General features: G+C 54.1%; 11 protein-coding genes across 12 annotated transcripts; 4 read left to right on the top strand and 7 right to left on the bottom strand.

The window, feature by feature from the left end:
- Positions 1–3,907: 3,907 nt before the first annotated feature.
- On the bottom strand, positions 3,908–7,199 carry MUL1 (mitochondrial E3 ubiquitin protein ligase 1). The gene is made up of 4 exons (XM_054394851.1): positions 7,071–7,199; positions 6,873–6,960; positions 6,034–6,154; positions 3,908–4,649 (listed from the first exon to the last, which is right to left on the bottom strand). Exons 1-4 carry the CDS (start codon positions 7,197–7,199, stop codon positions 3,917–3,919), a joined length of 1,071 nt encoding a protein of 356 aa, XP_054250826.1. The 3' UTR covers positions 3,908–3,916.
- Positions 7,200–9,227: 2,028 nt separating this feature from the next.
- Positions 9,228–10,136, bottom strand: FAM43B (family with sequence similarity 43 member B). The gene has a single exon (XM_054395071.1). The coding sequence runs from the start codon at positions 10,134–10,136 to the stop codon at positions 9,228–9,230; it is 909 nt and encodes a 302-aa protein (XP_054251046.1).
- Positions 10,137–13,372: 3,236 nt separating this feature from the next.
- On the top strand, positions 13,373–15,958 carry CDA (cytidine deaminase). Its single transcript, XM_054395098.1, has 4 exons — positions 13,373–13,633; positions 14,561–14,672; positions 14,944–15,001; positions 15,845–15,958. The coding sequence occupies exons 1-4, from the start codon at positions 13,459–13,461 to the stop codon at positions 15,956–15,958; spliced, it is 459 nt and encodes a 152-aa protein (XP_054251073.1). The 5' UTR covers positions 13,373–13,458.
- Positions 15,959–18,563: 2,605 nt separating this feature from the next.
- On the top strand, positions 18,564–31,070 carry PINK1 (PTEN induced kinase 1). Its single transcript, XM_054394930.1, has 8 exons — positions 18,564–18,884; positions 20,196–20,462; positions 21,299–21,402; positions 23,524–23,706; positions 24,545–24,708; positions 26,614–26,741; positions 27,854–28,090; positions 29,909–31,070. The coding sequence occupies exons 1-8, from the start codon at positions 18,564–18,566 to the stop codon at positions 30,167–30,169; spliced, it is 1,665 nt and encodes a 554-aa protein (XP_054250905.1). The 3' UTR covers positions 30,170–31,070.
- Positions 31,071–36,793: 5,723 nt separating this feature from the next.
- On the top strand, positions 36,794–46,043 carry AGMAT (agmatinase). Its single transcript, XM_054394850.1, has 7 exons — positions 36,794–37,146; positions 37,278–37,480; positions 41,038–41,086; positions 41,206–41,401; positions 43,488–43,667; positions 45,780–45,864; positions 45,970–46,043. The coding sequence occupies exons 1-7, from the start codon at positions 36,794–36,796 to the stop codon at positions 46,041–46,043; spliced, it is 1,140 nt and encodes a 379-aa protein (XP_054250825.1).
- Positions 46,044–50,128: 4,085 nt separating this feature from the next.
- On the bottom strand, positions 50,129–68,749 carry DNAJC16 (DnaJ heat shock protein family (Hsp40) member C16). Its single transcript, XM_054394912.1, has 14 exons — positions 68,574–68,749; positions 67,640–67,706; positions 65,124–65,454; positions 61,641–61,825; positions 59,633–59,737; positions 57,864–58,022; positions 57,377–57,507; positions 56,122–56,305; positions 55,389–55,571; positions 55,105–55,181; positions 54,022–54,102; positions 52,873–52,971; positions 51,661–51,831; positions 50,129–50,525 (listed from the first exon to the last, which is right to left on the bottom strand). Exons 1-14 carry the CDS (start codon positions 68,747–68,749, stop codon positions 50,129–50,131), a joined length of 2,346 nt encoding a protein of 781 aa, XP_054250887.1.
- Positions 68,750–68,969: 220 nt separating this feature from the next.
- Positions 68,970–79,275, top strand: CASP9 (caspase 9). The gene is made up of 10 exons (XM_054394949.1): positions 68,970–69,101; positions 69,961–70,180; positions 70,624–70,704; positions 71,472–71,503; positions 73,269–73,445; positions 75,010–75,099; positions 77,211–77,358; positions 77,875–78,054; positions 78,265–78,374; positions 79,087–79,275. The coding sequence occupies exons 1-10, from the start codon at positions 68,970–68,972 to the stop codon at positions 79,177–79,179; spliced, it is 1,263 nt and encodes a 420-aa protein (XP_054250924.1). The 3' UTR covers positions 79,180–79,275.
- Positions 79,276–82,071: 2,796 nt separating this feature from the next.
- CTRC (chymotrypsin C) lies at positions 82,072–88,172 on the bottom strand. The gene is made up of 8 exons (XM_054394941.1): positions 88,133–88,172; positions 87,922–88,013; positions 87,726–87,823; positions 85,974–86,099; positions 85,022–85,158; positions 83,943–84,088; positions 82,197–82,346; positions 82,072–82,089 (listed from the first exon to the last, which is right to left on the bottom strand). The coding sequence occupies exons 1-8, from the start codon at positions 88,170–88,172 to the stop codon at positions 82,072–82,074; spliced, it is 807 nt and encodes a 268-aa protein (XP_054250916.1).
- A 2,253-nt stretch (positions 88,173–90,425) lies between these two features.
- Positions 90,426–97,266, bottom strand: EFHD2 (EF-hand domain family member D2). The gene is made up of 4 exons (XM_054395010.1): positions 97,070–97,266; positions 91,901–92,048; positions 91,614–91,748; positions 90,426–90,560 (listed from the first exon to the last, which is right to left on the bottom strand). Exons 1-4 carry the CDS (start codon positions 97,264–97,266, stop codon positions 90,426–90,428), a joined length of 615 nt encoding a protein of 204 aa, XP_054250985.1.
- A 16,602-nt stretch (positions 97,267–113,868) lies between these two features.
- On the bottom strand, positions 113,869–118,013 carry TMEM51 (transmembrane protein 51). Its single transcript, XM_054395066.1, has 2 exons — positions 117,673–118,013; positions 113,869–114,277 (listed from the first exon to the last, which is right to left on the bottom strand). Exons 1-2 carry the CDS (start codon positions 118,011–118,013, stop codon positions 113,869–113,871), a joined length of 750 nt encoding a protein of 249 aa, XP_054251041.1.
- Positions 118,014–146,241: 28,228 nt separating this feature from the next.
- LOC128977461 (kazrin-like) lies at positions 146,242–261,386 on the bottom strand. Of its 2 annotated transcripts, XM_054395000.1 has the most exons (14): positions 261,266–261,386; positions 250,694–250,704; positions 250,266–250,280; positions 240,801–240,817; positions 238,096–238,118; positions 219,927–219,963; positions 172,841–172,857; positions 163,246–163,437; positions 151,969–152,105; positions 150,565–150,735; positions 149,636–149,825; positions 148,401–148,531; positions 147,625–147,675; positions 146,242–146,409 (listed from the first exon to the last, which is right to left on the bottom strand). In XM_054395000.1, the coding sequence occupies exons 1-14, from the start codon at positions 261,384–261,386 to the stop codon at positions 146,242–146,244; spliced, it is 1,281 nt and encodes a 426-aa protein (XP_054250975.1). The 2 variants fall into 2 exon arrangements, with proteins under 2 accessions (XP_054250975.1, XP_054250976.1); XM_054395001.1 differs by lacking the exons at positions 172,841–172,857; positions 219,927–219,963; positions 238,096–238,118; ... (1 more) ...; positions 250,266–250,280; positions 250,694–250,704 and having other exon boundaries at positions 163,246–163,402; positions 261,321–261,386.
- Between the last annotated feature and the right edge of the window lie 16,232 nt (positions 261,387–277,618).

Raw genomic sequence — 277,618 nt, 5'->3', positions numbered from 1 at the left:
GTCTGAGTCGGTCCAGACCTTTAATCCACCCTCTTGGGGAAGTGGCAGCACGATCTGGGCAGAGCTGATCCCTCGGGAAGATCCCAGGGATTTCTGGTGGCGTTGCTTGGGTTTTTTTACCTCGATGTGCTCTGAGCTGGCAATAAAAGGAGATTTTTGTTGTCCGGCAGCAACAGAAGGGCACAAAGCGAGGAGGGGAGAGGTACCCACAGCAGCGAGAGGAGTTCTGGATGTTCCTGGTAGGATTCTGGCCGTTCCTGCTGGGATTCTGGCTGTGCCTGCTGGGATTTCGGCTCTTCCCGCTGTCAGGCAGCCCACAGACAGGCAGCCACCGCCATCTACAGCTGGAGGGAGAGCTGGGCGCAGCCCTTCGTGCTGCTGGAGCTGTCCAAACCTCTTCTGGGGCTGAATGTGGTCCTTCGAGATGATGGAGCTGCCCGAAGCTCTGCTCCCTGAGCTGGACACATCCTTTTCAGGCACTGGAGTGACAAATTCCCGATCTTGGGGGTTGATTCAGCTCTTCATGGTGCTGAGGCTGCCCAAAGCTCTGCTCTCTAGGCTGCATGTGGTGCTGGGGCTGGGCAAAACCCTTCTCCTGGGGCTGGATGTGGTACTGGAACTGCCCAAAGCCCTTCTCCTGGGCTGAATGTGGTACTGGAACTGCACAAAGCCCTTCTGGGCTGAATGTGGTGCTGGGGCTGGGCAAAACCCTTCTCCTGGGGCTGGATGTGGTACTGGAAATGCCCAAAGCCCTTCTCCTGGGCTGGATGTGATGCTGGACCTGCCCAAAACCCTTCTCCTGGGGCTGGATGTGGTACTGAGGCAGCCCAAAACCCTTCTCCTGGGGCTGAATGTGGTACTGGAACTGCCCAAAACCCTTCTCCTGGGGCTGAATGTGGTACTGGAACTGCCCAAAACCCTTCTCCTGGGCTGAATGTGGTGCTGGAACTGCCCAAAACCCTTCTTCTGGGGCTGGATGTGGTACTGAGGCAGCCCAAAACCCTTCTCCTGGGCTGGATGTGGTACTGGAACTGCCCAAAGCCCTTCTCCTGGGCTGACTGTGGTGCTGGAACTGCCCAAAACCCTTCTTCTGGGGCTGGATGTGGTACTGAGGCAGCCCAAAACCCTTCTCCTGGGCTGGATGTGGTGCTGGAACTGCCCAAAACCCTTCTCCTGGGGCTGGATGTGGTACTGGAAATGCCCAAAACCCTTCTTCTGGGGCTGGATGTGGTGCTGGAACTGCCCAAAACCCTTCTCCTGGGGCTGAATGTGGTACTGGAACTGCCCAAAACCCTTCTCCTGGGCTGGATGTGATGCTGGACCTGCCCAAAACCCTTCTCCTGGGCTGGATGTGGTGCTGGAACTGCCCAAAGCCCTTCTCCTGGGCTGGATGTGGTACTGGAACTGCCCAAAACCCTTCTCCTGGGCTGGATGTGGTGCTGGAACTGCCCAAAACCCTTCTTCTGGGGCTGGATGTGGTACTGAGGCAGCCCAAAACCCTTCTCCTGGGGCTGGATGTGGTGCTGGAACTGCCCAAAGCTTCCTGGGGCAGGATGTGACCCTTGCCAGCACTGGGGCTGCTCTTCAGACACTGCCCAGCCACTCTGGCTCAGGTTTAAGGAGGAAAGGAGCTGTTTCTTTCTGAAATTCACCATTTTTCCTGGTACTTGATGGCAAAAAAAAAAAAAAAAGTTTCTTTTTACCTGTGCTGGGGCAAGGAGAGCCCTGGGAGGGGAAGCACCAGGTGGAGCACAGGGTCTCCCCCAAATCCCAGGGGAGTGGATCAGCCCTGGGGGTTTCTGCTGTGCCTAAGCCAGCTCCCAATCCAGGGGCTGGCTCCAGTTTGCTGGCTTGCAAAAGTTAATTGAGGCTTTGGGCTCATTAAACCCCTTGGGTGCAAGGTACCCTGTGTGATTCATAGCAAAACGGGGGAGTCAGGGCAGGGAATTTGCCTTTTTTTGAGTGAAACTGGGTGGGGAAGGGGGTTGGGAGTGCCTGTGGCAGTGTCTGTCCTGCCTGGTGTCAGATCCAGTGCAGAGGGACAGGATTTTTCACCCCCCTCTCACCCTCAACCTCATGTGATTCATGTTCCTCAGGTGTTTATCCAACTCAGACCCAAGCCAACCACGGTTTTCATCCTGCTTTATTACTTTTCATCCTGTTTTCTACCCCAACAGAATCAGCCACAGCTTTTCCTCCTCCCCCCCTCTCTCACAGCCTGGCATGATGACAAAGTGGTTTTGTGGATGACCCCCCAAATCCCCTGCACCCACACAACCCCTCACACGAGCTCTCCAAGAGCCCACCCTGCTCAAGTCAGTCCCCAGAGCCAGATGACAGCATCACCCCGAATCCTGCAGCCTCTCAGAAGCCAAAATAGAGCTTTTTGTTGCCTCTTCCCCTCCCCTCCCCCCCCCCCCTATTTTTAGCAGGTTTTGCAGTCAATTCAAAGTCCAACACTTAACAGAGGAGCTTGAAGCTGCATCTCCCAGCTGAGCATTGTGGTATTTGCCAGGATTCCTCATGGCCCACTCCAAAACCCTCTGGAGCAAGCGTGCTGTGAGTCCCCAACAGCCAGACTGACACCTTTGAAACCCCACTCAAAGCACTCCATGGACTCAAGCTCCTTCTCTTTCCCTAAAGCCAAGCACTCAAGCAGCAGGGAGAGAAAACTCCTTGGGGAGAAGCAGTTTTCTCCCCTCAACACCAAGCACTCAAGCAATGAGGTGAGAAAACCCCTTGGTGAGAGGCAGCTTTCTCCCCCAAAACCAAGCATTTAAGCAGCGAGAGGAGAAAAAAAACCCCTTGACCAGAGGCAGTTTTCTCCCCCCGAAACATTCAAGCAGTAAGGCAAGAAAACTCCTTGATGAGAGGCAGCTTTCTCCCCCAAAACCAAGCACTCAAGCAGCAAGGTGAGAAAATTCTTTGGGGAGAAGCAGTTTTCTCCCCCAAAAACCAAGCACTCAAGCAGTGAGGTGACAAAACCCCTTGGGGAGAAGCAGTTTTCTCCCCCTAAAACCAACCACTCATGCAGCAAGGTGACAAAACCCCTTGATGAGAGGCAGCTTTCTCCCCCCAAAACCAGCCATGCAAGCAGCAAGGTGACAAAACCCCTTGAGAAGAGGAAGTTGTCTCCCCCAAAACCAAGCACTCAAGCAGTGAGGGGAGAAAAAAACCCTTGGGGAGAGGTAACGTTCTCCTCCAAAACCAAGTTCTCAGGCAGTGAGGTGAGAAAACTCCTTGGTGAAAGGCAACTTACTCCCCCAAAACCAAGCATTCAAGCAGTGAGAGGAGAAAAAAACCTTGACCAGAGGTACTTTTCTCCCTCCAAACCAAGCACTCAAGGAGTGAGATGAGAAAACCCCTTGGGAAGAGGAAGTTTTCTCCCTCCAAGCCCACCACTCAAGAAGCAAGGTGCCAAAACCCCTTGGTGAGAGGCAACTTTCTCCCCCAAAACCAACCACTCAAGCAGTGAGGTGAGAAAAAAACCTTGATGCGAGGCAGTTTTTTCCCTCCAAACCAAGCACTCAAGCAGTGAGGGGACAAAACCCCTTGGGAAGGGGAAGTTTTCTCCCTCCAAACCAAGCACTCAAGCAGTGAGGTGAAAAAACCCCTTGAGAAGAGGAAGTTTTCTCCCTCCAAACCAAGCACTCAAGCAGCAAGGTGACAAAACCCTTGAGAAGAGGAAGTTTTCTCCCTCCAAACCAAGCTCTCAAGCAGTGAGGTGCCAAAACCCCTTGGGAAGAGGAAGTTTTCTCCCTTCAAACCAAGCTCTCAAGCAGCGAGGTGCCAAAACCCCTTGACGAGAGGCAGCTTTCTCCCCTCGAAACCAAGCACTCAGGCAGGGAGGTGACCAAACCCCTTGAGGAGAAGCAGTTCCCACCCACAACGTTCCCCCTCCCCAGCCCAGAGCCGTTTAACTGTTGTACAGAGGAACCACCCTGGAGATGCCCTGGCGGCAGATTGGGCACTTCCTGGGCTGGGGCAGCGCCTGGTAGCACTGGTGGCAGGAGCAAACGTGGCCGCACTCGAGGAAGACGCAGGCTTTGGGGTTGCTGAGGCAGACCACGCAGGCATTTTTTAGAGTCTCTCCCCCCTCAGCCTTGACCTCCCTGAGCAGACGCTCCTGGGCCTGCCGGAACTCCTCCTGCATCTGCCGGAGCTGCCTCCTCTCCCGGTGGTGCCGGTACTGCTTCCGCAGGACCAAGAAGAGGACGGCACAGGTGGCGAAGCCGAAGAGGACGGTGAGGGTCTTCCAAAAGCGAGCGCTGGCTTCTTGTTTCTGCAGCAGGGAGTGGAAATCGGAGGTGCTCAGGTAGTAGGGCATGGCCTGCTTGGGGGGTTGCAGCTTGATGGTGGAGGCGTCCAGGACCAGCTCGCCCACGCCCGTCAGGGCCGTGCCCACCCTCAGCATCTGCTCGGTCTCCTGGATGCCCTTGGGGCGCTCGCCGCTGATGTAGTGCCCGATGGCGTCGGTGAAGGACTGCACGGAGGGGTGGAACTTCTCGTACACCGTCTCCAGGCTGAGCTCAGCAGCTTCCAGGGGCTTCAGCACCCGCACGGCCACGCCGCCGGCGCCGTCCTCGGGCGGCCCCAGCTCGAAGGGGGCGGTGTTGGTCCGCTGGTGGATGACCTTCTCGTAGTCGTTCCTGGGGAGAGGGCAACGGTGAGGGTTGATGCCTCCCTCAGGGTCAGGCTGAGCTGGTGTGGTGGGTTGAAAACTTATCACAGCTGGGAAGGGACTTTGGATAGGTGATCCTGTTCTGGCAGCAGGGGAGGGGGGTTGGACAAGATGATCTTTCCAAGGTCCCTGCCGGCCCCTGACATTCTGTGATAAGGGCTTGTAGTGACGGGACGAGGGGCAACGGCTTTGAGCTGGGAGAGGGGAGGTGGAGACTGGAGATGAGGGAGAAATTCTTTCAAGTGAGGGTGGGGAGACACTGGAACAGGTTGCCCAGGGAGGTTGTGGATGCCTGCTCCCTGGAGGTGTTCGAGGTCAGGCTGGACGAGGCCTTGAGCAAGCTGGGCTGGTGGGAGGTGTCCCTGCCCATGGCAGGGGGTTTGGAACTGGCTCATCTTTAAGGTCCCTCCCAACTCAATTATTCTAGGATTCTATGATTGTGAGGACTGCCACTAGTCCCCCTGCCCTGAGTGAAGTTTATATGGATGAGACTCACTGGAGAGCAGCACCTTTCCCCTCATGGCACCAACTGGGTGTGCAGGAGGCCTCTACACTCTCACCTCACAGACTCCTACAAAGGTTTGGGTTGGAAAGGACCTTCAAGATCATCCAGTTCTAATCCCCTTGCCATGAGCAGGGACATCTCCCACCAGCCCAGCTTGCTCAAGGCCTCATCCAGCCTGGCCTTGAACACCTGCAGACAGGGAGCATCCACAACCTCCCTGGGCAACCTGTTCCAGTGTCTCCCCACCCTCACTCGAAAGAATTTCTTCCCATTATCCAGCCTAATATCCACCTCAACACTTCCACAGTCCTGATGGAAGCAGTATGGGCTTCCCCAGGCAGCAGGAGGGCACCTCAGCCCACCTAAATCCCCCTCATCTCCCTGTGGCTACCAGAACCAAGTGCTGTGTGTCTCACACACCAAGTTGATGAGCCAAGGTTGGAAGAAGACCACAGTGCTCTCATCTCAGCAGCTCTCACAGGCCAGGCTGCTCTCTGTGAGTGGGTATGACTCCAACCCAGCTGAATTTCTGGTTTGAAGGTGTTGGTTTTGCTCAGAAAAACACCATCTTGTGGCCACCTCTATGACAACAACGTGGGGCTGCTGCTGCTAATGCTCTGCCCATGGTGGGTTGCTCCCTGTGCTTGTCTTCTACAGCCCCTCCCTGAACTCTGAAGGCTACAGCCCCGAAAACAGCCAAACATGCCCCCTTCTGGCAGCTGTAATAAGATCACTGGGACAGCTTGAATCACTCTGGCCATGCCTAAAGTGATGTCAGGGTATCAGCCCCTCCAAAAACACTTCAGCTGGTCTGAAAATTGGACTTTTGTGGGCAGCAGGCACGTACCAGAGATGGGTTGTTCGGTTCCACACCATCTTGTGCTCCTGCAGTGTCAGTCTCTGGACAACACCCTTGCAGTTCTCCACAAACTGGCTGCTCAGGGTCTCCTTAACGGATCTCACCACACCTGGAAGCCAAACCCAGAGCATGTGAGGAGCTCCTGAATCATCTGTTCTGCTTGTAATCGCCTACAGTGAGTACAGGAAGTGTCTGAACAAGATGAGCTTGTAGATGATACTAAGCTGAGTGGGAGTGTTGGTCTGCTGGAGGGTCAGGAGGCTCCACAGAGGAACCTGGACAGGCTGGAGCAATGGGCCAAGGCTCATGGGCTGAGGTTCAGAAAGACCAAGTGCTGGGTCCTGCACTTGGGTCACAATTCTACAAATGTTCCAGGCTTGGGAAAGTGTGGCTGGAAAGTGCCCAGTACAGGAAGATCTGGCTGTTGGTTGACAGCAGATGAAGATGAGACAGTGTGTGGCCAGGTGACCAAAAAGGCCACCAGCATCCCGGCTTGGATTAGCCAGACCAGGAGGACCAGAGCTGGGATCATCCCCCTCTACTGGCCACTGGTGAGGCCACACCTTGAGTAAATGGTTCAGGTTTGGGCCTCTCACTCCAAGAAGGACATTTGAAGTCCTGGAATGTGTCCCGAGATTGGCAACAAAGCTGGTGAAGGGTCTGGAGACCAGGGCTGATGAGGAGCAGCTGAGGAAACTGCGGCTGTTCAGTCTGGAGACGAGCTGACTTGTGCAGCACCGTGGGACTGGGGCTGGGTCCGACCCGGCGAGAGGCCCGCGGGGGTAAGGCCCTCCCCCTGCCACTTCTCCTTTGTGCCCTGCCCCTACCTTCGATGACCGCGTAGGGCACGCATCGCCCCGGCGCCTCCAGCAGCACGGCCCGCAGATCCCCGTCCAGCCGAACCCTCCTGGCACCCTGCGGGGAGGAAACAGAGGCCAGGACTCAGCAGACGGGCGCAGGCCGCGATTCGGGCCCAGGCCCCGTGGTTGCATTTCCCCGACCCAGAAGCGTTCCTCGGCACCCACCTCCAGGCCGCGGGCGACGCGGGCCTTCTGCCGGTACACGGAGTAGAGCAGGGCAGTGACAGCGGTGCTGGCGACCAGCAGCACGGCCTGCACGGCCGAAGGCCGCCCGCCGCCGCCGCCGCCCTCCATGGCCGCCGTTACCGCGGCAACAACCTGGACGCCGTCGCGCGGCGCAGAGTGATGACGTCACTCCGTCGCTCTGGCCGCGCGGCGCAGCTACCATAGAGGTGGAGTCTTCCAGCGCCGTCGGTCCGGGCTGCGGGGGAGAAAAGGGTCTTCAGCAATCCCCCGTCCCGAAGCCTTTTGGAGGGACGATGAACACCAAATCGCAGCCCCAAAGGGCATGGGAAGGGGAGGCGGCCAGATGCCGGCCCCACAGGGCTTTGGGATAAATCCCAACTCTGGGGTCTTGCCGGGGGTGGGACAGATCCCAGCCCTCCATCCTCGCCTCCTTCTTTTCTTGGGGGGGATGTAAACTGCAGACCCGTAAGGCCTTGGGGGAGGGTTAGCCCAAATCCTAGCTACCCCCCCAGGCGCTTGGTAGTGGGCACCAAATCGTCATATGCTGTGGCTGTGAGGGGAGTACCCCCAGTGCATCCCGACCACCAAGGTGGGGTGGGAAAACTCACGTCCCAGCCCCTCCAAGGCTGGGGGGGTGTAAGACCAAAACCCTGCACTCGGGGGTATCAGCCCAAATCCTAGCCCTGTGCCTTCCAGGGGGGGTTGTTTGAATCCCCTCATTTGGTTTGTGGGGTTAATTTCCCAGTTCCCACTTCAGGGCCTTGAAGGAAGGGCAGCCCAAATCCCATCCCCACTTTAAACCTGTGAGCGTCAGGCCAAAGCCATGGACTGGGGGAAATCTGCCCAAGCTCCAGCCCTATAGGCCCTTGGGGGGGCAGGGGTTGTTTATACCCCCTCACTGAGTTATGGGAGAGCATCCCCAGTGACCCCCCCCTCAGGATTTTGGTGGTGGGACAGCCCCAATCCCAGCCCTTCCTGAGCTGTGGTGATGTCAAGCCTATCTCCCCTTGGGCTAGGGTTTGGGAGGCATCTGCCCAAACTCCAGCCCTACAGCACCTGGGGAGGGGGAGAGCTGTTCACATTCCCTCACCGGGCTGTGGGCCAGCACCCTATGGCCCCAAAGGGCTCTCCACTGCGAGGATACAGCTCAGTGTGAGGTCAGTGGGGACGCAGCCCCCAGCCCCATTTTGTAGGGTCCTCACGCAGAGCTGTGGCCAGGCTGGCAGGGACCTGTGCTTGGGGACACACACAAGACCCTGCTCCCCCCTGCCCCCCATCCCCTTGCCACTGCTTATTCTGGAAAAGCAGTGAAAGAGGAAGAAAAATGAGGATAATTTGGAGTAAATTCTTGGTAAATTATCCATCCTCAGGGCCTTGATGCTGGTTTTGGGGTGCACAGGGGTGGGGGAGGATGAGGAGGGCTGCAGACAAGCCCTGCTCTCTGCGGAGGGTCTGAGTGCCCTGTTGCAGCCTTCTTGGCACAGGGGCCTTGTGCCACCCCCCTCCAGCTCTATATTTAAAGAACCAGTTGCCATGACTACGCCGATCGGCTCTCGCCAGCCCTCGGTGCCGCAGGAAGGGCGCGGAAAAAAACGGGGACCCTGCAGTCCCCCCAAGCCCTCCAAGGTAAAGTCAGTATAACATCCCACCCCCCAGAAAAAAACCAAAACAACCCAGCTGCCTGGATGATTAACTCTTCCTCTCCCCTTTGCCAGGGCTGGGGGCAGGAAGGGACACAGGCGCTGTGACACCACCGAAAACCACACATTTCACTTTATTATGGCTGCTGCTGCCTGTGGAGGCAGGAGAAAAGGGTTCATGTGCAGGGGGCCAGGGAGGGCCCTGGAGGGGGTGCAAACCCCCCTTTCTGGGGATGCAAACCCCCTCTTCCTGGGGATGCAAACCCCCCTTTCTAGGGATGCAAACCCCCTCTTCCTGGGTGTGCAAACCCCCCCTTCCTGGGGATGCAAACCCCCCTTTCTGGGGATGCAAACCCCCCCTTCCTGGGGATGCAAACCCCCCCTCTCCTCCTCCCAAAGGTCTTCTCTGTCAACGAAGCCATCTTGTCCAGATTGGTCCCCGAGGTGAGGAAGGTCCAACTTTGGCTTTGCAGAGGAATGCCTCACCCCCAGACCCTCAGCACAGGGCGGGGCGGGGGCCACGCAGGCTGCATCCCCTCATCTCCATGGCCAGCCGCAGCACCGCTGCTCGCTCCCCGGGGCCGCCGTCCCCCAGGGGTGCCCCGGCGCCCAAGGCAGCCTCTTCCTCCTCCTCCTCCAAGATGGAGCTGAGGCGCGGGGCGCAGCGGGCCCTCTCGGCGGGCGGGCGGTAGGGACACTTGGCGTTGAGCAGCTTGCGGAGGGGCACCAAGGGGACCATGGCTTCGCCCAGGAGCTGCTGCTGGACGTGGCGGAAGTCGTTCTGCCTCTTGAGCCGCTTGAACTCGTCGAAGGCGGAGGCCGAGGTCTGGTAGAGCAGCATGGCCATGGCCCGCGCCTTGTCGGCTTTGGAGACCATGACGGCGTGGCAGCGCAGCACCACCGCCTTGTTCTTCACCTGGTGCCGGTAGACCCAGGCGAAGACCTTGGGGTGGCGGCGGTCGGCGGCGCAGTAGGTGATGCGGTGCAGCAGGTACGCGTGGCCCAGCCGCCGGGCGCCCTTCTCGCAGGGGGTCATGCGGATCCCTTGAGGACCCAGCGTCAGCTTCATCTTGGCTCCCCCGCCGCCGGCCCCGGCCTCGCTTTTCGCCCAGATCTTGCCCACCGCCTCCTCCGTGCAGCCTTCGCCTTTGGCGTGCAGGGTGACGGCGTTGCCCAGGTACCTCACCGTGTAGGTTGGGTCCTCTTTATTCAGCTCCACTTTCTGGCGTTTGCCGCGGAAGACGCTGCCCAAGCGCTCCAGCGGGCAGTCGGGCAGGAGGTCCGGGCAGGAACGGAGGAACCCGGCCAGCAGCGCCGCGTAGCTCAGCCCCGGCCCCAGGCTCTTGGCTTTGCACTTGCGTTCATTCTCCACCAGCACAAACTTGCTCCGGCGCCAGGGCAGCATCTCCGCTCCGCTTCCCCCCCGCCCCGGCCCCGCCGCAAGCCTCCCCGCACGCCTCCGCTAATCCCACTCCCGCTTAGCAATTAAAAAACAAAGATTCCCCGACTCTAAACACCTAAACCCACTTTGGGGGGTGGGGGTTGTGTTATTTCCATATACACCACCACCCCCCACTTCGGGGGGGTGGCGAGCCCCTACCCCAATGCAGCAGCGGTGAGCGATGCTGTCAGCCCCCGGGAGGATGCGGAGATGCTTGGCCGAGGAACGGCGGCGGCGTTCCGGCTGTTGCTGCTGCTGCTGCTGCTGCTGCTGCTGCGGGGAGCGATGGCGAGGATGCAGCTCTCCCTCTCCCCGTGGGCTGCTCCACCTCCCCGCGCCGTCGCCGCTGCCACCGCGTCGCCCCGGCCCCTCGAGCACGCGGGGAGCTGCCGGTGGACTCCCACCCCCCGCCCCCCGCCGCCGCCGCCGCCGTCGTCGCCGCCGTGCACGCCGACGGATGCGCGCTTGACTCCGTGCTCGGGCAGGGAAAGAGAGATGCTGGGAAGAGAAAGATTCACCACTCATCACCACCACCACCACTCAACATCCATGCAGCTGCCAGACCTCCTGCCCCCAAAGCTCACCTGCAGGGGGGAGTTCGGGCAGGATATGGGCTGGGGGGCTGGGGGGTTTGGAGAAGGGCAGACATCAGCTCCTGCCCCTGGCGTGAGAATATAAAAGAGCTTCCCCCCCCCCAAATCTGAATGTTGCATGACAAGAAGCACCAGGGTTGACTGAGCCTGCAGGTTTGCTGGCATATTTTGCTCCAGAAATCCCATTTCCTCCCATTATTCCTCAGCCTGCCAGACCTTGCTGCACTTCTTGGGCTGATCTTTTGGCTTCTGGCTGAGCTTTTGGGCTGAGCTTTTGGCTTTGGGGATGAGCTTTCAGGGTTTGGGGCTGAGCTTTTGGGGTTTGGGGCTGAGCTTTTGGCTTTTGGCTGAGCTTTTGAGCTGAGCTTTTGGATTTGGGGATGAGCTTTTGGCTTCGGGCTGAGCTTTTGGGCTGAGCTTTTGGATTTGGGGATGAGCTTTTGGCTGAGCTTTTGGGATGAGCTTTTGGCTTTGGGGCTGAGCTTTTGGCTTTTGGCTGAGATTTTTGGCTGAGCTTTTGGCTGAACTTTTGGGCTGAGCTTTTGGCTTTTGACTCCAGCCAAGGTCCTGGGACAGCTTCTCTGCAGGGAAAATAAAATATTGTTTCCCCATGGAACAATCCAGGGAGATTTTTAGGGAGTACTGTAGGGTGCCTGTGAGACTTCAGCCCCATAGTGGAGTCTGAGGCTGCTCAGGATTCAGCTTTTTTGGTTCAACCCCTTTTTTTTTAAAGCATTTGGGGTTTCTTGTGGATGCAGCAGGGAGACCTTGAGCTTTGGGACCCACAAACATGCTCCATCTGCTTTGAGACTGAAAAACAGTGGGGAGAAAGGGGTAAAATAGCAGCCTGTGCCCCCAGTTTTTGGTCCATTTAGGAAGGAAATCCTCAGCAGGGTGTTGCAGGGAGTAGGAAGCCATTTCCCAGCAGCTTCCCAGCTTTTCTGTGGTTTGAGCAAAGCAACTGCAGCCTTAAAATAGCAGCTTTGCAGGCAGGCAGCACCAGCCCTGTTCCTCTCACTGCTGTGGCCTCGTAGCTTTTCTTTTTTTTTTTTCTCTCTTTTTTTTCCCCAAGCCAGAATAACTTTAAAAATTGCCTGAATTTGTGTGGTTTTTGGTTCTTCAGTTGCAGCTCAGGGTCTGTGGTTTGCTCCTGGCACAAGGATGGTTTTGGAGAGGTGGCAGTTAGTGAATGAGTGCAAATGAGGAAGGTTTTTATCTACACCAGCCTCTGCCTTTTGTTATTTCTGCTCTCACCCTCAGCAGCAAGAGATAAGGAGGCTTTTATTTCATCACTTGGTGTTCACATCAACAGGGCAGGTTTAAACCTTCCCCAAAAGCTTATTATTTAGGAAGTGGGTCCCCCTGCTCTGATCTGCTCCCACCAGCTGTCCTGAGCTGGGTTTTCCTTTTCTCTCCCAGGTTCTGGGGGAATCACACCACATAATGGGGCAGAGGGGAATCCGTGGCTCGTTATAGGTGAGAAAACAACCAGGATTTGCACTTTGAAAGCTGAAAAAAAAAGGGGGGGGAAAGGGGCTTGGAGCTGATTCAGGGCTGCCAACCCTTCCCCTCTAGCTGCCTATTGCTTTGGCTGGCTGGCATTGTGTTCCAGGGTGAACAGACACTTGCTCAGCACAAGGAAGATGGATCTCCTGGTTATCCCCTGGGGCAATATGCATCTCAGCATCCCACCTTTGGTTTCTGGGCTGCCTGTGGTCCTCTCTCTGCCCTCCCAGTGTCTACACCACAATGGAGGCTGCTTCAGGCTCCCCATCCCAGCCTATCATGGCTCATCAGCACCAACCAAGAGCCAAGATTTGCTGGCAAACCCAGCTGGTAAGGTCAAAAATCCTCCCCAAATCCAGCAAACTGGACCAAAATCCCAGTGATCAATCAGTGGGGGTCTTGAAGCCAGAAAGTGGGACACTAAGCACTTCCAGCAAGGGTAAAAGCAGAGAAATCTTTAATTCAGGAGCAATTTGGTGATCAGCTCAGCATCCCAGGAGCCCTTTACCTCACGTGGGCTGATCCCATGATGGAATTCCACTGTCCTGAACCCACTTTGGGCTTGAAGGTATCTCCCAAACTGGGCTTTTATCATCTCTACCTTCAGCTTTCCCAGCTGTTAAACATTAAAAGACCTGGGGAAAAGATGAAAAGAGGCACACATATAATTAATTAATTCTGGTTTCAATCACCGTGATTGCTTTCTTTTGATGTCACTGATCAGGAGCTGTCATCCCTCCCTCCAGGAATTAAATTGAATGACATTATCCCACTGGGAGCTGTGCAACCAGTTTTCAACTGGGGAAAAAAAAAAAAAAAAAAAAGAAACCACAAAAGAAACCATAAAAGAAACCAAAAAAGAAACCAAAAAAGAAACCAAAAAAAGAAACCAAAAAAGAAACCAAACCATAGAGGCAGCGATGGAAAAAATGCTTTGCTGGGACAGAGAGAGGAGGAGGTAAACAAAACAACAGGAAAATAGAGGAGGAATTGGAAAAAATGAGACAGCAGACAGGGAGGGGACATGAGAATCCCTGATCCTGATGGACCGGGGAGCAAGGGTAGGGAGGGAGTGAGGGATGCTGCCTGCCGGCCGGGGCGTTATCCCGGCAGGGCCGGCCGAGCTCTTTCCCAGGCGAGGAAATATTTAACTGCAGCGTCAGCAGGCAGGGCAGGAGGGTGCAGGCATGGAGGGCTGCGGGCAGCACCCGGCCCCCACTGCCCCTTCAGGCCAACCCCAGGCTGAACATCTGCAGCTTTTGCTTCGTCGCAGCCGGGAGGCCAAAAGTTGCGCTTATTGCCCCTACAGCCACTTCCCGGTGGGCGCTGCGCTGCTCACCGCCACCGGGGAGATCTTCTCCGGTAAGCCACAGCTCTGTCACCTCCTCCCCTCCTCGGGTGTTGGGGGTCTCCCCCTTGCAAGCTTTTGCCCATGTGTAGGGGTGTAGTAGGGGTGGTGGTTGTCCTCCCTCCGCCCCCTTCCCTTAGGTGCCTCCTGGCTGCCGCCAGCCCGGAGCGAGCCAAAGATCACAGCGGATGGGAAAAGAAATAGGGGAAGTGGGGGAATGTGTTGGGGAGAGGCTGGGACGGGTGGAAAATGGCTCTTCTTTGGAACCTCCCCCCCCAGAATAACTCAGCTGGAGGGAAGCTGGTGGGATTTGAGAGCCCAGGAGCAGGTGGTCCACGTGGAAAATTGTTTTTCTTTCAGTTTCCTCACTCTCCCCCCTCCCCCAAACTATATCTCCTGGAGAGAAGCTGGTGGGGTTCAAGAGCCCATGACCAGGTGGTCCACATGGAAAATGGCTTTTCTTTGCAATTTCCCCTCAAAACAACTCACTCTGAGGGAAGCTGGAAGGGCTCAAGCACCCCAAATCAAGGGGTCCACATGGAAAATGACTTTTCTTTGCCAATCCCCCCCCCAAATAACTCACCCTGAGGGAAGCTGGAGGGGTTCAAGCACCCCAAATCAAGGGGTCCACATGGAAAATGACTTTTCTTTGCAATTTCCCCTCAAAACAACTCACTCTGAGGGAAGCTGGAAGGGCTCAAGCACCCCAAATCAAGGGGTCCACATGGAAAATGACTTTTCTTTGCCAATCCCCCCCCCCCAAATAACTCACCTGGAGGGAAGCTGGTTGGGGTTCAAGAGCCCAAGACCAGGTGGCCCATATGGAAAATGGCTTTTCTTTGCAAATTCCACCCTCCCCCCTCCCCCCCCCAAATAACTCTCCCAGAGGGAAGCTGGTGTGCCTGGGGGTGCCTGAGGGGGTGCTGGGTGCTTCCTCACAGGGTGCAACGTGGAGAATGCCTGCCACAGCCTGGGGGTGTGTGCTGAGCGTACTGCCATCCAAAAAGCCATCTCTGAGGGGCACACCAGCTTCAAGGCCATGGCCATCTCCAGGTGAGGGCACACTGACAGCTGGGAATGTGAGGGATGGGATGGGATGGGATGGGATGGGGAGACCAGTGGGAAAAGCCCCAAGGGGTTCTGCTGCAGCAGCCCAAGTGTGCTTTTTTTTTTGGGGGGGGGTTGTATGGTTTTGGGGAGGAATTAGGGAGGGGTGGGGGGAATCTGCTGTGGGTTTGTATTTGTTGTTGTGTGAAGGGCTTCTGCAGGTGTTCCCCTCTCTCCAGCCTGAGAGTGAGCTCTGTGCCCTCTTTTCCTTTGGCAGTGACATGAGGGATGAGTTCATCACACCCTGTGGTGCCTGCAGACAAGTGATGAGAGAGGTGATGGCTCCCAGGGGGGTCCTATGTCCCCTGATTCCAGGCACCATCCCCTGACTCAAGGCATCATCCTCCCGACCCCAGGCATCCCCCACTAGCCTGCCCTGATCCCAGACATCCTCCTCCCTGATCCCAGACATCCTCCCCCCTGATCCCAGACATCCTCCCCCCTGATCCCAGGCATCCCCCCCCTGATCCCAGGCATCTTCCTCCTGACTCAAGGCATCTCCCCCCAATCCCAGGCATCTCCCTGACCACAGGCATCATCTCCTGACCCCAGGAATCTCCCCCAACACCCAGAGGTACCAGCTCTGAGCTCCTCAAATTCCACTCTCCCTAGGGAAAAGGGTATTCTTCCCTGTCTCTGTCCCATGGGAATGGGTGGCCAGTGGTAATCTATTAACTTGCCCTCCTCAGAGAGTTCTGCCCGGTGCTGGATTTGACCCTGGAGCCATCAGCCCAGCTCTGCCAAGCCTGAAACTAGGGATTTTCCTGCAAAAGCTGAGCTCTCTGAGTCCCTCTGGCTCTTGCCTCCCTCCATAGCACCCACAGCTCATTTTGGGGTGATTAATATTTAAGGGGATGCAGAGCTCTGCTCACAGGCTGAATTTAGCTGCTGTGAAGGCACCAGAGCTCACCCTGAGGGGGTAAAACAGCAGGATCTGAGCCCAAAATATCTCCTAGGGGAGATGATGCTGAAAAGCCACCCCAAAATATACATCCAGAGGGGGATGCTCCCTGCCATCCTATTTCCCCCCCAAAAGAAAAAAAGATTATTTTAGTATTTTAAGGAAGAAGGAAATTAAGATTCCTCATCAGGCACTTCTCCCTCCTCTCCTCCTCCAGTTTGGCACAGACTGGGACATCTACCTGACCAAAGCAGATGGCACCTACATTGTCAAGAGGCTGGAGGAGCTGCTGCCACTCTCCTTTGGCCCTGAAGACCTCAAGAAGGTGTGAACAGCACAGCCACCAACAGCCTTTGTCCTTCAGCAGCAGGGGAGAATGGTTGAGGATGGTTTTTTCCCCCCCCCCACACCTCCAAGTTTCCCCAGTGTTTAAGGGGCTTTGTGTGGGACAATGCAATGGGAAATGTGTTTGTGGTGTTAAGTTCTCCCTGTTCCTCTCCCTCACCTTCTGATCCAGTGCTGATTCGCAGGCACCAGCCCCACCTTGCTGTGGGGAAGCAGTGAAATCATGGCACAGAAATTCACTTTCAGGAAAACAAACAAACAAACAAAAAATTGTCCAGGCTGGAGGACAGGAGCAAGTTCACAGGCTGGGAAGGGGTTGGTGCCCATCTTGGGCTTCTCAGAATCATAGAATCACAGAATGGTGGAGGTTGGAAGTGACCTCTGGAGATCATCAAGTCCAACCCCCTTGGATCACCCAGGGCGGGTTCTGAAAGTCTCCAGAGAAGGAGACTCCACAACTTCTCTGGGCAAGCCTGCTCCAGGGCTCCAGCACCCATCAGTTTCTTCTCACGTTGAGGTGGAACTTCCTGGGCTCCAGTTTGTGCCCACTGCCCCTTGTCCTGTCCCTGGGCACCACTGAGTAGAATCTGGCCCCAGCCTCTTACCCCCCAGCCTTTAGCTCTTGCTGAGCATTGCTCAGATCCCCTCTGGGGCTGCTCTTCTCCAGGCTCCAGAAACCACTCCTGAGTGCTTCAAAATCATTGTCTGGGGAAATGCTGAATTCTTCAGCTCCAAATAAGAAGCCAAAGCAGAAAGAAAAAGCTCCACCAACCCCAGTGGGTGAACACAAACCAGTTCAGGTCAGACAATCCACTGGAGCTGAGTGTGGTCCTCTCCTCAGTTCTCTCCAGGCTGTTTTTGCTTTTATTCTTTGTGAGGATGAAGGAAGAGAGGAGTTTTGGGGGTGCTTCTGGAGGAGTTTTTGTTTCCAGAGCAATGCCCTTTTGCTGATTGCACTCTTAATTTAATTATGCACAATGCAAATTGGTTGTGTTCTATTTCCCAGCCAGCACTGGGCTGGGCACCCTTGTCTGTGCCCCATTGTCTGTGCCCAAGTGAAATAAAAGCAGCTCTGGGTTATCTCCTGCACTTCTGGCAAATGATGGGTTGCAGGGAAGGGGAAGGGGGTTCCTGGGGCTGCCCCACTGCCAGGCAGGGCAGGAAGGCACTTGCTCTGCAGGCAGGACATGACTAGGGCACTGCATGGCCCAGAGGCAGCACCTTCCTGCCTTCCCTGGCAGTACATAGGCTGTGCCCTACTCCATGCCCTGTTTCATGCCCTGCTGTGCATTGGGCTGTGTGCCAGCCGTGCCCAGGGCAGGACTCTGCTCCATGCCCTGCTGTACACTGGGCTGTGCCCCACTGGTTTGTGCCATGCTGTGTCCAAGACATCCCCAGGGTAGTTTTGTGCTCCATATCCTGTTGTGCACTGGGCTGTGCCCTGGCTGTGCCTAAGTCATGCCCAAGGTAGTTCCATGCTCCACGCCCTGCTGTGCATCAGGCCATGCCCCACTGTTCATCAGACTGTGCCCTGCTCCATGCCTTGTTGTGGACTGCAATGTGCCCTGGCTCTGCCCCAGCCATGCCCAGCACAGCATTATGCTCTATGCCCTCCTGTGCACTGGGCTGTGCCCTGCCCCACGCACAAGGCAGACTGAGCTGTGCCCTGCTCTGTACCCTGCCCTGTGCCCTGCACTGCACATGGCTGTACCATGGCTGCACTCTGCTCCATGCCCTGCTGTGCACTGGGCTGTGTCCTGCTCCATGCCCAGGGTAGTGCCCTTCTTGTGACCTGCTTCATGCTGAGACCTGCCATATGCTGGGCTGTGCCCTGGCCATGCCCAGGACATTGCTGTGCTGGTGCCATGCTCCACGCTGTGCCTTGCGATGCCCAGGGCTGTGCCCTGGCCACACCCAGTTGTGCACTAGGCTGTGCCCTGCTCCATGCAGAGGGCACTGCCCTGCTGGTGCTCTGCACCGTGCCCAGACATGACCCTGGTCGTGCCCTGCTCCATGCAGAGGGCACTGCCCTGCTGGTGCTCTGCGCCGTGCCCAGACACGTCCCTGCCCGTGCCCTGCTCCATGCAGAGGGCATTGCCCTGCTGGTGCTCTGCGCCGTGCCCAGACACGTCCCTGCCCGTGCCCTGCTCCATGCAGAGGGCATTGCCCTGCTGGTGCTCTGCACCGTGCCCAGACATGACCCTGGTCGTGCCCTGCTCCATGCAGAGGGCACTGCCCTGCTGGTGCTCTGCACCGTGCCCAGACATGACCCTGGTCGTGCCCTGCTCCATGCACAGGGCATTGCCCTGCTGGTGCTCTGCGCCGTGCCCAGACACGTCCCTGCCCGTGCCCTGCTCCATGCAGAGGGCATTGCCCTGCTGGTGCTCTGCGCCGTGCCCAGACATGTCCCTGCCCGTGCCCTGCACTGCCCCACGCTGTGCCCAGCTCCGCGCCCGCCCGGCACCCGCGGCGAGCCCCGACCGCTGTGGGCAGGGCCGGAGCGTGCTGTGCGTGTCCCTGCGTCATGACGCGAACGCACACGCGTGACGTCGCCACGTAGCGCCGCTGCCTTCCGCCGCGGCGTTACCATCATGGCGGTTCGGCTACTGCTGGCTCGGGCCCTGCGCCTGCTGCCGCGCTGCCGCTTGGCCCGCGCCCCCCGCCCCGAGCCCCGGCTCGACCCCCGGCCCGCTCCGCCGCCCCAGCTCCCGCAGTCCCGACCATGGCTGTCCTGGCTGCCGGCCGCCTGCCGCCTTCTCTTCTTTCGTGGGCCCGCCCGCGGGCTAGCGGCCGTGGCGCGGCGAGGAGGCGGCGGCGGAGGAGTCTGCCTGGCGCTGGCCATGGCGCTGGGGCTGGTGGAGCCGCGGCTGGAGGAGCAGCGGCGGGCTGAGGCGGCCTGTCGGCACATCCAGGTGAGGCTCGGGGCTGGCTGCTGCGGGCGCCCAGGGCATGGGAATGCCTACGGGGAGAGCCTCGGGCACCTGCAGTGAAGGTGAGGGGGTGGCCTTGCTGTGGGGACCCCCTCAGACATCCTCCCCGTGTTCCCCCAAAGATGGTGGGATGGCTGTGAGCAGCCCGCAGGCACGTTCTCCAAAGCAGGAGACTCCTCTCTTTCACCCCAAAAAAAGGATGTTGGGGAAGGCTCTTGGTAAGTAGCTCCTCAGCACCCTAAAGCAGGTACCAGAGGGGCCTTCATTGTGGGCAGCCTCTTGGCCCCTGGCCACCCTACAAAGGGAGAGGGTCAGGACCCTTATGATGGGGGTCCTGTGTCCCAGGATGTTCAGGTTGAGCCCCCAGCTCCATCCCCTCTCCCCGGGGCTGATTTGAGGCCTGTGGGGCTGGGTCAGGCTGTGCTGGCAGGGCACTGAGGACATACTTCATGGCTATAAATAGAGCTTTGGTGTTCAGAGCCAGCTGTCACCTGGCTTACTGACCTGCACCTGTCACATTCTGTGGAGGTTCTGCCTTTTCCTGATGTTTCTTGAGATGCTTTCTCCTCACTGCCCTCACTGAGGAGTTAGATTGGTGTCTTCTCCTTTCCACTGTCCCTGAATCTGTATCCTTTTACCCCTTGGATAGCAACTGGTGCCTTGGGGTTGTAGCTCCTGAAGAAACCCACTGGTTTATATTGGTCCACACCTGTAGGATGGTGAATGCTGTGGTTAAATTGGAGCACAGCCCTCTTGTGTTTTGTTTTCTCTTGTCTCTCCTGATTTCCTCCCCCAGCTTGCTCCTGTCATGGATTCACTCTCCCTTGAACTAATCCAACCATACTACACAAAAGTTCAGGGCATTGTTTTTCCATCAGTTGTGGCTCTTGAGTGGATTTCCTTTTTTTTTTTTTCTTTTCTGATTTATTTATGGAGAGGGAGCAAAGTGTAGCACTGCATCTCTGATAGACATCATCTACTTAGACTCCTCTTTGCACAACACAAGTTCTGGATTAGCAAAGGCCTCCCTTTCCCATTCCTCTTTGTCATGTGCACCTACAGCACCCTTGCAAAGCCCTCTTCTGCTAAAAACTGATTGATTTCAGCCAAAACCCACACAGGACTGCCAATTATTTTCCCCTGTGGTTACAGCAATTTGAACCTGATGGTGGCTTTCAGGTTGGACCAACCCAGTGGGAGGGGTAATGCTGCTTAAACAGTGAGAGAGTTCTTCATGGGGAAGCTGTTGAGTGATTGAGCAGGGTTTTAATTGTCTTTTCTTCTTGTTTCCAGACAGTGTTTGTGGGAAAGAACAAGCCCCAGAAGGATCCCCTGAGCTCCTCCCGTTGGCAGGGCTTCAAGCTGGAGGAGTATCTGATTGGGCAGCCCATTGGGAAGGGCTGTAGTGCTGCTGTCTATGAAGCAGCCATTCCCTTCTCTCCTGCTCAGCTGGCAGGGCAGGGGCAGCCAGGTGGTGGCTCAGCTGAAGAGGAGCCTGTAGTGAAGCACCAACCAAAAGGAGCTTTTCCCTTGGCTATCAAAATGATGTGGAACATCTCGGTAAGGGGTTGGTTCTTCATCTCCTTGTCTGACTGGGAGGGTCTGGCTGGAAGGTTTGATGCTGAAGTGTTGACAGCATTAATTATCTAGTGCCTGATGAGCTTGGCAGAGTAGGGATGTTGATAGAGGTGGTGCTGGGTGACTGAACATGAGCCAGTGTGTGCCTAGGTGGCTGAGAAAGCTGCCAGCATCCTGGCTTGGATCAGCAGTGGCATGACCAGCAGGAGCAGGGCAGGGATTGTCCCCCTGTCCTGGCCACTGGTGAGGCCACACACTGAGTACTGGGGTCAGGTCTGGGTCTCTCACTCCAAGAAGGACATTTGAGGGGCTGAAACTTGTCCAGAGAAGGGCAACAAAGCTGGAGAAGGGTCTGGAGAACAGGGCTGGGGAGGAGCAGCTGAGGAACCTGTGGGTGTTCAGCCTGGAGAAAAGGAGGCTGAGGGGAGAACTTCTGGCTCTCTACACCTCCCTGAAAGGAAGCTGGAGCCAGGTGGGGCTTGGTCTCCTTCTCCTTACTATCAGGTGATAGAGTGAGAGGAGATGGCCTGAAATTGCACCAGGGGAGGTTTAGGTTGGAGATTAGGAAAATTTTCTTTCCTATAAGATTGGTCAGGTCTTGGCACAGGCTGCCCAGGGAGGTGGTGGAGTCCCCATCCCTGGAGGTGTTCAAGCAACCTGTGGCCATGGTGGGGTTGGGCTGATGGTTGCACTGGATGACCTTAGAGGCCTTTTCCAACCCAAAACAATTCTATGGTCTGGATTGTCTGCTCTGAGAGTGTGTCAGGGCTGGCTGCTTTTAGAGCTGCAGCCAAGCTGCTGTGTCACTGCTGTTGCAGGCTGGTTCATCCTCTGAAGCCATCCTTGATGCCATGGGCCAGGAGCTGGTTCCAGCCACGGGACTTGCCTTAGCTGGAGAATATGGAGCTGTCTCTGGCTGCAGGTATGGAAGTGGTGCTGCTGCAGGGGTGGCACACTCAGGTCACCCACACCTCAAACAGCAGGCAGGGATGGATTTTTCTCTGGTGGGTTTTTCGTCCAGCACGGTTAGGAGACCAGACACTGATCCAAGACTGATTTGTCACTGATCAGTCCCTGATTTGTCACTGATCAGTCCCTGATTTGTCACTGATCAGTCCCTGATTTGTCACTGATCAGTCCCTGATTTAGAATCATAGAATCAACCAGGTTGGAAGAGACCTCCAAGATCATCTAGTCCAACCTAGCACCCAGCCCTAAGCCGATCGATCCCCGATCTGTCGCCGATGGATCCCCGATCTGTCGCCGATGGATCCCCGATCTGTCACTGATCGATCCCTGATCGATCCCCGATCAAATGCTGATTTTGTCACCGATCGACCCCCGATTTGTCACCGATCGACCCCCGATTTGTCACTGATCAAATGCTGATTTTGTCACCGATCGATCCCCGATTTGTCACTGATCAAATGCTGATTTTGTCACCGATCGACCCCCGATTTGTCACTGATCAAATGCTGATTTTGTCACCGATCGATCCCCGATTTGTCACTGATCAAATGCTGATTTTGTCACCGATCGATCCCCGATTTGTCACCGATCAGTCCCTGATTTTGTCACCGATCGATCCCCGATTTGTCACCGATCAAATGCTGATTTTGTCACCGATCGATCCCCAATTTGTCACCGATCAAATGCTGATTTTGTCACCGATCGATCCCCGATTTGTCACTGATCAAATGCTGATTTTGTCACCGATCGATCCCCGATTTGTCACTGATCAAATGCTGATTTTGTCACCGATCGATCCCCGATTTGTCACTGATCAAATGCTGATTTTGTCACCGATCGATCCCCGATTTGTCAGTGATCAAATGCTGATTTTGTCACCGATCGACCCCCGATTTGTCACTGATCAAATGCTGATTTTTGTCACCGATCGATCCCCGATTTGTCACCGATCAAATGCTGATTTTGTCACCGATCGATCCCCGATTTGTCACCGATCAAATGCTGATTTTGTCACCGATCGATCCCCGATTTGTCACCGATCAAATGCTGATTTTGTCACCGATCGATCCCCGATTTGTCACTGATCAAATGCTGATTTTGTCACCGATCGATCCCCGATTTGTCACTGATCAAATGCTGATTTTTGTCACCGATCGATCCCCGATTTGTCACTGATCAAATGCTGATTTTTGTCACCGATCGATCCCCGATTTGTCACCGATCGATCCCCTATTTGTCACCGATCAGATGCTGATCAATCCCTGCCCTAAACTGATTGATCCCCGATTTGTCACTGATCGATCCCCGATTTGTCACTGATCGATCCCCGATTTGTCACTGATCGATCCCCGATTTGTCACTGATCAGGTGCTGGTTTGGTCACTGATCAAATACTGATTTGAGTCTCGTTTGCTCCCCACCACCAGGGAACACCTGAAGGGGGCCTCCAAGAAGGCTGCAAAGGGACTCTTCCAAAGGCCTGCAGTGATAGGGTGAGGGGATATAGAATCCTAGAATCAGTCAGGGTTGGAAGAGACCACAAGGATCAGCCAGTTCCAACCCCCCTGCCATGGGCAGGGACACCTCACACTACAGCAGGCTGGCCAGAGCCTCATCCAGCTTGGCCTGAAACACCTCCAGGGATGGAGCCTCAACCACCTCCCTGCACAACCCATTCCAGGCTCTCACCACTCTCATGGGGAAGAACTTCTTCCTCATGTCCAGTCTGAATCTCCCCACTTCCAGCTCTACTCCATCCCCCCCAGTCCTGTCACTCCCTGAGATCCTAAAAAGTCCCTCCCCAGCTTTCCTGTAGGCCCCCTTCAGATATTGAAAGGCCACTGAAATGAGGGCAGAGCAGATGTAGATTGGATGTTAGGAACAAATTCTTTACCATGAGGCTGGTGCAACCCTGGGACAGGTTGCCCAGGCAGATAGTTGAGGCTCCATCCCTGGAGATAGCCAAGGTGAGGCTTGTCAAGACTCCGGGCAACCTGATCTAGTGCAGGATGTCCCTGCTGACTGCAGAGGGGTTGGGCTGGATGTCATCTGTGATATCTCTTCATCTGCACAGAAAACCTGTCCTGGGGAGGAAGAAGCTGCAGCCTCATCCCAACATCATCCAGGTGATCCGAGCCTTCACGTCCTCAGTGCCCCTGCTGCCTGGAGCCTTTGCAGACTACCCTGATGTGCTTCCACTCAGCCTGAACCCCACAGGCATCGGCCACAGCCGTACCCTCTTCTTGGTGATGAAGAAGTAGGTGGAGAGAAGCCTGTTCAAGGGACTTGGGCTCCTTGGGACTGTGTGTTCTGCTGCTCCACGATTCCTTGCACAGCTCTGGCCTGGGCTGCTGCCAGAAAAAAAGCACAGCACGGCCTTGGAAATGCCTCCTGAGGCCTGTTCCAAGTCCTTGGGATGTTAACTCTTGTTTGACAGGGAGGACAAGCTGTTCCTTGAAATAATTCCAGTAAGAGATGGTGGAGCTTGTCCCCGTTTGTCTGCCCTTGCAGGCCTGAGCTTCACCACTTGTCTGAACAGAGAGCAGAATCCATAATGAGCCTTCTTAGTGCCTGGTGCCCTCAGCTGGAGTTTAGTTTGGAGTGGGTATTGCTGTGGCACTGACATAAAAGCACCTTCTGTTTCCCACCCTTGTTCTGCCTCTGTCTGGAGAAGTCCTCTGTCCTCTCTGTGCTTCAGGAGGATCTTCTTTCTCCTCATCAGCACACCTCCTGTATGCCCTGCATTACTAATCTGCCTCCTCTTCCATGCAAAACACAACCACCAGGGTAATAAACCTTGTCAAGAGTGTGCCCGCTGGATACCTGGGACCCCCTCACCAGGCTCTCCAAGAGGCTTGCTTTTATTTGCAGTCATCAAACTCAGGTGAAGGCACTGAAATTTCAGGGGTTGCTGTTGCAAAACAGAGGATTTGAGTCCAGCAGGTGGGGAGTGGAGGTCCTGTGGTGGAGGTCAGGAAGAATTTGGCACGTGCAAGCATGCTGTGTGTCCCCCGGGCAGCTTCAACTGAGCTTGAACCACAAGGGATAAGCTTCCAGGGTGCTAATTCCAAGATTTTTCCCCTTCTCCTGACTAGTTATCCCTGCACCCTGCGTGAGTATCTGAGGGAGAACAGTCCAGATGTCTGTCTCTCCACCATGATGATTCTCCAGCTGTTGGAAGGTGTGGACCACCTCGTCCGGCACGGAATAGCACACAGGGACCTGAAGTCTGACAACATCCTGGTTGAATTTGATTCTGGTAGGTAGATGACCACATCAAGGGGTGGGTGAGGGTCTGGGGGTGCCTCTGCTCCAAGGTCTTGGCTCTGTCATCTTCTGGGTAGCCACATGGCGTGGAGTGGGTCATAAAATCCTCCCTCTTGGTGGTGAAACAGCAGCTGGAAGGCAAGGGAAACGACAGAGCTAAAGCCCAAAGCAGCATTGTCATAGACTTGTGGAGCCACAGAATGGGTTGGGTTGGAAGGGACCATAAAGATCAGCCAGTTCCAACCCCCCTGCCATGGGCAGGGACACCTCCCACCAGCCCAGCTTGCTCAAGGCCTCATCCAGCCTGCTCTTGAACCACAACCTCCCTGGGCATCCTGCTCCAGTGTCTCCCCACCCTCACTCTAAAGAATTTCTTCCTCATCTCCAGTCTAAATCTGCCCTCCTCAAGCTTCAATCCATTCCCTCTCCTCAGCTCGTTTTCTCCTGTCAGCCTTCCTCTAATTGAGATTTTAATTACCTGAGCTGGTTTTCAGCATAATTAAGGTGTAAATGGGCAGGAAACAATGGCAGGCAGCCAGATCTGGGTAATTAAAAGTCCTGGTACAGCAGCCCAGGAGGATTTTCAATGATGCTAACACCATCCTGCTTTTCATGAAGGCAGAGCTGCTCTGGAGCCATCCTGAATGCAGTTAGGAATGATCTAAGGCATTGATTTTTCCAGATGGGAGCCTAGAGAAGCAATGATTCTGCTTTGCAATGTTCAACTTGCCAGCAGGACTGCAGAGTTCCTCCAGCCCTTTGCTGTAGCTCAGCAGATATCCATGTGCCAATAGCTTCTGCTGTAGATAAAAACAAAGGGGGGGGGAAATAAAAAATATTCCTCCTTCATACCTCTTTCCCTGGAAGTGTTCAAGACCAGGCTGCTTTGAGCAACCTGCTCTAGCTGGAGGTGTCCCTGCTGGCTGCAGGGGGTTGGACAGGATGAGCTCTAAAGGTCCCTTCCAACCCAAAGCATTCTGTGGTTCTCTGATGCTGAGAAGCACAATGTGCATGGCTGCCCCTCAGCAGACCCTGACCTCCACCTGGACTTCCCCTCTCAGAGTCTGTTTCATCTGCCTGCACTGGTGTCCCAGGATCCATAGAATCCTAGAATGGCTCAGGTTGGAAGGGACCTCAGAGATCATCTGCTCCAACCCTCCTGCCATGGGCAGGGACACCTCTCAGCTAGACTCAGCTGCTCAAGGCCTCATCCAGCCTGGCTTTGAGCAACTCCAGGGAGGAGGCATCCACAGCCTCCCTGGGCAGCCTGTTCTAGTGTCTCACCACCCTTGTACTGAAGAACTTCTTGCTCAGCTCCACTCCAACCCTGCTCTCCATCAGCTTCAAACCATTCCCCCTTGGCCTGTCGCAGACACCCTGATGAAAAGTCCCTCTGCAGCCTTCCTGCAGGATCCCTTCAGCTATTGGAAGGCTCTAAGGTCCCCCTGGAGTCTTCTCCTCTCCAGGCTGCACACCCCCAGCTCCCTCAGCCTGTGCTCACAGTAGAGCTGCTCCAGCCCTTGGATCATCTCTGTGACCTCCTCTGGACTCTCTCCAGCAGCTCTGTGTCCTTCTCCTGCTGGGGACAGCAGAACTGGAGGCAGGATTGGAGGTGAGGTCTGAGCAGAGCAGAGCCAAGGGGGGCAGTAAGTCCTCTCTTGCCCTTCTGGCCATGTTCACTGGGGAGAGGTTGGACCTCTGAAGGTCCCCATCCTGTGGAGTGCAGAGGAAGCTCTGCTGTAGCAGAGGTGTGGTTTCAGCTGGAGCACAGAGGGGACGCAGGAGAGCACTGCGTGGTCCTGCCGCTACAGACACTGATCCAAAAAGACTCTCTGCTGTCTCTCCAGCCAGGTCCTCCCACACCAAGCACTGACTTTGCTCTCCTTGTTGCCCTCAGCTGGCTGCCCCTGGCTGGTGATCACAGACTTTGGCTGCTGCCTGGCAGATGACAGCATTGGCCTGAGGCTGCCTTTCAGCAGCGCCTACGTGGACCGGGGCGGCAACGGCTGCCTCATGGCACCCGAGGTAAACCCTTCCCCCTGCCTTTGACCCCATGCTGCAGCTCTGTGTGGGTCAAGAACTGCCTGGAGGGCTGGGCCCAGAGAGTGGTGGTGAGTGGTGCCACATCCAGCTGGCAGCCAGTCACCAGTGGTGTCCCCCAGGGAGCAGTGCTGGGCCCCATCCTGATCAATATCTTTATTGATGAGCTGGATTGAGTCCAGCATCAGTAAGTTTGCAGGTGACACCAAGTTAGGAGCAGGTGTGGATCTGTTGGAAGTTAGGAGGGCCCTGCAGAGGCACCTTGCCAGGCTGGCTGGGTGGGCAGAGGCCAATGGGATGAGATTGAACAAGGCTAAGTGCAGGGTTCTGCAGTTTGGCCACAACAACCCCATGCAGTGCTACAGGCTGGGGACAGAGTGGCTGAGAGCAGCCAGGCAGAGAGGGACCTGGGGGTGCTGGGTGAGAGTAGCTGAACATGAACCAGCAGTGTGCCCAGGTGGCCAGGAGAGCCAATGGCATCCTGGCCTGGATCAGGAATGGTGTGGCCAGCAGGACAAGGGAGGTTATTCTTGCCCTGTGCTCAGCACTGGTCAGGACACACCTTGAGTGCTGTGTCCAGTTCTGGGCTCCTCAATTCAAGAGAGATGTTGAGGTAGTGGAAGGTGTCCAGAAGGGCAACAAGGCTGGTGAGGGGTCCGGAGCACAGGCCTGTGAGGAGAGGCTGAGGGAGCTGGGGATGTTTAGCCTGGAGAAGAGGAGGCTCAGGGGAGACCTCATTGCTGTCTACAGCTACCTGAGGGGAGGTTGTAGCCAGGTGGGGGTTGGTCTCTACTTCCAGGCAACCAGCAGCAGAACGAGGGGACAGTCTCAAACTGTGCCAGGGGAGGTCTGGGCTGGAGATTAGGAGGAAGTTCTTCACAGAGAGAGTGATTGCCCATTGGACTGTGCTGCCCAGGAAGGTGGTGGAGTCATCATCCCTGGAGATGTTCAAGAGCAGCCTGGAGGAGGCTCTTAGTGCCATGGTCTGGTTGATTGGATAGGGCTGGGGGATAGGTTGGACTGGATGATCTTGGAGGTCTCTTCCAACCTGGCTGATTCTATCATTCTATGTGTGAACACCTCCATCTCTGGGACAGGTGATCACAGCATCACCAGGCCCAGGCAAGGTGATCAACTACAGCAAAGCTGATGCTTGGGCTGTTGGAGCCATGGCCTACGAGATCCTGGGCCTGGCCAATCCCTTCTATGGCCATGGGGACTCCTCCCTGGAGAGCAGGAGTTACCATGAGGACCAGCTGCCCAGCCTGCCCCACCACGTGCCCCTGGAGGTGAAACAAGTGGTCAAGATGCTGCTTCTGAGGGATCCCAACAAGGTGAGGTTTGTCTGGAAGAGGGGGGGCTTCAGGAGAGCTGGGGAGGGACTTTTTGGCAAGGGTTTGTGGTGATAGGATGAGGGAGAGATGGATTGAAGCTTGAGGAGGGGAGATTGAGATTGGAGATGAGGAGGAAATTCTTTCCAGTGAGGGTGGGGAGACACTGGAACAGGTTTCCCAGGGAGGTTGTGGCTGTCTCCTCCCTGGAGGTGTTCAAGGCCAGGTTGGATGAGGTCTTGAGCAGCCTGGGCTGGGGGAAGGTGTCCCTGCCCATGGCAGGGGGTTGGAACTTTGAGGTCCCTTCCAACCCAACCCATTCTGTGATTCTAATATTGTCTGTAGATGATGAAGGGACTTGAGAATTTCACCTGTGAGGAAAGACTCTGAGCCCTGGGGTGTTGAGTCTGGAGAAGAGAAGGCTGAGAGGGGATCTGATCAATGTCTATCAATAGGTGAGGGGTGGGTGCCAGGATGAGGGGGTCAGGATGAAAGTGCCAGGATGAGGGGCTCTGGATGAGGGTGCCAGGATGCAGGGGTCAGGATGGGGGTGCCAGGATGCAGGGGTCAGGATGGGGGTGCCAGGATGCAGGGGTCAGGATGGGGGTGCCAGGATGCAGGGGTCAGGATGGGGGTGCCAGGATGCAGGGGCCAGGATGAGGGTGCCAGGATGCAGGGGTCAGGATGAGGGTGCCAGGATGCAGGGGTCAGGATGGGGGTGCCAGGATGCAGGGGTCAGGATGGGGGTGCCAGGATGCAGGGGTCAGGATGGGGGTGCCAGGATGAGGTGGTGAGGATGAAGGTGCCAGGATGCAGGGGTCAGGATGAGGGTGCCAGGATGCAGGGGTCAGGATGGGGGTGCCAGGATGAAGGTGCCAGGCTCTTCTCAGTGCTGCCCAGTGATAGGACAAGGAACAATGGGAATAAGCTGGAACCTAGCAAGTTCCACCTCAACTTGAGGAAAAACTTTGTGGTGAGGGTGCTGGAGTCCTGGAGCAGGCTGCCCAGAGAGGTTGTGGAGTCTCCTTCTCTGGAGACTTTCCAAACCCACCAGGATGTGTTCCTGTGTGACCTGCCCTGGGTGATCCTGCTCTGGCAGGGGGGTTGGACTCAGTGATCTCTGGAGGTCCCTTCCAACCCCTCCCATTCTGTGATTATTTCAGAACATTTCACCTCAGGGCTGTGGGTGCAGGGCTGCCATCCAGATATCCCTGCAGGCCAGATAGTGATCAAAGACAAACAGAAGGTCTTTGTGACCTCTCACTGAAGAGTTTCAGGGATTTCAGTGGCTGTTTGTGTTAGGAACTGGACCTTGATCTGGGGGGTTACCTGCAGTTCCCTGATACTAGTGCTCACAAAGAGCTTTAGAATCAAAGGGAGCAGCCTTCCAGTACCTGCAGTGGACTGCAAGAAGGCTGGGGAGGGAATTTTTACAAGGATTTGTAGTGATAGGATGAGGGGGAATGGATTGAAACTGGAGCAGGGGAGATTTAGACTGGAGATGAGGAAGAAATTCTTTCCAGTGAGGGTGGGGAAGCACTGGAACAGGTTGCCCAGGGTGGTGGTGGATGGCTCCTCCCTGGAAGTGTTCAAGGCCAGGCTGGATGAGGCCTTGAGCAAGCTGGGCTGGTGGGAGCTGTCCCTGCCCATGGCAGGGGGTTGGAACTGGATGAGCTTTCAGGTCCCTTCCAACCCAACCCATTCTGTGCTTCACAGGCACTCTGTGGTGGCTCAGAGGAGGCCTGGAGTACTTTTGGCAGTGGAGGTGTTGCACACAAGTGATGTGACCTCAGCTCATCTCTCCTCTCCTTCCCTTTGCAGAGGCTGTCTGCCAGAGTTGCTGCTAATGTGCTTCACCTCAGCCTCTGGGGTGAGAAGGTTCTGGCCTCCCAGACCCTGAAACCTGACCAGATGGTCTCCTGGCTCCTCTGCCAGTCTGCAGCTGCTTTGCTCATGAACAGACTGGTGGATAAAACCCTGGTAGAAACCAAACTGAAGATGTGCTTCTTGGCAAACCTGGAGTATGAAGACCTCTGGGCAGCAATCTTCCTGTTGCTGGCCTGGAGAAGCAGGTCTGGGTGAAGCCTCATCAACATGTGGTAGATGAACAGCACTTGAAAAGCACATAGGAATCTTTTCTGTCTGCTGGAACCCCCTTAGAGCTTTTAGGGCAGCAGACTGGGTTAAGAGCTTGAGTTTCTCCCTAGCCACCATTAGTAGCCTCTGCTTTTCCTCTCCCTGCTAGAGGAAGCCTTCTTGCTGCATCACTCTGATGGTGTGAGCACCTTGCAGGTGTCCTGAGGTGATGTGGTTGGGTTTGGTCACACGTGGGAGTTCTGAAGTTAATCCTGAAGTCATGTGTGGGCTGAAGGAGGTCCCCTGTCAGAGGAAGGGGTGAGAGGAGGCACTGGCTGGCTGCTCTTCACAGGGCTTTGAACAGTAGACTGAGAAGGCCAAGCTGACAAAGGGATGGTGCAATCTTAAGGAGCCCCCCAGTGGGCATCTCCAGATGATCTTCTGCAGCCACAAGCAGGCCTTGCCCTAAAATAACAGCCCCAAAGCCTCCTGCTGGTGAGGTGCTGCCTGGTAATGTGAGCAGCAGGAGCTCACAGTGCTGCAGCATGAGACATCCAACACAGAATGGTGAAGGCATTTGGAACTCAAGAGCCCACTTGGATTCCTTTTTTCCCATCACAGCTGTGCAGTGACTGCTCCCACAGTCAGGCTGTGCCCACTTAGGGATGATAACTGCAGGTGAGGTGGAGGTTGGCCTGCTGGAGGAGTTCAGAGTGATGCTCCTCACCTCTTTCTCCTGTTCAGCCCTTGGTGAGGGAGGGCAGGAGGCAGTGATGTTTGACCAACAAGAAGCATGTTTGTGAAAACATCCTGTGGTTTATTTTTGTGTCTGTTACTGTGTTTAGACAACTTGGTGTGTGTGTGTGGGGGGGAACATTTATGTCTGTTGCACAGTAAACTGAAGATGAAGCTCTGCTGCTGAGTGGCTTCTTTAAGAATCTCTTTTCATCATGTCCAGACTGAAGGCTGTGGAGCAGTGGGGGCAATGCTGCCCTGCTTGGGGGCAATCCCAGACACTGATAGAGGCTGGGCAGGGACTGGCTGGAGAGCAGCCCTGAAGAAAAGGCCTTGGGGGTGCTGGGGGAGGAGAAGCTCAGCAGGAGCCAGCAGTGAGCACTTGCAGCCCAGAGAGCCAAGCAGAGCCTGGGCTGCAGCAGCAGAAGTGTGGCCAGCAGGGCCAGGGAGGGGATTCTGCCCCTCTGCTCCACTCTGCTGAGACCACAGCTGGAGCACTGGATCCAGTTCTGGAGCCTCTGTTCCAGGAAGGATCTGGAGGTGCTGGAAGGTGTCCAGAGAAGGGCCACGAGGATGAGCAGAGGGCTGGAGCTGCTCTGCTCTGGAGACAGCCTGAGAGAGTTGGGGTTGTGCAGTCTGGAGAGGAGAAGGCTCCCAGGAGACCTTCTTGTGGCCTTGCAGGATCTGAAGGGGGCTCCAAGAAAGCTGGGGAGGGACTTTGGAGGGTGTCAGGGAGTGATAGGACTGGGGGGATGGAGCAAAACTAGAAATGGGGAGATTCAGATTGGATGTTAGGAAGAAATTCTTCCCCAGGAGGGTGGTGAGAGACTGGCACAGGTTGCCCAGGGAGGTGGTGGAAGCCTCATCCCTGGAGGTTTTTGCAGCCAGGCTGGATGTGGCTGTGAGCAACCTGCTGTGGTGTGAGGTGTCCCTGCCCATGGCAGGGGGGTTGGAACTGGCTGAGCCTTGAGCTCCCTTCCAACCCTGACAGTTCTGTGATTCTTAAAACACTACTTCATTGCTCCAAGTGAAGTTTCCTGAAGAGGAATGGACTTTTCCTTGTGGATGTGCCTGGTTTGTACTCCCCTTCTGGCTGTGAACCCAGGAGGCTGCTGTGGCTGTAAAGAGACCTCAGTGCAGAGCACTGAGCCTGGGGAATTGCACAAAATGAGCTCTTGGGGGGGGGAAAGCTGCAGAAAAAAATAACTGAAATCTTGCTCTGCCCCTAACAAGCTGCTGCTGCTGTTTCTTAGGTGCTGAGCTCTTGCAGCAGGGTTCCAGCTGGGATTGCAGCCTTGGATTTGGGTGGGAGCTCTCCTGTCAGCTCTGCACTGTCTGGCAGTGAGGGCAGCAGGTGACACAGTGTCTCTGGAGCTTTTTGAAGAGGAAATGCTGTTGCTTCTCTGGTAGCTCCCTCTCTGACCTCACTCCTTCAGTTAGCACAGCAAGATGGAGCTCCCCTGGCAGGCTGAGTGCTTCCTTGTCCCTGCAGCACAGGGTGTGGAATCCACACACAGCCCATGGCCAAGCCCCTGTGTGGAGCAGCTTTCTGCTCTGAACATAACCTGTGTGGAGCAGCTTTCTGCTCTGAACATAACCTGTGTGGAGCAGCTTTCTGCTCTGAACATAACCTGTGTGGAGCAGCTTTCTGCCGTGATCATAACCTGTGTGGAGCAGCTTTCTGCTGTGAACATAACCTGTGTGGAGCAGCTTTCTGCTGTGAACATAACCTGTGTGGAGCAGCTTTCTGCTGTGAACATAACCTGTGTGGAGCAGCTTTCTGCTCTGAACATAACCTGTGTGGAGCAGCTTTCTGCCCTGAACATAACCTGTGTGGAGCAGCTTTCTGCTGTGAACATAACCTGTGTGGAGCAGCTTTCTGCTCTGAACATAACCTGTGTGGAGCAGCTTTCTGCTCTGAACATAACCTGTGTGGAGCAGCTTTCTGCTGTGAACATAACCTGTGTGGAGCAGCTTTCTGCTCTGAACATAACCTGTGTGGAGCAGCTTTCTGCTGTGATCATAACCTGTGTGGAGCAGCTTTCTGCTCTGAACATAACCTGTGTGGAGCAGCTTTCTGCTCTGAACATAACCTGTGTGGAGCAGCTTTCTACTCTGAACATAACCTGTGTGGAGCAGCTTTCTGCTGTGAACATAACCTGTGTGGAGCAGCTTTCTACTCTGAACATAACCTGTGTGGAGCAGCTTTCTGCCGTGATCATAACCTGTGTGGAGCAGCTTTCTACTCTGAACATAACCTGTGTGGAGCAGCTTTCTACTCTGAACATAACCTGTGTGGAGCAGCTTTCTGCTCTGAACATAACCTGTGTGGAGCAGCTTTCTGTCCTGAACATAACCTGTGTGGAGCAGCTTTCTGCTGTGAACATAACCTGTGTGGAGCAGCTTTCTGCCCTGAACATAACCTGTGTGGAGCAGCTTTCTGCTCTGAACATAACCTGTGTGGAGCAGCTTTCTGCTGTGAACATAACCTGTGTGGAGCAGCTTTCTGCTGTGAACATAACCTGTGTGGAGCAGCTTTCTGCTCTCAACATAACCTGTGTGGAGCAGCTTTCTACTCTGAACATAACCTGTGTGGAGCAGCTTTCTGCTGTGAACATAACCTGTGTGGAGCAGCTTTCTGCTCTGAACATAACCTGTGTGGAGCAGCTTTCTGCTGTGATCATAACCTGTGTGGAGCAGCTTTCTACTCTGAACATAACCTGTGTGGAGCAGCTTTCTGCTCTGAACATAACCTGTGTGGAGCAGCTTTCTGCTCTGAACATAACCTGTGTGGAGCAGCTTTCTACTCTGAACATAACCTGTGTGGAGCAGCTTTCTGCTATGATCATAACCTGTGTGGAGCAGCTTTCTGCTCTGAACATAACCTGTGTGGAGCAGCTTTCTGCTGTGAACATAACCTGTGTGGAGCAGCTTTCTGCTGTGAACATAACCTGTGTGGAGCAGCTTTCTGCTCTGAACATAACCTGTGTGGAGTAGCTTTCTGCTCTGAACATAACCTGTGTGGAGCAGCTTTCTGCTCTGAACATAACCTGTGTGGAGCAGCTTTCTGCTCTGAACATAACCTGTGTGGAGCAGCTTTCTGCTGTGAACATAACCTGTGTGGAGCAGCTTTCTGCTGTGAACATAACCTGTGTGGAGCAGCTTTCTGCTGTGATCATAACCTGTGTGGAGCAGCTTTCTACTCTGAACATAACCTGTGTGGAGCAGCTTTCTGCTATGATCATAACCTGTGTGGAGCAGCTTTCTGACTCGTGGAGCAGCTCTGAACATAACCTGTGTGGAGCAGCTTTCTGCTCTGAACATAACCTGTGTGGAGCAGCTTTCTGCCCTGAACATAACCTGTGTGGAGCAGCTTTCTGCTCTGAACATAACCTGTGTGGAGCAGCTTTCTGCCCTGAACATAACCTGTGTGGAGCAGCTTTCTGCTCTGAACATAACCTGTGTGGAGCAGCTTTCTGCCCTGAACATAACCTGTGTGGAGCAGCTTTCTACTCTGAACATAACCTGTGTGGAGCAGCTTTCTGCTGTGAACATAACCTGTGTGGAGCAGCTTTCTGCTGTGAACATAACCTGTGTGGAGCAGCTTTCTGCTGTGAACATAACCTGTGTGGAGCAGCTTTCTGCTCTGAACATAACCTGTGTGGAGCAGCTTTCTGCTGTGAACATAACCTGTGTGGAGCAGCTTTCTACTCTGAACATAACCTGTGTGGAGCAGCTTTCTACTCTGAACATAACCTGTGTGGAGCAGCTTTCTGCTCTCAACATAACCTGTGTGGAGCAGCTTTCTGCTGTGAACATAACCTGTGTGGAGCAGCTTTCTGCTCTCAACATAACCTGTGTGGAGCAGCTTTCTGCTCTGAACATAACCTGTGTGGAGCAGCTTTCTGCTCTCAACATAACCTGTGTGGAGCAGCTTTCTGCTGTGAACATAACCTGTGTGGAGCAGCTTTCTGCTCTGAACATAACCTGTGTGGAGCAGCTTTCTACTCTGAACATAACCTGTGTGGAGCAGCTTTCTGCTCTGAACATAACCTGTGTGGAGCAGCTTTCTGCTCTGAACATAACCTGTGTGGAGCAGCTTTCTGCTCTGAACATAACCTGTGTGGAGCAGCTTTCTGCTCTCAACATAACCTGTGTGGAGCAGCTTTCTGCTGTGATCATAACCTGTGTGGAGCAGCTTTCTGCTCTGAACATAACCTGTGTGGAGCAGCTTTCTGCTCTGAACATAACCTGTGTGGAGCAGCTTTCTGCCCTGAACATAACCTGTGTGGAGCAGCTTTCTACTCTGAACATAGCCTGTGTGGAGCAGCTTTCTGCTCTGAACATAACCTGTGTGGAGCAGCTTTCTGCCCTGAACATAACCTGTGTGGAGCAGCTTTCTGCTGTGAACATAACCTGTGTGGAGCAGCTTTCTGCTCTGAACATAACCTGTGTGGAGCAGCTTTCTGCCCTGAACATAACCTGTGTGGAGCAGCTTTCTGCTCTGAACATAACCTGTGTGGAGCAGCTTTCTGCTGTGAACATAACCTGTGTGGAGCAGCTTTCTACTCTGAACATAGCCTGTGTGGAGCAGCTTTCTGCTCTGAACATAACCTGTGTGGAGCAGCTTTCTGCCCTGAACATAACCTGTGTGGAGCAGCTTTCTGCTCTGAACATAACCTGTGTGGAGCAGCTTTCTGCTCTGAACATAACCTGTGTGGAGCAGCTTTCTGCCCTGAACATAACCTGTGTGGAGCAGCTTTCTGCTCTGAACATAACCTGTGTGGAGCAGCTTTCTGCTCTGAACATAACCTGTGTGGAGCAGCTTTCTGCTCTGAACATAACCTGTGTGGAGCAGCTTTCTGCCCTGAACATAACCTGTGTGGAGCAGCTTTCTGCTGTGAACATAACCTGTGTGGAGCAGCTTTCTGCTCTGAACGTAACCTGTGTGGAGCAGCTTTCTGCTGTGAACATAACCTGTGTGGAGCAGCTTTCTGCCCTGAACGTAACCTGTGTGGAGCAGCTTTCTGCTGTGAACATAACCTGTGTGGAGCAGCTTTCTGCTCTGGACATACCCTTTGGTTATTTTGTTGTCTGGGATTTTTTTTTCCTGTTCCCCTTGATTTTTCCTCCCTGGTTTATCCCTGCACAAGTAAGAGTCAGAGTGAGCAGCTGGAGCATGATTCCATGTTGTGCCATCAGTAATCAAGCAGGGTTTGAGCCATGCTGCTTCACTCCAGGCTTTGGAAACTTGCTTCCCCTGAGAGCCAGCTCATTTCATCCCTCTGGCCTGAACTGCTTCTCCCACAGCACCACCACGTCCCTCTTGCTGCTTCTCCTTGGCTTGCTTTTTTCTCTCAGAGGTTCTGCTGAGGCTGGGCTGTTTCTTTGTTTCCTTTCACTGCCTGCCTGTCATTCATGAGAGGTTTTTGTGATTCTTCAGCATTCTGGGGGCTTTGAAAGGAGCACAGTTTAATAGTATAATGCAGCACATGCTGCCTGGCTTCTGCAGATGCCCAAGGGGAGAAGAACTGCAGCATTCCCAGGATTTTGTGAGCTTAAAGGTCTTTTCCAACCTAAATGATTCCGTGATTCTCTGATGGCTCAGCACTAATCCTTGGGCAGTCTCCTGGGGTTTTTTGACAAGCTGAAGCCCCTTGCTGTTGCATTTCTTCCTGGTGTTTTCCAGGGGGGAAAAGGGTGGCCAGGAGGGGAAACACAAGGCTTGAGCCAAAGCTTTGCCCTTCCTGGAGCAGCAGGGTGTCCAACTGCCCTTTGAACCACGGGGAGAGTGGTCAGGGGCATGGCAGAGGCAGCTGGCTCCCTGCCGAGGTGGGGTGGGACAGGCTGCAGCTCCACTCCCTGTGGGCACAGAGTTGGAGCCCGTGGGGCAGGATGAGACACCTGCTCCGGGCTGCCTGCAGCCAGCTGCTGCCCCTGGCAGCCAAGCTCTCTGCTCGGCAGCTCTCTGTGGCCACCTCACTCTATGCTCCGTGGTCCTCGCTCCTCCTGGCCGCCTCCAGCTCCCTCCCCGGTGTGTCCATGGGGCAGCACCCAGCCCTGGGGCACAGGACCCCTTACCGCTGGGGCTCGCAGTTCAACGTGCCCCCCAGTGCCCTCTCCGTGGCCCGGCCTGCAGGGGTCTGCTCCATGCTGAAGCTGCCAGTGGAGGGCTCCGCGGAGGGGCTGGATGCAGCTTTTATCGGCGTCCCCCTGGACACCGGCACGTCCAACCGGCCCGGAGCCAGGTAAGGGGCGGCCCGGGGCCGTGCTCTGGGCAGCCGGCAGGGCTCTGCTGCGGCGGCAGAGGGGCTGGCAGGACGGGGGTGGCACGGGGGGCTCTGCCTGGCAGCTTTTCCCGGCCGCGCTGCCTCCCCAGGTTCGGCCCTCGGCAGCTGCGGGCGGAGTCGGCGATGCTGAGGAGGTTCAACGGCAGCACCGGGGCGGCGCCCTTCGACTGCCTGCGGGTCGCTGACATCGGGGACGTGAACGTCAACCTCTACAACCTGCCTGACAGCTGCCGCCTCATCCGGGAGGCCTTCCAGAAGATCCTGGCCTCTGGCTGCGTGCCCCTCGCCTTGGGTAAGGACTCTGGCAGCTCCCTGCTGTGCCACTGCATCCTAAGGATCCTGGCAGCTCCCTGCTGTGCCACCACATCCTAAGGATCCTGGCAGCTCCCTGCTGTGCCACTACATCCTAAGGACCCTGGCAGCTCCCTGCTGTGCCACCACATCCTAAGGATCCTGGCAGCTCCCTGCTGTGCCACTGCATCCTAAGGATCCTGGCAGCTCCCTGCTGTGCCACTGCATCCTAAGGATCCTCCAGCTCCCTGCTGTGCCACTGCATCCTAAGGATCCTGGCAGCTCCCTGCTGTGCCACTGCATCCTAAGGATCCTGGCAGCTTCCTGCTGTGCCACCACATCCTAAGGATCCTCCAGCTCCCTGCTGTGCCACTGCATCCTAAGGATCCTGGCAGCTCCCTGCTGTGCCACCACATCCTAAGGATCCTGGCAGCTCCCTGCTGTGCCACCGCATCCTAAGGATCCTGGCAGCTCCCTGCTGTGCCACTGCATCCTAAGGATCCTGGCAGCTCCCTGCTGTGCCACCGCATCCTAAGGATCCTGGCAGCTCCCTGCTGTGCCACCGCATCCTAAGGATCCTGGCAGCTCCCTGCTGTGCCACTACATCCTAAGGATCCTGGCAGCTCCCTGCTGTGCCACCACATCCTAAGGATCCTCCAGCTCCCTGCTGTGCCACTACATCCTAAGGACCCTGGCAGCTCCCTGCTGTGCCACCACATCCTAAGGATCCTGGCAGCTCCCTGCTGTGCCACTGCATCCTAAGGATCCTGGCAGCTCCCTGCTGTGCCACCACATCCTAAGGATCCTGGCAGCTCCCTGCTGTGCCACCACATCCTAAGGACCCTGGCAGCTCCCTGCTATGCCACCACATCCTAAGGATCCTGGCAGCTCCCTGCTGTGCCACTGCATCCTAAGGATCCTCCAGCTCCCTGCTATGCCACCACATCCTAAGGATCCTGGCAGCTCCCTGCTGTGCCACTGCATCCTAAGGATCCTCCAGCTCCCTGCTGTGCCACTGCATCCTAAGGACCCTGGCAGCTCCCTGCTGTGCCACTGCATCCTAAGGATCCTGGCAGCTCCCTGCTGTGCCACCGCATCCTAAGGACCCTGGCAGCTCCCTGCTGTGCCACCACATCCTAAGGATCCTCCAGCTCCCTGCTGTGCCACTACATCCTAAGGACCCTGGCAGCTCCCTGCTGTGCCACCACATCCTAAGGATCCTGGCAGCTCCCTGCTGTGCCACCACATCCTAAGGATCCTCCAGCTCCCTGCTGTGCCACCGCATCCTAAGGATCCTCCAGCTCCCTGCTGTGCCACCGCATCCTAAGGATCCTGGCAGCTCCCTGCTGTGCCACCACATCCTAAGGATCCTCCAGCTCCCTGCTGTGCCACCGCATCCTAAGGATCCTCCAGCTCCCTGCTGTGCCACCGCATCCTAAGGACCCTGGCAGCTCCCTGCTGTGCCACCACATCCTAAGGATCCTGGCAGCTCCCTGCTGTGCCACCACATCCTAAGGACCCTGGCAGCTCCCTGCTGTGCCACCGCATCCTAAGGATCCTGGCAGCTCCCTGCTGTGCCACCACATCCTAAGGATCCTGGCAGCTCCCTGCTGTGCCACCGCATCCTAAGGACCCTGGCAGCTCCCTGCTGTGCCACTGCATCCTAAGGATCCTGGCAGCTCCCTGCTGTGCCACCGCATCCTAAGGACCCTGGCAGCTCCCTGCTGTGCCACCACATCCTAAGGATCCTGGCAGCTCCCTGCTGTGCCACCGCATCCTAAGGATCCTGGCAGCTCCCTGCTGTGCCACCGCATCCTAAGGATCCTCCAGCTCCCTGCTGTGCCACCACATCCTAAGGATCCTGGCAGCTCCCTGCTGTGCCACTGCATCCTAAGGATCCTGGCAGCTCCCTGCTGTGCCACTGCATCCTAAGGATCCTGGCAGCTCCCTGCTGTGCCACCACATCCTAAGGATCCTGGCAGCTCCCTGCTGTGCCACCGCATCCTAAGGATCCTGGCAGCTCCCTGCTGTGCCACCACATCCTAAGGATCCTGGCAGCTCCCTGCTGTGCCACTGCATCCTAAGGATCCTGGCAGCTCCCTGCTGTGCCACTGCATCCTAAGGATCCTGGCAGCTCCCTGCTGTGCCACCACGTCCTAAGGACCCTGGCAGCTCCCTGCTGTGCCACCACATCCTAAGGATCCTCCAGCTCCCTGCTGTGCCACCACATCCTAAGGATCCTGGCAGCTCCCTGCTGTGCCACCACATCCTAAGGATCCTCCAGCTCCCTGCTGTGCCACTGCATCCTAAGGATCCTGGCAGCTCCCTGCTGTGCCACCACATCCTAAGGACCCTGGCAGCTCCCTGCTGTGCCACCACATCCTAAGGATCCTGGCAGCTCCCTGCTGTGCCACTACATCCTAAGGACCCTGGCAGCTCCCTGCTGTGCCACTACATCCTAAGGACCCTGGCAGCTCCCTGCTGTGCCACCGCATCCTAAGGATCCTGGCAGCTCCCTGCTGTGCCACTGCATCCTAAGGATCCTGGCAGCTCCCTGCTGTGCCACCGCATCCTAAGGATCCTGGCAGCTCCCTGCTGTGCCACCACATCCTAAGGATCCTGGCAGCTCCCTGCTGTGCCACCACATCCTAAGGATCCTCCAGCTCCCTGCTGTGCCACCACATCCTAAGGATCCTGGCAGCTCCCTGCTGTGCCACCACATCCTAAGGATCCTCCAGCTCCCTGCTGTGCCACCGCATCCTAAGGATCCTGGCAGCTCCCTGCTGTGCCACCACATCCTAAGGATCCTCCAGCTCCCTGCTGTGCCACTGCATCCTAAGGATCCTGGCAGCTCCCTGCTGTGCCACCACATCCTAAGGATCCTGGCAGCTCCCTGCTGTGCCACTGCATCCTAAGGATCCTCCAGCTCCCTGCTGTGCCACTGCATCCTAAGGATCCTGGCAGCTCCCTGCTGTGCCACCACATCCTAAGGATCCTGGCAGCTCCCTGCTGTGCCACCACATCCTAAGGATCCTCCAGCTCCCTGCTGTGCCACCACATCCTAAGGATCCTGGCAGCTCCCTGCTGTGCCACTGCATCCTAAGGATCCTGGCAGCTCCCTGCTGTGCCACCGCATCCTAAGGATCCTGGCAGCTCCCTGCTGTGCCACTACATCCTAAGGATCCTGGCAGCTCCCTGCTGTGCCACCGCATCCTAAGGATCCTCCAGCTCCCTGCTGTGCCACCACATCCTAAGGATCCTGGCAGCTCCCTGCTGTGCCACTGCATCCTAAGGATCCTGGCAGCTCCCTGCTGTGCCACCACATCCTAAGGCCCCTGGCAGCTCCCTGCTCAGCCAAACTCCCTCCTCATCTTCCCTTCCTTCAGGCTTGAAGAGGCTGCCCAGGCATGCAGTTGAGGCCCCATTCCTGCAGGCATTCAAGGCCAGGCTCGACGTGGCCCTGGGCAGCCTGCTGTAGTTGGAGGTGTCCCTGCTGAGTGGGCAACGAGTGCTGAGCACCTCTTGCAGTGGTACATCCTCCTCCCTGTCCTCTTGCAGGTGGAGATCACACCATCACCTACCCCATCTTGCAGGCTGTGGCACGGAAGTAAGTTTCTGCCCCGAGATGATGTAGGAAGAGCTGGGCGAGGCTCCTGCTTTGCTGCCTGTGCGTGGGGTAGGCAGCGCCATCCCGCAGCGGGTGGGGACTAACAGGGCCCCATCCAGGCACGGTCCTGTGGGGCTGGTGCATGTGGACGCCCACACCGACACCGGAGACAGAGCCCTGGGGGAGGAGATCTACCACGGGAGCCCATTCCGGCGCTGCGTGGAGGAAGGGCTGCTGGACTGCGGCCGTGTGGTGCAGATCGGCATCCGCGGCTCCTCCTACGATCCCGACCCCTACCAGTACAGCCGGCGGCAGGTGAGCTCAGCCTGCCCCCACCCACACCCCCCGGCGCCTCCTCCCCTCCTTCAGCAGGGAAAAACTGTCACAGGGTCATGGAATCGTAGAGTCTCAGGTTGGAAGGGACCTCAAGGATCATCTGGTCCATGGAGTGATGGAATTGTTGGGGTTGGAAAAAGCCTCTGACATCAAACCATCAGCCCAACACCACTGTGGCTACCAAAACATGTCCCCAAGTGCCAGGGCCACACGTTTCTTGAAGGCTTCCAGAGATGGTGACTCCACCACCTGCCTGGGCAGCCTGTTCCAGTGCTTGACCAGTCTGTTCCAGTGCTTGATCAGCCTGTTCCAGTGCTTGATCAGCCTGTTCCAGTGCTTGACCAGTCTGTTCCAGTGCTTGATCAGCCTGTTCCAGTGCCTGACCAGTCTGTTCCAGTGCTTGACCAGCCTGTTCCAGTGCCTGACCAGCCTGTTCCAGTGCCTGACCAGCCTGTTCCAGTGCTTGACCAGCCTGTTCCAGTGCCTGACCAGTCTGTTCCAGTGCCTGACCAGCCTGTTCCAGTGCTTGATCAGCCTGTTCCAGTGCCTGACCACTCTTTGCAGCAAACAAATTGTTACTCACGTCCAACCTAAACCTTCCCTGGCACAATTTCAGGCCATTTCCTTTCCTTCTGTCCCCTCTAGGGAGAAGAGACCAACCCCCACCTGGCTCCAACCTCCTTTCAGGGAGCTGTAGAGATCAATGAGGTCTCCTCTCAGCCTCCTTTTCTCCTGGACACCCCCAGGTCCCTCAGCTGCTCCTCACCAGATCTGTTCTCCAGACCCTTCAGCTTCCTTACCCTTCTTGGGATGTACTCCAGCACCTCAATGTCCTTCCTCTTAGCTCACTTTTCCAGCCCATCCAGGTCTTCCTGCAGGGTGCCTTTACCATCTGAAGCACTCAGTTCCCCACTCAGTCTGGGGTCATGAGCAAACTTCATCAGGGCACACCTGATCCCATCAGCCATATCATTTATGAAGACATTAAACAGTGTTGGGCCCAATAGTGATGAAGAGGACATGGCCTCAAGTTGCCCCCGGGGAGGTTCAGGCTGGACATGAGGAACAATTTCTTCCCCCAGAGGGTTGCCAAGTTCTGGAACAGGCTGCCCAGGGCCAGTGGTGCAGTCCCCATGCCTGGATGGGTCTCAAAGCTGTGGAGATGTGGTGCTGAGGGCCATGGTTTAGTGGTGCCCTGGCAGTGCTGGGTGAAGGGTTGGACTGGATGACCTTAGTGTGGCCAGCAGGTCAAGGGAGGTGATTCTCCCTCTCTGCTCAGCTCTGGTGAGACCCCACCTGGAGTATTGCATCCAGTTCTGGAGCCTCTGTTACAAGAGGGATCTGGAGGTGCTGGAAGGTGTCCAGAGAAGGGCCATGAGGATGAGCAGAGGGCTGGAGCAGCTCTGCTATGAGGACAGACTGAGAGAGTTGGGGCTGTTCAGGCTGGAGAAGAGAAGGCTCTGAGGAGACCTTATTGTGGCCTTCCAGGATCTGAAGAGGGCTACAAGAAAGCTGGGGAGGGACTTTTTAGGCTATCAAGTAGTGACAGGACTGGGGGGAATGGAATGAAGCTGGAAGTGGGGAGATTCAGGCTGGATGTGAGGAAGAAGTTCTTGCCCATGAGAGTGGTGAGAGCCTGGAATGGGTTGTCCAGGGAGGTGGTTGAGGCTCCATCCCTGGAGGTGTTTGCAGCCAGGCTGGATGAGGCTCTGGCCAGCCAGGGGTGTCCCTGGCCATGGCAGGGGGGTTGGAACTGGCTGCTCCTTGTGGTCCCTTCCAACCCTGACTGATTCTAGGATTCTATGATTCTAAAGGCCTCTTCCAACCTAACTGATTCTGTGATTGTAAGCTGGGGGGACTCCACTTGTGACAGCTCCCATGTTTCTTCTCCACCTTGCCCTGCGCCAGAAGCTGCAGGACAAAGGCTCCTGCTGCACTGAGAGAAGCACAAGAGAGTGAGGATGAGTGGAGGCTGCTTCCAAGGTGCAGCTTGGCGCTGGGATGAGGACTTAACCCCCCAGGGCAGGGGCTGCTCCCATTTGCCTGCTTGTCTGTGCCCCCGCAGGGCTTCCGGGTGGTGCCAGCTGAGGAGTGCTGGGGGAAGTCCTTGGTGCCACTGATGGTGGAGGTGAGGAAGCAGCTGGGGGCCAAGCCAGTGTACATCAGCTTCGACATCGATGGGCTGGACCCTGCCTACGCCCCGGGCACCGGCACCCCGGAGGTCGCCGGCCTGACCCCCGGGCAGGTAACGCAGGCAGCCCCAGCTCAGAGCCTCACAGGGGCTGGAGGGGACCTCTGAGGGATTTCTGAGCCCCTACAGCGACATCAAACAGCCTCTGAGCAGCTTCATGGCCTCCTCTGGCCCTGCTCCAGCAGATCCCTGTCTGTGCTGTGCTGAGGACTCCAGAGCTGCCCCAGTGCTGCAGGGGGGAGCTCAGCAGAGGGGCAGAATCCCCTCCCTGCCCCTGCTGCTGGGCATCAGCCCAGGACAGGGTTGGCTTTAAAGGAGTTGGTGCCACCAGCCAAGGGAGCCAGGGAGCATCTGGTGGTGGGTCTGAGGAGATCAAGTGTTGACCCAGTGTGATTTGGCCTGCACAGGCTGGGGTTCCCCAGCTGCACAAGAGTAAAGCAGAGCCTCCACCATTCCCACTACTCCAGATCCCTTCCTTGATCCCAGATCGGGTCGGGTTGGTTTGGTTTGGTTGGGTTGGGTTGGGTTGGGTTGGTTTGGGTTAGGTTGGGTGGGTTGGGTTGGGTTGGGTTAGGTTGATTTGGCTTGGGTTGGTTTGGTTGGGTTGGGTTGGGTTGGTTTGGGTTGGGATGGGTTAGGTTGGTTTGGGTTGGGTTAGGTTAGTTTGGTTTGGTTTGGGTTGGTTTGGGTTGAGTTAGGTTGATTTGGTTTGGTTTAGGTTGGGATGGGTTAGGTTGGGTTGGGTTGGGTTGGTTTTGCTTGGTTTGGTTTGGTTGGGTTGGGTTGGGATGGGTTAGGTTGGGTTGGGTTGGGTTGGGTTGGTTTGGGTTGGGTTGGGTTGGGATGGGATGGGATGGGATGGGTTAGGTTGGTTTGGTTTGGTTGGTTTGGGTTGGGATGGGTTAGATTGGTTTGGTTTGGGTTGGGATGGGTTAGGTTGATTTGGTTTGGGTTGGGATGGGTTAGGTTGGTTTGGATTGGGTTGGGATGGGTTAGGTTGGTTTGGGTTGGGTTGGGTTGGGTTGGGTTGGTTTGGGTTGGGATGGGTTAGGTTGGTTTGGGTTAGGTTGGGTGGATTGGGTTGGGTTGGGATGGGTTGGGTTGGGTTAGGTTGGTTTGGTTTGGGTTGGGTTAGGTTGGTTTGGTTTGGTTTGGGTTGGGATGGGTTAGGTTGGTTTGGGTTGGGTTGGTTTTGCTTGGTTTGGTTTGGTTGGGTTGGGTTGGGTTGGGATGGGTTGGGTTGGGTTGGGTTGGTTTGGGTTGGTTTGAGTTGGGTTGGGTTGGGATGGGATGGGTTAGGTTGGTTTGGTTTGGTTGGTTTGGGTTGGGATGGGTTAGATTGGTTTGGGTTGGGTTGGGATGGGTTAGGTTGGTTTGGATTGGGTTGGGATGGGTTGGGTTGGGTTGGGATGGGTTAGGTTGGTTTGGATTGGGTTGGGATGGGTTAGATTGGTTTGGGTTGGGTTGGGATGGGTTAGGTTGATTTGGTTTGGGTTGGGATGGGTTAGGTTGGTTTGGATTGGGTTGGGATGGGTTAGGTTGGTTTGGGTTGGGTTGGGATGGGTTAGGTTGGTTTGGGTTGGGTTGGGATGGGTTAGGTTGGTTTGGATTGGGTTGGGACGGGTTAGGTTGGTTTGGATTGGGTTGGGATGGGTTAGGTTGGTTTGGGTTGGGTTGGGATGGGTTAGGTTGGTTTGGGTTGGGTTGGGATGGGTTAGGTTGGTTTGGATTGGGTTGGGATGGGTTAGGTTGATTTGGTTTGGGTTGGGATGGGTTAGGTTGATTTGGTTTGGGTTGATTTGGTTGGTTTGGGTTGGGATGGGTTAGGTTGGTTTGGGTTGGGTTGGGTTGGGTTAGGTTGGTTTGATTTGGTTTGGGCTGGGATGGGTTAGGTTGGTTTGGTTTGGGTTGGGTTGGGTTGGTTTTGCTTGGTTTGGTTTGTTTTGGTTTGGTTTGGTTTGGTTAGGTTGGGTTGGGTTGGGTTGGGTTGGGATGGGTTAGGTTGGGTTGGGTTGGGTTGGTTTTGCTTGGTTTGTTTTGTTTTGGTTTGGTTTGGTTTGGTTAGGTTGGGTTGGGTTGGGTTGGGTTGGGATGGGTTAGGTTGGGTTGAGTTGGGTTGGTTTGGGTTGGGTTGGTTTTGCTTGGTTTGGTTTGGTTTTTCCCAAGGCTTTGGAGATCATTCGTGGCTGCAAAGGGCTGAACATCGTGGGCTGTGACCTCGTGGAAGTCGCCCCCATGTACGACGTCTCCGGTGAGTCTGAAGGTGGTTGAGTGTCCAGTGTGCCAGCCTGGCAGAGCTGGTGACCCACCATGGTTGGCCCTCCATGGTTTTGTTCCCCCTTTTCCCCCTTTTCAGGGAACACAGCCCTGCTGGGGGCAAACCTGCTGTTCGAGATGCTCTGTGTGCTCCCCGGCGTGAGGACACTGTGAGGGCAGCTCCTGCCTGCCTCAGGGGACAGCTCTGACCTCAGCCCAGCCTTTCCCTGTCCTCTTCACTGAATGGGGACCTTGCAGTGAGGAATAAAGGACATTTTTTTTTTTTTTTTCTTCCTGCTGGAAAAGGTAATTTGAAGGGTGTGGGTAGCAGCTGGGTCTGAACAGCTCCTTGAGCTGGTGTCTGGAGGTTGTCTGGGAAAGGCAGAACCAGAGAATCACAGACCTGGTTTGGGTGGTAAAGACCTTAAAGAACACTGAGTCCAACCATTCTCTGACTCTGCCAAGGCTGGGGCTAGACCATGGCCCTCAGCACCACATCTCTGGGGCTTTGAAACCCTTCTGGGGATGGGGATTCAGCCACCTCCCTGGGCAGCCTGCTCCAGTCTTTGAGAACCCTTTCAAGGGAAGAAGTTTCTTTTAATGTCCAACCTAAGCCTCCCCTGGGGCAACTTGAGGATAGTTCCTCTGGTCCTGTCCACTTGTCCTTTGGCAGAAGAGACCAACCCCCACCTGGCTCCAACCTCCTTTCAGGGAGTTGTAGAGAGCCAGAAGGTCTCCCCTCAGCCTCCTTTTCTCCAGGCTGAACACCCCCAGCTCCCTCAGCTGCTCCTCCCCAGCCCTGTTCTCCAGACCCTTCCCCAGCTCCATTGCCCTTCTCTGGACCTGCTCCAACCCCTCAATGTTCTTCTTGGAGTAAGGAGCCCAAAACTGAAGCCAGCACTCAAGCTGTGGCCTCACCAGTGCCCAGTAGAAGGGGACAATCCCTGCCCTGGCCCTGCTGGCCACACTCTTGCTGATCCAAGGCAGGGTGCTGGTGGCCTTCTTGGCCACCTGGGCACACAGTGGCTCCTCTTCAGCTGGTGTCCATCAGTTCACAGTGTTTTGATGAGGCTAAAGGTGTCCTCAGTGAGCAGAGAGGGAGTGAGGGCAGCCAAGGGGGGCCTGGGGCTCCTTCTGCCTGGATTTCTGCTGGGGACAAGCAGATGTCTGCTGCAGCAGGACTGGTTCAGTCTCCTGGGATGTGGATGGAAACACAGAGCCACCTCCTCACAGGTTAAAATAGTTTATTTTTGGTTGTGACTCTGTAATCATCTTAAAACAAAATGACATCAGTGCCTGTCACAATACAAAGGAAAAAAAAACCAACAAAAACCCCAACCAACCAACAACAAACCAAACAGAAACAATCAAACAAAGACAACTTTGCCAAATAAGTTAATTTCCCTCCCCCACTCCCAGTATCAAAAGTGCAAAATGATGTCCCTAGCTCCCAGCCCTGCATCAGGCTACTCATTCCTGGTCAGTTTTGGTGCCAGGTGGAGCAGCAGCAGGCAGCTGTCCACCACACTCAGCCCAGGGAGGAGGTCTGGGACAAGCCTTTGGCTGTGGGTCTGCATCCCTTGGCTTCAGAGAGATCACTCAGGGCCTGGGGACCAGCTGCTGGGAGAGGGCAGATGGACCTCAAGCATCAGCAGCCCTCCCAGCACTCTCCTCTACAAGCAGTCAAGCTCCTGCTGCTCCACCACTGACCCCAAAGGGAACCAACCAAGGGGGTTAGGACTCTCTGGGGTTTGCTTCAGCTACTGAGAGAAGCTCTCCTCTGGAAGGGACACAGGGTGGGTGAGTCTGAGCTGGGCACAAGGGCTGACAGCAGAGCTACAGGCAGGCAGGAGATGGAGGAGGGACTCCTGCCAGTGCTCCTTCAACAAAGCTCTGTCTCCAGGAGGGGCTCACCTCTGCCACAAGACAATTCAAAGCAAGGCTGCAGCTGGAGTGTGGCCCAGGAGCTGTGTTTTGAGGGCCCTGCCTGGGGCAGGGCTGAATTCCTCTGCTGGAGCACAACCAGGCACTTGGTTCACATGTCAAAGAGTTTGCTCCTGGTTTCTCCCCAGCTGCAGAGGCAGCAGAGAGCCAGAGAGAATTGGTTTGCTTTGCAAAGTTCAATCGAGCCTTCCACTGGGCTAAACCCTGTTCTAGCCACATCCCACATGGAAAACTGCAGGAAAAGCACAGGGGAGGGCCAGAGGGATGGCTCCAGCCAGGGGAAATTGCAAGCTAGCAGCATCAAGCTGGGTTTTGCTCTGCCTCCAGCTCTGTTTCAGCAGAACCTGTGCACCTTGGAGCTCTTTGGCAGGGAGAAGCCCTCACCTTCCTTCCTCCCCTCTGCTTTAGGGCCTCATTCAAGCTGCAGCTAAAATTAAGTGACCTGACAGGGGGTTGGGTTGGTAGCATCGTAGCCTTTATTTGGAAGCAGATTACAGATGGTGGTGGAGGTTCCTGTGGTGGCTGGAGCTCACCAATCTGCTCCCAGGGTGGGGAGGAGGGCAGCAAGCCAGGGCTCTGGGAGCAGCTAGGCCAGGGTGGCAGTGGGATGACCTTTTGCATGGGATGGGCAGAGAGCTTGGGGATTGGCAGAGTCAATCCTGCTCTCTGGCTGCTCCACAGAGATGGTAACTAAGGTGGTGAGGGCTGAGTGAGCTTTTAGTGAACACCACATGCTCAACCAAGGCCTGGTCAGAGCCCTAGGGTGGCAGCTGCCCCATGCTTTGGCAGTGCTGGAGCCCAGCAGTGACTTGGTACCGTGGGGGCTGGGGTCCTGGGCACAGAGACAAGGACCCAGGGTGGTGAGGTCTGCCCTCAGAGCAGTGAAAAGGAAGAACAAACCCCTTGAGAGTTCAGTCCTGGCCACAAAGATAAACCCTGTAGCTTTGCTTTAGCACTTGAGGAATGGAAAGCAGCCTCAAGAGTGCTGCTTGCCCTCCTCTGCCTTGCACAGGTCCTCCTGTTCCCCACCCCCCCACCCTACCCCCTCCTGGTGTTGACACACCAGTCACAACCCAAACCCTGTGACTGTTCTACCTTCACACAGACCTAAGAGTTCAAAAACAGACCAAAAAAAAAAAAACAAAAAACCCAAACAAACCCAACCAACCAAAAAAAAACCAAAACCACAATGCAACCAAAGAGAAAGCCAAGCAGCAGCCTGCCTGTGGAGGAAGAAAGCTTTGTGGTGAGGAGGAAAGAGGTGAGAGGTTGAAACCAAAGGTCTCAGAGCCAGGCCTGCACCAAAGGGAGCTTCACAGGTCAGGACAGTCTGCTGATTCAGCACTTCTGGGGCAAGGTTGCAAGGATACAATCATGGAAGAATTAGGTTCCTTGATACAAAGGAAAGGTTGGTTTGTACTACAGATGTAAGGGTGCTTGGAAGGAGCCCAGAGCAGCTCCCTAGCAGCTAGGTAGAGTTTCTCTTACACATCTACTGGCTCAGAGCAGCTGACACCTACAATCTGAGGACACCAAAGTTATGGCTCTAGGAGACATCATCTAAACCCGACAGAAGCAGAGAAAGGCATCTGAAAGGAAAAAAAAAAAAAAAATAACCACCCAGGTGACATTGAAATGGCTCAACACCTCCACGGGATTTGGGGCAAAACCCCTTCCCTCACCAGCTGCTGCTGCTGAAGCTGCAGGTGGGAGGGTGGAGAGGAGAGTGAACCACGCAGCTCTCCTGCGAGCTACAGCCTGGCTACCAGGGAGATGCTCCCAACCACACTCTGCATCACTTACCACGGGGAGGGGAAGCTGGTTAAAGTACCACTGCCTGCTGGGAGGAGACCTGTCAGAAGGGCAGGGCCAGGGAAGGTCTGCAGGGTCTTGCCAGAGTTACACCATGCACCATGGGCTAAGCACACGGGGAAGGGGAGAGACAACCAAGGACCCGGCCCGCACCGAGGCGCCGCGGCAGGGAAGTCTCAGGTTTGTTTCCTTCAGCCGAGGTAAAACCAGAGGTGGAACAGGGCTGAGCTGTCAGGACAAGAAGGGCTAACCAGATTTCTTGGCTCTTGGGTGGTTTGGTGTCCAAAATGCACGAGGAGGTGGTGGATGGGGCTTTGGGGGGTTTGGCTGCACTCCCGGGCTCTGGACACGGGGAGATGATTTTCTAGTCGCCAGCCCGAGGAGGAGAGTTCAGCTAAAACCTAAGGTCCATTCGTCAGGCTTGTGTGGATGTGTTCCTGAAAAGAGCTGTCCCTGGTCATCTTCATAAAAAGTTTGTCCATTAGGATCTCTTTTAAAATCCCTCAGTCTAGTGCTGGCCACGAGGGGATATAGAACCTCTGCAAGGAGCCCTCCAGCAGCCGTTCCATCCAGAAGGACAATTTGTGTAATTTGCTTTTAATGGATCTAGATCCCGGGCTGCAGGAAGGTTTCCCTCTGGCTTCTGTGTGTAGTGAGGAATCATAATCCTCACAGGATCCCAGGGTTCCCCCCTCATCCCCTACTCTGTGAGGCTTGAAGAGGCAGAAGTATTTCTTGTGGCCGTTGAGAGCCAGCACGTAGCCGGTGTAGTCGCGCTCCAGGAAGTGCTTATCGTACTGGTTGGGGATGGGGGCTGCATCCTGAGCAAACTCCAGCAGGTACTCCAGCCACTCCCTGTGCTTGTCCAGGCTGAGGAAGGAGAAATGAAGACAGCTGCTCCTGGAGAAAGAGCAGAGGAGCAGCAGGGTTAGGTGGGGAAAGAGCCGAGGGGAAGCAGGGTTAGGTGGGGAAAGAGCAGAGGAGCAGCAGGGTTAGGTGGGGAAAGAGCAGAGGAGCAGCAGGGTTAGGTGAGGAAAGAGCAGAGGAGCAGCAGGGTTAGGTGGGGAAAGAGCAGAGGGGAAGCAGGGTTAGGTGGGGAAAGAGCAGAGGGGAAGCAGGGTTAGGTGAGGAAAGAGCAGAGGAGCAGCAGGGTTAGGGGGGAAAGAGCAGAGGAGCAGCAGGGTTAGGTGGCTTCCCAACTCCAGCCAGGTTCCTGCTGGACAGCTTTGTGAACAAGGGCAGGCATGGAGACAGCAGCAGAGAAACACTGAGGAGCAGCCTGGGGAGGTTGGAATGGACCTCTGGAGATCATCCAGTCCAACCCCCTGCTAGACAGAATCCCTTAGGGCAGGTCCCACAGGAACACTTCTGGAGATCATCCAGTCCAACCCCCTGCTAGAGCAGGATCCCTTAGGGCAGGTCCCACAGGAACACTTCTGGAGATCATCCAGTCCAACCCCCTGCTAGAGCAGGATCCCTTAGGGCAGGTCCCACTGGAACTCCTCTGGAGATCATCCAGTCCAACCCTCTGCTAGAGCAGGATCCCTTAGGGCAGGTCCCACAGGAACTCCTCTGGAGATCATCCAGTCCAACCCTCTGCTAGAGCAGGATCCCTTAGGGCAGGTCCCACTGGAACTCCTCTGGAGATCATCCAGTCCAACCCTCTGCTAGAGCAGGATCCCTTAGGGCAGGTCCCACAGGAACTCCTCTGGAGATCATCCAGTCCAACCCTCTGCTAGAGCAGGATCCCCTAGGCAGGTCCACAGAAACACATCCAAATGAGTCTTGAAAATCTCCAGAGAAGGAGACTCCACAACCTCTCTGGGTTGGACTGAATGATCCCCAGAAGTCCCTTCCAAGCCATGCTGGGATTCTGGGATCCCATGCTGGGAGTCTGGGATTCTGTGAGTGCAGAGGCTGCTTTGCTCACCAGCAGCACCGCCTCCTGCCAATCGAGCCAGCACTGCTCCTGACTTGTCATCAGAGCTGCCCTTCACCAGCAGTCACTGAAACCCAGGAGAGGGCCCCAACCTACCCTGTGAAGGTGTAGACTTCCAGGGCAAACTTCTGGAGGAGCATGGTTTTGGTGGAGTTGGAGAGGATCAGGACCACGTTGATGTGTCCCGGCCTGAGGCGCACCAAGTTGCTGTTGTAGTTGATGTCTGTCAGCTCAGTCACCTCCACAAAGCCCTTCTTGGGAACCCTGCTGCAACACAACAGGGACTGAGTGACAGGGGAAGGGGGGACCAGGCTGAGGATGGAGGCACTGAGCTCTGTGGGTAAAGCCAGTTCCATCAGTGCAGTGCTCAGCCTTGGATCTTCCTCAAGCACTCACTCAGACCCTTCCCAATCAGTGCAGTGCTCAGACTTGGATCCTCCTCAACCACTCACTCAGACCCTTCCCAATCAGTGCAGTGCTCAGACTTGGATCCTCCTCAACCACTCACTCAGACCCTTCCCAATCAGTGCAGTGTCCAGACTTGGATCCTCCTCAACCACTCACTCAGACCCTTCCCAATCAGTGCAGTGCTCAGACTTGGATCCTCCTCAACCACTCACTCAGACCCTTCCCAATCAGTGCAGTGCTCAGACTTGGATCCTCCTCAACCACTCACTCAGACCCTTCCCAATCAGTGCAGTGTCCAGACTTGGATCCTCCTCAACCACTCACTCAGACCCTTCCCAATCAGTGCAGTGTCCAGACTTGGATCTTCCTCAACCACTCACTCAGACCCTTCCCAATCAGTGCAGTGTCCAGACTTGGATCCTCCTCAACCACTCACTCAGACCCTTCCCAATCAGTGCAGTGTCCAGACTTGGATCCTCCTCAACCACTCAGACCCTTCCCAATCAGTGCAGTGTCCAGACTTGGATCCTCCTCAACCACTCAGACCCTTCCCAATCAGTGCAGTGTCCAGACTTGGATCCTCCTCAACCACTCAGACCCTTCCCAATCAGTGCAGTGCTCAGCCTTGGATCTTCCTCAACCACTCAGCCCTTTCCCCTCTCCCTCCAGGATGTTGTTTGGGATAAACTGTGTGGGAATTGCCTAACAACCAAGTGTGTGCACCCCTGGGTCCTGGCTGAACACCCCTCTGACCCACCTCACCCTGCCTGTGCTGCCCTTGTGCTATGTCTGTGCAACTTGGGCCCTTCTCTGCTGGCCACCTAACGTTCTCCTCCTGCACAGATGCTCCCCAAGCAATGCTTTGGCAGAAAACACTTCTGGAGAAAGGAGAGAGGGGACCTGTTACTCTCTTTGCTGAAGCTGGTGTCGTTCTTCTCTGTCTTTGTGGCAGTTTCCTCTTTCTCAGAGGGAGGAGAGTCCCTGGTGTCACTTGAATCACTGCAAAGGAAGATGATCCAGTGTGAGTTTGAGGCACCAAGACTGGCCTGAGGTGGTGCTGGCTGGATTGTTACATCCCCTAGGAGGTTTTGGTAGGAAAGCCTGAACAAGAATCATAGAATCATAGAGTGGTCTGGGTTGGAAGGGACCTCCTAAGGTTATCTAATCCAACCCCCTCTGCAGTCAGCAGGGACATCCTCAACTAGATCAGACTGCCCAGAGCCCTGTTGAGCCTCACCTTGAATATCTCCAGGGCTGGGGCCCAAACCACCTCCCTGGACAACCTGTTCCAGTGTTCCACCACCCTCATGGTAAAGAACTTGTTCCTGACATCCAATCTAAATCTGCTCTGCTCTAGTCTGAAGCCATTGCTCCATATCCTATCACTATAGGCCACTGTCAACAGTCTCTCTTCATCCTTCTTGTAGGCTCCCTTCTTAGAATCCTAGAATCAGTCAGGGTTGGAAGGGACCACAAGGATCAGCCAGTTCCAACCCCCTGCCATGGGCAGGGACACCTCACACTACAGCAGGCTGGCCAGAGCCTCATCCAGCTTGGCCTTAAACACCTCCAGGGATGGAGCCTCAACCACCTCCCTGCACAACCCATTCCAGGCTCTCACCACTCTCATGGGGAAGAACTTCTTCCTCACCTCCAGCCTGAATCTCCCCACTTCCAGCTTTATTCCATCCCCCTCAGTCCTGTCACTCCCTGAGATCCTCAAAAGTCCATCCCCAGCTTTCTTGGAGCCCCCTTCAGATCCTGGAAGGCCACAAGAAGGTCATCTCGGAGCCTTCTCCTCTCCAGACTGAACAGCCCCAACTCTCTCTGTCTGTCCTCACAGCAGAGCTGCTCCAGCCCTCTGCTCATCCTCATGGCCCTTCTCTGGACACCTTCCAGCACCTCCATAGCCCTCCTGTAACAGAGGCTCCAGAACTGGATGCGGTACTCCAGGTGGGGTCTCAGCAGAGTGGAGCAGAGGGGGAGCATCACCTCCCTCGAGGTTGTAGGTTGTTGTTAGGTCTCCCCCAAAGGCATCTCCACACTCACCTGAAAGCTTGCACAATGACAGTGCCAAAGAGGATGAAGAGAGCAGAGAAGAGCAGGGACAGCAGTGGCATCATCTCCCTCCTGGAGGGGAAGGTTTGCAAACAGCAGTCAGGCCTCAGGCTTCTGCAGTCCCTGCCTCCCAACTCCCATCTCTCTCAGGTAATACTTTGTGGGTTGCCCAAAAATCTCATCTCCTTTCCTGGGGTCTCTGATGAAGATTTTTGAGGGCTGTCCTGCTCCCATCCCATAAAGAGGAGGATGCAAATGGATCTGTTTTAAGCTAAGGTGACAGGGAAGTGGTGAAAGCCAACAATGGGTGAGGGGTTTCAGGAGCATCTTGGCCACACTCAGGCTCAAGGCCAAAGCACTGCAGGCAGAGGCTAATGTCACTGTGGTGGCATCACTCTTCAGCTACATGGTTGGTTTGGAAGGGGCCTTAAAGATCATCTCACAGGACCAGAGGATGTTAGGGGTTGGAAGGGACCTTCCAAGATCATCAAGTCCAACCCCCCTGCCAGAGCAGGACCATAGAATCCAGCACAGGTTCCAGAGGAACACAGAACACATCCAGATGGGGCTGGAAAGTCTCCAGAGAAGGAGACTCCACAACCTCTCTGGGCAGCCTGTTCCAGTGCTCTGTGAGCCTCCCAGTGCAGAAGTTCCTCCTCATGTTGAGGTGGAACCTCCTGTGCTGGAGTTTCTATCCATTGCCCCTTGTCCTGTCCCAGGGTGCAACTGAGCAGAGCCTGTCCCTGGCCCCTCCCTCTTCACTCCCAGCCCTCAGATATTGATAAACATTGATCAAATCCCCTCTCAGTCTTCTCTTCACACTAAGCACCCCCAGGGCTCTCAGCCTCTCCTCACAGGGCACTGCTCCAGTCCCTTCAGCATCCTGGTTCCTCTCCCTTGGACCCTCTCCAGCAGATCCCTCTCCCTCCTGAACTGGGGAGCCCAAAACTGCCACCTATGTCTGTTTTGAGATGTCCTCAGTTGCTGGCAGTAAGACCTTGGCTCTGCTATGCATCTGACCATGATAACAGCAGTCCTGCTCCCCATCAAGATCCACGAACACCCAGTCCATACCAGTTACTGTGAAACAAACTGTCCCAGTAGGCTGAGATGTAGTCCAGCGTGGAGGAGAACCATCGGACGAGGAACATCTGTGTCAAAAGAAGAAAGAAAAAAAAGGAAGTGAGAACCACCCAGAGCCCTTAAATAGAACCTCGGGCTGAAGCATGCCCCAAGCTTCCTTCCACAAGCAAGAAAACTTCTCAGAGTCTTGCCTTGGCTTTTTAAAGACAGGAATAGTGCCCAAGAATGACCATAACAGAGCTGTCCAAAAGGGTGAGGTGGGGAAGTGCACTCACAGGAGCAAGTTCATCATTCAAGTCTGCCAAGACAGTCTCTGAAGAGAGAAGGCCAGGGTCTGTCCTCAGCTGATCCAGGAGATCCAGGAGGATGAAGTTGTCCTCTTTGCTACCTCGCCAGGCCTCCTCCAAGGTTTTATAGGCGACCTTCCCCGCGTTGTTTCGTCTCTCCAGGATGACCACCTGGCCAAGGCAGCAGCACCACAGGTGTCAGAGGGGAAAGGTCTTTTTACCACCCACAATTAGCCCAGAATCACAGAATGTTGGAAGGGACCTCTGGAGATTATCCTGCCAGAGTAGGATCACCCAGGGCAGGTCACACAGGAGCACATCCAGGCAGGTTTTGAAAGTCTCCAGAGGAGACTCCACAAGCTCTCTGGGCAGCCTGCTCCAGGGCTCTGTCGCCCTCACAGTGAAAAAGCTTTCCCTTCTGTTCCCATGCAACCTCCTCTGCTGCCCCTTGTCCTATCATTAGACATCACTGAGCAGAGCCTGGCTCTGTCCTCCTGCCATTGCCCTGCACATCTTGATCAACAGGAATGAGGTCAGCCCTCAGGCTCCTCTGCTCCAAGCTCAAGAGCTCCCCTCTCCTCAGCAGGCAGATGTTCCACTGCCTTCAGCACCTTCAAATTCATCAGAACTGGGTGTCAGGTGAAAGTTTAGCACCCCACAGAGAGTGATGCTAGAATAAGAGATGAAAAGGAGGGGGGAAGGCACAAAGGGAAAGGCTCACAGCTGATCTTCCTCGGTACTTCTCCTCATCCAGCAGCAAGGCGTCTGCCAGCTCGGGCTGCCGGTCCTTGTAGGTGTGCACAAACCTCAGAGTGTCCTTCGTGTTGGCCACAGCAAAAGTCAAAAATGCCTCATAAGCCTCAGCATACTTCTCACCTTCTCCAGTCAGCAAGAGCACACAGTGCCTGGGCAAGACAACAGGAGGATTAGGAACCCTTCTGGATGCAAAAGGAAAGCACCGTTCCTTCACCCGCTGGCTGGAACGATCCTGCAGAGCCAGAAATCCAATTTGTAGCCTGCTCCTGCCTCCCACTCAGCCTGTCTCCCTGCTTCTCCTTCCTTTCAACTTCACTCTGTCCCAGGATGTGCTTGGTACAGGCAGGGAAACTACCAAATGATGCAGACATCCAGCAGGATCCAATGCAGTTGTTTCCCTTCTCCCTCAAAATCAACTCAGCTCTCCAGCCTGTCTCCCTGTTTCTCCTTCCTTCCATCCACACTCTGTCCTAGGATATGCCCAGTAAAGGCAGGAAAACTATCAGACAATGCAGATATCCAGCAGGATCCAGTCCAGTTGTTTCCCCTTTTCCCTCAAAATCACTCAGCTCTCCAGCCTGTCCCCCTATTTCTCCTTCCTTCCATCCACACTGTCCCAGGATATGCTTAGCAAAGGCAGGAAAACTACCAAATAATGCAGGGACCCATCAGGATCCAGTCCAGTTGTTTCCCCTTCTCCCTCAAAATCACTCAGCTCTCCAGCCTGTCTCCCTGTTTCTCCTCCCTTCCATCCACACTGTCCCAGGATATGCTTAGCAAAGGCAGGAAAACTACCAAATAATGCAGGGACCCATCAGGATCCAGTCCAGTTGTTTCCCCTTCTCCCTCAAAATCACTCAGCTCTCCAGCCTGTCTCCTTGTTTCTCCTCCCTTCCATCCACACTGTCCCAGGATATGCTTAGCAAAGGCAGGGACACTACCAAATGATGCAGATATCCAGCAAGATCCAAGGCAGTTTGGATTCTCCCTCAAAATCACTCAGCTCTCCAGCCTGTCTCCCTATTTCTCCTTCCTTCCATCCACACTTTCCCAGGATATGCCCAGTAAAGGCAGGAAAACCATCAAACAATGCAGATAAGCAGCAGGATCCAAGTCCAGCCATTCCCCTTCTCCCTCAAAACCCAGCACCAGGTGGCTTTAGGAGCACCCCCAGAGCCTCAGGGAACAAAGCAGAGGGAATGTCGCCCTCAGAGCCTTACTTGCGCTGTCGGTGAGACTTCTTCACAGGACACAGCTCCTGGAACAGCCCCTGGCTGGTGAGCCTGGCCACCATCAGGAACTTATTCTGGGAAAGGAAGTCATCAATGAGCTGCTTCTTCATATCTCGTGCCTGGTGAGGACAAAGAAAGCAGAGGTCAGAAGTGAGGCAGGATGGGGAGGGTGAAGCTGTTGCGTGGTTCTCGGTGGCAGGCTGCCAGCCACCACGGTCCTCACTGAACTCACCTGAGGTGTTTTGAGGCCCTGAGACTGAGCAGCTACCTGCAGCCACCCTCCTCCCCCCCCTCAAAATATCAGACACCAGAGCTGAAACCTGCTGAGCTCCCTCCCTCCTAGTGACCTCTGCTGAAGCTCAGGTCGATGCCGAACCCAAACGCTCCTTGCTCTAAACCACAGCGCCCAGCGGAGCTTGCTCAGCAAAGCCCCAGGAGACAAGCTGCTGCTGAGGGAAAGGGCTGCCAGCAGTACCTGCACAACATCAGCAGGCCTGTCGATGTGCTCCTTGAAGATCATCATGGTGGGAGTGTAGACATTGATGTTGTACTGGCGGGAGAGCTCCTCAGTGCCTCGCAGCCCGACGTAGACGTAACCGAAGGCCAGGTAGTGGCGGTAGGCGAAGGCAGTCAGCTGGCAGAGAGAGCAGAGCACCAGGGCAGGCTTACCTCAGGCAGCAAACTGCATTTCCTCCTCCCCCAGTGCCTCCAGAGAACATCTAAAGCCCTGGGGCTTTTCAGTCTGGAGAAGACTGAGAGGCATCCAGCAGATCGAGGGAGGTTCTCCTCTCCCTCTACTCTGCCCTGGTGAGGCCACACCTGGAATATTGCAGCCAGTTCTGGGCTGCCCAGTTCAAGAGGGACAGGGATGTGGTGGAAAGAAGCCAAGGGAGGGCTACCAGGATGCTGAAGGGACTGGAGCACTCTGAGGAGAGGCTGAGAGCCCTGGGGCTGGTTAGTCTGGAGAGGAGAAGACTGAGAGGGGATTTAATAAATGTCTATAAATATCTGAGGGCTGGGGGTCAGGAGGGAGGGGCCAGGGACAGGCTCTGCTCACTTGCACCCTGGGACAGGACAAGGAGCAATGGATAGAAACTCCAGCACAGGAGGTTCCACCTCAACATGAGGAGGAACTTCTGCACTGGGAGGCTCACAGAGCACTGGAACAGGCTGCCCAGAGAGGTTGTGGAGTCTCCTTCTCTGGAGGCTTTCCAGCCCCATCTGGATGTGTTCTGTGTGACCTGTGCTGGATTCTGTGGTCCTGCTCTGGCAGGGGGGTTGGACTTGATCTTAGAAGGTCCCTTCCAACCCCTAACATCCTGTGAGCCTGTGATCTCCTGCTGTTTAAATGTCACTGGGCACGTGCAGCAAGAGGGAGAAGCCCTTCCTCTGCCTTGGCAACTGCAGGTCGCTGTGCAGGGAGCCACAGCTTTGCTTTCCAGCCTGGCCTTGTGTCCATGGTAGCAGGGGTAAGCAGGAACCCCAGTTAGATGTGCCCCAAAGATCCCTCAGTACCAGTAAAAATGAGTACATGGCTCTGGTGCTGGAGAGGGACTGTCCCAAAACTGAACCCAGTGCTCAAGGTGTGAGTAGGAGGGTAGGACTGAGCCTCTTATGAAAGTTTAAGTCACCTTTTGCACTCTCTGATGCCTGAGGTGATGAAAGGCTCTTAATGAATTTAATTACATGCCAGACCCCCTAGAGAATGCAGCCTGATTTAATTGGTGGCCAATTCTGGTGCCCCCAGCAGAAGGAGGATACAGAACTGTTGGAGGAGGGCAACAAAGATGATCCAAGGGCTGGAGCAGCTCTGCTGTGAGCACAGGCTGAGGGAGCTGGGGGTGGTCAGCCTGGAGAAGAGAAGGCTCTGGGGGGACCTCAGAGCTGCCTTCCAATAGCTGAAGGGATCCAACAGAGGGACTTTTCATGAGGGTGTCTGAGACAGGACAAGAGGGAATGGTTTGAAGGTGAGGGAGAGCAGGGTTAGAGTGGAGCTGAGGAAGAAGTTCTTCAGTGTGAGAGTGGTGAGACTCTGGAACAGGCTGCCCAGAGAGGCTGTGGATGCCTCCTGCCTGGGGGTGTTCAAGGGCAGGTTGGATGAGGCCTTGAGCAAGCTGGGCTAGTTGAGAGGTGTCCCTGCCCATGGCAAGGGGGATTGGAGTAGATGATCTCTGAGGTCCCTTCCAACCTAGGATTCTGTGATTGATCAGCAAGTCAGCAACAGAGTGAGAGAAAGCAGCTCACCTTGTAGAAGAGTGGCACAACTGGCATGTGGTCAAACAGCAGCACATGGGGCTTGTTTTCTCTCTTCCAGTTGGAGAGGAAGTGGATGTAGTTTTTATCTGTAATCTTGAAACAGAACCCAGGGGTTAGCAGGAACCCTCTGAGCTGAGCTGGACACATGCAGTGCTCTGTGAGCTGGAGGAGAACTGAGCCTGGGAAAGCTGTCCAGGTGTTACAGGAAGCAGACTGAGGGTTTGTCTTTCCAACAGGTGTACTTGGGCTGTGCTTTTTGATACAGGGAATTACTGAAGCCCACCAGTTCTGACTCCCCCTCCCCCCAGCCCTCTTAGCTCCTGCACCCTCTCTTGATGCTCTTCCAAGTCAAAGGTGGTGCCACTTTCACCCTCATAACTGCTCTTGAGGTCATACATTTAGGTATCATGAGGAGCCAAGGGCTAGCAGACACCAAACATCCCTCAAACCTACTCTGTTTCAGCTGGGGACCTCTCTGACCTAGAGTAAGGGGGGTCAGAGCTGGTTTAGGGGCTCACAGGGCTGCCAGCTCTGATGGTGAGGAGAGCCTGGCTGCAGGAGGTGAAATAGCTGCTTTAGCCACGGGAAGGGACAGCAGGCCCTGCTTTTGGGGTGAGAACCCATAACCAGGAGGTCAGCAGGGCATGAGTCTGCTGGGAAGGGCAGCCCCTGCTGCAGACTCCAAGGGAAAATGAGGTGAGCCAGGCTCCAGGCAGAGGACAGGCAGGTGAGAGCTCTGTGAAGAGTTACCTGCACTAAAAGGTGTGGGGGATTACTTTAGAACTCTGCCAAAAATAGCCAAGCAGGGGTAAAATGCAGGTGGTTGGGTTTGTTGTTTTCAATCTAGTAGGAGGTTTTACCCACTGGGGCACTGCCAGCTCCAGTTTGAGAGGCCTGACTCAAAACTGGATGAAAGAAATCCCAGGTGTCTGTCTGGGTGAGAGTTAGCAGCCAGTGCCTAGGAGTTAGTGAGAGTCCTTCATCTGCTGGATGAGACCAGAGAAGGGAAGGGAAATCCAAGAAGCAAATTGGGCATGAGGACAGATTCCCAACCTAGGCCTGGCTTTTGCACAGCTCATGGAGGAGTCACAGCTGGGCCAGCAGCAGGCACTGGAGGTGCTGGGTGTAACAGTGTAGTAGCAGGATCAGCCCTGCCAGGAAGAGCAGCGTTACAGAGCTGCAACAGCTGCAGGCTTGGGAGCTGCAATCACTGCTCTCCAGACACCTCTCACCTCAGCAGCCTCAGGCAGAGCTTCCCTACCTCTGTCACACAGCTCAGGGGCTGAATTCAACCAGAGAGACACACAGAGAGAGAGAGGTGAGTGCCCTGCCAGGCAGGAGGAGCAGCAGGGGAGGCACCAGAGGGTTACCTTCTCTAGCAGGATTAGCCCTGCAGGAAGAGCAGCATTACAGAGCTGCAATCACTGCTCTCCAGACACCTCTCAGCTCAGCAGCCTCAGGCAGAGCTTCCCCACCTCTGTGACACAGCTCAGGGGCTGAATTCAACCAGAGAGACACACAGAGAGAGAGGTGAGTGCCCTGCCAGGCAGGAGGAGCAGCAGGGGAGGCACCAGAGGGTTGCCTTCTCTAGCAGGATTAGCCCTGTAGGAAGAGCAGCGTTACAGAGCTGCAAGCTGCAGCTGGAGCTGCATCGCTCTCAGAACCCTCTCAGCTCAGCAGCCTCAGGCAGAGCTTCCCCACATCTGTGACACAGCTCAGGGGCTGAATTCAACCAGAGAGAGAGAGGGGTGAGTGCCCTGCCAGGCAGGAGGAGCAGCAGGGGAGGCACCAGAGGGTTACCTTCTCTAGCAGGATTAGCCCTGCAGGAAGAGCAGCGTTACAGAGCTGCAATCACTGCTCTCCAGAACCCTCTCACCTCAGCAGAGCTTCCCCACATCTGTGACACAGCTCAGGGGCTGAATTCAACCAGAGAGAGAGAGAGAGGTGAGTGCCCTGCCAGGCAGGAGGAGCAGCAGGGGAGGCACAGGAGGGTTACCTTCTCCACCAGGTTGCCTGGCAGCAGGGTCTCCACGAAGAGCCGCAGGTTGTCGCGGACGACGGCGCTGTGGAAGAAGGTGACCCTGCCGCTGACCAGCCCCAGGATGGAGGGGGTGCTGTGGGCCCCCAGGTGCTGGGCCAGGCGCCGCTCGTAGCCCGCGTGCACCACGCCGATCCCCACGCCTGCAAGGAGGAGAGCCCTGCCACCAGCGCCCAGCGGGGAGGCAGGGGGGAGAGCCAGGGCCCTGGGCCTGCACCCTGCTCAGGAGGGGCTCCTGGGGTTGTCCCTCCCGAGGAGCTATCCATGGCACTGTCCCTCTGGCAAAGGGGGTTGGACTTGGTTATCTCCTGAGGTCCTTTCTAACTCCTAACATCCTGTGATCCGTCTGTGGGATTGTCCCTCCTCAGGGGTTATCCATGGCACTGTCCCTCTGGCAGGGGGGTTGGACTCAATGATCTCCAGAGGTCCCTTCTAACTCCTAACATCCTGTGATCCATCCATGGGATTGTCCCTCTGGCAGGGGTTGGACTCAGTGATCTCCAGAGGTCCCTTCTAACTCCTAACATCCTGTGATCCATCCATGGGATTGTCCCTCTGGCAGGGGTTGGACTCAATGATCTCCAGAGGTCCCTTCTAACTCCCAACATCCTGTGATCCATCCATGGGATTGTCCCTCTGGCAGGGGTTGGACTCAATGATCTCTGGAGGTCCCTTCCAACTCCTAACATCCTGTGATCCATCCATGGGATTGTCCCTCTGGCAGGGGTTGGACTCAATGATCTCCAGAGGTCCCTTCTAACTACTAATATCCTGTGATCCATCCATGGGATTGTCCCTCTGGCAGGGGTTGGACTCAATGATCTCCAGAGGTCCCTTCTAACTCCCAACATCCTGTGATCCATCCATGGGATTGTCCCTCTGGCAGGGGTTGGACTCAATGATCTCCAGAGGTCCCTTCTAACTCCCAACATCCTGTGATCCATCCATGGGATTGTCCCTCTGGCAGGGGTTGGACTCAATGATCCCTGGAGGCCCCTTCTAACTCCTAACATCCTGTGATTTATCCATGGGATTGTGCCTCCTCAGGGGTTATTGATGGGATTGTCCCTCTGGCAGGGGTTGGACTCAATGATCTCCAGAGGTCCCTTCTAACTCCTAACATCCTGTGATCCATCCATGGGATTGTCCCTCTGGCAGGGGTTGGACTCAATGATCTCTGGAGGCCCCTTCCAACACCTGACATCCTGTGATTTATCCATGGGATTGTCTCTCCCGAGGAGCTATCCATGGCACTGTCCCTCTGGCAAGGGGGGTGGGACTTGGTTATCTCCAGAGGTCCCTTCTAACTCCTAACATCCTGTGATCCATCCATGGGATCGTCCCTCTGGCAGGGGTTGGACTCAATGATCTCTGGAGGCCCCTTCCAACACCTGACATCCTGTGATTTATCCATGGGATTGTCTCTCCCGAGGAGCTATCCATGGCACTGTCCCTCTGGCAAGGGGGGTGGGACTTGGTTATCTCCAGAGGTCCCTTCTAACTCCTAACATCCTGTGATCCATCCATGGGATTGTCCCTCTGGCAGGGGTTTGGACTCAATGATCTCTGGAGGCCCCTTCCAACCCCTAACATCCTGTGATCCTGTGATTTATCCATGGGATTGTCCCTCCCAAGCAATTATCCCTGGGATTGTCCCTCCCAAGGAGTTATCCATGGGACTGTCCCTCTGGCAGGGAGGTTGAACTCAATGACCTCTGGAGGTCCCTTCCAACCCCTAACATCCTGTGAGTTATCCATGGGATTGTGCCTCCTGAGGAGGTATCCATGGGATTGTCCCTCCTGAGGAGGTATCCATGGGATTGTCCCTCTTGAGGAGTTATCCATGGGACTGTCTCTCCTAATTAGCTGCTGGAGCAGGTCCAGAGAAGGACAACACAGCTGGGGAAGGGTCTGGAGAACAAATCTGGTGAGGAGCAGCTGAGGGACCTGGGGTTGTTCAGCCTGGAGAAAAAAAGAGGCTGAGAGGAGACCTCATTGACCTCTACAACTCCCTGAAAGGAGGTTGGAGCCAGGTGGGGGTTGGGCTCTTCTCCCAAGGAACAAAGGATAGGACAAGAAACAGTCTCAAGTTGCAGCAGGGAAGGTTGAGGTTGGTCAGGAAGAACAATTTCTTCCCCCAAAGGGTTGTCAAACTCTGGAACAGGCTGCCCAGGAGAGAGTCTCCATCCCTTGAGGTGTTTCAAAGCCCTGCTGAGGGCCATGGTTTGGTGGTGATATGGCAGTGCTGGGTTAAGGGTTGGACTGGATGACCTTGAAGGTCTCTTCCAACCAACCTGATTCTAACTCTCTACTTTCCTCCTTGAATATTATATTTAAAGTTTTTATTCAGGGAGGGAACACCCTGTCCCCTTTTGTTGTGCCACATCAAAACATCAAGGAGGAAAAATCTTAACAAGCAGGAACTACCCTGCCTGTAGCTCCTGCTGCCTGCTGAGCCCTGCAGGCAACATCTGCAGGGAAAGCAAAGCAGCTGGGTGCAGAGGGGCAAGCACAAAACACCTCCTTGGCATCCAAATACCTTCAATGAGCCTCAAAACTTCACTGTGTGGTAGCAGCCCTAAAGCTGAAGAGGTTTTCTGCAGGGATCTTGGCTTAGCACAGCCAGCCAAGGGCAGGAGGAAGAGCAACACAGCATTTAGGCAACACAAATTTAGGTTTGGGTGGTGCTATTAGCCCATGGCCATGCCATCCTTTCTTAGATTCCCTTTATTATCATCACTGTGTCCAGCTCTGGTGCACCCAACACAAGGAGGGCATCAAACTCTTGGAGTGGGTTCTCCAGAGGAGGCCACAAAGATGATCAAGAGGGCTGGAGAACCTCCCCCATGCAAGAGGACAGGATGAGAGAGTTGGGGCTGTTCAGCCTGGAGGAGAAAAGGCTCCAGGGTCACCTTGGAGTAGCCTTCCAGTACCTGAAGGGGGCTGCAGGAGAGCTGGGGAGGGCCTACTGAGAAGGGGTTGGAGTGACTGGATAAGGGGGAATGGATTGAAGCTGGAAGAAGGGAGATTGAGACTGGAGATTTGGAAGAAATTCACAGTGAGGATGGTGAGACACTGGAAGAGGTTGTCCAGGGAGGTCATGGAAGTGTTCAAGGCCAGGTTGGATGAGGCCTTGAGCAACCTGGGCTAGTAAGAGGTGTCCCTGCCCATGGCAGGTGGGTTGGAACTGGATGATCTTTAAGGTCCCTTCCAACCAAACCCATTGCCTGATTCTGTGATCAGCATGAGGCTAAGCCATTGGCCACGTGCTCCTGTGACCCATGGGACTCTTTCCCCCCTCCTTTCTAACATGGTACCTCACCAATCATGACTAGAAAACATTAGGCTAACCCTCTGAGGCAATCTATGGACTAAACTCTGTGCCCCAGAGCTGAAAACAATCCCTGCAGCCACCCTGGACCTCAGCAGCTTTATGCTTACCCAGGGCCTCCAGTTCCTGAGCGACCTCCTTCCAGACAGGCTCGATGTGGATGCAGCTGAAGCACCAGTCGGAGGTGATCTTAATGAGGTAAGGCTTCTTGAAGCTGTCTGGCAGGATTTCGTTGATGTAGTGGGAGTAGTGGAGCAGGTACTTCTCATCAGAGGTGTCTCTCCTCTCTGAATTGAAGGGGAAGTGGAAGAAGGACTCATCAAAGTAGAAGCCTTCATGGAAGTGGTGGAAGTGGCGGTGCTGGTGCTGGGAGTGGCCCTGGCTCTCCCCAGCCTCTCCGTAGCGGTCAAAGTTTGCCCTCTTCTCCTCGTTGGAGAGGATCTGGAGGGGGGTAGATGATTGAAGAATGGTCACCTGAAAGCACCCTGACAATCACAGGATCACAGAATTGTCAGGCTTGGAAGGGACCTCAAGGCTCAGCCAGTTCCAACCCCCCTGCCATGGGCAGGGACACCTCACACCACAGCAGGTTGCTCACAGCCACATCCAGCCTGGCTGCAAAAACCTCCAGGGATGAGGCTTCCACCACCTCCCTGGGCAACCTCTGCCAGTCTCTCACCACCCTCCTGGGGAAGAATTTCTTCCCAACATCCAATCTGAATCTCCCCACTTCTAGTTTTGCTCCATCCCCCCCAGTCCTATCACTCCCTGACACACAAGAAGTCTCTCCCCGGATCTCTTGGAGCCCCCTTCAGATCCTGGAAGGCCACAAGAAGGTCTCCTGGGAGCCTTCTCTTCTCCAGACAATGATCCCTGGATGATCCTTAATCCCAAATTAAGAGGCAAGTCTTTGGACAGGAGTTCCTCTGCTGGTTGTTTGGGGATGATGTGGATGTAGGCAGAAGAAACTAAGGAAGTAAATCCATGGATGAGTAGAGGCTGGGGAGCAGCTCTGGGGAAAAGGAGCTGGAAGTGCTGGTGGACAACAAACTCACTGTGAGCCAGCAATGTGCCCTTGTGCCCAGGAAGGCCAATGGTCTCTTGGGGTACATCAAGAGGAGTGTGGCCAGCAGGCCAAGGGAGGTTCTACTCCCTCTCTACTCTGCCCTGGTGAGGCCACATCGGGAGTACTGGGTGCAGATTTGGGCTCCCCAGTTCAAGAAGCACAGGGAACTGCTGGAAAGGGTACAGCAAAGGGCTAGAAAGAGGATTGGGGGACTGAAGCATCCCTCTGAAGAGGAAAGACTGTGAGAGTTGGGGCTTTGTAGCCTGGAGAAGAGCAGACTGAGGAGGGATCTCATCACTGCTGATCAATACTCAAAGTTTGGGTGTCAGAAGGATGGGGCCAGGCTTCTGTCAGTGGTGCCCAGCGACAGGAAAAGAGGTATTGGGCACAAACTTGACCACAAGAAGTTTCCTATAAACATGAGGAAGAACTTCTTTAATTTAAATTTGGTGGAGCCCTGGAGCAGGCTGCTCAGAGAGGTGATGGAGTCTCCATCCCTGGAGACATTCAAAACCCAGCTGGATGTGTTCTTGGGTGACCTTCCCTAGGTGACCCTGCCTTGGCAGGGGGGTTGGACTCAATGATCTCCAGAGGTCCCTTCCAACCCCCAGCATTTTGTCATTCTGTCTGGTGAGAGACTGGCACAGGTTGCCCAGGGAGGTGGTGGAAGCCTCATCCCTGGAGGTTTTTGCAGCCAGGCTGGATGTGGCTGTGAGCAACCTGCTGTGGTGTGAGGTGTCCCTGCCCATGGCAGGGGGGTTGGGACTGGCTGAGCCTTGAGCTCCCTTTCAACCCTGACAATTCTGTGAATTACCTGCAGCTGCATATGGATGGGCTATGAGGGAATGTGCAGAGGGATAAACATCCTGGAAAAGGGAAATAAGGCTAAAAAAAAACCCAACCCAAATCCCAAAGAAAAGGAGCCTGCAGCTCAGGCTTGCTGTGCCCATTTCTGACACCAATTGCTCCCTGAGCCATTTAAGCATTACTGCTCTTCTCTGGAGCAGCTTTTGCTGGCGTCTGCTTGAACACTGAGAGTTCCTCAGCACATCAGAAAGCAGCAGAGGTTTTAGAGAAGCTGCATCTTGCAGCTGGGAGATGAGGGATTTGCTTTATTCCCTCAGGCTCAGCTGCCTTTTGCCGTGGAACTATCAGGGTCAGCTGCCTCAAACTGGGGCAGCCAAACTGGAGAGCCAGGCAGGAGCAACGTGCAAAATAATCACTTAGGCAAGGAATAACTTGAAGTGACTAAAGCCCTGTGGTGATTAATGTCACTTACATCATCCCCACAATGCTGAGGTGCCCCCTGTGACGTGGCCCCAGCTGCCAACACTCCCTCCTTCCTCTTTTACAGTGAGAGCAGGACAGACTTGGAGCAAAATATTTCCCACCCAGACCATGCTGCTGGCATCCTAAAAGCCTGAACTCCTCTGGTTGAGCAGAAGGTTGAGCACCTTCCCCGTGTAGAGGTACACAGAAAGAGCACAAAGCCCCAGAGGGGAAAAATAAAGCCACTGAACCCTAAATGACAGCAGGAGTTTAGCAAGAGGAGTGTGTTACCTCATAGGCCTTGCTAATCTGGATGAATTTGTCTTCTGCTCCTGGGTCCTTGTTTTTGTCAGGGTGCCTATGAGGCAGAAGCAGAGGAAAAAGGGGGTCAGTGGTTCCCCCAGGGGACCCAGGGAGCTGTCAGCCTCTGTTCAGAAGCGAGCAGGATGCCAACAGTAACAGTCTGTAGCAGCATCCCCAGGCTGACAGCACATTTTATACCCAGCACGTGGCTCTCCCTCCCCAGATCCCATCCCAAATCACAGCACTGGGACACATCCACCTTCCTGCAACCCTGTCCCTCCAGCTGATCCCTCACCAGGAGCCTGGGATGAGGGATGTGTGTCTCTCCTACCCACAGCAGCCCTCAGCTCCTGCCCTACATACCTGCTGAGTCCTTCCTGGGAAACACCTCCCACTACAGGGAGCCCTCAGGGATGGCTCAGACAAAACCATGCAGGCTCTGAAAGCTCCAGGTGAGGCTATTTCCCTCAAGCCTGATCCAGGTGAGGCTATTTCCCTCAAGCCTGCTCCTCAGTGCACACAACCGAAGCAGAGGACACGACATGAATGCAACAAGGGGACTGAGCTGCCTTTGGGGAGAACTTCTTCCCCTGTGGCCAGACTCTGGAGAGGTTTGCAGCACAGATTTCCAGCGTGAAGGTGGCTGCTTGGCTGCAGGAGGACACTCGGCCTGCCAGGAGGACTCATTGCTCATCCCTCCGTGCCTGCTGCGCGCCCTTCGGCACGGACAGCCAGGTAAGGCGGCTAATGCCCCCACCCTGCCGCATTTCGTACTGCTCAAAGCACGCCGGCCTGGCTCTGCCAACCGACAGGACGTGAAACGACACGGTGCGTGTGTGTTTGCGTCTGTCTGTCCCCGCGTCCGTGTGTCCGCAGGGGACCGGAGCCCGGGGGAAAGCCCAGAAAGAGGAGAGGCACGTACCATTCCCGAGCGAGCCGCTTGTAGGCCTTCTTGATGTCGGCCTGGCTGGAGCTCCGGCCGACCCCCAGGACGCGGTACGGGTCGAAACCCCCCGCCGCTGCCGCCGCGGCCTGCGCTCCCAAGGCCGCCAGCAGCAGGGCGGCGGTCCACGCTAGGCCCGCCCGCCCCAGCTCCATGGCTCCGGCGGAGGCTTTGGCGCGGAACTGCGGGGGAGGGGAACCGGAATAGTGGAACGAACACCGGCGCTGCGGGAACGGCGAGGGCCGCGGACGGGCCGCCCTCAGCCAGCCTGCGCCGCCGCTTCCGGCGCGCCCGCCCCGCCGTCACCATAGAGACGGCGCCGACTTCCGGTCACCGAGACGAGCCCCCGGCGGCTAGAGCGGCGGCGCTGCCGCCATGGAGGAGGAGCAGCGGCGGGCCCTGCGGCGCGGGAGGCCGCAGCTGGTGGCGGAGCTGCAGGTGGCGCCGCTCTGGGAGCCGCTGGAGGACCGCGGCCTCTTCACCCGCCCCATGCTCGAGGAGCTGCAGGTGAGCGTCGGGGACAGGCCCAAGGGACGGCCCCGTGCTCCCCTCACGGACAGGCCTTGGGGGGTGGCCCCGGGGACAGGCCCGAGGGACGGCCCCGTGCTGCCCTCACTGAGGGGCCTTGGGGGGTGGCCCCGGGGACAGGCCCGAGGGACGGCCCCGTGCTCCCCTCACTGACGGGCCTTGGAGGGTGGCCCCGGGGACAGGCCCGAGGGACGGCCCCGTGCTGCCCTCACTGAGGGGCCTTGGGGGGTGGCCCCGGGGACAGGCCCGAGGGACGGCCCCGTGCTCCCCTCACTGACGGGCCTTGGGGGGGTGGTCCCGTGTCCCCCTAGCCCCAGTGACAGGCCTCAGGGGTGACTACAAAGTCCTCTCAGGCCCGAGGGAGACGTGTCCCCTCACCCCGGTTGCAGGCCCAAGGGAAGACGCAGTGACTCCTCAGCACCTGTGACAGGCCCCAGGGTGGGTCTTGTTTTGCCTTAGTCATTGTGACAGGCCTGAGGGGGTGGCCCCCATGCCCTCTCAGACCTGAGGGAGACCCTGTGTTGTCTCAGGCCCAAGGGGGGCTCTCCCTGCTTTGTCCTGTACACTGGTGACAGGCTGAGGGGTGCCTGTTTATCTCATGGGAACCCTGAGATGCTCCCTCCTCCCTCCAAGCCCTATGCTGGACTGCAGCTGCATGTCCCAGCAGAGGCAGGAGGGCTTAACGAGTGGGGGCTGCTGTTTGGGTGGCTGTTGGTGGTCTTCTTCATGCCATGCTGGGTGTGGATTGCTCAGTTTCCCTTTTTCTGGGTGCTGGCTGGAAGGACTTGCCTTGCTTTAGGGGTGAATGTGCCTTGTCCTGAGCTCTTCTCCTTTGCAGAGTGCTGGCAGCCGAGGAGATCAAGCCAGGCAGCTGATCATTGACCTGGAGACCCGAGGGAAGCAAGCTTTCCCCATATTCCTCTCCATCCTGCAGGACACAGGGCAGGGTGGCCTTGCAGATATGCTGATGGAGAAGTGCCAGGCCCTGCCAGCTCCACTGCAGCTGCCTGACCTCAGGCCTGTGGAGCTGGAATTACCTGGAGAAAAGAGTACCAGAAGTGAGTATTTCAGGGCAAACAGCAGCACAGGGGTGGCAGCTGGGATCCCTTCTCCATGGGGGATTTGTGTGAAGTCTGGATTTTTATGTTCCTGGGGTATAGTTTGTAGAGAGGAGTGCACAGAGCTGTTGGGAATGTGCCTTGCTGTCCAGCAGCAGAAGAGTTTAAGCTGAGGTTTTGTGCTGGTGGTGTTCAGAGCTTCCTGCTCTGGGGATTTTTTTGCATGTGGTTCCTTGGTGAAAATGGATTTTGCCAGCAGATCCATCCGCTGCTGTTGGAAGAAGAAACATTTGCCCCTTAAACCCTGACAAGAGCAACGTGGATGTGATGTGGTATCCCAGCAGGAGTGCTGTGACAGGATCAGGTCCTTCTGGGCAGCCATTTGTGGCTTGAAATCAGGCAAGGGAGGAAAGGTGAGACTTGACTGTGCCATGTCATTACAGATGTCAGCTTCCCTGAACGTTTGTCCATCCCAGTCCAAGCTGAGAGTGAAAGACTTCAGATGTCTCCCACACTAGCCCAGGGTAAGCTGTGCCCCAAAGTGCTTGTTCCAATGTGTGGTGAGGCAGAAAGGGGAGATTTGTACATGTCATTAATGTGTCAGGGGTGACAGGGAAGGGCTGATGGGAATCTCTGCAGAGGGACCTGGCCAGGCTGGAGCCATGGGCTGAGACCAGTGGGCTGAGGTTCAACAAGGCCAAGTTCTGGGTGCTGCATTTGGGGCACAACAACCCCATGAATGCTCCAGGCTTGAGGCAGAGTGGCTGGAAACTGCCCAGCAGAGAAGGACCCTGGGGGGGGGGTTGGATGACAGCAGCTGAAGATGAGGCAACAGTGCCCAGGTGGCCAAGAAGGCCACCAGCAGCCTGGCCTGGGATCAGCAATGGTGTGGCCAGCAGGGCCAGGCAGGGATTGTCTCCCTGTGCAGGGTACTGATGAGGCCACACCTTGAGTGCTGGGTTCAGTTTTGAGCCTCTCACTCCAAAGACATTAAGGTGCTGGAGCAGGTCCAGAGAAGGGAAACAAAGCTGGGGAAGGGTCTGGAGAACAGAGCTGGGGGAGGAGCAGCTGAGAGACCTGGGGAGCCGAGGGAGGTGGTTGAATCCTCATCTCTGGAGGTGTTTACAAGGTGCAGAGATGTGGTGCTGGGGGACATGGGTTAGCCCCAGCCTTGCTAGAGTTGAACTGGGTGAGCTTAAAGGTCTTTTCCAACCCAAATGATTGTATGAATTCTAGGATCTCATGGTAGACTGAGAAGAGCTAAACACCAGGTCTCTGTTGGGTGTTGCAGGGTCAGCTGTTGACAGGAGGAACCACGACCTGGTGAGTATTTGGTTAGGCCCAAAGTGTTCTCCATTGAACAGGAGCCTTGTGAATGACTGCCAGAAGACAACCCTGGGACCACCACTTCAGGCTTTGTGTTTCCTGAGTGATCTTGAGTCACACCACAGCTACAGGGCTGAGAAATTCAGAGTGGGTCAAGCATTGACCACCTCCTCCTTAAGACCACCACAGCTGTGACCCCAGTGACATAACACAGAGTTAAAGCTGGTGCTGAGACAGTACCCAGCAAGGCAACTGCTGCTTCCAGGAGGCACCAAGCTGTGTGTGGTCTACAAAGTGGGGTTTGGACCTTGTAACCCTCTTGTTGAGAGACAGACACTAGGCAGACAGCATCAAACCTGCCGCATGTGTGTTGTGAGCACCACTGGAGTTGGCTTCTGGTAGCTCACAGCCTGTGGGGTGAACATTTTGGTTGCCCACGTGTGAGGTTTGTGGCTGATCTCAGTGCAGGTGCTTGGGTAGCCCTCCTAAAATTCCTGTGGTGCTGTCACTTGATGGTAAAGCTGAGTCCCTGAGGGACTTGACTGCTCATTCTCTTGGCTCCACCGCTTGTGGAGAAGTTTGGCCACCTAAAGGAACTCCCAGAAACTTCAGCTTGCCATTGGAGACGCTGCAGGTGATGAAGCAGCTGGTTTGCCACAGAGGAAGTCCAAGCCTTGAGAGGTGGTTGTGTGTTCCTCAGCTGCTGCTAACAATGTGCCATGGAGGACCACAGCATCATAGAACATTAGAGGCAGGAAGGGGCCTCCAGAGACCATCAAGTCCAACCCCCCTGCCAAAGCAGGATCACCCAAGGTAGTCCACTCAGGATGGATGCTCTCATTCACCCCTAGGCTTGGAGAGGTGAAAGAAAGGTGAAAGGAGCCACTTGAAGGACTCATTGGTGCTGCACCCTGCTGAGTTAGATCAGGAGGGAGCTCCATGCGGGGGGAGCTCCATGCGGGGGGAGCTCCGTGTGGGGGGGGCTCGGCGCAGGGGGAGCTCCGTGCGGGGAGAGCTCCGTGCGGGGGGAGCTCCGTGCGGGGGGAGCTCGGCGCGGGGAGCTCCGTGCGGCGGGGGGAGCTCGGCGCGGGGGGAGCTCCGTGCGGGGGGAGCTCGGCGCGGGGGGAGCTCGGCGCGGGGAGAGCTCGGCGCGGGGAGAGCTCGGCGCGGGGGGAGCTCGGCGCGGGGGGAGCTCCGTGCGGGGGGAGCTCCGTGCGGGGGGAGCTCGGCGCGGGGGGAGCTCCGTGCGGGGGGAGCTCGGCGCGGGGAGAGCTCCGTGTGGGGGGAGCTCGGCGCGGGGGGAGCTCGGCGCGGGGGGAGCTCGGCGCGGGGGGAGCTCGGCGCGGGGGGAGCTCCGTGCGGGGGGAGCTCCGTGCGGGGGGAGCTCGGCGCGGGGAGAGCTCCGTGTGGGGGGAGCTCGGCGCGGGGGGAGCTCGGCGCGGGGGGAGCTCGGCGCGGGGGGAGCTCCGTGCGGGGAGAGCTCCGTGCGGGGGGAGCTCCGTGCGGGGCGAGCTCGGCGCGGGGGAGCTCCGTGCGGGGGGAGCTCCGTGCGGGGAGAGCTCCGTGCGGGGGGAGCTCCGTGCGGGGGGAGCTCCGTGCGGCGGGGGGAGCTCCGTGCGGGGAGAGCTCGGCGCGGGGGGAGCTCCGTGCGGGGGGAGCTCGGCGCGGGGAGCTCCGTGCGGGGGGAGCTCGGCGCGGGTGGGAGCTCGGCGCGGGGGGAGCTCCGTGCAGGGGCAGCTCAATTGCACCCTGTGCCTGCCAGGTTTACCAGCTGAAAGCAAAGCCCTGTGGACACTGCCTGGTCCTCAACAACGTCACCTTCAGCAGAGACTCAAAGCTGTCCTCTCGAGATGGCTCTGATGTGGACTGTGAGAAGCTGGAGAAGACCTTCAAGGCCTTCTCCTTCAGCGTCCTAACGCAGCGAGATCTGAAGGCTCAGGTGAGGCTTGGCCATGGCCGTGTCCAGCCAACATGAGGGACAAGAGGGGATGGGAGTGCTTTAAGGGACATATCCCTCTGATGGCAGCACACTGGAAGTCCCAGCTTCCAGCTCACAGAGAAATAATGAACCTCTCCCATCCTCGTATTTGTGGTTGTTGGAATCCCAGAATGGTTTGGGTTGGAAAGGACCTTAAAGATCATCCAGTTCCAACCCCCCTGCCATAGGCAGGGACACCTCCCACCAGCCCAGCTTGCTAGAGGCCTCATGCAACCTGGCCTTGGATACCTCCAGGGAGGGGACATCCACAATCTGCCTGGGCAGCCTGTTCCAGTTGTCTACCTTGACTTCAGCAAGGCCTTAGACACTCATCTCTGCTGACTGCTATCAAGCAGGAGCAGTCAGCATGGATTCCTGAAAGGGAAGTCATGCTTGACCAATCTGATGGTCTTCTATTATGGTGTGACCAGCTAGGTAGATGAGGGGAGAGCAGTGGATGTTGTCTGCATTGCCTTCAGCAAGGCTTTAGACTCTCTGTCCCAGAACATCCTCCTAGGGAAGCTTAGGAGGTGTGGCTTGGATGAGTGGACAGTGAGGTGGAGTGGGACCTGGCTGAAGGAAAGAGCTCAGAGGGCTGTGATCAGTGGTACAGTCTAATGGTGGTCCCCAGGGGTCAGGTCTGGGTCCAGTCTTGTTCAACATCTTCATCAGTGGCCTGCATGAGGGGACAGAGTGGACCTTCAGATGATCTAAAAGAGGGAGGAGTGGCTGACACCTCATCAGGCTGTGCTGCCATCCAGCCAGCCCTGGCCAGGCTGGAGAGTGGGGTGGAGGGAGCTTCCTGAAGTTCAACAAAGGCAAGTGTAGGGTCCTGCAGCTGGGCAGGAAAGCTCTCTGCACCAGGGCAGGTGAGGCAACATTTCTTCCCTGCAAGAGTGGTCAAGGACTGGAACAGGCTGCCCAGGGAGGTGGTGGAGTCCCCATCCCTGGAGGTGTTCAAACAAATGTGTAGACATTGGGGACGTGGTTCAGTGGCTGTGGTGCTGTTGGATTGATGTTTGTGTGCTTGGTTCAGGTTGCTGTGCTGTACAGAGTGCAGTGAGGAGCCAAAGCTGTGTAATTAAAGCAACCAGTGTTAATTAAGGGCAGAGCCACAGAAATCTTCACTCTCTGCTGATGGTTTTGCTGCTTGTACCTGGGCTGTGTGTTACTCTGCAGCAGAGAGATCCTGCTGAGAGCTTTTGGATCCTGCTGAGAGCTTTTGGATCCTGCTGAGAGCTTTTGGATCCTGCTGAGAGCTTTTGGATCCTGCTGAGAGCTTTTGGATCCTGCTGAGAGCTTTTGGATCCTGCTGAGAGCTTTTGGATCCTGCTGAGAGCTTTTGGATCCTGCTGAGAGCTTTTGGATCCTGCTGAGAGCTTTTGGATCCTGCTGAGAGCTTTTGGATCCTGCTGAGAGCTTTTGGATCCTGCTGAGCAGCACAGCAGGGCCCAGCAGTAGCCTCTGGCTGAGGTACGGCTCCAAAGCTCCTTTCTGTGATTTTTTTTTTTCTTTTTCCATGTAGGAAATGGTTGTGGAGCTGCAGAAGCTGGCACGGCAAGACCACAGAGCCTTGGACTGCTGTGTTGTGGTCATCCTCTCCCATGGCTGCCAGGTGGGTTTGTCCAGCTCTCCCTTGGCTCCAGCACCATCTGGAAGGGGTTAAATCCCTCTGCTGATATCCCATGGTGGCTTATCTGGGTTAAAGATCAGTGGGAGCTTCTCTGGTGTGGTCTGATCCAGCATGGACAGGTGTTCTCCAGCTTGGGCTGTAAAATTCAGCTCTGGAGGATGAGTGGAGTGAAGCTGTGGTGGGTTAGAATCCTAGAATCCTAGAATCAGTCAGGGTTGGAAGGGACCACAAGGATCAGCCAGTTCCAACCCCCCTGCCATGGGCAGGGACACCTCACACTGGAGCAGGCTGGCCAGAGCCTCATCCAGCCTGGCTGCAAACACCTCCAGGGATGGAGCCTCAACCACCTCCCTGCACAACCCATTCCAGGCTCTCACCACTCTCATGGGCAAGAACTTCTTCCTCACGTCCAGTCTGAATCTCCCCACTTCCAGCTTTATTCCATTCCCCCCAGTCCTGTCACTCCCTGAGATCCTCAAAAGTCCCTCCCCAGCTTTCTTGGAGCCCCCTTCAGATCCTGGAAGGCCACAAGAAGGTCATCTCGGAGCCTTCTCTTCTCCACACTGCACAACCCCAACTCTCTCAGTCTCTCCTCGTAGCAGAGCAGCTCCAGCCCTCTGCTCATCCTCGTGGCCCTGTTCTGGACACCTTCCAGCACCTCCAGATCCCTCTTGTAACAGAGGCTCCAGAACTGGATGCAGTACTCCAGGTGGGGTCTCACCAGAGCTGAGCAGAGGGGGAGAATCCCCTCCCTGGCCCTGCTGGCCACACTTCTCCTGCTGCAGCCCAGGCTCTGCTTGGCTCTCTGGGCTGCAAGTGCTCATTGACAGCTCCTGTTGAGCTTCTCATCCCCCAGCACCCCCAAGTCCCTCTCCTCAGGGCTGCTCTTCAGCCAGTCCCTGCCCAGCCTGGATTTGTGCTTAGGATTGCCTCCACCCAGCTGCAGCACCCTGCACTTGGTCTTGTTGAACCTCATGAGGCTGGCTTGTGCCCACCTCTCCAGCCTGTCAAAGTCCCTCTGGGTTGAAAATTTCCCCCCCTCCAGCATTAAATTTGCCAGCCCAGCCCAGCTGGAAGCAAATGAAAGCTGCATTTACAAGCAAAACTGCTTTCTACAATGAAATCCAATCAATCCCTACAATATTTACAACATCTAGATGTATTTATAATTGATAAACAGCACAAGAAAACCCCACCCTGGCCAAAAACCAGGGGAGCTTCCCACTCTCTGCTCCCCTCCTTAGCCCCCTGGACACAAAGGGACAAGAGGGGAAAAAAAACAGAGTTGCTTAGAACTTAGCCAAAACAATGCTCAGCAGAAGGCAGCAGAAGCACAAAGTTAGAATCTCCCAGAGTGAGGAAGCCCAAAAGAGAGAAAGATTCTTTACCAAACTACTTCTTAAGGTAGGTCTCTCTCCCATGGGGTTGTTTAGAACTTACCTTCTTTACACCCAGTGGTGCTTTCTTTACATTCTGCCACTTGCTGTCCAAGACCTGTGGAAAATGTTAAAGGTGCAGCCTAAAACTAACCCCAGGTAGCCCTGAGCCTCATCCTGTGGTCTTGTAGTTCTTCCCATATCTGCAGCTCTGATGGGGGGAGATGCTAGTGGTGGGCAAAGCCATCTCTCACAAGTCAGGAGGAAAGGTGAGGAGAGGAAGATGTTGTCCTGGAGGAAGCAGAACCCTGCCACAGGGAGGAGGTGGAGAACCTGACCTAGGTGAGGACGTCCCTGCTGACTGCAGAGGGGGTTGGACTGGATGACCTGTGGAGATCCCTTCCAGCCCAGCCCATTCTGTGAGGTTTTGGTGTGTCTCCAGTGACTCCTGGGCATCCCCACACCTTGAGGTCCTCCAAGTGAGGACCACAGCTCTGGCAGCTTGAGGCTACAGAGCACCCAGAGCAGGAGAAGCAGGTTCCCAGATGGCATCGGGTCGGAAGGGACCTTCCAAGCTCATCTCGTCCAAGCCCCATGCAGTGAGCAGGGACACCTCCAACTAGATCAGGCTGCTCAGGACCACCTGAAGGCTGATCTTGGATGGCAAAGCTCCCTCAGAGCTGGCCTGTGACTAGCTGCTGGCTTTTCCTCCTGCAGACCAGCCACATTCAGTTTCCTGGAGCCATTTACGGGACGGATGGAAACCTCATCCCAGTAGAAAAGATTGTGAACTATTTCAATGGCTCCAATTGCCCCACTCTGAGAGGAAAACCCAAACTCTTCTTCATCCAGGCCTGTGGTGGAGGTGAATCTTTGTTTTGGCTCCCAAAGGGAATCAGTTGTTGGGTGTGAGCAGGCTTTGGAAGGTGCTGTTAGGTTTTTGGCTTCTCGTTCCTTGTTTTTTGGTGGTGGTTTGTCTTCAGCTCTCTTCTTTCCCTCTTGGGCCATGGGTTGAGCCTAGCATGGGGTGAGTCTGAGGGCTCAGGCATGAACCCCTCACAGGATGTGTGTCTGCTGGAGTGTTCTTTCTTCATGACAAGGAGATAGAGGAGGGAAGGAGGGGAGTAACTACAGCACACAGAGCCAAGCTGTGCAGCTGGAGTGGTTGCTCCAGGTCTTCAGCTGTGAGGTTGGTGGAGAACTCAGCTATGAGAAGCAGGAACTGAAGGTTTTCGTGGGAGTCACCACAATCAAAGAGCCCCAAAGCTTTGTTTTCTTGGAGGGCCTTTGTCCTTTTTGTTCTTTTAGCTTCTCCTAGGATGGTTGAGTGCTTGGCTAAGGTGAACAGCAGGGATTGCCTTCTGCTTGCTGCTCTCTGCAGACAAGAGGGATCGAGGCTTTGTAGTGGATTGTGATTCCCCTGCTGAGGAAGCTCCTGCAGGTCCTCTGGAGGCAGATGCAAACCCTTTCCAGACTCCACAGGGGAATGCTGACCAGCCAGATGCCATGGCCTGCCTGCCCACACCTAGTGACATCCTGGTCTCCTACTCAACCTTCCCAGGTGCAAAAACTTTGTTGATTTGAGGGGGAATCACAGGATGTTAGGGGTTGGAAGGGACCTCTGGAGCTCATTGAATCCATTCAGCCAAGAAGTCATGGGCAAAGGAAAGGGAGAGGTGGGGACAGCTGGCTCCCAGGGAGCAGCAGGAAGGTGGTGAGGTGAAAACTGAAGGCTGGCTTTAGCAGTAATGTCCTCATTCTTTCCCTGAAGGTTATGTCTCCTGGAGGGAGGCATCAAGGGGCTCCTGGTATGTGGAAACACTGGTGAATGTGCTGCAGCAGTGTGCCCACACAGAAGACCTCCTGAGCATGTTAGTGAAGGTAAAATGCCCTTTTCTCCTGCTTTCTGTGGTCATGGTGAGGGAGGTGAGAGCCAGAGCTGCAATCAGCTGGGGCATGGAGGGCTGTGTCTAGAAAAGGAATGAGGAGAGGGGCTACAGACAAGCTGGAGAAGGGCTCTTGCAGAGGGCCTGTGGCAACGGGTTGAAACTGGAGCAGGGGAGATTTGGGTTGGGCAGCAGGAGGGAGTTATTTCCTAGGAGGGTGGTGAGGCTCTGGGAGGAGTTGTGGACACCTCATCCCTGGCAATCTGTTCCTTGAAAACCCTTTTTGGGGGAAGAAATGGCTCCTCCCATCCAACCTCAACCTACCTTGGGGCAACTTGAGGCCATTTCCTCTTGTCCTATCGCTCGTTTCTTGGGAGAGGAGACCAAACTGGCTCCAACTTCCTTTCAGGGAGTTGTAGAGAGCCAGAAGGTCTCCCCTCAGCCTCCTTTTCTCCAGGCTGAAGAACGCCAGGTCCCCTCAGCTGCTCCTCCCCAGCCCTGTTCTGCAGCCCCTTCCCCAGCTGTGCTGCTCCAGAAGCCCCCAGTGCAGGCAGTGGTGGCTGTGCCAGCTGGGGCCACTTGGATGTCTCATTTTAGGAGACCTCTCTGCTCTCCTGTCCCACAGTCCAATTCTCTGTCCTCATCACTCTGCTTCCCTTGACACCTGAGCTGGAAAAGCTCCTCAGCCCCTCTCCTGCTGTCCCCAGGTGACAAATGCTGTGGCAGCCAGGGGGACCTACAAGCAGATCCCAGGCTGCTTCAACTTCCTCCGTAAGAAATTCTTCTTCATGTGCCAGTGACCCCTGGGCTCCCTGCCCAGTGCCAGAGGGAGTTCCCTGCAACTGCCTGGAACCTGCACCCAGTGGCCTTGGTCTGTCTGTTGAGATGTTTGTCCTGAGGAACGTCAGCTCTGACTGCTGGCCTTGGTGTGCACTGGATGGAGCTGTGGGAGGGGTGGAGCAGGGATGAGTCAGCCACAGAACCATTTGGGTTGGAAAAGGCCTTTAAGATGACCCAGTTCAACCATTCTCTGACTGGGCAAAGGCTGGGGCCAAACCAGGGCCCTCAGCACCACATCTCTGTGGCTGTTAAACACTTCCAGGGGTGGGGATTCAACCACCTCCCTGGGCAGCCTGTGCCAGGCTTTGAGAACCCTTTCAGCGAAGAGATTTCTTCTCACCTTCAACCTAAACCTCCCCTGGGGCGACGTGAGGCCATTTTCTCTTGCCCTTGGCAGAAGAGACCAACCCCCACCTGGCTCCAACCTCCTTTCAGGTAGCTGTAGAGAGCCAGAAGGTCTCCCCTCAGCTTCCTTTTCTCCAGGCTGAACACCCCCAGCTCCCTCAGCTGCTCCTCCCCAGCCCTGTTCTCCAGACCCTTCCCCAGCTCCATTGCCCTTCTCTGGCCACACTCCAGCACCTCACTGTCCTCCTTGGAGTCAGTGCCCCAAAACTGTGGCCTTAGCAGTGCCAAGTACAGGAGAATGATCCCTGCCCTGCTCCTGCTGCTCCAGGCCAGGCTGCTGGTGGCCTTCTTGGCCACCTGGGCACTGCTGCCTCATCTTCAGCTGCTGTCATCCAACCCCCCCCAGGGTCCTTCTCTGCTGGGCAGTTTCCAGCCACTCTGCCTCAAGCCTGGAGCATTCATGGGGTTGTTGTGCCCCAAATGCAGCACCCAGCACTTGGCCTTGTTGAACCTCAGCCCACTGGTCTCAGCCCATGGCTCCAGCCTGGCCAGGTCCCTCTGTAGAGCCTCCTGCCCCTCCAGCAGTGATCCACACTCCCTCAGCTTAGTGCCACCTTTTTCCATAGCACATTCCAGCCCAGAGGCTCCATGCTCATGGAGCAGAGCACCTCTAGCCCACCACAACATGTACCTTTGGTGACCAGGAGATTTTTGTGTCCCTTTGCTGCCTGCATGCCAATGGATGGCATCCAGGTCTGCCAGTCAAGTAAGAGAGGAGTTTCTAAGCCTTTGATATTTCTTGTTTTCAATAAAATGGAAAAGGATTTATAAAAATGCTTCTAGGTTGTAGTCCTTTGTCCATTGTGTCCCTTGAGTGCCTTCTCAGCATCTCCTGAAGTGGGAAGATCAAGAAAATCCTTGCTCCAGAAAAGTTTTAGCCCCCCCCACCAACTGTTACTGGTGGCATTCCCAGTGTCCTCTGTGAGGAGTCAGTTGGCCACTGAGCAGGAGTTACAGCAGGAATCCCATGGGAATTCCTTCAGATCTTGGAGCTGAGTCCAAGCACACACCCTGAGGAGCCCCTGGGGAGAGCTGTGGTGACAGTTTTGGGTCAGAAGCTCTGTGGGAGTTTGAGGGGAGAAGCATCCTTGGAGACCCAAGGAGCTGCCTCAGGGAGGTGGGGAAGGGACGTGGTGAAGCCAGGAGAAGGTGGAGAGCACCTCCTGCTCTCCAGTCTGTAGCTTCCCATCCCAGGTGGCATGGACCTCATCATGCCACCCCCCTGCAGGCCACCCAGAGACACCACCCACAGAACAAGCTGCTCCAGCTGTCCTCCAGCCAAGCCTTTATTGCATTCTGTTTGCCACAGAACTCAGCAGAACACTTCCAGGCCCTCCAAAAACCTCCCACCCCATGCCCCTGCTTTGCCCACTGCACCTCTGCTGGAGCTGGCAAGTGCTGCATGGGCCTGGAAGGACCCAGAGCCCTGCCCCAGCTCCAGTGCAGGAGCTCCTGCTGCCCACCACAGCGTGGTGCTGGTGGCACTTGCTGGTCCCCTGGCAGCATGACTCTCAAGCTGGGTGCCACCCAGCATGTCTCCTGCCAAGCTTCAGGTCCATCTCTGGTCATTGTCCTCCTGTCTCAAGGGTCCCTGCTGGGCTCCAGCAGCCATGAAGAGACAAGGGCATGGCACAGCCACTGGTTCTGCCTGGTGTGGCACCTGTCCATGCCTCCCAGGTTCACTCCTGCTCCTGTTGACACAGCCTCTGTCCCCAGCAAACCCCAGAGCTCCCCGCTGGCAGCTCCAGCTCCTTCTGAGGAGCCCACAAGAAGGACCCCCAGGCAGGTGCCACCAGCCACCCACCACTCACCTTTCTCCAGGCACCATGGGAACAGACTCGTGGCAAGATGCTTGGCTTCTGGGCCACATTGCTGGTCCTGAAGCCAGAGCTGGCAATGCCACACAGCTCCCAGGAGCCCCAGCTCCAAGAGGGTTCCTTCAAGCAACTCCTAGACCAACCAGCCCCCCTCTCAAGCCTCCCAGGACCATCTGCATTCCCTCCAAGCTCCCATCAAAACTCAGATGCCCTCAAGTAGCACAGTGCCACCAGCAAGGTCCCCTGGGGCATCCCAGGACCAGCCAAGTCCCCTACAGCATCCTGAGACCTACCAAATCCTCTAGAGCTCCCTAAGGGCCACCTGGGTTCTTTAGAGCCCCTCAGGACCACCTGTCCCCAAACCACCACCCAAGCCTCAAGGCCTTGGTGCCATGGGCATGGCTCCCACCCCCTTCCTCCCCACAACTGGAGGCATCTTAGGGGTCAGTGCTCACCCCAGGACCCCATCCAGCCCCACTGCACCACCCTCCTGAGCACATGGGCCAAACTCCAGCATCACCAAACACAACCTTGGGTGCTCCCCTCCACCAAAAAAGAAAAACCAGCAGGACACAGGAGCTCAGCTCAGTACTTTTGTCTTTATCACACTCGAGCTGCAGCACCACGGACTCAGTTGGAGCTTATTTTCTGCCAACAAGAAAACAAGGGGAGGGCTGATGGTGAGACCCTGGGCTGGGGGAGGCCAGGGTCAGTGTGCTGAGCCCCTCCAGGGGGGCAGAGGAAGGGGCACCCACCTCGTTGATCCAGTCAATGTAGGCAGACACCCTGGTGAAGACCGTGGGTTTCTTCTTCAGGTTGCACCTCAGGCCGGAGCCGAAGCTGACGATGCCGTTCACCTCCCAGGCTCCGTCCCGCTGGCAGTTCAGGGGGCCCCCAGAATCGCCCTGCCCAGGCAGCTGGGCACTCAGTACCCACTCCTGGGCACCCCACACCACCCCTTCTCCTCCTGGAGGATCTATAACCCCCAAATCACTTGGGCACCTCTGCCAATCCCTTTGCTCCCTGCACCTCACCTTTGGCAGGGAGTGTTACAGGCTCAGGGAACCGTGGAATGGGTTGGGCTGGAAGGGATTTTAAAGCTCATCCAGTGCCAACCCCCTGCCATGGGCAGGGACACCTCCCACCAGCCCAGCTTGCTCAAGGCCTCATCCAGCCTGGCCTTGAACACCTCCAGGGAGGGGGCAGCCACAGCCTCCCTGGGCAACCTGTGCCAGTGTCTCACCACCCTCACTGGAAAGAATTTCTTTCTAATCCACCACCCCATGGTGCCAACCACCCCATGGTACCCCCCATCAACCCCATGGTGCCAACCACCCTATGGTACCCACCATCAACTTCATGCTACAAACCACTCCATGGTACCCACCCTCAACCCCATGGTACCCATCATCAACCTCATGATATCAATCCCATGGTACCAACCCACTCCATGGTACCAACCACCCCATGGCACCCACCATCAACCCCATAGCTGCAACTACCTCATGGTACCCACCATCAACCCCATGGTACCAACTACTCCATGAGCCCAATGACTCCATGGTACCCACCATGAACCCCAAGGTACCAACCACGTCATGGTCCCAACCATCAACTCCATGGTACCAACTACTCCATGATCCCAACCACCCCATGGTACCTACCATGAACCCCATGATACCAACTACTCCATGGCACCCACCATCAACCCCATGATACCAGCCACTCCATGGTACCCACCACCCCATGGCACCCACCATCAACACCATGGTCCCAACCACTCCATGGTACCCACCACCCCATGGCACCCACCATCAACCCCATGGTACCAACCACTCCATGGTACCCACCACCCCATGGCACCCACCATCAACCCCATGGTACCCACCACCCCATGGCACCCACCATCAACCCCATGATACCAACCACTCCATGGTACCCACCACCCCATGGCACCCACCATCAACCCCATGGTCCCAACCACTCCATGGTACCCACCACCCCATGGCACCCACCATCAACCCCATGGTACCAACCACTCCATGGTACCCACCACCCCATGGCACCCACCATCAACCCCATGGTACCCACCACCCCATGGCACCCACCATCAACCCCATGATACCAACCACTCCATGGTACCCACCACCCCATGGCACCCACCATCAACCCCATGGTACCAACCACTCCATGGTACCCACCACCCCATGGCACCCACCATCAACCCCATGATACCAACCACTCCATGGCACCCACCATCAACCCTATGATACCAACCACTCCATGGTACTCACCGCTCCTTGGTACTCACCATCAACTCCACGGTCCCAGCCACTCCATGGTCCCAACCACCCCATGGCATGCACCATCAACCCTATGGTACCAACCACCCCATGTTCCCCACCACCCCATGGCACCCACCATCAACCCCACGGTCCCCCAACCACTCCCTGGTCCCCACCACCCCACAGCACCCTCGCCCCCATGCTGCTGGCACTCACGTTGCAGCCCGAGACGATGCCGTCGCCGCCGGCGCACACCATGGTGTCCCGCACGGTGCTACCCCACCAGTCCCACTGGGAGCAGATCTCGTGGTCCACCACGGGCAGCAGGGCCTGCTGCAGAGCATCGGCCAGGGGACCGTTGGCTGCAAGGACAAGGCATGGACCTCACATCCTGCCACCCAGCTGTGGTGCTAAGGCCGTGACACGTGGCCCAGGACAAATCCAGACAGGCCTCAAGATGTCCAGAACAGGTCCTTTCTCTCCTCTCCTTCCTGCCACAACAACAGGGCAAGGTGGGAAAAGGAACAAAGGGGACAGGCCCTTGCCTGGCTGGTAAACAAGATGCCAGCTGGGGTCAGAGCATGTAAGCTCCCCCAGATACCAGGTGCTGGCCTCTGCCTATTATGGTCATAGCCTGGCAGAAGGCTTTTCCATTGGGCAGCTACATGTTAGCTTTAGTGCCCCATTGGCCCAAGTGACCTCTGGCATTTGTATATATACAAGTGGCTGGGGAGCCTGGGGGCTCTTGCTCAGATCTGCCTTGCTGATGCTTGCTCAAGCCTTGCTCAAGCCTTGCTCACATCTGCTGAAGCCTCTCCTCACTTCAAGCCTTGTCATCTCCAGTGTCCTGCCTTGCTTCGAGTGCCTGGTCCAGAGCCCTGGGATAAGCCTGAGCCTGGAACTGGATTACAAACCAACAGTTTCTGGAGCCTGGCAGCAGAGAGAGCGAGCCAGGGACCATCTCCAAATTCCTACTGTAATCCTCATGAGTAAACCCATGCCTGCTCATATCTCCCTAAGGGTTATTGGTTGGCCTTTGGTCTATAAGTGGGTGAAGCTTTTTGTGTCATAGCTTTTTCCAGTCTCTGAACTCTCTAAATTGTGTCAAAATTGCCATTAAGCATCCTGGAAGAACTCGCCACCCAACAGAACCTGTAAATAATTCTATCGGTTTTTGTGCATAGTTTTGGGGGAAAATAAAAATCACTCTATTTTATAATCCCCACCTGGTTAATTTAACCCCAAACTAGTACACAACCAACCACCACCCCCTCCCTGGGCACCCCCTGGCTCACTGAGGATGCGGCCCCAGCCGGTGACGTAGCAGGGGTAGTCATTCTCCAGCAGCAGCCCTGCAGGGGGCAGGCAGGCAGCCTGGATGGTCTCAGTCTCCTCCACCTCCTCTGCCAGCTTGATCAGGGCAATGTCGTTGCTGTGGGGAGAGAGGAGTGGTGGGGATCATCATAGGGCCACAGGGTGTTAGGGGTTGGAAGGGAGCTCCAGAGATCATCGAGTCCACCCCCGACTGCCAGAGCAGGACCATAGAATCCAGCACAGGTCACACAGGGACACATCCAGATGGGGCTGGAAAGTCTCCAGAGGAGACTCCACAACCCCTCTAGGGAGCCTGTTCCAGTGCTATGTGACCCTCACAGTTTCTCCTCATGTTGAGGTGGAACCTCCTGTGCTGGAGTTTCTATCTATTGCCCCTTGTCCTATCCCAGGCTGCAACCGAGCAAGCTGTGAAGATGAGGGACTCCAAATCATGGGGATAGAGGACCTTGAGATGTGGTGATGGAGGGACTCCAAATCGTGGGGATGGAGGACCTCAAGCTGTGGGGTTAGGGGACTCCAAATCGTGGGGATAGAGGGACTCCAAATTGTGGGGTTGAGGGACTCCAAATTGTGGGGATGGAGGACCTTCAGTTGTGGGGTTAAGGGACTCCAAATTGTGAGGGTAGAGGACCTTGAGTTGTGAGGATGGAGAGACTCCAAATCATGGGAGTGAGTGACTCTAAATTGTGGGGATGGAGGACCTCGAGTCATGGGAATGGGAGGTCCTGAATCAGGGGGATGGGGTGACCTCAAGCCATAGAGATGGGGGATCTTGAGCTTTGGGGACAGAGGACTCACAATCATGGGAACGGGGGACTCCAGATCATGGAGCTGGAGGACCTCAAGATGTGGGGATGAGAGATCTTGAGCCACAATGCCCCCAGCCCACCCCCGGCACCTGCCCTGCCTTACACGATGAGGAAGGAGTTCCACTTCTCATGCACGATTGTCTTCTCCACCCCCACGGCCAGGGAGCCAGCCTCATTCTCTTCAGACAGGTCCTGCAAGCCCAGCACCACACGGTAGGTCAGGCTGGAGCTGTTGGTGGGAAGAGAGGATCACAGGGTCAGAGGATGTTAGGGGTTGGGAGTGACCTCCAAGGATCATAGAGTCCAACCCCCCTGCCAGAGCAGGAGCAGAGAATCCAGCACAGGTCACACAGGAACACATCCAGATGGGGCTGGAAAGTCTCCAGAGAAGGAGACTCCACAACCTCTCTGGGCAGCCTGTTCCAGTGCTCTGTGAGCCTCCCAGGGAAGAAGTTCCTCCTCATGTGGAGGTGGAACCTCCTGTGCTGGAGTTTCTATCCATTGCCCCTTGTCCTGTCCCAGGGTGCAAGTGAGCAGAGCCTGTCCCTGTCCCCTCCCTCCTGACCCCCAGCCCTCAGATATTGATAAACATTGATCAAATCCCCTCTCAGTCTTCTCCTGTCCAGACTAACCACCCCCAGGGCTCTCAGCCTCTCCTCACAAGGTACTGCTCCAGTCCCTTCAGCATCCTGGTAGCTCCCTGTTGGACTCTTTCTGGCAGATCCCTGTCCCTCTTGGACTGGAGAGCCCAAAACTGGCTGCAATATTCCAGGTGAGGTCTCACCAGGGCAGAGTAGAGGGAGAGGAGAACCTCCCTGGATCTGCTGGCCACACTCCTCTGAATGCCCCCAGGGATCCCATTGGCCTCTTTGGCCATCAGGGCACATTGCTGACCCATGGATAATTTGTTATTCATCAGGACTCCCAGGTCCTTCTCCCCAGGGCTGCTCTCCAGCAGATCACCTCCCAGCCTGTACTGCTGCAGTTTGTTCTTCCTTTCCAGGTGCAGGACTCTGCACTCATCCTTGTTGAGCCTCATTGGGTTCCTCTCTGCCCAGCTCTCAGCCTGTCCAAGCCTCTGAATGGCCTCACAGCCTTCAGGTGTCTCAGCCAAGCCTCCCAGTTTGGTATCATAGAATTGTCAGGATTGGAAGGGACCTCAAGGCTCAGCCAGTTCCAACCCCCCTGCCATGGGCAGGGACACCTCACACTGCAGCAGGTTGCTCACATCCAGCCTGACCTTAAAAACCTCCAGGGGTGAGGCTTCAACCACCTCCCTGGGCAACCTGTGCCAATCTCTCACCACCCTCATGGGGAAGAATTTCTTCCTCACATCCAATCTGAATCTCCCCATTTCTAGTTTTGCTCCATCCCCCCAGTCCTATCACTCCCTGACACCCTCCAAAGTCCCTCCCCAGCTTTCTTGGAGCCCCCTTCAGATCCTGGAAGGCCACAAGAAGGTCTCCTGGGAGCCTTCTCCTCTCCAGACTGCACAACCCCAACTCTCTCAGGCTGTCCTCACAGCAGAGCAGCTCCAGCCCTCTCTTCATCCTCGTGGCCCTTCTCTGGACACCTTCCAGCACCTCCAGATCCTTCCTGGAACAGAAGCTCCAGACCTGGACACAGAGCTCCAGGAGTGGTCTCAGCAGAGTGGAGCAGAGGGGCAGAATCCCCTCCCTTGCCCTGCTGGCCACACTTCTCCTGCTGCAGCCCAGGCTCTGCTTGGCTCTCTGGGCTGTAAGTGCTCACTGCTGGCTCCTGCTGAGCTTCTCCTCCCCCAGCAACCCCAAGTCCCAGCCTCCACAAACCCCTTGCCCACCCCGGTGCAGACCCCTCCCAGCAGCCCAGCACCCACCTGATGCAGTGGGCAGCAGTCAGCACCCAGTTGGAGGCGATCAGGGTCCCGCCGCAGGTGTGGCGCCAAGTGCCGGACCTGTCGTACTGCAGCGAGACCTACGATGGCAGGGGCATGGCATCAGAGTGGGCATGGCCCTCTCCCTGTCCCACTTCCCAGCCTTGGGGGGGGGTGTGTGTGTGTGTGTCACTCTTACCTGCCATGGCCAGCTGTGAGGCAGGGCGTCTTCCCCACCAACCACTCGGGCGTCCAGCTGTGGTGGCACAGCCGGCCTGCCGCACCCGGAGGCTGCAGGACACCCAACAAAGGGACCTCAGCCACTGCCTGTGCCCCTGGGATGGGGAGCATGGCAGGCAGCAAGGTCCTGTCCTCCCCCACCTCATCCCCTGCCTGCTGCCCACACTCACCAAAGCCCAGCAGCACAGCGAGGCACAGAGCTCCCAGCATGGTTGCCTAGTCCCGGAGTGCTGCAGCGGTGCCGCTCACCCCTCTTATAGCCCCCAGCATGTGGTGGCTGTCCCACGGGGGGGGTCCCTGGCACCCACTTTATCGTTCTCACCCATCCCACCTGGGAAGAGCCACACCTGTGCCAGCAGCATGCCATGGCACCATGCCCCAGCATGCTGAAAACAGAGTCTCCCTTGGGGCATGGCTGGCTGACGCCGACAGCTGTGCCACTCTCCTGGGGGGCATCAAGAGTGGGCAGCAGGTCAAAGGGGGCTCTGCTCCCCCTCTGCTCTGCCCTAGAGAGGCCACAGCTGGAGGTCTCAGTCCAGTTCTGGGCTCCCCAATTCAAGAAGGACAGGGAAGTGCTGCAGAGGGTGCAGCAAAGGGCTGCAAGGATGCTCAGGGGCCTGGAACATCTCTGAAGAAGGCTGAGGGCTTGGGACTGTCTAGACCAAAGAGGATCTTCTCAATGCTGATCAATACCTAAAGGGTGGGTGGCAGGAGGATGGCACCAGGCTTCTGCCAGAGCTGCCCAGTGACAGGGCAAGAGGTAATGGACACAAACTTGACCTTAAGAAGCTCCATCTAAACATGAGGAGGAACTTCTTTCATTTAAGGGTGGTGGAGCACTGGAGCAGGCTGCCCAGAGAGGTGGTGGAGTCTCCATCTCTGGTGACATTCAAAGCTCACCTGGACACCATCCTGTGCAAGCTGCTGTGGGTGACCCTGCTCTGGCAGAGGGGTGGGACTGGGTGATCTCCAGAGGTCTCTCTGAACCCCCTAGCACTCTGGGGGTTACTGGGCAAGCCCAACTGCTCCCCAACTTCAAGGACCATCCACCCCAGCACATGTTCCTCTCCCAGCCTTTTCTTCCCACAGCCAGGGTGCCCTTATCTCATGTTCCATGTGGCCAAGGCCAGTAGCCCTCATGGGAAGATGCCAGCAGGGACGCTGGGGACCTTCAGCAACACCACCTCCAAGCATCTGGATCAAGCCCCTGCTGCTTCCCACGCTGGTGTCCCAGCACCACCACAGCTCCTCCCTGCTTGCCACCACCAACCATGGTGACCAGGTGCTGATGGCTTGATCCCACTGCCCAGCAGGCTCCTTCCCCCCCCCCCCAAGCCCCCACCATGGACACAACCACATTGTGGCTGCTCCTCCCCCTTCCACAGCTGTGCCACCACAACTCCCTGCCCACCTTCTGCCCACCACCCAGCAGCCTTACGAAATATAATATTTATTTGGGATGAAAATAAAAACCCAACACAGACCCTGGCACTGCTGCACAGGGGACACAGGGGGGCACACGGGGGGGACACAGAGGTGCTTCTTTACAGCCACCCACAAACATGGGACCCTGGAGGGGCTTGAAGGGACCTGCTGGTGGCTTCACCACTCGCCCTCCTGGGCTGCATTACGGACACACAAACACAGAACAGCTTGGTCAGCCAGCAGCTGCCTTTCCAAAACCAAGGCAGACAAGCAAGAGGGTGCAGCCTGTGCCCCCCTCAGCGTTGGTGGGGTGGGCTTCCACCCCCTAGCACACACACACAGACCCTTTGCTGGCACTTGGCTGTCCTTGCCACGCTCACCTGCAGTGTTCTTTCCAGTGAGGGTGGAACAGGTTGCCCGGGGTGGGGGTTGTGGATCCTCCCTCCCTGGAGGTGTTCAAGGCCAGGTTGGATGAGGCTTTGAGCAACCTGGGGTGGGGTGGGGGGGTGGGAGGTGTCCCTGCCCACGGCAGGGGGGCAGAACTGGATGATCTTTGAGGTCCCTTCCAACCCATTCAGGGATTCCTGGCTACTTGGCACACGTGGCAATGCCAGCAGGCACCGAGCCACCGTGGCACCTGCCCCCAGCCTGGGGAGGGGCAAGTGCCCATCCTGCAGACCACAGGGCATGCACAACATGTGACAGCTTAGACACAGCTGTCCCACTCCCCTGGCACTCAGTAGCAGCAGCCCCTGGCACAGCTGAGGGCAGGGGACAAAGTGCTGCTGTCCCTTGGGGCTTGGCGAGGGGGCACGAACGACACTGACAGACACCACAGCAAGGGGAGGGGGGTGGGGTGGGGGTGTTAGGGCCACCCAGGCTCTGTGGCAGGCCCAAAGTGGTGGCCCAGCCTTTGGGGAGTCACAAGTGGCGTGGCAGCTCGGGCATGGCTCCTGGCACAGTTGGCACACGGCACACACAGCATTCCCAGCCCGGGCACCACACCCCAGTCCTGCCAGGCTGCGTGCCAGCGTCCTGTCACTGCCTGAAGGTGGACTGCAGCTCCTTGAACGCTGCCTTCCTCTGCTTCAGCTCCTCTGCCTGCTTCTTCTTCTCCTCCTGCTCTGCCTTGATCTCCTCCTCGAAGCGGCTGGCGTCGTGGATGGCCTGCACCTGCGGATGGGGGCACAGCTGAGACCACCCCCGAGCCCTGCTGCCCAGCCTGGCACCTCCAACCTCCTGCCCCAAGCTCCTGCCAGCAGTGGGCACCCAGCACCATGGTGACCCATCACTGAACCCCTCTCAGGTATCACTGAACCCCTGTTGTGTATCACTGGACCTGTGTTGGGACCTCTCCTGCCCCAAGCTCCTGCCAGCAGTGGGCACCCAGCACCATTCTGAGCCATCACTGAACCCCTGTCATGTATCCCTGGACCTGCACTGGGATCTGTCCTGCCCCAAGCTCCTGCCAGCAGTGGGCACCCAGCACCATTCTGAGCCATCACTGAACCCCTGTCACGTATCCCTGGACCTGCACTGGGATCTGTCCTGCCCCAAGCTCCTGGCCCAAGCTCCTGCCAGCAGTGGGCACCCAGCACCATTCTGAGCCATCACTGAACCCCTGTCACATATCCCTGGGACCTGCACTGGGACCTCTCCTGCCCCCAGCTCCTCTGTGGTAGTTTCAGGCTGTACCTTTAAATTTTTCCACAGATCTTGAACAGAAAGTGGTAGGATGTAACTAAACCACTCCTGGGTGCTAAAAGGAAAATCAGGAGAGGTTCTGAGCTATCCCATTGTACACACCACCAATGAAGTGGGGTTGTACACATCATCTTTCTTTTTTTTTTGTGGCTTCCTCCCTCTGGGTGACACCAACTTGCTTCTGGCTCTGCTGACCTTGGCTGTGCTCTTTGCTTTGGCTGAGCAGCCTAACAAAAGAACTCTCTGCTCTTTTCTCTTGCCCCTTTGTGTCCAGGGGGGCAAGGAGGGGAGCAGGGAGGGGCAAGTTCTTAGCTCCCTGTTTTTTTTTTGGCCAGGGGGTGGTTCTTATGCTGTTTCTAAACTGCAAACACATCTAAGTGCTGCCTCTTCATTGCACTCCACTGCAGATGGCAGTTTTTTTGCTTTGTAAATGCAGCTTTCATTTGCTTCCAGCTGGGCTGGGCTGGTAACTCAGTGTTGGGGTGGGGGAAATTTTCAACCCACCACCAACTTGCCTCACACCTTGGCCTCGAAGAAGTTCTTGGCACCTTTCACCCCCTCGGTGGAGACGTCGATCTCGGAGAGCCGGGCCAGGGCGTGCAGTCCGCTGTCCTCCTGCAGCTCTCCCGCTGCTGCCTTGCGGAAAATCAGCAGGAACTGGGGAGCAGAGACGTTGGCATCAGCTCCTCTGACACCTCCAAGCCACCACAGCTCCCTCCCCACCTTCCTACCACCGCCCAAGCCCCAGTGCTGAGCCCAGCAGGGGACACCTCTGGGCCAAGGTGGAGGTTTCCCCCCCAGCCCCTCACCTCCCGAAAGCTGAGCTTGCTGTCCAGGTCTTCATCCACCTCCTTGATCATGTTCTTCAGGCCTAGGTGGGTCTGTGGAGCCCCCAGCTTCTCCATCATCAGCTTCAGCTCCATCAGGTCAATGAAGCCATCCCTCCCTGCATCGTACCTGCAGGAGGGAGGCATGGAAATGAAGGTTAATAAGGACAAGTGCAGGGTCCTGCATCTGGGGAGGAATAACAACAGGCACCAGGACAGGTTAGGGGCTGGAATGCCCTGCTGGAGAAGACCTTGGAGTGCTGGTGGGCAGCAAGTTCTGCATGGAAAAACAATGTGCTCTTGTGGCCAAGAGAGCCAATGGGATCCTGGAGTGCAGCAAGAAAGGTGTCCAGCAGGGCTGGGGAAGTTCTTCTATCTCTCTGCTCTGCCCTGCTGAGACCACAGCTGCAATCCTGTGTCCAGTTTGGGGCTCCCCACGTCAAGAGAGACAGAGACCTGCTGGAGAGAGTCCAAGGGAGAGCCAGGAGGATGATTTGGGGACTTGAGCATCTCCCCTGTGAAGAGAGACTGAGAGCCCTGGGGCTGTTTAGTCTGGAGAAGAGAAGGCTGAGAGGGATCTGATCAATGTCTATCAATAGCTGAGGGGTGGGGGGCAAGGGGAGGGGGCCAGGCTCTTGTGGGTGGTGCTCAATAATAAGCTAAGGAACACCAGGTTCAAGCTTGAATAGAGAAGATTTCAGCTCACCATGAGGAGAAACTTCTCTACAGTGAGGGTGACAGAGCCCTGGAACAGGCTGCCCAGGGGGGTTGTGGAGTCTCCTTTTCTGGAGACTTTCCAACCCCACCTGGATGCATTCCTGTGCAGACTACCCTCAGTGATCCTGCTCTGGCAGGGGGCTTGGACCTGATGATCTCTGGAGGTCCCTTCCAACCTCTAATGTGCTGTGATGGTCCTGTCCCATCCCCACAGGGCATGGAGAACACCCAGGCCCCAGCATGGACACCTCTGTGTGTGCCCAATGCTCGATGCCCACACTGGCTGAGGAGTGAAGAACAAGGAGCTGGGCACCAGCAAGCTCAGGCAGCTTGCCAGACCACAGGAAGCTGCCAGGAAACCACCAACAGCTCCCTGGAGCATCACCTGGGTTGGCTTCTGCTTCCGTGCAGCACTTGGCAGGACAGCCCTGGAGCTGCTGCCAGCCCTGCTGCTGCTCCCCAGGCCAGCAGCCTGAGCACACAGTGTCCTTGGCTGGCAGCAGGGAGAACAGGCCATGGTGCTGCTCCCTCCATCACCCCTTGCTCAGGACCCACCTTCCTCTCACTGGAGCTGGCAGCTGTCCCAACTGCCAGGGCTGTGGCACCATGGCAGTGCCTGCCCACGGGGTTGTGGGAACCATGAGTCCACCAGGTGCAGTCACCTTCTCCTAAGACACCTCCAGGTGACTGATCCTACCTGCCCAGAACCCCTTGGCATCCATACTCCAGCTCTAGCCACATGCTCAGGCTTGGCTGAGAGACATGGAGGTGCTGGAGCAGGTCCAGAGAAGGGCAACCAAGCTGGTGAAGGGTCTGGAGAACAGGGCTGGGGAGGAGCAGCTGAGGCACCTGGGGGTGTTTAGTCTGGAGAAGAGGAGGCTGAGGAGAGACCTTCTGGCTCTCTGCAACTTCCTGAATTGAAGCCAAGCAGGGGTTGATTTCTTCTCCCTGGTGTCAGGTGACAAAATGAGAGGAAATAGTCTGAAATTGTGCTGGGGAAGGTTTAGGTTGCACATGAGGAACAATTTCTTTGCTGCAAGAGTGGTCAGGGAATGGAACAGGCTGCCCAGGGAGGTGGTGGAGTCCCCATCCCTGGAGGGGTTCATGAAATGTGTGGCCATGGCACTTGGGGACATGGTTTAGAGGCCATGGTGGTGCTGGGTTGAGGCTTGGACTCGACGATCTTAGAGGTCTTCTCCAACCCAAACAATTCCCTGACTCTATGATTTTATCTGTTTTCATCTGGATCTTTTTACAGAGCCTGCTTATAGACCCTGGCAGGAACATCCCTTCCTGGACCCCTGCCCACAGCCACCCCATCCAACCTCCCACCCACCACCCCTGTAAGGCTCTTGCTGCTGTCACCTCCCCCCACGGGAGCAAGCCGAAGCCCTTGCAGCACGTCCCAGTGGCAATGCAGAAGTCAGCGAGCAGCCGCAGGGCTGCAGCCATCGAAACCAGGCTGGTTTGCTCCTGTGGTTGGTGCTCTCCGTGCCTGCAAGCGCTGCAGCAGCCAGGCAGAGCACCACGCTGCAGGTCCATGACTCATTTGTACCTCCTCAGCTGTGGTCTGCTCTGGCCGTGTCGCAAGCGGCGCCTCCCTGCACTCCTACGCTGCTGGGAGACCCGAAACGGGGCTGGCCCCGCACTGCTCCTGCTCCTCTCTGCCTGCTGCTGCTGCCTACAGCACCCCAAGAGCTGGGCTGGGGGAGCAGACCCCACACAGGGCTCCCCCACACTGCTCCTGCTCCCCTCTGCCTGCTGCTGCTGCCTACAGCACCCCAAGAGCTGGGCTGGGGGTGCAGACCCCACACAGGGCTCCCCCACACTGCTCCTGCTCCCCTCTGCTGCTGCTGCTGCCTACAGCACCCCAAGAGCTGGGCTGGGGGTGCAGACCCCACACAGGGCTCCCCCACACTGCTCCTGCTCCCCTCTGCCTGCTGCTGCTGCCTACAGCACCCCAAGAGCTGGGCTGGGGGTGCAGACCCCACACAGGGCTCCCCCACACTGCTCCTGCTCCCCTCTGCCTGTTGCTGCTGCCTACAGCACCCCAAGAGCTGGGCTGGGGGTGCAGACCCCACACAGGGCTCCCCCACACTGCTCCTGCTCCCCTCTGCCTGTTGCTGCTGCCTACAGCACCCCAAAGAGCTGGGCTGGGGGTGCAGACCCCACACAGGGCTCCCCCACACTGCTCCTGCTCCCCTCTGCCTGCTGCTGCTGCCTACAGCACCCCAAGAGCTGGGCTGGGGGAGCAGACCCCACTCAGGGCTGGCCCCATACTGGTCCCACTCCCCTCTGCCACCATCACCCCGGGAGCTGCAGACCCCCCACTTTCTGCCTTGAGGTGTCTCTTGGAGGCACCACACCAAGAGTTTCTCTGCAAGGGTCACGTTTGCTGCCACGGTCCTGCTGCCTCATTCCCTGCAAGCCACCCCCTAACTGCAGGGTGCTTCCTTGCTCCCTGATTTCCAGGCACGCAGGAATCCCTCTGCTTCTCCAAGGGAAGTTCCCAAAGGAGATCATCTGCCCTGCAGAGAGCAAACGCAGAAAGCAACACCCCCCTTCCGTGCCCTGCCTCATCCTGCACAGCCCAACCACCACATCGGGAGGCCAGCAGCGGTGGCCAGGGGTCGGCTGGGGCACAGCCATCCCTTCCTTGGGGAGACCCCTCCCCCCCGCAACAGCTCCCAGCCCCGCAACCCCCCCATGAAGCTACCATCCCCTCAGCCTCCCCATGAGGCTCCCAGCCTCGGCGCTGCTCCTTTGGCTGCAGCGAGACTGCTGCAGGTGTCAGAGCAAACACTGCTGCTCCGCTCCTCCGGCTGCGCCGCGCCGGCCGGACGCCCACCACCCGCATTCCACACCTCCCCCCACCCCCTCCCCGCCACCATCTGTGCTGTGACCACAGCCACCCAGCGCCACCAGCTCTGCCCCCCGGGACACCAGCCACGAGGGGGGTGTGTGTCCCCCATCAGCTCCAGCCACAGCTCTGCCCCTGGAGACCCCAACCATGGTGTCACTCCCTCCTGCCATCACCACCAGCCACAGCTCTGCCCCTGGAGACCCCAAACGTGGTGTCACTCCATCCTGCCATCACCACCAGCCACAGCTCTGACCCTGGAGACCCCAATCACAGTATGTGCCTGTCCCCCACTGTCAGCTCCCTGCTGCTGCAGCCCAGGAAGCTGCTACAGCAACCCCCACATCCTGCTAGCTGCCATGTCCAGGTGGGGAGGGGGCTGTGTGACAATCCTCTGGGAAGAGATGGGGAGCAAGGGGGTGCTCCTCATATTACCATGGATGCTTGGGAGGATGTGCCTGCACCCAGAGCCCCCCAGCTGTATGCTTCAGGACTCACTGCCTACACGCTGCCTGCACAAAGTGGGCTCTGCAGGGATACTCCACAGGGATGCTCCACGGGGATGCTCCAGGCCATCCCACTCACCCCCCAGCTACTCACACGCATCCCGGCATGACCATGGTTGGAGCCATCCCCATTTCTATCCTTCCCTGGAAATTTCCAGGGCTTGCTGCCAGCTTCCCCCCCCCCATCCCTCCTCCCCCAAGGGGCTGGGGGGGTTGAGCTGGCAGAGTCACGCTTGGCCGTGCGTGGTGGCATGCAGCATGGCCAGGGATGCTGGGGACATGCTGCTGGTGCCTGCCAGCCTTGCTCCTGGGCACTGAGGGGGGGTCCCTTGTGGTCTCCTCCAAGCACCCCCTCCCTTCCCCAGCCTCACACAAGGTGTCCAGGGTCCCTTCTTCCAGCAAATGGGGGAGGAAGGAGGTGCTCTCCCTGAGAAGCTGGGGGGGGTCTACAGGAGTTTCTCCTGCAAGGAGCTGGGGGAGAAGGTGTCCTTCTCATCCCTCCTGGAAGATGCTGGGGGTGGGGGGGAAAGTCCCAAGCAGTGCTCCTGCAAGAAGTTGGGGGTGTCCCAGGCATCCCTCATGCAAAGAACTGGGGTGGGGAGGAGACTTCTGCAAGGAGCTGGAGGGTCCTGGGGGGTCTCTCCTGCAAGGAACGGAGGGGAACCCTGCAACGAGCTGGGGAGGGGGGGGGTCCTTGAAGTCCCTCTTGCAAGGAGCTGGGAGGTCCTGAAGATTTCTCCTGCAAGGAATCACGGGGGGTGGTGGTGGTGTTATCCTGTGAGGAGTTGGGGAGGATTTCTCCTGCAAGGAGCTTTAGAGGGGGGGGTCCCTCCTTCAAGGACCTGAGGGTGCTCTCGGTGTTCCCTCCCGCGAGGAATAGCAGGGTCTCTCCTGCAAGGATCTAAGGGTTGCTACTGCAAGGATCTAGAAGGGTCCTGGGGGTCCCTCCCGCCAGCACAATGCGGGGGCCAGAGAGCATTACTCCCACCCATACCCGGGATGCCGAGAATGCTCCCCTGGGGGGTCTCCATTCCCACCCCCGAGCCCCCCATCCCCGCCAGCACTCACTGTCGGAACAGCCGCTCCATGTCGCGGAGCTGTCGCCGGGAGAACTCGCGGAACTCCGCGGCGGGGCTGAAGACTCGGCGGCTTCCCCCGGGGGACCCTTCGAAGCCAACTCTCCCCGCGCCGGGGCTGCCCGGCCCCGCTCCCGGCTCCGCCGCCCGGCCCCGCCGCGCCGCCAGCTCCTCCGCCGTCGCCGCCATGGTGCCCGGATGGCCGCCCCCGCTCCGCCCCGCTCCGCTCCGCCCCGGGGCCGGGCTGCGGCCCCCCGACACCCGGAGAGGGCCGGGCTGGGGTCCCCACGATGTGCCCAACCCCTCCCCGGGGGATGCCGAGCATCCCCCCGGCCCTGCCCACCGCCCCCCATCACCGCCGCTCCGTGCACCCCCGGCGGTGGTGTTCCCATCGCATCTCCAGTGGGATCTGCCCATGGGATGCGGGGGAGGGGATTCCTGAGGATGGATGGAAGGGGGGGGGAAGCGGCTGTTGCAGCTGCAGGTGTACCTGCAGGTGCCTGCGCTCCTGCCAGCTCCAGACATCGGCTCGGGGGGGAGTTGGGAGGCTCAGCATCGCACAGCGCAGTCTGGAACCACCTGATTGACCACTGTCAGAAAATCACAGAACTGGTTTGGCTTGGAAGAGACCTTTAAGATCGTCGAGGTGGGATTTGGCTTGATAAATAATTGATATTTGTATTAATTCCTTGCCTCACACCCTCCTTATTTTGTGACACCCCCACTGCATATTCTGGGGGCTCAGGATGTCTCAGAAGATGTCTGGGTCCTGCCATATGCAGCTCATCCCTGACCCCATTCCTGCAGATCCCTGCTGCCAGTGATCCTTCTGAGCTGTGTTTGGGTGGCCAGGAACCTGGACAGACAGGGAAAGACTCTGTTGGATTTTTACATCCCCCCCTCTCCCCCATGGCTGCTTCTTCAGTCTCTCTGGAAGCCTCCATCTCCCCATTCCAGGGAATCCTTTCCCAGCAAAGCCACAAGCACCACAAACCACCTTCTGCTTACCTTGGTGGCCTTCAGCTGTGCTCCTGGTGTGACTGCAGGTTCCTTCTTGAGACCTCTTTTCTGGACTATATTCCCTGCTAAGTCTTTTGGCAGGACCACCAGTGGCTCTGAAGCCTTCATCATGGCAGCTGGAGGCAAACAAAGACCCTCTTGAGTCCATCCCACTGCCTGTGGGATGTGCTGGAGCTTCACCCCTCAGCCTTTTGGAGGTTTCCACTTATGGAGACCACTCCTGGAGAGCTGCATAGACTATGGAGGAAAGGCTGCACCTGCAGACACTGCTGGCTGAGGGTTTGGATGTTGCTTTCTCTGCCTAAGCAGGATGCAAAGCTCTCATCCAGGTGGCAACTCAGAGACTGCATCACAAACTGCTGCCCTGCTGGTTAGCTTCTGACAGAGGTGGTGCTGCTTGTCCATACAGAGACCTCCCTGATGGAAAGGGCTCAGGAGAGCATGAGCTGGGGCAAGGAGAAGGCTCTCACAGCATCATGCAACCATGCATGGTTTAGGTTGGAAGAGACCTTTCAGGGTCATCTAGCCCAAGCTCACTGCAGTGAAGAGGGACATCTAGAGCAGGGTGCTCAGAGCCCCAGACAACCTGGCTGAATGGTTCCAGGGATGGAGCATCTACCACCCCTCTGGGCAACCTGTGCCAGTGTCTCACCATCCTCCTCATCAAAAGGATCTTCCTTATCTCTAGGCTAAAGGAAAGCTTTGCAAGACCACCACACCCAAGGCTGGGTTCCTCTAGGTGACTCCTGCTCTGTCTTGCCTTGAGGACAGCAGCACAGAGCCAGGGGTCTGCTTGCTTGCCTCTGACTCCCTCCTGTTCTGGGCTCCACCAGTACAGAACTTGGGGCCTGCCACATGGACACATCCTCCCTTTCCAGGGACAGCCACACTCACCTGAGGACTGCTTCCTCTCCAGCAGCTTGGCTCTCTCCCAGAGCTTGGCCAAGCCTTCTCTTTGCTGCTGGATCCTTTCCTCCTGCTGGAGACCTCAGCATTTGGCACTGATGTTGGCCAAGTCCAACACCAGCTCCTGGAAGGAACCTGGTCCTCACCCAGCCTGCATCTGACTCATCACGAGCTCAGCTTAAACCCAGCTTAAACTCAGGTTTGCTGATGGACGTTGGTCACTTGAGTCATGCCAAGGGCAAAGCCCCCAGAGTGTCTCACCCTACAGCCTCCCCATGGGTTGGTGGGGGAGAAGAGCAGCATCAGAGCCCCCTGTGACTCCCTGCTGCACCCTGGAGAGGACATAAGCCCCACAAATCACAGAAGCACAGATTCAGTTAGGTGGGAAAAGACCTTTAAGATCATCCAGTCCAACCCTTCACCCAGCACTGCCAGGTCACCACTAAACCATGGCCCTCAGCACCACATCTCCACGGCTTTGAAACCCCTCCAGGGATGGGGACTCCACCACTGCCCTGGGCAGCCTGTTCCAGGGCTTGACAACCCTTTGGGGGAAGAAATTGTTCCTCATGGCCAACCTAAACCTCCCCTGGTGCAACTTGAGGTCGTTTGCTGTTGCCTTATCCTTTGTTCCTTGAGGGCAAGAGACCAACCCTGACCTGGCTCCAACCTGCAAGAGATGAAATGCTCCAGGGAGCTGGCAGAGGGCCAGTGAGTGGCTCCTGCATTTGTCTCTTCTACTTGGTGCCTTCAGCACACAAATACCAACACTCCTGGCCCACATCTCCACATCCTCTCATGCTTTCTTCTCCTTCAGCTTCCTCCCATGCATACAGCCTCTCACTTTCCCCCATTCCAGGCCTCATCCAGTTTGCTGCATTATGACAACCCTCCAAAAAAACCCCAAAACCCTGGGCTGTGGCAGGTCCATCCTCAAAGCCTGCACCCAGCTGATGATGGCTGCAACCCCCCCAGCTGCACTCTGGCTACCACCTCCTCAGGGAGGTCTCATCTCAGCAAGATGCTGCTTGCTCCTGAGCCATGGCTTTGGCCAAGCTGCACCTCCAGCACTCTGAGCTGGGTGCAGAACAGGCTGGGTGATGCCTCCTGCTCATCATCTGGCTCTGAGTCACCACCAGGCTCCCACACATCCAGCCCCTTCTGCTGGCAGGCTGTGTGCCACTGCTGTGGTACACCATGTACAGTCTCTTCAAGTCCCTCCATCTGCTTGCTGCAGCCACCTCAAAGTTCTTCCCATCTCTAATGCCAGGGAAATCAAACCTTCCCCCCACCCCCTGCTTCAGCCCGGGAGGCAAAAAAGACTCTTTTGGTTTTTTGATGATAGTCCTGTCCTCTCCACCAACCTACCTCAAACTCCTGCACATTCAACCTCTGACTGCTGCAGTGCTGCCAGCAAGGCTGGGAAGAGGAAGGACCCTGGCAGAGCTTGCTGCTGCTCTCCCCTCTAATTGGCAATTAGCACAGCCACCAGCACACACAGCACTGCAGCACTTCCAAAGCCTGCTGCAAACAGCAGCTCCTTGGTGAGCTCCAGGAGTGCTGCTTCAACAGCTGCCCCAGCTCCCTTGGAGAGGGAAAGGGTGGCCTGGGGGCTCCTGTCCTCCTGCCTTCAGCCCTCAGCATTGCCATCTCTCACCACTCTGCTCTGCTGGGTCAAAACTCTGGAGTCTTCAGCGCAGGAGAGATGTGGACTTGTTGGAGTGGGGCCAGAGGAGGCCACAAAAATCACCCAAGGGCTGCAATCTCTCTGGTGGGAGAGTTGGGATTCTTCAGCCTGGAGAAGAGAAGGCTCCAGGGAGACCTTCTGGTGACCTTTCAGTACTTCAGGGGGGCTCATGAGGAAGATGGGGAGGGCCTCTTCACCAGGGGGACAAGGGGTGATGGGTTGGAACTAGAAGAAGGAGATTTAGGCTGGAGAGAAGGAAGAAATTGTGTTACACTGAGGCCCAGGTCGCCCAGAGGGCTGGAAGATGTCCCAGTCCCTGGAACCATCCCAGGTCAGGTTGTTTGGGGCTCTGAGCAGCCTGCTGTAGTGGGAGATATCCCTGCTGGCTGCAGGGGGGTTGGACTGGATGAGCCTTAGAGGTCCCCTGCAACCCAAAGCAGTCTGGGATTCTCTGATGCTGACAAGCACCATGTGCACAACTGATCCTCTTGCTGTGAGATGGGGGAGACTCCGGAGCAGGCTGCCCAGGGAGGCTGTGGATGCCTCCTCCCTGGGGGTGTTCAAGGCCAGGTTGGAGTAGATGATCTCTAAGGTCCCTTCCAACCTGAGCCATTCTCTGATTCCAGCTCCAAGATCCCCTCTGGATCCAAGATTCTTGCCAGCCTGGAGATCCTCACCAGCCTCTTGCTGTGAGATTGGTGAGACTCTGGCACAGGCTGCCCAGGCAGGCTGTGGATGCCTCCTCCCTGAGGGTGTTCAAGGCCAGGCTGGAAGAGGTCTTGAGCAGCTGAATCTAGTTGAGAGCTATCCCTGCCCATGGTGGGGAGGTTGGAGCAGATGATCTCTAAGGTCCCTTCCAACCTGAGCCATTCTCTGATTCCAGCTCCAAGATCCTCTTCTGGATCCAAGATTCTTGCCAGCCTGGAGGTCCTCACCAGCCTCTTGCTGTAAGATTCTGGCTCCAGGGTCCCCTTCTGGATCCAAGGTTCTTGCCAGTCTAGAGGTCCTCAACCAGCCTGCAGGTCCTCACCAGCCTCTTGCTGTGAGATTGGTGAGACTCTGGAACAGGTTGCTCAGGGAGGCTGTGGATGCCTCCTCCCTGGGGGTGTTCAAGGCCAGGTTGGAGTAGATGATCTCTAAGGTCTCTTCCAACCTGAGCCATTCTCTGATTCCAGCTCCAAGATCCCCTTCTGGATCCAAGATTCTTGTCAGCCTGGAGATCCTCACCAGCCTCTTGCTGTGAGATTGGTGAGACTCTGGCACAGGCTGCCCAGGCAGGCTGTGGATGCCTCCTCCCTGAGGGTGTTCAAGGCCAGGCTGGAAGAGGTCTTGAGCAGCTGAGTCTAGCTGAGAGCTATCCCTGCCCATGGTGGGGAGGTTGGAGCAGATGATCTCTAAGGTCCCTTCCAACCTGAGCCATTCTCTGATTCCAGCTCCAAGATCCTCTTCTGGATCCAAGATTCTTGCCAGCCTGGAGGTCCTCACCAGCCTCTTGCTGTAAGATTCTGGCTCCAGGGTCCCCTTCTGGATCCAAGGTTCTTGCCAGTCTAGAGGTCCTCAACCAGCCTGCAGGTCCTCACCAGCCTCTTGCTGTGAGATTGGTGAGACTCTGGAACAGGTTGCTCAGGGAGGCTGTGGATGCCTCCTCCCTGGGGGTGTTCAAGGCCAGGTTGGAGTAGATGATCTCTAAGGTCTCTTCCAACCTGAGCCATTCTCTGATTCCAGCTCCAAGATCCCCTTCTGGATCCAAGATTCTTGTCAGCCTGGAGGTCCTCACCAATCTCTTGCTGTGAGATGCTGACTCCAAGATCCCCTTCTGGATCCAAGATTCTTGCCAGCCTGGAGGTCCTCACTAGCCTGGAGACCCTCACCAGCCTCTTGCTGTGGGATTCTGGCTCCAAGATCCCCTTGGAAAGACTCCTAAAGCCACCTGGAGGTTTCTCCTCCACTGTGGCACATTCCTACCCCCAGGAGATGCCTGCTGCTGAGACAGTGCTGGAAGGGAGCTCGACTGTGCTGGCAGCCCAGCTGCCTGTTCCCAGCAGGAGCTTTGTTTCCCTTGTCACACACTGTCACCCCTTTTGCTGCATCACTCTGTCTTCTCCAGGCATCTCCAAGAGCTGAGGCCAGCTCCTTGCTGCACCACACTCCTGGCAGAGCTCTGTGACAAACTCTGCTAACCACAGCAGCTTGAGAGCATCTCCCCTGCCCTCACCCCCAGCACCCCACCCCATGGCATGTCCTGCACCCCTGTGCAGAGGGGTGTTCAGCCTCCCACACCCCTGTCAGAGCTGCTCCTCCTCTGCAGTGACACTCCAAGCAAGCACCAGATGGCCTGACACAGACACAGCTCTGCAGCTGCTGCTGCTGCTGCCTTCCCCCTGCACAGAACCACACTGACCCCCAGCAGAGTGGGGGTTGGAAGGGACCTCTGGGGATCATCCACTCCAACCCCCCCTGGAAAAGCAGGGCACCAACAGCAGCTTGCCCAGGAGCACAATGGCCAGGGAGGGGTTTGAATCCCTCCAGGGAAGGAGCCTCCACAACTCAGGGAAGGGTTTGGGAGCTGCTCCTCATGGAAGTGTTGGGGTGCTGGTGGCCAGGGAAGGGTTTGGGAGCTGCTCCTCATGGAAGTGTTGGGGTGCTGGTGCCCTGGGAAGGGTTTGGGAGCTGCTCCTCATGGAAGTGTTGGGGTGCTGGTGCCCTGGGAAGGGTTTGGGAGCTGCTCCTCATGGAAGTGTTGGGGTGCTGGTGCCCTGGGAAGGGTTTGGGAGCTGCTCCTCATGGAAGTGTTGGGGTGCTGGTGCCCTGGGAAGGGTTTGGGTGCTGCTCCTCATGGAAGTGTTGGGGTGCTGGTGCCCTGGGAAGGGTTTGGGAGCTGCTCCTCATGGAAGTGTTGGGGTGCTGGTGCCCTGGGAAAGGTTTGGGAGCTGCTCCTCATGGAAGTGTTGGGGTGCTGGTGCCCTGGGAAGGGTTTGGGAGCTGCTCCTCATGGAAGTGTTGGGGTGCTGGTGGCCAGGGAAGGGTTTGGGAGCTGCTCCTCATGGAAGTGTTGGGGTGCTGGTGCCCAGGGAAGGGTTTGGGAGCTGCTCCTCATGGAAGTGTTGGGGTGCTGGTGGCCAGGGAAGGGTTTGGGAGCTGCTCCTCATGGAAGTGTTGGGGTGCTGGTGGCCAGGGAAGGGTTTGGGAGCTGCTCCTCATGGAAGTGTTGGGGTGCTGGTGGCCAGGGAAGGGTTTGGGTGCTGCTCCTCATGGAAGTGTTGGGGTGCTGGTGGCCAGGGAAGGGTTTGGGTGCTGCTCCTCATGGAAGTGTTGGGGTGCTGGTGCCCTGGGAAGGGTTTGGGTGCTGCTCCTCATGGAAGTGTTGGGGTGCTGGTGCCCTGGGAAGGGTTTGGGTGCTGCTCCTCATGGAAGTGTTGGGGTTCTGGTGGCCAGGGAAGGGTTTGGGAGCTGCTCCTCATGGAAGTGTTGGGGTGCTGGTGCCCAGGGAAGGGTTTGGGTGCTGCTCCTCATGGAAGTGTTGGGGTGCTGGTGCCCAGGGAAGGGTGGCTGCACTTCAAAGGACAAAAAGATCAAGAAGGAAGGCTGGAACCTGTGCATGAATCACCCTGCAGTCAGGGCCCTTCCCATCACACACAAGGAAAAAGGAAGAGGAAATGTCCCTCAGCTCTGAGGGCAATGGCATTCCCCTTCCTGTGCCACAGCTCCTTCCTTACCTGAACCAAATGCCACCAAGGACCACACACAGCCTCTGATGAGCTCCACTGGGCAAGGACTCACCCCCACATGTTGGCAAAACTGCCTCTGCTTGGAGCAACTCAATGCTCAGAGAGCACACCAGGCCATGAACCACCAGGCTGGGTGCTGGGGCAGTGCCTGGCCCTGCTGGGGGGTCCAGGTGGAAGCAGCTGGTGAGGTGGGGGTGGGCACCAGCCTGGCTCTGCCACTCACAGGTGGCTGGAGGAGGAGAGGAGAGGAGGAGGAGAGGAGAGGAGAGGAGAATAGAGGAGGAGGAGAGGAGAGGAGAGGAGGAGGAGAGGAGAGGAGAGGAGGAGAGGAGAGGAGGAGAGGAGAGGAGGAGAGGAGAGGAGGAGAGGAGAGGAGGAGAGGAGAGGAGGAGAGGAGAGGAGGAGAGGAGAGGAGGAGAGGAGAGGAGGAGAGGAGAGGAGAAGAGAGGAGGAGGAGAGGAGAGGAGAATAGAGGAGCAGGAGAGGAGAGGAGAGGAGGAGGGGAAGAGGGGAGGAGGAAGAGGAGAGGAGGAGGGGAAGAGGAGAGGAGGAGGAGGAGAGGAGAGGAGGAGGAGGAGAAGGAGAGGAGGAGGAGGAGAAGGAGAGGAGGAGGAGGAGGAGGAGGAGGAGGAGAAGGAGAGGAGGAGGAGGAGGAGGAGGAGAGGAGGAGGAGGAGGAGAGGAGAGGAGGAGGAGGAGGAGAGGAGAGGAGGAGGGGAGAAGGATGCCTTAAGCTGGAAGGACCTCAGAGATCATCTGCTCCAACCTCCCCACCACGGGCAGGGATAGCTCCCACCACGGCCCTGGGGGGGGGGTCCCCTCAAGTCCAGGTCGGGGGGAAAGGCTCCACGAGAGTCTCTCTCCTTCCATCTGGCTGCCCCAGGCTATGTTGATGTTCTTTTGGCAACCACTTAGCACGGTCTGAGGAAGACTTTGCTTAACCACAGCCACCAGCCAGTGGTGGTTGTGTGCATGCTCAGTACCATCACGGGGGGGTCCCTAGGGGTTGTGGAACCCCCACTGTGGGACCTGATTTTCTCAGAAATCGGGGTCAGAAAAGAGGAAACCTCCAGGCAAGCAGGAAGCCTTCCCTCTGGTGCTTCGGTTGACATTGGCTCCGTGGTGCAGAGTGGTGCTGCCAGTCCTGATGTGCAAGCAAGGGGAGACAAAAGGGAGGAAGGGGCTCCCCTCAGGGCTGTACCCCCACAGGAGCTCCCCTCAGGGCTGCACCCCCCCAGCGGCTCCCCCCTCAGGGCTGCACCCCCACAGGAGCTCCCTTCAAGGCTGTACCCCCAAAGGAGCTCTCCTCAGGGCTGCACCCCCACAGGGGCTCCCCCCTCAGGGCTGCACCCCCACAGGAGCTCCCCCCTCAGGGCTGCACCCCCACAGGGGCTCCCCTCAGGGCTGCACTCCCCACAGCGGCTCCCCCCTCAGGGCTGTACCCCCAAAGGAGCTCTCCTCAGGGCTGTACCCCCACAGGGGCTCCCCCCTCAGGGCTGTACCCCCAAAGGAGCTCCCCCCTCAGGGCTGCACCCCCAAAGGAGCTCTCCTCAGGGCTGCACCCCCCCAGCGGCTCCCCCCTCAGGGCTGTACCCCCACAGGAGCTCCCCTCAGGGCTGCACCCCCACAGGGGCTCCCCCCTCAGGGCTGTACCCCCAAAGGAGCTCTCCTCAGGGCTGTACCCCCAAAGGAGCTCTCCTCAGGGCTGCACCCCCACAGGGGCTCCCCCCTCAGGGCTGTACCCCCAAAGGAGCTCTCCTCAGGGCTGCACCCCCACAGGAGCTCCCCCCTCAGGGCTGCACCCCCACAGGAGGTCCCCTCAGGGCTGCACCCCCACAGGGGCTCCCCCCTCAGGGCTGCACCCCCACAGGAGCTCCCCCCTCAGGGCTGCACCCCCACAGGGGCTCCCCCCTCAGGGCTGCACCCCCACAGGAGGTCCCCTCAGGGCTGCACCCCCACAGGAGGTCCCCCCTCAGGGCTGCACCCCCACAGGGGCTCCCCCCTCAGGGCTGCACCCCCACAGGAGGTCCCCTCAGGGCTGCACCCCCACAGGAGGTCCCCCCTCAGGGCTGCACCCCCACAGGGGCTCCCCCCTCAGGGCTGCACCCCCACAGGAGGTCCCCTCAGGGCTGCACCCCCACAGGAGCTCCCCGCTCAGGGCTGCACCCCCACAGGGGCTCCCCTCCAGCCTGGCAATCTTATTTTGGGGATAGATTCTCCAAATCAGTTGTGTGGGGACCTAATTCCAACCCACCACACTCCCATTCGGGGGTATTCCCCTAACCCCTCTGAACCCGAGAGCCCTCCCTGTGGCAGGCACCACGAACACCTGGTGGGGTGCAGGGCAGAGGTGATGGAAGTCTGTGCAAGGTCAGGCTTCAAAAGCTCTCCCCTCAGAGCTCCTCCAGCACAGAGCCAAGAGGCACCCCCAGGGCTTTCCTCCGCGTCATGGAGCGAACCTGCTCTGCAGGCTGCATCCCACACATATCCTTTTGGGAATGAAAACGCTTGCTGCTCCAGCAGGAGCCAGCTTCAGCTGACCAGCACTGGCAGCCCGTGTGCTCCAGCTTCATTTCTGGACAACTTGGGATTCACGGAACTGTCAGGGTTGGGAGGGAGCTCAAGGCTCAGCCAGTCCCAACCCCCCCTGCCATGGGCAGGGACACCTCACACTACAGCAGGTTGCTCACAGCCACATCCAGCCTGGCTGCAAAAACCTCCAGGGATGAGGCTTCCACCACCTCCCTGGGCAACCTGTGCCAGTCTCTCACCACCCTCCTGGGGAAGAATTTCTTCCTAGCATCCAGGTCAACTTGCTGGACTTGCTGCCTTGGCAGTGTGTGGGTGCCCAAAGAGGCTCTGGGGCTTGGGGACTCTGCCTCAGTATTGATTTTCTTGGATTCCTCAAAAGCCAAACCAAGAAACCCTGCAGCCAAAATCGTCCTGGAACTCATCAGTTCTTAAGTGGTTGATGAGCCAAAAAGCTGAAGGACCTCCTCAGACATCCCTGAGCAGCTCCTTGCCTGGAGACAGGAGATTGACACTGCATCTACTGCATCTACTGCATCCTGTCCCACTTACAGTCCCTTGAGGTTTCTCCTGCTCTCTGCCATGCCCTGGATCTCCCTGTTCCCTACTGAACTGCAGGAGTTCCCTCAGCAGAGGGAGCTCCAGGGATTGCCATTCCCAACCACACCTTTTCCCAGGGATCACCCAGAAAAGGCCCCTGGGCAGCAGCACCCAAACCCTTCACTGAGGGCACCAGCACCCAAACCCTTCACTGACTGCACCAGCACCCCAACCCTTCACTGAGGCACCAGCACCCAAACCCTTCACTGAGGCAGCACCAACCTCACGAGCACCGCACCAACCCTTCACTGAGGGCACCAGCACCCCAACCCTTCACTGAGGGCACCAGCACCCCAACCCTTCACTGACTGCACCAGCACCCAAACCCTTCACTGAGGGCACCAGCACCCCAACCCTTCACTGAGGGCACCAGCACCCCAACCCTTCACTGAGGGCACCAGCACCCAACCCTTCACTGAGGCACCAGCACCCAACCCTTCACTGAGGGCACCAGCACCCAAACCCTTCACTGAGGGCACCAGCACCCCAACCCTTCACTGAGGGCACCAGCACCCAAACCCTTCACTGAGGGCACCAGCACCCAAACCCTTCACTGATGCACCAGCACCCAACCCTTCACTGAGGGCACCAGCACCCCAACCCTTCACTGAGGGGCACCAGCACCCCAACCCTTCACTGACTGCACCAGCACCCCAACCCTTCACTGAGAGGCACCAGCACCCCAACCCTTCATTGACTGCACCAGCACCCAAACCCTGCACTGAGGGCACCAGCACCCAAACCCTTCACTGAGGGCACCAGCACCCCAACCCTTCACTGAGGGCACCAGCACCCCAACCCTTCACTGAGAGGCACCAGCACCCCAACCCTTCACTGAGGGCACCAGCACCCAACCCTTCACTGAGGCACCAGCCCAACCTCACTAGGCACACACCCAACCCTTCACTGAGGGCACCAGCACCCAAACCCTTCACTGAGGGCACCAGCACCCCAACCCTTCACTGAGGGCACCAGCACCCCAACCCTTCACTGAGGGCACCAGCACCCCAACCCTTCACTGAGGGGCACCAGCACCCAAACCCTTCACTGAGGGCACCAGCACCCCAACCCTTCACTGACTGCACCAGCACCCAACCCCTCACTGAGGGCACCAGCACCCCAACCCTACACTGAGGGCACCAGCACCCCAACCCTTCACTGACGGCACCAGCACCCAACCCTTCACTGAGGGCACCAGCACCCCAACCCTTCACTGAGGGCACCAGCACCCCAACCCTTCACTGAGGGCACCAGCACCCAACCCTTCACTGAGGGCACCAGCACCCAACCCTTCACTGAGGGCACCAGCACCCAACCCTTCACTGAGGGCACCAGCACCCAACCCTTCACTGAGGGCACCAGCACCCAACCCTTCACTGAGGGCACCAGCACCCAACCCTTCACTGAGGGCACCAGCACCCCAACCCTTCACTGAGGGCACCAGCACCCCAACCCTTCACTGAGGGCACCAGCACCCCAACCCTTCACTGAGGGCACCAGCACCCCAACCCTTCACTGAGGCACCAGCACCCAACCTTCACTGAGGCACCACACCCAACCCTTCACTGAGGGCACCAGCACCCCAACCCTTCACTGAGGGCACCAGCACCCCAACCCTTCACTGAGGGCACCAGCACCCAAACCCTTCACTGAGGGCACCAGCACCCCAACCCTTCACTGAGGGCACCAGCACCCCAACCCTTCACTGAGGGCACCAGCACCCCAACCCTTCACTGAGGGCACCAGCACCCAACCCTTCACTGAGGGCACCAGCACCCCAACCCTTCACTGAGGGCACCAGCACCCCAACCCTTCACTGACTGCACCAGCACCCCAACCCTTCACTGAGGGCACCAGCACCCCAACCCTTCACTGAGGGCACCAGCACCCAAACCCTTCACTGAGGGCACCAGCACCCCAACCCTTCACTGAGGGCACCAGCACCCCAACCCTTCACTGAGGGCACCAGCACAACCTCAGGCCCAGCACCCCAACCCTTCACTGAGGGCACCAGCACCCCAACCCTTCACTGACTGCACCAGCACCCCAACCCTTCACTGACTGCACCAGCACCCCAACCCTTCACTGAGGGCACCAGCACCCCAACCCTGCACTGAGAGGCACCAGCACCCAAACCCTTCACTGACTGCACCAGCACCCCAACCCTTCACTGAGGGCACCAGCACCCCAACCCTTCACTGAGGGCACCAGCACCCCAACCCTTCACTGAGGGCACCAGCACCCAAACCCTTCACTGAGGGCACCAGCACCCAAACCCTTCACTGAGGGCACCAGCACCCCAACCCTTCACTGAGGGCACCAGCACCCCAACCCTTCACTGAGGGCACCAGCACCCCAACCCTTCACTGAGGGCACCAGCACCCAAACCCTTCACTGACTGCACCAGCACCCCAACCCTTCACTGAGGGCACCAGCACCCCAACCCTTCACTGAGGGCACCAGCACCCCAACCCTTCACTGAGGGCACCAGCACCCCAACCCTTCACTGAGGGCACCAGCACCCCAACCCTTCACTGAGGGCACCAGCACCCCAACCCTTCACTGAGGGCACCAGCACCCCAACCCTTCACTGAGGGCACCAGCACCCCAACCCTTCACTGAGGGCACCAGCACCCCAACCCTTCACTGAGGGCACCAGCACCCCAACCCTTCACTGAGGGCACCAGCACCCCAACCCTTCACTGAGGGCACCAGCACCCCAACCCTTCACTGAGGGCACCAGCACCCCAACCCTTCACTGAGGGCACCAGCACCCCAACCCTTCACTGAGGGCACCAGCACCCCAACCCTTCACTGAGGGCACCAGCACCCCAACCCTTCACTGAGGGCACCAGCACCCCAACCCTTCACTGAGGGCACCAGCACCCCAACCCTTCACTGAGGGCACCAGCACCCCAACCCTTCACTGAGGGCACCAGCACCCCAACCCTTCACTGAGGGCACCAGCACCCCAACCCTTCACTGAGGCACCAGCACCCCAACCCTTCACTGAGGGCACCAGCACCCCAACCCTTCACTGAGGGCACCAGCACCCCAACCCTTCACTGAGGGCACCAGCACCCCAACCCTTCACTGAGGGCACCAGCACCCCAACCCTTCACTGAGGGCACCAGCACCCCAACCCTTCACTGAGGGCACCAGCACCCCAACCCTTCACTGAGGGCACCAGCACCCCAACCCTTCACTGATGGCACCAGCACCCCAACCCTTCACTGAGGGCACCAGCACCCAAACCCTTCACTGAGGGCACCAGCACCCCAACCCTTCACTGAGGGCACCAGCACCCCAACCCTTCACTGAGGCAGCACCCAACCTCACGAGCACCAGCACCCAACCCTTCACTGAGGGCACCAGCACCCCAACCCTTCACTGAGGGCACCAGCACCCAACCCTTCACTGAGGGCACCAGCACCCCAACCCTTCACTGAGGGCACCAGCACCCCAACCCTTCACTGAGGGCACCAGCACCCAACCCTTCACTGAGGGCACCAGCACCCAACCCTTCACTGAGGGCACCAGCACCCAACCCTTCACTGAGTGCACCAGCACCCAAACCCTTCACTGAGGGGCACCAGCACCCCAACCCTTCACTGAGGGCACCAGCACCCCAACCCTGCACTGAGGGCACCAGCACCCCAACCCTTCACTGAGAGGCACCAGCACCCAAACCCTTCACTGAGGGCACCAGCACCCCAACCCTTCACTGAGGGGCACCAGCACCCCAACCCTTCACTGAGGGGCACCAGCACCCCAACCCTTCACTGAGGGCACCAGCACCCCAACCCTTCACTGAGGGGCACCAGCACCCCAACCCTTCACTGAGGGGCAGCACTCCCCACTTTTCCCTGGCACCAGCACCCAAAGCTTTCCCTTGCTGGGCTACTGAATGAGTCACAGCCCTTCCCCTGTGCTCACTGCCCCTCATGGCACCTTCCCAGCTCTTCTCCTGCCCCAGACACTGGGAAAGGAGCTGCTTTGCCACTCTGCTTCATTATTTAATGACCTCCTGGCCCTGAACCCTGACGAAACTTCAACTCCCAGCTGCTTGGACAAGAAGTTTCACTTTACCACCCCAGATTTCTTAAGACAGCTGTTCAACAGGTTGTGTTCCTTCACCAGCAACAGTGGACCTCATGTCTTGCCTCCTGCTCTTAGGGCCACACACACACACACATATAGGAGAAGACTTGCAAGGAGCTGCACCACCACCTGCCCAACCTCTCAGCAAGAACCCTATGGGACCCCTGCACCCCAAACCCCTCACCCTGGGCTGCATTCTTCTGCTGTTTTGTTCCCTGTCTTCAAGAGGGGAGTCCCTTGTCTCATGATGTCATTGTGGCCACCTGAGGGCACAGCAAAGTGAAGTTCCTGGCTTGCCCCCACAGACATCAGGGAATGCAACCTCAAGTAAGATCTATCAAGAGAGGTCATCACAGAACCACAGAATGCACTGGGTTGGAAGGGGCCTTCAAAGCTCTTCCTGCCCAATCCTCCTGCAGCCAGCAGGGACACCCCCAGCCAGCTCAGAGCCCCCTCAAGCTTCATCTTGAATGTCTCCTGGGATGAGGCTTCCACCACCTCCCTGGGCAACCTGTGCCAGTCTCTCACCACCCTCCTGGGGAAGAATTGCTTCCTAGCATCCAGGTCAACTTGCTGGACTTGCTGCCTTGGCAGTGTGTGGGTGCCCAAAGTGGCTGACCAGGCTTTGGGACTCCCACAGCATCCAGGGGCTTGGGGACTCTGCCTCAGTATTGATTTTCTTGGGTTCCTAAAAAGCCAAACCAAGAAACCCTGCAGCCAAAATCGTCCTGGAACTCATCAGTTCTTAAGTGGTTGATGAGCCAAAAAGCTGAAGGACCTCCTCAGACATCCCTGAGCAGCTCCTTGCCTGGAGACAGGAGATTGACACTGCATCCTGTCCCAGTTTACAGTCCCTTGAGGTTTCTCCTGCTCTCTGCCATGTCCTGGATCTCCCTGTTCCCTACTGAACTGCAGGAGTTCCCTCAGCAGAGGGAGCTCCAGGGATTGCCATTCCCAACCACACCTTTTCCCAAGGATCACCCAGAAAAGGCCCCTGGGCAGCAGCACCCAAACCCTCTCCCTGGGCCATCCACCACCTCCCTGGGCAATCTCTTCCAGTGTTCCACCCCCTCCTCCTAATAAACTTCTTACATCATTCTTCATTGACAACTCTGTCTTCATTTTTGGTCCCTTGGACTCCTCTCTCACCTCCTCTCACCCATGCTGCCAGGTCAGCCTCTGCTGAGCAGCCCAGAACGACCTCAACACCAGCATCAGCCCAACACATCCATAATGGCAGCAGCCCAGGGGCTGAGGGCAGCTTGGCCACACCAATGTCTGCTCTGAACTCCTAAAAGCTTCTCCTCTCTACCCAACCACCACCATTCAGAGCACACAAGCAAGCCCATGGGCTGAACCTGCTGCTGACCTGGGCATCCACTGCTTTGCCTGGAACACGACCCATGGCTGGGATGCCTGGGGAGCAGCATCCACCCTCAGCCAGCTTGGAAGCCTTGGGAAGGGCCAACCACACACACACACAAGGTACAAAACATTTATTTAGAACAGGTCTGCTCACAGTCATTTCACCTCCTGGCAGTGATCCCCTCAGCTCCCAACCCCCTGGGACTCCTCCTCTCACCTCCAATGCCCAATCCCTTTGTACCTGGAGCAGAAAAGCACTGAGGCAAGAAATCCATCCTCTCCCCAAAGAGCACAGGGCTTCTTTCAGTCCACTTCCCACCAGCAAGCAGACCTTGGCAGGAGTTGGGCTGGCCCTGGGCCACCATCCCAGCCCTGGATGGGAGCAGGGGAAAGCTGCAGTGCTACTCTGGCAACAGAGTTCCCCTTGCTCAGAAAGAAAAGGCACTGAAACAAGAGGAATGTTGTCCCTTCCCCCTGGCTTGGGATCTGTTCGGTGGCACAAGGAGGAGAAGGTGAGAAGACACTGTGGTGGTCCTTCTGCAAAAGACCACAAACCACCCTTCAGGTACCTCCAAGCCTTCACTGACTCCACAGCAGCAGGCTTGCTGGCATTCAGGTTTCTCTCCCCACAGCCTTTTTGTAAAGCTCCAGCCTGGGAAAAGCTCATCCTGGCCCCAGGCCACGGTGCTGCAGACCCATCAAGTCCTCCCGTGGCACAGCTTCCAGAGAGCCCTGACTGCTTCCTCACCCACACACCCAGCCCCTCTGAGTGTGGTTGCCTCCAAACCCCCCCCTCCCCCCCAAGAAAACACCAACCCCAAGCCAAAGGCAGCAGCAGGAGGGACTCCCCTGCTCCTTAAGTCGCTTGCTGGCCCCCTGGCACTTTGTCCTGGATCTCCTCGTACTTCGGGGGGGGCGTCAAGGGCTCGATGGTGACGGGAGCGCCGCTGGGGTTCCCGGGAGCGATGTTCAACCTGATGTCCTTCAGGTGCAGCTTCTCCGACTTGATCCTGCGCACCTTGAGGGGCTTGAGGCGCCTGCTGGGGCGGGAGCCGTGCCTGCCGGGCTGCCGCTCCGTGCCCGGCTCCGTGCCCGCGGGGCTCGGGCTGCTCCCCTCCAGCCCCGCCAGCGACTCGTAGGAGGGCAGGGAAACGCTCATCCCGGGGCTCCTGTCCGAGTCCCTGGGCTCGGAGTAGCCTGAGTTCATCACCTCCTCGTAGCTGGGGACGTAGTACTGGGAAGCTGTGTCCTCATCCTCTTCTTGGCTAGGGAGAGGGGAATCGATACGTTGGAGGGGGGATTGGATCAGTATCTGAGGGCTGGGGGTCAGGAGGGAGGGGACAGCCCCTGCTCAGTGGCACCCTGGCACACGACAAGGGGTAAAGGGGTGATGGATAGAAACTCCAGCACAGGAGGTTCCACCTCAACATGAGGAGGAACTGCTTCCCTGCATCCAGTTCTGGGCTCTCCAGTCCAAGAGGGACAGGGATTTGATGGAGAGAGTCCAAGGGAGGGCTACCAGGATGCTGAAGGGAGTGGAGCACTGTGAGGAGAGGCTGAGAGCCCTGAGGCTGCTTAGTCTGGAGAGGAGAAGGTTGAGAGTGTATTTAATAAATGTTTATCAATATCTGAGGGCTGGGGGTCAGGAGGGAGGGGCCAGGGACAGGCTCTGCTCAGTTGCACCCTGGGACAGAACAAGGGACAATGGATAGAAACTCCAGCACAGGAGGTTCCACCTCAACATGAGGAGGAACTTCTGCACTGGGAGGCTCACAGAGCACTGGAACAGGCTGCCCAGAGAGGTGGTGGAGTCTCCTTCTCTGGGGGCTTTCCATCCCCATCTGGATGTGTTCTGTGTGACCTGTGCTGGATTCTGTGGTCCTGCTCTGGCAGTGGGGTTGGACTCTATGATCCTCGGAGGTCCCCTCCCAACCCCTAACATCCTGTGAGATGGATATCAGAAGGTGTTTCAGTGCCCTGGGGAGCAGACAATCATAGGATCCAAGAATGGTTTGGGTTGGAAAGGACCTTCAAGACCATCCAGTTCCAACCCCTCTGCCATGGGCAGGGACACCTCCCCCCAGCCCAGCTTGCTCAAGGTTTCATCCAGCCTGGCCTTGAACACCTCCAGGGAGTGGACATCCACAGCCTCCCTGGGCAACCTGTGCCAGTGTCTCCCCACCCTGATTGGAAAAAATTTCTTCCTAATCTCCAGTCTAAATCTGCCCTCTTCAAGCTTCAGCCTATTCCTTCTCCTCCTCCAACTACAAGCCCTTGTACAAAGTCCCTTCTCAGCTTTGTAGGCTTGTACTGGAATAGAATCACCACCCCTCAAGACTTTCACAAATTATTTGCCCTTCTACATTGGATCATGAAATCCAAGAATGGTTTGGGCTGGAAAGAACCTTAAAGATTATCCAGTTCCAACCCCCCTGCCATGGGCAGGGACACCTCACACCACAGCAGGTTGCTCACAGCCACATCCAGCCTGGCTGCAAAAACCTCCAGGGATGAGGCTTCCACCACCTCCCTGGGCAACCTCTGCCAGTGCCTCACCACCCTCCTGGGGAGGAATTTCTTCCTCATGTCTGATCTAAATCCACCTTCTTCCACTTTGAAGCCATCACCTCTCATCCTGTCACTCCATGCCTTTGTCACAAGCCTCTCTCTGACTCTCCTGCAGCCCACTTCAAATCCTGAAAGGCTGCTCTGAGGTCTCCCTGGAGCCTTCTCTTCTCCAGGCTGAACCACCCCAACTCTCTCTGTCTGAATTCACAGCAGAGATGCTCCAGCCCTCTGCTGCAGCTTCCTCTGGTCCTGCCCTAACAGTTCCATATCCTCCTGGTGCTGAGGACTCCAGAGCTGGACCAGCACTCCAGGTAGGGTCTCAGCAGAGCAGAATCCCCTCCCTCAACCTGCTGGCCACGCTACTTTTGATGCAGCCCAGGAGACAGCTGGCTTCTGGGCTGCAAGTGCCCACAGACCAGTCCCTTTCTGTTTGACAGGAGGGATTGCAGCCCCACCTGCACTCCAGCACGTTTTTATTGCCTCCTGCCACACACCAGACTTTGATCATCACCTTCTTTGCTTACAAACCCTCTTTTTTATTATTATTATTGTGCAGCAGAGATTTTTCCTCCCCTCCCTCCCCAGCAGAACACTGATTCCTCTCCTCACCCCTCCACAATCAGCCAAAATAAATTTCAGAGGGACATCACCCTTTGGGTCAGGCTGGGTATCTACCTTGAGTTTTTCTGCAGAGGTCCAGCTCCCATCTGAGCCACAGGTCCCTGCATGAATGCACTTGGCACTTCCTTTGTGTCATGAAGCTACCTTCACCTTCTAACAGGGAAAAAAACAAACAGCATTCCTGGCTGCCAAGGACTTCTCCTGCACCTTGTGTTTGCTCAGCCCATGCCTGCTGCTCTCTCAGCTTTTGCCCTGCTCACTGGAGTTTCCCCAAGCAAACAGGAGAGCCCAGCAGACTTTCACCAGGTCTAAACTCCATCTCCAGCCTCAGGCTGCTCAGCACTGGCTGCACCCAGCAAGGTGCCACCTCCTGCTGCCTCTCTCTGGGCTTGCAGCAGTGCTCCTGCTGCTCTTCTGTGTTAACCATTAACCCCTGCTCCCAGGGCTCCCTCTTGGCTGCCTGTGCACACCCAGGAGTGGCATTGTTGGCAGCACTGGCTTGGCCACAGCTCCATCCAAGCCCTCAGCTGAGACAGTTGGGGTGGTTCAGCCTGGAGAAGGCTCCAGAGAGACCTTCTGGGGCCCATAAGCAAGACGGGGAAGGACTTCTCATCAAGGAGTGTTGTGATGGGACAAGGGGTGGGAGGTTGAATCTAAAAAAGGGAGAGTCAGAGTGGAGAGAAGGGAGAAATTCTTTATGCTGAGGGTGGTGAGACCCTGACCCAGGTTGCCCAGAGAGATGGGAGGTGCCCCATGGCTGGCATCATTCCAGGTCAGGTTGTTTGGGGGCTCTGAGCAACCTGTTCTAGCTGCAGGGAGGTGAGACTGGCTGAGCTTTAAAGATCCCTCTAAAGCCCAACCATTCCATGCCTCTATCCATGCCTTCCTCCTGACCTCAGCTCTGCTGAGACCCCACCTGGAGCTCTGTGTCCAGTTCTGGAGCCTCTGTTACAGGAAGGATCTGGAGGTGCTGGAAGGTGTCCAGAGAAGGGTCACAAGCATGAGCAGAGGGATGGAGATCCTCTGCTGTGAGGACAGATTGAGAGAGTTGGGGTTGTGCAGTCTGGAGAGGAGAAGGCTCCCAGGAGACCTTCTTGTGGCCTTCCAGGATCTGAAGGGGGCTCCAAGAAAGCTGGGGAGGGACTTTGGAGGGTGTCAGGGAGTGACAGGACTGGGGGGGATGGAGCAAAACTAGAAATGGAGAGATTCAGATTGGATGTTGGGAAGAAATTCTTCCCCAGGAGGGTGGTGAGAGACTGGCACAGGTTGCCCAGGGAGGTGGTGGAAGCCTCATCCCTGGAGGTTTTTGCAGCCAGGCTGGATGTGGCTGTGAGCAACCTGCTGTAGTGTGAGGTGTCCCTGCCCATGGCAGGGGGGTTGGGACTGGCTGAGCCTTGAGCTCCCTCCCAACCCTGACAACTCTACGACTCTCCAACCCCCACCCCTGCTCCCTCCTCGCCCCCAGGCTCACCTCTCCTCCTGCTGGGAGGGCTCTACAGACGCCTGGTGCCGCACGGCCACCATCTCCTGGCTCTGCCTCTTCTTGTGGCGGAGGTTGAGGCAGATGGAGAGCAGCAGCAGCAGCACTCCTGCCCCCACCAGCACGTAGGCCACCGAGAAGCTCTTGCTCTTCAGCACCGCCCCCGTGCCGCGCTCCGGCTTGCTGCTGTTGCCGGCGTGGGCGGAGGGCTTGTCGGGGGGACCGAAGCCAGGGACCAGGTTCCAGAGGGCCATGATGATGCCCAGCACCAGCATGCCCAGCCCGATGGCAGTCAGGGCGTAGTGGGAGCCGTTGGCACGGGAGTGAGCCATGGCTGCTGCTGCTGGGGGCTGCTGCTGGCCTCACCTCACAGGGCTGCAGCCCTGCTGGCATCCGTGCGGTCCCCTCCCCGGGCTGGCAGCCAGCTCTGGGCACAGGGGGAGAGCGATGGTTAGAGCGTGGGGGCATGCAGAGGTCACCCAGGTGCCAGCCAAGGCGGTGCCAGGACTAGGGTAAAATGGAGAGGTTCAGATTGGATGTCAGGAAGAAATTCTTCCCCATGAGGGTGGTGAGAGACTGGCAGAGGTTGCCCAGGGAGGTGGTGGAAGCCTCATCCCTGGAGGTTTTTGCAGCCAGGCTGGATGTGGCTGTGAGCAACCTGCTGTGGTGTGAGGTGTCCCTGCCCATGGCAGGGGGGCTGGGACTGGCTGATCCTTGAGGTCCCTCTCAACCTTGACAATTCTGAGAATCCCAAGTTGTCCAGAAATGAAGCTGGAGCACACGGGCTGCCAGTGCTGGTCAGCTAAAGCTGGCTCCTGCTGGAGCAGCAAGCATTTTAATTCCCAAAAGGATATGTGTGGGATGCAGCCTGCTCTGGTGTGAGGTGTCCCTGCCCATGGCAGGGGGTTGGAACTGGATGAGGTCCCTTCCAGCCCTGACAATTCCATGATTTTCTGCAGCTGACACTGGGGATCCAATTGCACTTTGCCTGTCCCCACATGGCAGCTGGCAGCAGGAGCCTTGCTGGCTGTTCTCATCATGACCCTCTGCTACTTTCTCAGCTATAACATCACAGGATCATTTAGGTGGGAAAAGACCTTTAGGATCATCAAGTCCAACTTAACACAGCACTGCCAGGTCACCACTAAACTGTGTCCCTCAGCACCACACCTCCATGGCTTTGAAACTCCTCCAGGGTGGGGATTCCACCACTGCCCTGGGCAGCCTGGGTCAAGCCTTGACAGCCCTTTTGGGCATGAAATTGTTCCTCATGTCCAACCTCAACCTCCCCTGGTGCAACTGAATGCCATTTCCTCTCATCATATCATTTGTTCCCTTGTTCCTTGGGGGAAGAGACCAATCCCCACCTGGCTCCAACCTCCTTTCAGGGAGTTGCAGAAAGCCAGAAGGTCTCCCCTCAGCCTCCTTTTCTCTAGGCTGCACAACCCCAGTTCCCTCAGCTGCTCCTCACCAGCCCTGTTTCTCCAGACCCTTCCCCAGCTTTGTTTCCCTTCACTGGACACACTCCAGCCCCTCACTGTCCTTCTTGGAGTGAGTGGCCCAAAAGTGAACCCAGGATTTGCAGGTGTGGCTTCACCAGTGCCAAGCACGGGGGGACAATCCCTACCCTGGTCCTGCTGGCCAACCTCACTCCCCAATCAAAAAACTGAATGACATTTGCCAAGAGCTCAGACTGACCATCCATAGGGGTGTGACAAGCAACCTCTTCACCATAAAAGAAGTCCCCAAACCAAATGTCACAGCTCAGAGCAGCGCTGCCTGTGGCCAGAGCTGTGCTGCCCAAGACAAACAGCAATGCAAACAGACCTGCAAGCACTCAGAGCCAGCTCCCAGCTGGCCAACTGCTCCTTCCCCCTGCCTGAGATGGGGCAGGGCTGCTTGTGGTGTTGGCTGCCTGCCCTGCACTGCCTCTTTCCTCTCCCTGCCCAGAGAAGAGAAGAGAAAGCAAAACTGTTGCTCTTCCAGCCAAGCCTGTGGCTTCCCCTGCCTGCTGCCAGCAAGGGCTGCTCGACAGTGACCTCCTCACCACAGCTCCTGGCCACCACTTGCCCACCCTGCAGTAACCCCAGGCTGGTGGAGAGTCCTTGGTTGCATGGAATCATGGAATTGTTTGGGTTGGGAAAGCCCTCCAAGATCATCCAGTCCAACCATCAACCCCACCATGGCCATCAAATCATGGCCCCAAGTTTCTTGAACCCTTCCAGGGATGGGGACTCCACCAGCTCCCTGGGCAGCCTGTTCCAGGGCCTGACCACTCTTGTAAGGAAAGAAATTGTTCCTAAAATCCAACCTAAACCTCCCCTGGCACAATTCCAGGCTGTTTCCTGTCATTCTATCACCCGATCCTAGGGAGAAGAGACATCCCACTGAGCAGAGCAGGATGGGCCATGGGTGGGAACTGATCCTGCACCTCCCCAGCTGAATGCTGAGTTTGCCAGGACTGGATGTGCTTGTTATCCAAAAATACACATGTGGAAGCAGACCTCCTGGCAGTCTGCCTCCTTGACCTCAGCTTGAGCCCATGGAAGCTGAGAGTGCAACCCCTTCCTGCAAACCCCAGCTGAGTAACCCAGATCCCTGCAAATCCCTGCTGACTAACCCAGATCCCTGCTGACTAACCCAGATCCCTGCTGACTAACCCAGATCCCTGCAAACCCCTGCTGACTAACCCAGATCCCTGCTGACTAACCCAGATCCCTGCTGACTAACCCAGATCCCAGTAAACCCCAGCTGAGTAACTTAGATCCCTGTGAGTAACCCACCTGACTAACCCAGATCCCTGTGAGTAACCCAGATCCCTGCAATCCCCAGCTGAGTAACCCAGATCCCTGCAAATCCCTGCTGACTAACCCAGATCCCGCTGACTAACCCAGATCCCTGCTGACTAACCCAGATCCCTGCTGACTAACCCAGATCCCTGCTGACTAACCCAGATCCCTGCTGACTAACCCAGATCCCGCTGACTAACCCAGATCCCTGCTGACTAACCCAGATCCCTGCTGACTAACCCAGATCCCTCTGACTAACCCAGATCCCTGCTGACTAACCCAGATCCCTGCTGACTAACCCAGATCCCTGCTGACTAACCCAGATCCCGCTGACTAACCCAGATCCCTGCTGACTAACCCAGATCCCAGTAAACCCCAGCTGAGTAACTTATATCCCTGTGAGTAACCCAGATCCCTGCAAACCCCTGCTGACTAACCCAGATCCCAGTAAACCCCAGCTGAGTAACTTGGATCCCTGTGAGTAACCCACCTGACTAACCCAGATCCCTGCAATCCCCAGATGAGTAACTCAGATTGCAGTGAGTAACCCAGATCCCAGTTGAGTAACCCAGATCCCAGTTGAGTAACCCAGATCCCAGTTGAGTAACCCAGATCCCAGTTGAGTAACCCAGATCCCAGTTGAGTAACCCAGATCCCAGTTGAGTAACCCAGATCCCAGTGAGTAACCCAGATCCCTGCAAACCCCAGCAAGCCCTGCAGCAGCCTCCCAGTTGTACACAAGTGCCAAAACCAGTGTGCAGCTGGAAAGCTGCCAGGTTTTTCTCCTCCCCTCCCCTCCCCAGCTGCTCCAAGCTTGTTTCTGCTGGCAGTCACCCTGGGCTGTGCCACTGCCTCCATCCTCACCCTCACCCTTCAGCACACCAGTCCAGCTCGATGGTCTCCAGCTTCCCCTTTGCTTGTTTAGCTTGAGCCCAAGCCTAGTTCCCAGGGTGAAGGGCCAGGATAAACCAGCATTCCCAGGATAAACCAGCATTCCCAGCTCCAGCTGCTTGCATGAATAGCCTGGAGAGGAGGAAGCTGCAGAGCAACTTCCCCATTGCAGCCCACTCACCAATGCTGCCCCAGCACTGCTTCAGAGCCTCACCCACACACATCCTGGCACCTCCAGCCCCTCCCAGGGACATCCCAGCACCTCCCAGGGACATGCCAGCCCCGGCCCTGCAGCAGGGCTGTCGTTGTTCACCCAGATCCCAGCTGGACAAAGTCTCCTGTGGTCTCTCCAGGGTTGCTGGGTGAACGCAAGCTGCTGAGCCCTGCCCAACTGGAGCTGCTGGCAGGCAGGGGCAAGCCCAGCAGCATGCCCAGCCCCACTGCCTGGGCTGCTGCCATCCAGCACCATCTGTCCCTCGGGGAGGGCATCTCCTGACTCCCTAACTTGGCCCTGGTTTCAATTTGGTCCTAGCAAGGAGCTGCTGCTGCTGATGCAGCAAAGGCTATGTCTGCGAGGTCCTCACCAGCACGATGACAGAGATCTGCCCATCCTACCTGAGCTCCCCTGACCCTGCAGCAGCTGGTGGCACACTTCCCAAGGAGCCTCTCTGCTCCTGAGGGCACCTGCAGTGCAAACTCACCACAGGCTGACTGCACTGTGCAGGTCATAAAACCAGGCAGGAGGCAAAGAGCAACACTTGACCTCTCCTTCCATCCACCCCCTGCTCCACCATGGCCCTCTCCCAGCTCTCCTGGTGATGCCCAAGCCTCTGGCAAGGGCCACCAAGGCTCTGGTATATCCTTGCACAGTGAGGGGTTGGAAGAGACCTCTGAGGATCATCCAGTCCAACCTCTCAGCTCCAGCAGGGCACCCACAGCAGCTTGCCCAGGAGCACAATGCCCAGGGGGGGTTGGAATCTCTCCACACAAGGACACTCCACAACCTCTCTGGGCAGCCTGCTCCAGGCCTCCAGCAGCCTCACACCAAACAAGTTTCTCCTCCTGGTCAGGTGGAACCTCCTGGGGTCCAGTTTGTGCCCATTGCCCCTTGTGCTGTCCCTGGGCACCACTGACAAGACTCTGCCCCCATCCCCCTGACACTCTCCCTTTAGATATTGGTCAGCTTGGATGAGGTCTCCTCTCAGTCTCCTCAGCCTTTCCTCCTCACAGAGCTGCTCCAGGCCCCTCAGCATCACTCATCCTGCTTCTCAGTGGGAGCCTTCCCAAGGCAGCTACCTGGGCAGCTGCTGATTCTTTTCCTTACCTGTTTATCCAGCTAAGCTCCCATCCTCAGGGAATTTGGCGTTTCACAGACATCAAAACCAGCTGAGATTTCACTTGCAAACTCCTCTGGTGGCTTGGGGGCAGAAAAGTGGCACTGCCCACACAGAAAACACACAGGGCTGGTGACAGTGACCCCTGGGGTCTAAACCTTCATGCCTGGTGAGCTCTCTGGCTTCCCTTGGGCACCTCACTCCTGGAGAAGGAGGAACTGAGCTGCTGCATCATCTCTGTGCCTCCAAGTTTGACGTTGGCTGTGCTGCCCTGCAGCCTGAGCAATCAGATTAGAGCAGCAGACCTGCCCTCTGACTCTGTCTCTCCATCAAATTAGCTCTCCTCTTGCTGCCTCAGCCATCACCCTGCTGCCCTGACGTCAGACAAGGGAGCTGCTGATGTCTCTGTCTTGATCAAGCATCCCTGGTGCTGTCTGGAGCAGGAGATGGATGCTGGTGAAAAGGTGCCCCATGATTTGAGGGCTCACAGGGCAGCCTCAGCACTGCTGAGGATGCTCCTTGAGTACTGCCTTCAGTTTTGGGATGCAAGAAGGACATTGAGGGGCTGGAACAGGTCCAGAGAAGGGAAACAAAGCTGGGGTCTGGAGAACAGGGCTGGGGAGGAGCAGCTGAGGGAGCTGGGGGTGTTCAGCCTGGAGAGAAGGAGGCTGAGGGGAGAGCTTCTGGCTCCCTGCAACTCCCTGAAAGGAGGCTGGAGCCAGGTGGGGGTTGGTCTCTTCTCCCTAGCATCAAGAGACAGGATGAGAGGGGGGAGGTTTAGGTTGGATACTGAGAGAATTTTCCTCACCCAAAGGGTCACTGGGCACTGGCACAGGCTGCCCAGGGAGGTGGGGGTGTCACCATCCCTGGAGGTGTTTAAAAGGCTTTTGGATGAGGAGCTCAGGGCCATGGTCTAACAGCTGTGTGCAGGGAGGGGTCAGGTTATGGATGGACCCCATGACCTTAAGGTCTTAAGGCAGCCATGGACTCACCCCCAAAACCTCCCTGTGGCAGAGATCTCCAAGGTGGCATCCTGAGCAGACCACAGACATGCTGGTCCCTCCTGGATGCAGCCATGCAGGAGCTCCCTGCTCTGAGGCTGCAGTGGTTTAAGGATCCAGGAGGGAATTCTCCCTCCCTGTGCACCACACCCACTCCACTGTGCTCCCTGCTGTGCTGAGCACCCAACCCTCACCCACAGTCCTCACTCCTCTTGGCTCCAGCCCCACTCCAGCTCCCAGCCCCTTCCCTCTGCAGCACAGAGTCTTCCCTACCCCCAGCCCCACCTTGGTCCCCACCCCCACGCCTGCAGCCCTGCTCTGGCAATGATTTACATCAGGATCTCTGAACCATTAAGCTCCGGGGTGGGGGGAGGGGGGGGGCAGCTGCACCTCCACAGAGAGTCAAGAGAACCACAGAACTGTTGAGGCTGGAACAGATCTTTGAGGCCATCCAGTCCAGCTGCTCACCCAGAGCTGACAATGCCACCACTACTGCTAAGCCATAACCACTAAACCACCTCAGCACCACCTCCCTGTGCCTCCTAAACCCCTCCAGGCATGGTGACTCCACCACCTCCCTGGGCAGCCTGCTCCAGGGCTTGACAACCCTTTCTGTGAAGAAATCTCTCCTAATATCCAACCTGAACCTCCCTTGGCCCAACTTGAGGCTGTTTCCTCTTGCCCTGTCACTTGCTGCATGTGAGAAGAGACCAACCCCCACCTGGCTCCAGCCTCCTTTGACCTCCTCCTCTCCATGCTCTGCTGAGCTTCCTGCACCTCTCACAGGCTGCCAGAGCTGAGGGACACTTTGTGGCTTCTCATGGGCCACACCAAGTGTTAATTCAGCATGGGAGGGCTTGGGATGGACCTCTTGAGCACCACACCTCAAAGGCTTTTGACATGGACACCCAGGCAGGATGGCAGCAGCCAACATCTGCCCCAACCAGTGCCAAGAGTCCCACTGCATGGGCACAGAGCCAGGATCACACACCCCACACCCACAGACTGCACTGGGTTGGAAGGGACCCTCAAAGCCCACCTGGCCCAACCCCCCTGCACTCAGCAGGGACACCTCCAACTAGAGCAGGCTGCTCAGGGCCACACCAAGCCTGACCTTGAGTGTCTGCAGGGACATCCCTGGGCAGCCTTGATCCAGGGAGCATTTCCTGGAGCTCCTGGTGAAACACCAACCCTGGTGAGGTGACTCAGGAGGGAGCCTGACACCCATGGCTGCCCAGGGCAGCACCCACGCTCCTCTGTCCTCTGCAACCTTTGGATTTCTCCCCTGCTGTGACATCACCTTCCTGCTCATGCTCCAGCTGCAACACCTCGGTCATGGGATCAGGAGAGATGAGTCTGCAGTTCAGGGAACAGGTCAAACCCCAACAGGCCATGCACTGAGCTCCAGGGCTTCCTTGCTGCTGAGGAGGGGTTGGAACATGCTGCTGGAACATGGCTTGCAGCATGCCAGCACGAAGAGATCCATCCCTTTGCACCTCCTGCCTCCAACAGCTGCTGTGCAGCTCCAGCCCTGGGTCTAAAACAGGAGGCTCATTTTCTGGAGAGCTGTAGGAGAAAAGGAAAGTCTTCTCCAAGCATCCAAGGAGCCTGCTGCACATCCTCTTCCACCAGCTGACCAGAGCCACAACTCATCCTCTTCCCAAGCTGCTCCCAGGGCTGGTGGTGGTTCAGCACCTACCTACCTCTCCCTAATTTACACCCACAAGGTCCTGCCCAGCTCCTTTCACACAATCACAGAATGCATTTGGTTGGAAGGGACCCTCAAAGGTCATCCTGTCCAACCCCCCTGCACTCAGCAAGGACACCTCCAACCAGATCAGGCTGCCCAGGGCCACATCAAGTCTGATCTTGAATGTCTCCCAGGGATGGAGCCTCAACCACATCCCTGGGCAGCCTCTTCCAGTGTTTGTTTGGGTTGGAAGAGACCTTTGAGGCCATCAAGTCCAACTGTTAGCCCAGCACTGCCAGGTCACCACTGAACCATACCCCCAACAGCAGTCCTGACCAGCTGCTCAGGCACAGCCTCTTCCAGAGAGCTTTGCACCTTCTGGAGGTGTGGCAGAGAGTCCCAGAGGGCTTGGCCCCAGCCTCAGGCTGGGTGAGATGCTCAGAGATGGAGTAACACTGCAGCCCAGGTTTCACCCCTCTGCCTCACCCCAGCTCCTGGGCACAGCCAGCCCCACATTAGCTCCTCAGCAGCAGTGCCAGCACGAAGGCATTACCTTCATCTTCATCCTTGTGCCCAGCCAGCCTTCTCATTAACACCTTCCCTGCTAATTGATGACTGCAGGGCATCCTCCCAAGCTCATTCCTGCAGTAACCTTGCACAGAGCCTTTGTTACATTGAGGGCTCAACCCACCAGCAACCCCAAACTCCACGTGGAGGCAAAAATCCCAACAGGTCAGGGTAGGGCTCAGGCAATATTTTCCCCTTTTTTTTTTTTTTTGGCCTTTCATTATACCTCCATGAGCAGCAGGGATGTTTCTGGCCAGAGGCAGCCCAGAGGATCAAATCACAGAATGGTTTTGGGTGGAAAAGATCTTTAAGATCATCAGGTCCAACAATTAATAGATGAGGGGAGAGAAATACCCAGAGCCTTGGAGCTGAGCTGGGCACTGCAACCTTGCTGCCAGTTTGGCCAATTCCTGTGTCTGGGACCAAACCCCCAGCCCATTGCAAGCATCTCTACTGCCAGAGTGGTCAGACACTGGCACAGGCTGCCCAGGGAGGTGGTGGAGTCTCCATCCTGGCTAATTCTTGTTTAAGGGACCAAACCCCCAGCCCATTGCAAGCATCTCTACTGCCAGAGTGGTCAGAGACTGGCACAGGCTGCCCAGGGAGGTGGTGGAGTCCCCACCCCTGGAGCTGTTCAAGAAGTCTGTGGCCATGGCACTCTGGGACATGGTTTAGTGGCCATGTTGGTGTTGGGTTGGTGGTTGGACTGGAAGAGCTTGGAGGCCTTTCCCAACCCAAACAATTCTGTGATCCTCTGACTGCTGAGGCCAGAGGGACAGCCCCGTGCAGCCTGTCTGGGCTTTCCCACATCTTTCTGCTTCAGCTTCCTGCCAAGAGCACACAGGAATTCACAGGAATGCAACCCCCCCTCCCCCCCCCGCCCCGCATCACTCCTGGCATTCCCTACGGACATTTCTAGACCTATTTCCCCACCTCTTTAATTCACTTCGGGTTTTTAACAACTCCCTTTCAATTACAACTCTTGCAGACAGCACCGGGCGAGCAGCAGCCTTTTTGCTTAAAGCCCTAGGGAAGGTGCTGCCCCCATGCTGAGCCGGTGTCAGCCCACCCCGGAGGGGAGCCCGGGGGGCCCCTGGCGCTGCTGCTTCCTGCAAAACAAGGCAAAGGCTTCCTGAGCCACTCCGGGGCTGAGGATGCTGCCACGGCCACGCCGGCGGCTGCACGACAGCAGCAGCAGGGATCACAAAGCACCCACTGCAAGGAGGACATGGAACTGCTGCAGGGCGTCCAGAGGAGCAGCTCCCCTGTGGGGACAGGCTGGGAGAGCTGGGGCTGTGCAGTCTGCAGAAGAGAAGGCTCCAGGGAGACCTCGGAGCAGCCTTCCAGGACCCGAAGAGTACAGGAGAGCTGGGGAGGGACTTTTGACAAGGGCTGGGAGTGACAGAAGGAGAGGAACCTTTGTGTTTAGTTGTTTGGTTGGTGGTTTTTTTCCCTCCAGTTTCCCCATCTGCTGTTTCCTGCTGGAGATAAAGCCTTGCCATGGTCTGTGACCTCAGCCTGTCTCCCTGCCAGACACCACAGGCTGTCCTCTAGAGCCCTTCAGCACTCACAGACGTGATTTTGTCTGCCCTTCCCATGCCTTCCAAAGCCAAATCCACCATTCCCACTGCCTCAGAGCACTACCCAGCCCTCCTGGATTGCTTTGAAGTCATGGAATCATGGAATGCACTGGGCTGGAAGGGACCTCCGGGGGTCATCTAGTCCTGCAGTCAGCAGGGACATCCCTAACTAGATCAGGTTGCTCAGAGCTCCAGCAAGCCTTGAACAGCTCCAGGGATGGAACCTCCACCACTTCCCTGGCCAAGCTGTTCCAGTGTTCCACCACCCTCAGAGCAAAGAGTTTCTTCCTAACATCCAAGAGCCATGTCACAGGAGCCCCAGAGCTTAGCTCCTCTTGCTGCCACACTGCCACCAGCCTCACCTTCCTCATCCTCAGCCTGGATTTTCAGCAACATCCTTCCTCTCACTGAGCCCCACTGCAGCATTGCCTCTCCCTGGGCTTTTCAAGCAGCCCCCAAGGAGCAAGACCCACAGCCAAACCCCACTGCAGAGGGTGGAGAGGAGCCAAGGCTGTCAAAAGGGCAAGCTGCTGAGAGGGACAGAGCCAGCCAGGCAGCCAAGCACAAAGCAGTGCCCAGCAAGGTGGGCACTGCTATTCCAGTAGGGACAAAGGTTTGCTGGGGGAGTATAGAACCATGGAAATGTTGAGGTTGGGAAGGACCTTTGAGACCATCAAGTCCAACCACTCACCTGGAGCTCAGCATCCCACCACTGCTAAGGCACTGCCACCAAACCACGGCCCTCAGCACCACACCCACACATCTTTCAAACCCCTCCAGGGGTGGTGACTCCATCACTTCCCTGGGCAGCCTGTTCCAGTGCTTGATAACCCTTTCTGTGAAGCCATTTTTTTTCCCTAGTCTCCAACCTGAACCTCCCCTGGCACAACCTGAGGCCCCCAAATCACGTCACAGCAGACTCCCTGCGTGGCTCACACAGGACACTCAGCTGCTTCAGCGGAGCCTCAACACCGATTTCTGCCAAACAAACAACATGAAAGGCATTGAGCAGCGCACAGGAGACAGACACACAGCTGGGCTGCCAGAGGGATGCCTCCTCCTGGGCTCTGGACAGACCTGTCCTGATCCCCTGGGATCTCCACCTGACGGCACAGCCATGGCACCGAGCCCGGCTGACACTCAGCTACCTTCAGGGCACCAGGGGCCAGAACCATTCCTCCCTCCCCAGGCATGTCCCTTCCTGAGGCTTTCCCGACCCATGTGATTACCACAGATGCAATCTAAGGCACCTCATGTACTTCCCAGTCATTCAGTCGAGGGTTGGGTCCAACCAGCCCCACGCAGATCCCTTCCTCCTTGCCACCTGGGATGCTTCCTGCCCTGGGCATCACACCCAGAGCCTTGGATGGCTGCAGGATGCTCCTCTGCATCACAGAAGGATGCATTTGCTGCAGCATCCTACCAAGCAGTGGCTGAGGTCTGTACTGGAGGAGCTTTAAGGGGTCTGAAAGGTCACCAGCAGCTGGAGCTTGTTAACTGAATGCCATGACCACAGCTCCAGGTGCAGCTTCATCCCACCCAGGCTCCACCACACAAAGCTGGGGGCAGCCCATCTCACATGGGATGTGCTCTTAGAACTGTTTTCTGCTCACACTTCCCCACCAGCCCAGCTCCACCAGGCTTGGAGGTGCTCACCCCCCTCCACATCATCTCCAAAAAGCAAATACCATTGCCTGTGGAGACCACTGGTCTGGGACACGTGGGCAGCTTTGGCATGGCACAGACTGTCCACACAAGGATCCCTCACACAACCTCCACAGCAGGCAAAGGACCTCAGCCTACCTCTATCCACCCCAAACCAGCCCATTTTTAACTCAGGGTGGGGAAGACGCACCCTGGGCTTGCACCTGATACACACAGGACTGGCTCAGAGGGACAAAACCACCCAGGCCAAGTTGTCAGCCAAAAAGTCAAGGAACTGCCCTCCAGTAGTTGAGTCCCAGTGCCCAAACCTTGGTGATGAGCTGCAGGTGGGCCAGGACCAGCCAGCTTCCCCCCACTGGGCTACCAAAACACACAGCCCCCAGGAAACACCCACCTGATGGGTTCTCCTACCCAACCATACCTTCCAACCCAAGGATCTGGTGGTTCTCCCCTTGCCTCTTGTGCCAACATAGGAATTTGGGGAGTTTGGAGTTGGGGCTGGAGAAGAGAAGGCTCCAGGGAGACCTTAGAGCAGCCTGCCAGTACCTGAAGGGGGCTACAGGAGGGCTGGGGAGGGACTTTTGAAAAGTTAGTGATTGATCAGATGAGAGGGAATGAACTGAAGCTGGAAGAGGAAAGGTTTAGACTGGAGATTAGGAAAAAATTCTTTCCAGTGAGGGTAGGGAGACACTGGAACAGGTTGCCCAGGGAGGCTGTGGCTGCCCCCTCCCTGGAGGTGTTCAAGGCCAGGTTGGATGAGACCTTGAGCAACCTGGGCTGGTGGGAGGTGACTCTGCCCATGACAGGGGGCTTGGAACTGGATCATCTTTAAGGTCCCTTCCAAACTAAACCATTCCATGAATTAATCATCCCAGCAGGCAGAGAGAGGAGTTTCCTAAAAGAGTGGTGCCTGTCACGGGTCATACCCCAAACCCAGGGCACAGGAGGGTGTGTGCCAGGCTGTGCACACCCCAGGTGACTAACCACACATGCTGTGGGCTGCTGCCTGCTTCCATAGTGGGACTCCTTTCCAAACCCACACTCAGGAGCTGTTCAGAGAGCCACCAGAGCCCTTCAGCACCCCAAGTCTCTCTTCCTTTTGCAGGAATGGCAGGATGGGAACAACCTAAACCCCAGTGAGCAGCGTTCAGGTCACAAACCAGCCAGCAGGAACCTGCCCTGAGCAGGTCTCCTTTTCTTTGTCTTTGTTTGCTTTCCAAACATAGTCTCACATGCACAGTCCCAACACCTTCCTGGGCACTGACGTCTTCCAGCAAGGAACCTGTGATCCGTGACACCCCTGCCACGCTGCCACCCGTGGGGGCTGGCCCCAAAAGCACTAAGGGGGGGTTTGTCTCATGCCCTCCCCTTCTCTTGACACTGATGTTCCTCCAGAAAATCCTTTCCCAAAAGATGGCCACTCTTCTCCTGGCTCTTAAAAGGCCACCCTGATGCCTGCAAGGGCTGAGGAGGTGCCCCAAAGACAGTGACACCAACAAGTGACCCCAATGACACCACAGCTTCCTAAACCCTCCAGCCCCAGCTCATTCACATCCTGTTTTGGGGATGTTTTCTAGGGGTGGTTTCACCTTCCTGAGCTGGGGCTGAGCTCTGTCCCGTGCTCCCATGGGCCATGCTCAGAGGTCTCCCTGGCCCCCCCACACCAGGTCCCAGCCCCAGTGCTGGAGGTTCAGACACGTGTGAGCACTGCAGGACTAAACTTAACCTGGTTCTGTGCCCCAGCCTGGGTCCAAATCTAACCAGGTCGTGTCCCCATCCAGGATCCAAATCTAGCCCCGGTCCCGTCCCCATCCAGGATCCAAATCTAACCCCGGTCCCGTCCCCATCCAGGATCCAAATCTAGCCCCGGTCCCGTCCCCATCCAGGATCCAAATCTAGCCCCGGTCCCGTCCCCATCCAGGATCCAAATCTAGCCCCGGTCCCGTCCCCATCCAGGATCCAAATCTAGCCCCGGTCCCGTCCCCATCCAGGATCCAAATCTAGCCCCGGTCCCGTCCCCATCCAGGATCCAAATCTAGCCCCGGTCCCGTCCCCATCCAGGATCCAAATCTAGCCCCGGTCCCGTCCCCATCCAGGATCCAAATCTAGCCCCGGTCCCGTCCCCATCCAGGATCCAAATCTAGCCCCGGTCCCGTCCCCATCCAGGATCCAAATCTAGCCCCGGTCCCGTCCCCATCCAGGATCCAAATCTAGCCCCGGTCCCGTCCCCATCCAGGATCCAAATCTAGCCCCGGTCCCGTCCCCATCCAGGATCCAAATCTAACCCCGGTCCCGTCCCCATCCAGGATCCAAATCTAACCCCGGTCCCGTCCCCATCCAGGATCCAAATCTAACCCCGGTCCCGTCCCCATCCAGGATCCAAATCTAACCCCGGTCCCGTCCCCATCCAGGATCCAAATCTAACCCCGGTCCCGTCCCCATCCAGGATCCAAATCTAACCCCGGTACTTTCCCCATCCCTGCTCGGAGTCCAGCCAGGGCTGAGCCTGACCGGTCCTGCCCCTTGTCGAGCTGGGTCCAAGCCTAGCCCAGTCCCATCCTATGCCCAGGGACGGTGGCACCGAGCCCAGCCCTACCCAGTCCCGGCTCCAGCCCCTTCCCAGTCCCGTTCCGCGTACCACGGGACGGACTCCAGCCTGACCCAGTCTCTGCTCCAGCCTCTTCCCGTTCCTGGTCATTGTCCCGGTCCCCGACACGGTAAGACCGAGCCCAGCCCGAACCATTCCCCGCTCCGACCGCCTGCGAGTCCCGTTCCTGGTCGTCGTCCCGGTGCCGACACGGCAGGACCGAGCCCAGCCCGCCCCAGTCCCCGCTCCGTGTCCCGTTCCCGGCCATTGTCCCGCTCCCGGTACCACGCGACCGGCTCCAGCCCGCCCCAGTCCCTGCTCCGAACCTCTCCCGGTCCCCTTGCCGGTCACTGTCCGGCCCTCCGCCCGTCCCGGCTCCCCACCCGCCTCCTCCCGGGTCAGAGGGGGTCCCAGCACCCCCGGTCGGGCCTCACGTACCTCCCGGCAGCGGCGGGTCCCGGCGGTGCAGTGCGGGCCGGGCCGCTCCCCCCAGCTCTGCCCTGCCCTCCCGGGGCGGTGCTTGCAGGGCCCGGCCCCGGCGGCGGGACGGCCCCGGAGCAGCGCAAGGGGCTGCGGGTCGCGGGGAGAGCCCAGGGCAAGCAGGGCGTGTAGGGAGGTGGCAGCAGGACAGGCAGGGTGCGAGGGCAGCAGGAGGGCAGGCAGGGGTCAGGCAAGCAGGGTCCCCTCTTTTCTTCTGTCCTTCTCCATCTCAAGCACTTCCACCTGCGTATTTCTCCTGCTCTTGCCCTGCTATAGGCAATCACAGCCCGTAAATCAGTTTCACTGCGTTCCGCTCTGCCGCATAGCAATCACAGCCCGTAAATCAGTTTCACCTGCGTATTTCTCCTGCTCTTGCCCTGCTATAGGCAATCACAGCCCGTAAATCAGTTTCACCTGCGTGTTTCTCCTGCTCTTGCCCTGCTATAGGCAATCACAGCCCGTAAATCAGTTTCACCTGCGTGTTTCTCCTGCTCTTGCCCTGCTATAGGCAATCACAGCCCAAAAATCACCCACCTGAAAGCAGGCAGAGAGGAATTTGCTCTCCCGGAAGCCCTTACACATCACATTAGCCCAGCCAGGGTGATCCTGACCTGTACTGACACCACCTTCTCCACCCTGTGGTTTCAGCTGGCATCTTCTACAAGTTCTCTGAAAGCCCTGAAGGAACTGCACAGGCTGATGTTGGTTCCCCTTCTCCAGAAGGTCTGTTTCCAGGAGCAAGAGTTGGGCCACTAAAGGGATGTGCTGTGGTGGCAACCATGCAGAACTGGTTCCTTTTTTCCCAGGCAAGTTGTGCACACAGGTGTGAAGGGGCCAGGCTCCAGCTCACCTCCTTCCCAGGGGGTTCCTGCCTCCCACAGCCTGCTCCTGGAGCACCCCCAGCCTGGAATTCCTACACTCCACCATGCAGTATCTAAAACTTCCACACTGTACACCAGGCATGGGCCATGGCTGGGGCTGCAGGTTGTGCCCCCTACTCCAGGCAGGGGCCAAACAGAGCACCTCAACCCCCATTCTCCAGTTTAAAACTCAGCTCAAGAGTGACCTGGGCTATGAAACCAGCTCATCCCAACAAGCAGAGCCACTCGTCAAGTGGGCAGCTCCCAGCACTAGTTGCAAAGTCTCCTTTTGAGGAACCACAACTGCTCAAATTAATCACAGCAGGGCAAAGTCATCTTGCCCAGAATCATGGAATTGTCAGAGTTGGAAGGGACCTCAAGGATCAGCCAGTTCCAGTCCCCCACTGCCATGGGCAGGGACACCTCACACCACAGCAGGTTGCTCACAGCCACATCCAGCCTGGCTGCAAAAACCTCCAGGGATGAGGCTTCCACCACCTCCCTGGGCAACCTGTGCCAGTGTCTCACCATCCTCATGGGGAAGAATTTCTTCCTAACATCCAATCTGAATCTCCCCATTTCTAGTTTTTTCCATCCCCCCCAGTCCTATCACTCCCTGACACCCTCCAAAGTCCCTCCCCAGCTTTCTTGTAGGTCCCCTTAAGATACTGGGAGGCCAGAAGCCAGGTTTGTGCTTGCCAAGAGCCTGGCAAGCGTTTTGATAAGGCTGCTGGCCTCTAGAAGCACTCCCAGTTAACCAGTGGCTCACTGGGGAGAGCTGTTCCGGGTCCAGCCCTCCAGCAGGCTGCTGGCCGAGCACCGTCCCCTGGCAGCCAGACGGTCTCGTGGTTTCCCTGCTGATCCCCAGGGACTGACCTCCCTCCTGCCCTCTTTTCTAGGACGTTGCTAAAGAACAATTAACTGCCACAGCTCCCTGCACAAGGTCCTGGGCTGCTCTGGGGTGTGGAAGCAGGGATAAGAACACTGGGGAGGGACTTTCGAGGGTGTGAGGTAATGATAGGACTGGGGGGAATGGAACAAAAGTAGAAGTGGGGAGGTTCAGATTGGATGTGAGGAAGAAGTTCTTCCCTAGAGGGTGGTGAGAGACTGGCACAGGTTGCCCAGGGAGGTGGTGGAAGCCTCATCCCTGGAGGTTCTTGCAGCCAGGCTGGATGTGGCTGTGAGCAACCTGCTGTGGTGTGAGGTGTCCCTGCCCATGGCAGGGGGGTTGGAACTGGCTGAGCCTTGAGCTCCCTTCCAGCCCTGACAATTCTCTGATTCTCTGAATGGCAGCACATTGCCATGTGTATCTGTGACGGGGCTGAAGCACAGAATCCCACCATGGTGGGGGTTGGAAAGGGACCTCTGGAGGTCATCCAAGTTCAATCCCCTCCTGCTAAAGCAGGGTCATCTACAAGCAGCTTGCCCAGCATCACAATGGCCAGGTGGGGTTGGAATCTCTCCACAGAAGGAGATGCCACAAGCTCTCTGGAGAGCTCCAGGGTTCCAGCACCCTCACAGCAAAGACTTTTTTCCTCAGGTTGTGGCAGAACTTCCTGTGTGCCACTTTGTACCCACTGCCCCTCGCCCCATCACAGGACATCCCAAGTGCCACACACAAAAAATAACTCACACAGAACTGGGAGCACACTCCCAGAGTGGTACCCAGAGGCTGGGCATCAGCAGACCCCATCACAATCAATGCCCTGTCCAGCATCACCTCTCCCAGCAGCAACTGGGGCACAGTTTTTCCAGCCTAAGCCATAGCACCAAACACCACCAAGGACTCAGAGTCTGTCAGAGATTGCACCCAGGGTGGGTTTTTTCCCCAGCCACGAGTGAAAAAGCAGCATTGCTACACTTGCTGGAGCAGCCTCTGCAGGTTTTCCTGGCCATGAAGCCCTGGAAGTCCCTGCAAAGGCAAAATCCCCCCCACCTCCAAACCCAGCCTGTCACATCCCCTCCTGTGAATCAGCACATCACTGCCCTGCCTTGGGGGCATCATGTGGAAACCCCCTTCTCCCATTTCCCTGCATCTCTCCTGCCCAGCACCATCCTGCACATGGAGCTGTTGGTATTTTCCACTGACTCACCTGCCCCAGCTCCTCCTGCTGATGCACAGCAGCCCTGCCCCCCACTCCCAACACTTTCCTTCTCTAATCAAAAGCCAATCTCAAGAGCTGTGCTATAAAAAAAAAAGAGAGAGAGAATTAACCTGTTCAATTATCTCTTATATTTCCTTGGATGGATTGTTCTGCATTCTCACACTTGGCTCAGGCGAATCTCCTCCCCTCCCTGCTCCTTCCCTTTCTCCCTCCCACCCTCAGCATCTTTTCTGGATCAAACACAACCCTGGTGTCTCCAGCAGCTCTGGCAGTCAGCAGCCAGAGCAGGGAATTATTTTCTCTGCAGGTTACCTGTGAGGAAACAGGGGCAAAATGCACTTTACAGAGTGATTGTCACTGCTCCTGCACAGGCAGAGCCCAGCCCAAGGTCACCCACCCTGCTGAGGGACCCTGGGGACTGCCAGCACAGAAGGGACATTCAGAAAGTGGCTCCAAAGCTGAATATTGGCCAGAAATGGACTTTTGCCAGGGCAGGAGGGTTGGGTGAGACTGGTTAGCTGCATTTTGCTGCACACTTGAGCCATTTCACCTCCCATCTCTCACACAGGATCCCAGCGTGGTGGGGATTGAAAGGGACCTCTGGAGACCCTCCAGTCCAACCCCCTGCCCCAGCAGGGCACCCACAGCAGCTTGCCCAGGAGCACAATGCCCAGGGGAGGCTGGAAGCTCCAGGAGACTCCACAACCTCTCTGGGCAGCCTGCGCAGGGCTCAGCACCCTCACACCAAACAAGTTTCTCCTCCTGTTCAGATGGAACCTCCTGGATTCCAGTTTGTGCCCCTTGGCCCGTCCCTGGGCACTACTGACCAGAGCCTGACCCCAGCCTCTTGCTTCCTACCCTGTGGATATTACATGCCCTGAGAAGACCTCCTCTCAGTCTTCTCCTCTCCAGGCTAAAAAGTCCCAAGCCTCTCAGGCTTTCTTTTTAAGACAGATGTTCTGCTCCCCTGATCATCTTCCTCTTGTCCCCTTTGGAGCAGGTTTCATTCTGCTCTGCTCTCACCATGCTGAGTGGGGCTGCTTTGCCCATGCTGGGTGGGTGGTTTGCAGAGCCTGGGTGGGTGGTTTGCCCCTCCTGGCTGGCTGCTGATGCACCTTCTTTCCTCTGCCCTGCACTCTGCTGCAGGCCAATGCATTTGCATCCCTTTCCCAGCCTTATTTGCCTTCCTAGCTAGAGCAGCCACCCTGGGCTGGGTATTTATCTGTGGGCAGCTCCAATCCTACCCTTGCAAACACTCCCCAGCTGCTCCAGGTACCACTCCCCGGTGTTTATCCAGCCAAATATGCAGGATAAAGACCTTGCTTGTACAGGAACGGCAAGGAGGGACCGGGAGCCTCACCAGGAGCCATCAGCAGGCAACAAAAGAGGCTTTCAGAGGGGCATTTGATGCTGGAGGTGCCAGGGGCTCATGTTACCCTGCCTCAGGAGTTGCTCACTGGCAGTTTTCCTCTGCCTTTCTTTTTTTTTTTTCCCCTGCTCAAGGGAAGGTGCTCCCCAGGAAGGTTAAAAATCACCACTGCAAGTGCAGCCACAGCTCAGGATTCCTCCAGACCTTCCCAAGGGCAAGGCCAAACCCACTGCTCTGGATGACACTTCACTTCCAGACACCTGCAGCCAGATGGCTTGTCCTGGAGGAAGCACAACCCCACAGCCACTGGAGTCAGACCATGAGAGCCAGCAGATTGCAGATCTGCTAACACAGAGAGGGATTTGTTACAGTAAATTAGCACCAGAAGTAGAACCCATCTGGGGCTGGGGAAGATGCTCAGGTTTCATCTCCATCTTCCCAGTCCTCCAGCCCTGAGCTGCTCCTTCTCTTGTGGTGGAGCCTTGCAGGAGCAGGGGGAGGGGAGGGGGTGTGTGTGTGTGTGTGTGTTTGATTTGCCACCCCTAGCTTGGGGAAGATCTTGTCCTGGGCACTTGCACCCCTTCCTGAGAAGCAGCTGGCAGCAGGGAAGATGAATTTCTGCACATGGCCACCAAAGCTGCACCTGCTGGACCTCTCTCCAGTAGTTCCCTGTCCCTCTTGAACTGGGGAGCCCAGAAACAGGCCCAGGACTCCAGATGTGGCCTCAGTACAGCAGAGTAGAGGGGAAGAAGAACCTCCCTCAACCTACTGGCCAGAGCATCCCAGGAGACCTCCTTGGCCCTGAGGGCACATTGCCTTTTCCTGGCTGCACTAATTCACTGCTGCCCTACTGCTCAGAAGCTGCTGTGATGGGGAGCCCTGATGAGCCACACTCAAACCCTCCCTCGGGGGCCACATCCAGTCCCTTCCCCAGCACCAGCAACCCTCAGGCCCAGCTCCTGGCTCACAGCAGCTGCTGGTGTGTGGGTGAAGAGGAGCACAATATTTGCCAGGCTCACCACCTGCCTGGGGAGCTCCATCTGCACCAGTTTCAGCAGCTGTGCCATGGCTGCCTGCTCCCAGTCTGAGCCTGGTCCTGAGCTCCCAAGCCAGACCAGTTTTCCTGACATTTTTTCCATGCTGGAGCACAGCAGAGCCCAAAGCCCCCTGGGATGAAAAAGAAAATCCCTCCCCCAAGCTTTCTGTGATGAGCTCCCTCAGATCCCAGTTCCCAGCCCATGCACACTGGTCTGTACTGGTACATCTCTTCCCCACACTTTGGTTTCTATACTGGGATTTAGAGACAACCTGCTGGGGCTGCAGCTGGGAACCTGCTGTGCAAGTGGGGGGAGAAGGGGAGGGAAAGCAGCCTCCTGGGACACATTTCTGCAGGAACCTGCCTGGTACAACCCTGTGCTCAGCTGGTGGGATGATGTGACCCACAGGCAGCTCCCCAGAGAGGCCAGGAACTGGGGTGGGGGTGGGTGTCCCCCAAAAGGTGGTTGTAGTACAAGCAGTCTGACCACTGCAGCAGGTCACTGGTGGTCATTTCAAGCCCAGCCTGGGACCCAAGCTGCTCTGTGAGCAATAAGCAACCCAGAGCTTGCTCCTGGAGCTGTGCTGGGGCTGCTGCAGCTCATCTGCTGTGCTCCAGCTCAGCTGGGCAGGACAAGGACAACCTCCTGTGCAAAGTGTGAGAGGAGGCTGAGGAACTTCTCAGAATCATTAAGGGTGAAGCAAGCCCTCTAAGATCATCCAAACCAACCCCACCATGGCTCCAGGTGCCATGCCTGCATGTTTCCTGAACCCCTCCAGGGATGGGGACTCCACCACCTCCCTGGGCAGCCTGTTCCAATCCCTGACCACTCTTGCAGCAAAGAAATTGTTCCTCATGTCCAACCTAAACATTCCCTGGTGCAGCTTGAAGCCATTTCCTCTTGTCCTACCACTTGTTCCTATGGAGAAGAGACCAACCCCCACCTTGCTCCAGCCTCCTTTAAGGGAGCTGTAGAGCCAGAAGGTCTGCCCTCAGCCTCCTTTTCTCCAGGCTCCTCACCAGCCCTGTTCTCCAGACCCTTCCCCAGCCTCATTGCTCTTCTCTGGACCAGCTTCAGCCCCTCAAAAGCCCTTCTTGGAGTGAGGGCCCCAAAACTGAACCCAGGATTCATGGTGTGGCCTCACCAGTGCTGAGTCCAGGGGGACAATCTCTTCCTGCTCCTGCTGATCCCAGGCAGGGGGCTGGTGGCCTTAGAGGCTTCTGTGTGCTGGGTTGTGCCATCAGGAAGCAAGTGGCTTGATCAGGATGAGAGAGGGCTTGGGGAATCCAAGATCCAGGGCTTGGGGAATCCAAGATCCAGGCTTTGAGGTATCCAAGATCCAGGGCTTGGGGAATCCAAGATCCAGGGCTTCAGGAATCTAAGATCCAGGGCTTGGGGAATCTAAGATCCAGGGCTTGGGGAATCTAAGATCCAGGGGTTGGGGAATCCAAGACCCAGGGCTTGGGGAATCCAAGATCCAGGGCTTCAGGAATCTAAGATCCAGGGCTTGGGGAATCTAAGATCCAGGGGTTGGGGAATCCAAGACCCAGGGCTTGGGCAATCCAAGATCCAGGGTTTGAGGTATCCAAGATCCAGGGCTTGAGGTATCCAAGATCCAGGGCTTGAGCACAGCAAGGCTGTAGGAGGAGAGCTGTGGTGGTGTCTCATGGCTGGCTGTGAGCTGAGCAGAGGTGGAATGGAGCTGTGCAGAATGAGGAGCAGGTGGTGAGCAATGGCTTGAGCCTGAGAATGGGGAAAACACCAGGAAATAACTCACCAGTGAGGCTAAAGATCCATGGAAACCTTGTTACCTGGGCATGGGGTCTGACTGCTGCTCTGGCATCCCAGCTGGATGGAGTGGAGGAACCCAGTCTGTGGTCATAGGCTCACAGGATGTTAGGGGGTGGAAAAGACCCTCCTCAAAGATCATCAAGTCCAACCCCTCCCCTGCCAGAGCAGGATCACAGAATCCAGCACAGGTCACATCCAGGAACACATCCAGATAGGTCTTGAAAGTCTCCAGAGAAGGAGCTCATGGCTGCACCAGGCTGGGGCAGCAGGAAGCTGAGGACTGGAGCTGAGGTGGGGACAGCTGCAGGGACAATGCAGAGCAGGATGTCCCCAGGCCCAGATGGGATGCTAGTGGTGAGGGAGGGTCTTGGGCACTGCTGGTCCCCTGGGCTGTGCAGGTGAGGACTCTGGGAGGCATTTCCAACACGGGCTTCATGAGACCCAAAGCAGCAAGAGCAGAGGACACCTTCAAGGAAAAACACTGAAAAATGGGGGAATAAATGACAGGGAGGGTTCAAGTTCTCAGTGATCTCAAGCAATAAACCAGCAGCCTTGGTGGTGGCCCTTGACACCAGCCTTTAGGGATCTGCCACCATCTGTGGTCCCCATCACCCCCAGCCTGTGCCTGGCCGTGTCTCACCCCCCCCACAACCATCCTGGTGATTTACTCAGCTATGTAATGCATGCAGGTTCAGCTCTTGAATGCCAAAACTCCAGCCCAGGGAGATGAGATCACCTGCCTGGGATGGGTGAGTCAGTGCCAGGGCAGGAAACCTCCCCAAGGGTCAGCCCAGCCTCCTGCTGCAACCTCTCAAACCAGCTTCAGACCTGCAGGGGATTGGTGCATGGCCACAAGAGGTAAATGTAGGTTTGGTTATAACATCACCCAAACCAGCTGGGACCAGTATGGCCTCTTTACACACCAGTAAAGGAGCACAGCAGTCCCCAGGTGCCCCAGCACGGAGCTGTGATGCTTTCCTCTCTGGGTCTAAGGTCCTGGCTGGGCAATCCCACAGATTCCATCTGCACAACCACACCGTGGGGTGTGAAGGGCACAACCACCACCAGCCAGACCCAACACAAACAGCCTGGGGCTGAAAAACCTCCTCCCAGGCTGCTCTCTGCATCTCTAAGGCACGGAGGAGACTTGTCAGCTGTGGGGTTTGTTGTCTTTGGGCATCCAAAGTCAGCTGGCCACTGGCCCAGGCTGCCCAGAGAGGTGGGAGATGTCTCATCCCTGGAACCATTCCAGGTGAGGTTGTTCTGGGGCTCTGACAAACCCTGCTCTGATTGCAGATGTCCCTGCTGGCTGCAGGGGTGGGGGTTGGACAGGATGGCCTTGAAAGGTCTCTTCCCACCCAAGTCATTCTGTGAGCCTCTGAAGCAAGTGGTGGTGGGCACAAGGGGCACTCACCAGGCTGGCTGTGGTGTTCCCTGTGCTCCTCCAGTCCCCTGCAGTGATGCAGCTCAAGGACTCATCACACGATGGCAGCAGCGCTGCACGCTGCAGGGGGGGGAGGAAGCCTTGCAAGGGAGATGCTGCAGCCGCGCAGCGTGGCCGTGGTCCTGCAGCCCTCCCCTGCCTGCCCTCCCCTGCCTGCCCTCCCCTGCCAGGTGCACGCAGGGGATGAAGTCAACAAAGAGACAGCCCTCAGCCCAGGACCTCACCCAGGGGATGGATCACTGCAGGGAACAAGCCCCCTCGGCTCACCCTGCCTGCAGCCAGCCCTGGTGCAGAAGACATCACTCATTTGCCCCACCTGGACTAGGTGACCTTTAAAGGTCCCTTCCAACCCAAACTCATTCTGTGGTTCTATAATATTTTTTTAGCAGGACCTGTTATGACAGCACAAGGGGTGAGAGCTTAAACTAAAAGAGATTCAGACTGGAGAGAAGGAAGAAATTTTTCCTGAGGGTGAAGGGTGGTGAGACCCTGGCTCAGGCTGCCCAGAGATGTCCCCTCCCTGGAACCATCCCAGGTCTGGTTGCTTGGGTTGTCTACTGGAAGGTGTCTCTGCCCATGGCAGGAGGGTTGGAACCAGATGATCTTTAAGGTCCTTTCCAACCCAAACCATTCCAGGATTCTTCTTATTTTCTTCTTATTTTCACAGAAACATCCTGCTGGGCTTGAGAGCAGCTGCAGAGCAAGTAAGGCAGCCTGGAACAGGGCAAGTTTGAGCCAACCCAAAGAACCAAGTGAGCAGAAGCCAGCTGGCTGGGCAGCTCTGTCACCTCCCCTGGTAATTGAGTATTAATGGCAATTAAACATTGCATTAAAGCCTCCTTATCGTGGTGGCAGAGATAAGCTGGGCCTGGGTTGTGCCAGGGTTGGCCATGCTTGGAGCAGCTCCCAGCCAGTATTTGGCTTTGCCCCTTCCCCTTGCAGCACACAAGGGATGGTGCTGGGTGCTCAGGGTGGGAGCTATGGGTGCAAGACTGGTGCCAGTGTGGCTTCTGCCACTTGCTGGTTGCAACATGGCCCTCAGTTGTGGGAGACCATGCTGGGTGTCCTGAGCCATCCCCTGGCCCTGGGGAGCATCCCAGACTGGTTTGGGTGGAAAGGGACCTTCAAAGTTCATTTAGCCCAACCCCCCCTGGCCATCAGCAGGGACATCTCACTGCAGGGGAGATGCCTCAAGGGCCTCAGGCTGTGCCAGGGGAGGTTCAGGTTGGATGTCAGCAAAAATGTCTTCACAGAAAGGCTTGTCCAACCCTGGCATGGGCTGCCCAGGGAGGTGGTGGAGTCACTGTCCCTGGAAGGGTTTCAAAGCCACCTGGCTGTGGTGCTGAGGTTTAGTGGCTTAGCAGCAGTGGTGGCACTGTGAGCTCTGGGTGAGTGCTTGGACTTGATGAGCTCAAAGGTCTCTCCCAACCTCAACAGTTCCATGGCTCTGTGGTTCTGACACAGGAAAGGTGGTCCCATCACAGGAAAGAAAGCAAATCCTTTACTCTGAGGGTGGTGGAACACTGGAAGAGGTCTCCCAAGGAACCTCAACAGTTCCATGGCACTGTGGTTCTAACTTTAGTCCCATCACAGGAAAGAAAACAAATTCTTTACTCTGAGGGTGGTGGAACACTGGAAGAGGTCTCCCAAGGAGATGGTGGAGGCTCCATCCCTGCAGACATTCAAGGTCAGGCTTGATGTGCCCCTGAGCAACCTGATCTAGCTGGGGGCTGGCCCTGCTATGATTCTGTGACTCAGGTGCCCAAGTGCCACCAGGAACTGACCTCAGTCCAGGAAGCTCTGCCTGCCAAGCGAATGAAATCACATGGAGTTCCATCCATACTTTAAAATAAGCTTTATTTAGATTCTTTTATAATTTTATATTTGCATCCATGCCTTCAAAGATCCTCCCCCCCACTTCACATGAGGGGGGGGTGAGAGGGGAGGGAGACCAAAAAAAAAAAAAAAAAAGAAGTTAAATCTACTGTTACCCATAATTCATACACTATTTAAATTTAAATAAATCATCCTCTTAGTAAATTTTCTTTTTCTTCCTGGTTTTTAAAGAATTATTTCCTAATTTACAATTAAAAAAAAAAAAAAAAAAAGAGCTGAAATGCATAAAGGAAAACTACTTGGGAAGAGGGAGATTGCTCCTCTGGTCTGGGTGAGTTCTGCTTTAAATTATAAAAAAAAGAAACACAGAGAACAACAGCAACAACATAAAAACAACAAAGAAAATGGATTAAAAATGCTTCTCTGCCGAGAAAAAAGAAAAACCAACAACAAAGCAGCCACAGGGCAAACCCTACCCAAGGGTGGGGTGTCCCTCTACTCACACTTCCCCCAGCCCCACCTTCTGTGGCTTCTTCTGCATCAATTCCCCCTTGGAGGGGGGTGGTGGTGGTGGTGTAGGAAATCCACAGGGTGAGGGGGGATCTGAATTGGGTGATTTAAGACCAAAAGAAAAAAAAATAAAAATCCCCAAACCCTTTCTTTTTTTTTTTTTTTGTTGCCGTTGCTTTTTTTTGTTTGTTTTCAACGTATTAGAACGAAGGAAAAAGTAACAATAATAATAATAATAATACACTATTATAGCATCATTAAATAAATCTTAATACAGTTCCTTTTGTGGGTTGGTTTGTTTGTTTGTTTTCTCTTTTAAGAGCTTAAAATGATATGGGTAAGCATTAAAGCATAAGGTACTTATCTTGGCATAAGCAGAGCACATGGCAGCAGAGAGGGGAGAAGCACCCCAGGCCCTGGGGGTGTTTTTTTTTTGGGGGGGTGGGTGGGGAGGGGGGAGAGGGCGTTCCCAAAGGATTTTTGGAAGCACAAGCTCAACTTGCACTTAAAAAAATCACCCCCACCCCCAAGTGCCATGAAAACCACTCCCCCTCCTCCCCACTCCAGAGTGTGTCTATGGGGAAGGGGGGGGAGGGCTTCGTACCGATTGCCCCAACCCTTCCCCCTCACCCCCATCCCCCCATCCCCCTCCTCCAGAGCAAGGAAACCCCAAATGAGAGCAGGGGTGAGCAATGTTTTGGGGGATATCTTGGGATTGATATCTCCTTTCCCCTTCTCCCAGCTCATGCTGGATCCTCCAAAATTTTTATATGGAAGCAAAGAGTGAGGAATTTCAGTGTGGGGAGAGAGGGGGGAAAGCAGTGGCTGAAGCCCCCCCCCCCCCTTCACTAGCTTCTTCCCCACCTCTGATTTCCCAGCATGGATTAAATTTGTGTTTTCCAAGGTGTTTTAAGTGCCTCCTGGGATAGCCAACAGCTGAGGGCCACCAGGAGGGTCCACAGCTCCCTTCTCCTCCCACCCAACCCCAGCAGCAGCTTCCCAGGATATTACAGTACAAACACACCCATTTCTATTTTTTTTTCCTTTTTTTTTTTTTTTTTTTTTTTTTAGTTTTTACCTCCTCTTCCCCATCCCAACCAACGTGGAAAAATAGAAAAATCCCAAAAAATTTCTGCAATAATTTAAAAGTTTTTAGAATAGCTCCTCTCTGGGTTTGTGCAAATAAATTAAAAACAACTAATAAAAAAAGAAAATAAAAAAAGGAAAAAAAGAAAAGAAATGAAAAAAGAAAAAAGAAAAAGCAAAGACAAAAGGAAAGACAAAAGGAAAGACAAAAGGAAAGACAAAAGGAAAGACAAAAGGAAAGACAAAAGGAAAGACAAAAAGAAAAGAAAAAGAAAAAGGAAAAGAAAGAAAAAAGGAATGAAAAAAGAAAAGAAAGAAAAATAGAAAAGAAAAAATAAAAGAAAAAAGGAAAGGAAAAAAAGAAAAGAAAGGAAAAAAGAAAAGAAAGGAAAAAAGAAAAGAAAGGAAAAAAGAAAAGAAAGGAAAAAAGAAAAGAAAGGAAAAAAGAAAAGAAAGGAAAAAAAGAAAAGAAAGGAAAAAAAGAAAAGAAAGGAAAAAAGAAAAGAAAGGAAAAAAGAAACGACAGGAAAAAAAGACAAGAAAGGAAAAAAAGACAAGAAAGGAAAAAAAGACAAGAAAGAAAAAAAGACAAGAAAGGAAAAAAAGAAAAGAAAGAAAGGAAAAAAAGAAAAGAAAGAAAGGAAAAAAAGAAAAGAAAGAAAGGAAAAAAAGAAAAGAAAGAAAGGAAAAAAAGAAAAGAAAGAAAGGAAAAAAAGAAAAGAAAGAAAGGAAAAAAAGAAAAGAAAGAAAGGAAAAAAAGAAAAGAAAGAAAGGAAAAAAAGAAAAGAAAGAAAGGAAAAAAAGAAAAGAAAGAAAGGAAAAAAAGAAAAGAAAGAAAGGAAAAAAAGAAAAGAAAGAAAGGAAAAAAAGAAAAGAAAGAAAGGAAAAAAGAAAAGAAAGAAAGGAAAAAAGAAAAGAAAGAAAGGAAAAAAAGAAAAGAAAGAAAGGAAAAAAAGAAAAGAAAGAAAGGAAAAAAGAAAAGAAAGGAAAAAAAGAAAAGAAAGAAAGGAAAAAAAGAAAAGAAAGAAAGGAAAAAAAGAAAAGAAAGAAAGGAAAAAAGAAAAGAAAGGAAAAAAAGAAAAGAAAGGAAAAAAAGAAAAGAAAGGAAAAAAGAAAAGAAAGGAAAAAAGAAAAGAAAGAAAAGGCAACAGGAAAAACACTTTTTCCAGACCGGCCAACATCACAACCAGCCACAGGGTCACCTCCATGGGGTTCAGCCAGGAAGACATCACAGCAAATGAGATTTTTTTTTCCTTGTTTTTTCTTGGGTTTTTTTCCTCTTTTTTTTTTTTTTTTCCTGTGTGTGTGTTTTCTCTGAGGTCCTTCAGCTGGGCAGGTCCTTGGTCCCCAAGCGAGGACATCCCCACGGGGGGCAGGGGAGGGGTGGCTGGGCTCCGGAAAACAAAGAGAGTTTTTGGGGGACAAGAGGACGTCACAAGCACAAAGTGCACAAGAATTCCGGTTATTTACAGAGACACAGCAGTCCTTCAAGTTTCAAGTTTTGTCAAAAAAAAAAAGGAAAAAAAAATCAAAAAAATAAGAAATAAACCAACAACAACAAAAAAGAACCCCCCCCGCCAAAAAAAAATCAAAACAACACAAAATAAACCCAAACAAAAACCCCCAAACCCACCAAAAACCGACCCCGACGTGATAAAACCGAAGCGACCACGAAGGAGTTCCTGGTTGGGGTGGGAGGGGGGAAAAGAAAATAACACTGGAAAAAAAAAATTGAAAAAGGTGATGGCAGGGGGGGGGGGGGGGGGGGGGGGGGGGCAGAGGCGGGGAAACCCAAACAAAACAAAACCCAAACCAAACCACTGAAGTGACAACACTGCGTCGCTCCCAAGACAACAGGTAACACGTCCACAGGTGGGGTGGGCTGGGCTGGGGGGGGGTTATGTACAGCAGTGGCATCACCAAAGGCTTGGGGGGGGGTCACCAGTCCGCGTCCTCCTCGATGTAGTAGTCCGGGGCCGTACCGTCGAAGAGGCCGGGGTCGAGGGATTTGCGCTGCTTGCCCCGGGCAAACACCCTGGAGATGGAGCCAAAGCCCATCTTCTCTTTCTTCTTTTTCCTTTTTTGGTCTTCCAGGTCTTCTAGAGACTGGTTTATTATTGGAGGGGGCCGGGGGGGGGGGGCGGGGAGGGAAAAAAACAAACAATAAAACAAACCCCATGGGTTTGGTCCGGCAGCAGCTTCGCGGTTGATCGCCTCCGATCGGTGATGATCGAGAAGGCTCCCAGGAGACCTTCTTGTGGCCTTCCTGTGTCTGAAGGGGGCTCCAAGAAAGCTGGGGAGGGACTTTTCAGGGTGTCAGGGAGTGACTAGACTGGGGGGGATGGAGCAAAACTAGAAATGGGGAGATTCAGATTGGATGTTAGGAAGAAATTCTTCCCCAGGAGGGTGGTGAGAGACTGGCACAGGTTGCCCAGGGAGGTGGTGGAAGCCTCATCCCTGGAGGTTTTTGCAGCCAGGCTGGATGTGGCTGTGAGCAACCTGCTGTGGTGTGAGGTGTCCCTGGCCATGGCAGGGGGTTGGAACTGGCTGATCCTTGAGGTCTCTCCCAGCCCTGACAATTCTGTGATGGGCCACAGGGGATGGGTTTCCAAAAAAATTTGGTTTTAGGTTCAAGGCAACTAAATCTTGTCCAAAAAACCCCTAATTCTTCAGTCACAGAATGGTTTGGGTTGGAAGGAACCTTCAAGAACATCCAGTTCCAACCCCCCTGCCATGGGCAGGGACACCTCACACAAGACCAGGTTGATCAAGGCCTCATCCAAGCTAGCCTTGAACACTTCCATATCTGGTCATGGAATTTCAAGGGATCATAGAATAGTTTGAGTGGCAAGGGACCTTTAAAAGTCATCTGGTTCAAGGCTGTGCAGTCAGCAGGGCCATATGCAACTAGAGCAGGCTGCTGAGAGCCTGAAACAACCTGACCTGGAATGGTTCCAGGGATGGGGCATCTCCTACCTCTCTGGGCAACCTGGGCCAGGGACTCACCACCCTCACTGAGGAAAAATTCTTCCTTCCACCTAGTCTTAAGTTTCTCTCTTTTAGTTCCAAACCATCACCCCTTGTCCTGTCAATGATATTGGGCTCCCTCTCCACATTTTGGGACTTTGGCTTCTTGGTGCTGGATTTCAGCTCCAGGAGGTGATGGATGCTCCATTCCTGCTGTAGTTGCAGATGTTCCTGCTTACTGCAAGGGGGTTGGCCTGGATGACCTCTAAAGGCTTCTGTTCTGTGCCTCTGAGACCCCTCCCCAAAGTGCTTCCCAGCACAAGACAGGGATTTAAACAGGGCTTTGTGTCCTACCTGTACAATTGGGTTGTGCAAGTTCTTCTGTACCGGTCCAGGACTGTCCCCCTATGGCAGATAGAGGTGGATCCAATTCAATCAGCCCCAACACAGCCCAAGACCTCCACCACAAAGCAGCTTCTTCTGGCAGCCACATCACTGTGGAGCTGGGATGAATCCTAGAATGGCCTAGGCTGGAAGAGACCTTAGAGATCATTTAATCCAACCTCCCTGCCATGGGCAAGGATGACTCTCAACTTCCCTTGAACATCTCCAGGGAGGAGTCTTCCACAACCTCCCTGGGCAACTTGTTCCAGAGTGTCACCAGCCTCACACTGAAGAGCTTCCTCCTAAGCTCCACTCTAACCCTGCTCTCCCTCAGCTTCAAGCCATTCCCTCTTGTCCTGTCTCTAGACACCCTCATGAAAAGTCCCTCTGCAGTCTTCCTGTAGGATCGTTTCAGCTACTGGAAGCGTGCTTGAAGGTCCCCTTGGTATCTTCTCTTCTCCAGTCTGAACACCCCCAGCTCCCTCAGCCTATCCTCACAGCAGAGCTGCTCCAGCCCTTGGATCATCCTTGTGGCCCTCTGGACTTGTTCCAACAGATCTACATCCCTCTTACGGTGGGGACGCCAAACACCCCAGGAACACAGCTCTCCAGCTCAGCAAACCTCCAACACACCTATCCCAACATCATCAGGGGGAAGTGGAGGAACTGCAGCATCTACAGAAGCAAGAACCCCCCACTCCCTAGTGGGGAAGGAAGACCCTTCCCCCATCAGCTTGGTGCCTTACGTTGCAGAGGGAGTGCGTTCGATGCCGCGGGGAGTTGATGTCGCTCGGCGTGGAGGATCGGTCGCCCTCGGCCGCCGAAGCGTCGGAGATGATGGAGGGCTGCCGGGAATGGCAGGGACTCACCCTGACAGCTGGAAGGCAAAGAGGGACAGCAAGGAGTTAACATCACCCCAGCAAGGAGTTAACGTCAGGCCAGCAAGGAGTTAAGATCAGGCCAGCAAGGAGTTAACATCACCCCAACCAGGAGTTAACGTCGTGCCAGCAAGGAGTTAACGGCGTGCCAGCAAGGGGTTAACGTCACCCCAACCAGGGGTTAACATCAGGCCAGCAAGGAGTTAACATCAGGCCAGCAAGGAGTTAATGTCAGGCCAGCAAGGAGTTAACGTCACCCCAGCAAGCAGTTAACACCAGGCTAGCAAGGACTTAACGTCACCCCAGCAAGGAGTTAACATCATCCCAGCAAACCTGACTCTCAGAATCACAGAATTAACCAGGTTGGAAAAGACCTCAGAGATCATCAAGTCCAACCTCTCACCCAACACCATCTAATCAACCAACCCATGGCACTAAGTGCCTCATCCAGGCTGATTTTAAACACTTCCAGGGATGGTGACTCCACCACCTCCCCAGGCAGCCCATTCCAATGGCCAATCTCTTTTTCTGGGAAGAATTTCTTCCTGACATCCAACCTAAACCTCCCCTGGCACAGCTTGAGACTGAGTCCTCTCCTTCTGCCACTGGTTGCCTGGGAGAAGAGCCCAACCCCCACCTGGCTACAGCCTCCCTTCAGGCAGTTGTAGACAGCAATAAGGTCTCCCCTGACTCCACACAAAGCCTCTGCTGAGCTTCCAAGCAAACCTGTTTTCGGGGCTTTCTGCCCATTTGTGGGGGGCTCTGTGGAGGAATCTCTTCTCCCCAGGGAAAAAGTGATAGGGCAAGAAGAAGTGGCCTCAAGTTGCACCATGGGAGGTTTAGGTTGGACAGAAGGAACAATTTCTCCCCCCCAAAAAAGGGTTGTCAAGGCCTGGCCCAGGCTGCCCAGGGCAGTGGTGGAGTCCCCATCCCTAGAGGGGTTTCAAAGCTGCACAGATGTGGTGCTGAGGGATGCGGCTTAGTGGTGGTGCCCCGGCAGTGCTGTGTTAAGGCTTGGACTCAACGCCCTCAAAGTTCTCTTCCAACCAAACCGATTCCATGACTCTCCTGCCCCCTCAGACCGTGCCCGTGGCCGTGCCCACCTTGCCGGTCCGCCGAGTGCTGGGGGTGGGAGTGGTAGAGGGTCTGCTGGCTCTGCCGGATGGCAGCGGTCAGCGGGAGGTCAGCTTGCATCACCCACTCCTGGTTGCCGTTCAGCACCGTCTCGCCCGGCATGGCCAAGGAATGGCGCTTGGGGACGTCCTTGGTCAGCGTTGCAAGGGACTGCTTGGCCTGGGGAAGGATGTGGGGAAGGTGGTTATAGGGGAGGGGGAAAACGTAGGAATGTGTCCTGGAGCAGTGGAACCGGCGCCAAACCCACTGCCCCCTCGGCAAAGGGAACGCACAAACTCCTCCTTGCTCCACGTCCAGGAACATCCAAGCCAGCTCCTTTTTAGGGATGGGGGAGGGGGGTTGGATGCCAGTACTGCAATAATGCAGCCATGGAGGGAACCACATGCATGCAGCCATGGAGGCAACCACATGCATGCAATCATGGGGACAACTGTGTGCTTGCTTGCAGCCACGGAGGGAACCACATGCATGCAACCATGGAGGCAACCACATGCATGCAACCATGGAGGCAACCACATGCATGCAGCCACGGAGGCAACCACATTCATGCAACCACGGAGGCAACCACATTCATGCAACCATGGAGGCAATCACATTAATGCAATGATGGAGGCAACTACATTCATGCAACCACAGAGAGAACCACAGTCTTGCAACTATGGAAGAAACCACACGCATACAACCATGGGAGCAACCACATGCACATAACCATGGAGGCAACCACATGCACGCAAAGGTGGCAGCACCCATTGGCAAGCAACCAAGGCAGCCAGCACTTGAATGCAGTGCTGCAATGAACATTTCCCTGTGGCAGGACTCGCCGGGGGTGTTCCCAGCTGCTGAGCCCAGAGCCCAGAGCAGCAGCTCAGGGCTGTCCCCTGGGTGGTGCCAAGCTCACCATGGCCAGCTCAGCCTCCAGCTCCTTCATGCGGTTGTCTTTCAGGTCCAGCTGGGAGCGGAGGGCACTGGCGTGGTCTGTGGCCTCCTTGGCTTGCCGCCGCAGCTCCCACTTCTCCCGCTCCAGGAGGTCCTTCTCCTTCGCCAGGGCTTTCACTGCGTCCTCGCTCTCCTGCAGGGACATTGGGTGGTGGCCATGAGGAAGAGGAAACCTACCAAATGCTACAAACCCCTCTGCCATGACCTCCTCAGGGGCCAGCCAACTGCTGCGGTGCCAACAGGCAAGTGGCACCTTTGGCTGGCACAAAAGACCTTGTGACTGGGCTCATGAACATGAGTGTGGCTAGCAGGTAGAGGGAGGTCCTCCTGCCCCTCTGGGGTCACATCTGGAGGACTGGGTCCAGTTCTGAGATCCCCTGTTCAAGAGAGACAGGGAACTGCTGGAGTGAGTCCAGCAGAGGACACAAAGATGCTGAGGAGCCTGGAGCAGCTCTGTATGGAGCAAAGGCTGAGAGCCCTGGGGCTGAGAGCCTGCAGAAGAGCAGCCCCAGAGGGGATCTGAGCAATGCTCAGCAAGAGCTAAAGGACCTGTGGGGGGCAAGAATCTGGAGCCAGACTCTCATCAGTGATGCCCAGAGACAGGCCAATGGGCACAAACTGGAAGCCAGGAGGTTCCATGTGAACAGAAGGAGAAATGTCTTTGGTGTGAAGGTGCTGGAGGCCTGGAGCAGGCTGCCCAGAGAGGTTGTGGAGTCTCCTTGTGTGGAGAGCTTCCAACTCCCCCTGGGCATTGTTCTCCTGGACAAGCTGCTCTGGGTGCCCTGCTGGAGCAGGAGGTTGGACTGGATGATCTCCAGAGGTTCTTTCTAACCCCACAGAAATTTTTGGCTATAAAGGGACCTTTAAAGGTCATCTGGTCCAGCCTCCCTGTAGTGAGCAAGGCCATCTTCAATTAGGTCTGTTTTTTGCCTGATTACAAACCGGATTTTGTGCTCAGGCTGCTGCCATCCCCTCTTTGTCATGAGACTATAGAGTCACAGAAAGGTCCAGGCCAGAAGGGACCTCCAAAGCTCATCCAGTCTGACCTCCCTGCAGTCAGCAGGGACATCCCCAACTAGCTCAGGCTGCCCAGCGCCTCGTCCAGCCTCACCTTGAATATCTCCAGGGAAGGAGCCTCAAGCACCTCCCTGGACAACCTGTTCCAGGTGTTCCACCACCCTCACAGTGAAAAACCTCTTCCTGACATCCAATCTAAATCTGCTCTTCTCTAGTTTGAAGCCATTGCCTCTCGTCCTGTCACCGCAGGCTCTTGTGAATGCTTTCTCTCCACCCTTCCTGCCGTCAGGTACTGGCAGGCTGCTGTTAGGTCTCCCTGGCACCACGCTGCTGGGGCTCCCACACTCACTTTCCTGTGCTGCTCATAGTTCCTGATGAAGTCTCGGAGCTGCTCCTCACGGCTCTCCAAGGTGGCGTAGAGCTGCTGCATCTGGCTCACCAGGTCTGTCTTCTCCACCTTCAAGCGCTTGCGGTCGGCTTTCATGGCTGTGGGAGAGAAGATGCTTCAAGCTCAGCAGCCCCCTCACCTCCAACCTCTTTTGTTTTCAAGGAAAACGTGTCCAGACTACCACAGAATCATCACAGAATCAAGCATCAGATTGGAAAAGACCTCAGAATCAACCACAGAATCATCACAGAATCAAGCACCAGGTTGGAAAAGACCTCAGAATCAACCACAGAATCAAGCACCAGGTTGGAAAAGACCTCAGAGGTCATCAAGTCCAACTTCTTACCTAATACCTAACACCTCCTGACAACTAAACCATGGCTCCAAGTGCCACAGCCATTGTTGAACCCCTCCAGGGATGGTGACTCCACCACCTCCCTGAGCAGCCCATTCCAATAGCCAATTACTGTTTCTGTGAAGAACTTTCTCCTCTCCTCCAGCCTCACTTTCCCCTGGTGCAGCTTGAGACCGTGTCCTCTCCTTCTGCCACTGCTTGCCTGGGAGAAGAGACCAACCCCCACCTGGCTACAACCTCCTTTCAGGTAATTGTAGAGAGCAGTAAGGTCTCCCCTTATGACCCCCCACCCTTTTCCATGGGCTGGGCTGGCAGCAGACACTCAGCTCACCCCCACTGCGCCCTCCAAAACGCTCACTGCAGCTCCTCATCGTCACCCAACCCTCCAGGGAGCAGCTCAGAACTTTGGCAAAGGAAACTGAGGAGCAAAATCGCTGCTGCAGCCTCAGAAGCCAGCACAGGAAAACCTGCTGCTCCCTTTCCAGGATAAATAAACCATAGCTGAGGTATTTTTAGCAGGCAGGGGAATTCCGGCAGCGCTCCCACGAGCTCTGGGTGTCCCTTTCCAGCAGGGACATAGGGGACAGAGTGGCAACACCAGGAGATGTGATGGGGGGATTTCAACAGCTCCCAGAGCTTTCTGTTCTCCTCAGGATTAGGTGACAGGAGGAGAGGAAACGGCCTGAAATTGCACCAGGGGAGGTTTAGGTTGGAGATGAGGAACAATTTCTTTGCTGCAAGAGTGGTCAGGGGTTGGAACAGGCTGCCCAGGGAGGTGGTGGAGTCCCCATCCCTGGAGGGGTTCAAGAAATGTGTGGCCATGGCACTTGGGGACATGGTTTAGGTTGGACTCAATGATCTCAGAGCACTTGCAGGGTAGTGGGAAAAATCAGACCACAGGATGGAAGAAGAGGGCCAAGGGGGATTTTTATCTGTTAAAAAGCAGGAGATGAAACTCTTTGGAGCAACTCCTCTACCATTAAGCATCAGAGATCAATCACAACCCAGAGGACCAACAAACCACCTAGGAAATCACAGACTGGAAAAGAACTCTAAGATCATCAAGTCCAACCTTCTACCCAACACCTCCACCACCATGTCCCTGAGGTGCCACATCTACTCATTCTCTGAACACCTCCAGAGGTGGGGACTCCACCACCTCCCTAAGCCACATCACTGTTCCATGATGAGTTCTTCTCATTTTCCCTTGCCCACTTCAATAATTGTGGCTCCTCCTGGGACAGCTCAGCCCCTTCCAATGCTGGGACTTTCATCATCATCATCATCATCATTATTATTATTATCCTTTTTTTTTTTTTCCCAGCTTGGGAAATTACTCCAGAAAGCTTCTAAAAATAATCACAGCCAGACCACATCCAAGTGCTTTTGAAAAGGCCTTTTCCTGCTGCCTGGGTGTATTTAACAACAACCTTTCCCCTGCACAGCTATTTCCCAGGATCTAAAAACATGCTGAAAAAAACATGCTGACTGAACCACATTGGGCTGGGATCTGGACCCTGTGGAAGTGAGTACCCCAAGTTGCTGACCACACTGGCCATGGCTTGAGGACACATTAAGTGATTTGGGGTCTAGAGGTGGAATGCTTGGTCCTTGGAAACATTCTTGGGCAGGGTCAGACTCACCCCCATCCCTGCAGGGTAACACCCTGCTAAAGAAACCCTCAGTTTTCAAGCCCTCAAAGAATTCATGCCACAGATAGATTTAGAATCATGGAACAGTTAAGGTTGGGAGAGACTTTTGAGATGATCAGGTCCAACTGCTTGCCTAGAGCTCACAATGCCACCACTGCTGCTAAGCCACTGCCACTAACCCATGTCCCTCAGCACCACATCCATGTGGCTTTTAAATCCCTCCAGGGGTGGGGACTCCATCACTGTCCTGGGCAGCCTCTTCCAGGGCCTGAGAGCCCTTTCTGGGAAGAAATTTTCCCTGATGTCTAATCTGAACCTCCCCTGGGGTATTTGGAGGCTGTTTCCTTTTGTCCTGTCACTTGTTGCATGTAAGAGACCAACTCCCACCTGCCTCCAACCTCCCTTCAGGCAGCTGGGGAGAGCAATGAGATCTCTTCTCAGCCTCTTCTTTTCCACACTAAGCAATCCAGGTCCCTCAGCTGCTCCTCACCAGCCCTCTTCTCCAGACCCTTCATCACCTTCTTTGCCTTTCTCTAGACCTGCTCCAGCACCTCAATGTCCTTCTTGAAGTGAGGACCCCAAAACTGAACCCAGTGCTCAAGGTGTGAGTAGGAGGGTAGGACTGAGCCTCTTATGAAAGTTTAAGTCACCTTTTGCACTCTCTGATGCCTGAGGTCATGAAAGGCTCTTAATGAATTTAATTACATGCCAGGTCCCCTAGAGAATGCAGCCTGATGTAATTGGTGGCCAGTTCTGGTGCCCCCAGCAGAAGGAGGATACAGAACTGTTGGAGGAGGGCAACAAAGATGATCCAAGGGTTGGAGCAGCTCTGCTGTGAGCACAGGCTGAGGGAGCTGGGGGTGGTCAGCCTGGAGAAGAGAAGGCTCTGGGGGGACCTCAGAGCTGCCTTCCAAAACCTGAAGGGATCCTGCAGGAAGGCTGCAGAGGGACTTTTCATGAGGGTGTCTGAGACAGGCCAAGGGGGAATGGTTTGAAGGTGAGGGAGAGCAGGGTTGGAGTGGAGCTGAGGGAGAAGTTCTTCAGTGTGAGGGTGGTGAGACTCTGGAACAGGCTGCCCAGAGAGGCTGTGGATGCCTCCTCCCTGGAGATGCTCAAGGCCAGGCTGGACAAGGCCTTGAGCAGCTGAGTCTAGCTGAGACGGGGTTGGAGCAGATGACCTCTGAGATCCCTTCCAACCTGAGCCATTGCAGGGTAGTGGGAAAAATCAGACCACAGGGTGGAAGAAGAGGGCAAAGGGGGATTTTTATCTGTTAAAAAGCAGGAGATGAAACTCTTTGGAGCAACTCCTCTACCATTAAGCACCAGAGATCAATCACAACCCAGAAGACCAACAAAACACCTAGGAAATCACAGACTGGATCCCAGAAAACACTTCATGGATTGCAAAAAACCCAACCCAGTCAAAATGCTCCACATTAGGAGAGGAGCAGGTATCATCTCCCAGGGCTGAGTGTTTACCAACAGGGACACCAAGCCAGGACTCCAAGAAGATGATGGACCTGGGGCATTGCAAGAGCAGATGTTTTCCTAGTAACCCAACAGGACAACTCAGCTTTTGTTTCATATTTGAGAGATTTGCTAAAATTAAAGCACTTTCTCCCCCTACCTCTCCGTTCCCTCCCTTTCAAAACAGCTTAGCTCCTAAGCTTAAACACTTATCAGTCATTTGAGAACTTCATTCCAAACCAAATTAATAGGGAATTAATGGAAGGAGGCAGGAGAAAAAGAAGAAGCTGGCAAGGGCAGCCAAGGAGGACTGAAAGGGGTTTGCACTGCCCATAGGGACCATCCAAGGAGGTGGAGTTGGCTTTGTTTTCCTTAATCCCATGATCCAGGGCCAGGTTTGTGTATCCCAACCTCTGAGGAACAGTTAAAAATCAACTCTCCCTGTGGTGGGATCTGGCAAAACCTCTGAGCTCTCCATAAACCCAGCAAGAGAAGCAAGAAACCCTAACCCCACATCCTGAGTGGAAAAGTCTTGATCTCACCTGGCTTCCTTGCATTATTGATGCTCCCCTCCCACCCAAAGCCTGTGGCAGAAGGAGAGGGGTGACCCACCAGCCCCTCCCCCACCTCAGGCACACCAGCCCCAGCAGGGAGAGATGAGTTGGCAATGTTGCTGTGAACCCCCACTCCCCCCAACCTGCCCCAGCTCTCACCACCCCCCACCCTGCACAGGTCAACCTATAGCTGCTGTCACTTGAGCTTCCACCTCCTGCCACATGATCTGTCCCCTGAGCACTGCTCCTTCAGGAGGGATGATGGACACAGAGCAGTAACAGGACCTGCTCTGTGCTGGGGTCCTCTCACAGCCAAAACAATTAAAAACCCTTCCCTCATCCCCCCACTCCTCCTCCCAGCCTTTGGTTTCCAGCTGTATCTCATGAGCTGAAATCCAATCACTCTTAACACACCAACCTGAGCAGAACAGCCTTGCCCAGGCCAGCAGCACGGATGAAACCCCCACTGAAGGTGCCACCACCCCCACAGCACCCTGTGTGGCCTCAACATCTAACAGCTTCTGGGTGGGATTTAGCTACCAGGCATCTCCTCCCCTAAGGAGGCACCCTTGGAGGGCACCACTCAAGCCTCAGTGATGCCCCAGCTCAGGAGGAACTCATAAGCCTGTCCTGTCCCATTACAATCTCATTTCTCCTATTCCTCCATCCCAACCATGGCATTTGATGTTGTCTACCACGACTAACCCACGAAATTGATCAGGAATTGCAGCACCACTCCTTGCTTTGGAACTCAACTGGTGCCTGCCCTCCCAGGGAGCAGCTGTCACCACCTGCAGAGAGCACCTGGGGTTGGTGTGATGGTTTGAAACCATCTCTCCAATTTTTCTTTGCAAAGTCCAAGCAGAGGAAGTGAAAGAGTGTAAAGAAGTCACCACGGGGTGTAAGAAAGCAAAATACTGATTGTTCTAAACACTTCCACGGGATAGATAGAAATGTTTAAGAACTACCACTCATAGTGGCAGTCAGGGCAACTTGCTGGGCTGTCTGGTTCTGTTTCTTCTTCTCTTCTGGCTGAAGATACCACACTGACCTTGGCAAGCTAAGTTAACAATCCTCTTTGCTTCTACCTAACTAACTGCTTTCTGCCAGGGGGGTCTGGGAGGAGGAGGCCCCTGGGAGAGAAGCCCCTTGGGAAAGGTCCCCTTTGGGGGGAAGCAGGGGGAGCTTGGTTGTGCTTTTTCTGTTGATTGTATCTATTTGTAAATGTTGTGAATTTTCTGTATTTGTACATATTCATTGCATTTCATCACAGATTGTAGATTTTGCTTGTAAACACAGCTCTCGTTTGCTTCCAGACTGAGCTAGCCTGGTCATTGTCGGCGTGGGGGGGAATTTCAGCTCACACTGACACAGCTGGGCAGAGCCAGCCCTTGCTGCTGGGGGTGGGGAGGTTCAGCACAGGCAGGAGCTTGGAGTGTGAGGTTGAATTTCAGGAAGAAATCAGGTCAGGCATTTGCTCTGGGGGCATTTAGGCTGGGAACACCCTGCTAGGAGGCCAGGGGCTTCCCAAGCCAGCCCCTCGACGGTCAACAAGGTGGTTAATGACTGCTGCTGAGAGTTGGAGGGGGGTCTCAGAGGTTTCCTGCGCAGAGCCTCACATTTTGGTGGAGCTATGACAGCCATCTGATGGGACATCCATCTGATGGGACATCCATCTGCTGAGACAGCCATGCACCAGGACATTGATCTTCTGGGACACCCCTTCAATGGGACATCCATGCACCAGGACATCCATGCACCAGGACACCTCTCTTCTGGGACACCCCTTCACTGGGACATCCATGCACCAGGACACCTCTCTTCTGGGACACCCCTTCACTGGAACATCCCTTCACTGGGACATCCATGAACCAGGACATCCATCCACCAGGACACCTCTCTTCTGGGACACCACTGGGACATCCCTTCAATGGGACACCCATGCATCAGGACACCCATCTGCTGGGACATCCCTTCACTAGGACATCCATCTTTTGGGATAGCCCTTCACTGGGACATGCCTTCAATGGGACACCCTTGCATCAGGACATCCATCTTCTGGGACACCCCTTCACTGGAACATCCCTTCACTGGGACATCCATGAACCAGGACATCCATCTGCTGGGACATCCATGCACCAGGACACCTCTCTTCTGGGACACCCCTTCACTGGAACATCCCTTCAATGGGACATCCATGCACCAGGACATCCATGCACCAGGACACCTCTCTTCTGGGACACCCCTTCACTGGGACATCCCTTCAATGGGACATCCATGAACCAGGACACCTCTCTTCTGGGACACCCCTTCACTGGAACATCCATGAACCAGGACATCCATCCACCAGGACACCTCTCTTCTGGGACATCCCTTCAATGGGACACCCATGCATCAGGACACCCATCTGCTGGGACATCCCTTCACTAGGACATCCATCTTTTGGGATAGCCCTTCATTGGGACATGCCTTCAATGGGACACCCTTGCATCAGGACATCCATCTTCTGGGACATCCCTTCACTGGCACACCCATGCACCAGGACAGCATCTTCTGGGACATGCTGGGCACAGGCATGTAGCAGGCAGCGCTGCTGGGCACAGGGATGCAGCAGGCAGAGCTGCTGGGCACAGGCATGCAGCAGGCAGCGCTGCTGGGCACAGAGGTGCAGCAGGCAGTGCTGCTGGGCACAGGCATGCAGCAGGCAGCGCTGCAGGGCACAGGCATGCAGCAGGCAGCGCTGCTGGGCACAGGGATGCAGCAGGCAGCGCTGCTGGGCACAGGCACGCAGCAGGCAGCGCTGCTGGGCACAGGCATGCAGCAGGCAGCGCTGCTGGGCACAGGCATGCAGCAGGCAGCGCTGCTGGGCACAGGCATGCAGCAGGCAGAGCTGCTGGGCACAGGCATGCAGCAGGCAGCGCTGCAGGGCACAGGGATGCAGCAGGCAGTGCTGCTGGGCACAGGCATGCAGCAGGCAGTGCTGCTGGGCACAGGCATGCAGCAGGCAGAGCTGCTGGGCACAGGCACGCAGCAGGCAGCGCTGCTGGGCACAGGCATGCAGCAGGCAGCACTGCTGGGCACAGGCATGCAGCAGGCAGCACTGCTGGGCACAGGCATGCAGCAGGCAGCGCTGCTGGGCACAGGCATGCAGCAGGCAGCACTGCTGGGCACAGGCATGCAGCAGGCAGAGCTGCTGGGCACAGGCACGCAGCAGGCAGCGCTGCTGGGCACAGGCATGCAGCAGGCAGCACTGCTGGGCACAGGCATGCAGCAGGCAGCGCTGCTGGGCACAGGCATGCAGCAGGCAGCACTGCTGGGCACAGGCATGCAGCAGGCAGCGCTGCAGGGCACAGGGATGCAGCAGGCAGTGCTGCTGGGCACAGACCATCCCCCATGGAGGACCATGGGGTTTGCAGAGATGGATGATGCTCTGAGGAGGGAGCTGCTCTCTGGAGATGCCTGACACAAACCCCAGAGCTGCAGGAGAGCATGGCCAAGTCTTCCCAAGTTCCCTGTACTGCCTCATGCTGCAGCTCCTTAGCACAGAGCCATTCCTTCTCCAAACACCTCTCTCCACAGGCTTTGCTCCTGGCAGAACCACTCACCAGGCACAGTTACTGCTGCTTTCCCTCCCCTTTTGGCTCTGTTTCTCTCCAGACAATTTCTCACAGGAAGAAAAAAAGGATTTATTATTTTTCCTCCCCTCTCCAGCTGCTGATCCTGTTTCCACATTCCCTGTCTCTTTACCAAACCTCTGCTGCTGCCCAGCTCCTCCAGCCCAGCCCAATGGGGCTGGTTGGATCCAGCAGCTTTTCCAAATCATTCTGAAGCTTTCCAGTATTGCAGGGGAGGGAACCTCAGCTTCACCAGGCTCCTTGCTATGTGCTTTTCCAAGTGCATGCTGAGCTTTCCTCTTCCCAGCCATCACACCTGCAAGACAAGCCCTGGGAAACCAAATCCTTGCAGCTCAAAAAACCTCAACATTATGCTCCTGAAGTACTCACAATTCTCAAGCCTAACTCACTTCTTCTCTCCACTATCCTCCACAGAAGCACACAGGAACTCACTGCAGCTTCTCAGACCACTCAGAATGACAGAACCATCATTGTGTGGTTGGAAAAAGACCTTTTAAAGATCATGGAACTTGGTTGGGTTGGAAAAGACCTCCAAGATCATCAAGTCCAGCTGTGAACCCACCACCACCAGGGCCACTAAACTATGTCCCAAAGTGCCATGGCCACACACTGCTTGAACAGCTTCAGGGATGAGGACTTTGTCACCACCTCCCTGGGCAACCAGTAACATCCTCTAACTCAACCAAGTCTGGTGCTCCTTTAATCATCTTTTTCCAAAAAAAAAAAAGAAAAAAGTCTTAAAACCATTCTTGCTCTTCTGCATTTTGCATTCATCAGCACTTCCCCCTCCTTGTCCACATGGAACAAATATCCTCCACTCCAGGGTTTTTTCTCTTTTTTTCCTCTCTAATTACAGCTTTATAAACCCAGAGCATTTCCTGCTGCTGGAGGTTGTGCTGATGGCATGAGGAAGGAGAAATTTTGGCTCTCTTTTGGCTGTTATTAATTTCTAGGGATCCTTTTGTACAGCAGAGTGATAAAATCAATTATGTGTGGCCAGAAGGTCAAGTGAGGTTCTCCTACTCTGCCCTGGTATAAGTATTGTGTCCAGTTCTGGGCTCTTCAGCTCGAGGGGGACAGGGAACTGCTGGAGAGAGTCCAGTGGAGGCTCCAAAGCTGCTGAGGGGCCTGGAGCAGCTCTGTGAGGAGCAAAGGCTGAGAGCCCTGGGGCTGAGAGCCTGGAGAAGAGCAGCCCCAAAGGAGATCTTACTGTTTACAACTATCTGAAGGGTGGGTGTCAAGAAGAAGGTGGCCTGTGATAGGCTAAGGGGCAATGGACAACTGGAACCCAGGAGGTTCTAGCACTGTGAAGATGCTGGAGCCCTGGAGCAGGCTGCCCAGAGAGGTTGTGGAGTCTCCTTCTCTAGAGTCTTTCAAGCCCCATCTGTGTGTTCTGCCCTAGGTGGCTGTGCTCTAGCAGGGGGGTTGGACTCAATAATCTCCAGAGGTCCCTTCCAACCACTACCATTCTATAATTCTATGATTTTTCTGGTCCCCCTCTCCCCCCAAATACAGACTCAGCTCAATCCCCTGCCCTCATCCCATACATCTCAGCACCCCAGCCCTGAAGGAGATCATCGAATGCACTGAGTTGGAAGGGACCTCAGCCAGGCCAACCCAGCAGAGACATCCCCAACTAGATCAGGTTGCTCAGAGCCCCAGCAAGCCTGAAATGAGATGCAGTGGGCTGGGGCTTTCCCATCCCGTGCTGCTCAGGCTCTGAGGCTGAAAACTTTTGACAGCCTCTCTCGGTAATCTGCGAACAGGAGCTGACAAGTGCAAGTTCCACTCAGCATGCCAGGGATTGGAGATGATATTTAGAGCTGTGGTGCTGCCAGGGGTTGACACAACAGAGCTTTGCCCTGCTCAGGATCATCCCCCCCAGCTCCTGCTCACAAACTGTCCTCCTTGGACTTCTTGGCAGCTGGTTTTTGGGGGAGGGAAAGCTGCAGCGTTGGTGATTTACTCTGCACAGCCTGGTCCTGGGGCTTGCAGCGAGCTCACTGCTGGCAAAGGAGGGAGAGCACAGCCCTGAAAACACCCAAATCACTGTCAGAAGAAAGGAGGAGACCATAGAGACCTTTGAGATCAAGTCCAGCCACTCACCCAGAGCTCACAATCCCATCACTGCTGCCAAGCCACTGCCACTAACCCATGTGCCTCAGCACCATATCCACACAGCTTTTAAGTCCCTCCAGGGATGGTGACTCCACCACCTCCCTGGGCAGCCTGTTCCAGGGCTTGACAACTCTTTCTGTGAAGAAATTTTCCCCAATGCCCAACCTAAACCTCCCTTGGCACAACTTGGGGCTGTTTCTTCTCGTCCTGTCACTTGCTGCATGTGAGGAGAGACCAACCCCCACCTGCCTCCAACCTCCTTTCAGGGAGTTGCAGAGGGGGATGAGGTCTCCCCCTCAGCTTCCTCTTCTGAACACTGAACATCCCCCCCAGTTCCCTCAGCCATTCCCTCAGCCTCTGCTTTCTGCAGCATTCCTGCTAATTCCACACAGGATAAGGAAAATTCACCAGGAACCTCCGAGGGGCTCAAATCCAACCCCAACCCCACCTCACAAACATCTCCAGCTGCACTTCAGCTGCTCTCCTGGCTCTGCTCTGTAACTAGCCATGGAAGAATTACTTTGCAATGCTGCCAACCCTCTGCCTCCCTTCTCCCACCCTGGTCCTTCCTGGGCAGGGAGAGCTGGGAGAGGTTGTCCTGGGGAGCCCTGTTATCAAACCCCCAACCAAACAGGTGGGGGTTGGAAGGGACCTCTGGAGCTCATCTAGTCCAACCCCCCTAGTCCAACAGAGAAAGTCTTCTCTGAAGACTTTCAAAGCCAACCTGGATGTGTTCCTGTGTGGCCTGCCCTAGGTGATGCTGCTTTGGCAGTGGGGCTGGACTCAATGATCTCTGGAGGTCCCTTCCAAGCCCTCTAAGATTCTGTGACTCTGTGGTCTGAGAGATAAAAGGAGGGAGTTTGGCTTTGCCTTTTAATTAACTTCTGGAAACTTTAGGGTCTTGGGGAGAGGTGCTCCTGGTTTTGGCTTAAACCACAAGAGGAGGGACAGTTCTGGGCTCCCCAGATCAAGAGGGACAGGGATCTACTTGAGAGAGTCCAACAGAGAGCTACCAAGATGCTGAAGGGACTGGAGCACTGCCCTGTGGGGAGAGGCTGAGAGCCCAGGGGCTGCTAAGTCTGGAGAGGAGAAGGCTGAGAGGGAAGTTAATAAATGTTTGTCAATATCTGAGGGCTGGGGGTCAAGAGGGAGGGGACAGGGACAGGCTCAGTTGCATCCTGGGATAGGACAAGGGGCAATGGATAGAAACTCCAGTACAGGAGGTTCCACCTCAACATGAGGAGGAACTTCTTCACTGGGAGGCTCACAGAGCACTGGAACAGGCTGCCCAGAGAGGTTGTGGAGTCTCCTTGTCTGGAGACTTTCCAGCCCCATCTGGATGTGTTCCTGTGTGACCTGTGCTGGATTCTATGGTCCTGCTCCGGCAGTGGGGTTGGACTGGAAGATCTCCAGAGGTCCCTTCCAACCCCTAACATCCTGTGACCCTCAGCCCTTACCCTGCAGAGCCTCCTTGGCACGTGCCAGCTCCTGCTCCTTCTGCGCCAGCTGCACCTTCAGCTCGGTGGCCGAGAGGACCTCTGGGGACTTGCTGCCGTGGGTCTCCTCCAGGTCCTTCGTCAGCATTTCCTTCATTTGCCGGAGCAGGTGAACCTCCTCCTGCAGCTGGGCCACCTCCTCCCGCAGCAGTGCTGGAGGAAGAGGAGACACAATGTCAGGAAGTGACCGACAGCTCCCGGCAGCAAACTCAGAGCCCAGGGGAAAACGCTGCCAGCATGACCCCCTCCCCCCACCCCCAGCATGCAAAACTGCTGTGCACAGCCCCAGCTCTGCAGGGGAGGCAGGAGGAGGAGGAGGAAGAGAGAACACAGAACTGGTTTGGTGGGAAAAGACCTCTATGATCATCAAATCCAACCCATTGACCTCCTGTTAAAGCAGGAGGAGGAGGAAGAGGAAGGGTCATGATGGGGAGGGCTCTCCACTGGGTCTTAAGTTTCTAGGTTTTGCATCAAAAAGTTAGAAAGAAATCATAACAGCTACTGGTGATAAGAAGCCAAAGAGCACCTCCCCAGTGGGCTCTCCACTGGGTCTTAAGTTTCTAGTTTTTGCATCCAAAAGTTACAAAGAACTCCTAACAGCTAATGGTGAGAAGAAGCCAAGGAGCACCTCTCCATCCGGAGCCTTCGCTCCTATGGGCAGTGTCCATCAGAAGCGACCAAGCTCCACTATGCCCCAGAGATAGGCTCCAGCTCTGCCTCCTCCCATCCACATCTTCAGGATGTACATTCAGCAGCCCCCAAGTGAGACTGCCAAGGGGAGGATGATGCTCACACCTTGCAGACCCACATCAGGACTTTTACAGATGCCCCTTAAAGGGCATCCTGGCACATGCCAGCCAGCTGCCCTCTGCAGCAGGCACCAGGAGAAGCTCCAAGGACCTGGTTTCCTATGGCTGCACGTCCTGCTTGGTGGAACCAAGTGCTTTGCTGCTACTTCCACATTGCACCCATGGTAATCCCACTGTCCTCTTCCTGCAAAATACTTTCTGGATGTGCATCACCACCACGTGCATGTCCAGAAAGTGTTCTGCACAGAATTGTTTTAGTTGGAAGAGGGCTTTAAGATCATCAAGCACTGCCAGGTCACCACTAAACCATGTCCCTCAGCACCACATCACCACAGCTTTGAAACCCCTCCAAGGATGAGGAGTCCACCACTGCCCTCAGCAGCCTGTTCCAGACCTTGACAAGCCTTTTGGGGAAGAAATTGTTCCTCGTGTCCAACCTAAACCTCCCTTGGCACAAGTTGAGGCCAATTCCTCTTGTCATAGAATTGTTTTGGTTGGAAAAGACCTTTAAGATCATCAAGCTATAGCCATCATGGCCATTAATTAAGCCAGGTTCTGAAGTGCCATGGCCACACATTTCTTGAACACCTCCAGGCATGGTGACTCCACCACCTCCCTGGGCAGCCTGTTCCAATCCCTGACCACTCTTCCACATCCTCCAACCGTTACATCCCCCACAAGTCCTTCCTTATCAACAAGCAAAATGCTACCCCTTGTTCCTTGGGAGAAGAGACCAACCCCCACCTGGCTCCAACCTCCTTTCAAGGAGCCGTAGAGAGCCAAAAGCTCTCCCCTGAGCCTCCTTTTCTCCAGGCTGAACACCCCCAGTTCCCTCTCTCTTACCCAGACATCATGATCCAAAATGACTCACACGACCGTGTGAACAGTTTGAGTTTGCTTTTCCCTCCCCTAGGAGGGAGAACACGTGGAGAAAACCAACTCAGCTCACCTGAAGGGGCTTCTTGGGTTTGCACCATGCCCCTGGCTATGGGAAGAAGAACATAAATCCCTCTACATGCACCTTAGATACCACAAGAATAAAATGAGAGATAAAAGATGAATACTCCCACTCCAAACCACCCCAGTTGGGTCTTTTCCCCGTTAGTCCTCATGTATCAACCAGCCTGGGAATGAAATATGGGGGGGGGGTTCCCCTTTATTTTGGCCAAGGTGTGTGTCCCCCCTCAATGTGTCTCCTTTCTGGAGGGTTTGTGGAACAGGGAGAGGCGACTCAGCCTCCCCCCTCCCCCCCAGCTCAGCCAGCAGCTGCGCCAGGAAAGCATCAAATCTGGTTTGCATACTTGAAATGCTTCCCATCTGAAAACTGGCAAGGTCCCATCCTGGAAATTATTCAGCAATAAAGTCACTAACAAGGAACAGTCGAGCTCCAGGCTGGAGATTTTGGGGCAGTCCAAAGGGCTTGCTAAAAAATCCAGGCAAAAAGAAAAAAAAAAAAAAAGGCAGCAAGAGATGAAAGTTGGCCAAGGCCAAAAGCACCTTCCCTGGGGGTGTGTGTGTGTGTGTGTGTGTGTGCTGCAGAATTGCACCATTAACCCCTTCCAGCCTCTGGGAATCACAGAATCACAGAATGCTGGGGGTTGGAGGGGACCTCTGATGTTCATGGAGTCCAACCCCCATGCCAGAGCAGGATCACCTAAAGCATATCCCAGAGGAAGATGTCCAGAGATAGAGACACCACCACCTCTCTGGGCAGCCTGCTCCAGGGCTCTGAATTCCTCCGAGTCAAGAAGTTCCTTCTCACGTTTAGACAGAACTTGCTCTGGGTGAGAGGCAAGAGACTTACCCACAGTGTGATATTTACCATGCAAAACCCACCCCAGCCCCTTCCCTGCCCACAGAAAGCCCCACACCACCCCACCAGTGGCTGCTGCTAGTTGCTCTTTTTATCTTCTTTCCCCCCCCCCTCCCCTCACCCCCCTCCTGATAGTTCATTCTCACCTCTCCTTGCAAGCTGCTTCCCCCTCCCCGGGAGGTAACAGTGTACAGTTCCCAGGGGAATGATTAACCTGTGGATGAGGATCCAGCCAGGGCAAGTCTGTGCAAGGGCGAGAGGTCCCCAGGGAACGCTGCAAAGTGCAGCACTTGGGGAGTCCTCATCCCTGGAGGTGTTCACAACCCCTGGGGCCATGGCACTGTGGGGACAGGGCTCAAGGGGCCATGCTGGTGTTGGGCTGGCAACAGGGCTCCATGGGCATGGAATTAGAGACTGGCTGGGGTTGGAAGGGACCTTAAAGACCATCCAGTGCCAATCCCCCTGCCAGGTATATTTTTATACCTATTCATATATTTTATATTTATTGATAGATTTTTGTATCTATTGATATAGTTTTATATCTATTTATTTTTATATCTGTTGATATATTTTATATCTATTGATATATTTTTATATCTATTTATTTTTATATCTATTTTTTTATAACTATTTTTATATCTGTGGATATATTTTATATCTATTGATATATTTTTATATCTATTTTTATATCTATTTATATATTTTACACTCATTGATATATTTTTATATCTATTTATTTTTTATCTATTGATATATTTTTATATCTATTTTTATATCTATTGATATATTTTACATTCATTGATATATTTCTATATCTATTTATTTTTTATTTATTGATACATTTTATATCTATTGATATATTTTTATATCTATTGATACATTTTACATTCATTGATATATTTCTATATCTATTTATTTTTTATCTATTGATGTATTTTATATCTATTGATATATTTTTATATCTATTTTTATATCTATTGATATATTTTACATTCATTGATATATTTTTATATCTATTTATTTTTTATCTATTGATATATTTTATATCTATTGATATATTTTTATATCTATTTTAATATATATTGATATAATTCATTGATATACTTTTATATCTATTTTTTATCTATTGATATATTTTACATTCATTGCTATATTTTTATATCTGTTTATTTTTTTATCTATTGATATATTTTATATCTATTGATATATTTTTATATCTATTTATTTTTTTATCTATTGATATATTTTATATCTATTGATATATTTTTAATCTATTTTTATATCTATTGATATATTTTACATTCATTGATATATTTTTATATCTATTTTTTTTTATCTATTGATATATTTTATATCTATTGATATATATTTTTACGTCTATTGATACATATATTTTCTATCTATCTATTTTTTATATCTACTTATATATATATATGTGAGTTTGCTGTATTTATTGCTTTTTGCTATCTGCCTTTCTTTTTGCTATATATATTTGGGGTTGCTATATATATTCAAGTTTCCTATATACATTTCTTTTGGCTGTATATAGTTCTGTAATATTTATTTAACATATATATTCATTTAATATATATATATACATTTAATACATTTATTCATATATCTAAATATATACATTTAATATATACACATTTTATATTTTAATATATATTTAATATGTTTATATATACATTTAATATATTTATTTATATATAAAAAATATATATACATTTAATATACGCTTATTTTATATATTTTATATCTTTTTAACATATATATAAAATAGAAGTATTTATATTTATATACACACACATTTCTTTTGGCTATCTGCATTTCTTTTTGCTATCTCTGTAATTGGGTTTGCTATACACCCTTCTTTTTGCTCTCTCTCTCTCTATTTAATTTCTTATATACATTCCTTTTGGCTATATACATTTTGCTATAAATATATTTGAGTTTGCTATATACATTTCTTTTTGCTCTCTATAGATTAATTTCTTACATGCATTTCTTTTGGCTATATACATTTTGCTATAAATATATTTGAGTTTGCTATATACATTTCTTTTTGCTCTCTATATTAATTTCTTACATATATTTCTTTCTGCTCTCTCTGTATTTTCATTTCTTACATCCATTTCTTTTTGCTATCTATATATTAATTTCTTACATCCATTTCTTTCTGCTCTCTCTGCATTTTCATTTCTTACATCCATTTCTCTCCGCTCTCTATGTATTTTAATTTCTTATATACATTTCTTCATGGTCTCCCTAGATTGGAATTTATAATATAAATTCCTGTTTGCTCCCTATACATTTTAATTCCTTATATACATTTCTTTATGCTATAACTTGACTTTCCATACACATTCCCTTTTTTGCTTTATTTGCATTTATTATACACATCTCTTTTTGCTCTCTAAATTTGAATTTATTATACACATTCCTTTTTGCTCTCTATGTTTGCATTTATTATACACATTCCTTCTTGCTCTCTCTATTTGAATTCCTTATATACATTTCTTTGGGCTATATATATATATATTTGAATTTCTTATGTACATTTCTTTATGCCATAAAGAACTTTCAGTTTGCCATACACATTTCTTTTTGCTATATATATCTATTTGAATCCCTTGTATATATTTCTTTAAGCTATAAAGAAATCTGAGTTTGCTTTACACATTTCTTTTGGCCCCACATACATTTTAATTCGTTGGATAGATTTCATTTCGCTATATATCTTTTGCTATATATCTTTGAGTTTGGTCTCTGTATGTTTGAGTTTGGTGTAGCTATATTTGAGTTGGCTATTTATATATTTGAGTTTACTATATATCTTTCTTTTATATATACATATATATATATTTGAATTCATTCTATACATATATACTAGAAGATCTTGAAGGACCCTTCCAACCCAAGCCATTCTATGAATCTATGAATTTCTTTTTGCTATAGATTCATAGAATCCTAGAATGGTCTGGGTTAGAAGGGATCTTAAAGATGATCCAGTTCCAAGCCCCCTGCCATGGGCAGGGACACCTCCCACCAGCCCAGCTTGCTCAAGGTCTCATCCAACCTGGCCTTGAACACCTCCAGGGATGGGACATCCACAGCCTCCCTGGGCAACCTGTTCCAGTGCCTCCCCAGCCTCACTGTCAAGAATATCTTCCTCCTCTCCAGTCTCAATCTCCCCTCCTCAGGCTTCAAATCCATTCCCTTCCCTCCTATCACTCCAAGCCCAGAGCTGCATCCCACACCCCAGCACTGAGCATCTCCTTGGCATCACTCTCTTGGGGCAGAGCGGCTGGCAAGTGGCCTGGCAGGAAAGGACCTTGGGGTGCTGGTTAACAGCCAGCTGAAGATGAGCCAGTGTGTGCCCAGGTGGCAAAGAAGGCCACCAGCAGCCTGGTCTGGACCAGAAGTGGTGTGGCCAGGAGCAGGGAAGTGATTGTCCCCTGTACTGGGCACTGGGGAGGCCACACCTTGAGCACTGGGTTCAGTTTTGGGCTCCTCACTCCAAGAAGGACATTGAGAGACTGGAGCAAGGAAGGGCAAGGAAGCTGGGGAAGGGTCTGGAGAACAGGGCTGAGGAGGAGCAGCTGAGGGAACTGGGGTTGATCAGCCTGGAGAAAAGGAGGCTGAGGGGAGACCACCAAGGAGGTTGGAGCCAGCTGGTGGTCAGCCTTGTCTCCCAAGGAATGAGTAACAGGACAAGAGGAAGCAGTCTCTGGTTCCAGAGATGGGGGATTCAGTGGGGACTGGAGCTCAGCACCTCACACACACACCACAATGCAAGAATACAACCCAGGGAGCAGAATAATTGTGAAACACTTTTTTGTTGTTGTTTTGGCAGTTCAACCTTTTGAGCATTGCTGCACTGTGGGGAATGGCTTTAAAGCTGGAAGAGGGCAGATTGAGACTGGAGATTAGGAAGAAATTCTTTAGAGTGAGGCTGGGGAGACACTGGAACAGGTTGCCCAGGGAGGCTGTGGATGTCCCCTGCCTGGAGGTGTTCAAGGCCAGGTTGGATGAGACCTTGAGCAAGCTGGGCTGGTGGGAGGTGTCCCTGCCCATGGCAGGGGGCTTGGAACTGGATCATCTTTAAGATCCCTTCCAACCCAAACCATTCTTGAATGCTATTAAATTAAATCTGCTGCAAGGAAATGCAATGACCCCAACATAAAGAGCCTCCTCACCACATTTTTCCCAGCTTTTTAGACCCTTTCTATTTTTTCCTCCTCTTTTTAACCCTTTTAATTTTTTTCCCTTCTTTTTCTGAGAGGCTCTGCCTGCACACTGTAATTCCTGATCCCTCGAGAGGAAGGAGGCATCAGCTTGCATGGCTGAGCACCCCCCACCACACCAGCTCATTCCAGCCCCTTCCAAACCTGTGAGCAGTGATGAAATGAATACAATTTAAACATTTCCAGGGCTAATTGCTGAAAACAACCATTCACACCGAAAATAATTGGCTGTTAATTATATTTCACTTGATAGCATTAAACTTCCACACCACTGCAGGGTCCTGCAGCCTTTATGCTTTAAGCACTGATGAGTGTTAACAGACAGTGTAAAAAAAAAAAAAAAAAAGAAAAGAAAAGAGATTCCTTCTTTTAATTGCACTGAACATCTCCAGACAGCATTTGGGGCTGAAGTTTCCACTCCAGCAGCTCCTTGCAAATCCCATCTCAGACTCTTCTTGGCAGCAGATGCAGCAGCCAAGCTTTTATTTATTTATTTTTCTTCACTGGCCTTGGAGTCAGCACTGCTTTAAAAACAGCCATTAAAAGGCTTTTTTCTTTTTTTCACCCCCTCCCCCCCATGTATTTCAGCTGACAGGATGCTTGCTCTGTCTTTGCAGGGTATTAAAAATGGATGCAGTCTAAACGACAAGGGTTATGGTGGTGGCAACAGTATCTTAGGTGAAAGATACCCAAGCAAGGTGATTTGTGCTTTGCTGGCTACAAATCAAGGGATTTCTGAATCCAGGACATCAGCAGGAAAATGGTCAGAAGACTCAAGTGTGCTCTGGGTTGCAGCAGCAGTGATGGTGGCCAAGAGCAAGCAGAAAGAAAAGCCTTGCTTGTGGACCAAGAGCTTAAAATCATGGCTTGAATCACAGAATTGTTAGGGTTGGAAGGGACCTCAAGGATCAGCCAGTTCCAAATCCCCTGCCATGGGCAGGGACACCTCACACCACAGCAGGTTGCTCACAGCCACATCCAGCCTGGCTGCAAAAACCTCCAGGGATGAGGCTTCCACCACCTCCCTGGGCAACCTCTGCCAGTCTCTCACCACCCTCATGGGGAAGAATTTCTTCCTCACATCCAATCTGAATCTCCCCTCTTCTAGTTTTGCTCCATTCCCCCTAGTCCTGTCATTACCTGACACCCTAAAAGTGAGTTGGGATGGGACCTTAAAGTTCACCTAGGTCCAACCCCCTGACACCCTAAAAGTGGTGGTGCATGGGACCTTAAAGTTCATCTAGGTCCAACCCCCCGACACCCTGAAAGTAGTGGTGGATAGGACCTTAAAGTTCATCTAGGTCCAACCCCCTGACACCCTAAAAGTGGTGGTGGATGGGACCTTAAGGTTCATCTAGTTCCAACCCACTGGGGAGCAGAGAATAAAACCACCACCCCCCAAAACTTTCACAAATTATTTGCCCTTCTGCATTCTATCATGGAATCAGAGAATGGTTTGGGTTGGAAGGCACCACAATGATCATCTAATTCCAACCCCTCTGCCCCCTTCCATTAGCCCAGGTTGCTCAAAGCCTCATCCAGCCTGGCCTTGAATGCTTCCAGGAATGAGGCATCCACAACTTCCCTGGGCAACCTGTTCCAGTGTCTCACCACCCTCACGCTAAAGAACTTCAAATCAAGCCATGGATCCCCCCAAAAGGTGATTTTAGAGACCCTGCAGAGACGTAAATGGAGGAAAAAAAACTGGCAAAAAGGGAAAAGGCAAAACCTTTGTGCTAAGGACATCACCTAACAGACTCTCACCTGTCAAGAGCATAGAACCACAGGATCCCTTTGGCTGGAAAAGACCTCTGGTCACCCAGCTCAACCATTCTATAACTTTACCAAGGCTAGGGCTAAACTATGGCCCCCAGCACTACATCTCTGTGACTTTTAAACCCCTCCAGGGATGGGGATTCAACCACTTCTCTGGGCAGCCTGTTGAGCATGGTGCAAGCCTTCATCCTTCCTCTCTCCTGCAGAGCTTTGCCCCAGAATACATAAAACCACAAACACACACATGTGCACAGGCATCCATCCTGGGATGGGCAACAGCAGGGGCACAGGATGAAGAACTTTACTGGAAGGAAACAGTGATTCAAACCCTGGGGATGAGTTGAGCTACTTTGAAGGGCATCTCTTCACCTGGGATCACTAAGAAGCTCCCTAGCCTGGGACCTAGGTCTCTTGCAGAAAGGTTCAACCAAATTCTCCTCCCCAGCAGCCTGCATGATGTAGTTTCCCCCTCTCAGCACATCTCTGGCAAGGAGATGTGGAGGAAAAGCCCAAACCACCAGGAACTAGGGCAGAGCAAGATCAGCCACAGCCACCTCCTTGGTGTGCAAGCAGCCAAGCTCTGCAGAGCATGGGCCACAAATTCAGGAAAGAATTTAGTTACCTCAAAATGCAGGATTTGCAAAAAGATCCATTTCCCACCACTGTCCAGGAGCTGCTGGTGCAAAGCCGGTGTGCCCAACCTCCCCTATCAACACCTGGACACCCTGATGGACTCACAGTGGCTCAAACCCAAACCTCAGGCAGCATCATCTCCTGGTGGGGAGAAGCACCAGGGCCAATAATCTGTCCATCACACCTTCAGCAAGGTCCTCTTGCCACACACCCCAGCTATGTCCCTGAGTGCTGCATCTCCCACACTGCTCCATGACCTCAGAGGAGCTGCAGGCCACCACCACTTCCCTCCTGGCTGGGCACTGGGGCAAAGCCTCTTGGGTTGATAAAATGAAATTTCAGCTCCTCACATCCATCTTTTACAGCAGAAAACTTTACACTCCCTCCCCTGCTGCTGCTGCTGCTGCAAGCGAGCTGTCACACCTGGACATGGGTATGGACACTCCTGAGGAAGTGTGGGTGAAAGCTTTCACCTCACCACTGTTAAACCCTTACCAAGACCATTTCTGAGCTTCTCCTGAGGTAACCACCACCAGCTTGGCATCAGTGCTTCAACACAGTCACAACCCCTGGGACTGGACACCCACTTGCACCACCAACCAGCCCTCGCAGGCAGCACATGCAGGGACCACCTGCCTGCAGAGGTTCTTCCTGCATCTTGGCACCCCCCAAACACCCTCCCATCCCCTCCCACCCCCCCCCCCCAAAAGGATCACCCTCAGCAAGCTGCAGCCTGCTCGCTTGGCTACCCTGCCGTCTCACAGTACAGAAATAAAAGCTGATAGAAACCTCCTGTGCACGGCGGTGGGATGGGAGTGAAGGGGGCTGAGGGGTTCAGGGGGAGAGGCTGGAGGGTGCAAGGCCTCTCAAAACCACCCCTGGTTGAAAAGCAGATGGTTGGTGGGCTACGACCTCCACAACAGCCTCCCCGCCCCGAGCCGACTGCGAGCCCTCCGCAAGCTCCCGGCGCACTCCCAACTTCTCCAGCAGACAAAATGGACTACGGAGCCTGGGCAGCCACCCACTCGCCCTCCTCCACCCTGCCGCGGGCTGCCCAAGACCCTCACCCCTGCCTTGAGCTTCACGCCGGGTGCGGGAGGATGCCGTGGGCGCCCCACGGCCACCCCTCCTGGCCGGCCCCGGCCAGCTCCGAGGCGAGCTTGCCAGCCGCCGGCGTTGTTTTGTTTCTCCCAAGAGGAAGCGAGCTCCGAGAGCACAAAGCGAGCCGGGGGAAGATAGCCACGCCGGGCTGTAGCCCCCTCCTCCATGCGAGGCGACAGGAGCTCCCTCCCCACCCCAAGAGCCTCTTACCTGCGTGAGCTAAGCAGGGGCACAGCACCCTGCCCCTAGCCCCGTCGCCGGCCGCCCCTCGCCGGCCCCGGCCAGCCGAACAATAGGCCGGTGGCGGAGCGAAGCCGAGCTCGCAGCGGCACGTCCCCGGCTTGCTCTCCTCCTGCTCCGACTTCATGGCGGGGAACGGCAGGAGCGGGGGTCCCCAGGGCCGGGGGTCCCCGGGCCGGCAGGCTCCTCCCCGGCACAGCGCGGAAGTACGGCGGACGCTACCTGCCTCGGGAATTTGACCCCTCGCCGGTCACCCGAGTTTCCCCGGCCTGATGTCACGCCGGCAGAGGAGTGGCTTTGCCCGCAGCCCAGCCGAGGGACGCGGGGGCCCGCAGCGGGCGAAGAGCTCTCCCCGAGGTCCCGCAGCAAAGGGCTGGCGCAGGAACCCGCAGCCCGGCCGGCGGCGGAAATGATTCGCAGCTCGCCGGCCATCGCTCCGCCACCACCCACCGAGCAGTGGCACGGAACACCCCCCGTGTCCCCCACTGTGCCCCCACCGTGTCCCCACCGCACCGGCTTGGCCGCCGCTCCGCAGGCTGCAGGACTCCAGCCATCAAAGAATCAGAGAATCATTACGGTTGGAAAGACCTCAAAAGCTCAACCATCCAAAGACCTCCAAAGTTCAACCATCAACCTAAGACCACCGTGGGCACTAAACCCTGTCCCATAGTGCCATGGCCACAGGCTTGCAGAACATCTCCAGGGATGGGGACTCCACCACCTCCCTGGCCAGCCTGTTCCAAATCCCTGACCACTCTTGCAGGGAAGAGATTTCTCCTCAGCTGCTGCTGGGTGGGGAAACTGAGGCAGGAGAAAGGGAACAGCAAAGCAGCCAGTACACAGCTGAGCCTCATGAGGGAAGCAGATGCAGCATTTCCTTTTGCAAAGCAGTTATTATTAATTATGATGATTATTATTATGCAGTTATTATTTATTTTACCCAGGCTGGACATGTTGCACAACACCTGTGGCTGCAGGAGGACCATTTGCAGACCAGCTCCCACCTTCTGACTCCAAACCACCAGGGTTGGACCCACAAGTGAGGAAGGGCAGAGATGGGGAGCTGGTGGGATGGGGTGAGCTAAACCCAGCGAGGTGGTGGAATGCCCATCCCTGGAGGGGTTTCAAAGCAGTAGAAGTGGTGCTGTGGGACATGGTTTAATGGTGACTTGGTACTGCTGAGCTAACAGTTGCCCCTGAAGATCTTAAAGGTCTTTTCCCAACCCAAATGGCCCCGGGGACATTTTGCAGGCAGCTCCCCCCCAGACAGAGACAATTTCAAACCATCACAACCTCTCACTCCACCTAAAACAACAAGACCTGCCCAAAGTTCAGAACACGCAACCCAAGACAGAAACCACCACATTCTGCTTTCCAATAGCTCCTGGCATGCAAAGCCTCAGGAAGCCACCACAGACCCAGCTCCTCCACCCTGCAGCAGCAGCATCTCAGGCATGGGGAAACTGAGGCACACCCTGCACGTATGGGCTTTTTGGGAAGTGGGTGTCAGAGTACTACCATGGGAGGAGTGAGCTGCTCCCAGCCAGGAAGAGTGCAGCCATGGTCATCTCTACCAACAAACAACCCTTGGTCAATAAACCAGGTCCTCACCCACCTCCTGACCCTGCCTGACTGCATGCCCTGCTGCTGAGCATTGTCCCCAACCCTACCCTGCTGCTGAAGAGAAGACTGAGAGGGGATTTAATAAATGTTTCTAAATATCTGAGGGCTGGGGGTCAAGAGGAAGGGGACAGGGACAGGCTCTGTTCAGTTGCATCCTGGGATAGGACAAGGAGCAATGGATAGAAACTCCAGTACAGGAGGTTCCACCTCAACATGAGGAGGAACTTCTTGACTGGGAGGATCAGGGAGCACTGGAACAGGCTGCCCAGAGAGGTTGTGGAGTCTCCTTGTCTGGAGACTTTCCAGCCCCATCTGGATGTGTTCCTGTGTGACCTGTGCTGGATTCTATGCTCCTGCTCTGGCAGGGGGGTTGGACTCGATGGTCTCTAGAAGTCCCTTCCACCCCCTACCCCTAGTAACATCCTGTGACCCTGTGAGTTGCTTTTGGTTTGCAACCAGCCCTGTTTCTCATTGCAACAAACTCCAGGGCATGCACCATGCTGCCACTGGCAGGGCTGGCATCGCTGGCAGCACCCTGCATGACACAGCCAGGGTGTGTGATGCCCCTCCGTTGCCCCAAGCTCTGCCATCCACCAACCCCTGCTCCTCCAAGCCCATGGAAGCTCCGCTCCTGGCCGCTGCGTCACCTCCCATGGCTCCCTGGTTGCACAATTCCCCTCCCCAGGGATCAAGTCGGAGCCCGCCTCTACCGACTCAGCTTCCAATGCGGTGAGGACACCAGCGGGGCTGGGATCAGCCCCACGTGAGCACGGGAACTCCGCCGGGGCTGGGAACACCTGAGGATGGAATTCTGCTTTTACAGCCAAGCAGGGTGCAAAGGTAACTGGGAGCCTCTTGGTGTGAACTGCCACGGCACGGTGATGTGCAGCGCGGTGATGCCCTGAACCACAGCAAAGGGAGGAGGTGCTGTGCGTCATGGGTGTTGCACAAAGCCCCAAGCTCCCCAAGAGCAGCTCCTCCAACCTGCCATGCTCATCTCCTGGCAGAAGAAGCCTGGTGAGGGGTGGCCAATCTCCAGCTCCTGCTGACTCATTCTGCAACCAGCAGCACTGCTTGCACCCACAGCACCCTTCCTCACCCCAGTGCATGCATGCAGTGGAGAGTTCCACCTGAAAGTGAGGAGAAACTTCACTTTAAAGGTGCTGGAAGCTTGGAGCAGGCTGCCCAGAGAGGTTATGAAGACTTCTTTTCCAACCCCCCCTGGCCATTGTGATCCTAGGCAAGCTGCTGTGGGTGCCCTGGTTTAGCAGGGGGGGTGGAGTGGATGATGCCCAGAGGACTCTTCCAACCCCCTCCAGACTGGGATTCTGTGATGAGACAGTGCAGTGCTGCTGCTTTTCAACCCAGCAACACTGCCTGAAGGGACTCCCCTGCCTCATGCCCCTTGACTGCAAATCCCTTTGGAAGGTGCATGGAAGAAGGGTGCTGGTTGATGAGCAGCCAGGTGGTGCCTTGGCTGGGCTGCAGGGTGCAGCTGGGCTTAGCGTGTCCCTGTGCCAGTGACAGTGGGACTTTCAGCTGCAGTTAAATTTGGGTTGGGGTCTGGCTTTCTTCCCCTTGCTTTGGAGTGACCTGTCACTGCCTGGCTGGTGGCAGGGAGGGGACAGCAGCCCTGCACTGGGAGGAAGCTGAAGCTGAGGTATTTTTGTCCATTGAGTCACTTCCCGCAGATCCTGGCTGCTGGGATCTTGTGCTGGGAAGGGGACAGGCACTGGGTGTCAGGCCAGGCACATCTGGCCCTTCATCCCAAATCCCAGCAGGAAGCTGCTGGCCTCCTTCAGCCATCCCTGACCAAGATCCTTCTGCAGGGGCAGGAAGGACCCACTGAAGCCAGGCTCAGAAGGTCTCTGCAGGTGAGGCAAGAGAGCTCTGGCTGATCCAAACCAGGCAGCCTCCACCAGAGGACAGACCTGCACAGATTCAGAATCACACAATCACTTTGGTTGGAAGAGACCTTTAAGATCATCCAGTCCAACCCTTAACCCAGCACTGCCAGGTCACCACTAAACCATGGCCCTCAGCACCACATCTCCATGGCTTTGAAAGCTCTTCAGGGATGAAGGCTCCACCACCACCCTGAGCACTCTGCTCTGAGGCTTGACAACCATTTTGGGGGAAGAAATTGTTCCTCACACCCAACCTAACCCTCCCCTGGCACAATTTCAAGCCATGCACCTCTGGAGAGGAGCTGGTCCTTGCAGAGCTATGTTTGGCCTGGAGAACAGAGCTGTCACAGGAGCAAAGGATGTTAGAGGCTGGAAAGGACCCCTGGAGATGCATCAAGTCCAACCCCCCTGCCAGAGCAGGACCATAGAATCCAGCACAGGTCACACAGGAACACATCCAGATGGGGCTGGAAAGTCTCCAGAGAAGGAGACTCCACAACCTCTCTGGGCAGCCTGCTCCAGTGCTCTGTGACCCTCCCACTGAAGAAGTTCTGTCCATAAAACCTGCACACTCCTGGACAGGAATGGATGAATCAGGAGACCTTGCACAAGGTCTTCCCACAGCAAAACACCAACTCCTTCCAGGAAACCTTGCTGAAATATTTCCCCACACCACTCCCTTTTTTCCTCCATCCTCATCTCTCACCAAAAAAAAAAAAAAAAAAAAAAAAAGGATAATGAATTAAGGAGATGTTTCAGAAGAGCTGACTGCACATTTCCTCCCCTCTCCTCCACTATGGTTGTTCCTTCCAGGAAAACTTTTCTCCCCAACTGACACATTTTTGTCAAACACTTCACTGTGACAAATTGGCCTTGTCAGGGAGGAGTGTGCTTGGCTGGGAGGTTGGGGGAAGGAAGCCTCTTGCCTGCTTTTCCCCTGAGTTAAAACCTGTTGCTGGGGAGCTTGCAAAAACCAGAAGGTGTGAGGTGAAGGATGAATTCCTACAGATCTGGCTCCAAAACCAGAGGTGATGATGAGAGTCATCTTCACTCAGGAACTTGGCACTGCTTGGCACCTCCTCCTCCTCCTCCTCTGGCATTGCTCCTGACAATTGCACGTGCAGAGCTTGGGAGTTTTTGTGGTGATTCACAGAATCCCAGCACAGTGGGGTTGGAAGGGACCTCTGGAGATCATCCACAGAGGCACCCACAGCTGCTTGCCCAGGAGCAAAATTCCCAGGGGGGTTGGAATCTCTCCAGGCAAGGAGACTCCACAACCTCTCTGGGCAGCCTGCTCCAGGCCTCCAGCACCCTCACACCAAACAACTTTCTCCTCATATCCAGGTGGAACCTCCTGGGTTCCACTTTGTGCCCTTTGCCCCTTGTGCTGTCCCTGGGCACCACTGACAAGAGTCTGGCCCCAGGCTCTTGCCCCCCACCCTTTAGCTCTTGCTGGGCATTGCTCAGCTCCCCTCTGGGGCTGCTCTTCTCCAGGCTCTCAGCCCCAGGGCTCTCAGCATTTGCTCCTCACAGAGCTGCTCCAGGCCCCTCAGCATCACTCATCCTGCTTCTCAGTTGGAGCCTTCCCAAGGCAGCTACCTGGGCAGCTACTGATTCTTTTCTTTACCTGTTTATCCAGGTAAGCTCCCATCCCTGGCCCTCTGTTGGACTCTCTCTAGTAGTTTCCTTTCCTTCCTGAACTGGGGAGCCCAGAAACAGGACACCAGATGTGGCCTCAGTAGGGCAGAGTAGAGAGTGAGGAGAACCTCTCTCAACCTGCTGGCCACACTTTTTTTCATGCACCCCAGGGCATCATTGTCCTGCTTGGCCATGAGGGTGCACTGCTGGCTCATGGGCAACTCATTGTCCCCCAGCAGTCCCAGGTCCTTCTCCACAGAGCTGCTTCCCAGCAGGTCAACTCCCAACCTGTACTGCTGCAGGAGGTTCTTCCTCCCCTGCTGCAGGACCCTGCACTTGGCCTTGTTGAAGTTCATGAGGTTCCTCTGCCCAACTCTCCAGCCTGGCCAGGTCTGGCTGAATGCCAGCCCAGCCTGGCAGGGTGTCACCCACTCCTCCCATCAGCAAACTTGCTAAGGATCCACTCTGCCCCTTCATCTAGGTCCCTGCTGCAGGTGTTGAACAACACTGGACCTGGTTCTGACTCCAGGGGAACAGCACAAAGCTACAAATCTCCAACTAGGCTGAGTCATTAAAGCCTCAATGGCAACACAACCCCCAAGCTGGTTTCTGTGTCCCTCTCCAAGGCCATCCACAGCCACTTTCCCCTTTATCAAAAGCACTTTGCAAAAGCTGTTTGCAACATCAAGTAAGCAAGGAGTGAAGAGCAAACATCACTGGGCCAGTCCCCATCCTCCTGGCTGAAATCTCATCTGGTGGTTTCCTGAGCTCCTCACAGTTAGTTCTGTTGGTTTAAAAATGTTATCAGTGACAATTCCAGTTATCATCACAGACATTTCATGCCTAACAACTTCTGGCTTCCTTATGGTGTTTGCATTCAAATGCTAAAAGGCTGTAATGAGACTCCAGATAAGGGCCACAGAAAGGGATCAAAAGAGGGGGGGTGGTGTATTTGGGGAAGAAAAAGGAAAACAAAGAGAAATTATCCATCCTAATTAGCATTCAAGGAGTAAACTTGAGTGTGAGGCAACACAGGTGGCTAAGGAGGTCACCACCATCCTGGCTTAGTGTGGCCAGCAGGTCTAGGGATGTGATTGTCCCCCTGGTGAGGCCACTCCTTGAGTAGTGGGTTCTGTTTTGAGCCTCTCACTCCAAGAAGGACATTGAGGTGCTGGAGCAGGTCCAGAGAAGAGCAGCTAAGCTGGTGAAGGGCCTTGAACACAAGTCTGATGAGGAACAGCTGAGGAGAGACCTCATCACCTTCTACCACTACCTCAAAAGAGGTTGGAGCTTGGTGGGGGTCAGACCCTTCTCACATCCAAGTGACAGGAGAAGAGGAAACAGCCTTGAGTTGTGCCAGGGGAGGTTCAGGTTGGACATTAGGAACAATTTCTTCACAGAAAGGGTTCTCAGGCACTGGAACAGGCTGCCCAGGGAGGTGGTGGAGTCACCAACCCTGGAGATAACTTCAAAGACGTGTGAATGTGGTGCTGAAGGATGTGGATCAGTGGCAGTGGTTAGTAGTGAGCTCTAGGTGAGGGGTTGGACTTAATGATCTCAAAGGTCTCTCCCAACCTCAACAGTACCATGGTTCTGGGATGACTGGGGAAAAGAAAAGCAAACTGTATTCTGGGGAGGGTTGTTTCACCTGCTTCCTACATGCCAGCACAGCTCACTCTGCTCCATCCCACTCTGCTTTGGAGTGTTGGGAGAAGGGAAGCAAAGCCCCAAATCCTCCTTCCTGAGCTTGTGGCCAGTTTAGTTTCATGTCCCTGAAGGGCCACCCCCCCACAACCTCAGCTGTGTCCCTTGCAAGCTACCTGCCCTCAGTGGCACCAGCTCCATCCTCCTGCCACATCTGGATCCAGTGGCTAATGTCATCAACTTCTTCCCAGCCTGCCCAACTTTTGCCAGTGCTGATGAGCACAGAGGGTTGATGAACAGAACCTGACACAGAATCTGAGAGATCTCTGACACAGAATCTGAGAGGTCTCTGGCACAGAATCTGAGAGGTCTCTGACACAGAATCTGAGAGGTCTCTGACACAGAATCTGAGAGGTCTCTGACACAGAATCTGAGAGGTCTCTGACACAGAATCTGAGAGGTCTCTGGCACAGAATCTGAGAGGTCTCTGACACAGAATCTGAGAGGTCTCTGGCACAGAATCTGAGAGATCTCTGACACAGAATCTGAGAGGTCTCTGACACAGAATCTGAGAGGTCTCTGGCACAGAATCTGAGAGGTCTCTGGCACAGAATCTGAGAAGTCTCTGACACAGAATCTGAGAAGTCTCTGACACAGAATCTGAGAGGTCTCTGACACAGAATCTGAGAGATCTCTGACACAGAATCTGAGAGGTATCTGACACAGAATCTGAGAGGTCTCTGACACAGAATCTGAGAAGTCTCTGACACAGAATCTGAGAGGTATCTGACACAGAATCTGAGAAGTCTCTGACACAGAATCTGAGAGGTCTCTGACACAGAATCTGAGAGATCTCTGACACAGAATCTGAGAGGTCTCTGACACAGAATCTGAGAGGTATCTGACACAGAATCTGAGAAGTCTCTGACACAGAATCTGAGAGGTATCTGACACAGAATCTGAGAAGTCTCTGACACAGAATCTGAGAGGTCTCTGACACAGAATCTGAGAAGTCTCTGACACAGAATCTGAGAGGTATCTGACACAGAATCTGAGAAGTCTCTGACACAGAATCTGAGAGGTATCTGACAGAATCTGAGAGATCTCTGACACAGAATCTGAGAGGTCTCTGACACAGGATCTGAGAGGTCTCTGACACAGAATCTGAGAGGTATCTGACACAGAATCTGAGAAGTCTCTGACACAGAATCTGAGAGGTATCTGACACAGAATCTGAGAAGTCTCTGACACAGAATCTGAGAGGTATCTGACAGAATCTGAGAGATCTCTGACACAGAATCTGAGAGGTCTCTGACACAGGATCTGAGAGGTCTCTGACACAGAATCTGAGAGATCTCTGACACAGGATCTGAGAGGTCTCTGACACAGAATCTGAGAGGTCTCTGACACAGAATCTGAGAAGTCTCTGACACAGAATCTGAGAAGTCTCTGACACAGAATCTGAGAAGTCTCTGACACAGAATCTGAGAGGTCTCTGACACAGAATCTGAGAAGTCTCTGACACAGAATCTGAGAGGTCTCTGACACAGAATCTGAGAAGTCTCTGACACAGAATCTGAGAGGTATCTGACACAGAATCTGAGAAGTCTCTGACACAGAATCTGAGAAGTCTCTGACACAGAATCTGAGAGGTCTCTGACACAGAATCTGAGAAGTCTCTGACACAGAATCTGAGAAGTCTCTGGCACAGAATCTGAGAGGTCTCTTCCCACTGAAAAGATTCTAAGATCCTCAAGCCCAACCATTCACCTAACACCACCATGGCCATTAAACTATGTCCCCAAAGTGCCATGGCCACAGGTTTCATGAACACCTCCAGGCATGGTGACTCCCTGGGCAGCCTGCTCCAATGCCTGACCCCTCTGGGAGTGAAGAAATTGCTCCTGATGTCCAACCTAAACCTCTCATGGTGCAACCTGAGGCTACTTCCTTTTCTTCCACCACTTGGTACAAGGAGGAAGAGCAGCCATGGAGTTGACAGGGCTGGCCCAGCCACCCAGCTTGAGTATTGATCAGTGAAACACAGAACTCTGAACCACTGAACCCCACCAGAATCAATATTTTCCTTTTAAACCCAATGCTGGGAGTGCTAAGACAGATTCAGTGTTGTTCTGGGGTTTACGTTATTCATTGGACCTCATCCTCTGTCATGCTGCAGTGAATCTATTACCATGTATGATGACAAAGAAATCTGCCCAACTCCTGCAAAGGCACCACAGAGCTGCAGCCTGGGCTGCTCCCACAGCTCCTTCATTAGCAACCTGTAATTAAGTTGCTGTACATTGCTGTACTCTGCCCCCAGCTCTTTATGGGGAAAGGCTGGAGTAAGAGATCCAAATAATAATAATAACAACAATAATAAAGCCCAGAAAATGTTTCCCCATGGGAACAGTCAGACATTGGAATCATCTCCCAAGCAGTGGATTCCTCTACACTGGAGAGTTTTAAGCCTCAACTTGGCAGGGTGCTGAGCCATCACAGATCACCTAGAAAGGTTGGACCTTTCTTGAGGTCCTTTCCAACCTGGCATTCTATGATCCTATGAGGAGGAACTTCTTTGAGGGTGGTGGAGCACTGGAGCAGGCTGCCCAGAGAGGTGGTGGAGTCTCCATCTCTGGAGTCACTCAAAACCCAGCTGGATGCTGTCCTCTGAAACCTCTAGGTGAGCCTGCTCTGGCACAGGGGCTGGGCTAGAAGACCTCCAGAGGTCCCTTCCAACCCCTACCATGCTGGGATTCTATGACTGGTGGAGCTAGAAACCTGTCAAAGCAGAGAACCCACCACTTGATTACACCCAACATAGAATCATAGAACATTAGAGGTTCAAGCCCTGTCTTGGGCTTGATGTGTTCCTGTGTGACCTGCACTAGATTTTAGGGTCCTCCTCTGGCAGGGAGGTTGGACCCAAAGATCTCCAGAGGTCCCTTCCAACCCCTAACATCCTGTGATCAAGAGATGATCATCCAGAGCAGGGTCACCTAGGGCAGGTCACACAGGAATGCATCCAGGAGGGTCTCTGGAGAAGGAGACTCCACAACCTCTCTGGGCAGCCTGCTCCAGGGCTCCAGCACCCTCACAGCAAAGAAATTTCTCCTCATCTTGAGGTGAAATCTTCTGTGTTCAAGTTTGTATCCTGCTGGGACCATGGGAACAGCAAGACTTGGTCAGGGTAGACATCAAATGATGCTGGAGCACAATTTTGGGTGGCTTGAGGGAACAGCTTGGGAAAAAAAAAATGTGAATCAATCCTGGTTGGGATGGCTCAGCTCTGCAAGGCAGGTTAGGAAAGCTCAGGGAGGGTGCACAGATCAATGACCCAATGTGCCCTGGACAGATCCTGCTCTCCTCCCATCCCCTGCATGTATCAACAGAATATTTAGAAATCAATTGATAGCAATTAATCAGCCAGAGGAAGACAAGGGCTAATGAAGGAAAGAGATGAGCTGGGGAGGCACAAACTGAGCTCCTCCAGGGAGGAACTGCTGTGGTTGGAAGCCTCCTCTGAAAAGCCTATTAGCTTAAAAAAAGGAATTTCAAAGAGGCAACCTGAATAATTAAAAGGAAGAGTTAATGGTTCCTGCTAGCAGCTTCTACCAACCTCTGTTGGTTAACCAACAAGGCTCACTGAGTGGGGTGCTTAGCTCCCCAGTTCAGGAGGGACAGGGAACTGCTGGAGAGAGTCCAGTGGAGGACACAAAGCTGCTGAGGGGCCTGGAGCAGCTCTGTGAGGAGCAAAGGCTGAGAGCCCTGGGGCTGAGAGCCTGGAGAAGAGCAGCCCCAGAGGGGAGCTGAGCAATGCTCAGCAAGAGCTAAAGGGTTGGGGGCAAGAGGCTGGGGCCAGACTCTGCTCAGTGGTGCCCAGGGACAGGCCAAGGGGCAGAGGGCACAAACTGGAACCCAGGAGATTCCCTGTGAGGATGAGGAGAAGCTTATTTGTTGTGAGGGTGCTGGAGGCCTGGAGCAGGCTGCCCAGAGAGGTTGTGGAGTCTCCTTGTGTGGAGAGCTTCCAACCCCCCCTGGGCATTGTGCTCCTGGGCAAGCTGCTGTGGGTGCCCTGCTTGAGCTTGGACTGGATGATCCTCAGAGGTCCTTTCCAGCCCCTACTGTGCTGGGATTCTCTGAATCCCTGCAGAATTTCCAAGCTCTGCACATGCAATGTGCTCCCCAGAAGCCATCTGTGAACACAGGGATTGTGTGAACACAGCTGGGCCACACAGTCCCCCCTAGCAGGCTGAAAACTGGGAGTCAAACACCAACCACTCCCCCAAACTGCTTTTTAATCCTGAAATACCTGCAGTATTCTGCTGGCTGGTGTGACAAAACTATTTCATACACATGCCCAGAGGCAGAAAGAAGCCATTGACAGCTTGGAGGGCTGCACTTGGTGCCTGCCTGGAATTAAATAACAAATTAGGTTACAAAGTTAATAAAAGTGACAGCTTTGTATTAATCTTTGCTGGAGCTGCAGAGCTCTGAGCCAGCAGCCACCAGAACCACGTTAAGAGTCACAGGGTTGGGGGAGGGGGGAAAAAAAGGCGAATCAAATCTAAATTGAAAAGCAAATAAAATAAAACTTAAGCCAAAAGAAGGGAGGGCAGCAGAAGCCACAGAAGACGGATGTCATTGTCAGCAGTAAAAGTGCAGACCCTGGTAGCACCAAGCAGAGGACACAGGATCATAGAATTGTCAGGGTTGGAAGGGAGCTCAAGGCTCAGCCAGTTCCAGCCCCCCTGCCATGGGCAGGGACACCTCATACCACAGCAGGTTGCTCACAGCCACATCCAGCCTGGCTGCAAAAACCTCCAGGGATGAGGCTTCCACCACCTCCCTGGGCAACCTCTGCCAGTCTCTCACCACCCTCCTGGGGAAGAATTTTTTCCTAACATCCAATCTGAATCTCCCCACTTCTAGTTTTGCTCCATCCCCCCCAGTCTAGTCACTCCCTGACACCCTCCAAAGTCCCTCCCCAGCTTTCTTGGAGCCCCCTTCAGATCCTGGAAGGCCACAAGAAGGTCTCCTGGGAGCCTTCTCTTCTCCAGACTGCACAACCCCAACTCTCTTAGTGTGTCCTCATAGGAGAGGTCTGGGTTGCAATCCAGAGCTGGATCCGCATGGCAGCTCAGTGTGGGTTCCCCCTGTGGAGGTTTCCACCATTCTTGGGAGGGTGGAAAACTCCATCCTGCAGAAGTTGGGCTTGAAGGAACCAAAGCAACCCTGCAAAGCGGAAAAAAAACCCTCAGGGTTTTTTTATTTCCAGCCAGAGGCTGCAACATCTCAGTGCCTTCTGGAGGAAACCAAGCCCTGAAGTGTTTTATCTGGACACACAGGAAGGTTAAGCATCTCCTGAGAGGGTGCTGAGGGATTTGGGGTTGTTCAAGCCTGGAGAAAAGGAGGCTGAGGAGAGACCTTCTCCTTCTCTACAACTCCCTGAAAGGAGCTGGCAGCCAGGCAGGAATTGGTCTTTTCTCCCAGACATAACACAGCAGGAAATGGCCTCAAGTTGCAGCAGAGGGGCTTTGGGTTGGGCATGAGGAACAATTTCTTCCCCCAAAGGGTTGTCAAGCCCCAGAACAGACTGCTCAGGGTGGAGCCTGCATCCCTGGGAGGGTATCAGAGCTGTGGAGCTGTGGTGCTGAGGGCTGTGGTTTAGTGGTGCCCTGGCAGTGCAGGGTTAAAGCTGGGCCTGGATGACCTTAAAGGTCTCTTCCAACCCAAACTATTCTACAGTTCCATAAATTCCTCCTGCCCCAAAGCTCCAGCAGAGCATGGAGTGGCCAAGAACATCACACTCCAGGAGAACACAACTCTTACACTGCTCCTGCTGCACCCCAGCCCTTCCCCATGGCTGGGGAAAGGCAGCTCAAGGACCCAACTGATTCTGGAATTGCATGGAATGCTTTTCAGAGCTCCCCAGGACACATCCAGTGCTTCCTTGAGGTCATGGGGGAGATGTGCAAAACTCCTGATCTCCTGTTTTCATTGGTCTTACTGTCCTTGCATCTCCCACCAGGGGATGGTGACACTGGCATGGTGAGGGATCCTGGCCCCAGTGGGACATCCCTGATGGTCCCAGCATCATTGCTAGGGTGTACCATGTGCCCAGAAAGAAGGAGGAGAAGGAGAGGTGGGACAGGAGGCCATGCAAGGAGTAAAGAGGAAAAGGAGAGAGATTTTTGGAGCAAGATGTGCAGCCAAGGGGAGCTGCCAAATTTCATTGCTTCATCACAAGGCTCTCACTATTTATTGGGGTTGGATTCTTTTCCTTTCTTTCTTCCCCTCCCAAACTGAAGTCTCTTTACTCAGATGGACTCATGAACATCTCAGCTTTCAGCTTATAAATAAAGTTCATGACCCTCCACTAGTGTAAGAAACAAAACCCTGCTGGGTTCCTCCTCATGGCCTGTAGAGAAAGCAAAGGGAATAAAAGGAAGCCTTCTCCCTTCTGAATTTCCTTCAGAACCTGAACCATCATTTTCAAACAGCTGGAGCTGGAGAACAAAAAATGGGAAGAAACCATAGAATGATTAAGGTTGGAAAAGGCCTCTAAGATCATCAAGTCCATCTGTCAACCCAACACCACCATGGCCACTAACCAAGTCCCACAGTGCCATGGCCACACATTTTTTGAACCCCTCCAGGGATGGGAACTCCACCAACCTGCCTGGGCAGCCTGTTCCAGTCCCTGACCACTCTTGCAGGAAGGAAATTTTCCCTAATATCCAACCTAAACCTTCCCTGGTGCAACTTGAAGGCCATTTCCTCTCACCCTCTTGACAGTTATGATGCTAGGAGGCAGACACCCATGAAGCAATTGAATCAGCTCAAAATTACATGTGACCAAGAATAATAATTCAAGCATGAGTTACAAGAAGGACTTTGAGGTGCTGGAGCAGGTCCAGAGAAGGGGAACCTGGAGAACAGAGCTGGGGAGGAGCAGCTGAGAAGGGAACTGGGGTTGGTCAGCCTGGAGAAAAGGAGGCTGAGGGGAGACCTTCTGGCTCTCTACCACTCCCTGACAGGAGGCTGGAGCCAGGTGGGGTTGGTCTCTTCTCCACAGTACCAAGTGATAGGACAAGAGGAAATGGCCAGGGGAGGTTTAGGTTGGATGTTAGGACAAATCGCTCCTGCAGGAGAGTGGTCAGGCACTGGAACAGGCTGCCCAGGGAGGTGGTGGAGTCCCCATCCCTGGAGTGTTTAAAACCCATGCAGACATGGCTCTCTGGGACACGGCTTGGTGGGCATGTTGGTGCTGGGCTGGTGGCTGGATTGGATCATCCTGGGAGGGCTTTTTCAGCTGAAACAATTCTATGGCTCTGTGATTCAAGGCATTACTCAGGCAAGACCAAAGAGATGCTGTTCCCTGCCCTCTGCTTGCATGAAGGCTTAAGATGTCATTCACCTTTCCTGCATTGCCCTCACAGGACCTCCCCTCTGAGCTGTGCCCAGCGCTGGGCACTGCCCCAGGACAAATCCTGTTGTGCTGAAAAGCTCAGGCCAACCACAACAAACCCAGCCACAACAGCTCAGGGATTTGGAAGGGCAAAAATAAACCAGGCAGGAGCAAATGCAACTCATCCAGCTCAGTGCAACCAGCAGCCCGTGGGAAAACGATGCCCCAGCTCTGCCTGCAAGATCCAGCAGGGGGTTTGCAAAGGAGGAACATGAGGAAAATTGGTGCTGCAGGGACAGCCAGGATGGGATCCAGAGACAGGGTCCAAAATCTGGAGTGAGCTGCACAACAGAATCAATGAGCAGGGATTTTTTTTTTAGGGTGTGTGGGAGTGATAGGACTTGGGGGGGGGGGGGAATGGATCCAAGCTAGAGAGGTGGAGATTAAGTTTAGACTTTAGGAAGAAGTTCTTCACCTTAAGGGTGGTGAGACACTGGAGCAGGTTGCTCAGAGAGGTAGTGGAAGCCTCATCCCTGGAAGTTTTTGCAGCCAGGCTGGATGTGGCTGTGAGCAACCTGCTCTACTGGAACCTCCCATGGCAGGGGGGTTGGAACTGGCTGATCCTTGAGGTCCCTTCCAACCCTGACAATTCTCTGATTCAACCCCATATGGATTTGGTTGCTGTGCCCTAATCCCTCAGCACTGTAAATAAAGAATTTTCTAGGGATGAGTTGGAGGTCAGAGAAGTCCTTTGGAGCCAGGTCACCCAATGACAACTCCAGGAGAAGGTTTAAAACTGGGGAGAAAACAAAAAAAATCAAAGGAGTAAGTGGTCATTGACACACAACACCCACCCAGAAAGACTCCAAATTGTTCAGGGTTGGGTTTTTTCCATAGCAAGACAGGGAGGTTTTTAATATTTCAGCTGCTTTTGTGCGGAGCCAGGACTCAGGCCAAGTCCCCTCTCCCTGGGGGCTGCCTGTGAGACCAGAAGAAATAAAACAATATCTCCAAATCAAGCTGGGAGGAGGATGGGGGGGAGGTGGGGGGAAAGAGTCTCCATCTGACAGCTCAGTTATTTCCAACCAGCAACTCTCTGATGTTGCTTCAATTACTCCATCAGGAAGCATGAAGAGAGGCAGGGCATGGCCCCAAACCTTCCCAAAGTTGAGCCACACAGTCTCACAGGATATCAGAGGTTGGAAGGGACCTCCAGAGATCATCAGGTCCAACCCCCCTGCCAGAGCAGGATCACTGAGGGTAGTCTGCACAGGAATGCATCCAGGTGGGGTTGGAAAGTCTCCAGAGCAGGAGACTCCACAACCCCCCTGGGCAGCCTGCTCCAGGCCTCTGTCACCCTCACTGTAGAGAAGTTTCTCCTCATGGTGAGCTGAAATCTTCTCTGTTCAAGCTTGAACCTGGTGTTCCTTAGCTTATTATTGAGCACCACCCACAAGAGCCTGGCCCCCTCCCCTTGCCCCCCACCCCTCAGCTATTGATAGACATTGATCAGATCCCTCTCAGTCTTCTCTTCTCCAGACTAAACACCCCCAGGGCTCTCAGTCTCTCTTCACAGGGGAGATGCTCAAGTCCCCAAATCATCCTCGTGGCTCTCCCTTGGACTCTCCCCAGCAGGTCTCTGTCTCTCTTGAACTGGGGAGCCCCAAACTGGACACAGGATTGCAGCTGTGGTCTCAGCAGGGCAGAGCAGAGAGGTAGAAGAACTTCACCAGCCCTGCTGGACACCTTTCTTGCTGCAACCCAGGATGCCATTGGCTCTCTTGCCCACAAGAGCACATTGCTGTCCCATGCAGGACTTGCTGCCCACCAGCACTCCAAGGTCTGTCTCTGTGGAGCTGCTTTCCAGCAGGGCAGCCTCTAAACTGTCTTCTCCAGGCTGAACACCCCCAGCTCCCTCAGCCTCTCCTCACAGGGCTGGGCTCCAGACCCCTCCCCAGCCTTGTTGCCCTTCTCTGGACACCTTCCAGCACCTCAACATCTCTCTTGAACTGAGGAGCCCAGGACTGGACACAGCACTCAAGGGGTGTCCTGAGCAGTGCTGAGCACAGGGCAGAATAACCTCCCTTGTCCTGCTGGCCACACCATTCCTGATCCAGGCCAGGATGCCATTGGCTCTCCTGGCCCCCTGGGCACACTGCTGGCTCATGTTCAGCTACTCTCACCCAGCACCCCCAGGTCCCTCTCTGCCTGGCTGCTCTCAGCCACTCTGACCCCAGCCTGTAGCACTGCTTGGGGTTGTTGTGGTCAAAGTGTAGAGCCCTGCACTCAGCCTTGTTCAATCTCATCCCATTGGCCTCTGCCCACCCAGCCAGCCTGGCCAGGTCCCTCTGCAGGGCCCTCCTACCCTCCAGCAGATCCACAGCTGCTCCTAACTTGGTGTCACCTGCAAACTTACTGATGATGGACTCAATTCCCTCATCCAGATCATCAATAAAGATATTGATCAGGATGGGGGCCCAGCACTGATCCCAGGAGGACAGCACTAGGGACTGGCTGCCAACTGCATGTGGCACCATTCACAAAAAAACCCCCAAAACCCAAACAAACAAAAAAACCCAAAAGAAAACCAAACCAACCCAAATGAAACCCAACCCTACCCTTTTGTTTTTATTGAATGAGATTCACCCTTGCTCCAGAGTCCCTGCAGGATTCCAAATATTTGATGCAATCAGAAAGCAAACAAAACCATCCTGAAATGACAGCTGAGAGGGAAACAATCTGGGAAGTTTTAACCTTCAAAATCTGCCTCAGAATTGTGGCAGGCGAGGGAGGGAGGGAGGAGGGAAAAAGAGAAGCTGGAGTGGTGTCTGCTTTGGTGTGACAATTTTGGAAGTATGGGGTGGGGGGAGGGAGGGGAGTGTGTGTGTGTGTTGAAAAAAATAACACCAAGAGGCTGGAGTTAATGCTGTGAAAATTCCAAGTGTAGAGGGAATTGCTAATCCCAGTTGGATCCTGGGCCAGGAATCACGGTGTGGGACACGCAGCTCTTTGGGGCTGCTCAGTGCTGTTGATTGCCTTTGATTGGAGGGGAAGAAAAGAGCAAAGAGTCAACAAGGAACCCAAAAGCTCTTTAGGAACTCAAGCTGCCCGCTTGCATCAACAGCAGCAGCTCTCAGCAAGGGAAAAGTGAAACCAAAGCCAGTTCTGGGCTCCCCTGTTCGAAAGGGACAGGGAACTGCTGGAGACAGTCCAGGGGAGGCTCTGAAGATGCTGAGGGGCCTGGAGCAGCTCTGTGAGGAGCAAAGGCTGAGAGCCCTGGGGCTGAGAGCCTGGAGAAGAGCAGCCCCAGAGGGGAGCTGAGCAATGCTCAGCAAGAGCTAAAGGGTGGGGGGCAAGAGGCTGGGGCCAGACTCTGCTCAGCAGTGCTCAGTAACAGGACAAGGAGCAATGGGCACAAACTGGAACCCAGGAGGTTCCATCTGGTTATGAGGAGAGACTTGTTTGGTGTGAGGGTGCTAGAGGGCTGGAGCAGGCTGCCCAGAGAGGTTGTGGAGTCTCCTGTGGAGACTTTCAAGGCCCATCTGGGTGTGTTCCTGTGTGACCTGCCCTGTGTGCCCCTGCTTTGGCAGGGGGAGGGTTGGACTCAGTTATGTCTGGAGGTCCCTTCCAACCTCCACCACCACTCTGTGATTCTATGATTCATTGAGAACTTTCCAGCACAACCATCCCAAACCCCAGGTAGCACCACAACCACCACCAACCTTCCCTCCTCACCCCCATGCTCACATTGCAACCCTCCCCCAGCACAAAGAGGGAAGCAGCCTCCTGGGAGCTGCTCTCTCCTGCTTCACCTTAGCCACAAATCTTATTTATGGTGTGGTTGTTTTTTTTTTTTACTTCCAATCAAATAGCAGCTTGATTTTTCTACCAATTAATCCTTATAGCCAGCAATTCCACTCTGGTCTTCAACCACTTGCAAAAAAAAAAAGAAAAATAAAAAAACCTCCTGAAAGATTGCTAGGAGGGGGGTTCTGAAGGGATTATATTGTTTAGTGAGCCAGTTATAATCCCCCTGATAAGAGGAGCTTGAGCAGGGCAGAGAGGAATCAGCTCAATGCTATTTGCAAATCAAAATTAAAAGAGAGATAGCAGAAGGGTTTGCTCAGCCTCCCACCTTATCTCTCCAAAGTGTGGCACAGAGATATATTATTTGATCCAGCTCTGGTCTGGAAAAGGGAAGCAGGGCTGCAGGGAATCCAGCCAAGGTGTGGGGATCCCAGGAATCTCAGGGGAAACCCCCCTGAGACAAATCCAAATCATCAAAGTCTGACAGAAAGGCAGAGTGGGACCTGCAGGTGGGGAGGTTTGGGGACAGACATGTGGGAATTGGGGGTTCTGGGATGTTTGATATGGGGAAGAGCACCTCTGAGCCATGACAGGCTGGGTCACCTGCAAAACGACTGTGGTACAAAATCATCAAGGAGTAGAACTCAATCAGAGAATTGGGTGGGATGGAAAAAGCCTCATCCAGACCAACCAGCAACCCAGCACCACCATGGTCACTAAACCACGTCCCCAAGTGCCATGGGGGCAGGTTGCTTGAACACCTCCAGGGATGGGGACTCCACCACCTCCCTGGGCAGCCTGTGCCAATCCCTGACCACTCTTCTGGGGAAGAAAATTGGCTTCATCTCCAACCCAAACCTCCCCTGCTGCAACTTGAGGCCATTTCCTTTCATCCTATCAATTGTTACTAGGGGGAAGAGACCAACCCCCACCTGGCTTCAATCACCTTTCAGGGAGCTGTAGAGAGAAATGAGGGCTCCCCTCCTTTTCTCCAGGCTCAACACCCCCAGCTCCCTCAGCTGCTCCTCACCAGCCCTGCTCTCCAGGACCCTTCCCCAGCTTTGTTGCCCTTCCCTGGACCTGTTCCTTCCTTACTGCAAACCCCCCAAGCAGGCTGGAAGGAAATCAGCATATCCCCACTGGTAGCTCCCCAGGGATGGCTGCTGTGGTCCCAAGGCAGGCTGGAAATGCAGGCTGCCCTCCCAGCAATTCCCAGAGAGGGGAGTCCAGCTTCACAGCATCACAAGCAGAGATACTGACAGCACATCTCCAGAGATAAGAAGTCCAAAAGCAACTCTCCCTGGCCTAGAAACAGGGTAGGACTGGATGTTATCTGTGATGCTTAAGGCAGCTGCTTCAAACCCTTGGGAATTACATCCCTGACTCTTCTGCTGGGACATGATTTGCAGTTGGTAATTGACAGGTTGGCCATGAGGAACAATTTCTTCCCCAAAAAGGGTTGTCAAGGCCTGGCCCAGGCTGTCCAGGGCAGTGATGGAGTCTCCATCCCTGGGAGGGTTTCAAAGGCATGGACATGTGGTGCTGAGTGCCACTGTTTAGTGGTGACCTGGCAGTGCTGGGTGAAGGGTTGGATTTGATGAGCCTCAAGGTCTCTTCCAATCAAAATGATTCCATGATCCTATGATTCAAACTCCACAGGGAGAAGGGAGCTCTGTGATGCTCAGTACAAGATAGTCAACATCCCTGAACTCTCACAAGCCCAAGGAGGACCTGGGGAGATGGTGAATGAGCTGTCTAATGAGATTAGGCTCCAAAATCATCTCTCAAGCCACAGAGCAGCCTGGGCACTGAGGATGCAAGCACAGACCTCATTTCTCTCCATGCAGCAGGCCCCTGGCATTTATCTCCTCTGCCTGAAGACCTGCTGAAGTCCAGGGGATCTCACCACGAGTCAGTGCCAGTGAGGGCATGGCTGACTCAGGTCCTCTAAAAAAGAACTGCACCAAAATTCCTCCTCACCAAATGAGCCCAGGTGTGCCCAGGTGGCCAAGAAGACCACCAGCCTCATGGCTTGTACAAGCAGTAGTGTGAGCAGCAGGACCAGGGCAGTGGTGATGCTACCACAGTCAATGCTGATGAGGCTACCCTGGGTTCAGTTTTGGGCCCCTCACTCCAACGAAGACTGAACAAAAACTGAACACTGGGTTCAATTTTGGGCCCCTTACTCCAACAAAGACATCTTGGTGCTGGAGCAGGTCCAGAGGTCCACAAAGCTGTGGAAGGGTCTGGAGAATAGGGTTGGTGAGGAGCAGCTGAGGCACCTGGGGGCGTTTAGTCTGGAGAAGGCTGAGGGGAGACCTCATTGCTCTTTACAGCTCCATGGAAGGAGGTTGGAGCCAGGTGGGGGTTGGTCTCTTCTCCCAAGGAACAAGTGATAGGATGAAAGGAACTGGCCTCAAGCTGCACCAGGGGAGGTTCACTTTGGTATTAGGAACAATTTCTTTGCTGCATTAGTGGTCAGGTGCTGGAACAGGCTGCCCAGGGAGGTGGTGGAGTCCCCGTCCCATCCCTGGAGGGATAGAAAAGACATCCTGGAGGTGCTGAGGGTCATGCTTTAGTGGTCACCTGGCAGTGCTGGGTTAATGCTTGGATCTTAAAGGTCCTTTCCAACCTTAACAACTCCATCATTCCATACAGCAGTGCCCTGCAGAGAAGCTGCTGTCCTGAGCTGTTCAGCTCCAACATCTGACCTGCAGGGGAGGAATTTTCCTCCCAGGGAACAGTGGGTTGGACATTCCTTGGCAGCTGCTCTGCCATCAGCAGACTGGAGCTGCATTTCTGCCTCGCTGGTTTCCTTGCCAAGCCCATTTGAAAGGAATATTTTCTCCACCACAAGATGAACCCTGAAGGCTTTGCCTCCCTGCAGGGAAGAGGCTTCTGCTGCAGAAGGCCACCACCTTCCAGCCCACCTGAGCAAACCTCATCTGCTAACAGCATCTGGACAGCTTCCCAGGAGGACAGGATGGGACAAGGAGCTGTCAGCATCAGCCACCACCTCTGCCAGCAGCACCCCAGCCTCTCTTCTTGCCTGGGGTCAAATGTGGTGGCAATAAGAAAGGAGAAATGGAGCTGCACCAGGGCATGGTTAAGAAGCATATGTTGGGGCATGGACAGACAAGATAAGAAGCCCTCCCCCCCCAAATCTGTCACTGCAGCATTGCTCCAGGAACTGCCAGGCTCCTGCCAGGGACTGAAGCTTCCCCAGTTTTTGCTTTTCTCCAGGTTTGGGCTCAGCTCAACCCTGCTCCTGGAACCAACACCACCAAGGTCACTCACTCCAAGAAGGACATTGAGGTGCTGGAGCAGGTCCAGGGAAGGGCAACAAAGCTGGAAAAATGGTCCAGAGCTCAAGTCTTCAGAGGAGCAGCTGAGAGAACTGAGACTGTTCAGGCTGGAGAAAAGGAGGCTGAGGGGAGATCTCTAGAACTGCCTGGGAGGAGGCTGGAATGAGGTGGGGATTGGTCTCTTCTCCCTAGTAACAAGTGGTAGGACAAGAGGAAATGGCCTCAAGTTGCACCAGGGGAGGTTTAGGTTGGATCTCAGGTAGAATTCCTTCCCTGCAAGAGTGGTCAGCGATTGGAACAGGCTGCCCAGGGAGGTGGTGGAGTCCCCATCCCTGGAGGTGTTCCAGAACCATGTGGCCATGGCACTGTGGGACATGGTTTGATGGCCATGGTGGTGCTGGGTTGATGGTTGGACTGGATGACCTTAGTGGTCTTTTCCACCCTTACTGCTTCTATGCTTCTCTAACCCAAGCCAACTTCAGTTCACTTGCCTGAGACCTCATTTAAACAGAACTCTCTTCCAAACGCCCAAAGCAGGCATTTGTGGTTCCACAAGTTGCTGTTTTTTCTCCCCTGGGTGATCTGCAGATCAAATATGCTTCCTTTATGAGGAAAAAAAAAAAAAAAAAAAAAGAGCCAGAGGAAAGGGCTTGTTTGCCTTCTTTTCTTTTTCCTCTGACCCAGCAAGCTCCTGCAGGCCAGCCCAGCCTTGCCAGCACGGCAGGAGGATGCTCCCAGCCCTGGGGCTGAGCAGATCCCCGCTGCAGCCTGCCTGGGAATGGCTGAGCACCGCAGCAGCCACCTGAGAACCAGCTCCTGCTCTTCCCCAAGCTGGGTCTGGAGGAGCCAAACAAATCAGGACGTATCCCTGACCTGAAAGCGTTGGCTGCTCTGAACTCACATGGGAAGAGATCTGCTAGAGAAGGAGCAGGCACTGTGCAGAGTGCAATCAATCCCCAACATGCTTAAAAACTTCCCTTTTCCCCCTATGGATGCTTAATTGAATTTATTTTCATAGAACCACAGAATGGTTTGGGTTGAAGGGATCTTAAAGATGATCCAGTTCCAACCCCCCTGCCATGGGCAGGGACACCTCCCACCAGCCCAGCTTGCTCAAGGTCTCATCCAGCCTGGCCTTGAACACCTCCAGGGAGGGAGCATCCACAGCCTCCCTGGGCAACCTGTTCCAGTGTCTCTCCACCCTCACTGGAAAGAGTTTCTTCCTCATCTCCAGTCTCACTCTCTGCTCTCCCAGCTCAAAGCCACTGCCTCTCATCCTGTCACTCCCAGCCCTTGTCAAAAGTCCCTCCCCAGCTTTCTTGTAGCCCTCTGCTTCCTGGCTGTACCCTGCTCCACACACCCAGGCAAAACTCCTCCAAATGCACTCTAGGGACATCCCTATGAGGAGCTGCAGCTCCTCCAGTCCCAGCAAGGGGAAAACCCCCCCAGGGCAATTCACACACCCAGTGCAAGCTCTCTGACCCCCTTGTGGGGGGAGAACCTTCCCAGAACCCCCATATTCAGGTAAGGGGGGAAGAGGGGCAGGCAGGACCTGCCAATCCACAGCTGGGAAGCTCCCCAGTCCCACTAGCAATTCCCACAGCCATCCCAGTCCCACCTTTCATTTCCAGCTCAACCCTTCCCCTCTTTACTTTGCTTCCAAGTTCCGTTGAAGCCATTCCTGTAATTATCGCTGGCACTGCTCGGATGACCTGCAGCTCTTTGCTGGAGGCTCCCACTCATTCCTCCCTGCTTTTTGGGTCATTCCTGGGTTTCCAGCTTATCCCAAGAGTTCCTGCTTGCTTGGGCCTTTTCTTCTTTTTTCCCTTTCTTTCCTTTTCCTTTTCCCTTCTTCCTTTTCCTTTTCCCTTTCTTTCCCTTTCCTTTTCCCTTTCTTTCCCTTTCCTTTTCCCTTTCTTTCCCTTTCCTTTTCCCTTTCTTTCCCTTTCCTTTTCCCTTTCTTTCCCTTTCCTTTTCCCTTTCTTTCCCTTTCCTTTTCCCTTTCTTTCCCTTTCCTTTTCCCTTTCTTTCCTTTTCCTTTTCTCTTTTTTCCCTTTCTTTCCTTTCCTTTTCCTTTTCTCTTTTTTCCCTTTCTTTCCTTTCCTTTTCCTTTCTTTCCTTTCCTTTTCCTTTTCCCTTTTTTACCTTTCTTTCCTTTCCTTTTCTCTTTTTTGACCTTTCTTTCCTTTTCCTTTTCTCTTTTTTGACCTTTCTTTCCTTTTCCTTTTCTCTTTTTTGACCTTTCTTTCCTTTTCCTTTTCTCTTTTTTGACCTTTCTTTCCTTTTCCTTTTCTCTTTTTTTCCCTTTCTTTCTTTCCTTTTCCTTTTCTTTCTTTCTTTTCCTTTTCTTTCTTTCTTTTCTTTTCCTTTCTTTCCTTTTCCTTTTTCTTTCTTTCCTTTTCTTTCTTTTTCTTTTCCTTTTCTTTCTTTCTTTCTTTTCCTTTCTTTCCTTTTCCTTTTCTTTCTTTCTTTTCCTTTCCTTTCTTTCCTTTTCTTTTCTTTCTTTCTTTTCTTTTCCTTTCTTTCCTTTTCCTTTTTCTTTCTTTCCTTTTCTTCCCTTTTCTTCTTTCTTTTCTCTTTCTTTCCTTTTCTTTCCTTTTCTTTCTTTTCCTTTTCTTTCTTTCCTTTTCCTTTTCTTTCTTTCTTTCCTTTTCTTTCTTTCTTTTCCTTTTCTCTTTCTTTCCTTTTCTTTTCCCTTTCTTTCCTTTTCCTTTTCCCTTTCTTTCCTTTTCCTTTTCCCTTTCTTTCCTTTTCCTTTTCCCTTTCTTTCCTTTTCCTTTTCCCTTTCTTTCCTTTTCCTTTTCCCTTTCTTTCCTTTTCCTTTTCCCTTTCTTTCCTTTTCCTTTTCCCTTTCTTTCCTTTTCCTTTTCCTTTCTTTCCCTTTCTTTCCTTTTCCTTTTCCCTTTCTTTCCCTTTCTTTCCTTTTCCTTTTCCCTTTCTTTCCTTTTCCTTTTCCCTTTCTTTCCCTTTCTTTCCTTTTCCTTTTCCCTTTCTTTCCTTTTCCTTTTCCCTTTCCCTTTCTTTCCTTTTCCTTTTCCCTTTCTTTCCCTTTCTTTCCTTTTCCTTTTCCCTTTCTTTCCCTTTCTTTCCTTTTCCTTTTCCCTTTCTTTCCTTTTCCTTTTCCCTTTCTTTCCTTTTCCTTTTTTTCCCTTTCTTTCTTTCCTTTTTCCTTTCCTTCCCTTCCCTCTTTTCTCTTCAGCAGCAGCTCCATTTCAGCCCAAAGGCATGAGAAAGGGAGATGCTGCAGGGGACTGTCCATGGGTGTCCCTGCCCATGGCAGGGGGGGGTTGGAATTAGATGACCCTTGTGGTCCTTTCCAGCCCTGACTGATTCTATGATGATTCCATGATTCTATGACTGGGAATAAAACCTGTGCCAAGAATGAAACAAGGGAAAAAAAGCCATCATTTTCAGCTCCCCTGGATGCTGTTTGAGCTAAGGATGGGAGGATTCAGGAAAAGCCTCACAGGCATGGAGCAGACATTTTATTCCTTCCTGTCAGCCTGGAACTGATTTGGGGAGGAAGAAGGATTCCTCCCTCATTTGCACCCTTGCAAGCCTGGTGCCAGGGGGTGTATGGAGAGCTGGGATCCCACACTTCAGGAGGTCTGAAGTGAAACCCTGCTGCTTTCCAGCAGCTATTTAAGAGCTTAGGGGGATTTTCAGAAGCACCTAAGCGGGTTAAGGTTCCTAAATCCCACCCAAAGTCTTTCCTAAATCCCAGGTGGTGTTTGTGAGTGTCATTAGATACTTAAATACCTTCATCCACATGCCCTAATCCCATGGGAAGCTGCTGACCACCATGGGCTGCCAGCTCACAAAGTGGGGTGTGGATCTCCCCTTTTTGGGGGCAGACTCACATATGCCACCTCCTACCCTTCCCCTGCTGACCCCAACACAAAACCTCTTTGGGTTGCTCTACTTTTTTCCACCCTTTTGCTCTGTCTCTGTGAGCAGCAGGATGAAGAGCACTATCTGCAAAGCCTCTCTGAAATGAGTGCACACCACAACCTGCATTTCCTCTGCCATCACACAAGCTCCAACCACGGTCCTGGAGTGGGATGAACCTTTAAAGCAAGAGCTAAGCAGAGAGGAAGGTGCACAGGTGTGGCTGAAGCTTTTGGACATTCCCAGTCCTCTGGTTGCAAATCCAACCCCAGGTACAACCTCTCCTTCTCCTCCTTCTTTCTGGGCACATGGTACACCCTAGCAATGATGCTGGGACCATCAGGGATGTCCCACTGGGGCCAGGATCCCTCACCATGCCAGTGTCACCATCCCCTGGTGGGAGATGCAAGGACAGTAAGACCAATGAAAACAGGAGATCAGGAGTTTTGCACATCTCCCCCATGACCTCAAGGAAGCACTGGATGTGTCCTGGGGAGCTCTGAAAAGCATTCCATGCAATTCCAGAATCAGCTGGGTCCTTGAGCTGCCTTTCCCCAGCCATGGGGAAGGGCTGGGGTGCAGCAGGAGCAGTGTAAGAGTTGTGTTCTCCTGGAGTGTGATGTTCTTGGCCACTCCATGCTCTGCTGGAGCTTTGGGGCAGGAGGAATTTATGGAACTGTAGAATAGTTTGGGTTGGAAGAGACCTTTAAGGTCATCCAGGCCCAGCTTTAACCCTGCACTGCCAGGGCACCACTAAACCACAGCCCTCAGCACCACAGCTCCACAGCTCTGATACCCTCCCAGGGATGCAGACTCCACCCTGAGCAGTCTGTTCTGGGGCTTGACAACCCTTTGGGGGAAGAAATTGTTCCTCATGCCCAACCCAAAGCCCCTCTGCTGCAACTGGAGGCCATTTCCTGCTGTGTTATGTCTGGGAGAAAAGACCAATTCCTGCCTGGCTGCCAGCTCCTTTCAGGGAGTTGTAGAGAAGGAGAAGGTCTCTCCTCAGCCTCCTTTTCTCCAGGCTTGAACAACCCCAGATCCCTCAGCACCCTCTCAGGAGATGCTTAACCTTCCTGTGTGTCCAGATAAAACACTTCAGGGCTTGGTTTCCTCCAGAAGGCACTGAGATGTTGCAGCCTCAAGATCATTGAGTCCAACCCTTAACCCCAGGCACCCCTAAAGCATGGCCCTCAGCACCACATCTCCACCCTTCCAGGGATCCAGACTCCACCACTACCCTGGGCAGCCTGTTCCAATCCCTGGCCACCCTTGCAGGGAAGAACTTTTTCCTAATTTTCCTTTTGGGTTCTTTAAAACCAAGCCCAACCAGTCTCCATAAACAAAAAGCTGCTGCAGCTCCTGTTCCTCCTCACCTGCCTGATTGTTTCTTTCCCCCTACTTTTTACTCTTTTTTGCTGTATCAAAACAAACAAAGCAGCATCTATTGATTCTGGCTGCTCTCAGAAGCTGGGTGGCACAGATCTGAGTTATTGCAGAGCAATAGCTTCCTGCCTGCTGCTGCTTGGAAAGGCTTCCTTGGAACAAAAAGGAGATCAAAAAAAGCAGCTAGATCATAGCAGAGGATGCACTTTGGCTTGCTCAAGACTGGATGGAAATGTGAAGTTGGGATGGTTTTTAATAATTCATTTGGACAAATCTCCATCCTCCCTGAGTTCTGTTTGTTTTTTAAAGCAGGATACAGGAGCAAAAGAGATGCAGAAGTACAAAGGTTTGCTGTTGCAGACAGCAGAGGAGCTCACAGCCCCTGCATCTCCTTGGATCCAGCACCCCCAACCATTTCATAGAATCATTAAGGTTGGAAAAGAACTCTCAAGTGCCACCATCAGCCCAACACCACCATGGTCACCTCCAGGCATGGTGACTCTGTCACTGCCCTGGGCACACATCTGCTCTGCTCTGTGTCAGCTCCCAGCACAATGATGTCCATGGAATCATAGAATTGTTTCAGATGGAAAAGGTCTCCAAGATCACCCAGACCAACCATCAACCCTTCTCTGGAGTCTTTCAAAGCCCACCTGGATGCATTCCTGTGTGGACTACCCTAAGTGATCCTGCTTTGGACCCAATGTGGCTCTTGAGGTCCCTTCCAACCTCTAACACAACTGTGAGACTGTGAGCCCAACCCCACCACGGCCCCAGGTGCCATGGCCACACATTTCTTGAACACCTCCAGGGATGGGGACTCCACCACCTCCCTGGGAAGCCTGTTCCAATCCCTGACCACTCTTGCAGCAAAGAATTTGTTCCTAATGTCCAACCTAGACTTCCCCTGGCACAATTTCAGGCCATTTCCTCTTGTTCTATCACCTGATACAAGGGAGAGGAGACCAACCCCCATCTGTCTCCAACCTCCTTTCAGATTGCTGCAGAGAGCAATGAGGTCTGCCCTCAACCTCTTATTCTCCACACTAACCCAACCCAACCAGCCCAGCTCCCTCAGCTGCTCCTCCCCAGCCCTGTTCTCCAGACCCTTCCCCAGCTTTGTTACCCTTCTCTGGACCTGCTTCAGTCCAAGCCCCACCTCACTCCAACCTTCCTCTTAGGTAGTAGCAGAGAGAATGTTTGAATATAAACCTTGGAAGCTTCTTGCAGCTACCTCCATGTCTCCAATCAAGAGCTGTGAGGGTTTCTTGGAAATCCTAGCAAGGAAATAGCTTTGTGCCAAGTGGCAGGACTGCTGAAGGGCAAGGAGCTGGTTTTTGCTTGCTTGGAAAATAAAGCAAGCATGAAAGAAAAGGGGAGGGAAAAAAAAAAGAAAGAAAAAAAAGCAAGAAAGAACCACCCAAAAATGTGCAGGAATGTGCCAGCCATTATTTGCAAACTCATTAACTTTGGTTGGGAAGAACTTGGCAGCTCTGGGCTGTGCTCAGAGTACAGGCAAGAGACTCAAAGTGAAGGCAGTGGAGGGCAGCCTGGATGCTTTTTGATTGCAAAATAACCTTCTCCTCTTTCTTCTGTTTTCACAGAATCCTAGAATGGCTCAGGTTGGAAGGGACCTTAGAGGTCAGCTACTCCAACCTCCCCACCAGGGGCTGGGACACCAATGGGGTCCTGGGGTGCAGCAGGAAAGGTGTCCAGCAGGGCTGGGGAAGTTCTTTTGTCTCTCTACTCTGCCCTGCTGAGACCACAGCTGCAATCCTGAGTCCAGTTTTAGGCTCCCCAGTTCAAGAGAGACAGAGACCTGCTGGGGAGAGTCCAAGGGAGAGCCAGGAGGATGATTTGGGGACTTGAGCATCTCCCTGTGAAGAGAGACTGAGAGCCCTGGGGCTGTTTAGTCTGGAGAAGAGAAGGCTGAGAGGGATCTGATCAATGTCTATCAATAGCTGAGGGGTGGGGGGCAAGGGGAGGGGGCCAGGCTCTTGTGGGTGGTGCTCAATAATAAGCTAAGGAACACCAGGTTCAAGCTTGAACAGAGAAGATTTCAGCTCACCATGAGGAGAAACTTCTCTACAGTGAGGGTGACAGAGGCCTGGAGCAGGCTGCCCAGGGGGGTTGTGGAGTCTCCTTCTCTGGAGACTTTCCAACCCCACCTGGATGCATTCCTGTGCAGACTACCCTCAGTGATGCTGCTCTGGCAGGGGGCTTGGACCTGATGATCTCTGGAGGTCCCTTCCAGCCTCTGCTATCCTGTGAGACCTCTCAGCTAGACTCAGCTGCTCGAGGCCTCATCCAGCCTAGCCTTTGAGCACCCCCAGGGAGGAGGCATCCACACCAAACCCTAACACCTTGCATGGTCAGGTCTGTTGGGGTTTGTGGGGGGAAGTTTTCCCTTTCTTTGGTCTTTTTTTTCTCCTTTGGGCTGATCAGAAAACTGGAGGGGGAGAGGGGGGCAGTTTTCTTTTCTAGCAGGACCCATGGTGACAGGACAAGGGGTGATTAAGACTGGAGAGAAGGAAGAACTTTTCACACTGAGGGCGGTGAGATCCTGACCCATGCTGATTTTTTTTTTCTTAGTGGTTTTTGCTTTTGTTCTCTTTGCTGGAATATGTGGAGCTTCTGCTTTTCACCCCCTTGTCTGCCTCAGGCACAGCAGAGGAGATGTAGAAGGCTCCCTGCTGCATGTGGCTGATGGAAATCTTGACAGCACTGAGATGTCTCCAGCACAGGCTGCACCTCAGCTGCTGCCAAGACATAGAGACATGGTGGCAGCCAAAGGCTGGGTGAAAAAAGGTGAGGAGCTCCATGGTCTGGGGTAGCTGCTCTCCTCCCTCCAGCTCTTCCAGGCTATGCCTTCCACTGCAGCACAGCTCTGGGAACCCACAGCCACTTGCTCTGCACACCTCATCTGGAGGACTGTGCCCAGTTTGGGGCTCCCCACTTCAAGAAGGACAGAGAGCTGTCTGAGGGGACCCAGCAAAGGGCTACAAGGATGCAAACCCATCCCCACTACATCCCCTCCCGGCCCCTGCTTTGCTGCTGTGGCAGGTGGAGGCTCTCACCACAGCCCTGCCCTGCTCTGAGTGCACAGGGAGGGAAGAAAAATCAATTCCCATCAGCTGAGCAGTGCCCTTTGCTTCATCACTGCTGGAGGGAGAAATTCTTTATCTCCTTCTCCTGGAAGGCATTGCTTTGCTGGTTGGTAGGAGGGAGCAATGCTGCAGCAGCCCCCCTCCCTCTGACCCCTGCTGTTTTGATAACCTCTACCACCCTGAGGAGGTTTCCCCTCCTCTTCTTACTGCAAGAGCTCTCTTTGTCTGACCAAATAATTACAGGCATTTAGGGACTGCTTCAATTCTGAGCTGCAAGGCTGTGCAGCCACTGTCCCTGCAGCAGCACAGCACATCAAAGGCTAGCTGCTGTCACCCCCTGCTCCCACAGCCACTGTGGGGATCTGGGTGAGGGAATTGAGTCTCTTCTCCCTAGGAACAAGGGATAGGAGGAGAGGAAATGGCCTCAGGTTGCACCAGGGGAGGTTTAGGTTGGAGATTAGGAAAAAAAGTTCTTTCCTGCAAGAGTGGTCAAGGATTGGAAGAGGCTGCCCAGGGAAGTGGTGGAGTCCCCAGCCCTGGAGGTGTCCAGGAAATGTGTGGCCATGGCATCCTGGGACATGGTTTCATGGCCATGGTGGTGCTGGGTTGAGGGTTGGACTTGAGGACCTTCCAGAGCTTTTCCAATCCAAACAAGTCTATGATTCTGTAAGGATCTAATCTTTCTTTCAAACAATGATGATGTATGGGATGGAGCCAGCTCCCAGCCAGCCCCAAAGGCTGATGTGCACACACCAGCAGAGACATCCTCCACTAGAGCAGGTTGCCCAGAGCCCTGTTGGGCCTAACCTTGACCATCTCCAGGGATGGGACCTCAACCACCTTCCTGGGCAACCTGTTGCAGTGTTCCACCACCCTCCTGGTGCAGAACTGAGAATCACAGAATCAGTCAGGGTTGGAAGGGACCTCAAGGCTCAGCTAGTTCCAATCCCCCTGCCATGGCCAGGGACACCTCACACTAGAGCAGCCTGGCCAGAGCCTCATCCAGCCTGGCCTTAAACACCTCCAGGGATGGAGCCTCAACCACCTCCCTGGACAACCCATTCCAGGCTCTCACCACTCTCATGGGCAAGAACTTCTTCCTCACATCCAGTCTGAATCTCCCCACTTCCAGCTTTATTCCTTTCCCCCCAGTCCTGTCACTCCCTGAGATCCTAAAAAGTCCCTCCCCAGCTTTCTTGGAGCCCCCTTCAGATCCTGCAAGGCCACAAGAAGGTCACCTCAGAGCCTTCTCTTCTCCAGACTGAACAGCCCCAACTCTCTCAGTCTGTCCTCATAGCAGAGCAGCTCCAGCCCTCTGCTCATCCTCATGGCCCTTCTCTGGACACCTTCCAGCATCTCCATAGCCCTCTTGGAACAGAGGCTCCAGAACTGGATGCAGTACTCCAGGTGGGGTCTCAGCAGAGTGGAGCAGAGGGGCAGAATCCCCTCCCTGGCCCTGCTGGCCACACTTCTGCTGCTGCAGCCCAGGCTCTGGTTGGCTCTCTGGGCTGCAAGTGCTCACTGCTGGCTCCTGCTGAGCTTCTCCTCCCCCAGCACCCCCAAGTCCCTCTCCTCAGGGCTGCTCTCCAGCCAGTCCCTGCCCAGCCTGCATTTGTGCTTGGGATTGCTTCGACCCAGCTGCAGGACCTTGCCCTTGGTCTTGTTGAACCTCATGAGGTTGGCTTGTGCTCACCTCTCCAGCCTGTCCAGGTCCCTCTGGATGGGTCCCTTCCCTCCAGCTGTCAGCAGCACCACACAGCTTGGTGTCACAACTTGTTCCTGACATCCACTCTAAATCTGCTCTGCTCTAGTTTGAAGCCATTGCCTCTTGTCCTGTCCCTGCAGGCCTTTGCAAACAGCCTCTCCCCATCCTTCCTGCAGCCCCCCTCAGGTCCTGGCAGGCTGCTCTCAGGTCTCCCTGGAGCCTCCTCTTCTCCAGGCTGAACACCCCCCATGCCCACATTGCTCTGATCAATACCTTTCCTGCAGGGTGGGTGATCTGCAGAGGGTTTGGTACCTGGGTGATATTCAGGAGCAGCAGTAGGGGTGATTTAGGGCAGATGAAGACAATCCAGACCATCTCAATCCCACTTAATGTCCAAATTAGCTTGTCTCCCCTTTTACTTACTCTGATAGCCTCTATCTGTGCAGCTTTCTAGGACATCAAGCTTCTGCCTCATCCACAATCCATCAGTTTAATTCCCTCTTTAAAGCAGTAAGCATGAGTCTTAAAAGAACAAAAAAAAAAAAAAAAAAAGGAAAAGGGAAAAAAAAAAAAAAAGGGAAACAGCCTGATAGGCAGCAGGGAGCTTGTCTCCAGCCTCAGGCAATGCAGCTGCAGGCATGAAGATGCCCTGGAGGAGAAACCACCTTGGGGTGGTCATGCTCCACACCAACCAAGAGGTTGGGTAAAGCCCCAGGGGTTGTGGGGTTTGGGTTTTGGGGTTTGTTTTTTGAGCAGTTTTGCACAGATGAACTTCAGGGCTTGGTAAAGAAAGAAAAGAGAGAGGGGGGAAGGGAGAGGGGAAGGGAAGGCTCCAAGGAGACCTTCTTGTGGCCTTCCAGGATCTGAAGGGGGCTCCAAGAAAGCTGGGGAGGGACTTTGGAGGGTGTCAGGGAGTGATAGGACTAGGGGGGATGGAACAGAACTAGAAGAGGGGAGATTCAGATTGGATGTTAGGAAGAAATCCTTCCCCAGGAGGGTGGTGAGAGACTGGCACAGGTTGCCCAGGGAGGTGGTGGAAGCCTCATGCCTGGAGGTTTTTGCAGCCAGGCTGGATGTGGCTGTGAGCAACCTGCTGTGGTGTGAGGTGTCCCTGCCCATGGCAGGGGGGTTGGAACTGGCTGAGCCTTGAGGTCCCTTCCAACCCTGACAAGTCTGTGATTCTAATTTCTTCACAGAGCAGTTGTGGGCTGGTTTGGTGATACCTACCCTGGTGAGGCTTGGATGAAACTCCTGCTTTCTAGCCTTGAATGCCTTCCCTTGGGTTCTTTCTTCTTTGTTAGCAGGGCAAGTGGGAACATCTGAAGGGAAAGGTGAGTCTTAGAGCACCTACCCACAGGGTACTACCCACAGCTATCAAGGAGCAGAGCCTAGTGGAGTGCTCCTCACTTCCCTAGGTCAGCCATGGTGCAGAACCACTCCCTCACTGATGGCCAGAAATCACCTCAAGGTAGGTTTGTGACCACATCTCCCTGGTTTCTGAGTGAGGTTTGTAACAGTGCCAGGAAATGCAGAGGTGGTGACCCTGTGGAGCACAATCTTCTGGTCATGGGGGTTGAGGTATGTGGTGTTGAGTGAACCTCAGAAGGCTGAGTTTGATGTTGGTTTGGGCTGGATTCTGGTTTTAAGGGGAAGGTAGCTCAGTTTAAGCTGTTGTGGTGGAGTTGATCCAGGGTTTTGGGGTTTTGGGTTTTTTTTTTTGGTGTGATTTCATTTGACTTCTGGTCTGGAAGACTTCAGTACTGTGGTCTCTCTGTTGTGTCATTGGTGCTTTTGGTCCCTGTGCATCAAACATGCCAAATCCCACTGGCTTAACCATGCAAAAACCTCAAAGAAATGAAAATTGAAGGAGGAAATACAGCCAGGAGGGTCTGCTGGACCTATGCAGAGCTTGGCCAAGGACCAGACCATATCAGATGTGGTGCAGAGCAAGCTCCCTTCTGCAGGGTTTTACAGAGTAAAGCAAGTCCAGAGCTGAAGGAGGTTAACCTTAAGGAGGTTATCACATTCTGCTTCCAATCCAGGCAGCCACTCTGCAAGGTCCTCCCAGTTGGGCTGTGGCAGTTCTTGGGTGGATTGGGCTCGACCCAGGGTGTCAGCATCGTTGCAACATCAATTACTCCAAAAGCAAAAGGTTAATTGGAAGTTTTGTGGCTTGCAGAAGGGGAGAGCAAAGCCTTCAAGTTGTGTAGATGCAACAGAAGAATGAGTTTGGCAGCAATGGTTGGCTGGAAAAATCAGGGGCTGGAAAAAGTGGTCAGGCATTGGAACAGGCTGCCCAAGGAGGTGGTGGAGTCACCATCCTTGGAGGTGTTAAAAAAAAAAACAACAAACCTGTGGCCATGGCCCTTTGGGACATAGGTTAGTGGGCATGGTGGTGTTGGGTCAATGTTTGGACTGGATGAGCTTGGAGGTCATTTCTACAGGAGGTTCTACAATCCTCTACCTATCTCCACATCACCCACGTTGTGCTTTCAGCACAGCCCCAAACTGCCAACAGAGCACAGCTGATTCTGAGCTAACAGCTGGAGAAGACCCCAAAGGGCTGTGGGGGCAAGCTGGTCTGTCAGGAAGAGAAGAAACCAACTCCTCATCTCTGGACAAGGCAGGAGCCAGTCAGAAATGGGCACTTCTGTAGCTGTAAAAAATGTTCACTTCTGAAAGAGCAGCTCACAAGTGGAGGACAACCAAGAGGAATGGCTCAGCTAGGGTAGGAGGAGAGGAGAAAAAAAAAAAAAAAAAAAAGAGAGGAGATCCAAACCCTCCCTCTCCCTGTCTGGAGTCCCCTGCCTTAGTCTTTAATAGCTCATTATGGTATTATGAGGGAAGGCTCAGAGGATTATGGTGTTTAGCAATATCATGATGGATGTGAGCCAGCCTTCTGCAAAGCCTTTGGTACTCCTGCTTTCTACTGACCTGGCCTCAGACCAGGGCTTTGCAGCCCTCACTCCACACCAGGAAACCCACAGGCAGGCAGCAAAGGTGTTTAGGGAATTGTATGGATACTCAAATATCAGGGAGTCACAGCATGGGTTGGGTTGGAAGGGACTTTAAAGATCATCCAAGCCCCCTGCCAAGGGCAGGGACACTTCCCACCAGCCCAGGTTGCTCAAGGGCTTCATCCAGCCTGGCCTTGAACACCTCCATGGAGAGGACATCCACAGCCTCCCTGGGCAACCTGTTCCAGTGTCTCCCCAGCCTCACTGGAAAGAATTTCTTCCTCATCTCCAGTCTAAATGTCTCCTCTTCCAGCTCCAATCCATTCCTTCTCATCCTATCACTCCAAGCCCTTGTCAAAAGTCCCTCCCCAGCTCTCCAGGTACTGGAAGGCTGCTCCAAGGTCTCCCTGGAGCCTTCTCTTCTGCAGGCTGTACAGCCCCAACTCTCCCAGCCTGTTCCCATAGGGCAGGTTCTCCAGCCCTCTGATACCTTCATGGCCTTTCCAACAGCTCCATCTCCAACACAGGTAGGAGGGAATTTGAGACCATGATGTTCTCTGGCTGCTTCCACTTAGCCAAACAGATTACAAAATCCTTCAGCAGCACAACAAACAGCTTAGAGCAAACAAGAGGCTCAGTGTGCCAGGACTTGGTATTTTCTGCCTGGGGCTGGCCAGCACAGGGGCCACCAAGTCCTTCCCCATGGTTCCCTCCTGCTTATTCTAAGAGCACAGCCCAGAGACTTGCCCTGGACTTAGTTTGTTCCCAAGACTTCGTCACCACAGGAGCAGTCAGACAAGCAGCTCCCCACATCACTGCTAACTGAAACTTAGAATGTTGGAATTCCAGCAAGTAATCCCATGGAACAGAAGAGGATTCTGTAGCAGGAGCAACAGGAGGTCACATTCTCCTCTTCCCCTCTCCTCCCCTTTCTCTTCCCCTCTCCTCCCCTTTCTCTTCCCCTCTCCTCCCCTTTCTCTTCCCCTCTCCTCCCCTTTCTCTTCCCCTCTCCTCCCCTTTCTCTTCCCCTCTCCTCCCCTTTCTCTTCCCCTCTCCTCCCCTTTCTCTTCCCCTCTCCTCCCCTTTCTCTTCCCCTCTCCTCCCCTTTCTCTTCCCCTCTCCTCCCCTTTCTCTTCCCCTCTCCTCCCCTTTCTCTTCCCCTCTCCTCCCCTTTCTCTTCCCCTCTCCTCCCCTTTCTCTTCCCCTCTCCTCCCCTTTCTCTTCCCCTCTCCTCCCCTTTCTCTTCCCCTCTCCTCCCCTTTCTCTTCCCCTCTCCTCCCCTTTCTCTTCCCCTCTCCTCCCCTTTCTCTTCCCCTCTCCTCCCCTTTCTCTTCCCCTCTCCTCCCCTTTCTCTTCCCCCTCCTCCTCCCCCCCCCTCTCCTCCCCTTTCTCTTCCCCTCTCCTCCCCTTTCTCTTCCCCTCTCCTCCCCTTTCTCTTCCCCTCTCCTCCCCTTTCTCTTCCCCTCTCCTCCCCTTTCTCTTCCCCTCTCCTCCCCTTTCTCTTCCCTCTCCTCCCCTTTCTCTTCCCTCTCCTCCCTTTCTCTTCCCCTCTCCTCCCCTTTCTCTTCCCCTCTCCTCCCCTTTCTCTTCCCCTCTCCTCCCCTTTCTCTTCCCCTCTCCTCCCCTTTCTCTTCCCCTCTCCTCCCCTTTCTCTTCCCCTCTCCTCCCCTTTCTCTTCCCCTCTCCTCCCCTTTCTCTTCCCCTCTCCTCCCCTTTCTCTTCCCCTCTCCTCCCCTTTCTCTTCCCCTCTCCTCCCCTTTCTCTTCCCCTCTCCTCCCCTTTCTCTTCCCCTCTCCTCCCCTTTCTCTTCCCCTCTCCTCCCCTTTCTCTTCCCCTCTCCTCCCCTTTCTCTTCCCCTCTCCTCCCCTTTCTCTTCCCCTCTCCTCCCCTTTCTCTTCCCCTCTCCTCCCCTTTCTCTTCCCCTCTCCTCCCCTTTCTCTTCCCCTCTCCTCCCCTTTCTCTTCCCCTCTCCTCCCCTTTCTCTTCCCCTCTCCTCCCCTTTCTCTTCCCCTCTCCTCCCCTTTCTCTTCCCCTCTCCTCCCCTCTCTCTTCCCCTCTCCTCCCCTCTCTCTTCCCCTCTCCTCCCCTCTCTCTTCCCCTCTCCTCCCCTCTCTCTTCCCCTCTCCTCCCCTCTCTCTTCCCCTCTCCTCCCCTCTCTCTTCCCCTCTCCTCCCCTCTCTCTTCCCCTCTCCTCCCCTCTCTCTTCCCCTCTCCTCCCCTCTCCTCCCCTCTCTCTTCCCCTCTCCTCCCCTCTCTCTTCCCCTCTCCTCCCCTTTCTCTTCCCCTCTCCTCCCCTCTCTCTTCCCCTCTCCTCCCCTTTCTCTTCCCCTCTCCTCCCCTTTCTCTTCCCCTCTCCCCTTCTGTGTTTTTCTCCCCAGCCACCACACTAGATTAAAAACATCCTACCTAATCCAGGCTTACTTTGTCTACACAGGATTTGGGGTCTCCAAGAGCTGCTGCAGAGGATCAGGTTCACAAGAGAGCTGGGAAAGGCATCAGGACAGCAAGGGATGTGTTAACACACCGAGACCCAAGCTCCTCTGCTGCCACTCCACTCTTCTTTTGAGGCAAAAAATGACAGAGATTTCCAAAGCCCCTGAGGGCTGGATTGCCCCACTCTTGCCAAGTGATCAAATGAACTTCCTACAACCCATCCCAAAAATCCTCACATTTCACACTCCTGGACTCTTGCCAGCAAACACAGGAAACTGTTCCCCAGCTGGGAACGAAGCGAAGTCCCAGCAGCCAAGGCTGGAGCCTGTGGCCAATGCCAACACCAATGCACAGCATGGGATGGAGGAGGAGGTGGAGGAGGAGGAAGCAACACCATGGAATTCTCCATGTGGACTGTTTGTATGCTGTAGGGCTCCTCTCTTCAGTGCAAAGACAATCATAGAATCCTTCTGGTTACAAGAGACCTTCAAGTGCAGCCTTCACCCAGCACTGCCAGGTCACCACAGAACCATGGCCCTCAGCACCACACCTCCAGGGCTCTGGAACCCCTCCAGGGATGAGGACTCCACCACTGCCCTGAGCAGCCAATTCCAAGCCTTAAGGACTCCATCACTACCCTGAGCAGCCAGTTCCAAGCCCTAAGGACTCCACCACTGCCCTGAGCAGCCAATTCCAAGCCCTAAGGACTCCACCACTGCCCTGAGCAGCCAGTTCTAAGCCTTAAGGACTCCATCACTGCCCTGAGCAGCCAGTTCCAAGCCTTAAGGACTCCATCACTACCCTGAGCAGCCAATTCCAAGCCTTAAGGACTCCATCACTACCCTGGGCAGCCAGTTCCAAGCCTTAAGGACTCCACCACTGCCCTGAGCAGCCAGTTCCAAGCCTTAAGGACTCCACCACTGCCCTGAGCAGCCAGTTCCAAGCCTTAAGGACTCCATCACTACCCTGGGCAGCCAATTCCAAGCCTTAAGGACTCCATCACTACCCTGGGCAGCCAGCTCCAAGCCTTTACAACCATTTCAGTGTTTCCTTTCACAGTTACAGCTTCAGCTTCCTCACAGGCAGAAACATTTTCCACAACAGGAAAGGACTTGCATGGGATATGAGCAGAGTGAAGAAGCACAAGTCCAGGAATCCAGGTAGCTCCAGATTGGATATTAGGAAGAATTTTTCCCCAGGAGGGTGGTGAGAGACTGGCACAGGTTGCCCAGGGAGGTGGTGGAAGCCTCATCCCTGGAGGTTTTTGCAGCCAGGCTGGATGTGGCTGTGAGCAACCTGCTGTGGTGTGAGGTGTCCCTGCCCATGGCAGGGGGGTTGGGACTGGCTGAGCCTTGAGGCCCCTTCCAACCCTGACAATTCTATGAATAAGGAACTTCTGAGCCATTTCCATTGGAGGAAAGCCCCCCCTGAGGTGAAGCCTAATGAGGAGAGATCCAACTTCCACACCCCATCACCCCTTCCACGATGGGATGCACCTTCCCTGGGACCTGCCCTGCAAAGCCAAGGAGGTTCCCTGCTGCACTTGCTGCTTCTCCTTGGCCTCCTTGCCAGCCAGCAGGAAATCTTTCAGGTTTCAACAAGGCTGTGAGCTGCCTGCAGACCCCAGCTGCTCACCTGCACTGTGTTTACACACTCTGATGGTCCTCCCCTCTGCTTCAAGCCTCCCTATGCAGGAGAACCTCCAGTGAAAGCCATGGGAGGCTCTTAATTGCCTCAGCTCCAATCAATACAAGGAGGGCTTGGCAGTGCCAGCTGCCACAGCACAAGCTGCCTCCCCAGCAGCAGCCATGCCAGGTTCTTCTACCACAGCCAGTTGAGGCTGTGCAGACAGAGGCAGAAGGAGCCAGAGCTGTTTCTTCCAGGATGAGTTCACCAGACCCTGTAGACCTCTGTCAAGGACCTCACTCCAACCCTCAGCAAAGCTTTAGGTGGCACCAGACAGGACATCAGCCACCAGCAGTGGCTCTTCTCCAGCACCTGAGGGTGCTGAGGGGACAAGGGGCAATGGTGTGAAAGTACAGCAGGGCAGATGCAGGTTGGACATTAAGAAGTCCTTCACCATGAGGGTGGTGAGACACTGCAACAAGGATGCCCACAGAAGTTGGGGATGCCTCATCCCTGGAAGTGTGGAAGTTCCCAGGCTGGATGCCCCCTCCCTGGAGGTATTCAAGGCCAGGCTGGATGAGGCCTTGAGCAGCCTGGGCTGGTGGGAGGTGTCCTTGCCCACGGCAAGGGGGTTGGAACTGGATGACCTTTAAAGGTCCCTTCCAACTCAAGCTATTCTCTGCTTCTACAGGCTGGAGAGAGTTGAGACTGCTCCCTGCACATGCCCAGCCCTCCTCAGGTGCTTTCAAACCAGGAGAGTCCTCTGAGCTCTGGTGCTGAGTGGGATGCAGAGGATGCAAGTCAAGCCTGCCCTTAAATGAACTGCTGCCCCTGACAAACAGAACCTGAAAGGACCAACCCCAAGGATGTCAACTCAATGTCATCTGCAAAGCAGCTAAGCCCTGGCAGGCAGGAGGCACAGCAGCTGGAGGCTTGAGAGCACTGGGAGAGGATCAATGGATCAATGCTGATCCATAACTCAAGGCTGGGGAACAGGAGGATGAGGCCAGACTCTTGCCAGTGGTGCCCAGGGACAGGACAAGGGGCAGTGGGCACAGAGTGGAGCCCAGGAGGTTCCATCTGAAGAGGAAGAGAAAATTCTGTGGTGTGAGTGTGCTGGAGCAGGCTGTCCAGAGAGGCTGTGGAGTCTCCTCCTCTGGAGAGATTCCAAACCCAGCCAGAAGTTGTGATTTTGGGCAACTTGCTGTGGGTTTAGCCAGGGGGGTTGGACTGGATGATCTCCACCCCCACCATGCTGGGGTTCTGTGAGGTGCTGGGAGAATGTGAGCTCTTCTGGGTCCTTGGGATACTTCAGAGTCAGCCTGAAGCTTGCCTGACTCAAAGCACAGGAGAAGAATCCTCCCTCAGATCACAAATCCTACATCACCCCCTGAGGAAACACCACCAGAGATGCACCTGAGGAGACCAGGCTGAACCAGTTCTTGAAGGCACCACCACTCTTTAGCTGAAGTGAGCACTAAATTGTCTTAATGTGCTAATTAAGAAGGTTTCAGCAAGTTTATCAAGCAGTTGCTCCACTCTCTGTGGTGGACAAGTCTCTGAAGGTCTTCCATGCAGTAAATTGCAGCCTCAAACCTCTGCTGTTAATTAAGGCAGCCTGGTAGCCTCGGGTGCCTCTCCTGTGGGAATTACTGAGGTCACCTGAAAGAGGTCCTTTGGCACAGCCCTCACCACCCCCCAGTCTCACAAACCTTCACTCACCAGTGCCACACACAGCTGTGGCTCTCACCTCATCCCCAGAGCAGCCCAGAGGACCATGGAAGGGATTTTCCCAAGCATCACAGGCCACGTGGAGGCTGTCAGCAGGACAAAGGGATGGCTTCCATCCAAGTGACTCCCAGCCTTTGGGACAGGATGCCTGATTCGTGGATTCACAGAATGGGTTGGGTTGGAAGGCACCTTCAAGGTCATCCAGTTCCAAGCCCCCTGCCATGGGCAGGGACACCTCCCACCAGCCCAGGTTGCTCAAGGTCTCATCCAACCTGGCCTCCAGGGATCAGGCATCCACGACCTCCCTGGGCAACCTCTTCCAGTGTCTCCCCACCCTCACTGTCAAGAATTTCTTCCTCATCTGCAGTCTACTTAACATGGAGAGATGGGAGAGGAGCAGGAGGAGACAAGGCAATCCTGGCCAGAAGAGCAGTGGCAGCTTATTAGACTCAGAATCACTGAGATCAGAAAAGACCTCTGAGACCATCAAGTCCAACCACCAACCCACCACCACCACAGCCACTAAACCATGTCCCACAGTGCCATGTCCTCACAGTTTTTGAACCCCTCCAGGGCTGGAGACTCCACCACCTCCCTGGGCAGCCTGTTCCACTGCCTGACCACTCTTGCAGTTCCTAATACCCAACCTAAACCTTCCCTGCTGCAACTCGAGGTCAAACCTGTGACAGACCAACACCTACAAAGATTAAGACCAGGTTTACCTGGGAGGACAACCTTCCTGCACCCTGCTTGCTCCCTGCCAAACCTTTCCCATCAGTGCAAGCCACAAACCAAACCACAAGCCTGGGAGAGCCCTGAAGAGGAAGCTGCTCACTGGCAGGTAAGGACAGCAGTCAAGGACTCCTCACTCCTTGAGCACAACAAGTCCCTGGCTGACCCCAGGAGTGCTTCCAAGCAAGTGCCTGACTCTAAGTGGTGCTGCTGCAGGGTAACCATGAAACTTGGCATGCCAGAACTCTGCCTGAGACCTGGGATCTAAGGTGTCCCTGGAGCCTTCTCTTCTCCAGGCTGCACAACCCCAGCTCTCTCAGCCTGTCCCCACAGGAGAGGTGCTCCAGCCCTCTGATCATCTTTGTGGCTCTCCTCTGGACCAGCTCCAGCAGGTCTATGCCCTTCTAGGGCTGCAGGCTCCACAGGTGGACACAGCACTCCAGATGAGGTCTCAGCAGAGCAGAGGGGTAGAATCCCCTCTCCCCATCTCTGGCCACACTGCTTTGGATGCAGCCCAGGCTGCCATGGCCTTGGTAATCCTTGGGTTAAAGTGGGATCTGCACTTCTGAAGCTGAATGTGCTGCCTCCAGATGCATTTCAGGTTCTGACTGCATTCATTCTGTGCTTCCCACAAACCTGGGGCTTGCTTTTTTTTAAATCTCCTCAAGGATATTGTGGGGAAAGGACTCTAATTGCATAGACTGCACACTTAAGACAATCACACCCATAAAAGCCATCAGACACCCACACAAAGGGCTTGAGAAGAGCCCATGGGGAGGAGATGCCACGAGCTGAGAGGAGGTGGAGGACTGCAGAAGAGGTTTTCCAACACAGAGAGGGTTACACAGCCCACTAAGCCCCAAGATGCTTGGAAAGCAGTTGTCAGATGGGGATGAGAAAAATAACAGCCTGGAAATTGCTTCTTTATGAGCTTGAGAAAGGGGAAAAGAGCTGAGATCCAAACCAGTAAAGCATGGGTCCAGCTTGTAAGCTTCAGAAAGGGGAGAAAAAAAGGGAAAAGAGCTGAGATCCAAACCAGTAAAGCATGGGTCCAGCTTGTAAGCTTCAGAAAGGGGAGAAAAAAAGGGAAAAGAGCTGAGATCCAAACCAGTAAAGCATGGGTCCAGCTTGTAAGCTTCAGAAAGGGGAGAAAAAAAGGGAAAAGAGCTGAGATCCAAACCAGTAAAGCATGGGTCCAGCTTGTAAGCTTCAGAAAGGGGAGAAAAAGGAAAGAGTGAGACCAACAGTAAGCAGGTCAGGAAGTCGAAGGGAGAAAAAAGGAAAGAGCTGAGATCCAAACCAGTAAAGCATGGGTCCAGCTTGTAAGCTTCAGAAAGGGGAGAAAAAAAGGGAAAAGAGCTGAGATCCAAACCAGTAAAGCATGGGTCCAGCTTGTAAGCTTCAGAAAGGGGAGGAAAAAAGGGAAAAGAGCTGAGATCCAAACCAGCAGAACATGAATCCACCTGAAGGTACCTCTGAGAGGTCCATTGATCAAGGGGTCCTGCCCCAAAGCTAGGGAAGGGTCTGGAGAACAGGGCTGGGGAAGAGCAGCTGAGGGATCTGGGGGTGTTGAGCCTGGAGAATAAGAGGCTGAGGGAAGACCTCATTGCTCTCTGCAACTCCCTGAAAGGAGGTTGGAGACAGATGGGGGTTGGTCTCCTCTCCCAAGTATCAGGTGATAGAACAAGAGGAAATGGCCTGAAATTGTGCCAGGGGAGGTTTAGGTTGGAGATTAGGAACATTTTTTTTTCCTGCAAGAGTGGCCAGGCATTGGAACAGGTTGGTCATGGAGGTGGTGGAGTCACCAAGCCTGGAGGGATTCAAGAAACCTCTGGCCATGGTGGCTTTAGGTTGACAGTTGGGACTTGATGCTCTTAGAGGTCTTGTCCAACCAAACCAATTCTGTGATTCTCTGACATCAATGGCAGCCCCCAGCAGCTACAGAAACCAGCACAGCTCCTGCTCCACTCGTTCCTGCCTTCAGGCCTGGCAGCAGTGAAGGAGAGCCCATAAACCTGTCCCAGTGATATACATCCCTGCCCTTTCTTCCCTACCCGAGCACACAAGGAACATCTGGAGGGTGGAGGTTGCTCCATCCAGCAAGCCTGAAGGTCGAAGGGAGGGTGGGGGAGGGACAGAAACAAACCCATCCTCCTGTTCTACAAGAGATGGTGAGGAGCTCTTTCAGGAGAGAAACTGAGAGCCATTGATGGCTGGCTGTGCCTCTCAATGCTCATGAGAAGGCTGCCATATGGGCTCAGATTTATCACTGGTGTCTCCTAACTGTTTTCTGGAAGCAGCTGTCCAAGCCAATGCATCTCCCCTTTCCTCACGGAGCTTCCCAAGGACAGACCAGCAGTGCCTGTGGTGTCTGTCTGCTCAGTGGCCTCCACTCTGTCACCCCAGCAAGCTAAAGAACGAGTCACAAAACCCCCCAGGGGCCATTCTAAGGCACAGCCACCCCTCTCTGTGCTCTTGGAGCTGAGGTGCCACCACAAGCAGGGTCAAACACCAGGGGATGCTTCATGAAGTCTTCCTTTCTTTTTCAGGGTAAGAACAGAGGGTTTGCCCCATTCTGCAGCCCACCTGATGTTCCTGACATGGTTTAGTGGGCATGGTGGGGGGTGGGTTGGGGGTTGCTGACCTTAGAGGTCTTTCCCCACCTTAATGATTCAATGATGATTCCTGGGGGTGGGGTTAATCAGGATGCTGAGCGAGAAGATCGTAGTCTGTTCTCTCTGCAAACTCCTGCTCAGCTCCTCTAATTCCATTCCCATTGCCCTGTGCCAGGCAAGCTTCTCCTAAACCAAAAGCTGAAGATGGGAATCTGAGAGAAAAGGGGAATTCCTCCCAGGACAGAAGCACTGGGAAAGTGGCAAAAAGCCAAGGGGGTCATGAGGAACTAATGAGACTTCCCAGACCCCTGCTCATCCGGACACGAGGAATGTGTGGCATGCAGAGGGCAAAAAGGGCCAGCCCAGAGAGTTGGGGGTCCTGGGGATGGCCACTGGAGCAACAAAACCTTGCTGGTTTGAAGCTGTAATGAAAAGTTAATAATTCCTCTTTCTTCCTGAATAAAAAAAAAAAAAAAAAAAAACAAAACCCAAGCCCAAAGTGTCCTCAAACATTTCTCTACCACGAACGCTGAGTGTGATCCCTTAGGTCTCCTTCCCTTGGTGTTTACAAGAAGCCTATCAACTTGAAGTCCTGGGAGAAATGGAATGAAATAACAGAGGAATAGAGCAAGAAAGGAAAGAGGGAAATCCATGGTGTGAAAGGTAAAGACCCAGCTGTGTGTGGTCTGCCAGCTTTTGGGGCAGTGGTGCCTCCAGCCCTGCAGCGCCATGGGGAAGGCCAACAGAGTCCTGCTACAGTCACTCCATCACTGGGACTTGGAACCAGATCCAAGCCACTTCAGTAGCTCCAAGGGGCTTGGAGATGGTTAAAAGCAAGATGTTACCTCAATGGGAAGTGGTATGAGAGCAGGGCAGAGGCTGTCACCTCACCTCTTCGGGCTGCAGGATGCTCTTGGCCACGTTTTGCTTCCAGCCAAGTGCAATTATGCAGCAAAGCTGTTTTTAAATGGCTTAATGTGCTCAGCTGCTAATGATGCCCTGCAGCTGAAGTACTCAGCATGGGCTATTGGCAGAACAGCTCTTCAAGGGTTAAAGAGCAGGGAAGCACTTGAGGAAGCCTCTAGATGCAAACTGGGGAGATTACAGGCGAGTGGAGATAAGAGAATCAGCAACTGAAACAGATTGCAGAGGATATTGAAGAAGGAAGACTCCATCCAGAGGAGAAATGAAAGGTCAGTGAAGGGAGATGGAGACTTCTCCAACTGTCAGAGTGGGTGAAGACAGAGGTTTGGGGGCATCTAGATCCATCTCCCCCTACCCCCTTAGGAGAGAATCATTAAGATTGGAAAAGGCCTCCAAGATCATCAACTCCAACCCCACCTATGCCCACTAAACCACAACCCAAAGTGCCATGCCAGGATCACCAGCTGGGCTGCAGAATCAGGCAAAAAATCCCATTTTTATTTTCCATTGCAAAAAGAAAAGACAAATGTACTGCAGCAGCTTCATCTCTCCTGAGCAGCTTCTTCTCTCCTGCTGCACCTCATGCACCCAGGGAAAGCAGCCTCCTCGCTTGCTGCTCTGTCCAGACATTGCTTTTCTCTAGCATCCCAGCCCATCAATAGTCTTTAAATATTGAGCAGGGCTCCTGCTGTGATCACTGCTGCTCCTCTCCAGCCATGTGCTGCTGTTGGGGATGGCCAAGGCCATCAGACAGAGGAGGTGACATCTGCCAGCTCGGGCACAGTTGCTTAAGTGCAGGCAGCAGGCCCCAGGAAGCAAACCCAGAGACTGCTTGAAGTGCTTAATTATTAATATTATTTAGATAGCAACCAGCAGGGAGCAAAGAGCTTTGCAGAAGTGCAAGAGAAAGCCTTGGCCCACCACTGTGCACCATGGTCAGGCCAGGATTTGAGCAGCTCCCACGCTGGAGGGTGGTTTGATGTTCATGTCCAACAGCTGCTCCAGGCTGGGATCAAGGGATTCACTTTCTAGCATCAAAAAGTGACTTCAACCATCTCTTGCTTTGATGGTTCAGCTTGCAGGAGCTCAAAGTGGCTCTCAGGAAAACCTTGGGTGACATGGAACACGCCGTTGGGGCAAATTTGCACTGGGATCATAGAATCACAGACTGGTTTGGGTGGGAAGGGACCTTTAAAGGTTGTGTGGTCCAACATCTGCAACTAGAGCAGGTTGCTCAGAGCCCTAAACAACCCAAGCTGGAATGGTTGCAGGGATGGGGCAGCTACCACCTCTCTGGGCAACCCATTCCTGGGGCTGCACCATTTCAGTGCAAGCTGAGCTGCAGGATTAATTGCTGCAAAGTATGAGCAAAGACCCACCAGACAGTCCAGCATCAGGCACCACCACAACAGAGCAGCAAACACAGGCATGGTGACTGGGTCTGTGCCCTGGTTCCTTACAACCACACAGGACAATGGAAGGAACTGAGCAATATTCAACCCAAATGGAAGCCAAGCCTGGCTGTGGCTCTTGCTTTGTCTTTAGATGCTGCAGCACTTGGTTGGGTGCTGTTTGGAGCATCACTGGCTGGATCCAGTCATTATTGCACCATCAGCTGAGGCTGGAGGCTTCTCCACCCAGCTTTGCTGGCAGCTCTTCACATCACCCAGGGGACACTATCTCCTTCCCACTGCTGTGCTCTTCCCTCCCCCCAGTTTCAGACTCTCTATCTTGTCTTTGTTCCTGGAGAACACCTTTGTTGCCTGCACAGTTAACAGGTGATTTAGCAGCTGTCATGTTCAGGGGCTAGAAGATCTGAAGGCAACCTCTTGAATAAATCAGCTCCTGGAGTCTGATCACATCCACCAGAGGCAGGGCAAAACTCCCTTTGCTGGCAGCAAAACTCCACATGTCCACAGACTGAGTTTGCACCACGGTGCCTGCAGCCCTGAACTTGCCCTCCCAACCCTCCACAGCCAGAGGCTGATCCCAAAGGATGCTTAAACCCAGCCGAGCACACGGCACGGAGCTGCTCACGTCTCCCACCCGAGGCTGCCCAGCGCTCACCAGCAGCCAATTATTCAGGCAGCTCTAATGACATCTCAATTCCTGGCAGAGATGAGATGCTGCCTGCATGGCCACGCTGCTCTCAGCTTGCTAATCCATCACCATCCCTGGATTTGCCAGCACCTGCCTCCAGCCCAGGAGCAACCACATTGGGCATCACTTTGATTTTTGCAGGAGAGTAACTCAGTAAGAACCCAGCAAGTTCTCTCAGGCACCACGCTCCACACCCTAACCAACTCAAAAATCCCTCCCAGGTCCCAACTTATCCCTCACTCCCTTCCACACTCTGCCTGACTCTGCCCCAAGCACAGAGCTCCAAACCAGAAAACATTCCCAAATGTCACAATCTCTCCATCTTTCATCACAACAAATGAATAAAGCACAGTGGATACGCACCAGGGAGAGACAGAGGGAAGTCTTCTCCAACCTTAATGATTCTATGAAGAATCTGCTCCAAAACTCACCACAATTCCTTCACCTTTGGTACCCAGGACATGGCAGCACCGTGCTGCACTGATGGAAGGATGCTGGGCTGGGATCCCACCAGCAAAATGAGGCATTCATCAACAGCCCACGAGGTGCAACGGCGAATCGCAAGGATCAAAATCTTCAGCCAGCTTCTCCTTCCCAAATTCCCACCTTCCCCCCCCAGCTCCCTTCTCCACTTCAGCCACCCCCCCACACCTCCAGGCATCTCTTCTTCCCTTGCACATCCCCAAACACAGGGGCATTGCCTGCCAATCCATCCCAAAAGGACGATGAAAGGAGAAAGGAACAAAAGAGCAAACCTCGCTGCGCCATGGCTGAGGGACAGACAATGAGGGCCAGCTGCTCCTCTGGAAGCACCCAGCTACAATGAGACCTGGCTCCAGCACACACACACACACAAAAAAAAAAAAAAAAAGAAAGGGTCCTGGCTCCCCTGGGGGGCAGGAGGTTGTCACTGGAATATGCATCTCATTGGTTACCTGTCAGCTTTCCTGGGGTTATGAAGTGGAGCTGCTGCCGGAGGCTCTAATGGGATGTCAGAAGGAGACCGGCGGCCCTCTGACAGAGGAGCTTTGATTAGGTGATGGGAACTGGCAGCATCCCCTGGCTATTAACAAAACACAAGCTCCAAAGCTGGGGAAAAATAAAAAGAGGTTGCACAGGAACAGGGCCACTGAGTTTTTGTGGGGTTTTGTTTGGGTTTTCCAAGCGAGGAAGGATAGAAAAGGGAAATAAATGACACCTCTGCTGTCTTCACAGAATTGTTTGGGTTGGAAAAGCCCTCTGAGATCATTGACCATCCACCTAACACCACCATGCCCACTAAACCATGTCCCCAGGTGCTATAGCCACAGGTTTCTTGAGCACCTCCAAGGATGGGGACTCCACCACCTCCCTGGGCAGCCTGTTCCAATCCCTGACCATTTCTTCAGTAAAGAAGTTCTTTCTGATCTCCAACCTAAGCCTTCCCTGGTACAATTTCAGGCCATTTCCTTTCATTCTATCACTTGATACCAGGGAGAAAAGACCAAGCCCCACCTCACTCCAACCTCCTTTCAGCAGTGGTAGAGACCCAGAAGGTCTTCCCCCCTCAGCCTCCTTTTCTCCAGGCTGAACACCCCCAGCTCCCTCAGCTGCTCCTCACCAGCCTTCTTTCTCCAGACCCTTCCCCAGCTTCATTGCCCCTCTCTGGACCTCCTCCAGCAACTCAACATCTTTCTTGCAGTGAGGGGCCCAAAACTGAACCCAGCAGCACCATGTGCTGGGTTTCCCCAGCACAGATGTCCAAGCTGGTGTGGGGCTGTGGTAGAGACAAGCAGAAAGTTATTTTTGCTCCCTGTGGGCTAACAAAAACATGTGCAAGCAAGATGGATCCCAGAACCCCCTGGGCTTTAGGAATGCCAACTGGAAGAAATAAAACCTGACTAATAAAGCACAGGCTGGGGGAGCTGTGAACGAGGCTGCTGCTGCTGCTGGCAAGGATCCATCCTGCTCCCTACCCTCTTGCAGATCATCTCCTGCTCCTGTGCCCAGGCTGCCCTTGAGACCCAGGCAGTTTGGTGGAGCAGCTCCATCAGAGCTGGGACTGACTGGAGTCACCTCCAGCATGCTGCACAGGCCAGGCAGATGCTCTTTGCTCAGCTCCTCACCAGTACAGCCTCACATCTGCATGGCTGCTGATGAGCCATCACTGCACTGTGCAGCTCTCATCATTAGAATCACAGAATCAACCAGGTTGGAAGAGACCTCCGAGACCCTCCAGTCCAACCTATCCCCCAGCCCTATCCAATCAACCAGACCATGGCACTAAGTGCCTCCTCCAGGCTGCTCTTGAACATCTCCAGGGATGATGACTCCACCACCTCCCTGGGCAGCACATCCCAATGGCAAATCTCTCTGGGAAGAACTTCCTCCTAACATCAGCCTAGACCTCCCCTGGCACAGCTTGAGGCTGTGTCCCCTCCTTCTGCTGCTGGGTGCCTGGGAGCAGAGCCCAACCCCCACCTGGCTGCAACCTCCCCTCAGGGAGCTGTAGACAGCAATGAGGTCTGCCCTGAGCCTCCTCTTCTCCAGGCTGAACACCCCCAGCTCCCTCAGCCTCTCCTCACAGGGCTGTGCTCCAGAACCCTCCCCAGCCTTGTTGCCCTTCTCTGGACACCTTCCAGCACCTCAACATCTCTCTTGAATTGAGGAGCCCAGAACTGGACACAGCACTCAAGGTGTGGCCTGAGCAGTGCTGAGCACAGGGCAGAATAACCTCCCTTGTCCTGCTGGCCACACCATTCCTGATCCAGGCCAGGATGCCATTGGCTCTCCTGGCCCCCTGGGCACACTGCTGGTTCATGTTCAGCTACTCTCACCCAGCACCCCCAGGTCCCTCTCTGCCTGGCTGCTCTCAGCCACTCTGTCCCCAGCCTGTAGCACTGCTTGGGGTTGTTGTGGCCAAAGTGTAGAGCCCTGCACTCAGCCTTGTTAAAGGAGGCTGTGCTGGTCTGATGGACAGGGCTGCTGATGAGCCCTGCTCAACAAGCCACACTGCAGGGAGAGCAAAGGATTGAGCTGAGAGGACATCAATTCAGGGCCCATGTTTGGCTGCATTAAGCATTCCCCTGGCAATGCCTTCGTGTCCTGGGTTTGTAACCAGGCACAAGTGCCAGCAGCATGCAGGGTGATGAAGATGCCAACCCATGGCCCAGCAAAACCAAAATCAAATCCAATCAATCACTCTGAGAAGGAGGAAACAACAAACAAGACAAAGGAGGCAAGAGGGGGAACCCACTGGATGTGTTGCTCATTTCTCAGCCCAGGGTTGCCTGCTGATAAATTGCTGTGTCATAGAATCCTAGAATCAGTCAGGGTTGGAAGGGACCACAAGGATCAGCCAGTTCCAACCCCCCTGCCATGGGCAGGGACACCTCACACTAGAGCAGGCTGGCCAGAGCCTCATCCAGCTTGGCCTTAAACACCTCCAGGGATGGAGCCTCAACCACCTCCCTGGACAACCCATTCCAGGCTCTCACCACTCTCATGGGGAAGAACTTCTTCCTCACATCCAGTCTGAATCTCCCCACTTGCAGCTTTATTCCATCTCCCCCAGTCCTATCACCACCTGAGATCCTAAAAAGTCCCTCCCCAGCTTTCTGGGAGCCCCCTTCAGATCCTGGAAGGCCACAAGAAGGTCACCTGGGAGCCTTCTCTTCTCCAGACTGAACAACCTGAACTCAGTCTGTCCTCATAGGAGAGGTGCTCCAGCCCTCTGCTCATCCTCATGGAACAGTAGGGTTTGGAAGGGATCTCTGGAGATCAGTGAGTCCAACTCCCCCTGCTGATACAGGTTCCCCTAGACCAGGATGCACCGGAAGGCACCCAGCAGAGAAGGAGACTCCACAACCTCTCTGGGCAGCCTGCTCCAGGGCTCCCTACCTGGCTTCAACCTCTTTACATGGAGTTGTGGAGAAGCCTCTCAGCCTCCTTTCTCCAGGCTGAACACCCCCAGCTCCCTCAGCTGCCCCTCCCCAGCCCTGTTCTCCAGACCCTTCCCCAGCTCCATTGCCCTTCTCTGGGCCTGCTCCAGTCCCTCAGTGTCCCTCTTAGAGTGAGTTGCCCAAAACTGAACCCAGGACTCAAGGTGTGTCCTCCCCAGTGCCCACTACAGGGGACAATCCCTGCCCTGGCCCTGCTGGCCACACTCTTGCTGATCTAAGCCATGATGCTGTTGGCCTTCTTGGCCACCTGAGCACACAATGCTTTGTACTTAGCCACCTGTAGACCAACACCCCCAGGCCCCTCTTTGCTGAGCAGCTTTCCAGACACACTGCCCTGGGCCTGTAGCACTGCTGGGGGTTGGTTGTGGCCACAGTGCAGAACCCACAGTGCAGGACCTCATGCAGAAGGTCTTGGCCCTTTGAAGCAGTCTCTTTATAGCCCTCTGCAGAACCTCCCTACCCTCAAGCAGATCAACACTTCCACCCAATTTGGTGCCAGCTGCAGGTGCCTTGCTTACCTTACCCAGATCATTGATAAAGATGGGAAGCAGGATTGGCCCCAGAGCTCAGCCCTGGGGAACACCACTTGTGGCACCTTCTCCATCCAGCACAAACCTTCCCTTCAGCACCTCACCCATGGATAACAAACAGCCCCAAGGGCATCCTCCTCCATGACCACTGGAACCAAACAGGTAGGATGCTCATTGAGGACAGGAAGAGCTCCTTGGCAGGGAGCTTCTCCTAGGTGTGCTTGGATGGAGGTGAGTGACTGTGTGGTGTTGGAGCAGATGCTAAATCCACAGGAGGATCTAATAGGAAAGTCTGCAATGAGGCTTTGGAATATTAAAATACTCAGGAAATAGAAGATTAAAAGAGCAAACAACTGCAAAGTGGCATTCTGGTTCCTCTCTGTTTGCCATGCACAAGTCAAGGCTGCACAGCACCTCACAAGACCCTGCTTGGATTTTCCACCTATTCAGAGACTCACAGAATGGGTTGGGTTGGAAGGGACCTCAGATGACACCTTTTAGATGACACCTCCCACCAGCCCAGGTTGCTCAAGGCCTCATCCTACCTGGTCTTGAACACCTCCAGGGAGAGGTCTTCTCCAGCCTGACCAAGCCCAGCTCCCTCAGCCTTGTCCCAGCTCAGGATCACCTTTGGGGCCCATCTCATTCAGCTCATCAGCAAACAGAAATACTCCTCCCCAACCAATACTGGGATCATGGAACAGAAAACAGGCTCAAAGACCCCCCAAAGGGACAGAAGCCCTTGGCCCTGGTGTGTGAGGACATGTCTGCCAGCAGAAGCCTGGTAGCTCAGTGGGTGAGGAGCTTCCTGATGGCTCCCAGTACAGAACAAGGAGGCTGAACAGTGAGCAGTGCTAACTCCCCTGCAAACAGCAGCATCCTGCTTGCTCTGATAAGACTTTGCTTCCTTTCAAGTCCCTTTAAATGCTCTCTGTGTTCCCAGGATTACTATTGCAAAGTCAAAAACCTTCTTCTTAAATTCAAGTGAAACCTCCAAGCTTCCAGTCTGTGCCCACTGCCCCCTGTCCTGTCACTGGAAAGAGTCCAGCCCCAACCTCATGACCTCCACCATTTAGGTATTGCTCAGATCCCCTCTGGGGCTGCTCTTCTCCAGGCTCAACAGCCCCAGGGGCTCTCAGCCCTTTCCTCCTCACAAAGATGCTCCAGGCCCCTAATCATCCTCATGGCCCTCTGTGGGACTCTCTCCAGTAGTTCCTCCCTGTCTCTCTTGAACTGGGGAGCCCAAAACTGGACACAGCACTCCAGGTGCACCTTTGCTAGGACAGAGTACAGGAAAACCTCCCTTAACCTGCTGGCCACACTCTTCTTGATGCACCCCAGGAGACCATTTGCCTTCTTGGCCACAGGAGCACATTGCTGCCTCATGATGAGCTCCCATCCACCTGCCCTCCCAGGTCCTTCTCCATGGAGCTGCTTTCCCAGCAGGTGAACCCCTCACCTGTCCTGACACATGGGGGTTCTGGGAGGCTGCTGGAGCCCTGGAGCAGAGAAGTTATGGAGTTTCCTTCCCTGGAGAGATTCCAACCCCCCACCCTGGCCATTGTGATCCAGGGCAAGCTGCTGTGGGTGCCCTGCTTTAGCAGGGAGGGTTGGACTGGATGATCTCCAAGAGGTCCCTTCCAACCTCCACCATGCTGGGATTCTGGGATTCTACGATTCAGTTTTCCTCAAGGAATTTTCAGCTCTTTGAATTATGCCACCTCCTCCTGGCAAACAGCCCCTTCTGAAGGGCAAGGCTCAAGACACTGCAGGGTTGCAGTTTTTAAAACCATTCATTATGCAAATGGCTCCTTTATTACTGCTGAGCTGAAAGCAGGCATCCCAGGCATGCAAACAAAAACAAGCAGGGAGCAGCAGCAAGTGCCTGATGGCATCTCCTGACTGGGGTAGCACAGCACAGAGCTGCCAGGCAGCAGCTCACACTGGAGCTGCAAGCCACAGGGCTGGTGAGGAGCAGCTGAGGGAACTGGGGTTGCTTAGTCTGGAGAAAAGGAGGCTGAGGGGAGACCTCATTGCTCTCTACAGCTCCCTGAAAGGAGGTTGGAGCAAGGAAAGGTCTCCTCCTCTTGTTCCTCAGAAATGTAGCAAGAGCAAATGGCCTCAAGTTGTACCAAGGGAGGTTTAGGTTGGACATGAGGAACAATTTCTTCACTGAAAGGGTTGTCAAGACCTGCCCAGGTTGAGTCTCCATCCCTGGAGGGGTTTTCAAAGCCATGGAGATGTGGTGCTGAGGGTTATGGTTTAGTGGTGACCTGGCAGTGCTGGGTTAACAATTGGATTTGATGAGCTTAAAGGTTTCTCTCAACCAAAACAATTCTGTGATAACATAAAATCAGCCTCCAACCTACACCAGTAATGCCCTGGGCTCTGCAGGACCATGCAGCTGAAGCATCTGCTGGAAGTCACCCTAGCACAGCAGAACCTGCCCTAAGCCTTTATCTCCCCAAACCTTCCCCATCACAGCACTGCCCCAGCTTGAGCACAGCTGAAATTCAGCAACTCTGGGCACTTGCAGACCAACAGGAAGAGGACAGCTGAAGTGGGAGAGCCACCAGGATAATGAAGGGACTGGAGCAGTGCTCTGCGAGGAGAGGCTGAGAGCCCAGGGGCTGCTTAGTCTGGAGAGGAGAAGGCTGAGAGGGGATTTAATAAATGTTTGTAAATATCTGAGGGCTGGGGGTCAGGAGGGAGGGGACAGGGACAGGCTCTGCTCACTTGCACCCTGGGATAGGACAAGGAGCAATGGATAGAAACTCCAGCACAGGAGGTTCCACCTCAACATGAGGAGGAACTTCTTCAGTGGGAGGCTCACAGAGCACTGGAACAGGCTGCCCAGAGAGGTTGTGGAGTCTCCTTCTCTGGAGACTTTCCAGCCCCATCTGGATGTGTTCTGTGTGACCTGTGCTGGATTCTATGCTCCTGCTCTGGCAGGGGGGTTGGACTTGATGATCACCTGAGGTCCCTTCCAACTCCTAACACCCTGTGAGCCTGTGGGAAGGGGTTGCAGGGAGATTCCATCAGCAGGGCTCCACACAGTGCCAGAACTCCAAAGCTTCCTCAAAAACCTTAATAAACATCCTAGTGCTGGGTGGGAACAAAGGGTAATTAGCATCTGATAAAGAGAGAGAGGGAGAGAGAGGGAGAGAATCTGGTGGGAAAGGAGACAAAACTCCCAATTAGCTATGCAGGTGGGAAACTTTAGGCAGGACTATCCTGGGAACAACCAACCTCCACATTTCTCTTCTTCCAGTGCCTGAAAGCACAAGGAGAGTCACCTGTAGGATGCTACATGGCTAAGGATGAGTTGTTGGGGGTTTTTTTGCTTGTTTTTTTTCCCCCTGTCCTCCAGGAACTGAATCATGTACAAACACTTCTGAGCCTCGATGCCTTCCAGCTACCGAATCTAATTCAGGTCCAAGTCCTGGAAATGACCTGGCATGGAGTAGCCCCTGAGCAATTCAGCCATGGGAAACAATATGGAATTGGAAAAGCAAAACAGAAACAGTGGAGCCGAGTAGGAAAAGACCCTTTCAAGTTCAAACCTGGGGAAATAAAATAAAAGGGATCCTGAGGCAGTCCAACGTCAGCACTCAAGGTCAAACGGAAGAAAAGAAATCTCTGCAGATTTGCCTCTAAGCAGCTGCTGTCAGAGTCATTCCCTTAGTATCATTAACACAGATTCATTATGTAAATTCTGGGGTTTAAGCTATCACAGCATGGTGGGGGTTGGAAGGGACCTCTGAAGATCATGCAGTCCAACCCCACTGCTGGAGCAGGGTCGCCCAGAAAAAATTGCACAGAAACCTGTCCAGGTGGGTTTGGAATGCCTCCAGAGACAGGGACTCCACCACCTCTCTCTGGGCAGCCTGCTCCAGGGCTCTGCCACCCTCAAAGTGAAGGCTTTTGTCCTTATGTTTACATGGAACCTCCTGGGTTCCAGTTTGTGCCCACTGCCCCTTGTCCTGTCACTAAGCACCACTGAGAAGAATCTCCTGATCCTCCTGATACTCGCCCTTTAGTCATTGATCATCACTGATCACATCCCCTCTCAAGCTGCTCTCCTCCAGGCTCAACAGCCCCAGGGCTCTCAGCCTTTCCTTCTCACAGAGATGCTCCAGTCCCTTCAGCATCTTCCTGACCCTCCATTAGACTCTCTCCAGTAGTTTCCTTTCCTTCCTGAACTGGGGAGCCTAGAACTGGACACAGTACTCCAAATGAGGCCTCACCAGGGCAGAGTAGAGGGGCAGGAGAACCTCCCTTAACCTGCTGGCCACACTCTTCTTTATGCAGCCCAGGAGACTATTTGCATTCTTGGCCATAAGGGCATATGACTGACTCAATCAGCCTGCTGTCCACCAGAACTCCACACCAAATCACAGAAACATTCAGGTTGGAAAAGACCTTCAGGGTCACCAAGTCCAAACCCAGAACCCTGCTCTGCAATGCTCACCCTTAAACCATAGCCCCAAGCACCACATCCAAACCACCTTTAAGGCTTGGGGACTCCACCACCTCCCTGGGCAGCACATTCCAGTCCCTGACCACACTTGCTGGGAAAAAAATTCTTCCTACTGTCCAGTCTAAACCAACCCAGTTGCACCTTGAGGCTGTTCCCTCTTGTTCCATCACTAATTCCCTGTGAGAAGAGACCAGCAGCAGCTTCTCTACAATGTCTTTCCAGGTAGTTGTAGAGAGCCATGAGGTCTCCCCTCAGCTTCCTCTGTTTCAAACCAAACAGCCCCAGCTCCTTCAGCTGCTCTTCATCAGATTTATTCCCCAGGACCTTCACCAGCTTCTGTGCTCCCCCTCCAGCTCCATGTCCTTTTCCCCAGAGCTGCTCTCCAAGGAGAACAAAATAGTTCTTACCTCGAAGCAAAAGTCACAGCAGCCTGTGACCTGTCCTGGGCTGAGCACCAGGGAGGTCCCAGAGACGCGAGGAGATCGCTATCCAGCTCACAGCCCAGAGCTCATCTGGGCCCCCATGCTTCACATTCCTCTTCTCCCACTGCACACAGGACTTGCTCATTTTTATGTACTCCTACATCCTCACACACCCTCGAGTGAAGTTGGAGCTCAATTCAGGAGGGAAGCCTCCTTGGGAGTTTTCTGCTGCCAAGCGCCTGATGCGAGAGGCGAGACGCCGGCGGGAGCTGGCCGAGCGTTCATCAACCAGCAGATTAATTGCTAAGACAGCAAGGTCCTGATACACAGCCACCCGACAACAATGGGGTAATCAGTCATTAAGTGTCTATTACTCAACAGTCCCAGAGCTGGCAGGACACCCATGTCTGGAGCCACATCAAACTGATGCCACGACAAATAATCGCTCAACGCTTTCCTGCCTCCGAAGAGCCCAGCTCAGCGATTTGAGACCCGGGAAATGAAAAGCATAAATTCACCTGAGCCCCTGATTTCACAGCCACAGCTGTCTGACATGAAAAGGGGGGAAAAAAAAAAAAAAGAAAAACAAAAAAAGAACGGTTTTTCTAATGGAGAGAACTGTTCCTGGCTTCAAAGGAGAAAGAATGGAGGTGCCACAATAACCCCCGCGCCCGACTCGGCGTTTCAATAGGCGTTCACACGCGCGGGTCCTGAACAGATGAAGGACAAGAGCTGGGGGCTGAATGGGCTCCATTGAGTGCAGCTAATTAGCTGGATAAGCATATGCAAGATTGGGACCTAAATTTGTTCTCCTGTCTCCTGGGACACTGATAATTCCTTTTTTTTTTTCCTCCTTCTTGTGCAGTGTAGATAAAGCGTCGCCGGAGCCTTGCTCTAAGTCCTGGCTGTCATAAAGCATTTTTCTTGCAAAGATGTTAAGGACAGGAAACAGCAGCTCAGGTGAGAGAAGAGCCTTGTCCGTGATCTTCTCAGGGGTTATGGTCAGCTTTGGAGGCAGGGTTCATCTCTCCCAAGCTGCTATTTAATGATGCAAACATTCAGCTGTGCATACAGGTGCCTAAGAGCGTGGCCAGCAGGTTGGGAGAGCTTCCCCTCCACTCTGCTCTGCCCTGCTGAGGCCACATCTGGAGCATTGTGTCTAGTTTTGAGCTCTCCAGTTCAAGAAGGACAGGGAATTGCTGGAGAGGGTACAGCACAGATTATTAGGGGCTTGGAACATCACCCTCAAGAGGAAAGACTGTCCCCATGTCCCACATCCACAGGTTTCTTGAACACCTCCAGGGATGGGGACTCCACCACCTCCCCATTCCAATGCCTGACCACTCCTGCAGCAAAGACATTATTCCTAATATCCAACCTAAACCCTCCCTGGTGCAATTTGGGGCCATTTTCTCTTTTTACAGGACATCAGTCAGCCTGTGCAGCCACATCCCAAGAAGGAACAGATTGGACATCAGGAAAAATTTCTTTCTTGAAAGACTGGGGAGGTGTTGGAACAGGCTGCCCAGGGAGGTGGTAGAGTCCTCATCCCTGGAGGTGCTCAAGGAATGTGTAGATGCAGCACTTGAGGATATATTTTAGTGGCCATGGTAGTTGGGTTATGGTTCAACTCAATGGTCTTGAAGGCCTTTTCCAATTGTAATGATTCTAAGGAGCAGCCATGGGGGAAATGCCACTGGTTGAGGGTTTGTTGGCTGGTTTCTTGTGATTTCTTTGTTTAAGAATGACCAAAAAGGCTCATTGCTGACGTGGACAAGGAACTCATGTGGTGTAGAAATGCCACAACAGACCAGCATCAGCTGGAGTAAGCAGAGGCTTCCTTTGTTTCCCCCAAAACGCCTCAAAGCAGAACCCTAACACCTTCCACCCATTTCTCCTTGCAATCATCCAGCTCCCCATCGATTACCAATTCAAGAGAAGCAGTTGCCTTGATCACACTTTATGGGTCATTCCAGCTCAAAAAAAAAAAAAAAATCATTCTAATAACTCCTTTCAACAAGAACCAAGGTCCCATAGTGCTGAAACTTCCCTTGCCAGCATCTCCACTCACAAATGATTACAACAATTATCCCAACTCCCATACAGCACTTTCAGTACAAGAGCTTGAAGAGCTTTAACAATGGCAAGTTATTACCAGAGCCTTAACAATGGCAAGTTATTACCAGCATCCTTATTTGTGAGCATGAGGCACAGACAGATCAACTGAATTGCAAGAAGATCATTCAGCAACTTGCTGGGAACACCAGGAACAGAACAAGCAATCTCCTGACCCTCCACCCAGCACTGATTTGGGTAGGGAAAAGGAAAAGCATCCTTGAAGCAAAGGTTAAAAAAAAAAAAAAAAAAAAAAAAAGGAGAGGTTTGTTTTTAGAAGTGCTGAAAAGGAGATTTTTTTTTTTTTCCCCCCAAAAGGAGCAGTGGTGGCAAATGTCCTTCTCAGGTTGTGTGGGGTCTGGTAAAACCCTGAAAGAGATGAAATTGATTGCTGCATGGTAGGGAAATGGAGAAAAGAAGAAGGGATGATGTGCTGTTGGGTCCCTGCCTTCTCTCCATGGAGCATCCTGAAGGGGCCACCCCCACAATCACAGGACAAGGGATTCATAGAATGGTTGGGTTGGAAGGGACCTTAAAGATCATCCAGTTCCAACCCCTGGGCATTAGCAGGGACACTTTCCACTAGCCCAGAGACACTTTCCACTAGCCCAGGTTGCTCAAGGCCTCATCCAACCTGGCCTTGAACACCTGTAAGGAGGAGGCACCCAGGGAAGGATGTGACATTTGATTAGAACCCTATCCCTTATCTCTCTTCCCTCCCTTTGTTTCAGCCCCTGAGGTGCACACCTTGGGAGCAACAAAGTTATGCTGAGCATCCACGAACCATTCTCCTCTCAGAAGTATTTCACAAGCCAATTGATTCAGGAGAAAGAACAAACCTTCAACACAGCAGAAGAACCATGGAGACACAGAACGTTTAGAGGAAGCCACATCCTGATCCCAGGCACAACGAAATCCTCCAAGGCAGCTATTAAGGAGATTGCCCAGTGGAAAGGAAATTCAACAAACCAGATTATCTCTAACAGGCTTAGCCACTGGGGGAAAAAAAAAAAAAAAAAAAATCATCAGAGCAGCAATGAGATGTTTTGAGAGACAATTAAAGGAAGGTGAAGTGAGAGGGGAGATTGAGAGAGGGTGACAAAGAGCTGGAATCCATAAAGCAGAGATTGTCACGGCTGAGCAGGTGTAAGGATGTTACACGAGCCAGCGGCTGGCTGGGTGAGGAAAGGGGCGTCAGGATGGTCACACTGCCTTGTCTCCACAGCTCTGCCAGAGGCAGAACTGCTTTTATCCTTCCTAACACAGCCAGAAGAAGGATTCCCCTGTTAGTTCAGCTGACAGCCGTGAACTGCAACAAAAGAGAGTTTCCGCCGGGAGCGATGCAAACCTCCAGCTACATCCTGCAGCAGTCATAGAATGGGTTGGGTTGGAAGGGACCCTGAAAGCTCATCTAGTCTGACCTCCCTGCACTGGGCAGTAACATCTGCAACTAGAACAGGTTGCCCACAGCCCCAGATGGTGCCAGGGATGGAGCAGCTACCACCCGTCTGGGCAGCTTGGGACAGGGTCTCACCACCCTCAACGTAGAACATTTCTCCCTTCTTCCCAGCCTGAATCTCCCTCTTTTTAGTTCCAAATCGTCATCCCTTGTCCTGTCACAATAGGCCCTGCTAAAAATCTGTCCCCAGCTTCCTGATCAACCCCTTTAAGCACTGAAAGGCCACCAAAAGGTCTCCATGGAGCCTCCTCTTCTTTCTCCAGGCTGAACAGCCCCAAGTCTCCATCCTGTCCTCATTGTTGTGGCCTCCTCTGGCCAAACTCCCAATGGAGAAGGGAGGAGAGCTCCTGGCGTGAGAAGATGGCCATGCCATAAGCTCTGGCTAGAGATGGGACAAGCAGTGACAGAGAGATTAAGGGATTTGCCTGAGCTAACAACCTGGACATCTTTCCACTGACTTCCTGAGGCTTTGGACCAAATTCCTGTACAAAGAGCTGCACTGGAGAGCTCTCAAGGAGCTTAATTCATTAGCATTTTTAAAGTCCTTTTAGATCCTTGAGTGCATCAAAGTGCAAACTCATTTTCAGTAATGAGAACACCCTAAGAGACTGCAAGTTGAACCCTTCAGTCTAAAGCTTTATGGCACCAATAGCTTTGTGACACAAAGACCCCACAAAGTCCTACAAGATACTAAAACTTCCTTTCAGAGACTTCCACTGGACACTAATTTTCCAGGTTCCCTTTAACTCTATGACTCTGGTGGTGAGTTTTAAATCTCCATGCAGCAGTGTGGCCCCAAACCCTCTTAGGGAAAGCAAGAGGGTATAAAAATCTCTAGCAGCCCCTGAAAGGCTCTCATGGGTGCCAGCACAGCTGATGTGCCACGTCAGGACTGTGACCACAGGGGACCTCTGTGCAGCAGCAGCAGCAGCCCTGAATTCCTTCCATCATCTTGGGAGGCAGAAAATGGGCTTTGTGCATGTGGTCCTCCAAAATTATCCAGGGGAATGGCCCAAGGGACACAAGTCAAGCAGCTTGGCATGGCTGCAGGTTGGCCTTGAGCATGGTTACTTATCCTCCTCAAAACAAACCCCCAAGCCTATAAAAACATTGGCAGCAGGCTCCGGAAGATGCACAGAGCACTCTTCTATCACTCTGCTGCTGGAATAGACTTCATCCTGTTTCCTCTGGCCCCAGATCAAGCAAGACTCCTCAAAGGAATTTTCCATTATCCCATGGCAAACATGGCAGGGCAATCCTGCTGCTTAACTGCCTTACACTCTGACCCCTCCTCTCCAGCAGCAGCCAGACCCAGCGCTTCCCACACCACTCAACGATTCCAGCAGCACAGCCCAGGCACAAGGGGCTGGAATCATAGAAGCACAGAATGGGAAGGGTTGGAAGGGACCTCTGGAGATCATTGAGTCCAACCCCCCTGCCAAAGCAGCACCACCCAGGGCAGGTCACCCAGGAATGCATCCAGGTGGGCCCTGAAAATCTCCAGAGAAGGAGACTCCATAACCTCTCTGGACAGCCTGCTCCAGGCCTCCAGCACCCTCACAGTAAAGAAGCTTTTCCTCATGCTGAGGTGGAACAGGACTATGATAGGGTGATGGAGACAGTGTTGGTCTTCTCTTTCACCTCTACCCTCCTGGCAGACCCTCCTACCCCATATTCCCAGTTCAAGCCTCTAATTCAGTTCCATAGCCCAACAGACTTGAAAGCAGGGAAAGTATGGAAACCCTCGGTGTCACCCCTCTGTTTCCACTTGGGTAAATCCTTCTCTTGCACTGCTTTCACACTAGTCACAGAATGATAGGGGTTAGAAAGGACCTCTGGAGATCATCCAGTCCAACCCCCCACCAGAGCAGTCACCCACAGCAGGCTGCCCAGGATCACAGTGTCCAGGTGGGTTTGGAATCTCTCCAGAGAAGGACACTCCACAACCTCTCTGGAGCCCTGGAGCAGGCTGCCCAGCACTCTCACAACCAAAGAGGCTTCTCCTCATGTTTAGATACAACTTCTTATGCAAGCTCACCTCAAGTGCAACCACCCCCCAGGTGAAAAACACAGCAAGTGCCAAATCCACCCCCCAGTAACTCAAGGCAGAGCACCTCAATGACTTCAACTCCCATCCTCAGGCAGAGGTGCTCTGGAACCACATGCAAACCCTACACAGGCATCAGAGGCCACTGATTAGCACAGGCAACCTCAGAACCACCAAGGATGGGGAACTCTTTGCATCCTGGGGTGGTGGCAAGGGCTTTGCCTGAGGTGTGCTCACAGCACCAAGGAACACAGAGAGCTTACCCCAGCTTTCCCCACACCACATTTATTTGCTCAAGCAAAAAAACCCAAAAAGTTAGATATCTCCTCATCCCTGCTCATTTCCAATGTGGTTTATAACTTTCCCCGGGGTCAGAGGCAGTGACAGGCATCTCAGAGGCTTATTTGTGTTTGGAGCCATCTGCTTAAACCAGGGAGGCCTGAAGAAGTCTGCAGTGCAAAAGAGCTGCTGAAGAGCGCTGTGGTTTCCTTGGTAGGGGTGACCAAGTGACAAAATAATTTGGTTTACTCCCTCTTCCCAGAGATCTGGTCTGGAATAATGGGATGGCTCAGCTCCAGCTCCATCAGCTCTTCCAGCAGCATGGTTCAGATTATCTTGGAGAAAGGCAAAAGGCTGCAACTCCAAACCCATAAGGTTCTTTACACTGCAGTGAATCAAATCCTTCCCTCGCTCTGCTGTGCGGGAGGACAGGGAATGCTGGGATGTCTCACCCCACAGATATCCTGCACCTGAGTCATAAGTCTGCAGGTGCCCACTCCCTCCCCTTGGCCACCACACCCTTCTCATTAACCAGTCTGCAAAAGGACTAAAAAAGCCTTAATCCTGCAGACAGCTTCTGTATCCTGACCAGAGAATGGCTCCGCTCCCAGCATCGTTCGGGGGGAGGAGAGGAGAAACCATCCCCAGCACAAGGACTGGCACACAAAGCCCACATTGTTCCCTGCTGCCATTAACTCCAGGGGGCAAAAAAAAAGGCCAAGGCTTTCTATTTGTACAGGGACAAAGCTTTTCTAGGACACATCCAGCAAACAGCAGGTTCATGCCCTGCAACGTGCAAGACGCGCTCCCCAAAAGCCCATCTGGGTTAGGCACCCCCATGGCTCCTGGTGCTGCAGGTGCCAAGGTGCTGCAGTTCCAATGTACCAGCCCCAGTTTACACTCACTGGTGTCTTCCAACGTCACTTGGGAAGTCTCCTGCTCTGGAAAGATCCCAAACCCACCTGGATGCAATCCTATGCAACCTGCTCTGGATAACCCTGATTTATAGAATCATAGAACGGTCTGGGTTGGAAGGGACCTCCAAAGGTCATCCAGCCCAACTCCCTCTGCAGTCAGCAGGGAGATCCTCAATCAGGGCCAGGTTGCTATTCAACCCTTCCTTTCCTCATTCCACAGCATTTTCTTCCACCACAGCAGTACCTAAAGCAGCCACTGACACTTTTTTAGTCAGTATTTCTCTTTAGCAAGAGGGCTGGACTAGAGGATCTCCAGTGATCCCTTCTAACCTCATGCTGGGATTCAGTGATGATGACTTTTCCAGGGGAAAAACAGCTCTGGAGCCTTTCAAAGCCTCTCTGCAATGTGTCAGCACCTTCCTCCTGCTGTCAGGGATGGAGTTGTTGGGAATGCTGTGAAGCAAGTGGCAGATCACCTCTTTGAAACACCAACTCTCGGGGGACCCTCGTCACGTCTTCAAATATTAATCTGTACTTACCAACTAATCAGCACTGGCAAAAATAACTCCTCCAATTATCAGAACACTGCCACTTAAACAATGAATTATATGCCTTATTAGAAAGTATAATAGGTTAGAGGACATGAAACAATTGCAATTAGTAAAACAAGAAACGCTGGGAAACAAACAAAAAAGAAAACCAAACCTCCAAAGGAGAAACCCAAAGCAGCCCCAAATGTGATCTGAATTGGATGAATTCATCTTCCTCAGCAGGGACTCAACTCTTCCAACACATCAAAAGGCAGCAGCATCTGAGGCCTGCTGCACTTCAGTGACTACAAAACACCTGAAAACTGCTGAGGACTCCTTCGACCACAGAATCAGGTTGGAAGAAGGTTGGAGAACACTTTAAGATCATCAGGTCCAACCATCACCCAGCATCTCCCTGTACACAGCTGTGAGATCATGTCCCCAAGCTCCTCATCCCAACTCCTCTTTTCCTCTCCTCTTCATGCTGTGATGTAGGGCAGAGGCTGAGTCTGGTTCACGTGCAGCACAGAGGGAGGGGTGATGTTAACAGAAAGCTGTGAGAACTCTTCTTGTGCTGAGTGCTTGAAGGCATCCCCAGTTCCCCAGGCTGCATATGCAGCAGCATTATAGAACTGTCAGGGTTGGAAGGGACCTCAAGGCTCAGCCAGCTCCAACCCCCCTGCCATGGGCAGGGACACCTCACACTAGAGCAGGTTGCTCAGACCCACATCCAGCCTGGCCTTAAAAAGCTCCAGGGATGAGGCTTCCACCACCTCCCTGGGCAACCTGTGCCATCCCTCTCCCTCGCCTCATCTCCTGCAACAAAGCAACTAATGTGCAGAAGTCTGCTTGCTCCCACTAAGTGCTTCCTCCCAATAACAGGACTCCTTCTGTTAACATCCTGAGCAATATTTACCTTCCAAGGGGCATTACTGCGTGCTGCAGCCCTGGCACTGCTCAGATGCAGGAAGGCAGCACAGGCTGCTAATTGTACCCCAGGGTACAGCAGACAAAAAGAGAATGTAGCACCAAAAAGGGAGGGAAAAAAAAATGAAATCTATCAATGACATAAACATTTTAAATATCAATAAAAGGAAAGCAAAGCACTGAGTCTGTCAGAGATGCTAATATGGGAGCTGAGTGATGATAATTGGTGGTTAAAATAACATCCTGCTCCTGACCAAGAGGAAAGAGAGCAAGCTAGAGAAATTCTTCTTCACTCTAAAACAGCTTTTTAATAACCTGAGTGCTGCTCATGTGTGGACTGAGGGTTGAGACAAGGATAAATTAACTCACTTAGTGTCCAAAATGAATTGTATTAAGCCCAGCCCCAAATAATTAATGTCACTCCTTACAAACAGGTTCTCCAATTCCTCCCTCTAATAACCCACACCCAGTTGGAGGAACAATAAGCAGCTTTTGGTCAAACCTTCCCTAGCAGTGCCCAACATGAACTCACAGCTGGGTTTGCTGCATTTTCCTCCTCATGGATAATCCACAGGAGCTTTTATTACGACAAAGCATCTTGGAGTCATAGATTCAGAGAACTGTTGAGTTTGGGAGAGACCTTTGACACCACCAAGTTCAAACAGCTCACCTAGAAGCTTGCACCTTTAGGCTTTGTTGATGGCCACATCACTTCCACCTTACTCCACATTTAATAAAAGAGATTTTACACACACACACCACTACAAAAAAGAAAAAGTAAAATTTTTCCCGAAGTATTTTCTACCTGAGCTCCCTCTTAAAATGAGAGTTTCAGCCTGGAGATCATAAAAATCATAGAATGGATTGGGTTGGAAGGCATCTTGGAGATCATCCAGTTCCAACCCCTGCCACGGGCAAGGACACCTCTCAATGAGCCTTGGCTGCTCAAGACCTCATCCAGCCTGGCCTTGAACACCTCCAGGGAGGGGGCAGCCACAAACTCCCTGGGCAACCTGTTTCAGTGTCTCCCCAGCCTCACTGGAAAGAATTTCTTCCTAATCTCCAGCCTCAATGTCTCCTCTTCCAGCTTCAATCTATTCCCTCTCATCCTATCACTTACAAGCCCATGTAAAAAGTCCCTCCCCAGCTCTCCTGTAGCACTTTCAGGTACTGGCAGGCTGCTCTAAGGTCTCCCTGGAGCCTTCTCTTTTCCAGGCTGGACAGCCCCAACTCTCTCAGCCTGTCCCCACAGAGAAGATGCTCCAGTCCTCCAATCATCTTTGTGGCCTCCTCTGGTCCAACAGAGCCCAGGAGGAGGGGAGGAGGTTGGGGCAGAAGCATTTGTCTTGGAGCAGGTGACTATACACATCAATGCCTACAGAAATGCCAGGGGACTTGGTACTCCTGGAGGAATCCTTCTATGTGGTGATACTTCAAGGGAAGCTACTCAACCCTGACTGCAGAGATGTTGCTTTGTGCTAAGGAAGTTGTAGTATTTGAAATCCAACCTTAAAAGCACATCCCCCTGCCTACACACAACTGCTACTCCTTGTGTGAACCCAGAAGGGCAGCAAAGCTGGGGAAGGGTCTGGAGAACAGATCTGCTGAGGAGCAGCTGAGGGAACTGGAGGTGTTCAGCCTGGAGAGAAGGAGGCTAAGATCTCCTGGCTCTCCACAATTCCTTGTAAGGTGGTCAGAGCCAGGTGAGGGTTGGCTTCTTCTTTCAAGTAACAGGAAAAGAGGAAACAACCTCAAGTTGCAGCAGGGGAGGTTTAGGTTGGACATGAGAAAAAAAAATTTCTTTCCTTCAGGCATTGGAACAGGCTGCCCAGGGAGGTGGTGGAGTCCCCATCCCTGGAGGGGTTCAAGAAACCTGTGGCCATGGCACTTGGGGACACAGCATGAAGGCTGTGCTGGTGGTGGTGTACAGTTGGACTTGGAAGGCCTTTCCCAACTGCAAGGAATCTTTGATTCTACCACATGGGAAAAGGGGAAGGCGGCGGGAAGCAGAGCTAAGTACAAGGCAAGGTGAAGCCAAGCTGTTTGTTTGCATGACTAAAACCCACAGAAAAGAAATGCAAAACACAAAGAGCCCAAAGCCAACGGTGCAAATCACACTCAGCTGGAGGATTTTCCAAGGGTAAATGTTTGTTTTTCTCCCAGTGCACTCGGGTCAGCTTCAATTTATGTTAATGCCACCAGTGGAGCAGAGCCAGAACACTCATGCTTGATAACCTGTAGCTATTTTATCTGGTTGTTTAATATTAATTTGGCCTTCTGAGCATAAACACCCACCACTCCTTTCCCACTGCACCAGCATCACAGATTCACCTGATCCCAGCACGGTGGAGGCAGGAAGGGACCTCTAAGGATCATCCAGTCCAAGCCCCCTGCTCAAGCAGGGAACCCACAGCAGCTTGCCCAGGAGCACAATGGAAGCTCTCCAGAGAGGACAACTCCACAACCTCTCTGGGCAGCCTGCTCCAGGCCTCCAGCACCCTCACACCAAACAAGTTTCTCCTCATATCCAGCTGGAACCTCCTGGGCTCCACTTTGTGCCCATTGCCCCTTGGCCTGTTGCTGGGCACCACTGACAGAGTCTGGCCCCAGCCTCTTGCTCCTTTAGCTCTTGCTGAGCATTGCTCAGCTCCCCTCTGGGGCTGCTCTTCTCCAGGCTCTCAGCCCCAGGGCTCTCAGCCTTTGCTCCTCACAGAGCTGCTCCAGGACCCTCAGCATCTTTGTAGCCTCCACTGGACTCTCTCCAGCAGTTTCCTGTCTCTCTTGATCTGGGGAGCCCAGAACCAGACCCAGCTCTCCAGCTGTGGCCTCCCTAGGGCAAAACAAGAGGGGGAGGTGAACCTCCTTTGAGCTGCTTGCCACAGTCTTCTTCATGCACCCCAGTGCAAACCTGCAACACCTACAGCAACACTCACTTTGGCCACGAGGTTTGGAGGCTGCAGACAGTCCCACAGCCCTCACTCACTCATTCTGAGCACCACCTTCTCACCAAATGCCCATCCTCCACGTTCTGTTCTGTTCTGCTGCTGGGAGGATGATGACATTCACTTGCCCTTTTGCCTATGGGTCTCACCTCACTCTGGTCTCTCTGTGCTACCCCCCCTGTCCTGCCTGGTGCTCCCAACACCAAGCTGATCATCAGCTGTGGATTGAATTACCATGCTGTTTCTCCCTTCAACCAGCTCATTAATGGAGCTGAGAAACCAACTGTGCCGTTGTGCTTGGTAACACTGTGTTTGTGACACTCCCCAGAGGACCTGGAGACATAAAGTGAGGAATGAAATGCACCAAGACATAAATCCAGCATCCTCATCAGTGACAGTCAGGTATGATCAATCCCCCCCAGAGCTGGGAGCATTGCAGGAGGGAACACTGTGCTCTGACCAGCTTGAATGAGATGCCACAAGACCAAACACAAACCCAGCAAATCTGGCTGACAAGTCACAGAATGACAGCATGGTGGTGATTGAAAGGGACCTCTGGGGATCATCCAGTCCAATCCCCCTGCTCAAGCAGGGCACCCACAGCAGCTTGCCCAGGAGCACAATGCCCAGGGGGGGTTGGAAGCTCTCCACACAAGGAGACTCCACAACCTCTCTGGGCAGCCTGCTCCAGGCCTCCAGCACCTTCACACCAAACAAGTTTCTCCTCATATCCAGATGGAACCTCCTGGGTTCCACTTTGTGCCCCTTGCCTTGTTGCTGGGCACCACTGACAAGAGTCTGGCCCCAGCCTCTTGCCTCCCACAGGTCCTTTAGCTCTTGCTGAGCATTGCTCAGATCCCCTCTGGGGCTGCTCTTCTCCAGACTCAACAGCCCCAGGGCTCTCAGCCTTTTGCTCCTCACAAAGATGCTCCAGGCCCCTCAGCATCTTAGTGGCTGTCCACTGGATTCTCTCCAATAGCTTCTTCTGCTTGAACTGGGGAGCCCAGAACTGGTCCCAGGACTCCCTAGGGCAGAGCAGATGGGGAGGAGAACCTCAGCCTGCTGACCACACTTTTCTTCATGAACTCCAGGAGACCACTGGCATTCTTGGCCAAGAGGGCACACTCATTTCCTACATCACTCCTCATTCTCCATTCATTTTTGCTGCCCAAGCAGAAACATTTACTTTTGGTTCTTAGAAGCTCAGGTAGGAACCACCACTGATAGGGCAGGGTTTGTATTTATATTAAATGGAGGGTGAAGACTCAAAATGGGGAAAACAATTTGTCACGCTGGAGGCTGCTAATGGATTTTTTGCCCCCTCTTATGACCACCAAGCCAATCCCTCATGCACAGAGGGGCTCCCCATCACACCCTCCTTTGTCCACAACCCCAGCATCAATAAAGCCATCAGCAGGTTGTGCTGAAAACTGAAAATCAGAGCAAAGCAACAGCATAAATCTACCACCAACTTTGGACCAACCTGTCCAAACCAGCACCATGCCATAGACCCTCAGTCTCCACTGCAGGTGCCCAGCACATCAACCTCTGCAGCTCACCACAGCCCTCAGCTACTCAGCCAGGAAACAGCTATCAGAAAGGCTCTTGAAAACAAGAAAATAAAACCAACAAACCTTGTCCCCGTGCAATCATGTGGCTTGGCTTTCAGTCCTGCTTTCCTCTCAGGTTTCTGCTGAGCAGCTGGGCTGAAGAGAACTTCTCATCCCCCAGAGCTCCAGCAATGCTGAAAAGCTCCCAGGGTGAGCCTAGTTAAATGCTAATGAAAGGGGCAAGGCCAAGCATGAAAAGAAGAGGCAGGGCCTTCTGGGTCCATTCACCTGCCAGCACTTTCACCACCTTCACCTGAGAGATGTGAAGAATCAACCCCACGAGGATCCCAGGTGTCGACCACGATCCCGAGAAGATCTCAGCGAAAGCTCCAGGACACCAGGGCTGGACAGGTTAGACGCCTCCCCAAGTGGGTCAGGGAAATGCATTGGGCAACGAGCAGTGCTGGGAACACCCTTGAGGAGCCCAACTCTGCTTGCAGGCACCTCCAGAGGTGGATCTGACGCAAGCAGAACAGCCTCCACCAAACCCAAGCAGTCATTAAGGCGCAGCGGTGCCGCAGCCGGCGGCGGAGATTACCAGGCTGGGTGGGAGCCTCACACCTCCCTGCCCTGCATCACGCTACAGTCGCTGGGGAGAGACCAACATCTCTCCAGGACCATTCACCTCCTCTTGGGATGCCTACACACCGAGAGGAAAATGCCCTCTGGAGGTACCGGTGCCTGCCCTGCGACTGCGCAGGGCGCTCCAGCGACCAGCCCGGACAGGAGCAGTACCTGTCGGAGGGCTCAGCCCGGGCGTGATGAGGCTCAGCACGGGAGCCCTGCCAAGGTTCAAGTGCTTCACAATTAACTTTCACAACAAACCAAAGCCTCAAGAGCCTTTTAATCTCCAAATAAGTAGGAGATGTGGGTCGGCGCCAGGGCTTTTGTGTCCTCCTTTATCACCGAGGTGCTGAATGAAGACCTCCCCCTGCCGCCTTTTTTTTTTTTTTTCTTGCCACTTTGGGAGCTCATCCACCCAACCTTACCAACCTTCCCTTCCACAGCAGGCACAGGGTAGCCAATGCAACAGGTTAAAACACAGGCAACATTTGCTTAGCAGCCCAGCCTCATGCAAATAAAAACTTAAAAGGAAATGTTAAAAACTCAAAGGAAATGCAGAGCAGCGGAGACAAAATTCCAGCACAGGTTACCCATCTGGGGAAAAAAAAAAAAAAAACAAAACCAAACCACTAAACAAATCAAAACCCTTCCTGGGTTGTGCTGCTGCTCTCCAGCAGAAAAATTAAGCTAAAAATTAAAATAGATACAAAAAGAACCTCAAGCACTCATGAGGTCATCAGAAAGCAGCTCACCTTTCCTGCCAGCCATCATTTGTAAGAGGTGAAATAACCAAGAGAGCAAGTTGGTGCTTGCCTGAAGGAGCAGGCAGGAAGGAAACTGCCCTCCCCTGATCCCAGAGCTGCAGGAGAATGTGCTGCCAGCAGCTCCCCACCAGGGCTCTTTGTTGAGGATGGAACTTGTCAGACAGACAGACCCTTGGAACACAGACACTCTACCCGTGTTCACACAGCTCAGTGTCTGACCAGCACCTAATTGGGACATCAAGAAAAATGTCTTCCAGTGTCTTCTCAGGCACTGGAAGAGGCTGCTCAGGGAGGTTGGTGGAGTCACCATCTCTGGAGGTGTTTTAAAGCCACGTAGATGTGGTGCTGAGGGATGTGGGTTAGTGGCAGTGGTGGGATTGTGAGCTCTGGGGAAGTGGTTGGACTTGGTGAGCTCAAAGGTCTCTTCCAAGCTCAACCAGTTCTGTGATTCTATAAAACCAGGTTCATACTTCATTGTGACAAAGAACTGGATCAAGTCACCTGTGTTCTCACACAGCTGGTGACCATCTCTGGATGATGCCATCTCAGGGAAAACATTGCCTGAAATTGAAGAAAATGAAGCTTAGCAGCAGCACCAAAACCCAGGCATCCAAGTACTGCAACAGGTTGCCCAGGGACATGGTTGAGGCTCCATCCCTGGTGACATTCAAGGTCAAACTTGATGGGGCCCTGAGCAACTTGACCTAGTTGGAGATATTCCTGCTCACTGCAGGGGGGGTTGGACAAGGTGACCTTCAAGGGTCCCTTCCAACCCAATGCATTCTATGATTCTGTGTGAACCAGGTCTGCCAGCACCTTAATAAAGGCTCTGAAGCAGGCTGCAGCCCTGCAGATCTGTGCCCTGAGACCATCCACGACAGGGCTCACCAAGCAGGATTTACCCTATTTGTCCCTGGGCAATCTTCATGCCACCTGGCAAGCATGACTGTGCCAAGCCAGGCTTGACTGAGCATCATGTTGAGGTCAAAGATGCAGGTGCTGACATCATGGCACCAACAGGTTGTTGTCACTGGCACAGCTCTGCTCATTGGATGTTATCTGGATCTGAACATGAGCCAGCAGTGTGCCCAGGTGGCCAAGAAGGCCAATGGCATCCTGGCCTGGCTCAGGAACCTGTGGCCACCAGGAGCAGGGAAGTCATTCTGCCCTGTGCTCAGCACTGGTTAGACCACACCTTGAGTAACTGTGTCCAGTTCTGGGCTCCTCAATTCAAGAGAGATGTTGAGGTGCTGGAAGGTGTCCAGAGAAGGGCAACAAGGCTGGGGAGGGGTCTGGAGCCCAGCCCTGAGAGGAGAGGCTGAGGGAGCTGGGGGTGTTCAGCCTGGAGAAGAGGAGGCTCAGGGGAGACCTCATTGCTGTCTACAACTACCTGAAGGGAGGCTGTAGCCAGGTGGGGGTTGGGCTCTGCTCCCGGGCAACCAGTGGCAGAAGGAGAGGACTCAGTCTCAAGCTGTGCCAGGGGAGGTTCAGGTTGGATGTTAGGAAGAAATTCTTCCCAGAAAAGGAGATTGGCCATTGGAATGTGCTGCCTGGGGAGGTGGTGGAGTCACCATCCCTGGAAGTGTTTAAAATCAGCCTGGATGAGGCACTTAGTGCCATGGGTTGGTTGATTAGATGGTGTTGGGTGAGAGCTTGGACTTGATGATCTCGGAGGTCTTTTCCAACCTGGTTAATTCTGTGGATCGCTTCACGCTGCCAACAAGCAGAGTTAATGCCTGCTCTGCAGATGGGTTTTTAATCCTGCAAGGTGGTCATTACCATGTTAATGGTGGAATAATTAACAAGCAGAGCTCTCATGGCTTTTTTTTTTTTTTTCCCTTTCTTTCCTCTATGCATGCTTCCCTCCCTGGGAAATGAAGCAAACATAAAACAATCACAACCATACCTCCAGATCGACTGCTGGGTTATACCTAGGAGTGACAGACACACAGGTGCCCAGCCCTGGCAGCACTGCAGACCACAAGAGTATCAGATAAACCTCAGCCCAGCATCATAGAATCATTAAAGTTGGAAAAGACCTCCAAGATCATCAAGTTCAACCATCAACCCAACACCACCATAACCACTAAATCACCTCCCCATCTGCCATGGCCACACAGTTTTTGAACACCTTCAGGGATGCTGACTCCTCCACCTCCCTGGGCAGCCTGTTCCAACGCTTGGCTGCTCTTGTAGCAAAGAAATTGTTCCTCATGTCCAACCTAAACCTCCCCTGGTGCAACTTGAGGCCATTTCCTCTTGTCCTATCACCTGATAGTAAGGAGAAGACATCAATCCCCACAGGGCTCCAATCTCCTTTCAGGTAGTTGTAGAGAGCAATGAGGTCTCCTCTCAGCCTTCTCTTCTCCAAGCTGAACAGCTCCCTCAGCCACCCAGTAGCATGGTTCATAGAATCACAGAATTGTCAGGGTTGGAAGGGACCTTAAAGATCATCCAGTTCCAAACCCCTGCCATGGGCAGGGACACCTCACACTAGATCAGGTTGCTCACAGCCACATCCAGCCTGGCCTTAAAAACCATTTAAATTCCATTTAGCTGAGAAAGAAAAGCATCTCTAAGGAACCTACAAGGTATTCAAAGCTGTTCACTAATGTGGCTCTCCATAAATCCTGCTCTACCAAAGAGGTTCTGCTGCTGCAGAGCAAATGTGCCCATCAGAGGAATTACACAACCCCCAAAAATATAAAAAATGGAAAAAAAAAAAGAAAAATCAAACCAGTCCCTAAGAAATGTGCTCAGAAACCACAGTGATAAGCAGGCTGTAGAAGATGTGTTAAATTACATCACTTACCAAAATATGCCTGAAATGATGCATGTCCAAAGAGGAACAGCACAGAAAAAAGGGTTGCTGTGGTTTTTCTCTCCAGAGAAGGAGACACAGAGCCAAAAAAAAAAAAAAAAAAAAAAAAAAAAGTGTTTTCTGAATGTGCTGCTGTCACATGAGATGATAAAATGCTGCTCAGCTCCCACGGAGCATTGGATGCCCAACGAGTGACCCAAGGCTGGGCTCTGCTCTTGTACCCTCAGCCAGGAGTCACTCCAGATGTGCACAGCTCTGAGCTGCAAGCAGATCCCCCCAAGGTCTCCTCCAGCAGCACCATAAAGCCCAGACCCCATGCAGCAGGCTGTGATGGTCGAGCCAAAACCTGCTGCATCCTCCTGGCTTCCACATCAGAGGGCAGCTGCTGTTCAGGATTCCAAACACAGCTGCACTTGGAGCTTTTCCTACCGACAATCTCAGTGCTGTCCTCTAAAACCTCTACAGCAGCCCTTTAGGTTTCCTCTCAGATGCTCCTTTTCCCCTCCTGCAACTTAAGAGAGTGTCTAGACCCTCTAAATCCAGACATCAAAGCTAAGTTCCCCCCATCAATGGGCTTTGCCTTCCACATCTCCCAGGAAAACAGGCAAACACTTCCCCTCCTTGTGTGCCTAACAGCAGATTTTGACCTGGGATGTTTCAACCCACCACAACAGCCATGAGAAACATCCTGAAACAACAACAACAAAAAAAATCTATAAATAGAGCTTTATGATGGGAGGACAGAGTGCTCAAACCGACCCAAGAACCTTACAAAGACTTTTCCATGCATCCCTGAAGGGTGCACAAGGCTCTGGTGCATATCTGAACAAGAGCACTCCACCAAACTCAGCATTTCAGGATATTCTGCTGTTTAAAGGGACTAAAGGAAGCTGTTCAGAATGGTAGGGGTTGGGAGGGACTTCTGAAGCTCATCCAGTCCAACCTTCCTGCCAAGGTAGGTTCACCTAGGGAAGGTCACACAGGAACGCATCCAGGTGGTGTTTGAATTGTCTCCAGAGATGGAGACTCCACCACCTCTCTGGGCAGCCTGCTCCAGGGCTCCAGCACCCTTACTCTCCCTCATGTTTAGATGGAGCTTCACATGTTCAAGTTTGTGCCCACTGCCCTTTGGCCTGTCACTGGGCACCACTGGCAGAAGAGTGGTGCCACCCTCCTGACACCCACCCTGATGAGATCCTCCCTCAGTCTGCTCTTCTGCAGACTAAAGAGAGCAAATTCTCTCCATCTTTCCTTAGGGCAATCAGTTCACTGCACAGACCCTGTGCTGAGCTTCCCACTCAGCCCCTCAAGCCAGCTCCAGCTAACCCCATGGTCTTTTCCCCAGTTAATTGACAGAGGAAGAGGATGAACAGCTGGGGAGGAAGGCTGGAGAAGCAACATGTGGTATGCTGCCAGCCTTCATCCATCATCATCATCTCCCTGCACATCAAGAACGGGTTGGAAGGGATCTTAAAGATCCTCCAGTTCCCACTGCATGCCATGGGCAGGGACACCTCCCCCCAGCCCAGGTTGCTCAAGACCTCATCCAGCCTGGCCTTGAACACCTCCAGGAAGGGAACATCCAGGGCCTCTCTGGGCAACCTGTTCCAGTGTCTCACAGTAAGGAATTTCTTCCTAATCTCCAGTCTCAATCTCCCCTCTTCCAGCTTCAAGCCACTCTCCCTGATCCTATCACTATAAGCCCCACATGCACTCACTATCAGGGAACCCTCCAGCTGCAAGGTGGCCAAAACACTTGCTTGGCAAGTTCCCACCCTGGCTGGAGCAGGTTGCTGCTATCAAAGACAGGTCCACCTCTGCAGATCTCAGTTGTTTTTATAACACTTCAAAAGCAAATAAAAGTGGAGCCTCAAGGCTGGGGTTACAACCCCCCAACATTATCAGTGGTCTCAACCTGCTGGAGCAGAGGCACAAGCCCTGTCCCAGCTCTGCCACACTTCTCCACACTGCTGTCAGCTCTCTGGGTTTGACTGATGGTACAGAAAAGAGCCAGAGAAAAACCTGCAGATAGGCATCAGCACAGCATTGTGCTCCCTTGCTCTCTTTCCATCCCACACACCATCCCCATTCACACCAAACACCAGTCCCCCCCTCTCAATTTTCTGCAGAAAGGAGGATTTCACTCCCCACCGAGGCAGAACTCAGGCTATCATGAGAGAAGAGGTTCTACAAGCCCCTGAAAGGAGTTTGGAGTGAGGTAGGGGTTGGCCTCCTCTCCTTGGTATCAGGTAATAGGACAAGAGGAAATAGCCTGAAATTGTGCCAGGGGAGGCTCAGTTTAGGTATTAGGAACAAATTTCTTTGCTGCAAGAGTGGTCAGGCACTGGCACAGGCTGCCCAGGGAGGAGGTGGAGTCCCCATCCCTGGAGGTGTTCCAAGAAATGTGTGGCCATGGCACTGTGGGACATGGTTTAGTGGCCATGGTGGTGTTGCACTGATGGTTGGCCCTGATGCTCTTAGAGGTCTTTTGTAACCTTAATGATTCTGTGATGGAGAGGTTTGGGATTCTCCTCCACCCAGTGAAGCAGGACAGTAAAGCAGAGACTGCCCAGGTGAGGGGCATGTCCCCAGGGATGGCAGCAGCCAAGGCTGTGACACACCAGCTCCCCAGCAGATAACCCCAAAGGCTCAGCTCCCAGATGCAGCCTGGAGAACCTGTGAAATTTCAGTTTAGAGGGAGAAGTGGCATGAAAAGGTGTGAGGCAGAGTGACTCTGCGAGGACCTGGAAGGGTGAGAAATGGATATGGATTTACAGAAGCTTTCAGGAGAGATGCTCCTTCCAGGAAACAAAGTTTGCAGATGCATCAAGAGACACAGGAGATTCTCCAAGACCAGAATGCAGCCCAGCTCTGGACCACATGCAGCAGAACATCCCTCAGTCACCTTTCCCTCAGGCTGATCCTTTCCCAAATACTGAGTGTCCTGGCAGCCTGCAGGAGATCCATGACAACTTCACTGTGGCAGCACACTGCCATGTGTGAGCATCTTTGACCCTTTCCCATCATCTGAGTGAGTCAAAAGCAAACTCCAGCTGCATGCCCTTAAAATCAGCAGCTGACCACACATCTGAGAAGCAAAACTCAAGAGCTTTTCCCATGTCTCAGGGCAAACACAGCCCTGCCCACTGCAGCTCTCCCATCTCACAGGTGTCAGAAACCCTAATGCCAGAAGCCACTTCTCACCAGGTTCTCTGTGCAACAGCAGCTCCCTGCTGCAGCTCATCCTCTGCACTCACAAAGCAGAGCTCTTTGCAATTTAGCAGTTTTCAGACACAGCCAAAAAGCAGAAAACTGCCCCAAAAGTCCACCCACCCCAAGTCCAGCTGGGAGCAGCCAGCCTGTGTCACACACAGCCAGCTCTGTGCCCATCCTGATTTCTCCTGGCAGGGGTCTGGAGAAGGACAGGACCAACAAGATGAGAGAAATAAGCAGTTTATCAGATTATTGAAGCCACAGAGCCAGGGCCAAGCTCTGGGGCACTGGGATGTGAGGATGTCCCTGGGAGCCACTGCCTCTGGCCAGTGTCACACTCAATCATAATCAATACCTCTGCAAAGTTGTTCTTGCCCAGCCACACTAAAGCTTCTGTTATCTTAGGTCCCCTTGGTTCACAGCCTGTCACCACCACTCAACCTCAGCCCTCCAAAGCCTCATCCTCACACTTCTAAGCATCCAGTTACCTCCCTGGGCCAGGGCTGCATGAGGGAAACCTTGGGAAGAGAATTTTCCTCCCTGCTGCAACTCCTGCAAACGAACTGTCCACAAACAATCAATCAAAAGACCTCAGCCAGGGCTTCCAAAGCAGTTACTCAGTGTTTGTGTGGTGGGGGGAGACAGCTCAGACCTGCTGCTTCTCTGTCCTTAAAACACAACTAACCCCACTCCACCTCCTGCTAACACAGCCCTCACCCCCAGCCAGCAAGCTGTGCATTGCACAGAATCCCAGCACACTGGGGGTTGGAAGGGACCTCTGGAGACCACCCAGTCCAACCCCTCCCTGGACAGTAGCTTGTCCAGGATCACAATGCCCAGGCAGGTTTGGAATCTCTCCAGAGAGGGAGACTCCACAACCTCTCTGGGTAGCCTGCTCCAAGCCTCCAGCACCCTCACAGCAAAGATTTTTCTGCATCACCCAGTGCCAGAGAACAGCCAACCTGCTAATGTGTCTGGAGTAACAAAGAGTAAATGCTGGGAGGAAAGGTTGTCCTTTTGGGGGCTGCCTGGTCTCACCAGTGACTATCTGAGAGTTTCTGAAGCCAGCAGCTCCAAAACACCCTTAATCTTCTCCATGTTTTACACTGGCACCTCTCCATACCTCCCTCTGCCCACCTGCAAGGCTGGCACTGAATGCCTTCATGGTTATGCTACAGACTGGGGAGTCAGACACTCTGGATTAAGTCCTCCTCCAGCTTCAGAGTTGACTTGAGCTTACTCATCCTCAGGAGCTCCACTAAAACTCCTCTGGCCAGGCCCTAAGGGAATGACAAGCTCAACAGTGTGTGCAGCAGTGGTGGGGTTGTAAGCTCTAGGTGAGTGGTTGGACTTCATGACCTCAAAGGTCTCTTCCAACCTCAACAGCTCTATGATTCTCTAAGCCCATGCTAACCAAGCTCTCTCTCTAAGCCCATGCTAACCAAGCCCTCTCTCTAAGCCCATGCTAACCAAGCCCTCTCTCTAAGCCCATGCTAACCAAGCTCTCTCTCTAAGCCCATGCTAACCAAGCCCTCTCTCTAAGCCCATGCTAACCAAGCCCTCTCTCTAAGCCCATGCTAACCAAGCCCTCTCTCTAAGCCCATGCTAACCAAGCCCTCTCTCTAAGCCCATGCTAACCAAGCCCTCTCTCTAAGCCCATGCTAACCAAGCCCTCTCTCTAAGCCCATGCTAACCAAGCCCTCTCTCTAAGCCCATGCTAACCAAGCCCTCTCTCTAAGCCCATGCTAACCAAGCCCTCTCTCTAAGCCCATGCTAACCAAGCCCTCTCTCTAAGCCCATGCTAACCAAGCCCTCTCTCTAAGCCCATGCTAACCAAGCCCTCTCTCTAAGCCCATGCTAACCAAGCCCTCTCTCTAAGCCCATGCTAACCAAGCCCTCTCTCTAAGCCCATGCTAACCAAGCCCTCTCTCTAAGCCCATGCTAACCAAGCCCTCTCTCTAAGCCCATGCTAACCAAGCCCTCTCTCTAAGCCCATGCTAACCAAGCCCTCTCTCTAAGCCCATGCTAACCAAGCCCTCTCTCTAAGCCCATGCTAACCAAGCCCTCTCTCTAAGCCCATGCTAACCAAGCCCTCTCTCTAAGCCCATGCTAACCAAGCCCTCTCTCTAAGCCCATGCTAACCAAGCCCTCTCTCTAAGCCCATGCTAACCAAGCCCTCTCTCTAAGCCCATGCTAACCAAGCCCTCTCTCTAAGCCCATGCTAACCAAGCCCTCTCTCTAAGCCCATGCTAACCAAGCCCTCTCTCTAAGCCCATGCTAACCAAGCCCTCTCTCTAAGCCCATGCTAACCAAGCCTCTCTCTAAGCCCATGCTAACCAAGCCCTCTCTCTAAGCCCATGCTAACCAAGCCCTCTCTCTAAGCCCATGCTAACCAAGCCCTCTCTCTAAGCCCATGCTAACCAAGCCCTCTCTCTAAGCCCATGCTAACCAAGCCCTCTCTCTAAGCCCATGCTAACCAAGCCCTCTCTCTAAGCCCATGCTAACCAAGCCCTCTCTCTAAGCCCATGCTAACCAAGCCCTCTCTCTAAGCCCATGCTAACCAAGCCCTCTCTCTAAGCCCATGCTAACCAAGCCCTCTCTCTAAGCCCATGCTAACCAAGCCCTCTCTCTAAGCCCATGCTAACCAAGCCCTCTCTCTAAGCCCATGCTAACCAAGCCCTCTCTCTAAGCCCATGCTAACCAAGCCCTCTCTCTAAGCCCATGCTAACCAAGCCCTCTCTCTAAGCCCATGCTAACCAAGCCCTCTCTCTAAGCCCATGCTAACCAAGCCCTCTCTCTAAGCCCATGCTAACCAAGCCCTCTCTCTAAGCCCATGCTAACCAAGCCCTCTCTCTAAGCCCATGCTAACCAAGCCCTCTCTCTAAGCCCATGCTAACCAAGCCCTCTCTCTAAGCCCATGCTAACCAAGCCCTCTCTCTAAGCCCATGCTAACCAAGCCCTCTCTCTAAGCCCATGCTAACCAAGCCCTCTCTCTAAGCCCATGCTAACCAAGCCCTCTCTCTAAGCCCATGCTAACCAAGCCCTCTCTCTAAGCCCATGCTAACCAAGCCCTCTCTCTAAGCCCATGCTAACCAAGCCCTCTCTCTAAGCCCATGCTAACCAAGCCCTCTCTCTAAGCCCATGCTAACCAAGCCCTCTCTCTAAGCCCATGCTAACCAAGCCCTCTCTCTAAGCCCATGCTAACCAAGCCCTCTCTCTAAGCCCATGCTAACCAAGCCCTCTCTCTAAGCCCATGCTAACCAAGCCCTCTCTCTAAGCCCATGCTAACCAAGCCCTCTCTCTAAGCCCATGCTAACCAAGCCCTCTCTCTAAGCCCATGCTAACCAAGCCCTCTCTCTAAGCCCATGCTAACCAAGCCCTCTCTCTAAGCCCATGCTAACCAAGCCCTCTCTCTAAGCCCATGCTAACCAAGCCCTCTCTCTAAGCCCATGCTAACCAAGCCCTCTCTCTAAGCCCATGCTAACCAAGCCCTCTCTCTAAGCCCATGCTAACCAAGCCCTCTCTCTAAGCCCATGCTAACCAAGCCCTCTCTCTAAGCCCATGCTAACCAAGCCCTCTCTCTAAGCCCATGCTAACCAAGCCCTCTCTCTAAGCCCATGCTAACCAAGCCCTCTCTCTAAGCCCATGCTAACCAAGCCCTCTCTCTAAGCCCATGCTAACCAAGCCCTCTCTCTAAGCCCATGCTAACCAAGCCCTCTCTCTAAGCCCATGCTAACCAAGCCCTCTCTCTAAGCCCATGCTAACCAAGCCCTCTCTCTAAGCCCATGCTAACCAAGCCCTCTCTCTAAGCCCATGCTAACCAAGCCCTCTCTCTAAGCCCATGCTAACCAAGCCCTCTCTCTAAGCCCATGCTAACCAAGCCCTCTCTCTAAGCCCATGCTAACCAAGCCCTCTCTCTAAGCCCATGCTAACCAAGCCCTCTCTCTAAGCCCATGCTAACCAAGCCCTCTCTCTAAGCCCATGCTAACCAAGCCCTCTCTCTAAGCCCATGCTAACCAAGCCCTCTCTCTAAGCCCATGCTAACCAAGCCCTCTCTCTAAGCCCATGCTAACCAAGCCCTCTCTCTAAGCCCATGCTAACCAAGCCCTCTCTCTAAGCCCATGCTAACCAAGCCCTCTCTCTAAGCCCATGCTAACCAAGCCCTCTCTCTAAGCCCATGCTAACCAAGCCCTCTCTCTAAGCCCATGCTAACCAAGCCCTCTCTCTAAGCCCATGCTAACCAAGCCCTCTCTCTAAGCCCATGCTAACCAAGCCCTCTCTCTAAGCCCATGCTAACCAAGCCCTCTCTCTAAGCCCATGCTAACCAAGCCCTCTCTCTAAGCCCATGCTAACCAAGCCCTCTCTCTAAGCCCATGCTAACCAAGCCCTCTCTCTAAGCCCATGCTAACCAAGCCCTCTCTCTAAGCCCATGCTAACCAAGCCCTCTCTCTAAGCCCATGCTAACCAAGCCCTCTCTCTAAGCCCATGCTAACCAAGCCCTCTCTCTAAGCCCATGCTAACCAAGCCCTCTCTCTAAGCCCATGCTAACCAAGCTCTCTCTCTAAGCCCATGCTAACCAAGCCAGATGAGGCTTCTGAGTAGGGAAACTCCAGAAGGGATAGAATCATAGAATTGTTTTGGTTGGAAAAGACCTCTAAGACCATCCAGTCCAACCACCAACCTAACATCACCATGGCCATTAAACCACATCCCAACATGCCATGTCCACAGGTTTCTTCAACACCTCCAAGGCTGGTGACTCCACCCCCTCCCTGGGCAGCCTGTTCCAATGTCTGACCACTTTTTCAGCAAGCAATTTTTTTTCCTAATATCCAACCTAAATCTCCCCTGCCATTTCAAATTCATGTCTTCCAAGAGTAAACTGCAGCGGGGACATGAACAACCACATGAACATTGCTAGGCACAAATATATCTCCCAGCCCATGCATGCAACTATTTGCTCCCTCACCCCATCAACTATGCAGGACAGAGGTAAATTAAGCAGGAAATTATTAGAAAGAGGAATCATTGAATTGTTTTGGTTGGAAAAGACCTCTAAGATCATTGAGTCCAACAGAAGAACACCATGGCCATCAAACCATGTGCCATGTCTGCATGTTTCTTAGCACAAGAAGACCTTGACCCTGGTGATAAGTTTGGTAGAAAATCACTCCTGAGACCTGACTGGAGTGAGGTATCCAAATTCTTCAAGCTCCTTTACAGGATCAGCTCTCAAGCTCTGGAAGAGCAAACAGCAGGGAAGATTTCTGGAAAGATGAAAATGGAGCATTTTCAACAGCCTGAGATGATTACTCACAAACCAGCAACAGCAGAGAAGTAACTGATTGCCTCCTGGGCAAGAGTCAAAGTCTTTGCATTGTAGCTCTGAAAGTGTACAGAGATCAAAGAGAAAATGTGAAAACTCTATTTTAGGCTGTCATGAGCATAAAAGTCCTCTTGGCCCTTTGGCATCACCAAGACATGACTGAAATATTTCTTATGCTGCACATGTCCAGAATCACTGCACAGCAAGGAGGAGGAATCCTTTATTCCAGGAGCAGGGTGCAGCTCCTGCTCCTTTCCCAGTGGCATTCTGGCTTTGCCAACAGCACCAGCCCCCCACCAGCTGGGACATGGTGACCACCACAGTGACCACCACATGGCCACTGATGCTCTGAAAGAGGAAGAGAGCTGTGCCAAATGCTGAGCCAAGTATCAATACCAACACGCAGCTATTGATTGTTCTTTACATCTTCAAGCACTTTACTAACATTAATTAATTCATTAAGGTGTTTTCCATTTAATGCTGGGAGGAGACTCAAGTGAAAACATGAGGCCAAACCTCCTGACTCAGCACAATGAGACCTTGCATCCAGGCTTTGGATTTCCCCCCCAGACTTCCTCTAACTCAAACTCCTACTCCAGCTACTCCACAGCATCCTTGGATCAGCAAGAGTGTGACCAGCAGGACCAGAGCAGGGATTGTCCCTCCTGTACTGGGAACTTGTGAGGCTACACCTCAAATACTGGGTTCAGTTTTGGGCTCCTCACTCCAAGAAGGACATTGAGAGGCTGGAGCAGGTCCAGAGAAGGGCAACAAAGCAGGGAAGGGTCTGGAGAACAGGGCTGGGGAGGAGCAGCTGAGGGAACTGAGGTTGTGCAGCCTGGAGAAAAGGAAGCTGAAGAGAGACCTTCTGGCTCTCTGCAACTCTCTGAAAGGAAGTTGGAGCCAGGGGGAGGATTCATCTCTTCTCCCAGGTAACTAGCAACAGGAGAAGATGAAACATCAACAAGTTGCACCAGGGGAGGTTTAGGCTGGACATGAGAAACAATTTCTTTCCTGACAGAATGGTCAGGCATTGGCCCAGGCCACCCAGGGCAGTGGTGGAGTCAGCATCCCTGGAGATGTTCAAAACCTGTGTGGACATTTCACTTCAGGACATGGTTTAGTGACCATGGTGGTGTTGGCTGGGTGGTTGGCCTCGATGCTCTTAGAGATCTTTTGCAACCTTACCAATTCTATGATGCTATGATGTGCTGCTTGGGGCTATGGTTTAGACTAGGCTTAATGGTTGGACTTGGTGATCCTGAGGGTCTTTGCCAAGCTGAATGTTTCTGTGATTCTATACTAAAAATACACAGCTCTGCCTGTGCACCTGCATCCTCCTCCTCATCACCACCAGCACCCTGCCCTGGACACATCTTTTGCTTGCAATAACTCCAGGCAATATTAATTCCACTCAGGACTCCAACAGGAGGGTGCTGACACCTGGCTCAGGTGACAGTACCCAGAGCTGTCTGTAATTGCTGTGCTAAGCACCAGGGACATGAAGTATTGATTTCTACCCTGGTCTGCATCCAGGCTTAGACAGAGGCTGCAGCCAAAATCCTTCTCCCAGCAAACTCACCATTTAAAACAAAGCCTTGTCAGGACTGAGAGGCTCCAATGATTAACACTCACACCAAGGACTGCAACAATACACAAGTTTCATTCCTACCTACTCACATCCACCACCCTCCCCCTCCCCCCCAATCCTGCTCTCCTCCTTTGCTGAATTCATTGAATCAGAGAATTCTTTGGGTTGGAAAAAACCTCTAAGATCACCGAGTCCAACCATCAACCCAGCACCACCACGGCCTCGAAACCACATCCTGAAGTGTGGTTTGTGTTTTTGAACACCTCCAGGGATGGGGACTCCACCACCTCCCTGGGCAGCCTGTTCCAACACCTGACACTTTCCCAGTGCCTGAAATCCTTCCAGTTTTGGTTGAAATCACAAACCCCAGGCTCTGGAAGCCTACCTCGCTGCTGCAAAAATAGCTCACGACAGCGGAGGGATGGCTCAGGGTGCACAAAGAGGGCAAAGCTATCACCTCCAGCTGTCTCAGGCTGCACCATAATTACATGAACATCACAGCTCCCAAACTCAGTAGTAATTACTGATGGAGCACAGCATGGTGACACACACTGACCTCCTTCTACATAGCTTGAGACTGACCTGCAGGGACGAGATCACCGAGACCTTTCCTACACCAAGCAACAGAACCTGATAATTCCAGCAGGACCACAGCAGATCCCTCCTGCAAACCCATCAGCACCAGCAGACCCTCATCAGCACTGGCAGGTAAGCAGCTGCCCACCCTTATCCACCAGCCTCCCACCTTCCTTTGACGTATTGCCATCAATCCATCAGCCTGGCAAGCCTCCCACTGAGGAGACACAGGCAGCAGAGCTATTCAGAGGCTCCTGTTTGCACCTCCTGAATCCTTGAGGAGAAGCATAAGGCTCACTGCAGCTATCTTGGGCTTGCCCATACAAACAGGGAGTGGTGTAGGAGAGATTTATGGCACCATATAAACAATTGTACCAAACTTGGGGGGTGTTGGGGTGGGACCCAAAACAAAGTGATTGAACCAGTGAGGGTTAGTGGAGTCCAAGGGCTCTTCCCTCCAGGCTGGGAGAGTTGGGACTGTTCAGCCTGGAGAAGAAAAGGCTCCAGGGAGACCTTAGAGCAGCCTTTCAGTACCTGAAGGAGGCTACAGGAGAGCTGGGGAGGGAATTTTCACAAGGACTTGTAGTGATGGGATGAGAGGGAATGGATTGAAGCTTGAGGAGGGGAGACTGAGACTGGAGATGAGGAAGAAATTCTTTCCATTGAGGGTGGGGAGACACTGGAAAAGGTTGCCCAGGGAGGCTGTGGATGCTCCCTGGGCAAGGCCAGGTTGGATGAAGCCTTGAGCAACCTGGGCTGGTGGGAGGTGGCCCTGCCCATGGCAGGGGATTGAAACTAGATGATCCTTAAGGTCCCTTTCAATCCAAACCATTCTAGGATTCTCCCCAACAGAAGGTGTTTTAGATGCAGTTTTACACTTAACTGGGTGGCTTCTGTGACACCACCAGTGATACGTGGCTGGACAGCTCACACCTTGAAACTTCAGAGGAAGGAACAAACCCATGTGTACAGTGACAAGGCCAAAGACTCACACCTCCTTAGGGAAGTGTCCTCTCTCCTAGCTCTCAGATACCAACATGCTGAGCCAACTTAAGGGTTGGGGAGATGGGAGATGGGGTGACCTGACCCTTCCAGCAACTTCAGCAGCCAGCATAGGTACAGACAGCCAAAGATGGGACCACTCATCACCACCAGTCACAGCGACCCCACAAGCCCAGAGCACAGCTAGTTATGGTCAGCAAGCAGAAACACACAGACGCTGAGGAACACAGCAGGTTTCTTCAGCACCATTACAGCAGAACATTTGTCTTCCAGCATGCTGACAACAAATGAACCCAAATAGAAGCTCCTCCATCACTCAGCAGATCAGGAAACCTCTGAAGAAGACTGAAGGGGACCCTTGGAGCCCTATGCACATCCCTCCCGTGCTGCAGGAATGAAGATAAACACACAGCCCTCTCCCAAACCTTCCTGGGGAGGAAGAGGAGCAGAGCAGAGAGCACAGCCTGCTCCAGCAGCCAGAGGGTCTTCCCTGCTTTCCCAGCTGGAACGCTGCATTTCCACACTGCGATGCCCTCTGCAGCCTTGGCGCCAGCTGCATTCCCAAGCCCAGCTCTGGTGAGGGAGGCTGAAGGCATCCTCCCCTCCTGCCCTCTCAGCTGATTTTTGTAAGAGAAAGCACCTCAGGGGGGCTGCTTTAGATGATCCCAACACACATCAGCCCTGGCAATACCCAACCACACACGTAACTTCACTCCTCATGTGCCCACAGCTCTTCTAGGTCCATCTCTGGCCACCCAACGAACCCCACCTGATGATGAGGATGATGATGGCTGAACTTTGGTTAGCCAAATTCACACCCCTACTACCAAAACAGCCCCAAACAACACACTCCTTCCTCTTCCTCTCCCCCCCCCTCCCCCCAGTGAATCCCTCTAAATGAATCTGCTTAACACCACACAGAGCATCATCAGCATCATCCTGCCAGGAGCAGCGACGCCCACCAAGAGCTACACCACCTTTAAGAAGCTGAAACTCAGCTGTTCTGTCACATCCAACCTCCACACCAGGAGGTACTCACAGTACATAAGTAACGAGTAAATAACAACACCAGACATTGTTATCATGCAGGTGTAAACTCAGTTACCCGGGAAAGGCTCATTGCTTGGTTTTGCTCTGCTACCAAAAGCTGCTCCAGGGTGAACTGTGGAGCAAGCTCACAATTATTTGGTAATTAAAGACTGATTTTTATTGATTTGGTTATTTTTATTATTAATTTCTTCAATTTTTTAAAAAAGTAACAGTGATGCCAACGCTACTTGGAGTAGTGGGAAGCAGTGAATTTCAACCAGGCAAGGGCCAGACCCCCATCAGAAGCACTGCAGGAACATTTGGGACCCTGATTTTTTTTTAACCTTCATGAGTAGAAATCACCAAAACCCACCAAAAAAATCAACTCCCCCTGCACCCTCTTTTCCATGCTCAGCCTCTGCTGTCCAACAGCTGCTACAACTTTTTGGGGGTTCCAGGATGGGGATGATAGGAAGGGAATGGGGGGGTGGGTGCCTGCCTTTCACCCCAGGTTAATAAAACACATGCCTTGGATAAGGGCTTTTCGGGGGTGCCCAGAGCCCTGCAGGGCCCCAGGCTCCCCCGGGGGGTGGTGGAGTGTTTGCCTCCCAGTGCCCCGGGACAAGCCTGGTCCTGGCTCCACTGGGAGGGGAACACCGGGATCGTGGCTGTAACATGGCTGCTGTGCTACCCAGTTATGAACTGGGAACGGGAGCTGGGGTACTGGGGAGAGTTGGGGTATGAGTGCCAGGGGGAGCCGGGATACTGGGGCAGGGCTGGGGTAGTGGGGCAGGGGAAAGGTGAGTTGAGCAATGGGATAGAGGATGCAGGATGTGGATGGGGGGGTTGGGGGAGTGTAGAGGATGAGGACGGGAGGTACGGGATGGGGATGAAGGATTGTAGGAAGGGGGAGGCGGGGAAGAGGTCCCTGCTCGGGCTGAGGGTGCTGGAGCCAAAAAAAGATCGAAGGGAATTAGGTGGCAAGGTAAAAAAAAACAAACTGAATTTAAATGGGGTGGTGGTGGAACCCGGAACTAGAGGATAGAACTGGGAATCGGCAGCTGGAACCGGGAACCAGCGGATTTGGAACTGGGAACCGGGAACCAGCGGATGGAACTGGGAACCGGGTCGCGGAGGGCGTAACTACGAACCAGCGGCTGGTAACCGGGTCCCAGAGGGTGCAACTGGGAACGGGCAGCTGGGCATCGGGTCCCGGTGGGTGCAACTGGGCACCGGCTCCCCGCGGGTATAATTGGGAACCAGCGGGTGGGAACCCAGTGGGTGCAACCGGGAAGCAGCGGCTGGTTACCGGTCCCGGTGGGTGCAGCTGGGAACCGGCAATCGCTAATCGGGTCCCGGTGGGTGCAACTGGGAACGGGCAATTGCTAATTGGGTCCTGGTGGGTGCAACTGGGAACGGGCAATTGCTAATTGGGTCCTGGTGGGTGCAACTGGGAACCGGCAGCTGGTAGCCGGGTCCCGGTGTGTGCACCTGGGAACCTGCGGCTGGAACTGGGCACCGGCTCCCCGCGGGTATAACTGGGAATCAGCGGCTGGTAACCGGGTCCGAGCGGGTGGAATCGGGGAACAGTTTGTCTCCAACCACCCACCCCACCAAGCCCCTAACAGACAACCATACCGACGAATAACCGACACCGCCAGTTTCCCCCTCGCCAAAGCCCCGCTGCGGGACCCACCTTGCGCGCTGTGCGGGCCGTGCTCCATGGCCGGTTCGCTGCCCAGTTCCGCCAGTCGCCGACCAGTGGCGGCCAGTTCAGCCCGCAGCGCCGTCACCTCCTGGCCCGCCGCCTGCAGCGCCCCGTCGATGCGCAGCGCCAGCTGCTTGTTGTCGTCCATCATGTGCAGGATTTTGGCCTGGGGGAGGGAGGGAGGAAGAGGAGGAGAGAGGTGAGAGAGAGGGAGCGGCATGTGCCGGGGATCGGGGGAGGGGGAAGGGTGAGGCGGACAGGGGGCTGGGCCGGGGGGGGGGAAAAGGGGCTGCCTGAAGGGGAGCGGAGAGCGGGCGGGAGGAGGGGCTTAGGGAGGAGGTGGGGCGAGGGGAGGGGGCTGAGAGGGCCTGGGGGAGGGGTGGGTGTAAAGAGGGGGGTCTGTGGAAAGGGAGGTGAAAAGGGGGGGGGGAGGTGGTCTGTGCAAGCGGGGTGCCAAGGAGAGATCTGTGCAGGGGGGGCAGGGGGGGATAAAGGGAAGAGGGGGGTGTGTCTGTGCAAGGGAGGTGCAAATAGGGGGATCAGTGTAAAAGAAGGGGGTCTGTGCAAAGGGGGGCGTCTGTGCAATGAGTGTGGGGGGGGTGCACAGAGGGTGCGTGTGCAAGGTGTGGGGGGATCCGTGTAAGGGAGGTGCAAAAGGGGGGGGGGGGGGTCTGTCTGTGCAACGAGGAGTGCAAAAGGGGAGGTCTGTGCCAAAGGAGGGGGACGTGAAGGTGCAAGGTGCGGGGGAAGGGGGTGTGCAAGGCGGGGGTGAAAAGGGGGGATCTGTGCAAGGGGGTGTGTGTGCAAGGAGAGTGCAAAAGGGGTGTCTGTGCAAGGGAGGGCTAAGAGCGTGGGGCTGTGCCGGGAGAAGCGATGCGAAGGGAGTTCGGGGAGGGGGTGCTGTGCAAAGCCGGGGGTGCAAAGGGGAGAGGAGCTGCACAAGGGGGTGCAAAGGTAAGAAGCGGGAGGTGGGGGGGGAGGGGCGTGCAAAGGAGATCTGTACCAAAGGGGGAGCAGAAGGGAGCGGGGTTGTACAAGGGGGTGCAAAGGTAAGGGGTGGGGTGGGGGAGGTGGGGATGTTGGGGAGGGGGGTTTCCCCCTACCTGTTGCCCCCCCCGGCAGCCCGGGCAGGGCCGCAACGGAGGCGAGCGCGGTTCGGCCGAGGGCATCCGCGGCGCTGCGCGGCGTTACGCGGCTGCCGCGGGGGCGGGTCCCTGCTGCGCGGGGCGGGCAAGCGAATCGGGGTGGGGGGGATGGCGGTGAAAATCGCGGGGGGAACACACTCGACACCACACAGCACCCTGCGGCATCGCTGCCTTTATAGCGAGATTTGCCTTTCCCCTCCCCCTCCCCGGGAAGTTAAGCGGTGCTGCGCGGGTGCGGACAGTGCTGCAGTGCCCGCGGTACGCTGAGCCATCCCGCGCATTAAAGTGCCTCTCGCCTAATCGGGCTCGGGTTCATCGCAGTGCATGGCTATAGCCCAAGCTATGCGCAGCAGGTGGAGGTGAAATGGGCTCCAAAATGCTTTTCCTCACTTCGGAAGGATGTTTGTTTTTTTTTTAGGGGGGGTGGGAGAATGTTGAAGGGAGGGAAGAGGAATCTGTGTGCTGTCAGAGTGGTTAATGTGAGAGTCCCAGCACTGGGGGTTCCTGTGGCACCAGCCCAGGGTGAAACATGCACAATTCTCTGGTATGATCGCTGGCTGGCTGCTAGAGGGAGCGCTGATGTCTTCCCTCTGCCTTATCGATGCCTCTCAGGGATCAGCTCCTCTGCTTGCCATGGTCTGGGCTGCTGCAGCAAACTGCAGAGCTGTCATCCTCCCCAAGGCAGCCAGGGAGAGGAATCATAGAATTGTTCCAGTTGGAAAAGACCTCTAAGATCACCCAGTCCAACCATCGACCTAACACCACCGTGGCCATTAAACTTATGTCCCCAAGTGCCATGTCCACACATTTCTTGAACACCTCCAGGTACAGTGGCTCCACCACCACTCTGGGAAGGTTCCATCCCCACCCAGAGGAAGAAGGGCTGCTTTGGAAAGCATGGCTTGCATGGCTGTACCTCCCCAAATCATCCCCAGCTTCCAAAAAGCTGCTCTGCCTGTCCCCACCTGAGCCCTCAGCGTCATTAAAAGTTCACACTTAGGTTTAGGAACTGGGCAGGAGATTCCCCCCCAGCAGTGGGGTGGGTGCTCAGAGAATCATCACAGAATGAGTTAGAAAGAACCTTGAAGGTCTGGTTCTGATGCTCCTGCCATGAGCAGGGGCACCTCCACCTCATCCAGCCTGGTCAAACACTTCCAGGGATGAGGCATCCACAGCTTCTCCAGACAACACAATCCAATGTCTCACCACTCTCCCTGTAAAGAGTTTCTTCCTACTACCCAATCTAAGTTTACCCTGCTCTAGTTTCAAACCATTGCCCCCTGCCCTATCCCCACAGGCCCTCGTTAAAAATCCCTCTCCAGCTCTCTCGTAGCCCCCTTCAGGTGCTTCCCTTCCTAATGCCCTATGGAAGTGTGAGTGGGTGTGGGAAGCACAGCAAGGAAGGGCTCTCACCAAGGGAAAAGCCAGAGAAAATCACAATCCCTAAGGAAAGAGGGAAAAACAATCCTTCCCCTGCCCATAAAATTGGCTAAACCCTCCAATGTTTGCCTAAACTTGGGCTTTTGGGTGAACAAGCTGAGAATTTGGGACAATTCCTTCAACCTCAGGATGCTCCTTTTGCTTCACCACTGGCACTGCAAAGACCTTAGCCCAAGGGTGGTAAAATTACTACAGAAAGGGCTTCCCTCCTCCAACAGCTGGCTCTGTGAGAGGCTTGACAGGAGATAAAGCAGCAGCATGTCACCATCTCACGGTGTGATGGTCCCCAGGGAGTGCTGGGACGTGGCTCTGTGGAAGCAGAGGGGTTTGCTGTGTGCCCAGGCAGTGCTTGGGAACAGGAATTGGGTAAATTTGTCATGTCAGTGCTGAAAAATGATACTAAGATCAGCCTACATCCCTCAAAACCTCAGACCTGCTCTGGGTCCTACATACAGCCAGCTCTTCAGGAGCAAAAAAGGACCAAGTCCATGCCAAGTGGCAAAAAGACCTTGGAATCTGTAAAACACAGAAAAGCCAGTCCCTGGATAAAGGCTACAACTCTCAAGGGAAAGTTGGTTGGGACTGAGGGCTTCCAGCAGCATCTGGAACCCAACCTGTGCTGGGCCAGGGTGCTGGTTAAATTCCAGTACTGCGTTCTTCAAGCACGGGTTCAGTTTTGGGATTCCCACTCCAAGAAGGATGTTGAGGTGCTGGAGCAGGTCCAGAGAAGGGCAACAAAGCTGGGGAAGGGTCTGGAGAACAGGGCTGGTGAGGAGCAGCTCAGGCAACTGGAGTTGATCAGCCTGGAGAAGAGGAGGTTGAGGGAAGACCTCGTTGATCTCCACAGCTACCTGAAAGGAGGTCAGAGCCAGGTGGGGGTTGGTCTCTTCTCATGTGCAACAAGTGGTAGGACAAGAGGAAACAGCCTCAAGTTGGGCCAAAGAAGGTTCAGGTTGGATATTAGGAAAAATTCCTTCACAGAAAGGGTTGTCAAGCCCTGGAGCAGGCTGCCCAGGGAGGAGGGGGTGGAGTGACCATGCCTGGAGGGATTTAAAAGAAGCATGGACATGATGCTGAGGGACATGGGTGGTGGCATGGCAGCAGTGGTGGGGCTGTGAGCTCCCAGCAAGTGGATGGACTTGACAGTCTCAAAGGCCTCTTCCAACCTCACCAGTTCCATGATTCTATGACTCTGGGTGGAAAAGGTTTGTTTTCCTTAACCACTTCCCAAAGGGTGAGCAAAGAACCTGTGGGAAGAACGAGAGCCCTGTTGGAAAGTCTTTCTTTTATCATTGCTGCAGCCTCCCCTGAAGGAGACAGAAAGTTCTTTGAAAGTAGATGTAAGCAAGTGGATTCTAATCAAGATAAATGCCCTGTTGCATGCCTGATTTGCATGAGTATTTGCTGCAAACTGCACTTGCAAAGGAGGGGATCCTGTGAGGAACCAGATCTCCCAAACCTGCTGCCCCGTGTGCGAGGCTTGACTCGCTGCGCTGCAACGAAACCTCAGCCTCAGCTGCGAGGAACTCAGCCACATGATTTCTATCATTAAACAAAAATAAAAATTAGGTTAAGACTGATTTGTGATCTCCAAGAACCCGTTCAGCTGCTGAAGCAAAGTCCAAATTATGCTTCTTAATCTAACCTTAATAACAGACTGGTCGAGTCGCTGCGCTGGCAGCGCTGGAATCTTGTTAATTTACTGATGGAGGAGAATTCCTACAGCAGTTCTTGTGCTGGTTTTAAAATATGTTTCCTAAAGCTGGCTGTGGCCTCATCCCTAAATTAATAACCTTGCTTTAAAAAAAGCCCTCCTCTTCTTTATTATCTTCCTTATTATGTAGAATCATAGAATTGCCTCAGCGGGAAAAGACCTCCAAGATCATTGAGTCCCAGCCAGCAACCTAACCCCACCATGGCCACTAAACCACGTCCCAAGGGCCATAGCCACAGGTTCCTTGAACACCTCCAGGGATGGGGGCTCCACCACACCCCCTGGGTAACCTGTTCCAGTGTTTGACTTGAAGTCCTTGGGAGCTTTCCACTGAAGATACCTGGGAAGATGTTCTCCCCTTCCCCATCCCTCCTTGCATTGTTACTAAGGAAATGGTTGTGTCCATTTCATAGAATCCTAGAATCAGGCAGGGTTGGAAAGGACCACAAGGATCATCCAGTTCCAACCCCCCTGCCATGGGCAGGGACACCTCACACTAGAGCAGGCTGGCCAGAGCCTCATCCAGCCTGGCTGCAAACACCTCCAGGGATGGGGACACAACCACTTCCCTGGACAACCCATTCCAGGCTCTCACCACTCTCATGGGGAAGAACTTCTTCCTCACATCCAGTCTGAATCTCCCCACTTCCAGCTTTTTTCCATTCCTCCTAGTCCTATCACTACCTGATAGCCTAAAAAGTCCCTCCCCAGCTTTCTTGTTTGATCTCTCAAAGCAGGATTTGATTTCTCCCAGTTTCTGCCTAGAAGAAGCATGGGATTATAGAATCCTAGAACTGCTGAGATTGGAAGAAACCTTTGAGATCATCAAGTCCAGCAGCTCACCTGGAGGTCACAATCCTGCCACTACCACTAACCCATGTCCCTCAGCACCACATCCATGTGGCTTATAAATCCCTCCAGGGGTGGTGACTCCACCACCTCCCTGGGCAGCCTGCTCCAGTGCCTGCATGTCACAGCAATCCAGAGATACCAGCTGGCAGAGCTGGAGGAACATGAGTGGTGAGGGCATAAGAAAATGAGGGCACAAGAAAATGAGGGCACAAGTATGGGGCAGCAAAGGGTTTTCCACTGGGGTGGGGGCTGGGTTTGCATCCCCTACCCCAAGTCTGCCTGCAGTGTCACCCTGATTCTGAGAGAAGCTCAGAAAGGTCCCAATCGTTGCTCCAGGAGCAAAACTGCCTTTAGGAAGGAAGGATTAGGAGCATCACCAGGCTGTGCATTTGAAGTGTGATACCTGAGGGCTCTTTTGGATCGTCCTTCCCATTCAGAAGGCCAAGATTTTGCTGAAACCCTCAAAACGGGGATGAAATGCAGCATTAGGAAAGGAATTGAGCTTCCTCCCCTTTCTCCTGCTAGTTTTGAATTAACAAAAAATTTAATTAGAAGCTAATTAAACAGCCAAAATTAGAAACACATTAGTTCCCCAAATGGCTTTGCTTTCTTTTTCTAATTCCAGCTTTTACCAGGAGCTACACAGCTATGGAGCAAGTCATGTCCCTAAGGGATGGGAATCCCCAGCACTGCAGATGAGGCACAGACAGATTAGAAATCATAGAATCATTAATTTATTTTGGCTGGGAGAGACCTTAAGATCATCAAGTCCAACTATTAACCCAACACTACCAGGTCACCACAAAACCATGCTCCTCACACCACATCTCCAAACCCCTCCAGGGACAGTGACTCCATCACTGCCCGGGGCAGCCTGTTCCAAGGCTTGACAACCCTTTTTGGGGAAGAAATTGTGGCTAATTTCCAATCTAAACCTCTCCTGGTGCAACCTGAATATTCCCTAAGGCCATGTGGAAAGCCTGAGTCAACACCAAGAGGTCTCAAGTCTCCTTAGCTATACTCAACATCTTTTCAAGTAGTGCTTGGGTAGCCTTGAAGTCCCCAACCTTCTCTCAGTGTTGACCAACATCTTCTGGGAGCAGCATCCCACCCAGGCAGGTTATTGCTCAAAAATATAGAGACAGTGTAAGCATGGATGGAGGAAGATGTGAGGACCTCACCCATCCTCTCTGCTCTTGTTTCAAGACATGGAGTGCAATAAAGGGCATCTGAGAAGGTTTAGGAGGTGGAAGAGGGCTGAGCAGCACACACTCACCAGTCAGGCTTTGCAGACACTTCAATTTGCCATTCACAGGACCACATTTTTACACTTTCATGTGTACAGCATGCAAAGGAACAATTTAGTTAAACAGGGGTGGGGGGAGAGGAAAGCCTTTTGTGTTAAGGATGAACGTAATCTAATAGGACCCTTTGACTTGATTCAATTAAATCCTTCCTTTTCCCAATTAAATAATCAGCCAGAATTTAATAAAACTGAATTTCAACTTGTCAGCTCACCCAGAGTGATGACCTCTCTGATGGGGGAGGCTTAGGTAAATTCTGCTGAGCTCTCTTGAGCTGCTTGTGTCTCGCTTCTACCCCCACCCCTCAAACCCAAAATGCCTTCTAGTCAGTATATTTACACATTATTTCTCATCTGCTCCATGGAGCTCTGCTTCCAGCAGCAATTCCCAGCTGAAAAGGTTGTGAATATCACAGGCTTCTTTCAACACATCCTCTGAAATTGACCTTCCTGGGGTTGGAAAGCAGAGCGTCAAAGATGAGGTTTTGAGCTCTGCTGCTTGTTTTGTTCCGCCCTGGCATGCTGCAGGGCAAACAGCAGAGACTTGGCCCCTTCCAAATGTCATCAGAGGCATCTGTGTGGCCATTCAGTGACAACAGAAAGTTCACCAAACAATCTGGTCCAAGGCACCAGCAAACTTTCACAGTAATCACCAGAGGAGGCACAGCATGCCCTGAGTTCCATGGTGGCTTGTAGCTCATCTCCACTATGGAATTTCCATCCGAGTTACAATAGTGCTAATCCCAGAATCCCAACATGGTGGGAAGGGACCTCAGGGGATCATCCAGTCCAATCCTCACTGCTAAAGCAGGGCACCCACAGCAGCTTGCCCAGGAGCACAATGGCCAGGGGGGATTGGAATCCCTCCAGATAAGGAGACTCTACAACCTCTCTGGGCAGCCTGCTCCAGGCCTCCAGCGCCCTCACACCAAACAACTTTCTCCTCCTGGTCAGGTGGAACCTCCTGTGCTCCGGTTTGTGCCCACTGTCCCTTGTCCTGTCCCTGGGCACTGCTGGCAAGACTCTAAGCTCCATCCTCTTGCCCTCCACCCTTTAGCTCTTGCTGAGCATTGCTCAGATCCCCTCTGGGGCTGCTCTTCTCCAGGCTCAGCAGCCCCAGGGCTCTCAGCCTTTCCTCCTTGCAGAGATGCTCCAGGCCCCTCAGCATCTTTGGAGCCTCCATTGGACTCTCTACTGTGGATCCCTATCCAACCTCTTGAACTGGAGAGTCCAACCCTAGACTCAGTACTCCAGCTGTGGCCTCAGCAGGGCATGGTGAAGGACTAGGAAAACCTCCCTTGACCTGCTGACCACACTCTTCTTCATGTACCCCAGGACACCATTGGCCTTCTTGGCTACCAGGGCACATTGCTGGCTCATGGGCAACTTGTTGTCCCCCAGCACTCCCAGCTCCTTCTCCACAGAGCTGCTTCCCAGCAGCTCCTCCCTCCCCTGTACTGCTGCAGGAGGTTCTTCCTCCCCAGGGGCAGGACCCTACCCTTGCTCTTGTTGAACCTCATGAGGTTCCTCTGCCCAACTCTCCAGCCTGGCCAGGTCAGGCTGAATGCCAGCACAGCCTGGCAGGGTATCACCCACTCCTCCCAGTTTTGGGTCATCAGCAAACAGGCTGAGGGGACACACTGTCCCTCCATCCAGGCTGTTGATGAAGATGCCTACAAAGCTTTCCCTCTACAAAGGTCACATTTATTTGTGATTTTAGAACTCCATTTGAGCTCCCTTCTCACTCTTAAAGTCTTGAGCTCCAACTCTTTTCCTCCTCAGCTGGAGCACCTCAACACCAACCTTACTGAGGCTTTTGTGCTGTGCTGCAGCTGAAATTTGCTCTAAGTCACTAAAGGAAGGTTAAACAGAGCTGAAGATGGGCAGCTTAAAACTTTGTTCTCCCCCCTTAGAACTTCTGTTCTCCCCCTGCCATGCTGCAGTGAGATGTTTCCCCATCTCCATTTCTTTGCTAGTGAAAGGGACCTGGTGACCTTCCCGTGCTGCTTATCCCTAGGGACCAGGGAAACAAACCCATTAATGTTTATAAAGTGCCTCAGACTGGGGGAATTACATCACCATGGTGAGATACAAGCTTAATGGATCAAAACAAAGCCCAGACCCAAACCCTCCAAGCTCAGACACATCTCAGTTACCCGACACAAACCTTGAAGAACCCTACTGAGAAGGGATAACTGAGAGCAAAGACAAAAAAAAACCCCTGATCCCAGAGATCTTTTTTTTTTCTTCACCAGTCAGACCCATTTGAGCTTTAATAGGAAGCAGATTTCCAGTCCCCCTTGCAAACAACTTCCAGAGCATATTTCACAGCTGAGCACATCTATGGCACCAGCCCTTTCTAGGCTGCTCTGTTCAAAGCCAACATTTGGTTAATGACTTACAGCAACCCAATCAATCCCAGGCCAATCAGCCTCTACTGAAGTGCTTATGGGGATGACATCAGCAACCAGGTTTGCACAAGCAAGTATGGTTGATGAGCTCCCACTGCAGCCTGCCATAAACTTTTTAATATGTTTTGTTTTTTTTTTTTTTTTGGTGGCTGCTTTTCCTGCCTGCCGTGGGCAGCTGGTTGCTCTTTGCTTTTGTAAAGCTAGAAGTGCACTCACCCAGGAGTTTCAGAGTCTCCTCTCAACACAATAAAAACAACCAAAGGGGGGGGAAGTGGATTCAGTGAAAATCTGGAAGGTTTTCTGCCCATGGATGAACCACATCTGCCATCTGAGGGGCAGAAAGTGTTGCACACCTCCCACTTAGCTAGGGTTGGTTCCACACAGCTGGATGGTGACTGAAGCCACTGAAACTCACACAGCCAGTCAGGGCTGATGTGCTGCAGCTATTGCTGAGGTGACCTCATCTTCATCTTGTGGTTCAATGCATACACCTTGGCAAAAAAAAAAAAAAAAAAAAAATCTCCCTCTGGTCCACCCTTCTGTTTTAACCTAGCCCCCACTGCAGACTGTGCCTGAAGTGCTCCTTCTCATGGCTCATGGAAGCACAGAATCATGAATAGGTTGGAAAAGAACTTGAAGATCATCAAGTCCAACCCTTAACCTAGCACTACCAGGTCACCACTAAACTGTGGCCCTCAACATCATCTCCATGGCTGTGAAACCCCTCCAGGGATAGGGACTCCCCCTCCTCCCTGGGCAGCCTGTTCCAGGGCTTGACAACCCTCTTGGGAAAGAAATTGTTCCTCATGGCCAATCTAAACCTCCCCTGGTGGAACATGACCTCTTGTCCTGCCACCTGGGAGAAGAGACCAATCCCCACCTGGCTCCAACCTTCTTTCAGGGAGTTGTGGAGAGCCAGAAGGTCTCCCCTCAGCCTCCTTACTTCCAGACTGAACACCCCCAGCTCCCTCAGCTGCTCCTCCCCAGCCCTGTTCTCCAGACCCTTCCCCAGCTTTCTTGCCCTTCTCTGGACCTGCTCCAGCACCTCAGAGCCTATCCTTGACATGACTCCCTCTTGGGAAGGGAAGCACAGCAAGGCCATAGAGATGTTTGCTTTGCAGACCCAACTTTCCCAGCTCCTCAGACAGCTGTAAGGATCATATGAAAGGTGGAATGAATGGGGAGATCCTGAAGCCCTCAGACAGCAGGGTAATAGGTGGCATGAAAAGCATCCTGTGATCAATCAGCAGTCAGACACATCCTTAAATTAGGTGCTGGTGAGATGGATACAGGAGAGGTGATTATGGGTTGCCTCTGTGTTTCCTTTGGCAGCAGTGATGAGATGCTGGGGTGGGGCAGTGCACCCTGTCATTAAGAGAGCATATCAGCATTCCTCTGACAGCTTCCTTTGTCCTGGGAAGTCGATTCCTAGGAGGAGCTGACACTAGCAGGAGGCAGGGTGAAGCTCAGATGCCTTTGAATTTTCATGACCCTCCAGAAGCATTAGCCTGGCAAGATCACCTTGAGAGAGGGGATTCTGTCACTTGCTTCTGCTCTGGGGACACCTCCCCTGCAGTGCTGTGTCCACCTCTGGGGCCCTCAACACAAGAAGGACATGGAGCTAATGGAGAGGGATCCAGAGGAGGGACACCAAACTGATCTGAGGGAGGGCTGGAGAACCTCTCCTATGGGGACAGTCTGAGAGACTTGGGTCTTTTCAGCCTGGAGAAGAGAAGGCTCTAGGGAGACCTGAGAGCAGCCTTCCAGTACCTGAAGGAGGCTACAGAAGAGCTGGGGAGGGACTTTTGACAGGGGCCTGGAGTGATAGGATGAGAGGGGAAGAGTTTGAAACTGAGACAGGGTAGATCTAAAGTCAGAAATTAGGAATTACACTGAGGGTGGTGAGACACTGGAACAGGCTGCCCAGAGAAGCTGTGGATGTCTCATCCCTGGAAGTGTTCCTGACCAGGTTGGATGAGGCTTTGAGCAACCTGGGCCAGTGGAAGGTGTCCCTGCCCACAGCATGGGGGTTGGAACTAGATTTCATTTCACAGGGTGGAGAAACTGAGGCACAGAAGGGCTGAAACTGGGTATGAAGAGGTGGTGTGGCCCAGTAGAAAAGGGCACCCAGCAGAAGCCATGAACCATAGCAAGGAATAATTCCTTCATCTCTTGTCAAAGAAGTGTAGAGTTCCTGGCATCTCACCTGGGAGAAGTGCTAATGCTCACCTGAGGGGAATGGCATCAACTTGCACCAGGGAGGTTTAGGCTGGACATCAGGAACCATTTTTCTCCCAAAAGGGGACCAGGCTTGCCCAGGGAAGTCATGGAGTCGCCACCCCTGGAGGGCTTTCAGAGCCATGGAGATGTAGTGCTGAGTGGTGACCTGGCAGTGCTGGGTTAAGGGCTGGACTGGATCATAGAATCATAGAATCAACCAGGTTGGAAGAGACCTCCAAGATCCTCCAGTCCAACCTATCCCCCAGCCCTATCCAATCAACCAGACCATGGCACTAAGAGCCTCCTCCAGGCTGCTCTTGAACATCTCCAGGGATGGTGACTCCACCACCTCCCTGTAAGAATCATAGAATTGTTTTTAGTCAGCCCTCTAAGACAGCCACTAAACCATGTCCCCAAGTGCCATGTCCACACATTTCTTGAACACCTCCACCATAGAATCATTCAGGCTGGAAAAGACCCCTGGGATCCCCAAGTCCAACCATTGACCTTACTCTACACAGTTCACCCCTCAAGCAGGAGGTGCAAGGCTGCTTTGTACCACCCTGGCTCAAAAGGACTTAGCAAAATGGTTGATTTCTACCATAATGCCCAAGAAACAGCACCAAACCCCTCACTCTTTAGAGATTTCAGCAGGACACACATTTTGTCTGAACAAGAGTGGACCATGAAATCTTCCAGAGGTCAATTTCCTCAGCCATGGAAGGGCAGGGAATGTGCTGCTGCTTCTACTTAAGGTCCATTTAAGTTTTGATATCGATTGCTTAATGCAAAACAACCAACAACCAAACCAACAAACTAAACCCCACCCCACCTCCAAGTGTGCTAAAGGATGCCAGCATCAAATCAATACCCAGGCAATTAGCTGCCTTTGCATGATTCTGGCCTCAAGTCAGCTCATGGCAGAGATCAAACAGAGGTGCTGTCAGCTCACTTGGGCATTTCACTTTGCTTCTGATTTGCCACAGTTCAAATCCTCTCAAATGCTTCCCATTAGCCCTGTATTTTCTCCTTTTTCCCTGTGAGGAAGCCCTATGCAGCCAGGCACTGATTCCATCCAGCTCTCAGTCTGCATCATCACCTCCCAGACTGCATCATCACCACCTCCCAGACTGCATCATCACCACCTCCCAGTCTGCACCATCATCACCTCCCAGTCTGCACCATCACTCCCAGCCAGCACTCCCCATCCTCAGGACAGCCCATCACAGAATCACAGGATCACTGGATCACAGAGTCACAGCATCACACAAACATTCAGGTTGGAAAAGACCCTCAGGGTCACCAAGTCCCACCCAGAACCCTACTCTACAAGGCTCACCCCTAAACCATAGCCCCAAGCACCACATCCAAACCACCTTTAAGCACCTCCAGGCTTGGGGACTCCACCACCTCCCTGGGCAGCACATTCCAGTCCCTGACCACACTTGCTGGGAAAAAATTCTTCCTACTGTCCAGTCTAAACTAACCCAATGGCAGCTTGAGGCTGTTCCTTCTTTTTCCATCACTAATTCCCTGGGAGAAGAGCCCAGCACCCACCTCTCCACAACCTCCTTTCAGGGAGCTGTAGACAGCAATGAGGTCTCCTCTCAGCCTCCTCTTTTTCACACTAACCATCCCCAGCTCCTTCAGTTGCTCCTCATCAGATTTATTCTCCAGGCCCTTCCCCAGCTTCCTTGCCCTCCTCTGCACTGGCTCCAGCACCTCCACATCTTAAGGCTTGTTCCCAGGCTCTCAAGGCTTTCCCATTGATTCCTACATTTTGGGAGAAAACTGGAGCCAATGCTGACCAGCCTTGAGCTGCCCCAGCCTTGAGCTGCCCCAGCTAGACCCAGGTCCCTCAGATTCCCAGTGGAGCAATTTGCCATCCCAGATGGATAGCCCCAGTCATCAGCCAGCATGCCAAGAGGAGCTCAGTCCTCTGATAAAGAAAACCTGAAGCATCATCTAGCCCTTCAATTAACCCAGGTGAGACTTATTAATATTAATGTAAATATTATTGATATTAATAACTTCTCATGAGAGTGAGGAATTTTCCCCCAAGCCTGGTGATCCAGAGAAGAGGGAGATGTGGCTCTGGGCAACCTGATCTAGTGGAAAGTGTCCCTGCCCATGGCAGGGGGGGTAGGAACTAGATGAGCCTTGAGGTCCCTTCCAACCCTGACAGCTCTGTGATTGATTCTGAGATGCCTGTAAATGAAGGAGCAAAAGGGATTCAGGTAATGACAGGACTGGGGGGGATGGAAAAAACTAGAAATGGAGAGATTCAGATTGGATGTTAGGAAGAAATTCTTCCCCAGGAGGGTGGTGAGAGACTGGCACAGGTTGCCCAGGGAGGTGGTGGAAGCCTCATCCCTGGAGGTTTTTGCAGCCAGGCTGGATGTGGCTGTGAGCAACCTGCTGTGGTGTGAGGTGTCCCTGCCCATGGCAGGGGGGTTGGGACTGGCTGAGCCTTGAGGTCCCTTCCAACCCTGACAGTTCTATGATTCTATGATTCAAGGGAAAGCTGAAGTTCCCATCAGAGAGGGAATGCTGTGGGTGGTCTCCAAGAAAGCCAGGGCAAATGTGTAGGACTGTCAAAAAAAAAAAAAAATGGAAAATGCTAATTTTTTTTTTTTTTTTTTGTAAGCACAGCTGGATGGGATCCCTGGAAAAATCCAAACCTGTTGTTAAGCAAGAGGCTGGGGTCAGGATCTTGTCAGTGGTGGCCAGTGACAGGCCAAGGGGCAGTGGGCACAAAGTGGAACCCAGGAGGTTCCATCTGACCAGGAGGAGAAACTTGTTTGGTGTGAGGGTGCTGAGCCCTGGAGCAGGCTGCCCAGAGAGGTTGTGGAGTCTCTTTCTCTGGAGAGCTTCCATTGTGCTCCTGGGCAAGCTGCTGTGGGTGCCCTGCTTGAGCAGGGGCTTGGACTGGATGATCCCCAGAGGTCCCTTCTGCTCCCCACCATGCTGGGACTCTATGAAACCTTTTTGTACACATTCCCATTCCCAGACTGCATGCCAGGCCAGACCTATGGTGAGGGGTCTGCACCCCTCACACCTCTCCCTGTCCAGAAGCTCCACACAACCACCAGAAAGGACCTAGGAGCTGTTTGGGTTGATCTTCTTTGCCATCTGGTGACACCCCATGAAAACTAACTTTTCATCCTCTGCACTGGACCAGCTTGCTCCAAGACACAGATCTGCTTCATTTGCAGTTACATAATTAGCAATTACCCTCATTTCACTTACATTAAATGACTTTTTTTTCTTTTCTTTTTATTTTCTTTTTTTTCTTTCTTTTTAAATTCCTTTCTCTTTTTTTTTTTTTTCTTTTTTTTTTTAAAGAAACATTATCTTTCCTGATGAAGCAGCCTGGGTCCCCTTCAGCTTGTTGCAGAGAAAGCAGCAGCAGCAGCATTATCCTGTTCTCAGATCTGATGGCTAGACACTTTGAATGAAAATATTCATTATTGCTAATTTGCAATCTCTCTCAGTTCTAGGATGGAAATCAAATGGAGATGTCAAAACAGTGCTACCTCTGCCTCAGGCAAGAAAAAAAAAAACAACCAAAAACAAAACAAACCCAAACCACAAAACAGGAGACATGGTGACCCCCAAGTCCTTCCAAACGTTGAGCTTGTGGGAAGAGAAAGCTGAGGGCAATGAAAGATGAACACAGACAATCAGAGGGAAATAATGATGTAAGGAGCTGGATCTGAAATCTGCAGCCTTAAAGAAGGGAACAAACCCAAGGAGCTCAGCAGCAAGGCAGCAAAACCATGCTCGGAGTGGTTCTGTTTGGTGAGGACCAAAGTCTCCTTATAGAATCATAGAATCAGTCAGGGTTGGAAGGGAGCACAAGGATCATCCAGTTCCAACCCCCTGCCATGGGCAGAGTCACCTCCCCCCAGCCCAGGTTGCTCAAGGTCTCATCCAGCCTGGTCTTGAACACCTCCAGGGAGAGGGCATCCATAACCTCCCTGGACAACCTGTTCCAGTGTCTCCCCAGCCTCACTCTAAAGAATTTCTTCCTCATCTCCAGTCTAAATCTACCCTGCTCTAGTTTCAAACCATTGCCAGCCTGGCCAGAGCCTCATCCAGCCTGGCCTTAAACACCTCCAGGGATGGAGCCTCAACCACCTCCCTGGACAACCCATTCCAGGCTCTCAGCACCCTCATTGTGAGCCTTCTCTGAAAGCTTTGGAAACCTGTCCAGATGCATTCCTGGGCAGCCTGCTCTGGGTGACCCTGCTTAAGCAGGGGGTTGGACTGGATGATCACAGAATGTTAGGGGTTGGAAGGGACCTCCAGAGATGAGTGAGTCCAACCCCTCTGCCAAAGCAGGACCACCCAGGGCAGGTGATGCAGGAATGCATCCAGGTGGGTGTTGAAAGTCTCCAGAGAAGGAGACTCCACAACTTCTCTGAGCAGCCTGCTTCAGGGCTCCTGCTTCTCCATATCCAACCCATATCACGTTGGGATGCTGTCAACACTGAGCCAGACCAAGTTATGAAGGAGGGGAAAAGAAGAGTAAGGGAATTTGCTTCTAACCCCACCTCCCATTTCAGCAGGGACAGAGAATGCTGCATCCCTTTGGCTCAGTGGGAAAATTCCCAGCCTTGAACAGCAGGACACTGCAAAATAGATGTTCATCAGGAGGGTCAGGTGAGGAGTGGACTCTTCTCCCAAGAAACAAGTGGGAGGACAAGAAGAAGTGGCCTCAAGTTGCCCCAGGGGGGGTTTGGGTTGGATATCAGAAGAAATATCCTCACCAAAAGGATTCTCAAAGACAAAGAGCAGGCTGCCCAGGGAGGTGGTGGAATCCTCATCCCTCAAGCTGTTTCAAAGCCACAGAGATGTGGTGCTGAGGTGCCATGGTTTAGCATCAGCCTCAGCAGAGTTAGAGAACTGTTGGGCTGGATGAGCTTAAAGAGCTTCTCCAAGCCAAACAATTCTCATCTGGGTTTAGCAGAGACTTTCCCCTGCAGATAAAGCAAGTTTCAAACACCTTACACACCAGGAACAAAGCAGCCCATTAGCAGAAGGGAACATAGATTGCACCTCAGAAGTGCCTCAGTGAGCTTGCAGAGTAAAGCTACACCAATCTTTTTTTACACCTGGAGTACTGTGTCCATTTCTGGGCTCCTCAGTTTAAGAAGGACATTGAGATACTTGAAGGTGTCCAGAGAAGGGCAAGGAGGCTGGGGAGAGGTCTGGAGCACAGCTCTGTGAGGAGAGGCTGAGGGAGCTGGGGGTGTTCAGCCTGGAGAAGAGGAGGCTCAGGGCAGACCTCATTGC

The sequence above is a fragment of the Indicator indicator genome, chromosome 32 (genome assembly GCF_027791375.1).
Source record: "Indicator indicator isolate 239-I01 chromosome 32, UM_Iind_1.1, whole genome shotgun sequence".
In the NCBI taxonomy this organism is placed as follows: domain Eukaryota; kingdom Metazoa; phylum Chordata; class Aves; order Piciformes; family Indicatoridae; genus Indicator; species Indicator indicator.
This window is presented reverse-complemented; position numbering and strand designations above follow the sequence as displayed.

Bases quoted from the DNA above. Each gene is read 5' to 3' on its own strand.
- LOC128977461 (XM_054395000.1), bottom strand. From the start codon at position 261,386: ATGATGGACGACAACAAGCAGCTGGCGCTGCGCATCGACGGGGCGCTG. The intron at 149,826-150,564 runs GTGAGCTTGGCA...ATCCTTCCCCAG, and splicing joins TGGAGGCTGAGCTGGCCATG to GCCAAGCAGTCCCTTGCAAC. The intron at 146,410-147,624 runs GTAGGACACAAA...ATAATAAACCAG, and splicing joins TGCACAACCCAATTGTACAG to TCTCTAGAAGACCTGGAAGA.
- DNAJC16 (XM_054394912.1), bottom strand. From the start codon at position 68,749: ATGGAGCTGGGGCGGGCGGGCCTAGCGTGGACCGCCGCCCTGCTGCTG. The intron at 67,707-68,573 runs GTACGTGCCTCT...TCTGCCTCATAG, and splicing joins AAGCGGCTCGCTCGGGAATG to GCACCCTGACAAAAACAAGG. The intron at 65,455-67,639 runs GTAACACACTCC...ACCCCCCTCCAG, and splicing joins AGATTAGCAAGGCCTATGAG to ATCCTCTCCAACGAGGAGAA.
- MUL1 (XM_054394851.1), bottom strand. From the start codon at position 7,199: ATGGAGGGCGGCGGCGGCGGCGGGCGGCCTTCGGCCGTGCAGGCCGTG. The intron at 6,961-7,070 runs GTGGGTGCCGAG...TCCTCCCCGCAG, and splicing joins GCGTCGCCCGCGGCCTGGAG to GGTGCCAGGAGGGTTCGGCT. The intron at 6,155-6,872 runs GTAGGGGCAGGG...TTTGGCTTCCAG, and splicing joins GCCCTACGCGGTCATCGAAG to GTGTGGTGAGATCCGTTAAG.
- EFHD2 (XM_054395010.1), bottom strand. From the start codon at position 97,266: ATGGCGGCGACGGCGGAGGAGCTGGCGGCGCGGCGGGGCCGGGCGGCG. The intron at 92,049-97,069 runs GTGAGTGCTGGC...TCCCTCCTGCAG, and splicing joins ATGGAGCGGCTGTTCCGACA to GTACGATGCAGGGAGGGATG. The intron at 90,561-91,613 runs GTGTGAGGCAAG...CCCCATCCGCAG, and splicing joins AGAACTTCTTCGAGGCCAAG to GTGCAGGCCATCCACGACGC.
- CDA (XM_054395098.1), top strand. From the start codon at position 13,459: ATGGAGGGCTGCGGGCAGCACCCGGCCCCCACTGCCCCTTCAGGCCAA. The intron at 13,634-14,560 runs GTAAGCCACAGC...GCTTCCTCACAG, and splicing joins CACCGGGGAGATCTTCTCCG to GGTGCAACGTGGAGAATGCC. The intron at 15,002-15,844 runs GTGATGGCTCCC...CTCCTCCTCCAG, and splicing joins GCAGACAAGTGATGAGAGAG to TTTGGCACAGACTGGGACAT.
- CASP9 (XM_054394949.1), top strand. From the start codon at position 68,970: ATGGAGGAGGAGCAGCGGCGGGCCCTGCGGCGCGGGAGGCCGCAGCTG. The intron at 77,359-77,874 runs GTGAATCTTTGT...TGCTCTCTGCAG, and splicing joins CATCCAGGCCTGTGGTGGAG to ACAAGAGGGATCGAGGCTTT. The intron at 78,375-79,086 runs GTAAAATGCCCT...TGCTGTCCCCAG, and splicing joins TCCTGAGCATGTTAGTGAAG to GTGACAAATGCTGTGGCAGC.
- FAM43B (XM_054395071.1), bottom strand. From the start codon at position 10,136: ATGCTGCCCTGGCGCCGGAGCAAGTTTGTGCTGGTGGAGAATGAACGC.
- TMEM51 (XM_054395066.1), bottom strand. From the start codon at position 118,013: ATGGCTCACTCCCGTGCCAACGGCTCCCACTACGCCCTGACTGCCATC. The intron at 114,278-117,672 runs GTGAGCCTGGGG...CCCTCTCCCTAG, and splicing joins CCCTCCCAGCAGGAGGAGAG to CCAAGAAGAGGATGAGGACA.
- CTRC (XM_054394941.1), bottom strand. From the start codon at position 88,172: ATGCTGGGAGCTCTGTGCCTCGCTGTGCTGCTGGGCTTTG. The intron at 88,014-88,132 runs GTGAGTGTGGGC...GGTGTCCTGCAG, and splicing joins CGCTGTGCTGCTGGGCTTTG to CCTCCGGGTGCGGCAGGCCG. The intron at 82,347-83,942 runs GTGAGTGCCAGC...CTGCCTGGGCAG, and splicing joins GCATCGTCTCGGGCTGCAAC to GGCGATTCTGGGGGCCCCCT.
- AGMAT (XM_054394850.1), top strand. From the start codon at position 36,794: ATGAGACACCTGCTCCGGGCTGCCTGCAGCCAGCTGCTGCCCCTGGCA. The intron at 37,147-37,277 runs GTAAGGGGCGGC...CTGCCTCCCCAG, and splicing joins TCCAACCGGCCCGGAGCCAG to GTTCGGCCCTCGGCAGCTGC. The intron at 45,865-45,969 runs GTGAGTCTGAAG...CCCCCTTTTCAG, and splicing joins CCCCATGTACGACGTCTCCG to GGAACACAGCCCTGCTGGGG.
- PINK1 (XM_054394930.1), top strand. From the start codon at position 18,564: ATGGCGGTTCGGCTACTGCTGGCTCGGGCCCTGCGCCTGCTGCCGCGC. The intron at 20,463-21,298 runs GTAAGGGGTTGG...CTGCTGTTGCAG, and splicing joins AAATGATGTGGAACATCTCG to GCTGGTTCATCCTCTGAAGC. The intron at 26,742-27,853 runs GTAAACCCTTCC...TCTCTGGGACAG, and splicing joins GCTGCCTCATGGCACCCGAG to GTGATCACAGCATCACCAGG.